Consider the following 285790-nt stretch of genomic DNA (forward strand, 5'->3'; position numbering starts at 1 on the left):
GGTCTCAAAAAATAGAAGAAAAAGAAAAGAACTCAGTGCTGTGACTGGTAAGCACTCAATAAATAATAACTATTTCCAGCTTTAGGGGAAAAAGATCAAGATTTTCCTTTTTTTCCCAGATACCCCTAATTATATCTGGGCTGCCTCTGTTAGGCTCCTGCTGCAAGCAGTTCATACTCTACTCTGTTTCATAGCATGACAGTAGCATTTCATACACTTGAGTAATGCCTGGGCATATTTTAAAGGAAAAAAAAAAAGGCATTTAAGGGTTGATTTAAATTACGTGTTGCCCAAACGTACATAAGCATAAAATTATACCTAAACTCCTATGCAACTATAAAACCAAATTGGGCCAGGCGCGGTAGCTCACGCCTATAATCCTAACACTTTGGGAGGCCGAGGTGGGTGGATCACCTGAGGTCGGGAGTTTCAGACCAGCCTGAACCCCGTCTCTACTAAAAATACAAAAATTAGATGGGCGTGGTGGTGGGTGCCTGTAATCCCAGCTACTCAGGAGGCGAGGCAGGAGAATCACTTGAACCCGGGAGGCGGAGGTTGTGGTGAGCCGAGATCACGCCACTGCACTCCAGCCTGGGCGACAAGAGCAAAACTGTCTCAAAAAAAACCCCAAAAAAAACCAAACTGAAATAAAAAAACAAAACAAAAACCTGTGCATAACAAGCACAAATCAGAACAACAGCATTCATATGAGACATGGCGTTTGCTTTAACAGTGACCACAAGGAGATGGTGCTCTGACCTCCCTGGTGCCCCAAACTTTTCTTGTTTGTACGGAGCTCCATGATGTCATTTGGTGTTCACAGGCATCATGTATGAGTCACTTAGGATTAAGTCCACCCATGTTCCTTTCTCCTGAGCTCGAGATAATTACAATGGCACCACTTTGTGCCAATAGGACAGTGAATTGAAACAGACTTGGGCCTGAAAATCTCACACTGTACTGTTTATGGGCCATGTGATCATAGGTCAGCCAGCATATGCAAATACTAACTTTTTAAGGCTATCATTGAAATGAATACACAAAAATCACAAAATTTAAAAATTACCTTGGCCAACTCTTAGACCTACAGGGATCTACAGGCCTTGGTTTAGGAACATGGTTGTGATCATTAGGCCTGTGAGCTTTGCCATCAATCTGGGTTCAAATCCAGCGCTATCGTGTGGACTCTGTGTGATCTTGGAGGGATTCACTTATTCAGTCATTCAACAAACATGTAGTGGGCACCTACTATGTTCCAGGTACTTTTCTAGGAAGTGGGAATATAACTGTATACAAGACAGACAAGGTCACTGCCCTCACAGAGGTTGCATTCTAAAATCTACTGAGATAAATCATTTAAACTCCTCCCCAAGCCTAAGCTTCTGTAGCTATAAAATGGGGATAATTGGACCTTACTGGAGGACTGCTGGAAAAACAGATGGAATGAGGCATGTTTAGAAGGTGTGCTGGATTTTCCTGTTTATCCTTCTGGTTCTATTCTCCATCCCTCAGTTGCAGGGAGGGAACCACTTCAGCTGTTGCTCGCTCAGGCTTCCTCCTCATCTCTCACTGGTTCACCTTAACCCTGCCCACATCTTTGCAAATGGCCCCATGAATCCATCTCCAGTCACTCCATTTGAGCATGCCATCAATTTCCTGCTGGGACTCTACTTCTGAGTCACACATAAAGCACGAATTTTATTTCACAAGCTTCAATGTGCAAGAAGGGTCATGCCATCTGTTTTTGTTGATTAAATTTACCTCCAATTTCCCACTCCATCAGGTTGGTGGGAATACTAAGCCCATTCTCTTGTCTAGGGTATTCCTAGAATAGGGAATGGTACTCTTTTACCTCCAGTAACTCACTGCTGCTGCCCATTTCCTCATGGTCCAAGCCCATATGCAGGTCAAGCTGCACACCACACAACAGCATCTCCTCTACAGGGACACCGTTCACAGCAGAGAACTAGACTGGGGTTGATGGGAGGATACAGGTGGGCATGGAGGTCCCAGGCCTCTCATCCCATGTCCTAGAGCAGCTAGGTACACACAGCTGTGCATACACTCAGTAAAGTATATGGGCACATACACTTGCAGGATACAGAACAATGCCCTGCCCTACCTCGCTTTAGGGGTCATGTCCTTTTTCCCCATTCACAGCTTTGGGAGACCTCATTCCCATGTGTCCCTCCCTCTAAACCTGAAAGGGCCTCTTCACCTACCAATATCACATGTCCAGGTATACACTTTGCATGTGAATAGGCGAGCATCTCAGCTCGAAGGCGCATGCGATCAGGGCCGCTGCCCTGCAAAGGTTCTGGAGAGACTCTCCCCCCTCCCCCCGCCACGAGCTGTTCCAATTGTATGGTAATTATATTAGTTTCCTTGGGCTGCTGCAACAAAGCACCACAGACTGGGTGGCTTAAACAACAGAAATTTATTTTCTCGCAGTTCTGGAGTTCGGAAGGCCAAGATCAAGGCACTAACAGAGTTGCTTTCCTCTGGGGCCTCTCCCCTGGGCTTGCAGATGGCAGCCTCTTTGCTACCTCTTCACAAGGTCATTCCTCCATGCATGCGTGTCCCTGATGTCTCCCTGTGAACCCAAATTTCCTCCTCTTACGAGCACACCAGTGAGACTGGATTAGGGCCCATACTAACGGCCTTATTTTAACCTTTTTTTTTTTTTTGAGATGGAGTCTTGCTCTGTCACCTAGGCTGGAGTGCAGTGGCATGATCTGGGCTCACTGCAACCTCTGCCCCCTGGGGTCAAGTGATTCTCTTACCTCAGCCTCTCAAGTAGCTGGGATTACAGGCATGAGCCACTATACCTGGCGCATTTTTAGGATTTTTAGTAGAGATGGGGTTTCGCCATGTTGCCCAACCTGTTCTCGAACTCCTGGCCTCAAGGGATCCGCCTGTCTCGGCCTCCAAAGTGCTGGGATTACAGGCATGAGCCACCATGCCTGATCTTATTTTAATTTAATTACCTCCTCAAAGGCCCTATCTCCAAACACAGTCACAGTCTAAGGTACTGGGGGCTAGGGTGTCAACATATGAATTTTGGGAAAATGTGATTCAGCCCATATCAGGAATAAATAAAAACCTAACAATAAATTATTTAAATAAGGAAGAGGGTATCTTTTTCTAATTAGCACAAAGGCACCATATGGGCTAATGGTGGCCCAGCTGGTGGCCCCTTAAAGCTCAGCAACTCCAGGGCTTCTGTGTCATGCTCAGGACAAATAATCCTCTACACGGGCTGGAAATTCAGGGCCTGAGTCCAGACTCCCCGGGGGCAGCAACAAACATTCCCTTCTGGGAATCTCGCTGGGAGCCCACCTGCAAAGGAGCGGGGCAGATATTCTCTCCACTACCAAAATGACGTTCTGACCCTTGCCCCCTTTTAAGCCAGGAGAATTTGCCCCATTCTCCCTCTCTCCTGCTTTCCCCCATCCCCGCCATGAGACTCAGCACAATCCATGAGTTTAGTTTTCTTACAAAAGACAAGGCAGACAAGTTGTTTTCAGTTGACTTTGGCTTTTGGCTCTGCAATACCCACCTCTCCTTACACAGGGACTGATGGCCTCAGACGTCTTGGATTTTGAGGCTGGGAGAGGAAAAAGGCAATGAGAAAATTAGCTTCTCGGTGGTTCAATCCTGCCAGACACAGAAAGGCTTTAGCACAGTGCCAGGCAGCGGGAGAGCTCAATAACATGGCCCATGACAATTAACATAGTTATTACTCTTGTTGTAACTACATAGGAAGGAGCGCTCAGAGTCTACCGTCTGAGGAAAAGGCACCGAGAAGCTGGTGTGTCCAATAGCCCTGTCCAACAGAACTTCCTAATGGGAAGGGGAAGTTCTCTATCTGCACTCTCCCACAAGGTAGCCGTTAGACACATGCAGCTATTGAGCACTTGAAATGTGGCTAATGCAATCAAGGAACTAAATGTTAAATTTTATTTGATTTTAGTTCATTTAAACTTAGGCCAGGCGTGGTGACTCACACCTGTAATTCCAGCAGTTTGGGAGGCAGCAGCAGGAAGATTGCTTGTGGCCAGGAGTTCGAGACCAGTCTGGGCAACAAAACAAGACCTCATCTCTACAGAGTTTTTTCTTAAATTAGCCCGGCATGGGGGCACATGACTGTGGTCCCAGCTGCTCAGGAGACTGAGACAGGAGGATCACTGGAGTCCAGGATTTTGAGGTTGCAGTGAACTATGACCACACCATTGCACTTCAGCCTGGGGGACAGAGTGAGATTCTGTCTCCTAAAAAAAAAAAAAAAAAAAAAAAAGAAGTTTAAGCACAGCTATTGACATGATTATTGGGCAGCACAGAGTTATAAGATTTTTGTAGCAGCTGACAATAGGGAATAAGTGAACATTCTAACTCCAAATAATACAACAATTACCACCTCATTTCCTAGCCATGCCCTGGGCCCAGATTTGCTCCTCTATCCATGACAAAGACCAAGGCTGCCCCCTTACAATTTCTATAAGCAAACCAAAGCCAACAACGTTTGGAAATCTTGTGTGAATTTTTGGAACTTTTTCCAACAACTTTTGGAAATCTTGTGTGAATTTTTCCAAGTCAAAACCTTGATATCCCCATTCATTCTGGACGAGAGAAACATCACAGAGTAACGCCACCCTCTTGTGACTTTAGTTCGCAGCACTCCCTTTACCAAGTTGTATGTGCCATCTATATCAAAGTGGAATTAAAATCAACATTGTTTTTCTGCGTTGGTGCAGACTTTCATACCACCATCCCCCGAAACCCTCCCGGCGGCAGCGAGGCTCCACTCAACCTGGCCTGGGAACTGCAGGTTCCACGCCCCTATTCAAGCTGCTGAGCTCTGTGAAAGTCCTTTGAGCACAATTAGGATTTTTTTACTAGATGCCTTAATGGTGTGCCCACAGGAAATGTGTACCTTGGCCCAGCCACCTTCTCACTGCAACTGGATTTGGCATTGCAGCCCCTGGAAAATGGGCATCTCTCATCTTTACAGTCGGCATGAATTGCCCCGTTCTGTGCAGGAGTGGGGCTTGCCTGCCTGCAGACATAACACGTGGGCTGCTTTTCCCATGTCGAACTTTCCCTAGGGGCTGGAAGCGGGCCGAGAATCCCTCCTCGGGCCGCTGTAATTTTTCCTCTCTTCATTCTCTGCCCTTTCCAAATTATATCATTTCCTTGGAGCCACGTGTTTTTAACATCTCTCATTCACACACCTTCACAGATACTCCCCAGTAACATGTGTCTGTGGATTTTAAAGGCACGCTTGGTGAGCGTGTGAGGTTTGATGAAATCTGCTGGTCTCTCCCTGTTTGAAGTCCTTCTCTGAGTCCCCATCACTTATGAGATACAGCACAAGCTCGTCATCATAATTAACGAGGCCCATTATGATCTAGGTCCCGCCTACATTGTCAGTCTCACCCTCCTCCCTTGTAACATTTGCTGCAGCAACACCGAGTGGCCAGTGGCCCCTCAAACCATGCTGTTTCACTCCTCCATGTATCTGCCTGTGCTGTTCCCCCCTGCTCAAGATGCCCTTCTCTCTCCATCCACCAGAAAACTGTCCCTCCCCTAACACCCAGGCCAGCAGGCACCTGCTCCCGGTAGCTTTCTCCTCTTCCCCGTCCCCTGTGCTGCTTCAGTGCCCTCCCTCTTACAGATATCTGTGTTTCACTTGTCTCCCTGTATTGCATTTTGCCTCCTTGCCTGTCTTTCTCTATTAGTGCACTGTGAGATGGTTGAGGGCTAGGGCTGTGTGTTTTCATCTGAACTGCCAGAACCAATCACAGTGCCGAGCTCATAACCACCAATCAAAGCCCATGGTTGAATTGAAACGCGTAGAAAGAGCATCTGATGTGGGGCCGGGCATTTCCCACACTACACATTCTCTTCTCAAGAAAGTTTTGTCAAACTGACCTGAATCTTTCTGGTTTTGGATGTAATTATGATTGGTGCATTTAAAGAAAAAGATGTAAGGCCGAGCGCCATTGCTTATGTCTGTAATACCAGCACTTTGGGAGGCCAAGGCAGGAGGATGACTTGAGGCCCTGTCTCTATAAAAAATAAAAGAAATTAGTTGGGTGTGGTGAGGGTGCCTATAGTCCCAGCTACTCAAGAGGGTGAAGTGGGAGGATCGCTTGAGCCCAGGGTTCAAGGCTACAGTGAGCAGTGTTCATGACACAGCATTCCAGGCTGGGTGACAGAGTGACACCCTGTCTGAAAGTAAAGAGAGTGAGAGAAAGGTGTAGATTACCTAAGAAATACCGTATGCCAAAGCTCAACAAATGAAATGCAGCAAGGAGGTAGCAAGGGAGGAAGGGAGGAAAGGAAGAAAAGGAAATAGACATGGAAACATTTATTCAGGGCCTGTCCTGTGGGCTCCAACTCCAAAAGACAACCTGAATCTGCCCTCGTCTCTCCCCTCAGTTCCACCCAGCCTGGACTAGTCTCTCCCATCTCTCACCTGGACCTGCAGCAGCCTCCTCTCACTTTCCACCCACCTTCTCATGGAATGAATGTTTGTGTCCCCCTGAAATTCCTGTGTTGAAGCCCTAACCCCTAATCTGATGGCATCAGGAGGGGCCTTTGGGAGGCAAGTAGGCTTAGATGAGGTCATGAATTGGTGTCCTTACAAGAAGAAAGAGAGAGGCCGGCCACGGTGGCTCACACCTGTAATCCCAGCACTTTGGGAGGCCGAGGCGGGTGGATCACTTGAGGTCAGGAGTTTGAGACCAGCCTGGCTAATATAGTGAAAGAAACCCCATCTCTACTAAAAATCCAAATTAACCAGGCACGGTGGCGGGCACCTGTAGTCCCAGCTACTCGGGAGGCTGAGGCAGGAGAATCGCTTGAACCTGGGAGGCGGAGGTTGCAGTGAGCCAAGATTGTGCCACTGCACTCTGCCTGGGTGACAAGATCAAAACTCTGTCTTAAAAGAAAAAAAAGAGGAAGAAGAAAGAGACCAGAGCTCCCCCTCCGTGTGTTTGTACAAGGAGGTTCTTTTGAGCCCACAGCACGATGACACTTGACTGCAGGCCAGGAAGAAAACCCTCACCAAGAACTGAATCTGCCAGCGCTCTGGTCCTGGACTCTCCAGGCTCCAGAACTGTGAGAAATAAATGTCTGTGGTTTAAGCCCCCCCAGTGGATGGTATTTTGTGATCCCCACCAGGGTTGACTGAGACATACTCCCTTACACTTTACTCTCCACTCAGCAGCCAGAGTCAGCTTTTACAAATGCAAGTGAGACCAAGCCGTTCTGCCTTAACTTCCCTGTTGATTTCCCTTGAATACAACCCACCCTCCTTTCTTCAGCCTACAAAGACCTTCCATGATCTGGCCATCAATCTCATTTCGAGAATTCTGTCTTCGTCCCTGTCTCTCTTGCTCAAATTCCACTCACATACACCTTCTTTCAGTCCTTTACAAGCTAAGACCTTGTGCACCATTGTCCAAATGACATTCCTGCAGCCCTTTGGATAACTGGCCCTTAAAAGACACCTCCTCATTGAGGCCTTCCTTGACTGTTGTATCTAAAGTCACTCCACAGCCACTTCCCGTCATGCCACTAGTTTTATTTTCTCCATAGCACTTTTCAGGACCCAATACACCTTCTTATCTATTTACTCATTCATTCTCCGTCTCCCTCAACTAGGTTCCTTGAGAACAGGAACCTCACCTGTGTCGTTCACTACTCTATTCCCAGCACCTACAACAGAGCCCGGCTCAGGTAGTGTTTAGAAATGGGTGGTTCTTCAGTGACTAGACGTGCCTGGCACTGGCTAGACATGTTCACAGGCAGTATTTTCATACCATCATGTCCAGAAAGGTTTCCTGCAAAAATCAGTAGAGAACTGTCAATGATTTCCAGGGTTTTGACATCCCTGGGGTGAATTCATTCATAATTAGTTTCTTTGAAGTAGAAGTGAATCAGTGTGTGACTTCATACCCAAGTCCACATCAAAGTGTTTATGGATGAATGCAAGGGCAGTGGAATTAATGCAACCTTAAAATGGGAGGTGTAGGAAGCTGCTATGTGAAGGGACATGGTGGGTGGCGACAGGCTCCTGTCGAGGTCTGCACTCCAGCACTTGCCAGTCAATTGTGTTAAGGTTTAGCCACCTTAAAACCAGGGTCAGGCCTATCTGCCCACCCACTTTAAAGCCTGAAATGACGAATGAAATTTCTGAAACCCTGAGCTTCTCAGAAGCAAAGTTTAGCATGAAGGTTAGGGTGTGCTTTTAGGAGAGCATTGTCAGAGGAAATCTGAAATTTTCTTTGGCTTTGAAAAGAGCACTGGGCTTGGAATCGGAGACCTAGGTTTCAGCCCAGATTCTAGTGCTCAGGCACTATGTGACTTTGGGCAGGTCCTTAACCTCACCTGATCTCTTTTCTCCTCTGTAAAAAGTAATGCTTCCTCTTTCCCCTCAGGAGGTTGTCCTAAAAGTCAGAATTAGAATGGCCCTCTGCAGGAAAGTGTAGAACTATAAGGCACCGTATATTGTAGTTGGTTACTGTAATTATTATCAAGATCTGCTCCTTGGGCATGGTGGCTCATGCCTATAATCCCAGCACTTTGGGAGGCTGAGGCAGGCAGATCACCTGAGGTTAGGAGTTCAAGACCAGCCTGGCTAACACGGTGAAACCCTGTCTCTACTAAAAATACAAAAATTAGCCGGCCGTGGTGGCGGGCACCTGTAATCCCAGCTACTTGGGAGGCTGAGGCAGGAGAATCGCTTGAACCCAGGAGGCAGAGGTTGCAGTGGGCCGAGATCATGCCATTGCACTCCAGCCTGGGCGACAGAGCAAGACCCTATCTCAAAAAAAAAAAAAAAAAAAAACAGATCTCCTGAAATCAAAACAGAAATTATTAATTATTAAAAATGGTTAATCCAAACCCCTTTGTGTGATGTGACGTGTGTGTGTGTGTGTGTGTGTGTGTGTGTGTGTGTATTACTCGTATTATAAGGCTCCTGCTTTGGGTTGCTGCCCATTTACTTGAGGTAAGAATACCCATACAATGTGAAAAGCTAACAACAGAATGAAGGGCCAAGAGTCTTTTGAACAAAATGCTGTAGGAGGGGATGGTGGCCTGACGTATTGCAATAGTCTCCTAACCAGCTTTCCTCCCTCTCTGGGCTCTCTCTTTCCCAAGCCACCCCATGGGAAGACCATGGCACCAGAGACCATGCCTCCCACAAAAGGTAGTGTAGCTAAGTGGTTAAAGAGGCAGACTTTGGAGCCAGATGCTTGGGTACAAGACCCAACTGTGCTGCCCAACTAGACAGTCATTCCAGCTCTCTGTAAAATTAGGAAAGTGCCAGTTCCTTCCCCTGAGGGTTGCATGGAGGATTAAAGGAATTAGTCTGTATTAACTATATTTTATATATATAGCGTATATATTTTATACATACTTATATATTTTATGTATACACACAAGTTATATCTTATACCTAGCTAATGAAGCTAAATATAAAAGTATGCTTAGCACCCTGTCTGGCCCTTTATAAACATTGGCTATCATCATTAAGTTGCTCTCTTGGTCCTATGACTGGTCTACGCAACATTTTTTCATGGAGTGTCATTTCCTACCAAAGTAGGAAAAGCCCTAGCAAGTTGTCAAGCTCTCCCTGACTCCATTTTAGCAGCTCTGTCTGTTCCTCCCCTTCACTGCAGGCAAACAGAATGATCTGCTTTTCTTGACGCTTTTTTTTTTTTTGCCTTCAAGGTTCGACTCTGCATCCCAAGGTTGGAAGTATCTTTTCTTTTCTCTGAACCCACACAGGGCTTTGTTGCTGTGTACAACACTTCTCATTCTAGTTTTTGAGGTGGCTTTATCCTCCCCCGATAGACTGGAAGCTCTTGGATGGCAAAGACTAATTTATTTGTCTTGCATACTTTTTGCAAACAGGCCTTTTGCCCATAATAGGTATTTAGTGAAGGTTTGTGGAATGCATGGTATGGTCAGAAATGGCATCACAAAAGTGAGAGTTGAACTGTGCCTTGAAGGAAGAACAGGCTTTAAAAAATCATTATTACTGGCTGGCACGGCAGCTCACACCTGTAATCCCAGCACTTGGGGAGGCCAAGGCAGGTGGATCACCTGAGGTCAGGAATTCGAGACCAGCCTGATCAACATGAAGAAACCCAGTCTCTATTAAAAATACAAAATTAGCTGGGTGTGGTGGTGCATGCCTGTAATCCCGGCTACTCAGGAGGCTGAGGCAGGAGAATCGCTTGAACCCAGGAAGCGGAGATTGCGGTGAGCTGAGATCGTGCCACTGCACTCCAGCCTGGGCAACAAGAGCAAAACTCCATCTCAAAAAAAAAACAAAAAAACAAAAAATCATTGTTATTTAGATTGTAGTGCAGTGACTAAGAGCATGCAGCATGTAGCTAAACTAACTGGGTTCAAATCCCGAGTCTGACATTTCATAGCTCTGTGACTTGGGACAAATTACTTAACCTCTCTGTCCTTCCATTTACTCATCCATTAAATAGGGATGATAAAAAAGAAAAAACAAAAACAATAAACAAAAAAACCCTTTCTTCCTGGTGTTACATTGTGAAGATTGTCACATGAACTTAGTGGCATCCTTGGCACTTTGTAAGTGCTCAATGAACAATAGTCATTACGACTATTATCACACAGATAATGAATGCTTCTTATAAGAAGTCCAGCAAGACACTAAAAAGTGGAAGAGTACCCCGGCAATCTTACCCCCATAGACAGAGCCACTACTATGGGCTTAGTGAATATCCTTCCAGAGGTTTTATGAATATAAAATATATTTAGTAACATAAACAGAGTCACACCACATATACCATTCAATTATGAAAGCCACTGAGGATGCAGGCTGATAGAACCGTTGCCCTCTCCGACTGCATTGGCCATTAAATGCTTCAGCCTGCAAGTGACACACTTCATTGGCTTTCACAACTCATTGGCCAGAACTAGCCACTTAGCCCCAACCAACCCCCCAAGGTGGGCGAGAGGTGTAACCCTGTCGTGTGCCAAAAGGAGGGGCACATCTAAAATCTAAAATCTAAATCTAAACCTAAAATCATCTAAAATATGTTGAGAGAACCCCACAACAACTAAGAGAGAGAAGGGTCAAATGATGTTGTTGTAGCCAGTGTCGCTTCAAAACATTGGGCTAAAGGCAGGGTTTGAAATATGATTGGAAACACCCTGGTTCAATGGGTGAGGGTGTTTTGATAAGGGTTACGGGTCGGGTAGAATGTGGTGGAATAGTGTGAAAAAGCTTTCAAAAACAGTGAAAACCTGTCCAAGAACATCTTCACAGAAGCTTTACTCTCCTTCTACTTCTTCTCAATTTTCTTTTCCCTGGGTCCTTAGACCTTTGGGACTCATGTAAAGTGCATTCAGGCTCTAACAGATTCCCTATTCAAGAGGTTTCCCAGGGCAGAATACAATAACAATGGTGACCATAATAATAATGATGGTAAACTCTCTAGCGGTGCCTTCTATGTGACAGTATTTTCCATATATGAACTCACCTATCCTCACACCAACCCTATAAGGCATTTTCACTATTTTCTTTTCTTTTCTTTTTTTTTTCTTTTTGAGACAGAGTTTCACTCTTGTTGCCCAGGCTGGAGCGCAATGGAGAGAGCTCGGCTCACAGCAACCTCCACCTCCCAGGTTCAAGTGATTCTCCTGTCTCAGCCTCCTGAGTAGCTGGGATTACAGGCATGCACCACCATGCCCAGCTAATTTTGTATTTTTAGTAGAGACGGGGTTTCTCCGTGTTGGTCAGGCTGGTCTCGAATTTCCGACCTCAGGTGATCTGCCTGCCTCGGCCTTCCAAAGTGCTGGGATTACAAGCGTGAGCCACCATGCCAGGCCGGCATTTTCACTATTTTCATTTGACAAATGAAGACATTAAGGACAAAAAGGTTAAATTACTTGCTCCGAGTTCACTTGGGATTAGAAGACGGGCATTCAGATTCCAAAGATGGATATAATTGCTAGGGCAATTGGTGGAAGACATGTTCCAGGACCTTCTCCTCCCCTCAACCTTAAACCCCTAGCTACCATAATTTACCACAAAAGCCTCTCTATTTTAATAAAAATTTTCCAGCCCTATCATATGCCCCATTAATTTTAGCCAGTATTCAATGCAGAGAAATAGCACTGCAATGAAAGCTCAGGGGCCCAGCTGTTCCTTTAATAGACTTGACCTGAAAACCTTACATAAAAATCAGTCCTGCTGTCACCTGGTTGAGGCCCTGTTTTGTTTCTGCTAACTAGTCTAATTTCATTGTCATTCATAATCTCTTGATCTTTGTGTCTTTCCTTTTTTTCAACTCTAAATACTTTTATAACTTCATCATGAAAAATCTCCTTTCATGGTGCGTTTCTTCCCCCTATGTAGTGATAACCTTTGAAACAACACTGACAACATTCCTAGACCTTCGAATATAGTTAATACTCACTTCAGGCTGAGAGGAAGTTCTTATCAAATTAGAGTCTGTGATGATGATCGTTTCTGCAGTTTTATAATAGCCTTCCTTGGAGGCCTATTGGACACTGTGTAACGTTAATTAGGCCTCTGTGAAGCAGAGAAGGGCACGGGGCAAATGCAAGGGTGGAAATTAACACTGTGCCAAGTACATGATATAAGCCAAAAGTGATACTTCCTCTTCATGTTTTCCATTTTCATCTTCCCAGTGTTGACATGCCCAGAGGATGTTAGCATTGGTAACTGATCTGGTTTCCTTGCCCTCTTTCTTCTCTGGTTTAAAGTCTTAGCTATGGCCACTTGCCCTCCAGACCCATTCCTGTGGTCCTCTGGGTCTTACCTCTAGGCTGCAGAAGAAGTTATTTCCTCCCCCACCACCCTTCCTCTAGTGAAGAGAAGGGTGAGTTTGTCCCCAGGATGGTCTAACTATACCAGTCATGGGAGGAAAACGAGTAAGGAAGGGATTCCATGTTGACGAGAAGGGATCCCAGCCAGTCACTGGCCCAACCTGGTCCCATTAATGTAATACCTTGACTCATCCCAGGCAAAACCCTCCTCCATCTGGTACTTATGGTGTGACCCTGAGGATGCCACATTACCTGTGACTCACTTCATGTTAGGCAAAATGAGGAAGGGTGTGGTTTGAGGGTTTCATAGAGATTAGGAACCTCCAGGTATGTGACTGTTGTGCCCTTGATAAGTAGGGTGACTGAGACATTGAGACTGACACCCTAGTAAAGAAGGGGAGATAAAGGCTGCTACATGCCTGGCCTGGGAGCTGGGGAGGGCATGGTTTATGATGAGTGATGTGGAAACCTGGAAAACCAAGCAAGTACCCAAGATCAGGGTCAAGGTCAAGGTTAGGTCAAAGACTAGAAATGTAACACAGAGTAGAATCACCAAATAGACCACCAGACTTGCTCTGTGGGACATAGTTCAAAGTTTTTTTAACATGAAGAGCAATGTAGCACTCTTTAGAAGACCAGAGGATCATAGAATAAGGAGTTTGGTGTGGGAGCAGGACTTAACCACTGTTATTCTTTGAGGAAAATCTTGAACTGGTTCCATTTGCCTTCAATTGTAGACTCAGAAACTTTTCCTTCTACGGCACTACCTTGCCACATATGCAAGGGCCCCATCCTCCTTCTTGGGGACTTACAAGCACCATGAGATATTGCATATTAGGTTGCCGCATGGAATCAATCCTCTCAACTGAAACATAGCCGGGTTTGGAGGCAAAGACAGTTGCTATTCCTGCTAAATGGTCCGTGAGAAAAATGCCAACAGCCATCCTGGGCGGTCCTCACTGGATCCCAAAGGACAAGACAACCAGTGCGGCCCCAATGCGTGGGTGGTGCACAGGCTCATGTGAGTGGATATTGGGTTGTCCATGGATGCTGGGTCTGCCTCATGCCCCTGGAGTTTCTTCAGATCTGACCCTCTCGCCCCCGTCCCCATCAGTTCCCCTCCCCACTGGATATCTACAGTCCTTGAAGCTCAGGTGGTAGAGCTAGTAAGGAATTTGGTTCTCACTCACAATACTTCTGCCCAGTGTTTAATCCTTTCTGAGTCTTTTCCATTTCCCTAATGAACTAAGCTTTTGAAACTCAAAAGTCAGGAAGTCTTTTCCCGGTTCTGTTTTTCATTGTAACATCCTTTCTCTGAGGCAGTCGGTGCAGAAGAGCCCAACTGCTTCAAAGGGCATAGGGACCTGGGCAAGCACCAGGGAGAGAAAGGAAACATTGGGGTTGAAGGAAAGCATTGGTTCATACAATACAAGGATGTTAAAATATTTTTCTCCACAGGTCTCATTTCAGAGAGGCTGATTTTAAGTTGGTTGTCTCACTTGCATGGAAACACCCTTTCTATCTATGTGGCTTTTGGCCCATCTACTGACTTCTGTATTTAGAACATCAGTTGGGTACCCAAGGATGAGCATGAGTGGGGCAGAGGCGGGTGGCTCCCATCAAATACTGCCCAGGGGGTCAAGAAGTAGGGAGGTCTGGGAGCACAGATACCTCGTGGGTCCTCTAGAACCCACAGGGAGGAAGGAGTCTGGAACATTTCGCCCTGCCTGCAAATATCCTCACACAGCAGAAGAGCCACAGGCAGCCACCATGGTTGCAGTGGGTGTGAGGAGCTGGAGTTCCTAAACAAGACGGGGCAGAAGCATGATCTTTGACCTTAACTGGGACCCTAGATTGAGGATAATGTGACCTGGGAAAACCAGGACCCTGCTAGGGTGGAATCAAAATGCTGTTTCTGCTTCTTGTGCTCTTGAGGGTAGTTGGAAATGGATTGTTTCAGGGCTCCTTCTAGTAACTGCCCGGTTTCTGAGTCTAAGATCCAAGATGAAGTGTTGACATTGAGTAGGAAGGTCCTCCTGTTTATGGAATACTGTGGTTTATATAATTCCTATGTTTAAGCTTTTCCTCTAGGTAGTAAAATGATTGATCCCCTCAAAATAGAATCATCTGGGGTTGTTTTTAGATGAAATAAAGCATCTAGATGGACTGTGATTTTGGTTCAAGTTGGCTGAATTGGCTGAACTGGGTTAAGTGGAAAATACTAGGTCAACCACAAACACACTATGAGTCTTGAGAAATGGACTCAGCTTCTGTCTGGATCCTGTATTACCCTGCCTGAAACATATGCTCTAAGGCAGCTGTGAAAGGGAACAGTTTCAATTTATGTGAGACCGTGTGCAAAGGATTTCAGTTCTCTGAGTGTCCACGCCGTCGATGGTACATGCAAACTACACACACTACACACAAACACACACCACATTCACACAAACTTGTTGGAGTCAGTCAAGCCTCACAGTCCCAAAAGGCACTTCACAAAAGGGTGAATGAGAACAAAAAGCAAATCTGAGATTCTGTGGGGCAATTGACACCAATCCCCCATCCCAAAGATCCCCATTTAAATGTGATTAATTTGCAATTCTGAAAGATGTCATTTATGTCAATCCAGGAATGCATTCGTTTTGGGGTGAGCGGAAATGTCCCCAACTTCTGGTGGTAGCGGATACATCTGAAAAATGGAATCGAATCAATTTTGCTCCCTAGAGGGACAGGTGGAGGACTCCCATTTCCTGCCAATTCAGTTGGAAACAATGAGGAGAGAGGAAAAAAATGGAGCCCTCCCTTCTCTTTCTGGCCTTAGACATGAACTCCTGATAAGATCCTGGAAAACAGGCAGCGTTTTTAACAGCCGGTTGCCCTCTTCAGCTGAGAAAACAGCACAAGCCAAAACTAGGAACCGGGGCCACCTCTATTGTGAATGTGGCCAGGCTGACTTATTGTCGCCAAACAGCAAATCGTGAAATGACTGAGATAAGGAATATAATCACATTTTCACATGAACCTTACATTCTTACCTCTTCTATAGGAAAGGATATCCCCGCAGGAAGGAGGAAGGTGGGGCCTGCCCATGTTCTGCAGCAGGGCTGGGACGGCATTGTCCAGGCTTTTGTAGGGACACAGGAAGAGGGAACGGAAGTTTCTACAGGAAAACGGAGAAAAGTTCAAACATAAACAGTATCCAAAAAAATTTACCAACAGCAAACTAGATTTCCTCTTTGGGCCTCCCATGCTTCCATGCACCCCTGGACTGGCAGGTTTTAATCTTGGATTCTGTTCACCTTGGTAACCTCCAGCGCGTGTGATTATGCTGTTTCCCTACTTATTAAGTTAAAAGGATGTGTTTTCTATGGCAATGGAGACAAAAACAACCTCTTTCCAGAGACTGTATCCTGGCCTGGCCGGAGACTGTTCTGTCTTTTCCATTTGTCATTTCTGGGGAGGGCATGCGCTTCCCTGAAGTTCCGTGTGGTACAGGGCGGCTCCCTTTCAGGAGGGTTTGAACAAAAGCTGAAAGTGGCTAAATCATTGCTTCCCACAGGGCAGGGATTTGGTTTGGCTCCGTAGTTTCAGCCAGAGTTGAGCTTTGAGAAACTCACCCATAAAGGACATGAGAATTGTATCCTCACTCCGCCCCCAAGTCACTAGTGGGGGCTGGAGTTGTCCCTTTCCACCCCCCTTGCCGTCTGTCCTCCCATCCACCAGGGCTCAGAAGAAGCTGCCACAGGAATCTCTGCTGCCCACCCTGAGGCTGCACAGCTCTGGTTTTAGGGTTATGAAAACCATGGCTCTGACAGGGAGAATTCCATCACTAAATCTGAAAGACGAGGGCCTAGATGAAACCAGTGAGCAGCTTTGGGGACTCTCCCCACCCTATGCCTCTGCCTTGTGTTCTAAACCAAGTGGTTCCTTTCTGCCTCTGGTTACACAGATGGGTGACCAAAAAAAAAAAAAATTATAGAAAAATGTTATCAGATTCCCTGGTTTCAGGGAGAGGGGCTTGAGGGAAAAGGCCTTCTCAAGGGCAAACTCTGAAATGTAAGAAGTTTCTCTCCACTCTTCTTCCTGACTGAAAGGCCTCACGTTCTGGCTGGGTATCACAGAAGCCGCTTCCACACTTGCTCTAACGGGGACTGCCAGGCACTTAAAGGAGCATTCGTTACCCCTCAAATGGGGCCAATCACACATTTCAGGAGCAAACAGTTACAGTTAATAGACAGATTTCCTAGACACTTGCCGTTATGGGAAATTAAAGCATCCCCAACCCCCTCAAAATAGCTCTTAAGTCTAAGGATCTTCCCCAGCCCATCAGAGGAGGGAGTTCTGAGTGGACTGCACTGGCTTTTTAGGGGATATCTTTTTCTGAATTGCTTTTTCCGGAACGAATGACTTCCATTATGTTCAGCCAGGGATCTATTTTTCACTTAAGTATGTAAAGCAAAATATGACTTTTTTCTCTGAATGTGTTACAACAGAAAGATTTTCTGACAGCTGCCAGGCAGGTGATTAAAGCGTGTTATATAAAAGCCCAGGTACAAGTAAGAGGGCAACCTTGAGTTCTCAAACCAGTGTAAAATGCTATTTAAGATGGATTCAGAGTGCTGGGCTGTGTGTAAGGAATGCCTGCATTTTCAGAAAACAAGAGATGAAGACTCATTCAGGCAATACACACGTATTGAACAGCTGTCGCCTCCAGCCTTACATTCATTCATTCATGTATTCATTCATTTATAGAAGGTGCCAGGCACTGGGTTACGTTTGAAGGACAATCAGGTGTGATTTTCAACACATGTAACAGGAAGGCTTTGGCCCTAACCCATCAGTTTTGTTTTTCAGAGTTTCAGGAGGACTTTGGAGATGTTGCTGGGCCTGTGCTGGAGGCCCTGCGCTCCTGTGTCAGGTGTTAACCCTTGAGTCACTTGGTGCATTTTGATATTTTAGTAACCACTACGGCTTGCCAACCGGCTCAATCCTGAAACAGTGATATACAAGTCCCTGATCTCTGGGAGTCTGCTACATTCCCGGGAAAATAAGCCTGAGTCTGAAGCTGACCTGAGCCCAAAGTCCTGCATGGGCTTCAGGAGGTTCTCAACTCCCATGAAAGGGAGGCAGCAAGGGTCCTTCTAATCCAAGGTTGAGTATCAGATGGAGCTTGAGTAAGCCAGGGAGTCCTGTTAAGGATGATGAACCGGGAGAGGGACTCCCCTGGCTCTCCAAGCTCTGTTTCTCACAGGACCCAGTAGGACCATGGCCTCCACCTGTGGAATCAGGCCTGCCACACTCCGAGACCAGCAGGCCTCTGAGCAGGGGTCTCCAAAACAGTCCAGACGACGACTCAGTTCCAAGCTTCCACCTTGATGGAGGGCTTCTCACCTGTTGCTTTTCTTACAGCCAACTCTCTTCACTCATTTAGGTTACCTGCCTGGCCCCTATGGACACGTGATTCCTCAGCTACCCTCTTCCTAAAGACAGGTTTCATTTAGAGTCAAAGTTAGAAGCATATTAACCTAGGCCTGAGCCCATCTTGACTTATTTTACCCTTAATGAGGGTGAACAGCTATCATTATTGCTCTGGTAAAACATATACAGGAAGTCTAGAAGTATGCAAGGGGCTCACTTCTCTTGTGAATTGTCAGCAAGTATCAGGTTAAAGGAGAACGGTGAGAAGAGAAAGTGATAATGGGCAAATTCAAAGTAACTGTTGGAGAAAGCTTGCAATAATTGGGAAGAAAATCCTGGATTCCAACAACCCCAAATCATGTAACACCTACAATTTCTACATGAGTACAAAACAATCAAGTTAGTAGATTATTCGATGAAATTCACTACAATTACAAATAGTTTCCTGTAAAAGTCCAATATTGTATAAAATATTACTATAAAGCAACATTATTGTCTTTAAAACTCGTTTACTGGAAACTTTGCTTTCAGATGCCGGCCATCACCATCTAACTGGTCCCCTTGGAAGACCTGCTCCTTTTCCCAAGACACCCCTACAAAAAACATTTTAGAATTCCTTGTCCCAAATCCTTGTGTGGGCTAATCCTCAAAGCCAATTTATGAGTCACTTAGAAAAAGACTCTTATATCGTTTTATATTCATATATTTTGTTTGTTTGTTTGTTTCTTGAGATGGAGTCTCGTTCTGTTGCCCAGGCTGGAAGGCAATGATACCATCTCAGCTCACTGCAACCTACACTTCCCCGGTTCAAGTGATTCTGTTGCCTCAGCCTCCCTAGTAGCTGGGATTATAGGCACGAGTCACCATACCTGGTTGATTTTTGTATTTTAGTAGAGATGGGGTTTCCCCATGTTGACCAGTCTGGTCTTGAACTCCTGATCTCAGGTGATCTGCCCATCTTGGCCTCTCAAGTGTTGGGAGTACAGGCATGGGCCACAATGCCCAGCCACATATCTTATTTTTGATCTAAAATAGTAACATCTACTTTTTCCACCATTGTCCAGATATTATTTCTGTTCCAAAATAAAGTCTATCAAATAATGAACATTTATTCATACTGAAAATGAAATAGGCTGGGTGCAGTGGATTACACCTGTGATCCTAGCACTTTTAGAGAACTGCTTGAGGCCAGGAGTTTGAGACCAGCCTGGGCAACAAAGAGAGACCCTGTTTCTACAAAAAGTAAAATAATTAGCCTGCTGTGGCGGCATGTGCCTGCAGCCCCAGATACTCAGGATTACCTGGGTTGGTCACAAAGTATATGGTGCTGAGCAAAAGAGATGTACAGCTATACCTTATGCAAAGAATCAGACAAATTACTTCACGGGAAGTTATTTTTTAAAACATTAAGCAAAGATGGTTTTTGTTTCCTGACAACCACGTAGCCCCTGCCTACTAGATGGATCGATACAGAGTGGGTGGATGCCAAGCAGAAGAAAGAGGTCATTGTTCAGCTTTGAGGGTCACACTCAATTTTTAAATCCATAAGACAGGCTGCTCACACCTGCAGTAATCCCAGAGTTTTGGGAGGCCAAAGCAGGAGGATAGCTTGAGGCCAGGGGTTCGAAACCAACCTGGCAGCAAAGCGAGACCCCTATCTCTATAATTGATACGTCCATGAGACAATAAGCTTAAAAGGCAGTTTGGTGGGGGAGTAGATGAAGAAAAAGTGGTGAGTGGTAGGGAGGGCAGTGATTTGCCTTTACCTGCAAGAGGCAAACCTACCGCATAGCTTCACACTGCCTACACTAGAGTGTGAGTCAACAGAGTCATTCCCACCGTGCCACAGAGTCATTCCCACCAGCCAGGAAGGGAAGAAGAAAAGGGAGGAGGACGGAGCGGGAGTGAGAAGAGCATCTTTGCTTTCAGGCCCCTTCGCCGTGAGCAAACATCAGAGCACGGATGTTGAACGACCCAGGTGGTGGAGAGGAAGTTGGCTCAGAGAAGGCAAAGCTTTGCTTCCTGCTTGGAACTCAGAGGAAATTGTCTAGCATGGCATCCATGAACTGTGAGGGCAGCCACAGCAGAGGCGAAATGGTGGTGGTGGGTGTGTTTTCAGGGAAAGGGGCCTGTGATTGCTCCGTGTTTCCTCTTGACTTGAGTGTGGCCTGTAGGGGACATCGACATTCCCCAAGACATACTCCCAAGACAGCTGAGAATGCAGGCTTGTGAGCTGGCGGGCAGGGGATGACGCCACTGCAAGCTCAGACGTGGCCAAGGGCTGGAGGATGGAGCTGGCCCCCCACAGCCCAGGTGTAGGTGCAGTGGTGGCCCCCGTGAGTGGGTCTTAGCCCATGGTAGCCCCCCTGGGCCCTGCCCAACACCCTGAGGGCCTCTAACCTATGCCTCCCTGCAGCCGGACCCTGTATTGAGGAGGACGGGCAGGGAAAGCATGCTTTAGAGAAAAGGAAGCAATCCTGATAGGAAGTTTCAACTTTGAATTAACTGATTATTTGGGGGAAACAGATTGTTTTAGGCCGGAAGAGGCTGTTACCTTTCACTGGTAAGTGTAAGTTTCTTTTCCCCTCCATTATCAGCAGGAGTGGGAGCAGATGAGACCAGTTATAAAAATAAAAAATGTAAATGACCTTTTTAAAACAAAAAAACCTGAGCCGTAGTATATATATGTCCACACCCTGCTGGTAAGTATGTGATTATAATTAACCATGAGTCCTGTGAAGAGAAAGTCCCTAGTGCTTTGAATGCATTTAATCAGCGCACATAACATAGACTGGCAGGCGGCCCTTGGGGACAGCCACGAGAAGGAAGTGATATTAGAGAGGAGACTGGCTGGAGGGTTAGATAGGCAGGGCAGAACATGACAAGGGCCGTAGGAGGAAGGAGGCTGTTCCAGGGGGGTGAAGAGAGAAGGTTTGCTGAGCTGGAGGGGCAGGAAGGACCTGCAAGGTGTTGCAGGAGACGAGGGGCCAATGCCAAGTGCCCTTTTAGCTCTTCTTAAGCTTCTAGTTCACTCAACTCAGTTAAATTGATTTAAAATGCTCCTTCATTTTCCAGGAGAAAACAACAACAATTACAACAAACAGTGTGCTTTAGCATTCAGAGACCCTCTGAGAATAAGTAAAGAGAGAGGCAACAAGCCTCAAGCCAGGGAGTGGGCCCTGCAGCTCAGGCAGCTGCTGAGAGCTTAGACGGTTGCCGCAGCTGCCCACACCTGCCACATTATACAGCCCTCTTGGCTTTCAGGCAATCCCATGCCCTGCCAATCTCTCCAACCCTCTGGAGGGCTGGCTTAGAAACAGGGCTGTCCCAGTCCGGGCATGGGGGCTCATGCCTGCAATCCTAGCACTTTGGGAGGCCAAGACAGGCGGATCACTTGAGGTCAGGAGTTTGAGACCAGCCTGGCCAACATAGTGAAACCCCGTCTCTACTAAAAATACAAAAATTAGCTGGGCATGGTGGCGGGCACTTGTAATCCCAGCTACTTGGGAGGCTGAGGCAGGAGAATCACTTGAACCCGGAAGGCAGAGGTTGCAGTGAGCCGAGATCACACCACTGTGCTCCAGCCTGGGCAACAGAGCGAGACCTTGTCGAAAGAAAGAAAGAAAGAAAGAAAGAAAGAAAGAAAGAAAGAAAAGAAAGAAAGAAAGAAAGAGAGAAAGAGAGAAAGAGAGAAAGAGAGAAAGAGAGAAAGAGAGAAAGAGAGAAAAGAGAGAAAGAGGAAGAGAGAGAGAGAGAGAGAGAGAGAGAGGAAGGAAGGAAGGAAGGAAGGAAGGAAGGAAAAGAAAGAGGGAGGGAGGGAGGGAAGGAAGGAAGGAAGGAAGGAAGGAAGGAAGGAAGAAAAGAAAGAAAGAAAGAAAGAAAGAAAGAAAGAGAAAGAAAGAAAGAAAGAAAGAAAGAAAGAAAGAGGGAGGGAGGGAGGGAGGGAAGGAAGGAAGGAAGGAAGGAAGGAAGGAAGGAAGGAAGGAAGGAAGAAAGAAAAGAGGAAGGAAGGAAAGGAAGGAAGGAAGGAAGGAAGGAAGGAAGGGAAGGAAGGAAGGAAGAAAGAAAGAAAGAAAAGAGGGCTATCCCTCCCGTGGGGCTGAACCAGAACACAAGAGACCACGGAGACAGAGACAAAAGGACTGAGAGGACCGAGGGCTCCTGGCCAAACCTGGTGTTCCTCTCGGCATCTGGATTTCTTACGGGCACCAGGGATGCAGGGCATCACTGGGAATTTTCCTGGCCAGACTGATGGGTCGGAATGGCAGCAAGAGCAGACAGAATCCAGCCTCATGTGGACACAGACCAGCCAACCTGCTCTAAGCCACTGGTACACTTGCCAAGGCTACTACAACACACCTTCTAACTGGTCTTTCTGCTCCCACTCTGTCCACTCTACATTCTTTTTAAAGAGCTATTTTTACAGAATAAATCAGATCACGTCTCTCCTCTGCACAAAACCCTTTAATGGCTCCCCATTTTGCTTTTAATAAAACTGAAAGTCCTTACATGCCTCCAAGTCCCCACGATTGGTTCTGCTTACCTCCTCCGTGTCTGTTCGTCCTACTTGCTCGTTCCATGCAATGCAGATGATGCTCCTTTGGTGTCTCCGATGCGCCTGTTTTTTTTCCTGAAATCTCTTCTGGACCTTCTAGAACCCAGTTCCTTTTTTTTTTTTTTTTTTTTTTTTTTGAGATAGGGTCTCACTCACTCTGTCACCCAGACTGGAGTGTGGTAGTACAATCACAGCTCATTGCAGCCTCAACCTCCTGGGCTCAAGCGATCCTACCACGTCGGCCTTTCAGAGTGCTAGGATTATAGGCATGAGCCACCACACCTGGCCTAGAGCCAGTTTCCTTCTGCCACTCAAGTCTCAGTCCAAACTCCTTCAGGGAGGCTGACCCTGAACAATGTTAGCTAAAGTGGCACCTTCCCATTCTCATTCTGTCTTACCATCCTGTTGATGCCTTTCATAGCTTGTATCAATCTAGTATTTTCTTGCTTATTTATTTGCTTGTTTATTGTCCATGTCCAAATTACTAGAATTTGAATTCCTTGAGGGCAGAGACTTTGCCTTAAACAATTCCTGGTGCAAAGGAGGAATTCAATTAGTACTTGTTAGATAAGTACATGAACAAATGAATGAATGACCTCTTACCAAGGAGAAGCCAAGGTACTGGGGAGGGTTGGTGGATAAAGACAAATAAAATGTGGGGGCAGAGGTGGAGAGTCGGGTTGCCCATAAAATTTGCCCAGAATCTCATGACCGAGACAAGAGAAGTTGACTAACCCTAATAGAAACTCTAAAAGAAGTGTTATAGTCAGAACAAAATGTGCTACTTTTGACTGGGGAGTTGAAAATAGTTCCTAGATCCAAATTTAGTTCAACAATGCAATAAACAGTAAACTTGGGCATTTATTGTTGTGCAAAACATGGAGCATTTCGAGATGAACAAGATTTGATCCCTGCCCTAAGGGAGCACACAGTCTCAGGGAGCACATGAGAAGCCAGTTACAGAAAAAGCTAATTCGTCTTTAAAGTGATTAAGTATGGAAGTAGCCAGGGGGAAATACACAGAGGGGCTCAGAGGAGGAAGGGATGGGCTCCACCTGAAGAGGGTGGGCAGACTTCAAAAGGTAAACAGGATTTTAGCAGGCTGAAAGGGCTAGGGTAAATGATGGCAGAACTAAAAATACCAGCAAGGAGGTTTGAATGGCCAAGGTGTGGTTCTGCATAGGTTGATGACAGTATCCTATAGGGAACTGGAAATGTGGACTAGGGAACAAGTTTGGGAATCCTCAGCAGGTGTTGAAGCCGTGGAGCTTGGGAGAGCTCCCAGGAAAACCATATTAAACCAGAAGGAAAGAAGACAAGATTCAAAGCATGAGTTGAGCCAAGCATTCCTGAAGCAGGAGAACTGGCTGAGATCACCAAGAGGTGGACAGGAAAGAAGACAGAGCTATGAGGACAAGCCCTTAGTGAATGCCAGGATTTAAAGGGCACATGGAGGAAAAGGAATCAGCAAAGGAGTGGTCAGAGAAATAGGAACTAGAATTTGGAGAGTTTCGACTCCCAGAGTCCAAGAGATGCCTTCTCTGAGGGCTTCTCCACCTCTCTATTCATAACCCCCATCCTATTGGCTGCCATTTATTCAATGTCCAGCCCACTAGGCAAGAAATAAGGTCCACAAGCATAAGAACTGTTTCTGACTTGTTTATTGCTGTATCTCCTATACCTAAACCAGGTCTTATCACTTAGTAGAATGGACATAGAACTAAGGCAGCTGTGGCCAGCCTTGGAAATAGGACTTTGGTACTCTGTTCCTAAATCTATATGAGCCAGCTAGTCTAAAGAATGGCTCTGACAAGTGGAGTGGCTCAAAAAACTGGCTCTTTCACTAGGTTTGGCACTCTTTATACTCAACCTACTGCCAAGACCTTGATACTCAGATACTCATGCAGTCCTCTCATTCTTCTTCTTTTCTCCTTCTCCTTCTCCTTCTCCTTCTCCTTCTCCTTCTCCTTCTCCTTCTCCTTCTCCTTCTCCTTCTCCTTCTTCTTCTTCTTCTTCTTCTTCTTCTTCTTCTTCTTCTTCTCCTCCTCCTCCTCCTCCTCCTCCTCCCCCCCTCCTCCTCCTCCCCCCCCTCCTCCTCCTCTCCTTCTCCTTCTCCTTCTCCTTCTTCTTCTTCTTCTTCTTCTCCTCCCATCCCTGCATGTTTGCTCCCTTTGCTACGTAGTTTTGCTTTTTCTCTTACTAAGAAGTAGAATCTATTTCCTCTCTCCTTGAATCTGGGCTAGCTCTGTAACTTGCTTTAACTGACAGACTGTAATAGAAGTAACATTATGTTTGAGCATTAAGAGATCTTGCAGCTTCCACTGTCATTCCTGGAATGATGCTATACTCATGTGAACAAGCCTAAACTAGCTTCCTTGAGGATGAAAGATAATGTGGAAAGAGAGGCTCAACCAACAGCCAGCACCAACCACCAAACATATGAGTGAGGCCATCTTAGACCATCTAACCCCAACTGAGTCACCAGATGACCATAGTCACATGTGTGATTCCTATAAGACCAGCAGAAGAACCGCTTAGCTGAGCTCAACCAAATTACAGACCCATAGAGTTGTGAGCAAATAATATGGTTTCTGCTTTAATCCATTAAGTGGTGGTTTGTTACATAGGATTGGGTAACTGATACAGCCCCTTTTATATCTGGCACTCTAGAAACTGATTTTATCACTCTTAAGATATCAGGCTATATGATCTTTTATTTGGATATTAGGGTTTGCTGCAAAGAACTGGAACAAAGGTTAAGTGACTTTCATTTCCTCCCCTCCTACCTCCAGTTTTGACTTTGAAGGCCTTCTCCTTGCAGTGCTGTTATGTGTGAACTTACTAGAGCTAGAGCTCTGCTGCCTTCCCACCCTGTCAGGACTTGGCTTGGAGTACACTGAGAAAACAAGAAGTGGCTTGCGTGACTCAATGGTCCTTCCTGCTGAGTCATTGAGTTTTCAGTTTCCACTCTGCTGGTTCCAGGGGACATTCATTTGTTCATTTAGTCAATACCTCTGAGCAACTGCTGTGAGCATGAAGAAGGGTGTGGTGAGGGGAAGGTCTGGCTTGGAGCAAATGGGTGTCAAGGATCTGAGTAGTTTTGCTCAGAGAGGGGCAAACCCACTGCTCCCTTCTAAACTTTCCTGTGGCATCTCACACGCACACTTCTGGGCTTCCTCAGAGATGGCTCATTCTTAAGGCACAGAATTTCAGAGATGAGGGAACTTTTAAGGTCAAGTTAGTCCAATCTTTTCTTAAAAAAATATGTATGAAAAAAACTAAGTTCTGAGAAGTTAAAGAACAGAGGTAGCTTGTGGTAAAATTAGGCCCAGAATTCAGACCTATTAGCTCCAAATCTGGAGCTCTTTCTCTTTTCTTTTTTTTTTTTAGATGGAGTGTCGCACTGCACACCCAGACTGGAGTGCAGTGGCACGATCTCAGCTCACTGCAACCTCCGCCTCCTGGGTTCAAGTGATTCCACTGCCTCAGCCTCCCAAGTAGCTGGGACTACAGGCACATGCCACCATTCCCAGCTAATTTTTGCATTTTTAGTAGAGACAGGGTCTTACCATGTTGACCAGGCTGGTCTCGCACTTCTGGCCTCAGGTGATCCACTCACCTCAGCCTACCATAGTGTTGGAATTACAGGTGTGAGCCACTGCACCTGGCCTGGAGTTCTTTATATTGCATTAAAAGACTCCATTAGGCTAGTCATAGGGCTTCCACCTGTTATCCCAGCACTTTGGGAGTCTGAGGCAGGAGGATCGCTGGAGTCCAAGAGTTTGAGACCAACCTGGGGAACATCGTAAAACCTCCTCTCTATAAAAAAATTTAAAAATTAGCCAGAAATGGTGGCACACACCTATAGTCCCAGCTGCCTGGGAGGCTGAGGTGGGAGGCTCACTTGAGCCTGGGAGGTCAAGGCTGCAGTGAGCTATGTTTGTGCCATTGCACTCCAGCCTGGGCAACAGAGTGAGACCCTGTCTCAAAAGAAAAAAAAGACTCCCTCCAGGGCCCACACCCTCCTTCCTCCTACTAGTCCTTCCCAGCTTTGTATTTCAGGCATGCAACTAAGTTTCCTCGTCTGGTTCAAGGTACAGATATAACCTGAGAAATCTTTCCTTAGATATATTCCAACCACTAAATGATAGTAGTAATAACAATGATATACATTCAGAAAATATTGGATGGGTGCGATGGCTCATGTCTGTAATCCTAGCACTTTGGGAAGCTGAGGCAGGTGGATCACCTGAGGTCAAGAGTTCGAGACCAGCCTGGCCAACATGGTGAAACCCCATCTCTACTAAAAATATGAAAAGTTAGTGGGGCATGGTGGCGGGCACCTGTAATCCCAGCTACTTGGAAGGCTGAGGCAGGAGAATGGCGTGAACCCAGGAGGCGGAGGTTGCAGTGAGCTGAGATCGTGCCATTGCATTCCAGCCTAGGCGACAGAGCAAGACTCCATCTCAAAAAAAAAGAAAAAAGAAAAAAAGAAAAAAAGAAAAAAAAGAAAGAAGAAAAGAAAAAAAAAAGAAAGGAAGAGTTCAAAGGCCCTGGACAAGGACAAACTTACCTTCGACAGGGGAGGCATATGCCCTCCCTGCTATGTATTTGAATGGGTGCATGGAGGGTTCTAAGTGATACGACAGCTTTACATTCTTGAAAAGATCAATCAGCTGCTTGGATAGAAAACGGATGTTGAGGGTTGAGAGTGAACTTGAGAAGATGGTTTATTGAATACCAATTACATGTGGGGTATTTTGTATGATTCAGCTCTACTCCTCTCAACACTCCAAAGTGGATCTTTTAGGCCCATTGTTTTATGGACAAGGAAGTGGAAACTAGAAGGGATCAAGGAACTCACCCAAGACCAGTCAAGTTTGAACCTAAGACCATCTGACCCTTCCCCATGTAGCTCACAGCCTCCCTAAGACGATCGTCCCACCCCTGTGCTAATATGTTTTCTGTTTATCATCTTTTTTTTTTTAGATGGAATCTCACTCTATCACCCAGGCTGGAGTGCAGTGGAACTATCTCGAGTCACTACAATCTCTGCCTCCCAGGTTCGAGCAATTCTCCTGCCTCAGCCTCCCAAGTAGCTGGGATTACAAGCATGTGCCATCACACCTGACTAATTTTTGTACTTTTAGTAGAGGCAGGGTTTTACCATGTTGACCAGGCTGGCCTTGAACTCCTGGCCTCAAGTAATCCACATGCCTCGGCCTTCCAAAGTGCTGGCATTACAGGTGTAATCCACCGCGCCCAGCCTATCATCATATTTTGAATCATGACATTTTACATCTGAAAGATATAGATTGGAAGTTTCTTGAAGGCAAGATTCATGTCTACTAATCTTGCCTGTGACACAGTCCCTTACACACAGTAGGTGCTAGGACAATATGTGATGAATGCATGAATGAATAAGTGAATGGGTTTCAGTCATGAGAGATTTTCTGAACCACCCTTCACCTCGGGCCTACTATTTTCAAGACAGTAGGTATAGTGTTTTTCCCAAAATCACACGGCAGGGTTTGAATAAGAGCCTAGGATGGTGAATCTGTGCTTCTCTTCGCCATACCCCTCTGCTCCAAATTGTATGTTTAGGGCAGATTTCTTGTTTCCATGTTAATTTGGTAAGCTCAAGGTCAGGCATGGTGTCTATTTTGTACCATGTCATGTTGGTTGTATGTGGAGCTTACAGGGAGGTTCACCCTGGGGCTTGGAAGTAAGTTTTCTCTCTGAAAATGAAATTAAACAAATTGAGTCTGTATGTGATGGGACTGTGTTTTAGATGCCTTTTAGGTCTTCTGGAACAGCTACTTGACTGGTGTTTAATGTCTGAAGAAAGAACATTTGGATAGAACAGGCATGGTCAGGAAAGAAGCACAAAGAGAAAGGCCATCTTTGGCTTAATTGTTCAGCAGAATGAAGAATGGGGGATGGGAGCTTTCTGCTTTTCAGAGAGAACCCTCTCTGATGGGGCAGGATCAGTTGGTTCATTAAGCCTCATCACATTCTGAAAGAAACAGCCCTTAAGATGTTCATCTCAAGGTGCTTTCACTGTTGAACATTGTATTAGTCCATTTTCACGCTGCTGATAAAGACATACCTGAGACTGGGTAATTGATAAAGAAAAAGAGGTTTAATGGATTCACAGTTCCACATGGCTGGGGAGGCCTCAGAATCATGGCAGAAGGCAAAAGGCACATCTTACATGGCAGCAGGCAAGAGAGAATGAGAGCCAAGAGAAAGGGGTTTCCCCTTATCAGACCAGCAGATCTCTTGAGACTTATACTCTACCACACAAACGGTATGGGGGAAATCACTTCCATGATTCAATTATCTACCACCTGGTTCCTCCCACAACATGTGGAAATTATGACAGCTACAATTCAAGATGAGATGTGGGTGGAGACACAGACAAACCACGTCAATCGTGAAGGAACAAACTCTCCAATGTTAAGTTGGGTTCCTGGTTACCTTGGAGGGTCCTCTGAACAGGGCAGGAGCTGCAGGCATTTCAGTCACTTTGAGAAAGAAATGTTCTCCTTTCACTCCAAAGTGAATTCACTTGCAGATGTTCTAAAAAAACTGTGTCACCGGCGGGGCACAGTGGCTCACATCTGTAATCCCAGCACTTTGGGAGGCTGAGGCTGGTGGATCACGAGGTCAGGAGATTAAGACCATCCTGGCTAACATGGTGAAACCCCGTCTCTACTGAAAATACAAAAATTAGCTGGGTGTGGTGAAGTGTGCCTGTAATCCCAGCTATTCGGGAGACTGAGTCAGGAGAATCGCTTGAACCAGTGAGTTGGAGGTTGCAGTGAGCCGAGATTGAGCCACTGTGCTCCAGCCTGGTGACAGAGCAAGACTCTATTTCAAAAAATAAAAAAGAAAGAAAGAAAGAAAACTCTGTCACCAAGAATCTGGTCTTCCTTAGGTGGGCCCTCTCAAAGTTGAGAAAGGCTCAGGTCTCTGTCATGTTTGGTGTATATCAAAAATTGAACAAGTGCTAAAATATGGTTTTAAAATTTGCAATGTATTTTCAGTGTTTATCTTGAACTAACGGATGCATTTAACATACAAAATGTAATGTTATATTACTGTGCTAGTGACCTATGAAAACATTAGTGAATTTCAAGCAGTGTGATTGGAGGATGGGATATAAGTTTAAAGATGTCTGATGAAAGCCTTCTATTAATACTGTCTTGTTTAAATTTATTTATTTTATTATTTTTTTGTGGTGTGATCACAGTTCACTACAGCCTTCACATTCCAAGCCGAAGCAATCCTCCCAGATACTCCTTCAGGCTCCCGAGTAGCTGGGACTATAGGCACGCACCACCATGCCTGGCTAGTTTTTTGGTTTTTGTAGAGACAAGTCTTGGTACGTTGCCCAGGCTGGTCCTGATCTAGGCTTAAGCAAACCTCAGCATTCCAAAATGCTGGCATTACAGGCATGAACCACCAAACCTAGCTTGCCATCTACTTTCAATCTTGCCAGGCAATCTCTGTAACTACATGAACAAGACCATTTGGAGATGACTTTAGAGATAAATAAGAGGCCTCGTGTGGTGAGGCTCAAGGCCAAGTGGCCATGCTTAGAGGTACCGGTCCATTCAACTTTCTGAACCAGTAAGCTAGGGCTCAGATTGTCACCAAGGGGATGCTACTCATGGGTCATCAGCCAAATCAGGCTTCCCCGGGTGACACCCTGACCTTGTTGCATGACCCCTTCGAAAGATCACACCCTCTTGAATCTTGTTAATTAAAAAGAAAAAACAAAAAGATCACACCCCACCGTTATGCGTAGCAGCCAGCTATGGACACAGGGAGTGCTGCTCAAGGAACTTATTGCCTGAGTGGCTGATAAATCAAGACAGTGATAAATAAAGTATCTTTTGAACATTCTTAGCTGTCTTTTAAAAGATAGCTAGGTGACAGAAGTGAGAACTTTCCTGCTGAGATGGTAGATGATGTGAAAGTGTCGGGCATATTAGGAAGGACATTTAATCACACACAAGACAGTTACCTCCGCTTCCTTTTCTCCCATTCAGCTTCAGCTGGCTTCTGGGATCCCCCGTCTTCCCAGGACTTCTCCCACCACCACTCCTCAATTTCCAGCTTGTCAAACTGTGGCTCTTAAACCGTTTGTGGGTCACGAAATCAAATTGTGTTGCAACCAACATTTTCTAAACAAATGAAATAGAATAGAAAGTACTCAAATAGTAAATGTTTTCTTTTTTAAAAAAAAGTTTTAAAACTTTGTTTTGTTTTGTTTTGTTTTTTTTTGAGATGGAGTCTCACTCTGTCACCCAAGTTGGAGTGCAGTGGTGTGAACTTGGCTCACTGCAACTATGGTTCAAGTGATTCTTGTGCCTCAACCTCCAGAGTAGCTGGGATTACAGGTGTGCGCCAGCATGCCCACCTAATTTTCGTAATTTTTGTAGAGATGGGGGTTTCACCATGTTGGCCAGGCTGATCTCGAACTCTTGACCTTAAGTGATCCACCCATCTTGGTTTCCCAAAGTGCTGGGATTACAAGCGTCAGCTACTGCACCCGGCCTTGTTTTCTTAATATTAGTTTTTGTTTGTTTGTTTGTTTTAACTAATAGAACACACAGTAAATGTTTAAAAAAAAAAAAAGGTAAATGGCTGATTGCAGTGGCTTAGTGCACCTGCAATTGCAGCACTCTGGGAGGCCAAGGTGCAAGGATTGCCTGAGCCCAGGAGTTCACTGCCAGCCTGGGCAACATAGTGAGACCTCATCTCTATTAAAAAAAAAAAAAAATTAGCTGGGCCTGATGGCACATGCCTGTAGTCCCAGCTACAGGCTGGGGAGGCTGAAGCAGGAGCATTGCTTGAGCCTAGGAGTTCGAGGCTGCAGTGAGCCAAGATCAAGCCACTACACTCACTCTGCACCGTGACAGAGTGAGACCCTGTTTCCAAACACACACACACACACACACACACACAAAAGTAAAAAAAAAAATCTATTAATTTGTGAAACTTGTTCCATTTCATATACGTGTGCATTGGGTTTAGATGTAAACTTCATTTCCTACTGTGAGTTGCAGATAACCTTTTCAATTCACTGCTCTAGGTGGCTGATTAAAATGCCCCAGCCTTCTGCAAAGCCATTTCTGTAACCATGTGCTTCCTAAGCAGAACTGCTATGAATAACTGATAGGAGGTGACTACTATCCAGACGTGAAGCCAGCTGGACTTCCTGGGTGGAGTGCGGACTTGGAGAACTTTTCTGTCTTACAAGAGGATTGTAAAATGCACTAATCAGTGCTCTGTAAAAATGCACCAATCAGCACTCTGTAGCTAGCAAGATGACTGTAAAATGCACCAATCAGTGCTCTGTAAAATGCACCAACCAGCACTCTGTAAAACACACCAATCAGCAGGATCTTAAAAGTAGCCAGTGGCAGGGAGGATTGATAGGACAAAAATAGAACATGGGAGGGGACAAATAAGGGAATAAAAGCTGGCCACCTCAGCCAGCAGCAGCAACATGCTGGGGCCCCCTTCTACACTGTGGAAGCTTTGTTCTTTCACTCTTTATAATAAATCTTGCTGCTGCTCACTCTTGGGGTCCATGCCACCTTTAATAGCTGTAACACTCACCGCGAAGGTCTGCAGCTTCATTCTTGAAGTCAGTGAGACCACGAACCCACCGGCAGGAACCAACTCTGGACACACTATCATCTGAATGTTTGTGTTCCCCAAAAATTCATATGTTGAAATCCTAACCCCCAAGGTGATGGTATTGGGAGAGAGGCTTTCGGGGGTGATTAGGTTATGAGGATAAAGCCCCCATGAATGGGATTAGTGCCTTAGGAAAGGGGCCTAGACCCCTCACTCCTTCTGCCATGTGAGGACACAGCAGGAAGGTGCCATCTATGAACCAGAAATTGGGCCCCGACCAGACACCGAGTCTGTCAGCACCTTGATCTTGGACTTCCTAGACTCCAGAACCATGAGAAACAAATGTCTGGTGTTGAATTAAGCCACCCAGTTTATGGCATTTTGTGACAGCAGCCCCAACAGACTAAGACAGCGACCTAAAGCAGAGAACCACCCAGGACCTTCCCAGCATGTCAGAGTCTTAGACACTCTCTAGTCCAAGCCCTCAGCACACAGTTTTATAGGCAAAGAGGCTGAATCTCAGGCAATTCAAGTTCATAGTAGAACCAGGAGTCTGATCCAGTTTCCCTGACCCTGCTTTCTGAGTTCTTCTCTTTATTTTCTTGTGGTCCTCTATTGTCATACAGCAAAGAAGAGCGGAAAGGATTTGGATTTAGATCAGAAAACCTGGATTTTGGTTCCAACTCCATCACTTGTTAAACGTGTGATCTTGAGCCCATAAATCTCTTAACATCTCTGCTCCTCACTTGTATCAAACGTAAAACGGGATTAATAATATCAGGAATCAATGGGCTTAATCTATTTAATGGCACTTTTTACACTGTGTGGCATTACATGTATTTTCTAATAATTATTATTTTTTCTCCTTAAGTATCCATGGCATTTATTCAAGAAATGTGTATATTGCTGTGGAGAGAAAAGGGTATGAGTGGAATATTACCAAGTTTCACGCTTCTAAGAGTACCCAGTGTCATGATGCTTCCAGGGAGAGGATGTTTCTCTTCCTTTCACCCCAGTATCTGCTTCTAACCTCAGTACTCTCATAGTGGCCTACAGAAGTCACTCAATTTAAAGCAAATACAATAGCATGACAGCCTTTACCTCCAAACTACCATGGATGGCTCCCAAAAATAGCCTGCAGAACAGCGTTTCTCTTCTTTCCCATCTTGGGTTACCTTGGTAGCTAAATTGGCCTGTGGGTACACATGAGGCCCTAAGACCACAGATGCTCCAGTTAGAACATTGTTCAGTCTCTCCCTGCTCATATGGGAATTCAATACCCACTCCTTACCCTCGACACTCTTCTCTAGTTGTTTCTCAGAGTGCCAAGGGTGGGGTCTCACACGACCTGACTGGGGGTTTAGGAGCCCAATAAATGGCTTCCTTCTTCCCTGTCCAATTTCAGAACCAACTGAGAGATAGACCCAGGAGCCAGACTGATGGAGATCAAAATGATAGTCTTATGAGACAAAAGCTAAATTGGAGGATACCCTTCCAACTGCAGGCACAATGGGTTCGTTTGTCATTTTGTCCCCAAGACTGAGTTTGCCTACCTGGGCTAAGCCAAAAAACTGCAGGCATCCCCCTAGCACGGAGAACTAAGACCATGTGTTCCTGAGATGAGCTGGCTCCGAAAGAGGAGAGAGGAGGAAGCTGAGCCAAGCATGTCAGTTTCTTCTCCTAAACTTGCCAGTTAGAGAACGACCCTCTCCTGTTCCTACTAGAAATGCCCCCAGACAGAGACAGGAGGGAATAAGGGGTACCTTTCCAGAACATGTCTGTTCATGTTCTGTGCTTTCTGGCTTCCCCATTCGGGGGCCCCGTCATGCCTGCGGGGACCATCAGTTCCATGCCAATGTGAAGAAAATGCCCTCTTCACCTCTGTGCTGGTCCCCAAAAGGAAGACATGCCTGTGTTCAGAACTTCCTGAAGTTTCACAGGAAACAGCTTCTTTTTCTTGATTTTTTACCACAACTCCCCTTTGGCTCCAGCCTCCCCAGACAAAGCCTATCAACCCAAGCAAATAGATTCTTGAGGAGAAGGAATTTTACGCATGTGCCCCGGAGCTTCTACTTGCTCTGAGGACCCTACTCCACAATCGTCCTTGCGCTTGATGTCATGGTTCCAGTCTTCCCTTTGCTGCTCTCAAATTATTTTCAGGGATTTAAAAAAAATGTGATCATGAATCTCCAATGACTTAGCTTTTTCCACCCTTAAGGAGTTGGTCTTAAAAGGCCCGACCACCTCTTCCCCATCTTTGCCATCAATGCACAGCGTGACATCCTGCCCTTCACAGTATTTCCTGAGCTTCCCGTAACTGTCTGATGCTGCCCGATTAAAAAAAAAAAAAGACTGCAGTTTCCTACAAAGCCTTGTCCAACACCATCTAGGATCAAAACAGCAAAAGATAAAATACTCGATTTTCTTGATCTACACATTTAAAATCCAAAATAGTTCTTTGCACAGGAACTCTGGGCATCACTGAAAGGGAAAGGGTCAAAGACCATTTGTATGTTTCTGGGCATATCAGATTTATAGCATGTAGGAAGATGATTTTGACCGGCAGCTGGTCAGTACCCATTCTCATTTGTGTGCATCTCGAAAACGATGGCAATGTCTCACCGTTTTAGGAGTTTAGGACACTTTACCACTACGTATTTACCCTCCCTTCCTTTCTAAAGGTATGATGTGGATTCAGGGTGGGTGTGAGGGTACAGGGTGTTAATGAATTTCAGTCATGTTTTAAATTTAAAAATATGAAGCTTGGAATCAGTTTTAATTCCCCCCAAATGTCATTAATTCTTCTTCTTCTCAATGATTGTTCACATATCTCAATTAGTACAGTATAACATCATTTACAAAACTGTATTTTACATCATTTCTTCTATTATGGACTGATTGATTCAACAAAAATTTTTAGCACTTTCTTGGCAGGTGTTAGGGATGTAGAGACAGGAATGCATAGTGAAGCGAGTCATAGAAATAAGTCTAAGCTGTAAAGTTCAAACATGGTTCTGTGGGGGTGTAGGAGAAATGTGCCATGCATTTCATCTGGTGAATCTTGGAAGACTTCTTAGAGGAGGTGAGGTTTAAGCCATGTCTAAAGAGTGAGTAAGACATTTACAAGGGTTTCATGGAGAGAGAGGGTGTCTAGATGGAAATATGGAGACATAGAGTTTCCTGGGCTCAACCTCAGACTCCAGGGGGTCAGGTCCTGGAGCACATGGTTCTGATGTGTAACCAGGGTTGGGAACTAGCAGACAAAGGCTCAAGTCTGTTCAGAGACCAGATTGCAGAGAAAATCTTGAAATGCCATCTCAGTGTCTGGGACAGTGAGTGCCAGCTATTCTTCACCTCTTCGGAAGACCAAATAAGGGGAGTTAAATGAAGCATGAGCATTTGGTTTTCTTTGAAGCTGAAGTTCCTGGACGTGAAGTGCATTAAAGACACGTAATATTTTTACGTGATGTGGCAAGCAAGGGCCTTGCCTGAAATAAGAAAGAAAATGCAGTTAAAAATCCAAACCAAAAACAGCACAGAATCTCTTTTGCCTATGCCAGCAGTTGACAAACTTTTTCTATAAAGAGCCAGAAAGTAAATATCTTCAGCTTTATGGGCCATATGGTCTCTGTCACAACTATTCCAGCATGCTGTTACAGTGCAAAAACAGTGTTAGACAATATGTAAATAAATGAATGTGGCTGTGTTCCAATAAAACTTTACTTAGGGACACTAAATTTGGATTTCACATAATTTTCACATGTTACAAAATATTATCCTTCTTTTGGCTTGTTTTCAAATATTTAAAAATGTAGATTCTTATTACTCACAATGGCCAAGAGGTAGAAGCAACCCAAATGTCCAAAACAAATGAATGGATAAATAAAATGTGGTATGCACAAACAATGGGATAGTATCTAGTTCTAAAAAGGAAGGAAGGCCAGGTGCAGTGGCTCATGCCTGTAATCCCAGCACTTAGGGAGGATGAGACAGGAGGATTGCTTGTGTCTAGGAGTTCAAGATGAGCCTGGGCAACATAGCAAGATGCCATCTCTACAAAAAATAAAAAATTAGCCAGGTGTGTTGGTGGGTACCTGTAGTCCCATTTACTTGGGAGGTGGAGGAGGAACAATCACTTGAGCCTGGGAGGTCGAGGCTGCAGTGAGCTGTGATCGTGCCACTGCAGGACTGCCTCGGTGACAAAGCAAGACCCTGTCTCAATAATAATAATAAAATAAAAAGAAAGGAAATCCTGTCACATGATCAATATGGATGATCATGAGGACATTATGCTAAGTAAAATAAGCCAGTCACAAAAAGACAAATATTGTACAATTCCATTTATACAAAGTATCTCGTCAAATTCACAGAAACAAAAAGTAGAACCATGGTTGACAAGAGCTGGGGAAGGGAAAGACGGGGGCACGTGTTTAATGGGGATAGAGTGTCAGTTTCATAAGATGAAAAAATTCTGGAGGTGAGCTTCACAACCATGTGGATCTACTTAACACTACAGAACTAACTATACATTTAAATATAGGATGGTAAATTTGACTTTTTTAACCACAATTAAAAATAAAAAAGAAAAGGCAAATACTTCTTCACTCAAAAGTCATACAGAAACAGGCAGTGGGTTCTGTGGACTGCAGTTTGCCAACTTCTGCCCCATGAGTGGCCTGAGGGCAAGAAAGATGGTCCAAGCCAATATTTCTCAAATGTCCCCCTGAAATACCTCTAACAACACAAAAGGGAGTCCGCAGACTCCTACAGAGGGCTGCCTATAAGTCTATACAACAATTTTAAATATGCTTTTAAATGAACATTTAAGAATCTTAGTCCATAACACATGTTGTTTTAATGTAAAATTGGCATTCACTGTAAACATCAGTAAAAACTGACACTTGTTCCAGCCCAGAGAGGGTGAGTGACTTAGTCAAGGCCCCAGAGCTAGAACAAGTCAGGTACGGGACTGGATCCCCAAATTCCTGATTCCAGATACACATTCCACCAGACTGGTCTGTCTTACCATCAGGCTTTGGCTGTTCTTTCCCAGCCCTACCTCCTAGCCCCCCAATATTGAAGCAGTCTTCAAAGGTAGTGATGGCAAACCCTTTTGAGCTTCTATCAGAAATTCATCAATTCATAAGCTTCAAACATTATTTATTCAGCTTGGTTTACTGTAAATTTTAGTTTGGTTTATTGTAAAACTAATTTTCTTCTCCTGCTCTGTTGTCTCATCCATCTGTAATTTTTTTCTTTCCTTTTGATAGCATCCCATTCTGTTATACATTGTAGGATGTTAAAGTGTAGAAGTGAGAGTGTGCCAGACCCAAGCAGAGGTTTTAAGAAACATCACGTTTCCACTTACCCCTACTTGAGCTTCAACTCTCCTTGAGAACCACGTCCCAAGTGGTGTCTGTTCCTTTAGCCTGGTCCCAGAAGTGAGAAGCCAACATGCATTCAGCCTGCAGATTGGAGCCAAGCCCAGCCAACCTAGACTCATTTGTTGCCGTAAGCTACTAAGTTTTGGAGTTGTTTGTTATGTGGTATTATCCCAGCAGAAGCTGACTAATACACCCCTTCTTTTGGAACCAGGCTTTGATTTTTTTTTTTTTTTTTTTTTTTGAGACTTAGCCCTCTTCCATTCTTCATACATAGGGTTGAGTTGAGCTGCTTCTCCGTGACCCTGCCCGTGTACCTTCCAGAGTATCACACTATCTCTCATTCCTCAAACACACAAATTTTGGATATCATCTCTGGTGGAATCTCAGCTGTTCTTTCTAAAACTGAGAGTCTCACTTGTTTCTTGGCCAGCCAAAATATATGACCCTGGGCTCTGTCACTTGCTATAAAGGGCTCCTAAAGAACTCCTACTTGAAATCTATTCAGTCCTAACTCCTGAATGTTTTAAAACAAAAGCATAGAAAGGGGAGTGTGGATCATGCAATAGCAGATACCACATCTTTTGGCTGCTTTTCTTTTTTTTTTTTTTTTGAGACAGGGTCTTAAGGTCTGTTGCCCAGGCTGGAATGCAGTGGTATGACCACGGCTCACTGCAGCCTAGACCTCCTGAGCTCTGGTGATCCTCCCACCTCAGCTTCCTGAGTAGCTGGGGTAGTTGGGGCCACAGACATGCACCGCCATGCCTGGCTGATTTTTGTGTTTTTTTGTAGAGAGTTGGAGTTTCGCCATGTTGCCCAGGCTGGTTTCGAACTCCTGGGTTCAAGTAATTCGCCTGCCGTGGTCTCCCAAAATGCTGGGATTATAGGAATGAGCCACCTCCCCTGGCCTTGGCTGCTTTTTGATTGTGGGAAGGAAAGCAAGGTAAACAAATAGCAGTTTTCTCTTAGAATGCAAAGAACGGAAGCTGCCGACACCTGAAAATAAAAGCTATGCCCTGTGCTTTGAGGAAGACCAGAGTCAGCTCTGAATCACCCATGCATGTGAAGAGCTGAGAGTAGTCGTGTGGACAATTCAAAATACTGGAGAAACTTACCAGGATTTCATATGGGCTGAGAAACCCTAAAGCTGCCCAAAAGTGTGTCAGAAGTGTTTTAGATGAGGTATTTCTACAAAACAATAAAACTGGTTGACAAAAACATGCTCTCTTACATGTTAGGATTCTACAAAGATTTGTTGTGCAAAAATAAAAGCATAAAAATCACTGAATTAAAATACACTTAAGTTTGGCTTTGAATATACTTTTTTAAAAAAACAGACTTCATATACTTCATATGTGCATGTGTGTGTATTTTTTATTTTTTTAAGAAACAGGGTTGATTGGGCGCAGTGGCTCACACCTGTAATCCCAGCACTTTGGGAGGCCGAGGTGGGCAGATCACGAAGTCAGGAGTTTGAGACCAGCCTGACCAACATGGTGAAACCCCGTCTCTACTAAAAATACAAAAATTAGCCAGACATGGCACGCATCTGTGATCCCAGCTACTCAGGAGGCTGAGGCAGGAGAATCGCTTGAACCCAGGAGGCAGAGGTTTCGGTGAGCAGAGATCACACCATTGCGCTCCAGCCTGGGCGACAGAGTAAGACTCTGTCTCAAAAAAAAAAAAAAGAGAGAGAAAGAAACAGGGTCTCACTCTGTTGCCCAGGCTGGAGTGTGAACTCTTGTGCTCAAGCGATCCTCCTGCCTCGGCCTCCTGAGTAGCTGGTATTAGAGGTGAGAGTAATATCACCACACCTGTCCCCTAGACTATTTTTCACTATTTTTTTAAGTGATTTTATTTTTTTATTTTTTTGAGACACAATTTCACTCTGTTACCCAGGCTGGAGTACAGTGGCTTGATCTTGGCTCACTGCAAACTCCACCTCCTGGGTTCAAGCAATTCTTGTGCCTCAGCCTCCTGAGTAGCTGGGATTACAGGCGCACACCACCACACCCAACTAATTTTTATATTATTAGTAGAGATGGGTTTTCACCATGTTGACCAGGCTGGTCTTGAACCCCTGACCTCAGGTGACCCACCCATCTCAGCCTCCCAAAGCGCTGGGATTACAGACATGAGCCACCATGCCCGGCCCTAAAGTGATTTTAGACTGACAACAAAACTGAGTAGGAGGTACAGCAGTTTCCCATATACCTCCTGCCCTGACACATGCACAACTTCCCCAATCATCAACATCCCCCACCAGAGTGGTACCTTTGTTGTAATTGAATCTACATTGACACATCATTATCACCCAAGGTCCATGGTTTACATTAGAGTTCATTCTTGGTGTTGTACATTCTGTGGGTTTTAACAAATGTGTCCAACATTATAGTATCATACCGAGTAGTAGTTTCCTTGCCCTCTGTGCTCCTCCTGTTCAACCCTCCTCCCTGCTAACCCCTGACAACCACTGATCTTTTTTACTATCTCCATAGTTTTGCCTTTTACAAAACGTCATATAGTTTGGAATCATATAGAACATAGCCTTTTCAGACCAGTTTCTTTCAGGCGTATACTTCCTAAAGCAAAGCAACATGAGTTCTTAACTGTGTGGATTTTTTTTTTCCCCTGAGGATAATAAGTTTACATTCTCTCAGTCCAACAGCTGGATCATATAGGGACACTGTAGGTGTTCTGCTGAGTGACAGAAGACGACGACTGGGGATTAAAAGGATAATACCCAAAGTGGAAAATTAGCTGTGGGAAATCAGGCATTGATAAGCAGCCGTCTTTTCCATATCTTCTCCTTCTGCCCCACTCTCCTACCATGCCCCCACCCTACACCCCACAGGTTTCCCACTCCTTCTCAGAGGTCTGGAGGGCATTCTCCCATCCTTCCAGTGGACTACCCACATGAGCCCTAAAGCAAATGCCCGAAGGAAATTCCTATCACCTGTGTGTTCAGATAGGCACTTGGAGCTGGGATGTGAAACTAATCAGTAAAACACACCCCGTGCCGTGCCCTTTAGAAGCTCACAGTTGATCGCAATGAGAAATTTGTAAACAAATAATCTTTTCAGGAGAGATTGCAAAAATAGAAACAAATGTGGTGGAGGAACTCTTAGAATGTAGGCCTTTTGAAAGGACTCACGCTCGGCCCCCAGAGAATCTGACTTAACTGGCCTGGGTTGATTATATCGCTGGAGAGTGTCAAAACACTCCCCAGGTGATTCTGACATTAGCCGGGGCTGGGAGCCACCCCAGACCTACTGAATCTGGGACTCCAGGAGAGGCCCAGCCACCAGTGGTTTAACAAGCCCCTCGGGTCAAGTTTAAAAACCAGGGGTCTGGGCTGCTAAGTGGCGGCATGGGAATGTAAGGTTCTGGAGCCTGAGTAGTGAGGTTGGGGCGCAGGCCTGGGAAGGGAGGGGCTCTTCAACAGGCATCCTCCCCACCTTGTGGAGGCAATGGGTGGGCTCTTCCATCAGCCTGGCCTGAGCCCTCAGAGGTGGGACCTCCTTGAGGGATGTGGAGGTGTGGAGACCAGTCCTGAGACCACACAGCCTCCCTTCAAGCCTCAGTCTCTGGCCCTGCGGGCACTGGTTATTTCCATGGCTTCCAGTGTTGTGGTTCCTTATCCTTTCCCCACAGGCCCCCTCACCCCCGCTCCCCCCCTCCACACTGAGGGCTGGCTTTTTTTTGTTTTTGAGACCGAGTTTCGCTCTTGTTACCCATGCTGGAGTGCAATGGGGCGATCTCGGCCCACTGCAACCTCTGCCTCCTAGGTTCAAGCGATTCTCTCACCCAGCCTCCCGAGTGGTATTATAGGGACCCACCACCACAGCAGGCTGATTTTTTTTTTTTTGGTATTTTTAGTAGAGACAGGGTTTCACCATGTTGGCCAGGTTGGTCTTGAACTCCTGACCTCAGGTGATCCACCCGCCTCGGTCTCCCAAAGTGCTGGGATTACAGGCTGGAGCTAGCACGAGGCTGCCTTTTAAAACATTGAAAATCCAGACAGGAACGGTGTCCATCTCCAACCCCAGACGGAAACTGTGCCCTCACCCACAGGAAAAGCAGTCCTTTGCCTAGTGCAACCAAACCCTGAACCCCACTCCCCTCTGCCCCCCAAATCTTCCATCCCGGCGGATGGGAAACAGCGAGTCCAGCCACCTCCCCACCTCGGGACGCCCCTCCCGGGCCAACTGCGCAGGGCACGACCCCGCCGTGGTGCCCCGCGCGCTCGACCCCCCGGGGGAGAGGTGAGGAGGGATCCCCGGCATCGGGAGAAGCTCGGCGGCTTCTGCGGGTTGCGGGCGGACCCCCCTCCCCGTGGGGAGGGGCTGCGGCCGCGCTGAGTCGCCGCGGGTCGGAGGCTCCTCCCCGGGGTGGCCGCGCAGGAAGCGGGGCGGGTGGGGGCGGTGCGGGGCGCGCGCGGGGCCGGGGCAGCGGGGGAGGCGCGGGCCTGGGCGGCCAGCCCCGGCGCACAGCCGCGGCCGGGGCGCGCGGCGCGGGGCGGAAAAGCCTGTTTACACAGACTGCACACCGCCTGTGGAATAATGCAGTAAAGGAAGTGAGCCGGCTCGGCCTGACTGCTCCAACTTCCTGCTCTCACACACACCAGAGGGGAAAAAAAAAAAGAGGAGCGAGAGAAAGAAAAAAAGGGGGAAAAATCAGGATCTCATTACAAGAGCCACAGACCGTCTGCAGACGCCTGTCAGCATGGAAAGTCGGGGGCTTTCGCCCGGGTCCTCCTAGAAATTCCCCCCGAAGAAGACTCCCCTACATCTGGGTAGGTAGCAGGGCTTCTTCTGCCTGTTGCTCGGACACTTACAAAGTTTCTTTGGTGGAGTTTTCTTTTTTTCTTTCTTTTTTTGGGCGCGATGGGGGTGGGGCGGGGGCCGCCGCGGAGTGGGCTGCCGGCCGGGGTGGGGGTGGGGGTGCGTCCGCACCGGAGGGCCAGCCGCGGGGAGGGGGCGCCGGGGATGCTCCTGCGCCCGCGTCTCTGCCACCGCTGTCGCCCGAGCTCGCGCCGGGCCCGGGGCTGCGGGGACCCTGCGCCCGCGGCTCACCTCCCTGGGGCTGCGCTGCGAGCCCAGAGGAAGGGGCGCCGGGCGTGCAATCCTGAGAGCTTGCCCAGGGCCCCGCTGCAGGCAGTGCGGGGAGCTGGGGAAGGCGAGACTTCGGGTCCCTGGCGAGAACCGTGGCCGGAGCAGGCAGAGTGCCTGGAGGCTGGACCACCGCTGACCTTCCAGCTGGGACCTCAGTCAGGTTACCCTCGAGTGGGCAAAGGGCACCGGTGCTCGGATCCAGGGAGGAAGACAGGGATGGTGAGGGCGGTGGAGGGCATGAGTCGCGAAGTTGTGGGGCGGGGGGCTGCGTCCACTCTCGCTTGGCAGGTGACCCCCGCCCAGGTCACCGCCCCAGGCGCACGCCCAGTCGGACATTTAAAAGCCGGCGTCTTTACTGGGCACGGTTTTGGAGAAGGACCGGGCAAGAAATGATCTTGGGGCTCCTTCCACGCTCCATCCCTCTTTACCTTCGAACTCATGTTGGCCTGTGACGCTACTGTAACTTTTGGGGAGGAGGGATTAAGATTTTGGAGTAGTTAAAACGCAAAAATAAAAGGTCTCGGTTTTGTTATCTTTTCTGAACCGAATCATCCTAGGGACAAGCTGCAGTTAAGCGGCGGGTGGAGGTGGAAGCAAGAAATGTTATTTCAGAAACTGCAAAAGGGGCTTTTTAGAAAGAAAAAAAAAAACGAGTGTCGGGAGAGTTTCTGGCTTGTCTGGAAACGGCAAGACTAATTGCCATGCGCTTCCGCTTTGAAACTGGCAGCAGACAGCATCTTGAAAATGACTCACTAGAGGAGCTCACAAAGAAACTGTGGTTTGCTCCTTCTCAGGTTTATGTATTTGTGCCTTTTACAGTTTCCTTTGTAGTGTTCGAGGGGTCCCCCGCCCCTTCCCCGCCAGCCCCCTCCCACCCTCCCTCCTTTCAAAGCCCCTGGCCGGTCTTTAACTCCCCCTACCCCAGTCCTCCAGCCTGGGGGTGGCGGGGAAGGGGGAGGCTGACTTGTTTTTGGAGTTGGCTGGGGAGAGGGTTAAAGGGATTCTGCTGCTGCAGGGGGAAAAAGTTCCTTGAATTTTCCACTGGCTGCTGCAGGAAGAGAGAGCCCCCTTAGTCATTGCTAAGTAATGTCTGCACACACACCAACTAATCTCATTAGGAGTTTCCGCTGCTCGGCACAGGAGGGGTTTTGTGCAGCCACTGTCAGCCTGGAAGCCCGGCGCTGGGGAAGGAGACAAGTTACGGCTTTATTTACTTAGGGGTGCAGCAGCCCAACGAGCCTTTTCAGGACATGTCTTGAAAACTTTGAAGTCACTTTGGCCATTTTGGGTTTCAGATTTGCAGGTTTTTCTTTCCCGCGTGTGTCTGTGTGTTGAGGGGTAGGGGGAGAGAAGCAGCTCAACACACACCCATATTCTCCATCTGTGCTGTCTTTGGGGGTGGGAGGGGGTGGGGCATATTCCAGGCATCTATTCATGAGATGAAATCCATTTGTGAGCCTTACAAAATACTGTCTGATCTCTTTTTCTTTCTCTCTCGCCATGGCACCCATTTATTTGGAAAAGGTCAGTTAGGAGTTTCAGTTTATGAGGATGATAAAATTACAAATTGTGTTAGGAGGGCACATGGGTCAGGCAGTTAAGGAGACTGTCCATAAGTGTTCTTAGAGTTTCCAGTAATGATCCTGCCTACAAACCCCTCTGAGTTTGAAAAATGATGGTCTTTCTATACCAAATATAGCAAAGGCCTTCTGCTCTCTTAAAAAAAAAAAAAAAAAAGTTTCTTAAAAAATGTAAATGTTGCCTAGAAATGTGTGGAGTTACTAAAAAGGGTCAAAAGGAACCTGATTGGAACGATGGGGCCCCTTTATTGACAAAGACGTGTTGCTTTTAAGGTGTTGGCAGTTATTTTACGGTGGCAAAGTGTGTCCTAAAAACAGCCCAAACAGCCCAAACAGCCCGACTGGGGTATGAGTCAGTGGACATGAGTACAGGATGTCCCTAATGCTATGCCTGTCACAGAGTAGGTGCTCAATAAATTGTAGCATTGAAAGCTGTGAGTAGGCTAACACAACTTATAATAGATAAGAAAAAAGACTTAAAAGATCTCATATATTTTGCGTGAGAGTTCCTTAAGAATGGAGGTTGTAAACTCTCCGGAGTACATTTCCTTTAAATAAAAAAGGAAGTATTTAGAATTCCTCCTTGTAAGTAATTATTTGGGACACATAGGTTCATTTATGTCAGTGGTTCTCAAGAGTAATTTTACCTCCCGGGAGATGTTTGGCAATGTCTGGAGACGTTTTTGGTTGTTATAACTAAGGAGGTGCACTGGCTTCTAGAGGGTAGAGGCCAGAGATGCTGCTAACCAGTCAACAGTGCACGAGAAAGAATTTTTTGGCCCAACATTTCTATAGTGGATTGAGAAAAATCTTATTTAATGATGATGAAGATGATGAAAGCTCTTTGACATGCTTTCAGTCAACAAATAGGACATTTAAAAGTCATCAGCTGTACTTTTGGGGCCGCAGACATAACATAGCATTCACAAATTTTCTCTTTCTCTTTTTGGTCAGTAACATGCAATAATAGAGTGACATACGGATGGTGACATTGTGATGGTGTACCCTTTATGTCCTGAATTAGGCCGTCTCTGAAACTCCGCAAGTACAGCATCTTCATGTACTTGGTACCAATGCTGTTGAGACCAGAATGGCAGTAGTCCAGATAGGGGAGAGCAGTGATTTGTCAGCTCCGTTTGAGTTTTGAAGTTACCTAAACATTTATTAAAGACCTCCTCTTTTTCTTGTATAAAACATTAAATAAGTCAAAAGTGCTAATATACAGTACATGTAACTCTGAGGTCATATATTAAAATTTGTAATAACTTTTTGGAGCTTCAATCTTTTCCTGAAATTGGTCTTAAAGGACTTCCAGGCAGTGTATGTAAATTACAATATTCCCTTCTTAGCTGTCAGATACTGGATTTTGTGTGTTCTGTGGTACCCAATTATATTCATATATCTGATTCAGAAGACCAATATGGTGCTGTGAAATGTTGCAAAACATGACCTGATGACAACCCAAAACATTTCATAGAAAACTATCCAAGAATGTGACTTCCTGGAGTAGAGTCTTTTTTCACTGAGGGTGAGTTGCTGCTTACTAATTGTTAGTTTTGTTCCCTTCCAGTCCTAAGGAATGACTCAGTCATCTCCATGTTTCCCAGACCTGGACTTCTCATGAAACTTTTATTTTTTTAGTTGTTTATATTGCCAGGGCTGACCTTGCCCTCTTGGGCTCAAGTGATCCTCCCACCTCAGCCTCCGCAGTAGCTGGGATTACAGGTGTGAACCACTGTACCAGCTGTCTCATTAAAGTTTCAAAGAAATGGGCTGGCTGTCTATTCTGGCTTTGTTCTGGCTGTAGAGCCCAGACGACTGTCTTCTGACCCTTTCCTAAGGTTCTGTACATAAATATACAGATGAGAGGGGAAGGGGACTCCATTTTTGTCAGATTTTCTTGTATGTTTCAGGTGAAAGTTTTTTATGTCTTAGTTATCTTTAATTTCTCTTTGCTTGTATAAATCGACTTTTAACACACTTTGAGACCATGCTAGCAAAATAGTATCTTCTAAAGGTTGGTTGTTTTTTTTTCTTGTTGTAAAAAATATTAATGTGAATTGCCTTACAAAGATACAGAAAACTGCAATGAAAAAAATAGACATCTCCCATAATTCCACTGTTTACATTTTGGTGTGTAATTGTCCAGTTTTTAAAAAATGCATGTGTGTCTATGTATATCCACACATGCACATACCATTTTTAAGTGAAAGCACACTGTACTTACTGTTTTATAACTTTTTTCACTTAACTATCACTTAACACATTTTAATAATTAGTACTGAGACTGAAATTATCACATAGAACTTCTATTTATTAATCTAATAAATGTGTTGGCTCAACCATGGATTGACATAATTTCTTCATGGATTCGTTCAGTGTTTTTTTGTCCTCTGTGGTTCAAGTAATGTTCTAAGAATGCTGCCCTCTTGAAAGACTGAGTTCCTATGTGCTGTGAAATTCTGGATTTTGATGAGTTTCTCTGTGATTTAAGGATGAGTCATGATTTGCAGTAGAATATCAAGATGTAGTAACAGGAAGTACAGGGCACTACACATCAAAATAGAATGTTAAATGATGAAAGAAGAGAAATCAGGTTAAACTGAAAATATACTTTGAAATTATCCAACTACGAAGGGAGAGGAAGGTGTCATTTGTACGCTTTAGTGACTCCTATTACTGTTTCATTTTCTACCAGTGGAGTGTCCAAACTTTGAAGTTGGTGTTTTAAATTGATTTTTAGCTCAAGATTACTGCTGTTCATAGCCACTTTGAATTAGGTCATTCAGCCTTTGGATTGAAACATGGCAGTGAGACCATGAAAACTCTAGTTTTGCCACTTATAGAGCAGCCCCAGTAAATAAAATTAGCTCTGTGTGTGTGTGTGTGTGTGTGTGTGTGCGCGCGCGTGCGCGTGCGCGTGTGTGTGTGTAACCTTCTGTGAAATTCTAAATGTCTTCAAAAATGGTAGATCACTCAGTCTTTTAAATAACTATTGTATGCAGAAATTCAACTCCCCATGGTTCCTGCCTGAAACCAAAATAAAAATGGCCTTTCATCCCTTACTGGAGATTTACATACATGTCAGCATTTTTAAAATAAACTTTGAACTAGTCATTTCAATAAATTGTGATTTGGTTTGAATTCCCACTAGGAATAAAGTCATTGACTGCTTTATTGCTATGTATTAATTTACATTTCCTGGAAAGTAATTACTACATTTTTCTAGGAATTATATAAGAGTACTTGATAACATGGCTGAGAAATTTACTTGTATATTTTTGAAGAAATTTAGATGATGTTATGTTACTGTATTCTAATTTGAATTAGACTGAAATGAATTTACTTGCACACTCTAAAACAAGGATCTAAAGCACATAGTATGCTTAAAGTTTCTATAACTAAGAACAATTTCTGAATATCCATGTGTAAAGTTTCTATGACTAAGAACAATTTCTGAATATCCATGTGTAATGTGGGAGTGATGGGATAGGTATAAAACACTTATCTGGATACCTTCTCTTTTTATTTTACTTTTTTAAATTGATATATAATAAATGTACATATTTATGGGGTACATAGTGATTTTTTATATATGTATAATGTATAGTAATTAGATCAAGGTAATTAGATCCATCATCTCAAATGTTTATGACTTATTTGTGTTGGGAACATTCATTATCTTCCTTGTAGCTAATTGGAACTGTATAGTATTACAGTCATCCTGCAGTGCTATAGAACATGAGGACTTACTCCTCCTGTCGGAGACCTTCTCTTAAGACTGGTGAAGCTAGGGCTCCTGTACTCCAAGCAATAGAATAAAGAAAACGAGGCTCTTGGTATCTTCCCCTCTCTTTTTTCTTTAAGTTACAGTATGATTTACATATATCAAAATGCACAGATCTTAATGGCTATTGTATACATACATGTAACCCTGCCCAAAGAGACAATATTTCCATATACCCAAGTGTTTTTTGGCTTATGTATTTAGAGACAGAGCCTGGTTCTGTCACGCAGGCTGGAGTGCAGTGGCACTGTCATAGCTCAGTGCAGCCTCAAACTCCTGGGCTCAGGTGATCCTCCTGCCCCAGTCTCCCAAGCAGATAGGACTGCAGTTGTGCACCACCACACCTGGCTAATTTTTTTTTTTTTTTTTGAGACAGTGTCTGGCTCTGTTGCCCAGGCTGGAGTGCAGTGGTGCGAGCTGGGCTCACTGCAAACTCCACCTCCTGGGTTTAAGCAGTTCTCATGCCTCAGCTTCCTGAGTAGCTGGTATTACAGTCACGTGCCACCATGCCTGGCTAATTTTTGTGTTTTTAGTAGAGATGGGGTTTTGCCATGTTGGCCAGGTTGGTCCCAAACTCCTGGCCTCAAGTGATCTGCCTGCCTCAGCCTCCAAAGGGCTGGGATTATAGGAGTGAGCCTGGCCTCTGGCTAATTTTTTTATTTTTTGTGGAAATGGGGTCTCATTATCCCTGGCTATTTGCAAAATTCCATTATGGCAATTTCATGATTCTACCATATAGATTCTTAAACTTCAGAATACCTTGATAAAATATTGTGGTATTTTATTTAACCTGCTTGGTTAAAAATAAATCAGAATGTATAGATTTCCTCATCATACAGTAAAAGGAAAAAGAAAAATCTTTTCTGTATTATCTAATATCCGCAAAATATTTAACCAAAAGTAATATGTGTTACCTTAAGACTAATTGGGATGAGAAGATATTAGTTAATCTTCCCAGACCCCAGTTTCTTTAGACTGATGGTAAAGTGGTTGAAGCAGAGGCTGGGTGCAGTGGCTCACATGTGTCATCTCAGCATTTTGGGAGGCTGAAGCAGGCAGATCACCTGAGCCCAGGAGTTTGAGACCAGCCTGGGCAACATAATGAGACCCCGTATCTGCCAAAAATTAGCTGGATGTGGTGGCGCGTGCCAGTAGTCCCAGCTACCCGGGAGGTCAGGGCTGCAGTGAACCGTGATTGTGGCACTACACTCCAGCCTGGGTAACAGAGTAAAACCCTGTTTTTTTTGTTTTTTGTTTTTTGTTAAAAAAAAAAAAAAAAAAAGAGGGATTGAAGTGAAGAAGCTGAGATAAATCCCTTTCAAGTCAGAAACCCTATTCGTGTATTACTATATTTAGAGGAAAGAACTTGAGTTCTTCTAAGAGTTGTAAAAGTGTGATATGAATTTTTGCTGTCATCTCCAAATACCTAACTTACAGTCATATGCAGAAATTTAAACAGCTATTTTGTGGTGGAAAAAGGGGCTCCCCATAAGTTTCCCCTTGAATTCCATTTTCGCCCCTTATTGAATAAGGAACACTCCAGTGGAAGGCCAATGTTAGCCGCCATGTTTCCTTTCCTCCTAGTCTTTTGAGGTTTGTGACAGGCAGCACTGATTTCTAATGACCCACAGCCACCTCATTCTTGGGGACATCACTGACTGTCTGAGTTGGCTGCTTTGTAGCACCAGATAAGAGTTTGGTCACCTGGTTAAATTCCTCCTCCTTCCTTCTGATAGTCTGAAAGTGCTGTCCGCACCCACTGCTGTATCTTGAGGGTTCTCACATTCCCTTGCACCCCTTCTGATCCCTTCTCTCCCTAGGAGCTAGAACAATCCTTTCAAAACACAGATCTGACCAGGTCACTCTTCTACTGAAAAATCTTCTAGTGGCATCAGCTTAGGATAAAGACCAAAACCCCTAACTCAAGCTGCAAGATGTGATTTGGGCCAGTCAAACTGGCTTTACCTCAGTTCCTCAAATGCTTAGGGTGCCCTCTGTCCTCTGTCCACTGGGTCTTTGTCAATGCTGACAGAGAATTTTCCCCTGACCCCTCAATTTTTCAGACTCCACACCTAACCAATTTGTAGATGTCCTTTAGTTCACACTCAGCTCCACCATCTTTTCCTGGGGAAGCCTTTCCTGCCACCTAGAGTAGATCTCCCTTAGTCATCTGCTCCTGGCCTTCAGAGCCCTTACCACAAGCTTTTTTTTTCTTTTTTTTTTTTTTGAGAGATGGAGTCTTGGTCTGTCACCCAGGCTGGAGTGCAGTGGCACCAGCTTGGCTCACTGCAACCTCCGCCATGTGGGTTCAAGAGAATCTCCTGCCTCAGCCTCCCAAGTAGCTGGAATTACAGGCTTGTGCCACCACACCTGGCTAATTTTTGTGTTTTTATTAGAGACAGGGTTTCGCCATGTTGGCCAGGCTGGTCTCAAACTTCTGGCCTCAAGTGATCCGCCTGCCTTGGCCTCCCAAAGTGCTGGGATTACAAGTGTGAGCCGCTATGCCTGGCCGCCACAGGCTTTATTTACAGGTTTCTTCATTACCCAAATTCTCTCTCTCCAAATTCTTGTCACTCAAACACAGGAACATGAGATGGAGTCTCGCTCTGTCACCCAGGCTGGAGTGCGGTGGCATGATCCCGGCTCACCACAACCTCTGCCTCTTGGGGTCAAGCGATTCTTCTGCCTCAGCCTCCCAAGTAGCTGGGACTACAGGCACACGCTACCACGCCTGGCTAATTTTGGTATTTTTAGTAGAGATGGGGGTTCACCATACTGGCCAGGCTGGTCTCGAACTCCTGACCTTGTGATCCACCCACCTTGGCCTCCCAAAGTGCTGGGATTATAGGCATGAGCCACTGTGCCTGGCCAGGAACTAGACAATTTTAGAGACATCTTTCTGAAGATAGGGCTGGTGCCCCTCATTGTTCATTAATGCTATTTTCTCCGTAACCCAGAAACCAAATAGATGTGATAGCATGGCATCCCTCATGATCTGAAGTTACTGTCCGAAACTTTGGCCCCGTTTGGTTTGGATATTGGGGGATGCCTGCGCATGTCTGTGTCATGTGCTGCATGTCTGCGGTGCCATCAGTCTGTGAGCTCCCTCTGGGCCTGCTTCAGTTTTTCTCATCCTTTGTATTATCTCAGCACTTTGTACAATACCTGGCACTCAATGAATTAAAAATAATCTGAAGCAGGGGTGTGTGTGTTGCAGGGAGCTTGTCAGTATAGCCCTACCTTGTTTTGCCCTTGGACTTGATAAAGCCCTTTGTTGCTATGCATATATCCATCTCTTTCCTAGACAATGAGTTACTTGGATTAATAACAGGCAGATCTCTTGGTTATACCATAAAGACAGGCTGGGCGCGGTGGCTCACATCTATAATCCCAGCACTTTGGGAGGCTGAGGCGGGCAGGTTAGAAGTTCGATACCATCCTGGCCAACATGGTGAAAACCCATCTCTACTAAAAATACAAAAACTAGCTGAGGGTTGTGGTGCACGCCTGTACTCCTAGCTACTTGGGAGGCTGAGGCAGGAGAATCGCTTGAACCTGGGAGGTGAAGCTTGCAGTGAGCCGAGATTGTGCCGTTACACTCCAGCCTGGGCAACAGAGTGAGATTATGTCTCCAAAAGAAAACTCATAAAGACAGCCAAAAAACTCCTCTATGCCACTTCCCATACTTTTTGTTTAGACTTGCAAGAAAAGTAGATGTATAGAAATGAGGTTAATTCGTTAGTATCCTGGAGGACAAGGTTTGGCCCTATTGTTGATATCAATACTGAGAGTGGTCGGTTAACAGTAATTTATGGGAGAGGATATATGGAAAGACTGTCAGTGTAAAGTTTTTTTAATATAGAATTAATCGTTGTAGAGCAACCATCATTAGTCCTTTATTAAAGACTTCACTTGATCAAGTTTTCGTAGTTCCCTTGGATAACCAGTTTTTAATCCTGTAAGATCCACAGTTAAAGGTCCTTCTTTACTTACAGTAAAACCTGTGTGTGTAGCTTCCATCTGTACCTTTTTGAAATTAATGATGTTTCTGATTGAGTTTGGAAATAAAGAAAGATTCTGCTTATCTGCTTATGAAGACTTGAATGACTAAATACCTAAACTGTTTTTGGTGGAAGAGGACTAGGTCTCCTAATACATTTCAGCTGGGTTTTGCCAAGGAGCAATTTGTTGATAGTCAAACCTTGATTAAGCAGAATGTATGATTAAGGAGATTTTTCTCCTTGCACTTAATTGTCAGAATAGAGAAATTACATCAACAACAACAATAGCAGCAGCAACATCAAAATAAGCCCGAAATTTATTCTGGGGTAACTGCAGGAATCAACAGTAGGAGTTCGCCTCTGCGTGCACCTGTAGGTTGTTGTCATCCTCAGAGTTAATGATCCTGAGGCCCAGGAAGATCATACTATTCTATTACGCAAGAAAAGGAGGTGTAAATGTTAGAATGATTCCCTAACACTAAAAGTGAAGAATATTTCTCTGGTTAATGCTCACTGAACTGGAAACGTCACTTCCCCTCTTCGTCCCCTTACTGGAGTTTGGAAGGCTGGCCTTTAGAGGCTCAGATGCATATCCTTGTTGGAGTTGATTCACAGATGAAAGGCCTACACCCTGGAAGGTGAGGAGTATGTACACACCTTTATAGATGTAGGCTGCAAGAGGGAGGTCTGCTTCTGAGAGAATGGGACGATAGGTGACTTCAGTTGGTGCTGCTCCTCTTTGCAGAGTCACTTCCCATGTAGGATGGAAGCCCTGGTTCTGTGCAGAGGGTAGGAGCATAAGTGAATGTTTACTAACCGTCTCCACCCTTGAAGAATCATTGTTTCCCAATGAGAGGTCAGGAGAGAACCTGGATTTATTACAGAATTTGCAGGAAAGCAGAAAGCATAGATTCCTGATCATCTCAGCACATCCCATTATGAACATACAGAGAAGGGACCAAACCATTTAGTATTATCTTTAGGACTGTGTGTGAGGTGCAGTACCTCAGTTTCCTTGTATGATCTTGAAACCCTCTGGCAATTAGAATTCATGAGCATTGGGAGGGTATTTATTTCTGCTAACATTTATGTATGTTTTTTTCAAGCCCCAGCTACTGATCATTTAGACCAGAGGGCATTGGATGGTTTCTTTTCTTTTTTTCTTTTAGAGACAGCATCTTGCTCTGTCACCCAGGTCAGAGTGCAGTGGTGCAATCATAGCCCACGGCAGCCTCCAACTCCTGGGCTCAAGTGATCTTCCCACCTCAGCCTCCCCTGTGTAATCCACTGGGATTACAGGCTTGAGCCACTACACCCAGCCCTTCTTTTCTTTTTTGAAAAAGCAGTTTAGCACAAGTGTCTTGAAATGCTCCAAGTGACGCCCGAGTGAGGGTTAGAACTGATTAAACTCTGGGCAGAGAGATGTTGTCGTATCTTTGCTGGCTGCATAGCCCAGTGTAAAATGCCCATAGATGGACTGACTTCATCTTAGATAGTTGAGGCAAAAACAGAAGAGCCCGTCAGCCACTCGGCGTTTCTGCCCTCACTTAATTCACCCCTTTAGTTGCTGTACCGTTAATTCTCAATGCTGCATTGATGACAAATGAAGTCATCTGAAGAGTGTTAAAGTCTTATTAAAGTATATTACTTTAATGACAAAGCTATATGCTGTTTGAAGACATCTTGAATCAGATGACTCAAGTGTACTGTGAATTCTCAAAGGATTGGGGCTCACAGCTCTCAGATAAGCTCGTTGTCCTGCTTTGATTTCAATCAGAGCTGAACCACAAGAGCAGCATCTTCCTTCAGCCTCTGCCACATCCTTTGTGTGTTTTTTTTAAACCTAAATATTAAAGCCCAGTAGTTTGTCTTTCAGAAAGGAGAAACTTTAAGACCTTGATGTAGAAAATCAGACATGCACCAAATGATTCAAGTGTTTTACCTAATGAAAGGGCAATTTATTTTCTTTCTTGCTTTCTTTCTTTTCTTTCCTTTCTTTTCTTTCTTTCTTTCTCTCTTTTTTTGAGATGGAGTCTCACTCCGTTGCCCAGGCTGGAGTGCAGTGGCGTGATCTCAGCTCACCACAACCTCTGCCTCCCAGGTTAAAGCGATTCTCCTGCCTAAGCTTCCCGAGCAGCTGGGACTATAGGTGTGCGCCACCATGCCAGGCTAACTTTTGTATTTTTAGTAGAGACAGGGTTTCACCATGTTGGCCAGGCTGGTCTCGAACTCCTCACCTCGTGATCTGCCAACCTTGGCCTCCCAAAGTACAGGGATGACAGACGTGAGCCACGATTTTCTTTCACAAGGGAAAAAAAGATCTTCTAAAGCAGGATCTGACTGTGATTTTGTACAGTTAATATATTCACGCTGAAGAGTTACTGGAAGAGCAGATAGAGTAATAAGTTGTATATGACATTTCAAAAAGGGACTGCCCAAGCCAGTGGATGGTAGATGCCCGCGTGGGAATTAAGGGCAGCGAGGATGCTTTGGGGTACAGATTGATGTTTGATGCTAATGCCCACTAATAGCCAGTCTCTTCCATCAGATGCTTTTGGTGGTCCTTGCCTAACACCATTCCCTGGACATAAATGAATGAACGGTTGGTCTGCCCCTCGGTGACAGTTTTAATGTTATTTTCCTCATTTATTCAGTGCATCTTGACGGTTAATTTAAAAATCTGTTTTAAATGTGAGGCATTATGAGAAGACTATTAAGTTTTGAAATCAGTCACTGTCTTATTTTTGCAAGTTTTGGAAATAACAGTACCCACCAGGAACACCAAGCTGTTTTAAAGTGTGTTCCACTTACAGTTGTTTGTCTACAAGTCGGGCTTGGTTTAAACAGACAGTGAATGAGAGGTGAGAGCGCTGTGCCTGCACTTTTACCTTAACACCACTGTATTTTTACTTCCTGTTAAAAATAATTTTATTAGAGGTCCTATATACTTAGAATCCCTCTGCATTTGGCACCATAACCATCATACGCAGCTTGACTTGATGTCCGTTGTACAAAAATGTGAGCAAGACATATGCATATGGGGACGGTAAAGCTATTAAAGGGCTAGTGACTACCTTCGTGACTTCAGACGCAGCTGAAATCCCCCACACATGTCCACCACATGAGCAGGTGATGATATTTTGAAGACTGCAGAGTCACTGTTTTTTATAGTTCTCTTCCAAGCGAATGTATTACCATACCAGATTTATGTATAAATGTTTATGCCTGGAATTTGCATTTCCTAAACCATGAAAGGGTTTTGTTGAGAAGAGCACGAAGGAAAAACAGTGAAACTAACCGGTTCCTTGCTTCAGGAACCACCTCTGTAAGGTAGCTCTTTGTGCTTCTCAAAAACCTCTAAAGATGTTGATGGTGATCCCTCAGTCATAAATACCAGCAACTCATAACCATTTTGCAAGAATACTATATAGAGTAGGACCCAAAGACTGGGTCATGTCAGTATTAGCCAACTAAACCTTGACATGTTTTGGCAAATGTTAAACTTCAGAAAAAGAAAGAAAAGATGTATATACTACAATGAACCCTTTGCATAATAAATTATCAGCAATTCAAATGTTACGCTGTAAAGTGTTAACACTGATCATATACTCTAAACAGTGTCTAGCTCAGCCAACTGTTATCCTTTGCCATATCTATGTACCATTTAAAAGAGGGATTAAAGATGGTTTCAGTGGATTTACTCTAGAAAGGGAGAAAGGTTAACTTTTTCAGGTAGGCTGATGTTAAAGGGCAGTTTTTTTTGTTTTTGTTTTTTTTTTTTGAGACAGAGTCTCGCTTTGTTGCCAGGTTGGAGTGCAGTGGCGTGATCTTGGCTCACTGTAACCTCCACCTCCCAGCTTCAAGCGATTCTCCTGCCTCAGCCTCCTAGTAGTTGGGATTATAGGCGCCGGCCACCACTCCCGCCTAAGTTTTGTATTTTCAATAGAGACGGGGTTTCGCCATGTTGAGCAGGCTGGTCTCGAACTCCTGACCTCAGGTGATCCACCCACCTCGGCCTCCCAAATTGCTGGGATTACAGGCGTGAGCCACCGCGCCCAGCCAGAGGGCAATTTTTTTTAGTGACTTAACCATCCAGAAATGATTGAGTTTACTTTTTCATTTTAAGTTCTGTAGAGAAGACAAGAAAGTTCCCAGTTTTCCCGAGAAGAGCGTGCAGTGGCGTCTCTGCTCCAGGCCACTGCCAGGGCTTTCTGTGAAGGGGCTGGAAGGGAGAGGGGCAAGGGTTCTTGTTGCTTCATCCAGTTCCCAAGAAAATTATAGCCTGATGGGTCATGCATTGTGAGAAGCAGGCACTGGTGAAGAGAGACGAGTTTTGATGGAGGCAGTAAATTAACTGCAACCAGATTTAAATGACCTCCGAGGAGGCTATGAGATGCATTGTGGCCTTGGTAGGTCAGGGGAGCCGAAGTCATGCTCACACCGGAGGAAGTTTTGCAGGGACTGGAGAAAGGAGCTGCAAGGGGAGGAGGAGGCTCTGCAACTCTCTCCAGGACAGAACCAGGGAGGTAAAATGGCTGTGCTGATGTTGGAGGTGGCTCGGGCCAGGTGCAGCTGGGCCAGGGGAAGGGGAAGGTGCACAGATGGTTGGGCACCTCTCTGCCAGGAAACACTCATTGCTGCATCAGGACTGGGGTGCCCAGCACAGCTGTGCAGACTTCCCGGTTCCCAGGATCCCTTGGGGATCCTTCTGAGAGGAAGGGGTGATGTCACAGCCCACACCTGACCCCACGTGGGACCCCTTCCTCCCCAGGGGTGCACCATCCTTCCTGACCCTGCCGTGGCGCGGTGTGTGTGCACACGTGCAAAACACAGGACAGATGTGATGTTAAAGGCCGTTTGTAAGCACAACAGATTGCAGGTTGCTATCGATGCAAAAAGAGTGGTGTCCAGAGTTTGAGTGAGGAGCTAACACATGAGATTTTCTTTTATTAAACATATTTTATCTTGCCTTTTTTTTTTTTCTTGTAATGTTTCCACTGGGTGGTGCTGCAGGAATTCCTACCTTTTGCCTTGGATCTACCCTTCCCAGAAAGACGCCTCTAAAGCATAATAGGAGGAAGTCCTGATTTAGAAAGATTTTACAGTTTCAACACAATAGAAGAGTTTGGAGGATGCTCTGGCAGGAAATGTTTCAGTTTCTGGATGTGGAAAAACCGCCATCATTTTGTATCCATGCAAAAATGTTCTCATTGCACTGGGTAAATAATTTCGACTTTCATCAGCTGCTTCTTTAGCACAGAAAAGCTTTCAAGTTTATCAGAAAGATTAGGGTTTCATTCTAGTGGAAGTGGTCTGTAAGATTTCCTCTATTTTGATTTTTGTAAAACCCTCTTTAAGTAAATAAACATCATCTTACATTGACAACCATAGATTTAAGAAAATACTTCTGTCAAAGCTGTCTTTAAAGCTGAATACATTGTTCCACTCTTATTTTAAAGATCATTTATGCAATGTATTGATCAAAAGGATTATGTATTTTTACTTTCAAATACTTTTAAGAAGTCTTTTAGTTTGATAGCAGATAAAGGAGAGATGAGACTGACTTTGCCTCTTCTACAGAGAAGGTTGAAATACAGAAGTTAACATCCTTGCTGTAGCTCACACGACTCTTTTCTCCTTTTTTTTTTTTCCTACCTTTGACCAAGGCACAGAATATCGCACAACTTTTTAAGGTCTTGGCTGCAATGAGAATTTGTATATTTTGACCTCCAGCTTTTTTCTCTTGTGTGCAGGATTGAATCGTATTGATATTCATAGTACAGAAATTTGCATAAAAGATTTTCCATTCAAGCAAAGGCCTCTGAAACATAAGAATCAAAAGTAGTATGGGGGTCGGGGGGCCAGATGCTCACTGGGGATTAGGGAGCTCATTAATTTAAAGCTCGAACTGAAAGATCGCAAAATCTTAGTATCACTGACGGCGGAACAGCCTGTTTTTTTCGGGACATGTGGTGGTCCTCCATGAAATCCTGAACACTGCTTTCTTAGACGCTGAAACAGGGCTTCCCTAGAGGTGTTTCTTTTTAAAGGAACGTTTTGGAGGCCCTCCTGGGTGCTAGGGACCTTGCCAGATACTGTCATGCATGGGTCCCTGGGATTCCAGCCTATCCCTATTCACACTTGAAGTGCTTCTCGTGATTCGTTTCGTGATGTGAGGTGCATGCGTGTTTGGGGCCCCTCTCGGGTCAGGCTGGCTCACTTCTGTTTCTTCTGACTTTCATCCTGTTCCATCGCCCTGCACACACACACAGTGAGTGGGAGGTCCAGGAGGCACCCACTTCCAGAACACAGAGCTTCTCAACGTCCCGCTTGTATCAAGAGCCACCCTTGCTTAATATTTAGTGTTGGGTGAACCTGGAACCTATTTAAACCATGATACAGATCTTTGAAAGGAGGGCAGTGGTTCACAAAATGGTGGATGGGGCGCATTCAAAGATTCTTTCTTGAAACAGAACCCGACTGGAGCAGCTGGAGACGCAGATGAGGCAACACCAGCAATGAACAAGGAAATGTCCTGATTTGATTCCTGGTGGGAATGTATTTCCCACAAATTACAATGAGACGTTTCCCTTAGCAGCAGTGAAGTGTGCATATGAGAAATGAAGCCTCTACTGGGGGCATATGTGTGTTGATTAAGAACCTGGACTTTGGAACCAGATGCCCCTGGATATGAGGCTCTGTTGGCCCATTTTACCTGTGTGGCCATGAGCGTCTTATTTTAGCTTTCGAAGTCATAGTTCCTCGTGGGCATAGCCAACTGAGAGTATTAAATTTAGACAGCATGTATGAAGCCCTCAGCACAATGCCTGGTACATAGTAAGTGTGGTCATCAGATTTAATTGCACTAAAAAGAAAAGCTCTTATTTAATGAAGTAATGGATTTCTTTAGCTGTGAGCGCTGTTCTTGAGAATTCCATGGGATCTCAGTATTACTGGTGGTGGAGGATATATTAATAGCTAATGTTTTCTTAGAACACTGTTCTTAATTTGAAATTTATAAGTTAGTTTTATAAATCCTGGTGAAATTATGTATATTTTGTATAAATATATCTTTTTCCTAGAGAATTTTAGAGTCTCAAAAATGTCCATGGACCAAATATGTGAAGAGGAAACTGCCCTGGGGATGTGATTGTGTGTGTGTGTGTGTATGTGAGATCAGTTTTATGTATGTGAATATATTTTAGGTTGAATATATGAGATTGCTGGTATTTGACTAGTTTTGATCTACAAAAACAATAATTTCTTATAGTTCAACTTAGTAGTTGTGATATTATGAAACAACTTGAAATATATCACGATGTGATATTTATAATGAAACATGATTGTAGCTTATTTTTGTATGTTATTTATCAAAACCCAGCAAGTTAAAATTCATCAGGCAGCCTTGGACCACTTGTAATCATATTTACCTAAAATAACTTGTGCTTTTCCATTGACCTTAATCACAGGAATTACAGAATAAAAACGTTTGCTGTGTCCAGTATTATGAAATAATCTTTAATTTTCATTGTGGATTTATTAATAGCTTTATTACATCTAATGAATCACTTCTTTGATCCAAATGACTACTATTTAGGAGAATCTGCTTAGCATTTTTTCCCTGTTGAATTCACAGGGTTAATTACTTTGGGGAGGAACAAAAATTCTGAGTTTTCTTGGGTGATAAGAACCTCAGTGTTGTTTCAGAAGGCAGAGTTGGGCTGCAGTGCTGAAGGTTAAAACAGAGCTAAAACACAAGACAAAATGAAACCAGAGCTGCTGTGACAAAGTGGGACAGATGTAGGAGGCCAGGTTTCCTGTGGCCCATTTTCCAGTTTCCTGCCTGCAACCTGCAGAAGAGGAAGCTGAATGTTACCAAGTATGAGAACTGTGGGACGTGCTTCAAGCCAGAATTAAGAGAATGCAAACAACACAGGCAACAAAAACAATTGCAAAGAAAGTGAATGTTCAGGTTTTAGTCCAGAAATGTCTGGGAAGGAACAGCCCATCTGTTTAAAGAAAAAGCATCGTCAGCAGAGCCTATCCTTTCATGTGAGACTCTAAGGGGGCCTAGGGACTATCACAGGTTGTAGGAACCTCTGGTTTTTATAGCCCCACTCATCTTTCAAGACATGGTCTGCTGTTTTAATACAGTGGGTTACCTGAAAAGATTTTCCCCGCAGTTCCCAGGACTTCTAAATCTGTTTCCTGGGGATGTTGATATAGGGGGAGGTGGATGTGGTTAACCAAGCAGCTCTCATGGACGACAGCCTCGATTTGGGAAGGCCGGGTGACCAGTTGGCTGCTTTGATCTAGGAGGCTTATATTCCTTTAACCACCCAATAAAATTTTTGTCTGATGTTTTCAAAGAAGAGATTAAATGAAGACGTGTGTGTGTTGAAGACTACACAGTGCACACTCTGTGTTGCTACCTGGTGAGCCACGCTGCGGGATGCAGGACTCAAGACAGTGAAGACGACACTGGAGAAGGGAGGGAGTTCATCTTTCTCCCGGGGGTCAGGGAGGGGGAAGCAAAATACAATTATTTTGTCTAGGCACGTTAGCTCATTTTGGAAGAGTCTGTGAAGTCAGATCTTACAATACCCATCTTAGAGAAATTGAGATCCAAAGAAATTGTGATTCATTACACACCTTTTTTTATTGAGTACCTATTGTTTGTCAGGGGCTGTGTTGGAAGTGCTGGGTAATGCAAGTGAAATTATGGCTAAAAATAAATAGCTGTTTATGTGTTGTGGAAGGCTTCATATAAGGCATATATGAAGGGGGCATAGAAACCTTGTTGAAGGTTTAAAACATATGTATGCCTTTGGCGTGGTGCCATGCTTTTTCCACATACCATCTCATTTAAATGGCCTTGCTGCTTTGTGGTACAGAGAAATAGGGTGTGCTTCTGGGACAACCAGTTATTTCTTTACCCTGAAGATTGACCACCTCTTCTTGTCTAAGCCCAGAAAGAACAAACTCTGTACCAGGCATCTTAAAAAGTTTTGGAATGTTAAGTTAGGGATCAAGAGGTACTCACAGGAGGCAGCCTCAGATGGAAATAGGCCCTTTTCTGTCTTCGTGTGGGCCCACTCTGAGAATGTAGGATAACGTGGGGCTGGATTGTATGGTGGTGGGGTGGGGTGCGGTGAATTATGTGGGAGGAAGTAGAATGGTTGTAAGACATTTTCTCAGCCGGAGTTAACGAAGCCATCATTTACTTTTCCAAAGAAAACTCACCCATATAAAAGTCACTGACAAATCCATTGAGTTACTTCTAATTTAGCCAGAGACGGCATAGTTTCAGAAGGAAAGAGGGGTAATTTACACACAGTAAATTGCGTATGTTGTTATTTCAGTGGTTGTCAGTGATTTCGTCTGAAAAATCTCTCTCTCTCTCTCTCTTTTTTTTTTTTTTCTTTCAGAAAGGTTCCCGCTGTGTTGCCCAGGCTGGAGTGCAGTGATGCGATCACGGCCCACTGTAGCCTCAAATTCCTGGGCCTCAGTGATCCTCCTGCCTCAGCTCCCCAAGTAGCTGGGACTACAGGTGTGTGCCACCACATCCAGCTAATTTTTGTATTTTTTGTAGGGATAGGGTCTCACTATGTTGCCCAGGCTGGTCTTGAACTCCTAGGCACAAACTGTCCTCCCTCCTCGGTCTCCCAAAGTGCTGGGATTACGGGCATGTAATCCATTCATTAAAAACCCAGTGATCCTTGCATTGTGCTAGATATAACATGTACAGGCATGTAATCCCAGCAGTCTTTCTCTTTCCCAAGATGGAAAGAGAATGTTTAAAAAACATTGCAGACTGGGCCGGGCGCGGTGGCTTACGCTTGTAATCCCGGCACTTTGGGAGGCCGAGGTGGACGGATCACCTGAGGTCAGGAGTTTGAGACCACCCAGGCCAACATGGTGAAACCCTGTCTCTACTGAAAATACCAAAATGGGCTGGATGCAGTGGCGCGCTCCTGTAACCCCAGCTACTCAGGAGGCTGAGGCACGAGAATCACTTGAACCTGGGAGGCGGAGCTTGCAGTGAGCTGAGATCACACCACTGTGCTCCAGCCTGGGCGACAGAGCAAGACTCCGTCTCAAAAAAAAAAAAAAAAAAAAACCGAAAAAACAACAAAAACCATTGCAGACTGTAAAGGGTAAATAAATAGGTGAGCAATACCTACTTTTGTTTACCCTTTTTAAAATGGACAATTTGTAGATATTCCTAGAAGGCAAATACTTTTTAATAAATGAAAAGCTTGGGAGACATGAAGTTGGCCTCATCCCTTTTTTATACACAATGATAATGATTAAAATAATTTAAATGTCCTTTGAAAATAAAATTTAATAGTCTTCCAACTCACAGAAATAATAAAAAAGACTTCAGAACTTGTGTAAGTTGGTTTTTTCCCCCAAATATTATCCTTATTAATACCTACACTACTCTGTGCTGAGTTATTGCAGATCCCCAATAATATAAAATGTTGTCTTCCAGTTCTTTGACTGAAGTACAGGGTTCATTTTCTATAATGAAATGGCTTCTACCCTTTGTCTTAGACAATGATAACATCATGACACGGAAACGCATAGCAGATACTGGCAGACAGTTGAACCCACCAGAATTTTCCAGAAGTGTTCAAATCCATCTTCATTTCTCTGACCATGCAAAGCTTAACAAACGAAAAAAGACATGTGTACCTCATGAGCACCTACTTTGTTTATTCCTTACCCAGAAGTTTTTCTCCTTTTCTTGGGCTCTTATTGCCTTTTTTTTTTTTTTTTTTTTTTAATTGCCTTGTTTCTTTAGTTCCCACCACATAGAAACTTAAGAAAATCAAAGTTAATTCTGCCCCCTCAACTCTCACCTCAGTAAAAATGAAACAAGGAACATGCAAAGGGAAGTGTTAGGTTGCCATCAGTAGAAAGAAGAACAAATAAGTGGGCATTTCGACTTCTAAGAATGGAGGCAAAAACCTCATACTTTGCATGAGTCTGTGCGGCTCCTACTCACATTAAGACGTCTGGCGCCACCTTGTGGCCGACAGGAAGGAGATCAGCCTCCAAGAACAGGCCAGTAGCTTTGGGGGACAGAGGCAGGAGGAGCTGGGACACCTGAAGCTGGGATCGTGTCATGTGACCTGACAGCTCTCACGTAGGCGGAGGCGGGCACGGCGTAATGAGAATGATCACTGTTTCTGTCAATAGCGTCTTTCTCTTTGAGGCTCCGTCGGATTAAAGAATGAATCAAAGTTTAAAAAAAAATTGGAAAGACTAAAGAGGGACATAAAACCTTTTTTTTTTTTTTTTTTTTAAAAGAGAGAAGGTCTTGCTCTGTCACCCAGGCTGAAGTGCAGTGGCGCAATCACAGCTCGCTGCAGCCTCTACTTCCCAGGCTTAGGCAATCCTCTCACCTCAGCCTCTTGAGTAGCTGGGTGGACAGGCGCCCACCACCACACAGCTAATTTTTGTATTTTTTGTAGAGATGGGGTCTCACTCTTGCTCAGGCTGGTCTCGAATTCCTGGGCTCAAGCAATCCACCCACCTCGGCCTCTCAAAGTGCAGGGATTACAGGTGTGAGCTACCACGCGTGGCCCCCAAACTATTTTCATAACTGCATTCTTTAAGTGCAAAAAGCTGAAAACAGAATAAAGGCAGAAAATAATCACTCAGAGTCTGCAAAAATGTCCCTCCCCTCTGTGCCAGAGGTCAAGCGCTTTACTAGGCCCTCCACCCTCCCTACTTTGTGTCTTTTGCCCTGACTGGCCCGTGAATGTCCTCCTGTGGGCCCTATCTCAGCGGCCATGAGCAGTGTCATCATCATCCCTTGGCTTGTCATTTAGAACATTTCTCTTTTTTCCCTCTTTGACCCAACAACTCTCCGTTCCCGCTCCACAGAAGCCACATAGATGGGAGCAGAGGGTCCCCCAGGGAAGGTGAGAGCCCCAAGGACCCTCTTTCCTGAGGTCACTCAGCCTGGAGGCCTCAGGGTCAGCATTTAAACCAGTGTTTCTTAAGCTGGAGTCAGAGAATCTGTACTCCGGGATCTGAGTTTTCTGCAAGCATTTAGATTTTTTGTGCTTTCACATTTGATGATAGACTACAAAACAGAAGCATACTCCAGGTCACCTTATAAACCACAGTCGCCATGTGGCTGAAGAGTCTCCCTGGATTTCAGTGCCTGTGTGGGGCTCATTGCCTCATGGACGAAGAGCCCAGGTGGATGCAGTATCTACATAATGCCTTCCAGCCCGGTGAAGGCCACGTGACTCCACTGCCAGCTCTGTGAGGAGGAGTCCCTGTAGCCTAACAGGTAATCGTAGTTAACATTTAAATAGCACTCACTCTGCTCCAGGTGTAGTTTAAGTGCATTATTAGTAACTTCTGTAACTCTTACAACAACCCTGTAAGGGAGATACTTTGATCGTATCAGTCCCGTTTTACCTATGAGGATACTGAGGCACAGAAAGGTTAAGTAACTTCCCCAAAGTCCCACAGCCAGACAGGACGAGTCTTTGCAGTTGAACCCAGAAAGTTGGATACCGGAATCTGAGCTTACCTTCCAAATAGATGAAAGTGCTTCACTGGCACTTGCTTTGAGTTATAGAAAATAGATATGCAGCTGGATGCGATGGCTCATGCCTGTAATCCCAGCACTTTGAGAGGCTGAGATAGGAGGGTTGCATCAGGCCAGGAATTGGAGACTCCTGAGCAGCATAGTGAGACCATTTCCACAAAAAAGTTAAAAATTAGCAGGGCGTGGTGGTGCATACCTGTAGCCCAAGCTACTTGGGTGGTAGAGATGGGAGGATTGTTTGACCCCAGGAGGCTGAGGCTGCAGTGAGCCAAGATCGTGCCACTGCACTCCACCCTGGGTAACAGAGTGAGACCTAGTCGAAAAGAAAAGAATTATGCTTCAGTGAAAAACTGCATTCTTGACTCTAGAGAAGACTCCCTCCAGATGTGATTCTGATTTCTTGGAAGCTATTTTACAACGTTGCTGACTATAGGTAATTGATTGTGAAATAATTCTCCTCTATAGACAGCCGAATTCTATCTTACAGAGTGCCATTGACTCCCACCCCTAGTTTTGTCTCCATTTACACATTTATTTCAATATTCTTCTTCTATAAATGCCTCTAATATTCAGATGCTTTTTTGAACTCATTTTAACGTCTGCCTGGTTCCCTACTGAATTATGAGTGAAACAAAATCTTGAATGTGTTCATTTTGATATCTGTATGAGAGCCATGATTTTACCCTCTTGAAAATTATTTTTTAACAAAGGAATTTCTCAGCTGGGCACGGTGACTCACGCCTGTAATCCCAGCACTTTGGGAGGCTGAGGAGGGTGGATCACCTGAGGTCAGGAGATTGAGACTATCCTGGCCAAGATGGTGAAACTCCATCTCCACTAAAAATACAAAAAAAATTAGCTGGGTGTGGTGGTGCGCACCTGTAGTCCCAGCTACCTGGAAGGCTTAGGCAGGAGAATCGCTTGAACCCAGGAGGCAGAGGTTGCAGTGAGCCGAGATCGTGCTTCTGCACTCCAGCCTGGGCGACAAAGCGAGACTCCCTCTCAAAAAAAAAAAAAATTTGTCAACACTGAGAGCATATCACTTTTCTTCCTGCCTCCTGCTCCTTTAAAGGAGGTATGCATATGATTCACATTTGACAAGCTGCTCTAAATCATCTAATTTCACTCTACCGTGGCAGATCACAGCTCTACATTACAAAGGGAAAGGATTTGGGGCAAGTAACAGGTGGTTTTGCCCTGTGGAGTAGGAGGGGGTGGGCCTCAGCCACCTGTGACCATGGTCCTGGTCAGTGCTGGTGGAAATGGTGAGAGGCCAGCCAGAGGCAGGAAGCCCTGCAGGCTGCAAGGTTGAGGTGAGGTCAGAGGAAACCAGAAAGTATCAGATGTGAAGGAGGCACCTCTTCCTGTAAGAGCAATGATGCCTTTAAAAGCAGACTGGTGGGCCTCCGTATGAAAGCACAGAGTTCAATTCTGCAAAAAGAATGGCATTAAAATACCTGATAAAATTTTGTACATTCAAAATAAGGTCTGATAAGGACGGGAATAATAGACACTGGGGACTGCAGAAGTGGGGAGAGAGGGAGGGAGTGAGGGCTGCAAGATTACCTGTTGGGTGCAGTGTTGGCTGTTTGGGTGGCAGGTATGCTAGAAACCCAGTCCCCGCCATTATGCAATATGCCCATGGAACAAACATGCACATGTACCCACTGAATCTTAAAAAAGTGGGGGTCCAGGCAGGGGAAAGATAAGCATTTTCTTTTTTTCCTTTCTTCTTCTTTTTTTTTTTTTTTTTTCTTGAGACAGAGTCTTGCTCTCTCGCCCAGGCTGGAGTACAGTGGCGTGATCTCGGCTCACTGCAAGCTCCACCTCCCGGGTTCACGCCATTCACTTGCCTCAACCTCCCTGGTAGCTGGGACTACAGGCGCCTGCCACTACGCCCCACTAATTTTTTGTATTTTTAGTAGAGATGGGGTTTCACCGTGTTAGCCAGGATGGTCTCGATCTCCTGACCTCGTGATCTGCCCACCTCGGCCTCCCAAAGTGCTGGGATTACAGGCATGAGCCACTGCGCCTGGCCGAGATAAGCATTTTCTCATCAGATAAAAGGAATTAAAAAAAAAAAGATTTCTAGCATTTCTTTTATGTGTTCTACATATTTGAAGCTCAGAGGGGTGGGAAATCAGCTAAGTAAAGGTAGGCGGATGAAACATTTTAACTTAGAGCAGGCCTTCATGTGCGTAATAATCTATCAAACGTAAATCTCGAGTGCAACCACTTTCTTCAACTGTTGATTTAATAAAAGCCACAGAGTGCTGTCTGAATTCCTCGCATTCCTTAAAGTGGCATCCAGATAAATAGGCTTTATTGTACCTGCCTGTTAAGACCTTGGACTTCATTAAGGATTCTAGGTATCGAGGAATTAATTTAGGAAAACAAATCGTTTAAATTTCTTTTCTGGTGAGAGAGATACTCATAGATGAGTTCGTGAAAATCTGTAGCGTTTTTGGAAGGGCATACCTCCTAGCACAATGGTAGAAAGTTTGTGTTTTCCAGCACCCCAGCTGGCAAAATTTCCAGCTGGCAGAGGCGCAGTGGAACGTACAGTGCGATTGTATGTGAAAATAGTTGTGTAAATTATGAAACTTGATCTCATAGTTCAACTACGTCAAGTGGAACGAAAACAATACGGAGAGCATTGTGACAGCTGGTGGCCCACTGCCCACCTGTCCCCCTACCCAAACCTCTGCCACATACAGCCACCCGTTTTCATCGTGCAGATGGCTCTGGCCAGAGAGGATGGTGGGTTCCAGAGCTGCCTGGGACCTCCACGATACCCCAGAGTGACTTCTGGTGTGAGGTAGACAGGAGTGACTGATCTTTGTAGATGCAGTGATAAGCTCACAGGAAAGTAGTTTTTCAACTCAGCTCTGAGTAATGTCTGGCTGGGATTTCCACCGGGAAGGCTACGTGACTGCCCAGTCATCGAAACTGGTGGATCCACCAGGGTCAAGGAGTGGCTCAAGAGCGCGCAAGAAGAGGAGAACGAGGCTCTCAGCACGGGGTGAGGCTGGGCATGCCTCAGATGGGAGAGGCTGGAGCCCTTAGTCACCTCCACCGGAGTGGTGGTGTGCATAGCAATCCCTCTGAGTGATGCTCTGATGATCCCCTGTGCCTGCAGCTGCCACCCAAGCTCTGCAACTTGGTTGAACCGTGGGGGCATTTCTGTGATTCCTAGCGAACAGCTCCTTGCCTTCTCTAGGCGAGTTCCTTTATTCCAGAAATCTGGGAGGCCCTGAAGCAGTAGGTCCCCACCCCTACCACTGCTCCTCTGCCTGTTCCCTTTCTACTCTTCTCTCCTTTTTCTTTCTTTCTCTCCTTCTACCTTTGCCTGAGGCTATGGCCATAGCACCCATGGCTGCCACTTAGCCCGTGTGTGGCCTCTGAGTAAAGAGGTGATCAGCCAATCCCTCCACACCTAGTAACATACTTTTTCATGGTTTTTTTTTTTTTTTTTTTTTTTTTTTTTTTCAGGCGGAGTTTTTCCCTCTTGTTGCCCAGGCTGGAGTACAGTGGCGCGATCTTGGCTCACTGCAACCTCCACCTCCTGGGTTCAAGCTATTCTGCCCCAGCCTCCCAAGTAGCTGGGATTACAGGTGCAGGCCACCACGCCTGGCTGATTTTTTGTATTTTTAGTAGAGATGGGATTTCATCATGTTGGCCAGGCTGGTCTTGAACTCCTGACCTCAGGTAATCCACCTGCTTCAGCCTCCCAAAGTGCTGGAATTTCAGGCGTGAGCCACCGCAGCTGGCCTTTCTCATGATTTTGAACATAAGCTCTAGAGCGTAAAGACAACGGCACCCCAGCAAAGGGAGAATTTTTTTTTTAAGCCAAGACATCATGTATTGTAATAGTCAACTTTTGCCACAGTGGTGCTGCGTCACAGGTTGCCGCAGGATCACTGGCTTACGGCGGCATTGATTTTTCTCACAGGTCAGTGTCACTGATGCTGCTTCAGACGCTGGGCGGGTGGGGCTTGGCTTCGGACTTTGGGTTGAGTTCAGGTCACCTCCGTGTGTCTCGTTCTAGGGCAGCAGCTTCCTAGCAGCACAGGAGGAAAAGTGCCAACTTACGATGCCTCCCAAGACCCCAGCTCGGCATTGGGATGCTGTCACTTCCCCGCATCCGTCTCCTGGCCAAACACAATCACATGGCAAAGCCCCAGTGTCAGCACTCCTCCCACAGCCACTCCAGTGCAGGGCTACACAGTCACCTAAGGAGAGGGGAGTTGAGAACATTTAATAAGTCCTGCCATGTGGGTTCTCATAAGTCATGCCCAGAACGTGGTCTCTGACACACGGGGTTGGATTGCAATGCAAAGTGATTCTGTGATGCACAGGAAGCTCCGAGGAGGCCAGGCAGGTGGAAACGCCAAGTGTAAAATACATGGATAGACGTTTCTGCTGCCCTCCTGTCCCATTCGGTCAGTTAAAAGTGGAGGGTGGCGGTGGCTGACCACTTTCCCACCTGGCATGCGAGCAGAGGCCCAACAGCCCCTTCCCTGCAGACCTCCAAACCCACCGGCAGCCTTCTGCCCTTAGGAGCAGATTCATCTGAGCGGGCACTTAAAGTTTCAAAGACACGTTAAAGCTGACTGTCTGACGTGTTTGGCCAAGAAAATCTCAAGAATTTGTGACAACTGTTAGCCGTTCTTAGTGCCAGTGAAGAGAAGAAAGTTGTGGCTCATATCCAAGTCATCAGAAGGGTGGTTCACAGGAGGAGTTGAGCTGGTCAGCTGCCATGCGTCCCAGCAAAACCGGGGCCTGCACGACTTGGGAGATGCAAAGGTGGTTTTGACCCAGCCATGAAATGATAGTGACTGTCTTACAGACCATTGTGGTTAATACTGATTTCTGTGAAGAATATCCCCTTTAAAGAGCCCTAAATAAAATGCCCTGTGGGTAATTGGACAGCGCTCCTAGTCTACTTTCCTTTAATTGACAGGAGTTGTGGGGTTGACGATATTAGTACAAATAACCCTCCCCAAGGCAATTATTCTGGCTTCCAGGTCTCCCAGAGCTGACCCCCGGATTGCTGTCACTCCGGGTTCTCTCCCCCACCCCCCGCTCACCAGGACTTCAGTGTCTCCCTCCCATCTAAGGGGATGATCCCCAGCTCTCTGTGCCACTCACAACAGTTGATCTGTGGGAAAGCTTTTGAGGCCAGTCTAGCCACCTTTTTAAAAATGCAATGAGCATTGAAAACAAATGGATTATTATTATTATTATTACTACTACTTAGAATCAATACCTATTGTCATGGAAGTCCTCAAATGCCTGAAATTGAGAAACTGCCCAGGAGTGGGGAAAAATTTCCTTGAGAAGGCCCTATTTGAGCTGGGCCACAATGGATGAGAAAGAGTTCAACAGGCTCCAAAGCTAGGGAACAGCACTTGAGCCAGAAGGAATAGCATTTAAAAAGTTCACACGAGAGTCGAAGGAAAAGGATAACATTGTATGGGTTTTTGTCTCTTCATGGGACAAATTGCTCTTCCCATCTGTGCACCTGTGATGGTGGCTTTGACCTGCAGCATGATGAGTGCCGGGAAAGGGAAGGTCTCTGCAATTGGCAGTGATTGTTCAGTTTCACAAGCATCCATGGTCTGGGCAGCTTTGAGCATTGTGTGGGTTATCAGAGTGCTGGCAATACAAAGTAATCCAGCAAAGTCCCTTCCTCGTGAACCTCATCACATAGGAAAGGCAGTTACACTTAGACGTATACCACAACCACAGGAGAGATATTCCAGGCACCTGTATAAAGTGCACTTAGCATGGGGTCCAGCATTTTAGTTAGAGACCGACTATATTAGTTCTTTCTCACATTGCTGTAGAGAAATACCCAAGACTGTATAATTTATAAAGAAAAGCGGTTTAATTGGCTCACAGTTCTGCAGGCTGTACAGGAAGCATGATACTGGCATCTGCTGGGTTTCTGGGGAGGCCTCAGGAAACCTGCAATCATGGGAGAAGGCAAAGGGGGAGCGGGCATGTCACATGGCCGGAGCAAGAGCAAGAGAGCGAGGGCTGAGGTGCCACACACTGTTAAATGACCAGATCTCGTGAGAACTCAGTTACTAACTCAAGTATGGTACCAAGGGAGATGGTGCTAAACCATTCATGAGGAATCCGCCCTTAGGATCCAGTCACTTCCCACCAGGCCCCACCTCCAACGTTGGGGATTACAATTCAACATGAGATTTGGGTGGGGACACCCATCCAAACTATATCACAGACCCACAAAGAAATCGATAGGATGGGCGGGAATAGACACTTGTGTTAAGTGGGGAACGGTTTGGATGGGGACCCGTTCTGCAAGTGGTCATGTCATTAATCATTGTTCCACGTTATTCCCCATGCATTGCTGTCGCTCGCGGGGACATATGTGGTGAATAGAGGAGGACCACAGGGCCTCCCCGTATTTCTGAATTGTGGCTGCTTACAGAAATGCAGCCAGGAAGCTCCCGGTTCAGAGTGGCCCATTGAGATGGAAGTGAAAGCTTACTTTTTTTTAGGTTCACCGGGGGAAGGAGGGGACAGCTGCGTTGCCCATTCTGAAGCCCCCGCTGTCCCCGCCAAGTTTGGGCGGCATCGTGACCGCCAGCTCTGACCGGCCTCCTCTCCCCGCAGGTATGGAGAGTGCAATCACGCTGTGGCAGTTCCTGTTGCAGCTGCTGCTGGATCAGAAACATGAGCATTTGATCTGCTGGACCTCGAACGATGGTGAATTCAAGCTCCTCAAAGCAGAAGAAGTGGCCAAGCTGTGGGGACTCCGAAAAAACAAAACAAATATGAACTATGATAAGCTGAGCAGAGCCCTGCGATACTATTATGACAAGGTAAACCCTTGACCTTGCATGAGGCCGTCTTGGGGAGGGTGGAATCCCCTCTGCGTAGTTCCCTGATGAAAGAAGATAATAGCGTGCTATGAATCAAATTAGAAAATAAAACAGGGGCAGTGTATGCCTTCTTTTTGGAGAAAAACTGGGCGGTAGGGATTATCCCCACCCTCTGGAAGCCCTTTGGATGTTACTGAGGGTCACATTTTGTTTCTTCTGCATTTTCGTCTGAGTTTGCTGAAGAACTTTGCTAACAATAGAAATGAGATGCAGGCAGGCTCCGGGGCTTTCCTCATGTTGAATTGGTCGAATGACAGAATGCATGTTAAAATCCAGAAAGTCTGTTTATCCTGTCTGCTTTGTGGTTCCATTAAAGGGACCTTTCCTGGGAGGTGGTAGCTTTGGCAGATTAGTTTTTAACAGTTCAGTGCCTCAGTATCCTCATTTATAAAACAGGAATCAGCATAGGAATAATCATAGGAATAGGAATCCTGGCTCAGGATTGTTGTGATGGCCAGCCGAGCCATGACATGTTAAGTACTTAGAACACTGCTTGGTACCTGGTGCTTGCAGCTTCATGGGAAACTTCCCTAGTTGGAAGAAAAACATGTTCATTTTTAAGTCATAGAGATGAGGCAGAGTGCTTTGTTAAGTGATAGTATAAGTATAGCGTGGTTGCCTAAACCAGGACAGCTGGGGTGAGTTTTAATGCATTTCTGGAAAAACAGTTTTAATGTGCTTGCTAGTGCAAAATTATTGCTGTGTAGGAGAACCATTTCTGGCCTGTAATTGTTGGCCATTTCAGTTTGAATCTGTTGTTGCTGCATATTTAGTCTCTAAGACATAAAAGAGCTAGAGCCATGATAATGGTAAGCTTTTGTTCTGGTTTTATTGTTCATATTAAAAGGTGAATTAAAAACTGATTTAAATGTTAGTTCCTGATCTATATTTAGGGCCTGCTGTCTGCCAACCTCTTTGGAATTTAAGACATAAGGATTATACATTTCAGGAAGTAGAGACATCATTAATTATAAAGTGTTCCTTTTATATGATCGTAATTGCACGTGATTATGTCATTGAAATGCTAAAGGTGCTCTCCTTTAATGTAGCAATTAATTAATCCTGACTTACTGCAGAGTCCTACTAAAATATAAAAGCACTTCTTGCAAATTGCACTGTCTGAAAGCCTCGCAGACGGCTTACTGTTTTGTGTGTTTCCCCAGGTTCTAAGTTCTGCAGTGGGAGCTGGGGCTGCTGAAGGAAAACACTCCCATTGCCTGCTGGCAGAGTGCCTAAAAGCTGGGCTTTGAGACTCAAAAAGCATTTTCGTTGTTTTCAATCACGGTATCAAAAAAAGAAGTCCTCCCTCTGTGTCTGGGACTGGACTCATCTCTTCCCTGGCCTGGGCCTAGGGGCTTAAGGGTTGTGTCTCTTTAGCATGAAGGGATGTCCTGGGCTGGAAATGACTGCTCACAAAATTAGCAAAGCCATTCCTGTTTGGACTACATCTGATCTCCCTTGGGCAGATTTTTAAATCTCCAGAGAGAGCAGTTTCATAGCCTTCAGTCAAGTATGTTCTGGCACTTTCTGTTAGACGTCTAAGGTGCTGTGCTGAGCACTTCTTCCCCTTGTCTCCTTTAAACTTTACAACAGCCCCATAGACAGGTGCTGCCGTCATCATCCTCCTTACACACATGAGAACACAGAGGCTTAGACAAGCAACCTGCCCATGTGCACACAGCCAGTGAGTGGCAGAGCCCGGATTTGAACCCCACTGGTCCGCCCAGGTTCCCAGCCAGAAGGCACACACACACCCTGCCTTCTGGGCCATTCATTTCCTTTCCGTTTGAATGTCTTGAGTTCCGGGTAGGCAGGCAGGCTGTCCAAAGGGTATTACAACCTAAGAAGTTTTGTTTATTACCAAGAGCCTCAGGCGGGGCATGGTGCCTCACACCTAATCCCAGCACTTTGGGAGGCTGAGGCAGGAGGATCTCTTCCAGGAGTCTGAGACCAGCCTGGGCAACATGGCGAGACCCTGTCGCCACAAAGAATTAAAAATTAGCCAAGTGTGGAAGTGCATGCCTGTAGTCTCAGCTATTGGGAGGCTGAGGTGGGAGGATCATTTGAGCCTGGGATTTTGAGGCTGCAGTGAGCAAGATTGCACCACTGCACTCCAGCTTGGGCAACAGAGGGAGATCCTGTTTCTTAGGGAAAAAAAAAAAAAGGAAAGAAACAATTTCAGTATTGAAAAATCCCAGCAAACGATGTGCATCAGGTAGAGTCCAAGGTCAGGAGTCCAGGTGGCTGGTGTGGCCTGCCTGCCTGCACTGCCCCTTTCTCTCTTGCCCGACAGAGCATGGGGACTGGCCACATGACCTTTGAGCAGCCCCAAGCATCGAGCTGGAGCTGGCAGTAAGGGCAGGAGCAGCCTCCTATCCTGTTGGGTCGTGTAGTCTTTGGCCACCAGAAGAAATTGCTCCATGTCTTTCCTTCTACAGATATACCTGTCCACATGCAGACACACACGAGTATACACATACACACCTGTCCACATGCACACACACACGAGTATACACATACACACCTGTCCACATGCACACACACATGCCCACATGCACACATGCCCACATGCACACATGTCCACATGCACACACCCATGCCCACATGCACACATGCCCACATGCACACACACATGCCCACATGCACACCCACGCCCACATGCACACCCACGCCCACATGCACACCCACGTCCACATGCACACACATGTCCACATGCACACACATGTCCACATGTACACACCCATGCCCACATGCACACACATGTCCACATGCAAACACACGTACACATGCGCACACCCATGCCCATGTACAAACACCCATGCCCACATGCACACACGCCCACATGCACACACACACTGTCCACATGCACACACACACTGTCCACATGCACATACCCATGCCCACATGCACACAGAAGTCCACATGCAAACACACATGTCCACATGTGCATACCCATGCCCACATGCAAACACCCATGCCCACATGCACACATGTCCACATGCACACAGATGTCCACACACAGATGTCCGCATGCACCCACAGATGTCCACAGGTACACACCTATGCCCACATGCATGCACACGTGCCCACATGCATACACCCATGCCCACATGCAGTGTCCACATGCACATACCCATGCCCACATGCACATACCCATGCCCACATGCACACATGTCCGCATGCACATATCCACATGCACACACATGTCCGCATGCACACATGTGCACATGTACACACATGCCTACATGCGCAGATGTCCACATGCCCACATGCACACCCACATGTCCACATGCGCACACCCATGCCCACACGTGCACACCCATGCCCACATGCACAGACCCACACACACATGCCCACGTGCACAGATGTTCACATGCACACACATGTCCGCATGTACACACCCATGCCCACATGCACACACATGTCCACATGCACACACCCATGTCTACATGCACACACCCATGTCTACATGCACACACATCCACATGCACATACAGATGTCCACATGTACACACCCATGCCCATATGCACACACATGTACACATATACACACCCATGCCCATACATGCACACACACATGTCCACATGTCCACACAGATGTACACATATGCACACATATGCCCACACAGATATCCACATGCACACACAGACACACGTGCATGTGCACATGCCCCCAAGCACACGCCCACTTGCACACACACGTCCACATGCACACATGGCTATTGCCATATGCACACACACACATGCACATGCACATATACGTGCACATGCACACATGTACATGTGCACACATGGCTGTTTGATTCTTCCTTATAAAATGCTCTCAAGTGGTGAGATGGAAAATTAGACTCTTAATACATTTTATAAAGAAAAGAGGGAGAGGAAGGAAGATGAAGAAAGAGATGGGTGAGGGAAATGGAGGGGAGAGGAAAAAAGAGGGGATGGAGAAAGGGAAGAAGAGGAAGCATGTCAAAAAAAGGTGAAGAAAATTACACTCTATTTGTCATTTTCTGACGACCGCTTTCTTCCTTCCGTTTTGCCAGTGTCACTCTGTGATGATAGGTGTAAGTTGACTGTGTGTGTTGCCAGCGTGTGACCAGTTTTTGACTCACAGAAATGGCAGTCTTAAGTGACTTGGCCTCTCGCTTGAGAGAAAGATTGAAGCAGAGTCTTTGTGGATGCGAAGCCACCTGGGCCACTGCCGTGTGTGCCACGCTGAACTTGGAGCTGCCCTGAACCGCGTGTGTTTCTCAGCGCCACGTACAGCTCAGCCTCACCGTTTGCCTTTTAGTGTTCTCTTCCTTCTCGGCGTCCTCCTCTTCCTCACTAACATTTATCTAGAGCCTTTCAGTGCAGACATCAGGTGGCCGCTGTACTCAGCAGCTGTGTCCTTTTTCCCGTCATCTCTCCTGTCCATTGCTAGCTGTCATTTCTTCCCTCTTGGCTGCAACTGCACATCCCTCGGTTTGTCCTAATAGGGAGTTTTTCCTGCTTGAGTAGACAAGCATGAGAATATCATTATTTTTATGTTATATGTTATATTTTTAGCAGAGAAAAAAGTGGAAAATGTGTGCAAACTTGCAGGCCCTGGAGGAGGGTCGTCCCTGTGCCCACGCGGTCAGGAAGGCCCCAGAGGAGGGTCGTCCTTGTGCCCATGCATTCAGGTTGGGGCTGAGGCACTTGAATCACTGCTGCTCCTAAGCGTGTTCTCTTCCTCCCCTCTCAGACTATAATAGTGAGGTGGTTACAGCCTGAGCTCCAGCCTAGATCGTCTGGGTTTGAATCCAGCTCCATGACTGTGGCCCTGTTGCCTAATCTCTCTGAGTCTCAGCTTCCTTTTCTGTAAAGTGGGTATAATAGTAGCGTCTACACCATGGGGCTGTGATGGGATTCACTGTGTTCACACATGTGCAGGGCTGAGAACAGGACCCCAAACAGGGTAGGCACAGTGAAGCATGAGTCAGAATAATACAGATGATAGTTTCTCTATCACTAATTTGAAAATTTCAGACAGTGCATGGAAGAAAATTAGAACTGGGGAGGATCACTTGAGCTCAGGAGTTCAAGTCCAGCCTGGGCAACACAACAAGACCCCTGTCTCTTTTTTAAAAATTTAGCACAATTTATTAAAGAAAGAAGAAGAGGCCGAGCATGGTGGCTCAAGCCTGTAATCCCAGCACTTTGGGAGGCCAAGGTGGGTGGATCATGAGGTCAAGAGATCGAGACCAGCCTGGCCAACATGGTGAAACCCCATCTCTACTAAAAATACAAAAATTAGCTGGGTGTGGTGGTGGGTGCCTGTGGTCCCAGTTACTCCAGAGGCTGAGGCAGGAGAATCGCTTGAACCCAGGAGGCGGAGGTTGCAGTGAGCCGAGATCACGCCACTGAACTCCAGCCTGGAGACAGAGCGAGACTCTGTGTCAAAAAAAAAGAAGATCAAAACCTTTGTTGCTACGTTGCTGCTCAGGTACATGGAGATAGGGAAACGCCGGATCTGATTATAATGGCCCTTTTCACTTAGGGCCTGTCAGGAGCACTTTGTCGTGCTTTTTAATGACTGAAGACAGACGACAGCAGTTTCTTTCCTCAGTTGCGTATTTTAATATATTTAATCTTTTATGAAAATTCGACTGCGAAGATGCTTTCTTATTTAAATAACTCTCCCTCACAGCTCTGAGTCAAAGCTCTGGCACTGCTCTGAGTACCTACAGTTGGAGCCAGTCTCTACCTTCTGGGCTCTCTTAGTGACTGGTGGGGGCTTGGTATCCAGAGCCCTCGAGGTTATGGTCCAGCGGTCCCTCAGCCTCAGAGTCTCAGTTCACCCATTGGAAAGTGGTGATGGGAACAACACCTTTCCTCGTCGGACTGGGTGAAGATGAAAAGAGATGATAAGATGATGTGGACAAGGTGCTTAGCACAGTATCAGGCACCCACTCAGTGTCGGCTCATCATTCCAGTGATGCGTATTTATAAAACTGACTGTATTATGTCCTAGCTGTCTGTATACAGCTGCTGTCATCGTAGCCTTCTGGCTGCACCACTTTTGTCGCCCTGGTACCTCAGACAGGGTCTGGCACGTATTAGTTGCTTAGTAAATGGTAGACGAGTGAGCAAATGGATAAAACACTGATATGTCCACTACTCAAATGCACACCATTTATGTCATGAAAGTTGATATTAATGAGTGATTAAAAAAAAAAAAAGCAGTCACTGCTTTTTGTTTATTGTCTTGTAGTTTCCTAGGACTGCCAGAACAGATGACCACAAACTGTAGGTGGCCTAAAACAATAGAAATGTGTTGTCTCGCAGTTCTGGAGGCCAGATGTCCAGAGCAGGGTGTCAGCAGAGCTGTGCTCCCCTGACTCGGGTGGACTCCTCCCTGGCCTCTCCCCAGCCCCGGGCTTGCCAGCAGTCCCTGGCATGCTTTGGCTTGCAGCTGCCTCACTAGGATTGCTTCCTCCATCATCGCATGACGTTCTCCCCATTCTGTGTGTCCAGAGTATCTTTTTTTTTTTTTTCTTTTGAGACAGAGTCTCGCTGTGTCACCCAGGCTGGAGTGCAATGGCATGGTCTCGGCTCACTGCAACCTCTGCCTCCTGGGTTCAAGGGATTCTCCTGCCTCAGCCTCCCGAGTAGCTGGGACTGCAGGCTTGTGCCACCACACCTGGCTAATTTTTGTATTTTTAGTAGAAATGGGGTTTCAGTATGTTGGCCAGGCTGGTTTTGAACTCCTGACCTTGTGATCTGCCCGCCTCAACCTCCCAAAGTGCTGCCATTACAGGCATTAGCCACAGTGCCTGCCTGATTTTCCTCTTATGAGGATACCGGTCATTGGATTAGGGCCCATCTTAATGCAGTATGACCTCATCTTAACTCGGTTACGTCTGCAAAAACCCTTTCTAAATAAGGTTCTAGTCATTGGTACTGGGGATGAGGATGTCAGCATAGTTCCGGGACGGACAAAATTCACCCTGTGCCACCTCCATATACAGTCATGTACCACATAATGTCTGGTCCACAATGGACCACATATATAACAGTGGTCCTATAAGGCTATAATTCCATATTTTTACTGTACCTTTTCTACGTGTAGATATGTTGAGGTACATACATACTTACTATTGTATTGCAGTTGCCTACATACAGTATTCAGTACAGTAATGTGCTGTACAGGTTTGTAGCCTAAGAGCATATAGCATAGCCTTGGTGTGTGATAGGCCAGACCCTCCAGGTTTGTATCTAGGCACTGTAGCTCATTCCTGTAATTACAGCGCTTTGGGAGGCCAAGGCATGCAGATCACCTGAGGTCAGGAGTTCGAGACTAGTCTGGTGAAACCCCGTCTCTACTGAAAATACAAAAACTAGCTGGGAATGGTGGGGTGCGCCTGTAATCCCAGCTACTCGGGAGACTGAGGCAGGATACTCGCACAGCCGTGATACTGGCACAGCCATGAAATTGCCCAGCGACGCATTTCTCCGAACGTAGCCTCATTGTTAAGCGATGCATGACTGTATTTCAGACACTGCTGGGCTTTTTGTTTAGATTCTCAAAATTACACTTAAAAAGAGAGTGTTGGTTTCTCTCTATAAGTGATGGTTCGATTCAGCAAATCCTAAAAGGAAACTGCTCCCCATGACAGGCACAGCACCTAGATTCTGCAGCAGGTGTAACACTAGACTCTGTGACAGGTGTGACACTAGAATCAAAGACACGTCGCTGAGCCAAGTCCCCGGGGTGGAGACAGGTCCACCCAAGACGAGTCCTGCCTTGGAGGGATTCAGAGTTGCTGGGAATTGAGCAGCTCCTTGGCCTAGAAGTGCACATGATTTTAATAGATAACTTAACTGGGAAGAGAAGGCGACCCGGGGGGCGCCAATCCCGGATGGGCAGTGCTGGGATTGGAGGCTCTGATCTTGGTGCTCAGAGGCTCCTTCCTGCATCTGCGGTTCTGTGGCGTGCATGTGGCACAGGTGCGGGGAAGTCTGGAGGGCCAGGGTTCCGCAGCCGAGCTCTGCCAGGGAACTGCTTCTCCCGGGTAAGCTTTTGAAGAGGCTGTGGGGCAAACCAAATTAGAATTCCAAGAAAGGAGTGATGCCCCTTCCAGGGAGCAGCGTGTTTTGCAACCCGGACGTGGATGAAAGGCCCCTGTTTTCATTTGAGAAGCACACAGGTCATGGGAGGCGCCTGTGGCTGAGCCTGTGAGGGGCAGAAACCAGAGCCCGTAGAGGCCTAAACAGGGCATTTAGTTGAGGCCTGGGCATTTTACACGTCCCCTCTGCCAAACAGCTTTTTCCCTTGGTCTCGCTTTAAGCCCTGGGAGTTGGAGTTGGGTGTGTTACTGTGGTTCTGATGGTTTGAATTTTTTGATAAGCTTTTTTTTTTTTTTTCCTTAGGTTTACCTGATGTAACAGTAAAGATCTTTTGCAGATATTTTATTTATTAACAAGCTAACAACTCTTGCACTCCTTAACATCAGACAGATGGACCCTTCTTCTTAGAGTAGAGAAGAGCGGGGGCCGATGCCCAGAGCATTTCTGTCACTGGCCCTGACAACTGCCAGGCACCTTATGGGCCAAGCCTGAGGGGCAGGAGTTCCTGCTGGGATTCACAGCATTAACCACTTCTGAATAAGGCTTTGCTTTTTTTTTTTTTTTCTTTGGAGACACAGTTTCACTCCTGTTGCCCAGACTGGAGTACAGTGGCGCGATTTCAGCTCACTGCAACCCCTGCCTCCCAGGTTCAAGTGATTCTCTTGCCTCAGTCTCCCGAGTAGCTGGGATTACAGGCGCACCCCATCATTCCCAGCTAGTTTTTGTATTTTTAATAGAGACGGGTTTTCACCAGACTAGTCTCGAACTCCTGACCTCAGGTGATCTGCCTGCCTTGGCCTCCCAAAGCGCTGTGATTATAGGCATGAGCTACAGTGCCTAGCCTAGGGTTTTAAATTATACATCCACCTCCAGCTGACACGGCCTCTTCTTTCACCTCCGCCTTTTCCTCAGCCATCCAGCCATCCCTTTGAAAATACCTCCCTCCTCCTGAGGGGCTCAGCAGCTGGTCGGGGAGACAGACATGAAACCAGTTTTAGTAGAGAACCCCGTGTAAAGTGCTGGCATAACCAATGCTGGGGCCTTCCAGGAGAGCAGGGAGGGAAGTAGGGGCAGAGGGAAGGCCTCTGGAGGTCAAGACACTTGATCTAGATCTTAAGGACTGAGAATGAGTTTACCTGGCTGAAAAAAGTTAGCAAGGGATAAACCAACAAGGGAACAGTGTGAGCAGAGGCAGGGACGTATGGATGAGTTTGACCTTTCAAGCACAGCGTATCTTGGGAGTGAGGGCAAGATGTGGTTGGAAAAGTGAGTGGGGAATGGAGTGTGGAGTATAGCATGCTAAAGAGTTGGAACTCTGTGGTGAGAGCCAATAAAGAGTTAAAAGCTGGCCGGACGCGGTGGCTCATGCCTGTAATCCCAGCACTTTGGGAGGCTGAGGCGGGTGGATCATGAGGTCGGAGATCGAGACCATTCTGGCCAACATGGTGAAAACCCCGTCTCTACTAAAAATACAAAAATTAGCTGGGTGTGGTGGTGGGCGCCTATAATCCCAGCTACTCAGGAGGCTGAGGCAGGAGAATCGCTTGAACCTGGGAGCGGAGGTTGCAGTGAGCCGAGATCGCACCACCGCTCTCCAGCCTGGACGACAGAGCGAGACTCCATCTCAAAAAAATAAAAATAAAAATACATTAAAAAAAGAGTTAAAAACAAGAGATGGGGGAGGGGGTGGGAAATGCTCATGCCTGTAATCCCAGTACTTTGGAAGGCTAAGATGAGAAGATCGCTTCAGCCCAGGAATTTTGAGACCAGCCTGAGCAATATAGTGAGGCCTTGTTTCTACAAAATAAAATAAAAAACAAAAACCGAATAACAATAATAGATGAGCAAAAATGACAAAAAATTAGCTGGGCATGGTGGTGCACACCTGTAGTCCTACTCCCTGGAGAGGCTGAGGCAGGAGAATCACTTGAGCCCAGGAAGTAGAGGCTGCAGTGAGCTCTTATTGTACCACTGCACTCTAGCCTCATCAACAGAGTGAAAGAGCAAAATTCTGTCTCTTAAAAAAAGCAAGAGAGTGCTATGATCAGATTTCCATTTTAGAAATAAAAATCTGTGTCTCCTCTTACTGTTCTTGGCATGGATTTTACACCCGACCATACAACCTTGATCTTTCTGGCCAGGTACCATTTCTCTCTGCTGGCTGAGTTGGCCCTATCACACCTTCAGCATGAAGATGGAGAGGGAAAAAGGATGGACTCTGGCATTCCCATAAGGTGGGCAACTGTCTTCTGCTCACGAGAAGCTGAAGGCATGGGCTCTCTCTGTTGTTGCAGAGGGAGAGCTGGAAGCTTTCACAGCCCCTCATCCTCTCCCGTCCAGCAGACCTTTTGTCCTTACTGGCGGTGAACATTCAACCCTGGGGGAGGCTGAAAGCTCTGCTGGCTCCCTTCTCATCAAGAAATGAAAATGGTGATAGGATGAAAAATCCTCCCGTCTCCACAGCAACCTCTTGGCTTAGCCTCACGATGTACTGAACAATCTTTACTTAATTGGAAGGGGTTTCGGGGAGAACAGTCAAGACAAAGTCATTGGCAACCTATTCCTGGAATTAGAACGCATCACCTTCTTAGCTTAATTGGATAATTCATTTTAAATTGGGTGTGCAATCACGACAAGAAAATGTTAGTATTAATAATACATATCTGAGCTCAGCTGCCTCTGCCAAGAATCCTGGCCCTGGTGGAATTCTTTAATTCCCCAAAACAAATTTTGCAAAGATAAAATGATGTTGTCAAAGTGGAGAAAGAACAAACATCCAGCAGGCATTCATATCCCAGAACTTTCTAGAACACCTTTGTTGGTTGTGGAATGTTAGGGAAGACCTGGACTCGCTTTGGGGTGTTTTATGGATCGAGGGGCCCTCTGTGCCTGGCCCTGGGTGTGAGTGTTGAGGGCCTGGTGTGTTTTGTTGAGTGTCTTTCTTTCCTACCATAGCAGCTACTCAGATGGTTGGAAGCATAACAGATGGCAGCGGGGCTATTGCCTGGGGGCCCAGGGGATGACCAGGGCCTCTCTCGTGAGCTTGGGTCCTGGAAGCTGCTTAGAGACCTGTGGAGTGGCTGAACTGCCTCACAGAGGTCTTCCAGTCTGGTCACATTGCCTCGGGAGATGGCAGCTGGTATCAGGAGGCCAGGCTGCTGGGAACGGGGGGCTGCCTGTTGACTGAAGGTGCTGCCTGTCTTGCACGTGCTTCCAGGCCAACTTCCCTGTGGCACTCAGTGTTCCCCCAAAATAGGGCAGTTGCTAAGAAACAGGGATGAGCCAGAGGCCCGGGAGCGCCGACAACACTGTGTTGATGAGGATGCTTCTGCGCCAGGCGCTCGGCTGCCAAAGCTCCCGCGGCCTTGCCAGATCCACTTACGTCAGGCTGTTGCCCAAGCCCACACCGAGTCTGCCTTTGCCAGCATGAGCGTTCCTGCTTCTGGGATTTTAGCTGCAGGAAAATTTAGTGGTTGTGTAGACAAACTCACAAAAACTCCAACATTCACAGCATAGCACCCACCACCCGCCGTCCACCCACGCCTCAGCTGCTCCTCTGCACGGCCTCTTCCCCACCCCTGCGTGTGCTCCTCCATGGCTCCTCTCAGTTCCCACCCCTAATTTATAACATAAAAAAGGGATGCTTACGTGTGTGGAGCATTTGGTTTTAAGCCAGGCACTGTGCTAGATATTTTTACATGTATTAGCGTATTTTCCAATTCGTGATGCGCTGGTGCTGGTGGTCAATATTGAGCCCATTTTAGAGGTGGGGATGCTGAGTCTCTAAGAGGTGTAAGTCACGGACTCAAGATGCAGCAGCAGGGCAGTGGCAGAGCTTTCACACTAAGAGTGTTGACCCCCAAGACCCATGCCTGGGTTTCCGAAGCTGGAGGGTGACACAGCTGCAGAGCCTTGGGCCCAGACGTGAGTCCTGTGTGCCCGGTACTGCTGATGATTACCCCAAGGGCTGCCAGAGACAGGCCCCTGGTATTTTTAATTGAAATGACAGTGGAAAAACTGCTGGCAAGATATCTGAGTCAGCTGAAAATGTGAGTTCGAGTGGCCCCAGAACACCCCACGCTTCCAGAAGACGCTTCCTACGGAAAGTACTGGAGCGTGGTGCTCCTCTGTGTGTGCGCCTCCCAGCTGCCGTTGGCCTCCAGGAAGGATTCCAAGCTCCCTTCACCATCCCGCCCCATCCCAGCTGCCTTCCCTGCACCCCCACAGCTGCCCCCAACCCCAACATCTTCTTAGGTCCCCTCCTTCCCCTTGCCCTTCCTGCCTGGCTCACTCCTGGCCACCCTTCAGACTCCTCTCTGTGCCTCCTCCAGCTGGTGCCTCACATGATGATGGCCGTGTCTGTTCCACAGCCCCTGCCAGAGGGACCTGGTTTCTCCTGCTGTCATTGCATCTCCCTTACGGGGCCGCATGCTGCGTTTTCTTACCATTTCCTGCATCCTGCAGTGCCGAGGGCATGGCATCGCCAATCAAGTGTAGTAGGAGTGAGTAAGAAACAAGCATTCTTCTCCGTGGCACAGAAGGGAGTCTGTCACCTTGGAAAGTCACCCAAGAGAGGATCCAAGAAAGCATCTTGCCCTACCTACCCCTCCTTTAGCAAGTGAGGACCCTCGAGGGGAGGGGAGTTTCCAAGTCAGTGGGTGACAAAGCCAGGATGAGAAGACACTCCCAGACCACCTGTGGCTCATGACACACACTGCCCCGCCATGCCATCTGCCAGCGCTGGAGGTGGCCACTCAACACAGGAAAGTCAAGGTCAGTGTTAGCAGCTCCCTGACCCAGCTGGGGAAAGGGAAAGACTTGCATTGGGGAGCAGTTTTATTTATTTTTATTTATTTATTATTATTATTTTTAGATGGAGTCTCGCTCTGTCACCCAGGCTGGAGTGCAGTGGTGAGATCTTGGTTCACTGCAATCTCCACCTCCTGGGTTCAAGTGATTCTCCCGCCTCAGCCTCCTGAGTAGCTGAGACTATAGGTGCGTCACCATGCCCAGCTAATGTTTGTATTTTTAGTAGAGGCGGGGTTTCACCATGTTCTCCAGGCTCAAACTCCTGACCTCAGTTGATCCACCTGCCTTGGCCTCCCAAAGTGCTGGGATTACAGGCATGAGCCACCACCCGGCCTGAGCAGTTTTATGTTCTATGTTATTAACACTTCAAAGACCTTCAAATAAAAGTACCCTTGAGTGTTTAAGGAGAGCCAGGAGGGAGACAGGACTCCAGTTCCAGCCAGCAGCAGCACCCAGCCAAGAAGGCAGGGAGAAAAATGCTGTGAACGTCCAGTCGAAGGCTCCCGAGCTGGGGTGTCCTGCTAGGCCGGCAAGCCAACATTTCTCACTAGCACCCTCAGGCTGCCACGGGTACTCAGGCAGCAGGGATGAGGAGCGTCTCCACTTTAGGCTGGCAGAATTTGGTGAGATAGTTCACGCTGCAGGTTATCAGTGCCAGAAGGCAAAGACACCTCAACCCAAACCACAAGAAAACCTCCCTGGGAGCTGGCAGAGTCGGCCTGTTCAGAGACAGAGTTCCAGCCTTTGTTGGCAGCACGTCATTCTTGGAAGTTTGGAATGGGTGTGAGTGGGTGTGTACGTGTGTGTGTGCACATGCTCCAAAGTTCAGCTTTGCACAAGGGACAGCCCAGGCTCCACCTAACCTGGTGCCTGTACCATCACAGCGGGAAGCGCCGCTTGTACCCCAGGGGTGGGCGGCCCCAGCATGTGCCTCCCCTGCCTCGCTGAACAGAGACGATTTTAAGAAAGGGGTGGGGTGTATTAGTTTCCCAGGGCTGCCGTAACAAATGACCCCAAACTTGGTGGCTCAAAACAATAGAAATGTATTTTCTTTTTTTTTTTTTTTTTTTTTTTTTTGAGGCGGAGTGTAGCTCTGTCGCCCAGGCTGGAGTGCAGTGGCCGGATCTCAGCTCACTGCAAGCTCCGCCTCCCGGGTTCACGCCATTCTCCGGCCTCAGCCTCCCGAGTAGCTGGGACTACAGGCGCCCGCCACCTCGCCCGGCTGGTTTTTTTTTTTGTATTTTTTTAGTAGAGACGGGGTTTCACCGTGTGAACCAGGATGGTCTCGATCTCCTGACCTCGTGATCCGCCCGTCTCGGCCTCCCAAAGTGCTGGGATTACAGGCTTGAGCCTCCGCGCCCGGCCTAGAAATGTATTTTCTGAAGGTTTTGGAAGCCAGAAGTGTGAAATCCAGGTGTCTGCAGGGCCCCGCTCCCTCTGGGGAAGAATCCCCGCTTCCTCTTCCGGCTTCTCGTGGGCTCCCGCCACCCTCGTTGTTCCTTGGCTTGGAGTTGCCTCACTCTAGTCTCTGCCCTCGCGTCCCATGGCCTTCTTCCCTGTGTGTGTCTTTCTGTGTCTTCATGAGGACACAAGCCATTGACTTCAGTGCCTACTCTATCCAGGATGATTTCATGTCGACATTTTTAACCAATTGTATCTGTAAGGATCCTGTTTCCAAACAAGATCACATTCTAAGGTCCTGGGTGGACACGAATGTGGCAGGGCCATTAAACTCACTGCAGCGGTGAGTGGTGTGGTGAAGAGTGCCCTAGTGAGAAGCAGCTCAGGTAGATGGATCAGAGGAGCCCTTTCTTAAGATAGTCTTTAATAGCTGGGTGTGGCGGCTCACGCTTGTCATCCCTGTACTTTGGGAGGCTGAGTTGACAGGATCACTTAAACCCGTGAGTTCAAGATCATAAGATGCTCTTTGGTAGGGGTGGCGGTGAGGTGAGCCCGCCTCTCAGACATTTGTAGCAGAGTCTCTTGTGGTCAGCTGACTGCTCACTGTCCCCTCTGTCAGAGGCAGAGACAGAGCAGAGGCAGGGGATGTCACACCCCATCCAGGCCACTGTGGGGCACTTCAAGGACAGAAGCCAGCTTCCTTCCTTCTCCTTCCTCAGAGCCTGGCACAGGGCCACCCATCGGAGAGTACGTATTCAGTGTTCATTGAAAGCCGGGTGTGCTGGCTTGAACCTATAGTCCCAGCTACTTGGGAGGCTGAGGCTGGAGGACTGCTGGAGCCCAGGAGCTCCCAGCTGCAGTGTGTAGCCGTCGTGCCTTTGAATAGCCACTGCACTCCAGCCTGGGCAGTGCCAGCAAGACCCCATCTCTCAAAAACAAAAACAATGTTTGCTGAAAGAATGTCTGCTTGTCGGAGAGATACAGTGACTACTTGTTCTAACTTTGGAGAAAGGACACTTCGGGTTTCATTTCAGGAAAGAGTGAGTCAGACTGTGGTCTGGATGGGAACCCAAAAACAGGAGTTGAAGAAAATGTGTTGGCCAGGAAGCTGCGGCCTGGAGACACTCCTCTGCTACTTGTGGGTGGTGTCAACTCAGCTGGGAGCCTCGGGTCTCAGTCTCTGAAGTGGTTATCAAAGCGTTGTGAGGCTAGTATGAGATTGTGTGTGAGCCTTCTGTAAACTGTAAAGTGAGGTGCCCACCCAAGCAATTTTCTGGAAGGCAGAATAAAATGAAAAGTGTGATATAATGAGCAGTGTGCACAATTAGATTATTGCACGCTAAGCAAGATTCACTGGGTGAGGGGTCATGTTTTAAGGATTTATATGAGTGAGGCACTGACTACATTGAGTCTTTAGAAAAAATTTGCCTATGGGGTGATTCCCATTTTAGGGGTGAGCAAACTGAGCCCTGTGTAGATGTTCAGTAACTTTCCCAAGGTCATAGTAAGCAGAGAGGCTGGAATTCAACCCCAGAGCTGTTCACCCCAGCATTGGTTCCATGTAACATCTGACGTGGTAAGGCTCCTGGACTGTGCCCTTGTGTGAGCTACTGCTGGGCACAGGCCTGGGGACAGCCGGGGGAGCTTGGCAGTGGGTGCCATCACCGGGCTGTATATGGTGGACGTGAGTTTCCTGTTGTTTTCCTGTCACCCTCATCCCTTGGATGGCATGCCACTTGGAGGTTGGCTGCTCATGTCCAGTTTGCTGCACTGGGACTGCCGGGGCCCTCGTGCCTCATGTTGGGGTGGCCCTTCAAAGCAGGCACCTTCTCTACCCTGTGGATTGGCAGAGGCAGTTCTATTTCTAGGTAATGAACAGACCTTACGGAAGATCGGTCTCTTCCGCCCGAAGAGCTAGAAATAACTGTTCTTAAGCAAGGCCCATGCTTTCTCAGCACAGAGCTGGTTTGCCCAGGCACTCTGCACTTAACCCCACTATTACTCTGGAATGCAGAGACCCCTAGGCCCTGATGGATTTACTTTAGCAGCAGCCTCTGCTTCCAAATGCAGCTGCTTTCTGGAAGAGGGTGTGGTGGTGGAACAGAAGTGGCTTAGGTCTTGGCACTAGATACAATTGGGTTCAAACTTAGGCTCCACCAGTTACAAGCTGTGTGACCTTGGGCTAGTCAGCTTTTTAGTTCCTATTTCTTTCTCTTAAAAAGTCTTAATTTAACAAGTAATACATATCGAGTATACATTTTTTAATGTGAAAATACACATAAGCAAAAAGAAACATGAAAAATCACTGTGAAATTTTAGTATACATCTTTCAAGATTAATTTTTCTACCTCCTTTTATTTACACATATACGCATATATACAGTAGAAAACATAAATATATGTGCAATAGAAAATTATTAAAATAATGGAATTATTCATACTTTTTTTTTTTTTAACCTAATGTATATTTAAAGGTATGGGGAAGTGTTAGCAATGTCGTGTCCCTGAAATAGCTACCTGGTGTTCCATTGTATGGCTCTTCCAATATTTAACCTACCCCCAGGTGGTGGACAGTTGGATCTAACCTCGCTGTCCAGGGGGACCTTGGCTTCACCATCTCTGCAATGGGGTAACAGGGCCCATCCTGCAAGGCAGCTGTGTGTGCTCAGCATGCGGCTGGCCCTCATAAGTGCTGGCTTCTTTCCTTGTCCTTTGTCTGCTCTGGTTCCTTTCACGTAGGGTATCTACCACAATAAGATGCGTGTGCCCCAAATAAATGCATTGTCTCGTGTGTCTGCTCAGCACCTGAACTGGTTCCTTCCTCGGGTCTTGCTGACAGGTGCTCAGGGCCAGCAGCTTCCCGTTGGCCTCTCCCAGGAACCCTGAGCAGAGGCTTGAGCCCAAGCAGACGCTGCAAGGCTGCACTTCTCCCTCCTAGTCTGGGCAGCATGATTTCTGCTCTGAAAAGCCGTGGGGAGCAATTGAGATGAGCTGGGTGCCTGGTTAGTGTCTGCACCACCTTTCAGGGCCTGACGTGTGGCGTCTTGCCTATAGGCTGCGGCCCGCATCTAAGCAGAGCACTTGGATCCAGCAGTTATACACATCTGTGGCTCCCAGCGTCCCCCTCCTATAACCTCCCCCAACCCCCAAATTAATTGGATTGTGTAAGGTTTTCGTCACAGTGGATGTCAAGTGCTGGCTGTGCTAGGCACAATATAATATAAGCCTTGTATCTATTTCTTGTCTGAACCCAACTAAATAAAAACATCATGTTTCCCTGCTCAGTTGAGATATGTAAACCAGATGTAATTCTGCCTGCTGTGCGACTGATCAAGTTACCCAGAACTTTGGACAAAGCTAGCAGAATATGCACAGCCTTCTATGAGGGTTAATTTTATCTATTGAATTGTCATTAGGGCTGACACAGGGTGATATTTATGTTTTGTTCTGTTTTTGCTTAAATGGAAGTATAAAAATGCGAATGCTGATAGCTAGTATGTTATAGGGCTTCTCATGCATGGATGCATCGGCCGTTCTGATAGAAGCTGTATGTGGATGGCTCATTCAGTCCCATGAGGCAGATGGATCAGTCCCCATTTTGTAGATGAGAACTGAGTCATTGAACTCAGGCAGTAACTCTGGAGCCCCTCCTTTTAATCCCTGCAGCAGCCCTTGTGATAGGGTCAAGTGGGTGTTTACTGGAAATGTCCCCTGCTCTGTCCCCCTTACCCAGTGCAGGGGTTAAGAAAGGCCTGTTTGTTAGGAAAAGTCTTCAGCACAAGCAATCCTGCTGGCTTAGTGAGCTGCTGATGGTTCTCAGTTTTGAGAGCGAGGTAGGAGAGTTGCAGAATCAGAGGGCAGGAGCCCTGTGTTTCCAGGGTGCCCTGGAGTGGCAGAGGATCCAGGGGCCAGACCACAACAATGAGGAACTCGCCACAGGCCTGGCTCCTGGCGGGGAGGAAAATGGAAGATCAGATAACAAGACTAAGCACGTGAACTCCAGATGCATAACCTTAGATCAAAATTGGGGTGCCAGACCAGAGTGGGTGGACAGACACATGCAGCAAATATTTGCCACGTAAATGGATGGGTGAAATTATGGCTCATTAAGTTCTCATGGGAGGTGTGAGGTTGTATGTGGCGTGTGGAGTCTGCATGTGACTTCTAGTATATGCCTGGGAGTGTTCGGTTTAAGAATGCCAGCAAAGAAGCACGGGCAGGTATATGTAAGGGATACACCCACAGGGAGCTTTAACCAGCCTGGGAATTAGCTGTGGAAAATTGTGTCTTTCATGCCTGCGGCTTTATGCCTGGGTCAGTTCTCCTTATAGTTGGTAGTTCATTCAGCAAACATTTAGTTAACTTATTTAAACATAATCCTAATCACATCGTCATTAAGAAGGTAAATCTAATCCCATATGCATCTTTTCATTACCTAGCACTGCATATGCTTTTTTTAAATTACAAAACTTATCGAAATATTTCTCATCTATCTACTATTTGGGATTATTTACACAGACTCCTTCCTATTCAAAGGGCAGAGTGGAGTGTGTGTGTGTGTGTGTGTGTGTGTGTGTGTGTGTGTACATATTTAAACACACTGTGGACAGCCATACCTGTTCTTATAGGTATGCCTGTAACCTGTCAGGGTAACAGCACTGAAATGGAAATGGAAATATGACCTGCTCTCTTGGCATTTTCTATGCAGTTAAAGTGACATAATTGAGGTATCTTGTCACGGGCCCCTCTCATGGGATGCCTTGGTCCGCAGAGGTGGCTGGTAAGTTGAAAAGGGTTCTTTTGCCCAGGTCTGCCCAGAATCCTGTCCCAAATGGATGACTTGCCCTTTCGGCTACTGCATTCTCAATATGGCAACTTGGACGGGGTGACAGTGGGATTAATTTTGGTGTCCAGTCCTCCTCTTTTGCCTGGAACTGCCACTGGGGCCTGTTTTAACGGGATGTTGCTTTTTCCTCTCACTAAAATTGGTCCCATCCTTGCTGCCCGTAACCTCACATGGAATGCCTGCTGGGCGAAGAGGCAGCCCTTTTGCAAATACATATTTAAAGGGAAAGTACAAAGAGGCTGGTCCCACCCGTGTAAGAGGGAAGCAGATGTGTGTAACACTCTATAACCACCCCGGAGACGCACTCAGCTCCACCCGACACAGACCAGCATCACTCAGGTTACCAGGCAACTGTGAGCAACAAATACTTGTGAGTCTGGGATTGAAGGGGGTGTAAACCAGACTTTTTCTAAATATCCTCATCACTTACCATAATAAGAGCCCTTCCCCAAGTGTGCTTGTGTCCCAGGCTGCCTAAATTGGCCTGAATCTTGTGTCACCCTTCATAGTAGCCAAGAGCTCAGGAGTCAGATTGCCTGGGTGCCATCTGTTCACTCCAGGTACAAGCTTCCAACAGTGTATAATTTGTAATTCCCAAGCCTCAGCTTGCTCATCTCCAAAATGGGGATAATAATCATTGCGGTCTCTGAGAGGATTGAGTGAGTTGATGGTTGTCAGGGTCTTAGACGATAGCCTGACAAATAATACGTGCTCAGCAGATACTAGCTTGTATTATTCCTGACACTGAGTCTTCTCAGCAAACTGTCTTGGAAGGAAGCTTCCCTCGGGAAGCCACAGAGAGCTCTTCAAACATACATGGCGCTGCTCCTGGGGGCAGCCCTGGAAGATAAGGAAGAAGGGGCTGTCAGTGCAGCTGCAGGGACACAAGTCCTCTGAGGCCAGGTTCTTTCTAATCCTCCAGTTGCGGGCACCGCTGTAGGGGGCTTTCCTTACCAGCTCACCTCGTCTAGCAGATGTCCGTGGTGCTGAGTCACTGGGCTGCACTGCTCTGACCCACTTACTGTACCCGACCCTGCCCTCTTCCCTCCCAGTTCCACTCTCAGCCTTCAACCTGGTAGGTTTCCAGGTAGCCAGATCGAATCTGTCTTTCCCATTGGTCTCTAGAGAAGCATGACCTGCCTCGGTTCTTTCCAATGGCTGTCACTTCCTCCTTTTGGCCAGCTAGTCAATTGTCTCCATCCCCATCACTGCTTAACCTTCCCCAGAAAACTCGTGGTGTCCTCTCTGCTTCCCCCGCAGAGGCAGCAGCTACGGAAGGGCCCGTCCCAGCATCTCCCTTTTTATATTTCCGGTAGGGGTTAGCATATTATGACAGTCACTTCTAGCTATAGAAAGTTCCCACTGCCTTCCACTTAAACATGTAAAATACTTAAGATTCTATATGTTCTTTTCTTTAACAACCAGCTATAATTCACATACCACACAGTTCACCCATTTACCGTGTATAGTTCAGTGGCTCTGAGTAGAGACTTCTGCGCCCATCACCATGACCCACTGAGAACATTTCCATGACCTCCTTCCTTCCATCCCTCTCAGCCCTAGGTAACCATACTCTACTTTCTGTTTTCTTTTGTATAGATTTCATGATTCTGGACATTTCATATAAATAGAATCATATATGACCTTTATCATGTAATATCTGGCTGCTTTCACTTTGCAGTGCATCATAGAATACAGTATTCTATTTTATGGCTCATGCCTGTAATCCCAGCACTTTAGGAGGCTCAGGCAGGCAGATCACCTGAGGTCAGGAGTTCAAGACCAGCCTGGCCAACATGGTGAAACCCCGTCTCTACAAAAATACAAAAATTAGGCAGGGTGCGGTGGCTCACGCCCGTAATCCCAGCACTTTGGGAGGCCGAGGCAGGCAGATCATGAGGTCAGGAGATCGAGACCATCCTGATTAACACAGTGAAACCCATCTTTACTAAAAATACAAAAAAAAAAAAAAAAAAAAAAAAAGCCAGGCATGGTGGCAGACACCTGTAGTCCCAGGAGGTGTACTCGGGAGGCTGAGGCAGGAGAATGGCGTGAATCAGGGAGGCAGAGCTTGCAGTGAACTGAGATCGCGCCACTGCACTCCAGCCTGAGCGACAGAGCGAGACTCCATCTCAAAAAAAAAAAAGAGCTGGGCGTGATGGTGGGTGCCTGTAATCCCAGCTACTCGGGAGGCTGGGGTAGAAGAATCGCTTGAACCCAGGAAGCAGAGGTTGTAGTGAGCTGAGGTCGCACCACTGCATTCCAACCTGGGCGACAGAGCAAGACTTTGTCTCAAGAAGAAGGAAGAAAAAATTATGTGATTCTGTTTAATGAAATTGAGGCCCATTATGTTATGTTTGTTCCTTACTATTCTATAGTCTAGTATTCATTATTCCTCAGATAATGAATTCTAGGCCTTGGAGCAGAGCTTCATTCTTCAGTACAGTTCGATAATATTCCATTGTAAGGACACCCCACATTTCATTTATCCTTTTACTGGTTGGTCAACAGGAGGGTCGTTGTTCATGTTCTTTTTAACACAGCAAGGCCGTATGATCTGTCTGAGGTTGCCTTTCCGTTCCCAACCATTTTTTGAGCAAATGTCAAAAATTTTGACATTTTTTTTGTCATTTTTATTACAGCCCTGGTTATTTCTTGAGGTGCTCATGAATGTAATCCCAACTTAGACGTGATGTTCCAAACCTACAAGAAAGTTAGAAGTGTTTTTTTTTTTTTTGGAAAAAAAGAATTAGTTTTTAAGACTTGTTAGAATAACTGATTCAGATCATTTTTCTTCTGTGTTTTTATTTTGGCTCTAAATAAAATGTTTATAGAAGTTTGTCTCTTCTTTTGTGTAATTATTTAGGCTCTAAAAACTTCACTCAGTTTAGATGAGTGTTCAAACTCGCTGAGGGAAAAAAATGAAAGTTTTTTCCCCAGAGAGGAAAATATGATGAGCTAAAACTAAAAATACCTTACAATTTTAGCAAAGGAAGCATTAACACACCAGAGGTCAGCACACTTTCTTTTCAATGGGAACTGACCCTGGGTCAGGTGGGCCCAATGACACCCTTATTTAATTTATTTCCTGCTGGGAGCTGATTTTCCCAGGCACGTTCTGAACCAGGGCACTTGGCAGAGACGCTGCTAACAAAGCCCAGGTGGAAAACATCTGAGTTCCCCAAATTTCTCTGAAGGTTTTTAAGGGCTGTTCAGCTTCAAGGAGCAGTGAGTGTGAGGTCGCTGGCGTCAATGGGACTCTGTGGGTTAAGTTGCAGGTGGGAGCTCCAGGATGCAGCCAGGGTGGCCGCGGCCACTGGAACTGTTGTTTGGCTTTGACTCTGAGGTGCCCACGGCATCGGCCTGCATGCCGGTGCTCAGTGAGGTCTCTCCACGACTCTGTGCATGGGATCTCCTGTGCTGAATGGGGGCCTTAAATGTGCCCTTTGCTTCCATCATTTAAGGGGGAAAAAGGCAAATCAGAATGTCATGATGTAAAGGATGGCAGGCAAACACGTGTATTTAGAACCACACTATGATTTCAAAAGGGACATCAACATTCATTGAATTTCATGTCTATTGGGGATTGATTCTCTCCCCCTAAATTTGTGTGGGAATGTGAAAAAGCGTAGGCTTTAGAATCTCTCGATCTTGGTGGTTCTTGGGCAAATGACTCCCCATCTGTGGGATCTTGTTTATTTCAGAAGGATGACTCCCTCCACCTCCATCAGGGCTAATGTGGGGATCTAATGAGGTGGCTTACATACAACCCCTGGTACAGAAGACAGGCACTCAATCAGAGCTGCTTCTAAAGCTCTTCTCCTCGAAATGATCTTTCCTTACTCATACCCAGGTTTTAGGTGGAAGAGTTTCTAAGGAAACAGAGTCCTTTTCCCATAGGATGGTGCTGGGTTTTTGTGCTTGAGAGAGACTGTCTTTGTCTCTCTCAGCTCCTCAGACCCCAAGATTCACCCATAGGGCAAGGCACACAGCAAGCATTTGGTAGTTAAATATAGAACCCAGTGGGTTTGGCAGGGAATTAAGGTATCCATTTAATAAACCTCAAGAACAGCACAGCCTTTAATATAAAGTCCCTTCTCCCAAAGGGCTGCAAAAACTTTTGCAATGATTATTGCTTTTCATTTATATCCTAATGTTTGAGGACTGGAACCATAAACTGAAGAGCCAGAAGTAGACGCTAGCAACTAAAAATATTGTCTATGAATGTCACAGATATCCAAAGTAGACAATTCGTTTTTCCTCTAGTGGCAGGCTTTGTTTCTTTTTTTTTGAGATGGAGTTTCGCTCTTGTTGCCCAAGTTGGAGTACAATGGCACAATCTCGGCTCACTGCAACCTCCGCCTCCCATGTTCAAGTGATTCTCCTGCCTCAGCCTTCCCAAGTAGCTGGGATTACAGGCGTGCGTCACCACGCCTGGCTAATTTTTGTATTTTTAGTAGAGACAGTATTTCTCCATGTTGGTCAGGCTGGTCTCGAACTCCCAACCTCAGGTGATCCACCCGCCTTGGCCTCCCAAAGTGCTGGGATTTCAGGCATGAGCCACCACACCCGGCCTCCTCCAGTAGCTTTCTTGGCGAAAAAATAAAAAGGAAAAAAATGGGCAAGTGAGTTAAGAAAACCTTGTAGTGTTTGATAATGATAACTTGCATTTTGTAATGCTTTCCAGCTTACAGAATGCTTTCTCATTATTATTTCATTGAATTCTTCTGACTCCCAGAGGTAGGTAAGACAATACTGTGTTATGGTTAAGGACATGCTGCCTCTACCACTTCACTTCCTACCAGGTGGCCATGTGAGTTACGGAAGCACTCTAAGCTTATTTTCCTAATTTTTAAAATAGGAATCACAGCACCTTCCTTTTAGGATTGCTGTTCAGATTGTATGAGATAAGGTATGCAAAATCCCATCCACATAATAAGGGCTTCATAAATGGCAACTGTTACTATGTTATTACATAGAATGATCCTCACTTGGCCAAGGTTGGGGGATTGCTTGAGTCCAGGAGTTTGAGACCAGCCTGAGCAACAAAGTGAGATGCTGTCTCTACAAAAAATAAAAATATAAAAATTAGCGGGGCATAGTGGCATGCACCTGTAGTCTCAGCCACTCAGGAGGTGGAGGCGGGAGGATCGCTTGAGTCTAGGAGGTCGAGGCTGCAGTGAGCCATGTTCGCGCCACTGTACTCCAGCCTGGGCGACAGAGTGAGACTCTGTCTAAGAAATAATAATTATCATCATCATCATCATCTTCCTTACTTTACAGACAAAGAAACTCAAAGGGGCACTTAATTTGCCAAAGATCACAACCCTAGTAATGGCAGAACTGGAATGCACCTCTAATTCTCCTACTTCCAACTTTATTCCTCCTTCCACTTCTCCTTAGCCAAGAATGTGAATCAGGAACATTTTGGTGCTTCTGCCAGCAACATTTACCATTATCGTGAGCTCTTACATGGTTTCTTGAGTGCGCTCAGATTTTCAGTGTCTACTTTTGTATTTGCAGAACATCATCAAGAAGGTGATTGGGCAGAAGTTTGTGTACAAGTTTGTCTCTTTCCCGGAGATCCTGAAGATGGATGCCCACGCGGTGGAGATCAGCCGGGAGAGCCTTCTGCTGCAGGCCAGCGACTGCAAGGCGTCTCCCGAGGGCCGCGAGTCCCACAAACACGGCCTGGCCGCCCTCAAAAGCACGAGCCGCAACGAATACATCCACTCAGGCCTGTACTCGTCCTTCACCATTAATTCCCTGCAGAACCCACCAGACGCCTTCAAGGCCATCAAGACGGAGAAGCTGGAGGAGCCGCCCGAAGACAGCCCCCCTGTGGAAGAAGTCAGGACTGTGATCAGGTTTGTGACCAATAAAACCGACAAACACGTCACCAGGCCGGTGGTGTCCCTGCCTTCCACGTCAGAGGCTGCAGCGGCGTCCGCCTTCCTGGCCTCATCCGTCTCGGCCAAGATCTCCTCTTTAATGTTGCCAAACGCTGCCAGTATTTCATCTGCCTCACCCTTCTCATCTCGGTCCCCGTCCCTGTCCCCCAACTCACCCCTCCCTTCTGAACACAGAAGCCTCTTCCTGGAGGCCGCCTGCCATGACTCCGATTCCCTGGAGCCCTTGAACCTGTCATCGGGCTCCAAGACCAAGTCTCCATCTCTTCCCCCAAAGGCCAAAAAACCCAAAGGCTTGGAAATCTCAGCGCCCCCGCTGGTTCTCTCCGGCACCGACATTGGCTCCATCGCCCTCAACAGCCCAGCCCTCCCCTCGGGATCCCTCACCCCAGCCTTCTTCACCGCACAGGTAAGAGTCATTCCTGTCATCCCGGCCACAACCAGCCTCAGTGGCTTAGCAAAAAAGGAAGAGCAGCTAAAGAGACTTCCTTCTGTCCCTCAAAACGTAATCCTATGACTTGTACCAAGGTCACTGTGTAAATATGAAGGGAACCTGCTTTTCCATCCTCAGACCCAGGGATGCACACAAGACAGCATTTGGTTTGTCGACTCTAGTGGGATGCTTGATTGGTTTCTTGCTTTTAGGGGCCTAAAGTGACCATAGGTGGAACACGCACACTGGCCGACAAAGCAGATCTCACCAGCGATTTCCTAGGGAAAGTTGAGCGGGGCAGTTTACGTTTCAGGAGGAGCTTGGGCTTTATGAAATTTTTATGGCAGAATCTTCTCTGGGGGCATTTAATAAGGAGCCACTTGTGTTCTGTTAACAAGAAAATAGATGTCAACTGATACCGCCATCGCATCTGTCCGTGTGGAGCTGTGGTCATAGCATAGGTAATAAGAAACAAAGGGGCTGCACCAAACAGCTGCTTCGCTGAAAGCAGCACTACTCTGAGAAAGCCCCGGGCCACAGCACTGGGGAGAGGAAAGCAAGCTTGCAGAGCCAAAAAAGCCTTCATTGTTATTAGTCCCAAGGAGAAAGCCCCCTTTTCCTTTAAATCAAATATTCAGATGCTCTTTCTTGGCCAGCTGACAATTGCACAATTGCAGTGCAAAGGCATAGTGAGTGCTGGGAAACCATATTTCTCCTTCCCCTTGAAAATTGGATGCAGTTTTAGTGGCAGAGGTTAAAAGAGTATTTGTTTTAGGCTCACAGACCTGGATTCAGTTCCTGGCTACCCTGCTTCCTAGGAGTGGGACTGTGGGCGGTTGCTCTCTGGGCCAGGTTCCACATGTGGAAAATGGGATCGTGGCCAGGCTTTGTGAGATGGTGACACCCGGTAGCATTGTTAACTGCGGAGCTGCACCCGTCCCCTGCCTCTGTCATCTCATTGTAGTTGTCCCTGTTGTCATCAGCAGCAGCCACGGCAGCATATGACAGGCTCCCGTGTGCCAGGCACTGATCCAGACACTTTACATGCATTACCTTGTTTTTCATAGCAGCCCTGTCATGTGGATACAGGTTGAGCATCCTGTTTCCAAAATGCTTGTGACCAGAAGTGTTTCAGAGTTCAGATCTTTTCGGATTTGGAATATTTGCATGATACTTGCCAGTTGAGTATCCCACATCTGAAAATCTGAAATCCAAAATGCTGCAATGAGCATTTCCTTGGAGTGTCATGTCAGGACTCAGAAAGTTTCAGATTCTGGAGGATTTGGGATCTGGGGATTTTTGGATTTGGGATGCTCAACCTGTGCTATTATTAGCATCCTATTTCCCAGCTGAGATAAACAAGGCACAGAGGTAAACTAGTTCGTCCAGGGTCGCACAGTTCATAGGTGGTAGAGGTGGCTTTGGATCCACTGTCTGCCTCCAGAATCCATGCTCTCAAATGAAATGCATTCCCGCTGCGAGAAGGCAGTGATACGGCCATCCCTGGAGCACCTGAAAGCAGCTCTGGGCCACTTTCCTCTCCATGCTTTCGCTGGACTGCATTCTGCCCAGGGATTTCATGACAGCTCAAGCTGTGAGCTGGTGGTGACACGCGCCACCGCAGAGGGGAGGGCCAGGGGATCAGGAAATAGGTCAGAGTGAGCACGCGTGCTCTTAAATCAGGCATCTTCCAATTAAGCAAGGCTGTCGAGTGACGAAGGGCTGCTGAGCAAATGGCTCAGAAACAGCAGCTCTTGACGTAGCTCAGGGGAGTAACTTGAGAGGCAGGGCCAGGGGTCGACCATCTGAGCATCTCCTCCCCTGGCCTCCTTTGTTTACAACTGTCAGGGTGAGAAGGGTCTGAAGGCAGGCCAGGGCCAGCTCTGATTTAGGTGTCTGTGTTCCCTGGGAGCCTGGATCACCTTCTCAGAACAGAGTGAGGCAGATGCCAGCACTGTCTCAGAGGAAGTCAGCTCAGCCAGCCCTGTGGATAATGTGGGTGGAGGGATGGCTCCCGTTGGTGGGGCTGAGGGTGTGAGAGAAGAATCAAGGGTGGATGCCCAATGAATGGATGCAAAGGGCACGGCCAGGAGCCAGAAGCCACCAGCGTGGCCTGAAACCAGGTGGGAAGGCATAGGAAAGCCAGGATCTTTACCAGAGGACCTGTGCCTGAGGCAGTGAGGGTGCCTGGTCCTCAGCCAAGCTGTGAGGGTGGGGCCCTGATGGTTTAGTGCTAGGAAGCCCAGAAATAATCCTAAGGGGAGGGAGGCAAGGGACAGGGTCTGGACCCAGGGCAGGAGAGTAGAAGTAAAGGGACCTGGCTCAGAGAGGACCTTCAGGTCAAAGGAGTGGGAGGGGCACCAGGCAGTCCTCTAAACTGCGCGGAACTAAGGGGGTCACCAGCTACACTGGGAGATGGCAGAGCCTCGGGACTCAGACCCCACCTTGAGCCTCCCTCAGGTCCCAGAGTGTGGGCTCTGGTCCTGGCATGGCCATGGGTAGCCAACAGGGAGGGAGAGAAGGAGCAATGAGGGAGACACCAGAGGGGCCTGGGTGGGAGTCAGGGGTGTGGTACTTACTCAGAGCTGAGTTCTTGCAGCGGGTTTCACCCAGGTGGTCTCCCTGAGATCAGATAGGATGTCTTGAAGCTGGGGGTGGTTTAGGTTTAGGGTATGTGTCAGTATCAGATTTGGATTCTCAGATTCCTTCTCCTGGGAGCTGCTTCGGGGGGTGCTCCAGAAAGTCACCCACCAGCAACAGCCCAATAGCTCACCTTCCAAGTGATAGCCAGAAATAGCATGGCTCTCAGCAGCCAGGCATTCTGCAGAATTCCTTTCGGCCTCGGGACTGAAGAACAACTGTGGGGTTCAGGGTGTTCCACAGGCAGTGGCAAGGCGTCAGTGGTTTTCCTCCTACCTGAGCACTCTGTCCCAGAAACTCTCCTTTTCTCTCTGTGTGTGTTGGGGGTGTGCTGTGTGCACATAAACATTTGGTAATCTGTGGGCTGTATGTACGCTTTGCTGAGCGGTGGGCTTTGGAAGAGATGAAAGCTGTGTGTGCTGTAATAACTCGATACCCCGAAAGTACAATTCCCAAGGTTGGTTATTTCCAGCCAGAAACATGGCGGGAAGAAGGGGAGAAGTAAGGGAGCCTTGGCGTGGCCTGTGTCACGTGGTTACCATTCCCTCGGGGACCTTACTACACCTCATACAGGCATACCTCATTTTACTGTACTTTGCTTTATTGCGTTTCACAGATAATTGGTGGTTTTTACAAATCGAAGGTTTGTGGCAACCCGGCCATTATCAGTGCCAGGCTATTCTTCCAACAGCGCATGCTCACTCCATGTTTCAATGTCACATTTTGGTAATTCTCACAACATTTCCAACTTTTTCCTTACTATTATGTCTGTTCTAGTGCTCTGAGATCAGTGAGCTATGATACTACTCTTGTAATTGTTTTGGGGCACCATGAACCACACCCGGATAAGATGGCAAACTTGATGAGTGTTGTGCGTGTCCCAACTGCTCTCCTGTGTCTCCCTCTCCTTGGGTCTCCCTATTCCTTGAAACACAACAATTTTGAAATTAGGCCAATTGATAACCCTATAGTGGCCTATAAAGTATTTAAGAGAAAGCAAGAGCTGCTCATCTCTCATTTTAAATCCAGAACTAGAATGATGATGGCGAAGGCATGTCCAAAAACTGAGACAGGCCGAAAGCTAGGGCTCTTATGCCAGTTAAATATGTAAATGTAAAGGAAGAGTTCTTGAAGGAAACAAAATTGCTACGTCAGTGAAAACATGAATGATAAGAAAGTGGAACATCCTGATTGTTGATATGGAGAAAATATTAGTGGTCTGGATAGAAGATCAAACCAGCCACAACATTCCTTTCAGGCTAACCCAGAGCAAGGCCCTAACTCTCTTCAATTCTTTGAATGCTGAGAGAGGCGAGGGAGCTGCAGAAGAAAAGTGTGAAGCTAGCAGAGGTTGGTTCATGAGGTTTAAGGAAACAAGTCATCTCCATAACATAAAAGTACAAGGTGAAGCAGCGAGTGCTGATGGAGAAGCTGCAGTAAACTATCCAGAGGATCTAGCTACACTCATTGATGAAGGTGGCTACATCAAACAGCTTCACTGTAGGTGAAACGGCCTTCTATTGGAAGAAGATGCCATCTAAGACTTTCATAGCTGGAGAAGTCCATGCCTGGCTTCAGAGCTTCAAAGGACAGGCTGAGTCTTGTTAGTACAGCTTGTGACTTTAAGTTGAAGCCAGTGCTACTAAATACACTCTGCCTGTGCTCTATAAATGGAACAGCAAAGCCTGGACGACAGCACATCGTTTATACAGTTTATGGAATAGTTTAAACCCATCGTTGACACCTACTACTCAGAAAAAAGATTCCTTTCAAAATATTACTGCTCATTAACAATGCATCTGGTCACCCAAGAGCTCTCATGGAGATACACAAGAAGATTAATGTTTTTCATGCCTGCAAATACAACATCCGTTCTACAACCCAGGAGTCAAGGAGTAATTTTGACTTTCAAGTCTTATTACTTAATAAATACATTTCATAAAGCTACAGCTGCCATAGATGGTGATTCCTCTGATGGATCTGGGCAAAATCAATTGAAAACCTTCTGGAAGGGAGTCACCACCCTAGATGCTATTAAGAATACTCAGGATTCATGGGAGGAGGTCAAAATATCAAAATTAACAGGAGTTTGGAAGAAATTGATTCCAGCCCTCATGGATCACTTTGAAGGGTTCAAGACTTCAGTGCAAGAGGGAACTGCAGATGTGGTAGAAATAGCAAGAGAACTAGCATTAGAAGTAGAGCCTGGAGATGTGACCAAATTGCTGCAATCTGTTGATCAAACTTGATTGGGTGAGGAGTTGCTTCTTACAGGTGAGCAGATAAAGTGGTTTCTTGAGCTAGAATCTACTCCTGGTGAAGATGCTGTGAATATTGTTGAAATGACAACAAAGGACTGAGAATATTACATCACTTTACATTACATAACGTTACTTAGTTGATAAAGCAGCAGCAGGGTTTGAGAGGATTGACTCCAGTTTTGAAAGAAGTTCTACTCTGGGTAAAATGCTATCAAACAGCATCACATGCCATAGAGAAATCTTTCATGAAAGGAAGAATCAATTGGGCCGGGTGCACTGGCTCATGCCTGTAATCCTAGCACTTTGGGAGGCTGAGGCGAGTGGATCACCTGAGTTCAGGAGTTCGAGACCAGCCTGGCCAATGTGGCAAAACCCCATCTCTAGTAAAAGTGCAAAAATTAGCCGGATGTGGTGGCGGATGCCTGTAATCCCAGCTATTTGGGAGCCTGAGGAGGCAGGAGAATCACTTGAACCCAGGAGGCGGAGGTTGCGGTGAGCCGAGATCATACCACTATACTCCAGCCTGGGCAACAAGAGCGAAACTTTCATCTCACAAAAAAAATGAGTCAATCAATGTGGCAAACTTCATTATTGTCTTATTTTAAGAAACTGCCACAGCCACCCCAGTCTTCATGACTCTGCCTCCTAATGTCCCTGGTGCTGGCCTGCTTCCTCCCCTGCCCCTTTCTATAGCTACCCTAGGCCCCCATGGGAGTCTCCATTTTGTCCGCTTTTCCATAAGATCAGTGGGATTAACTCCCCTTTTAAAGACCTTAAAACCATGTTTTCACTCGCATTCAGACAATTTTAGGGGTTTCCAGAGATTCAGTCACCTTTTATTTGAGAACTTTTTTTTAACCTCAAGGTGGCATTGTCATGGATTCTGTTGGCATCTGTGGGAGCTTAGGATTACAGATATTTATGGGCACAAGCTGCTAAATAGACATCTTGTTTCTCTGTCCTTTACTTTCTTAAAGCCCGAGTGACTTACCGGTATCTCAGATCACCACATCAACTGATCAGCAAATACTTGTGCATCTTCTTTAATCAGTCCAGTAACAAATGTTTATCGTGTATTCATTCATTTGGGAGATAATCATTGAAAACTAAGCATTCGCTTAGGTACCTGGAGATACAGAGGTTAGCAGGATAGACACCGTTCCTGTTCTCATGAGTTTACAGGTTGCTGTCCAGCATATGGGGCAATATATAGCATAGGGTTATAATTTAGGGTGGTGTGAAATTATGGAGGACTGGCCAAGGAATTTCGACTTGTTTGGATTGGAAACTAACTGCTAGAGGCTAGGTGCAGTGGCTCACAGCTGTAATCCCAATACTTTGGGAGGCCAAGGTGGGTGGATAGCTTGAGGTCAGGAGTTTAAGACCAGCCTGGCCAACATGGCAAAACTCCGTTATTAAAAATAAGAAAATTAGCTGGGTATAGTGATGCACGCCTGTAATCTCAGCTACTCAGGAGGTTGAGGCAGGAGAATCGCTTGAATCTGGGAGGCAGAGGTTACAGTGAGCCAAGATTGTGCCACTGCACCCCAACCTGGGCGACAGAGTGAGATTCTGTCTCAAAAATAAATAAAATACGTAAATAACCAGCTGCTAGAGGTATAAGTGAAAAAAAAAATCTCATTAGAATCAACAAATAATTACTGAGCAATAACAGAGCCTAGAAAGGAACCAAAACTACAGTTGCTTGTTTTTATGACCTTAGGACCTAGCCATGACAACAAGGCATACACATGCACACACACACAATAGCCCTTGGCAAGAGTCAAACGTGCAGCGCAGAGAAGCGCCTTGGGAGCTGAGGGGCAAGATCGTTTAGTTCAGTTCAACACACATGAACTGAGTACCCATCATTTGTAAGCTGCTGTGTTGGGAGCTGGGGCTACAAACATGGATAAAATAGTCTCTGATAGTTAGGAGCTCATAACTTACCTTAAGTCACTTCATCTAGTATCTCAGATGCTATACAAAAGGAATACCATGTTGCAAAAGGACTCCTGAGGAGGAAGGTATTAACTTTGCCTGAGATGGAGGAAGAATGTCCAGAGGGCTTCCTGGAGGGGATGAGACCACTGGTTCAGGGTGTTGAAGGATCAGCCTGTGGCAGGATACTTTTTCTGGTAGACAGGGAGAGGAAGGCATTGTCGGCAGAGGAACAGCTTGAGGCAAGGCATAGATACGTGAAATAGCTTTGTGATTAGGGGAGGTATAACAGTAGGAAGCATTGAAGGGGTATGAGTGACAGTCTGAATTGTTTTAGGAATCACCCTGTTGGCGAGATTGGGAAGGGGGAAGGCTGGATCCAAGTAGGATGCTATTGTAATATTCCAGGCAAAAGACCATGAGTATTTAAGGCTGTATGGTGGGAGGGGTCGCCGTCAATAGGACTTGGTGACTGACTGGGTGGGAGGAGCGGGGAGAGCCAGAATTGAGTGTGAGGAACATGGGAGGAAGAATAAGCTCCCTGGGAAAAGGCTAAACGTCCAGTTGGGGCCATGTTGAGTTTGAGGACCCTACAGGACATGCGGGTGGGAAATGTCCAGCTGCATATGGAGAGGGAGAGTGTTTTGGAGCTGGAGAGGAGGTTAGGGAGTCATCGACATGCAAGGGGTGGTGAAACCATGGGAATGGATGAGGTCACTTGTAGAGAGGGCTTGTAGCCCAGGGAACTATGGGCTGGGCTGGGTGGTCAGGGAAGGTCCGAGGGAGCATTGAAGGACTGGTGGGTTGGAATGCCTGGTCCTCCATGCATATGAGGAAAGCTCAGTACACATCAAACCAAGTAAGAGGGTTCGGGGAGGGAAGCGTCGATGAAATGAGTCAAACTCTGTAAAATATTTGAAGAGGTTTATTCTGAGCCAAGTATGAGTGACCACGGCCCGTGACACAGCCCTCAGGAGGTCCTGAGAATATGGGCTCCAGGTGGTCGGGGTACAGCTTGGTTTTGTATATTTTAGGGAGGCATGAGACGTCATAAAATTGCCAGGCAGTTTCAAGGTATGGCAAGGAAATGTATTTTGGGGTTAAATATTTTTTTCTTGTCTCATAATATTATGCCAGAGTCAGATTGAAAAGTAAGTCACCATATATAGGGTCAAATGAAAATTTACTGTTTGTAGGGCATGACTCCCTACACCCCTGCGTAGGAATTTGGGCAAGATAAAAAATCAGAGCTTAGTCCTCAGAAGTTAGCAAGTGTATGAAAGCAGGTAATGGGGAACCTTCTATTGTGGCTAAGGAGGACATCACATCCTTTCTGAAACTGACTGAATGTTGAGTGAACTCATGTTTGGGGGTGGTTGATTTGGTGATGGGGTACAGAATAGATAGGGAGACCAGAGGTGGGAGGACTGGCCTGGGTGGCTGTTGTGGAATGCCATCTGTAAGGTGATAGGGGCTTGGATGCAGCAGGAATGGAAATGAGGGATAAACAGGAGACCCAGTTGTGAGACGCCTCCAGAAGCTATGTCCGGAGCTTGCAGTTATTGAAAGGCATTTTGCATGGTGGGAACTGGGATGCGGGTGGTAGATGGGGCTCTGCGTGCAGGGATTATGTCTTGTTTGATCCTCATCTGTGGCACCTGGAACACAGTTTGCACTCTCGGTCAGTATTTGTTGAGGCAGCGTATACATGGTGGTCCTGTTGACAGAAGGGGAAGAGTCTTAAGAAACACTGATGTGGGAAGGTGCTGAGCTTCATGAAGTTTGAGTATGGTGGTGCACCCGAGTGGAGATGCCCAACAAGCGATAAGCCAGGGGGGACCCAGCTAGAGCTGCGGATGGCTCCAGTTCATCAGTATTTAGGAGCTGAGTAGTACAGGAGGAATAAAGATGAGCAGATATCCAAAAGGCTACGGAAAGAGGTATAAGAAAAATGTGCCCATCACCGTAATATGAGGCAGAACATGTTAAATGTTAAGAAAAAAATGGTCACAAAGTGTTACAAAGATTCAGAAATAAGAAATCCCATGTGGTTGAGGGGAGATCAGGAAAGTGTCCTTTGAGGAGGTGGCAGTTTGATGGGCAGAGGAAGGCAAGAGGAGGAGGTAGAGGGCCAGGGCAGGGGTGCGCACGTGGGCATGCCTGGATGCCAGCTCACCCTGGCGAGCTCAGATGTGCAGCCTTTTTAGGAGACGTTATGAAGTGGAAGTGGAAGTGGAAGCTGAACTGAGTGGGGAAAATGAAAAGGGGGATCTTGGGATGAGGGTCTTACTCTCTTTCCCGGATGCCATGGGATTAGGAGCTCCTTATCTGCCATGCTCGTTAAAACGAGACTGTCTTTGGGGAAGGAAAGAAGACAGCGCTTTTTGCTGTGGCTTCCTTAGCCCTTGGCCCTCAGGCTCAGCCCATTCTGCCTGACTCCTGGAGTGTGTGGAGAGAGGCTGTGAAGTCTCACACTGTCCTGGAGATAACCCAGGGCACGCGTTGTAGGAACTTTCCTTAACAAAGAAACCACATGGTTCTTTAAGGTCACAGGATTTTCAGGGAGAACTTCAGGGATAGAAGGAAGAGGAGGGAATGAAGTCATTTTACAGTGTTTATTTGCATATATTATAGAAGACATTTTAGACATATTACAGATGAGAAACAGAAGGCTACTGTAGTCTGAGTACATCATGTATTCCTTAGAAACAAATGTGCAGACATCTCAAATCCAGACATGGGTATACATTTTAGACTAGAGAAATAGAAATTCTAGACCTTGTACATTGCTCAGAGGATTAAAAAGGATAGGTATATGATGGCCATGGAGGAGAGGATAGCTGTGTTTTGTGGTTTAGAAGATTGTCTCTTTAGAGCTTTGAGAGCCTTCATTGATGGATAAACTAGGAGGCCTTGAACACACTGGTTACTACATGTTAATGTGACATACTGTGGTTGGAACCTTGCTCCAGAGTAACATGCAGATATTAGTTTTCAGAATACCTGAGCTTGTGGCCTTGAGCCTAACACAACTGAGAGTAGCCTCCAAGTCCAGGCTGACTCAGTTCAGTTTTTCTGTTTCAGAGGATTAAGTCCTTCTCTGTATACAGTTGAGAATTTCTCCCTCACATAGATGAAAGACATTTAGTAAGTATGTCATGTATGCTTTCAGTTAATTACCAATCCATTTATTCGTTCAAAAACATGTATGAAGTACCTAGTGTACCTAGCCAGCTAACCGCCTCTGGCCCTGGTTGAGCATTTCTGTATACCAGGCACGTATCTTACAAGAGCTTGCAGTAGATCAGCTTATTTAATCTTCCCAACAACCCTGTAACATGGGCATTTTCATTCTCCCCATTTTACAGATGAGGAAACTGAGACAGAGAGAGGTTAGGTGGCTTGCCTGAGGTTACCTGGTTGGGAAGTAGTGATTCTGAGATTGGAACCCTGGCAGAGCCCAGGCTGAGCCGTTAAGTTTTAACTGTTAGGCCAGATGGCCTGGCATGCTTGTGAAATTGCCTTGGACCAGAACAAATGGGAAGCTTATGCAAAACATGTATTTATTCTAGTAACCTCATAGGTCATTGAGTATGTAGGAAATGCCATGGAACCAACGACTCAAATAATTTGGTGTAAATGTGTTTACATTTCAGCAGCTTCACAGTTTGAGGAACTTTGGATGTTTGTCTCCATTCTGCTGAACAGAGCAGACCTTTCAATTTAGGTTTAAGCCAAATGCTGTTGGTAATTAATGACGCCATGGAGGCCAATTCTAGGAAAAAATAACACTTTAGCATCCAGCATGGTGCAATCTGAAAGGCTGGCGCCTTTGCTGTGGTTCTTCTGACACAAAGCACCTTATTGACATCACAAAACCACTGAGGGACTCCTTCTAGTCTCCAAAGGTACAAAACCACCCTGGGCCGCGGAGTTCGTCTCCACTGAGAATAAAAGCCATGCAGACTTAGCAGCTGGGCGGGTGTTTCTTCTGCCCTCCAGCTGGCTTGCAGGCGAGGACTCCTGCTGCATGTGTGCAAGCAAATGCAGTCCTTGGAACTCTCCTGGGAAACCCAGGGTTTTGGCTTTACACCCAATCTGACAAGAAAGGGCCCTCCCTGCCCCCACCCAAACCATTGCCAGGGCAATGAATTCTCATCGACCCCACATCCAGATGGAATCTGGAAAACCCGGCTCAGAGCTTCTAAAGAGGCTACTACAGGGTATTTTAACAGCAAATCCCAAATCCTTAACAGCTGTTGATATGGAGACCATTTAAAATGTGTGTTTGTAACCCAAGTAATAGATGTCCACTGTAGAAAAATAGGAAAATATAGATAAGAAGAACTAAAGCCCCTTTATTGGGTCCCATTTTGTTTGTATACGAATTCTTGTTTAATCTGGGAAGGGGAACAAGTTGAACAAACCATTTGGGTGAAAGTTGATACAAACTTGATTTTTCCACCAGAATGTTTAGGGAAGGTAACGTGTCAATACCTTTTTCCTTTATGAAAGTGTTAATAAAATTAGCATTGAAGAAAATTAGCCAGCTGGCCTGGTGGTTTATGCTTGTAATCCCAGCACTTTTGGAGGCCAAGGTGGGTGGATTATTTGGAGTTCGAGACCAGCCTGGCCAACATAATGAAACCTCTTCTCTACTAAAAATACAAAAATTAGTCGGTGTGGTGGTGGATGCCTGTCATCCCAGCTGCTCGGGAGGCTGAGGCAGGAGAGTTGCTCAAACCCAGGAAGTGGAGGTTATAGTGAACCAAGATCGCGCCATTGCACTCCAGCCTGGGCAACAGAGCGAGACTGTCTCAAAAAGAAAAGAAAATTAAAATTAAACTGTTCACAGCCCCACAGAAATAACGTTGCCAGTTTTCCTGAGATGGTAAGGTCATTTCCTGGTCCATGCCTAGCCTACCTAACCTCTCTCTGCTGCTCTGTTGGTCACGGCCTGAGTCAGGTGAACCTATATGAAGAAGTCTGTTTGCTTTATTTCCCAGACACCAAATGGATTGCTTCTGACTCCGAGTCCGCTGCTCTCCAGCATACATTTCTGGAGCAGCCTTAGTCCAGTTGCTCCACTGAGTCCTGCCAGGCTGCAAGGGCCAAGCACGCTGTTCCAGGTGAGCGTTTGGAAATGAACTTTTAAACATTACACTTCTGAGGGATGGTTTTTCCTCTAAATCCTGCAGAGGTAACGGTGAGTTTTGCCCAGTGTTGGGTTAAAATGTTAAATGTCCAAAGGGGGTTCATGTTAATGGTGTTGCACGCCCTTCAGAGGCAGACACTTTCATTGAGGCAGAAATGGCATACTCATGTCAGACACCCATACGTGGAACAATTAAGTTCTTGAAGTGTTTTGCATATTTTCATTTGTTTATGAAAACAGGAAATTTATTAAGGAAAAGGCAAAACTTTAAAAATCATTCTTTAGGCCAGCGTGATGGCTCACACCTGTAATCCCAGCACTTTCGGAGGCTGAGGGTGGGAGGATTGTTTGAGACCAGCCTGGGCAACACAGTGAGACCCCATCTCTATTTAAAATAAAATGAAAATAAAAATTATTTATAAAAGTCCACACAAGATTTTAAAATATTTATCCTCCTAGTTAATGTAGCAGCTCATTTGACATAAAGTGAAAATAAAAATAGTGAACAATTTCCCCATCCTGGGATAGAAAAATTGCTTGCATCATTTTATGAATCATCATTAAGTTCCTTGTTCTGTAATGAAAAAGGAGAATCCAGGGCATTTGGTTAAAAAATAATGAAGACTTAGCTGCTTTATCTTACAGAACTCTCCATGCTAGGCAGCATCTTCATTATTCATTCACACACTAGAATCTTGCAGGACCGTCACTTGCTATCATGGAGAAGTCAGTATTTCCTCCTTGAGACCCACAGATCATTACTCACTGACTAAGGTGTTACTGTTTGAATATGTTGAGTATAGGTGGAAAGGATCCTAGGGACAGGATTGAAGAAAAGGTGGACCCAGTGCAAACTCCCTCTTTCCCTAATTCTAGCTTTTTTCATCATCCTTGTCTGTCTCCTGTGCCCCAGTGTGGCTTACCCTGAGTTAGTTGCAGCTCTTTGGGTACCACTGCATCTAGCACGTGGCACTTTGTATTATGATTGCCTGTTGATCTGGCAATCTTTCCCACTGAACTATGGGCCCTCGAGACCAGAATGGAATCCTGTTCACTGTGGTGTCCCCAGCATCTGGCACATGGCTTGGTGTACAAGTGAGGCTCAGTAATTACTGACTGTCTAAATGAATTCACAAAGAGAAGTCTGAGAAAGGTAAGTGCAAGTCTCCACGATCATCTGAGCTGGTCATTTTGCTTGTCAAGGTTAATGTTTGCTGAGTACCTCCTCTGTGCCAGGAGCTGTACATGCTGGGATTTAGGGTCTCTTTATAAGGGTGGAGCTAAAGAGGTTTTGATTGCCATCTTGCTTCTTTGGTTTCCTAGTGGGGTTGGGGTAGGGTGTCATGAAGTGACCATATGCTTGGAGTAATTGGGTTTCTGTCTCTTTCCCAGCCCTTATTCCCGTCACAAGAAACTGAGCTATATTCATGTTGATTTTTAGCAGTTTCAGCTCGGGTAGGAAAAGAGAAACTAGAAATAGTAAGCAAAAAGCAATGAGCAAATGTTGTATTAGGAAAGTTTAAAATCAGGAATACTAATTTTTTGGTGGGGAGATAAAAACATCTCATTTCCTGAAAGTCTTAAGATTAGAGCAGCAGAATTCTAAAATTAATAGAATAAAAAGAAATTGTTTGGTTACAGTAAACTCCATGGCAGTAGGGATTGTTATACTGTAATCCTAGAATCTAACACAGAGCTTCTGTAGAGTTCAGTAGGTATTTGTGAATAATAAGTGGCCTCTCATTTCTCTCCTTATAGTGAATTCTGCCACCTGATTGGTGCAGGCCTTGGCAACCCCCTAGGAAAGCAATGGAGCACTATTGGCTGGGGTTTCTTTGGGATCCCTTGTCTTAGATATCTTTTCCAGCCCAACACTCCCAACAGTAAATGATGGTTCATCTCTACAGTGATTCGACACGTTATCAGAATCTCTGGGAGTTGGGATACGTGCACATCCTCGTTTCTTCAGTCCTCAGTAACTACTGTAGATAAATGGTTCTCAAAGTTAGCACTCATTCTCCTAGAGGGTGAGTTAAAATAAAGATTGCAGGGCCCCACTCGCAGAGTTTCTGATTCAGTAGGTCTGGGATAGGGCCTGATAAAAACTTTTTTTTGAGACAGAGTCTCACTCTGTTGCCCAGGCTGGAGTGCAGTGGTGTGATCTCTGCTCACTGCAATTTCCACCTCCTGGGTTCAAGTGATTCTCCTGCTTCAGCATCCCAAGAAGCTAGGACTACAGGCATGCACCACCACACCCCGTTAAGTTTTGTATTTTTGGTAGAGATGGGGTTTTGCCATGTTGGCCAGGCTGGTCCCAAACTCCTGACCTCAAGTTGATCCGCCTGCCTTGGTCTCCCAAATTGCTGGGATTACAGGCGTAAGCCACCGTGCCTGGCCCAAAATTTTTTTCATGTTCCTAGTGATACTATGCAGTCCAGGAACCAATTTGAGAAGCACTGCAGACTAGAGGTTCCTAGTTTATATTTAGAATTCTGCATCAGAAATTACTGCATTTAAAGGCTACCTGCTTAGAGTTTTAATTTCAACAGGTCCACCGACCTGTTCTCTTTTCTGAAGCCATTCAGAATACAACCCTAAAAAAAAAAAGAAAGGCTGGTATTCCGGATGGCTGACAGGTTGTATGACCTTGGGCTTTCTGTTTGTGGCTGGATCCATGAGACTAAGGAGAAACAAATTTTTGCCTTTTAAAATATAACTCTTCCTGTGAAAAGAACAATTGAGTGTGGCAAAAGTAGAAAATAGCAATTTCGAGAATGGTAAACAACAAAATTTGGTAGAGGAATAATACTTTCTGATTTTTAAAACTAGACAATATAGTTGATACATATTCAGAATTCAGATTACTATCAGCGGTGTCTTATTTTTTTAAGAACCTTTTTTTTTTTTTTAAAGTTTAGAGACGAGGTCTCAATATGTTGTCCAGGCTGGTCTTGAACTCCTGGGTTCAACTCCACTTCAGCCTCTGGAGTAGCTGGGACTATAGGCGTACCACCACGCTGGCCAACATCCCTTTTAAACTGATGAAAATAATTTTATTTCAAAATAACAACAAACCTCTTTCATGTATGCTATACATGTAATGAGGGAAGACAAAAAATACACTTGGCTTATACATTTTAAGTGATGCTGGCCAGTTTCCTATTATCATGATTGGAAAGGTTGATCAGAATCCTCAGGGTAATAGTTGAAGAGCTGAAGCATTTTTGTACAGAAGGGCCCCTAATATGATTACTATAGCAGGTTACAGCAGATACTAAAGAATTCCAAGGAAGGAGAGAGAAGCCGCCTTTCTGGAAGAGGTATGCTTTGTAATGAGAAATGTTTAGGTAAGGAGAGAGGCACCAAAGACATTGTGCTAAATGTAAACAAAGAACTTTGATTTGTAAAGTGAACTCGGTTTTTCTTGGACAGTTTAGTATTTTCTTCTTGTCTAAGGATGTCTGTTCCATGACTTTTGAAATAGATTTTGTTCCAATGTGGAATATGCCTAGTAGGAATAGGTATGTCTTGAAACAAGGTAGAGCTAATTAAGTTTTCAATTAAGAATGTGTGCTGTAATTTTTAGTTCAACAAATCTAACCCAGCAAATATTTGCAATGCTCTGTGACAAGGACTGTAGGGACATAGAATATGTGAATAATGGATGAGTAAACAAAGTGCTGCAGAAAGTAAGGGGCAGACACGCTCTTTCCAGCTGGAGACTGGACAGGTTCCAAGCAAGCAGTGGCGCCTGAGCTGGGAGGAAGGGACAGGATTTCGATCGAGTACATTTAGATGAATAGAGCCGAATGACTGGGACATGAAAGTCTGTTTAGGAAGGGACCAGGTGAGAGGAGGTAAGGTTGGAAACACAGCTGTGGGCCTTGATTATAGGCTTAGGAGTTTCTCCCTTTATCTGTTAAATGTTTAGGCTTTTTAAGCTGGAGGTAGGAGGATGAGATCTCTGTTTTAGAGAACAATCACTGATATTAGTGTGGAGGAAGAACTGAAGAGAAAGTGGAAGGAACAGTAAGATAAGAGGAAATTATTATTTTTATTTTTTGAGACGAGCTCGCTGTGTTGCCCAAGGTGGAATGCAGTGGCACAATCTCGGCCTACTGCAACCTCTGCCTCCTGGGCTCAAGCAATCCTCTTACCTCAGCCTCTCAAGTAGCTGGGACTACAGGCATATACCACCAAGCCAGGCTAATTTTTAAAATTTTTTTGTAGAAACGAGGTCTCGCTATATTGCTCAGGCTAGTTTTGAACTCCGGAGCTCAAGCAATCCTCCTGCCGTAGCTTCCCGAAGGGCTAGGATTACAGGTGTGAACGACCATACCTGGCCAGAGGAAATGATACTACAAATATTGAAGGGAGAATCACTCTTTGAGATTAGAACATTGGACACAGGATATAATTAGAAGATATTTTAGAGGTGAGCTTAAGAGAGGCAGACTTTGAGATGGGTCTGAGTAGTAAGTAGGTAGTGAAAATTAAGAAGAGGCAAAGATTACTAAGTGATTAACATACTGGAAATGCTATTAAATAACAATAGTTAAGGCCGGGCATGGTGGTTCATGCCTGTAATCCCAGCACTTTGGGAGGGTGACATGGGTGGATCACTTGAGCCCAAGAGTGCAAGATCATCAGGGGCAGCACAGCAAGACCCTGTCTCTACAAAAAAAAAATACAAAACTTGGGACATGTGTACTGGCATGTGTGCCTGTGGTCCCAGCCACTAGGGAGGCTGAGGTGGCAGCACTGTTTGAGCCCTGGAGATTGAGACTGCAGTGAGCCATGAGCACGCCACTGCACTCAAACCAGGGCGACAGTGAGCCTGTCTGGAAAAAATAACAATAGTTAACATTTGTTGATGATCGATGACTTATTGTGTGCAAGACATTGTTCTTAGCACTTCTGGGGGCTTCTCATTTAATACTGCCAGTAATTCTGTTTAAAAGATAAGAAACTAAGGCACAGGGATATTGGCTAGTTTATTCAAGATAACACACCAGTAAGTGGTGGAGTCCTGACTCTTTAAGTTTGTGGTCCCAGCCACCATTCTCACTGACTTGAAGTGAGCAATGGAAGAAAGCAGGTTTTGTGGGAATGAGGCATTGGCTGGAGATGTCTAAAATGGAAATTGTTGTCAAGTCCAAGCATGGTACTGGAGAAAAGGTGGCTGGGGACAAAAGTTTGGGAAATGTTGCAGTTTAAAACAGGGGAGTGTCATAGGAGAAGAGCCTAATAAAGATGACTAAAAAATATGTCAGAAAAGCCAGGCTAATCAAGAGAAACTATGTCCATTAAGTATACAAAAATAATAAGGGCAGAAATCAGCAATTTAGTTTGCAAAACAGATGAACAATACCAAAACTGATTCTCTTGAAAACACCAATAAGGTAGACCAAAGAGAGAGAAGATGCAAATAAATGAAAAGAATGAAACTGCAGGCCAGGCACACTGGCTCACATCTGCAATCCTAGCACTTTGGGAGGCCAAGGCAGGCCAGTTGCTTGAGCTCAGGAGTTCGAGACCAGCTTGGGCAACACGGTGAAACCTCATCTTTACCAAAAATACAAAAATAGCTGGGCATGGTGGCATCCACCTATAGTCCCAGCTACTTGGGAGGCTAAAGTGGGAGGATGGCTGGGAGGTGGAGGTTGCAGTGAGCCAGTATTGTGTTACTATGCTCCAGCCTGGGCGACAGAGCCAGACCCTATTTCTAAATAAAGTAAAATAAATAAAAGCATGAAAATTTAAAATCTGCTCATCTTCCATTGTTCACTCTAACTCAGTAGAGTGGTTAGTAGCACAGACCTTTTTAAACAGGAGTATAAACTGTATGTGCATAGATTTGATAATACAGTTGAAGTGGATAAAATTCTAGAAAAAATTAAAATTCCAAAGTTCCAGAAAAGACAAACCTTGAATATGCCAATAACCATTAAAGAAATTAGAACAGTAATTAAAGATACCCCCTAACTCCTACCAAAATAAAAAGTTATGCAATGTTAGTACTGAAAGATTTGTTTAAAACTTGACTGTGTTGCTTATTAGCTGTGTAACCTTTAGCCAACAGAACTTATTTGAAATCTGTTTTCTCATCTGTAAAATGGGGACAACAAAACTTATGTTACAGCTCCTAGATATCAAATGAAATGACAAGCCCTGACACAAGTTACTGACATAGTTTGAAAACTGCAAAAACATATTTACTTAAATGTAAGTATTTGTTGTACTTCTAACATGTGCCAGGCTCCGTAATTTGATATTTGGCACTGAAGTTTAATATTTAACTTACCTGGACTAAATAGGAAATAAGCTAGAAAAGACAGCCCAGGAGATCTTTTTTGACACATCCTAAACAATGAAAATCTAGTTGCAAGTAGTATTTGTTTCAGACCTGAAACTCATTATCAGAGCATATACTATCATCCTACTATTTATCATCTTAGTTAACAATACAGAAATTTTACTCTTTGTCACTTATGAGTGATCTAAGTGTGATATTTTAATTAGAAAGAATACCTTCTTAGCTCCAAAATAATCTATTCAAAATCCTTTAAGATTAAATACATTTCTTACTTTAGAAGAATAAATGCTGCAAGAATCATCTTTGTAGTACCCTGAAAAACTGATGGCAAATTTCAAAATATAGTATTAGAAATTACTGAGTCACATATAAAGAGTCTATGGTTTTCAAAACATTGTTTTCATATTTAATATTAAACATTCTTTTAATATTTGTAGCATTATCAGCATCCTGAGTAGCGTAGAACTTTTAAAAAATAGATGCTTTAGCAACATATAAATTATATATTTTTTCCTAGTAGCCTGTGCATACAGAATAATTAGGGACATTTTGTGGGCCTTATCCTTTGTTTGCTCTATGTAATCTTGATCTCATTGTCATCTTCCAATTATTCTGTAAAAAACACTGGCAACTAATCTCTATCACAGGGGTGATGAGAAGTGGACTGCTATGGACTGTATGGGAATGTAAAGAACCTAAGTTTTTTGCAATGGATTTGCAGTAATTATTGTAAAAATCTTTTGTCCCCTACAGTTCCCCACACTGCTTAATGGCCACATGCCAGTGCCAATCCCCAGTCTGGACAGAGCTGCTTCTCCAGTACTGCTTTCTTCGAACTCTCAGAAATCCTGATGACGCCTGGTGACAATTAAGGACTCATTAACTGATGAAACAAATTTGTCCCCATGGGCTAGTTTACCTGTGTCATGAGAAGGACATTGTGAAACTCTGTTAATTTGGTTTGCACTTTTCATAACATGGATAGTCTAGATTTATGTTAGCATTTTAAAAACTGTTTTTGATATATTCAAGTATATATGAAAATCTTTTGCATTAAGTGAATTTTAATGTTTTTGTTTTTATATCCTTTTAGCTCTTAAGTGTTGAACACTGTTGACAGTGAAGAACTTTTCTTAATGGTTTTCAGTATAACTAATAAGGATGTGAAGCTTTTTTTCTCTTTAGTTCTGCGTATGCTAAACTGTGTGCTTATATAGACTATAACCAGCTGTGCCTTCCTTTGCATTTAATGTAAATGATTTATATATTTTTTAGTATTAAGAGGAAATGTTTGAAAGATGAAAATTAGTATCAAACAGCTCTCTAGTAGAATTTCATTATTTTTCACCAGTGGGCAATATGAAAGCATATTCATATCACATTTTCTTTTTTACTTTCAATTGTATTAAGAATTGCCTTAGAACCTCTTTTGAACTGAAATTCAGTAAATGTCCAAGTAATGTTTTTATAATAAACTAAGCCATATTTAGACAATAAACATTGATAAAAGAAAATGTTCTAAAGTGCATTTTCAAAAGAATGAACTTTGAAAGGCTAGCCTCCTTAGCTGTTTACAGTATCTTTTAGATGCCTCCCAGACAAAAATCTGAGATGGAAAAGCTACATCAAGTTCATGCTATTCCAGGCCCGAGAATATCTCTTAGGTTAGCATATTCTTATTTCAAAAAATTAGCCCTAGTTTTCTCAGTTTTCCATAGAGAATCCTGACCATCTGATATATTTACTGTGTCAGTATAAATTGGGATTCCCCTGGAACTATAACATTTAAAAATCGAATGCTTTGGAAGCAGCTCACAGACTGGTGATGAACCCACACAACAAAGAAACAATTTTTAACACTAGGTATCTTCATCAGTATAGGTAGGTATTCACAATTTTTGATGGCCTGTAATACAAATAGAGAACTGGAGGTACTAAAGGCCTTGCTTGTGGAAATTGAGAGGATACACTGCTTTATATATTACTAAAGTTATGGGGAGAATGAAGGAAATCTGACAGATGAAAAATTCTACAGGAACCTCATCATCGTGGAACTGAACTGATAACAACTTGGAACACTCCAGTAAATTCTTTTGTGTAATGTAATTTGGAGTAGTGATAATACAGACCTATTTTCTGTTCCATCAGAAAATCAGCAGGCACCAGTCCAAAGGTACCACACCTGTACATGAAGGAAAGTTCTAATACCAAGAAAACTGAAAAGCGCCAAGCTTTAAATTCAAGATTAATTATAATCCTTAACTGTAAGTGATAAAAACTAACTTGAAATGTGACTAAATGATCCAAACTGGGCATTAAGTCGCAGGATTGTGAGAAAGGATTAAAAAACGAGGTTTGAGAAAACACATTTCTTGAATTTTCAGGAAAAAACCAGAATATTGCTTTGATACTTAGAAATTCTGAGGTTTCTCAATTGGAATTGAGCATCTCTGTATGTGGGGATGTGGGCCCTTATCAAAGGATGAAAATCCAAACACTCTATTATGCCTCCTTGACTGTAATGACACTGGTTCCAAAATCCACCAATAGACACTACTGTCCCCCCGCCCGCACCCCATAGGCTAATAATAATTCTGTACCACAATAAAAGGAACTGGTCCAGGGAACTGATATTTACTGAGAAGGAGCCTTTGAGAATGCTTCCCACCACCTGTTTCCAGCTCAAGACAGGTGCACAGAAGAAGCTGGGAGTTGCCTAAGGCTGCACAGCTCGCTGAAGGTAGAACAATGATTGGTGCTCAGTCCAATTCTGTTTCCCCCATACCTAGCTGTAAGTAATCACTGGTTCAAAACTATGTTATTAGTAAAACAAAACATAAAGACAGAGCATTTAAAATTGTGTTGTCAGGTAAGAGAACACATCCAAAATGCATGATTCTTATAGACAAACTAAAGGAAGTTAATATGCAAAAATCTCAAAATACTATTTTTAGTATACTTGTTTATGTAAATGCTGATTGGAAATATTTAAATGACTATAGATCTGATTCTTTTCCTTCGGAAATTGGGATTAATGTATGCTCTAGATCCATTTATTACAAATGCAAAAATACCACAGTTTTTTGATGGATGAAAATACTCCTGTAACACAGAGAACTGGAGGAACTGAAGAATAACTCATATAGCTCTGCCTCATTCTGTATGTGTGTGTGTTTTAGCAGAAGTATTTTACTCAGAAAATAGGTTTCAAAGAACATTAATGACTTTCTTTTCCTTTTTATGTCTGCTTAATCAGTGTTAAACTGCTATGGGAAAAGTTTTATAGAACTGTATAACCTGAATGTTGGTCTCTTTGTACACATCTTTTCTATGACTGCAGATCTTCATTCACTTTCATATATGTATCATTTTTACTGTCATATTATTTTTGTTCAATAAAAACTTTGTGATAAAAGGTGTTTAGAGGTAACTGGATTGGCTTACTTCTATTTGCTTGGGGTGACCCAAACCACTTTTCCATATGGATACAAGTTGGAAAATGAGTCTTGTCACCTACCCTTGAAGACAGCACGTCAAAAAAAAAAAAAAAAAAAAAAAGTGCTTTAAATACACATATTTAAAGAAATAAATGTAATTATTGAAAAGCAGACCCCTGATTTAAATAAGTTCTATCAACTGCTCTGTATTGAGGAGGAGGAAGTGAGAAGGTAGGGAAAAATCAAATCTACCATTTATTCTTTTAGCCTTTTGTTGATTCAGGGGAATGTGAACTGCTAGGCTTGGTGATAAAGGTTATTATTTCTCTTGGTCTCAAATGCAGGCTGACCTGGCTCTGGTTTTCATGGATGCTCCAAAGCAGTCTCCACTCTGGGTTTGATATAGGGAGACTGGTATGAGGGGAGGGGAGGGGATGCAGGGAGAATCACCGGATTAATGCAGTCCCTGAACAACACGCTCATTATCACTAGTATGCCAAAAGGCTACAGATAACTCATAGCTGCATATGGTATAAAAGGTGGTGGTAGGAAATCATTTGCTTACTGAAGAAACATTTAAAAATCAACTATGATGTTCCAGGTGCCATTTTAGAAATGGGGGATGACAACCTGATCCCTGTTCTCAAAAAGGTAATAGATTTGCTTGGTTCTGTTTATACATAAGAATTCAACCGGCTGGGCGCAGTGGCTCACACCTGTAATCCCAGCACTTTGGGAGGCCAAGGCGAGTGGATCACCTGAGGTCAGGAGTTCAAGACCAGCCTGGCCAACATGGTGAAACCCCATCTCTACTAAAAATGCAAAAATTAGTTGGCGTGGTGGCAGTCTCCTGTAATCCCAGCTACTCGAGAGGCTGATGCAGGATAATCGCTTGAATCTGGGAGGCGGAGGTTGCAGTGAGCCGAGATTGCGCCACTGCACTCCAGCCTGGGTGACAAGAGTGACACTACATCTCTTAAAAAAAAAAAAAAAAAAAAAAAAAGAATTCAACCAAATCAGTTTTGTAAAATGCCCTTTTATGCTTAAATACCCACAGGGATCTGCCCCGCCACTTCATGTTACCTGGGATTATATGACCCTTCCTAAAGAACTGGCACTGAAGAATACACTATGTTTAGTTACCCTCTCTCAGGTGAGTCAGGTCTCTAAAACGTTTTTATTTCATTGCTGGATGGCATAATTTCAGTTAACGATAGCAACCATTTGTAAGGTTGCTGTCATGCCAGGCACTGTTCTAAGCAGGTTACGCATATTCATTCAGTTTTCCTAATAAACCTATGAGGGAAGTACTATTATATACCATTTTACAGATCAGGAAATTGAAGCCTAGAGTGATTAAGGAACTGGCTCAAGGTCACAGAATTGGCCACATTTCAAACTGAACATTTTCACTGAGAGGCCATCACACATGATCTATAGGACTTCCAACGAATGTAAATTAGCAATTTACATCTTCACATAGAACAGTACCTGGTGCATATAAACCTTTCAGACATGTTTGCTATATCAGTTTCCTGAGAGTTGAGCAAGCAGATTTTCTGTCATCGAGAAGCTGGCCCTACCTAGATTTCTCTAGTATTGACTTTATTCCTAGACCCACTCCCCAGTGGTGCCTGTGTACCTACGTGTGTGTGTGTGTGTGTGTGTGTGTGTGTGTGTGTGTGTGTGTGTGTGTAGAACAGCTTGATTATAGGTCAGTAAAGACTCGCATGTTTTAGCTAGCTAGGTGGAAAGTTTCTGTCAACAATTTTTGACAGCTACATTCGTCTTTGGTTGACTCAGAGAGGAGACAAATCCAAGTTAATATTACGTAACTGACAAAATATTTTTTAGAATTACTCAGAATTTTATCATGCATGTGTGCCTTAACTCGATCAACAAATACTACTGTTCCCCTAAAATGTATCAGGTACTGGGATAAAGAAGTGAGCAAAACACAATCCTTTCCTTCATGGAGCTTGTGGATTAGTGAGAGGAAATGACGTGTGATTAAGTGTTGTTGCAGAGTGAAGTATAAGGATGCCATTGGGAAGGCAGGCAGTTAGGCAGCAGAGCACATAACCCAGTCTGTGGTAGGGTAGGTGGGGCAGAGAAAGCTTTCTGGAAGAAAAAATTACATTGAGAATGAGTAAGAGTAACTAAAAGAGGCATAGATGAACAAGCAGAGGAAAGAGGATGTTTCACAATGAGGTGAGGTGTGAGGGACTCAAAAGAGAAGTATGGCTGGATTTACCCTCACAGAGGAAAAAAGCCTATAGTTCATGATATGAGATAGTAATGTAGATACCAATAGAGTTGAAACTGAAAAGGGAGGAGGAAGGAAGGAGGAAGGCTTCTAGATCCCTGAGGAGTAATGACACAGTCATTAACTACGATTCTGTGGAAGAGCAAGATGGCAGGATGGGGCCCTCAAAAAAAAAATTTTCAGTGTTTCTGGAATAATAGTGCATGATCATCATCCAGAGATGAGCTACACAGCCTGTAACAGCACCACGTCACCCATTGATCACTTGACAACCTCAGCTGCATACATGTATGAGGAAGAAAATAACAAGATAAAGATGATCCTTAAGACTATTTTGACCGCTAGAATGTGGAACTATTGTCAATATAGCTGGAGAAACAGCTGGAGAGTGGCACTGTTTCGACCAGCACTGTTCTAGGAAAGACTCGAAATTCGAGTCCCAAGGGAGTCTTGCTAAGTCCCAAATCTGTATCCACTAAAATTCCATACCCTAATCAGAGCCCAGTGGACCCATCCTTTTGTAAACATACAAGACTGTTGGCAGATGCTAAGTTTCCCTTACCCTCTGAAAGGTGCTGCATATCATCCAGAGGGTCACCAGCTAAATCTTCATGGTCATCTTTATGGTCCAGCCCAGGTATCTCTGCATCACTACTGCGGCAGGGTTAAGGTGGAAGAGAGCAGCAAGAGCAGCCATCAGGATTCCTATTCCAGCCTCAGTAATTCTCTCCCTGTCCCCCTCTCACAGATGCACACCTGCATACCTAGCTCCCATACCCACTCTACTCAACAGAGGTTTAGTTTACAGTCTTTGAAATGGTAATCTTTCAAAAATGGGTTTTCAAATTAGTGGAATTCTCTCACTTCTCTTAGGGGAACCCCACCAATGAAAAATCCTCCCCATCATCACAGATTGAAATTGTATATTCTATTCTAATCAAAGTAGCTTCATAATCAGTGGCTTGGTCACCTTCTTTCTGTTTCAATCTAACAGAAAATTGGTGACTTCAGTGGTTTTCTGGGTCAGTGATGGAAACTCACTGTAATAACTTCAGTTGGGAATGGTGACAGCTCAGGGAAACTCCTGCCTATCTAAGCTCAGACTCTGAATTTAAGATCAGAAAATAGTTTCAGGCCAGGCGTAGGGCCTCCATCTGTAATCCTAGCACTTTGGGAGGCCGAGGCAGGTGGACCACCTGAGGTCAGGAGTTCAAGACCAGCCTGGCCAACATAGTGAAACCCCATCTCTACTAAAAATACAAAAATCAGCTAGGTATGGTGGCATGTACCTATAACCCCAGCTATTCAGGAAGCTGAGGCAGAAGAATTGCTTGAACCTGGGAGGCGGAGGTTGCAATGAGCCGAGACTGTACCACTGTACTACAGCCTGGGTGACAGAGTACAACTTCATCTCAAACAAAAACAAAAACAAAAAAAACACTAAATAGTTTCAGATTTGCACTGAACAAGAGGGAGAAATGTTGTACCTTTCTCTTGGGTCTAAAGTAATGCATTAAAAACTTTGGAAATTTCAAGTTTGGAGCACAGAAAAGTATGCAAATTCTTCAGCAGCATTGCTTGAGGGCTTGTGTTAACACTTAAAATTCTGATATGGATGAACTTGTCAATCAAAAAGAATCAATGTAAGAATCTACATTAGAGTATTTTAAAAATAAAATCACTGACATAAATAATAAACTCGGGATTACATTTGGGGATAAATATTTTTAAATGATATGAATTGAAAATAACTAAAAATATATAGGCAAAGAAAGAAGAAAATAAAAATGGTACATTACCAAAAAAAAAAAAAAAAACACTAAATACAAGGCAGTATGGAGGAACTGAAGAACAAAAAACACATAAGACATACAGAAAACAGCTATATGGCAGAAGTCCTTCCTTATTGTAATTATTTTAAATGTAAATGTTGTAAAGTCTCCAATTAATGGGCAGAGATGGGCAGGATGGATTTAAAAAATGGTTTGTCAATATGCTATCTGTAAGAGACTCACTTTAAAAACACAGACACTGTATTTTTACTTTGAAGAGGCTGAAAATGAAAGAATGGAAAAAATATTCCATACAAACAGTAACCAAAAGTGATATGGGGCGGCCCTATTTTTGTCAGATAAAATAGACTAAATTATCAAAAAAAAGTTACAGGAGACAAAGGACATTATATATTGCTAAAAGGTTCAATCCATCAAGAAGATAGGTAACAATTATAAACACATATGCACCCAGTAACAGGGCCCCCAGATATATGAAGCATGCACTCACAGAACTGAAAGGAGAAATATGACAATCCTGCAATAACAGTTGGACATGTCAATATTCCCACTTCAATAATGTACAAAAGAGATCAGTAAAGAAAGAGAGGAACCGAACACTATAAACCAATTAGACCCAATAGACACACACCAAACACTCTACCCAACAACATTTTCCGTAGAATGAGACATACTTTCTCAAATATACATGAAGCATTCTCCAGAACAGACCATATGTTAGGCCACAAAACAAGTCTTAAGAAATTTTTAAAAACTGACATCATACATACTATCTTCTCTAACCATAATGGAATGAAATCAGAGATCAATAACAGAAATAAAAAGGGTAAGAGACTACTATGAAAAAGTTTATGCCAGCAAACTGGATATAACAGATTAAATGGACAAATTCCTAGAAACACACAAACTACCAAAACTGACAAGAAATAAAAAATCTGAATAAAATTATACATAACAAGGAGACTGTATCATTAATCAAAACCTCTGAAAAAAGAAAAGCCAGGACCAGGTCACCTCCCTGCTGAATTCTACCAAACATTTAAGGAAGAATTAACACCAATCTTCAAACTATTCCAAAAAACTAAAGAGGAGAGAACACTTCCTAACTCTTTCTATTAAGCCAGCATTACCTTGATACCAAATCCAGACAAAAACACTATAAGAAAAGAATAACTACAGGCCAAATACCTTATGAATACAGGCAAAAATACTCAAAAAATATTAGCAAACTCAATTCAGCAGCGTATTAGAATTACATACCATAATCAAGTGGGATTTATCCAAGGAATGCAAGAGTGGTTTAACATATGAAAATCAAGGTAATATACATCAATAGAACATAGAAAACAAATCATCTTAATTGATGGAGAAAGAGCATTTGAAGAAAACCCAATATTTTCAAGATAAAAACACTCAATCAACTAGGAATAGAAAGGAACTTCCTTAACATGTTAAAGACCATACATAGAAAGACACAGTTAATAGCATACTCAGTGGTGACAGATTGAAAGCTTTGCCCGTAAGATCAAAACAAGACAAGGACATACTCCTTCATCACTTCAACATAGTACTGGAAGTCCTAGACAGAGTGATTAGGCAAGAGAAAGAAATAAACAGCATCCAAATTATAAAGGAGGAAGTAAAACTATCATTCCTTGCAGGTAACAAGATCTTATGTGTAGAAAACCTTAAAGACTCCACAGAAAGCCTGTTAACGCTAATAATCAAATTTAGCAAAGCTGCATACAAAAGCAACACACTAAAATTACTTGTATTTCTATACACTAGCAATGAAAAATATCCAAAAAGAAATTAAGAAAACAACTCCATCTACAATAACATCAATAAGATAAGAAGATTATGAATAAATTTAAGGCAAAAGACTTGTATACTGAAAACTACAAAATGTTGCTGAAATTAAAGATGACCTAACTAAATGGAAAGACATCTTGTGTTCATAGATTGGAAGATTTAATATTATTACAATTATAATACTACCCAAAGTGATCTATAGATTCTAATTTAATGCAATCCCTATCATAATCCCAATGGTGTTTTGTTGTTGTTGCAGAAATAGAAAATTCCATCTTAAAATTCATATGGAATTTCAATAGCTACAACAATCTTGAAAAAGCGAACAAAGTTGGAAGACTCACATTTTCTGATTTAAAACATTCTAAAGACAGTAATCAAAATGTTGTGCTACAAACCCTTATGGACAGACATATAGACGAATGGAACAGAACTGACAGCCCAGAAACAAACCTCACATCTACGGTCAACTGATTTCTGAGAAGGGCACCAAGACCATTCAATGGGGAAAGGACAGTCTTTTCAACAAATGGTGCTGGAAAAAAAAAATCGAAATTCACATGCAAAAGAATAAAGTCGGACCCTTACTTATATATCACATATAAAAATTTAAATGGATCAAGGCTCTAAATCTGACAGCTAAAAATATAAACTCTTAAAGGAAATTATAAGAGCAAAGACTTACGACCTCTGAAACATGACAATACTTTCTTAAATATGACACAAAAAGCACAGGCAACAAAAAAAGAGATAAAATGGACGTCATTAAATTAAAAACTTTTGGCCGGGCATGGTGGCTCACACCTGTAATCCCAGAACTTTGGGAGGCTCAAGTGGGCAAATCACAAGGTCAGGAGTTCGAAACCAGCCTGGCCAACGTGGTGAAATCCCGTCTCTACTAAAAATGCAAAAATTAGCCAGGCATGGAGCACATGCCTATAATCCCAGCTACTTGGGAGGCTGAGACAGGAGAATCGCTTGAACCCAGGAGGCAGAGGTTGCAGTGAGCCGAGACTGCACCACTGCACTCCAGCGTGGGCAACAGAGCAAGGCTCCGTCTCAATAAATAAATAAATAAATAAAAATAAAATAGAAAATAACTTCTGTGCAATGAAAGGACACCAAAGAAAGTGAAAGAGAACCCAAAGAACAGGAGAAAATAACTACAAATAAAATACCTCATAAAGATGTAATAGCCAAAACACATAAAGAACTCTTGAACAACTCAGTGACAAAAAGACAAGCAACCCTATTTTTAAAATGGACAAAGTACTTGAATAAACCTTTGGATAAAGGTTTATCCAAACCAAATAAACAAATGGCCAAAAAAGTATGAAAAGATGTTCCACATCACTAATCATTAGGTAAATGCAAATAAAAACTACAATGAAATACCACTTCAACATATTAGAATGAATGTAATAAAAAAAGAAGGAAAAAAGAATTGGCAAGGATGAGGAGAAACTGGAACCCTCATGTATTACTACTGCAAATATCACACAGTACAGCCACTGTGGAAAACATTTTGGCAGTTCCTCAGTCAAACACAGAATTATCATATGACCCAGCAATTCCACTCCTAGGTGTATATAATCCCCAAATAACTAAAAATAAGGACTCAAACAGATGCTTATACCCCAATGTTCACACAGCATTATTCACAAAAGCCAAAAGATGGGATATCCTAGTGTCCATCAACAGATAAATTGATAAACAAAATATGTATAATAATGGAATATTTTTCAGTCATAAGAAATGAAGTTCTGATATATGCTAAACATGGATGAACTGTGAACATTATGCTGAATGAAATAAGCCAGACACAAAAGGACAAATATGGTATGACTCCACTTATTTGAAATACCTAGAATGGGCAAATTCAGAGAGACAGAAAGTAGATTAGCAGTTACCAGGGGCTGGGGCAGGGTAAAATGGTTCACAGTTTCTGTTTGGAGTGATGAAAAATTTAAGAAGTAGATAGTGGTAACTGTTATACAACTTTCTGGCTATAATTATGCTGCTGAACTGTACACATACAAATAATTACAATGCCAAATTTTATGATATATATATATATAATATATATATAAACACAATTTTTAAAAGATAAAAACAACCCACATAAATAGTCCCAAGTCCAAAAGATAGATTATTATATGTTAATAGCCTTTCAAATGAAAGTTGATAAAGCCTTAGACAGAATGCAGCCACTGTATACACCTAAAGTGACACATCCAATGTGTGTTCACAGTACCAATTGGAAAGAAAACATAAAAGGCATATCTTCTCTTACCTTTAAGAACCTTATCACTTTAAGAGGAATCATAGGTATTCAAAGTTCCCAGTTTCGGAGTTTCAATTCCCTTCACTGCAACGTTTTCAGGATCTGAATGGTGCTCGAGTATCAAAAATAAAACAAAAAAACAAACACTTGTTTGCTTGCTAAATTCCTTAATAAAATGAAGAAATACCCCTAGGAATTCCTAGGAAGAAACATTTTATGCAACAAATGGAAATATATTTTCACCTTTTATACGCAAGAATTAAGCCTATGAAAAACTATATGTCAAATTTGCAACAAATCAAATATACATTCTATGAAATGACAAATTTGAAACTTTATAATTGAGAGTGCTATTAAAAAAAAAAAAAACCCAGTAGAAATTACTAAGCAAATGATTGGCACAAACAGAAAGCAATAACACCTCTAGCACAGTGAGACTTCACTATCTTAAGAATGACCCATAAAAGGAAAGGACCCCACTTGGCACAGCCTTCGTCCCCAAGAAAGAACTGCGACTCAATAAAACCACATTCTAACAACATGGAGATTTTGTTATTATAAATTTCAAAACAAAATGAAGGAATTTCCACATATTTATAACCTTCAAAGTACAATATTAATACATGTCTGTCAGTTAGAAAGAACAGCAGTTTGTTAGGCTACAAGGTTTAACATAAAACCAATTTACAAATGTGAAAAGCAGTAGTGGTCCAATATTCACCATTACACATGAATCTGTTTCTTCCAGAAAATTTTTTTTTAAAAATTAAAATTTCAGTATCATGAAATATTAAAATAACACCCCAAACATGCCACAATCACTATTCACAAATAAAGTTAAAATGAAATATACAAAAATCCACTTAATACTGTTAAATAACAACAATAAACTACAAGATTTCCTGAACAGAAATGGTAGGACCCCTGAATGTTTTACAGTGAATTTCAGGAAAAGAAATTAAGTTATGACTATTTTCATGATATATAAGGCAAAAATTTACACGACCATTTCAAAATATACCAATTAAGATTTATAGTAAGATGCACTAAACAAATAGTCCTTAAAAGTGAACACAAATGCTTAAAATACTGTTACCAACGCCAAAGTGTGTTTATGATGTTCAAAGAGATGCATAATTAAAACTAATATTTAGTATGTCTGGTAAACAGATAATACCGACAATAATTTCAAGCAATCCTGTAAGTTCTCATTTCTCTTGTTTGTAATTTATCATGGCTCATTTCAAAGACATATTACAGCTTTCAGCTGATTCCAAGTGAATGTTACTGAAACACATAGCCCCCAAATGAAAGAGACTGTTCCCCAATGAAGTATCATCCTTTCTAATAAAATAAATGTATTTAAAACAAACAAAGCAAGACTTCATGTTTGAATGGACTTCTACAGTTAAGTTTTAACTAAATTTAAAACACAATGTAAAATAGGTAAGCATATTAGTATACGAATATCCAGTAATATGCAGTAGACGTTTCTAATGTGAGGAACAGGTAAAAAATAAATAATTTTGGAGCTTTAATTTGTTGGTGTCTAATGTGAGATCCTCAAAGTGTCAGAGATTCACTTGCTTGAATCAACTTCTGCATCACATGCTTATCTAAACATAATGTGCTTGTCAATCTCTTAGCTACTCTATTTGCCAATGTTCATTAAGAAATTATATAGTATAAAATTAAAGTGTTCAAGATGGCTCACTTATTTTACTATTAAGCAAAGCTAAATTTACATTCCAGGAAACACTGCAGTTTAATTTTAAAAACAAACAAAAAATGCAGCAGTAAAACAATTCGTGAGGAGAAACAGATGCATTCACATATAATAAAGCCACTGCAACTTCTTCAGGCATTCAATTGTTGTGTTAAATAAACAGACAGTAGTTATTTAGCAGCAATGATTCCGCAATAAATAATGCACTGTGTTTCTCAGTCCTGCACAAAAATTGCAGCTACAGTTACATCAATAGCTGTAACCTACTGGCTCTAATGGCAGAGAAGACCTTAAAACCGACTGTACAAAAAATTGTCACACTGTGACAACAAATATAAAAACAATCTGTAGGTCTGAAATAAAAAGACTCCACTGTGAAGAGGACAGTGTAGACAAACGGAGATTCCAAGTCCACCAAAAGAAATAATTGCCTTCAGATCTGAGTCCTTGATTGGTAAGAAAGGCTGGGGGCTGGGCTTGAAACCATGTTATCAGACTTAAAAGAGCATGCTCTGTCTTCTGTTCTTCCCATGTCCTAAAATATAAAGTCATTTTATGAGGCAGTTCAAGGTTCAGTTTTATCCCACACACAGTTATTTGGTGACTAGGAAGCTAATGTTCCCACCAGCAAAAGCTAATATTCCATGGTAAGAGTGATCAGCACTGTCTTAAATGACCCTTCGGTTGATGGGGTCAGTCTACAGCTTCTATGCTTCGAAGTGATGAACCTGATGACTAGGGAAGCACAAGATGTGTCTTCTGCCTCAGGTACCAGGGATGGCGTGTGCAGTGATCAAGCCAGGTCACTTGTAAAAGGTCTTTGTGCCATCTGCAGCTTTCAGGATCCCTGACTTGACTGAGTCAGATTTTTCTCTGAAGATTTACTGAGCTGCCCACATCATACAGAAAAGTGAGTACGTGCAATGCTAAACATAAACAGTTGTGGAATGCACTGTACATTGGTTTTTACATCAATAATTTTACTGATCAATTTATAAACCAAAAGCTTGATTCCACGCAAAAATTCATGATCGACACGTGAAATGGTTTATGACAAACACACCTGTCTCTGGATAAGAAGAATTTCGAAAACCCGGGTCCTTTTGCAACTGAATCTCTTTCAAACTGAATATTGATACACCTAAAATGCATAGACAAAAATTATTAGGTGAAGGTCTAACATTAAAACAAACACAACCAAACTATCAACAAACGTTTATAAAGCATATACTGATTCAATATGAAACCATTTTACAAGGTGACAGCCCTGCTGAAATTTTTCCTTTTTGTCCCAATGTGCTGAGGAGAAAACTAAATGAATGAAGTAATCCACCTTTAGAACCTTTCTTCTCCCAACTCTGTGTTAGAGCATGCTGTGAGCAGTGTTTCTCTGAGGAGAATATACACTGTCTGTTCCAGGACTTTCTTGGGTTGGGAGACCCAGTCAAAATATATTATTATACTAGGTGTTAATTCTCTCTGTCCTTTCTCTCTGTCTCCTTACAATGACATGAAGGTATCAGGCCCTCAAGCTATCTTTGGAATTTTAGTGAAAAACAAGGAAAAGGTTTGTACAACCATAATTGCCTACCTCAAAGTGAAACTTGGTATTAATAATGAAATACAAGTATCTTTTTCTTTTTGAGACGGAGTCTCACTCTGTCGCCTAGGCTAGAGTGCAGTGGCATGATCTCGGCTCACTGCAACCTCCGCCTCCCAGGTTCAAGCAGTTCTCTTGCCTCAGTCTCCTGAGTAGCTGGGATTACAGGCACGTGCCACCATGCCCAGCTAATTTTTGTATTTTTAGTAGAGACAGGGTTTCACCATGTTGGTCAGCCTGCTCTCGAACTCCTGACCTCATGATCTGCCCGCCTCGGCCTCCCAAAGTGCTGGGATTACACGGATGAGCCACTGCGCCCGGTGAAATACAAATATCTTTAAAAGAACACTTGTAATTTATCTCTTTCATTTCCAATCTCTGTCAAAGAGGTATTCTTTCATTTAAATACATCCAGTAAAGTTGAAGTGAAAAGTATTAAGGATTTTTTATTTCAGTTAGCTTTGTCACTGACTGCTACACAAGCTTTGATGAATCAATATTGTCTAGTAAATGAGAATGGGAAATGAACGAAAGCTTTTGGCAGCTTAGTTCTGAAACATTCTTCCAATTCTCCACTCACCTTACTCTATTTTAAAGTAAAATAGTGCAGTAATCTAAAAATAGAATGTTACGAGTAAAATCAATGTTACTTAGGCACAGGAAATCTGCTATTTCAGTGACTCTGACAATACGCTCACCGCCGTCATGCAGATAGTAAAATCAGTGTGACCACAATAAAGGAAAATAATTTTTGTATCTCAAGAAAAACTGTATTTTCACAAGAAAACAATTAACGTTTCGGTTATGCTTCATTAGTTTTTGTTTGAAATTCACTTTTAACAACTCTAAATTGAAGCTAGATTGGGCCTAAGGACAATGCCTGTCATCAGATGACATGTTCCAACTAAAGTCCAATAAGATTAATGATCTTTGCCTAAGTACTTTTGGTTTCCTACACTGGTTTCCTGACAATGTGCTCAATGTTACAAGAAATAACTAAATCATAGGGAATTAAGACACATACCTCCCTTCAAGAAATTCTAATCTAACTACAGAAAAGACTAAAATCTTAGGCTTAAAAATCAATAGCCATCTCCCCAATCACCCCAGTCCCTAACCCTGGACAAATAAAAATAAAGTGGGGAAAACACTTTAGGATTTCTCTTACTTTCTGGTAAAGCATGTATTCTTGGTCCCAGACTTCGAAAGTACACATGTTTCATGGCTTCTTCTGCTGAAACCCTTTTCTTAGATTCATACTGTGAAAAAGCAAAGAACTGCTTCATTAGCTTTTTCTCTAATTACTATAAAAAGTAGGAGATGGGCAAATTAGCATTTAGAGCTATTTTTAAAAATTTTGATTATTTAATATGATGATTATTTTTCAATCAACAATTTGGAATACTCCAGTTATACTCTAATTTGAGTCATCGCTGAGATTGCATAATATCATCTCAGTTCCACATTTCTAACATAAGGCTGGATCTTAAATAAGAATTTACATTCCTTGTACTTTCTGAAGCAAAGAAAAATAAAAATATTTGACCTGTGTAGTTACTTCTCTTCATGAATACCAAAGGACTGGTGGACACATACCTAGTATTTTTATGGCATCCATTCTTAATTACCTATCCAATACTCATTTCCCTTTGTTCTTTGATGATACAACCTAGGTTTCTTCAAGGTGTCCATCAGCTCTGACAGATGAATCATGAATCATAACTCTTCTAAATTTAGGCTAATTATGACAATCCTGCTCCCCAATTCCCAGTCTTTCCTACAATTAATGTTCTGGCCAATGAGACTTGGAAGGAAACCTTGTAGGGGTTTCTGTAAAGCTTTTGCTTCCAAGTTCCAAGAGGACTAATGTGGCTGGTAATAAAGGGACTTATCGTCCCCTCTTATTCCTGCTTTGGAGGGAAATATGAATGGTATTTGGAGGCAGAGCATCCTACAAAGGCTATAGGTATAAGGAAAAGAGAACATAAGAGAGCATCAATTGCAGGGAATGTGGCCTTGACACGGCTGATCAATGCCAATAACCAACTACCTCAGACTGTTGTAAGTGACAAGAGACCCAGGCACATTAGGAGAAACCATATTATTTTTATTTTTTACTTAAACATGTGCCTTAAGCATAGATAATTTTATTTGTCATTAACAATACTGAGGAAGTACTACTGATCCCATTCCACAGATGAAGAAGCTGAGGCTTAACTACCTATTTAACAATTACTGTAAGATCTGACTTACCTGAAGAAATTTTGTTATCAACTCAATTCCTTCAGAGTCTAACCTAGAAACAACAAAGAACAAGTAAAAATTTATTCTCTCTTAGCTGATAAAACTTTTCAGATAAAACTATTTTCTAAGTGTTTTAATCTGCTAAATTTAAATGCCCTAAAATAGTCACTCTTGTTGCCTTCAACTAGGCTCAAATCTGTTTTAGTCTTAAAAGACTGGCCTTGCTATTTGTTTAAGGATATGTCATAAATAACTTGGCTTCAATTTGAATTTTCAATATCCAAGAACAAATTAAAGAATTTTAAAAATCACCATGCTGTCTCAAAACAATGTAACTTATAGTATTAAGAAAGCTTAAATATTGTATCACTTTTCACAGTCTTTCACTAAAGGCAAGTATATAAGAGCATCATTTTCCTATTACATAGGTGAAAACACAGAGACAAGTGACCTTAAAATGTATCACTGTTGTTCAAGACAAACACAGAAATGAGCTATTCAGGAACAAATTTTTAGAGTTGTCTGCTTAGCATGAGGTACTAGAAGGTATTGAGTTCAATTTAAATATGCTACAATAACTTCATAAACCTTCATCAGTAAGGGATATAAAACTAATGACATAATAAAGATGAAATTAGTATAACTAGGGGTAGTAGGGTTAAAGGATTATCTTTTTTTTTTTTTGAGATGGAGTTTTGCTCTTGTTGCCTAGGCTAGAATGCAAAGGTAGAATCTTGGCTCACTGCAACCTCTGCTTCTTGGGTTCAAGCGATTCTCCTGCCTCAGCCTCCCGAGTAGCTGGGATTACAGGCATGCACCACCACACCGGGCTAATTTTTTGTATTTTTAGTAGAGACAGGGTTCCTCCATGTTGGTCAGGCTGGTCTCAAACTCCCAACCTCAGGTGATCAGCCTGCCTCGGCCCCCCTCAAAGTGCTGGGATTACAGGTGTGAGCCACTGAGCCCGGCCTGGGATTATCTTGATCAGAAATAACAGCTTCTATCTTACACTGCCTTTCACTGGTAAAAGTACAATAATGAGTAAAGAAACATTTTCTTCCAAGTGCTCTCAAGTGGGTCCTGTGGATGCTGCAGTCCAGACATTCTATGTAGTTTGCCATTCTAGCACATATCCAGAGTTCCCTGGGCACAGACAAACCAGGTACTACAGTCATGGAGACTCTGCTTCAAAGAAAGGCTTCAACCTTCTATATGGAACATTACCAAAAGCAAGCAATAATTAAAGGACAAAAATAGAATTTATGCTACTTGGGAGAGACATGCAAAAAAAAAGCCCAGCACATATTCTTCTTCTTCCTAAGAAAATCCAGTTAGAATGGTATTAGTTGCTATAGTAACAATAAGAGTACCAACTCACATAAATACTTTAAAAATATTTTTGGTGTCATAACCATTTTGCTCTTCCTTCCCTAGCTTGAAAATAAAAGGAAGCAAAACAAGTATGTTATGTTGTGAGCAATGTGAATGGCTTTGGGTTAAAACAAATGATGTCCTTATTTGGTATCTTGGTGACTTTCAAATTTTGGGGGGGTTGGGAGGCTGGGGAGATGGAAAATGCAGTCAAAGGGGTTATTCTATGTTATCTCCTAAAAATGTAATACATTCTACAAGTAAAAATGTTCTGACTCAAATTTTATTGGGAGCCTTGGATTGATCTTGGGGTAGGTCTAAGAAGAAACTTAAATGAATGGCTGACATTTAGATGTTACATTTTGCTAAGGAATGGGACAGAGTTTATATTCTTCAAATATGAATTACATCATTAACACTCATCAAAATACTGAGAGGTTACCTTGTGTTATAGAGTCAAGATTTCACTTACATAACCTTTCTTAGGTTTTTGTTAAGTAAATACAGAATAATTCTGTAGAAAGCAAAACAGGAATTTCATTATAATCTTTGTGGTACAGAATAAGGCATTAATCAATATCTTCTTTCTGGGAAAAGGAACTATCTACATAAACTCTAGAATTCTAATACATATACAGTTCCAAATTGAATAAGATCCTAAAATATGTAAGGATTATGTGTATTATGTATTTTTTCCTGAATCCTTACTGTGGCTAACTCTTCAAAAGACTGAAAAGAATCATGTGAGTTTCCCCTTTCACATAAGAAAAAAAAAATACCTGGGTGCATGGTTAATTAGAGGCTGTGGTTTATATTTTGGAAAGCTGTAGTTCTTGAACTCCTCATTTGAAGAAATACCTGGCCAAGTTTCCTGAGATGGAGTTCCTGAATTTTAAAAAAAAATTAAATATATTTATAAATATATATAAAATTTATATATAAAAACTATGCACATATATAACAAAGTGTCTTAGAGAACAATTTACATTTATCAGATGACTTAACTACTTCAGCTGCAATTCATATAATAGAAATAAATGTACACGGACTTTTTGTTTGGACTTCGCAATGATACTGTAAAACAGATGCCTGGCCCTTTTTCTATTCAGTTGATACCACCAAAGTTAGCAATATTCCTTAATAATATGCCGATATCCAATTTTCCATACTAATTATATTCTGTTTTTCCATTGAATCTTTATTGCAAAGATAAAACTTAGCAGATGAAGTTACCTAGAAGGATCTATCTTCATAGCGTTCATTCTAATTCTTCTAAGTAACAGCTATTTATGTTAGTCTCAGTATCAAATTTTAAAATATGGGTTTTAGAGATACAGTCTTATCAAGCTAGTCAATTGTGGGTGCAAAATCACTGGGAAAAGATTTCTTCTGTTACCTAGCAGTCGGAAAATTAAGTGTAGTTCATCTTCCACAGTTGATCCTGGAAATAAAGGTCTTCCAGAAGCCATTTCAAAGAAAATGCAACCAACACCCCTTTAAAATAGATCATGAAAATAATTTAGCAATTCATTTACATATTATGAAGCACAAGAATCTTTTCCTTAAGATTGCCTCTCTGCAGAATTCTGCACTAGCCTGTTGGAAAACCTCCTGAAGAGATATTTTAGATCTAACTAATTTGTTCACGTTTACCCGATTTGTCTCAATTTCTATATTGCTATATCTATTTTTCCCATTTAAAATGTCCAACTCTCCTTTGCATAATCCTTGAAGAATAACACTAACAACAACAGTGACTGAAGATTTACTATGTGTTAGAAATGTTTTTTAAGTGCATCAGTTATCTCACTGAATCCCTGTATTAGCAATAGTGTAGACCATGGATTGAACAACAAAGACAGGCGGGCGGAAAAACAACTGAAGAGAAATATATTATGGTAACCTAGGAGATGACAGTGACCTCAGCTAGGCAGGAGAAATGGAGAGAAACAAATGATTCAAGACATTTTGATGTAGGAAGCAGAGGTAGAACATGTTGGTACAAGGTGGTGTGTGTAAGAGAAGGAAAAGAAATGGATGGTGGTTCAGAGAATAGAATGGTGGTTCCTAGAATAGTCATCTAGGAACTGTATGTACATATATAAAGACATAATCCTTCCATTAAAGGGCTTGTAATCTAGCAGCTATATATAAAAGTTAATTTTACATATTGTTATATAGAAAGTAAAATGATATAGTTGCTATGGAAAATAATATGATGGTTCCTCAAAAAATTAAAAACAGAATTACTATATGATCCAGCAATTCTACTTCTAGATATATATCTAAAAGAACGGAAATCCGGCCAATACAGGAGGATTGCTTGAGCCCAGGAGTCTAAGACCAGCCTGGACAACATGGTGAGACAACGTCTCTTAAAAAGAAAAAGAGAGAGAGAGAGAGAGAGAGAGAATTGAAAGCAAGGTCTTGAAAAGGTATTTGTATACCCACGTACACAACAGCATTATTTACAATAGTCAAAAGGTGGAAGCAACCCAAATGTCCATCAATGGATAAATGGGTAACAGAATGTGGAATATGTATTTAATGGAGTATTTTTAGCCTTAAAAAGGAAGGAAATTCTAGCATACGGTACCATGTGAATGAACCTTAAAGACATTATGCCAGATGAAATAAGCCAGTCACAAAAGGACACATACTGCATGATTCTACTCATAAGTGGTACTCAGAACAGTCAAATTCATGGAGACAGAAAGTATGATAGAACAGTGGTTACCAGAAACCAGAGGTGGGGGAGGAGGATAGGAAGAAATTGTTAAATGGGTACAGAGTTTTGGTTTTGCAAGATGGAAGGATTCTGGAGGTAGAGAAATAGTGGTGATAGTTGCACAACAATATAAATGTACTTAATGTCTCAACTATACACTTAAATTGGTTAAAATGATAAATTTTATAACTATTTTACCACAATATTAAAAATTAATTTTAAAAAGTTATATGAGACATTTTATATAATTGTTCAAGATAGCAACAGAAATAAGTATATGACTTATTACCACATGAAGAAAAGAAAATAAATGCAACCACAGTTCAGAGGAAGGACCTGCCACCAGAGGCTAGAGTATATTCCGAAAAGGATTTATGAAAAGCTGTGTTCTGAACGTTACTAGGAATGAGCCCAAGTTAGGGCACCAGAGTGGGCATTCCAGATGGGTGGACTGGTATGAACACCAAGAGCAAAGGTAGGAAAGTCCACGTTATTCCTGAGATGTAGTGAGTATGCCATGTTGCTAAAAGGGAACATTTCTGTTGAGAAATAGTCTGAAATAAGTTGGAAAAGGTAGTTTAGAGACATCTTATGGAAATCCTTAAGTATCAGATTGAGGAATTAATTGTACCTATTCTATAGGTAATGAAGGAGGTGGCAATAATGGTGTTTGAGTAGAAGAGTGTCAGGATCGAAGTGGTGTGTGAAAAAGATAACTACAATATTTTAATTTTTACCTTTAGTTCAAGTTAAAGCAGAAAGATTTTGAATATTAAATGATGATAAAATGATAATTTTGTTTTAAATTACTATGTATCAGATACTCTTGAGTGTCTCATAAAGCACTCCTCTGAGTGTTCATTTAATCTTAACATCACCTACAACACTTCAAAGTAGTTGTTACTATTCCCATTTCCTTAAATGAGGAAACTGAGGCAAAGGCCAGTAATTTGAATAAAGTTATTACATAGTTCTTTTTTTTTTTTTTTTTTTAGATGGAGTCTCGCTCTGTTGCCCAGGCTGGAGTGCAGTGGCCGGATCTCAGCTCACTGCAAGCTCCGCCTCCCGGGTTCACGCCATTCTCCTGCCTCAGCCTCCCGAGTAGCTGGGACTACAGGCGCCCGCCACCTCGCCCAGCTAGTTTTTTGTATTTTTTAGTAGAGACGGGGTTTCACCGTGTTAGCCAGGATGGTCTCGATCTCCTGACCTCGCGATCCGCCCGTCTCGGCCTCCCAAAGTGCTGGGATTACAGGCTTGAGCCACCGCGCCCGGCCAGTTATTACATAGTTCTAAATGGCAGAATTGGTATTTAAACCTAGGTAATCTAATTCCCATGCCAGAACTCTTTAATCACTGTTTATATTATGGCTCTTTAAAATCATACCTCCTTAAAAGTCAAATACTTATCAATACACCCTGCATTAACAGTTACATTCTTTCAAAATTATAAATGTCAGTGACATCTGTATATATTTACCACATGTCAATCTGTGTTGAGTACTCCGAGGAACCAAGAAGCACATCAGGTGGCCGGTACCATAGTGTGACAACTTCATTTGAGTAGGTCTTTGTGGGAACTGACTTGGCTCGGGCTAGTCCTTCATAGGGAAAATAAAACAAAGGGTTAAAGCAAAAGCTATAATGGATCTCTCAGACCCTATTCTCACCATGACTCCATTCAAAGGGATGCCTGAGATGGTTAATTCGTAGCTTCTTGAGGCTTAACACAATTAGCTTTATGAATTTGTTGAGTGCAAGTGGCCCTGAGTCAGCAAATCCTTATGTAGTTGAACTAAACAAGAATTCCACAACCAGAGACTATGCTTGCTTTTATATTTGAATACACCTGGTGAAGTGTTCTGGGTGAATCTAAACTTAAGATGCTTTCCTTCTGTCCATGAATCATGATGCCAAAATTATTTCTCAACTGCAATTAAATTAATCAAAAATAGGCCAATGACACTGAGACACACAATTTTACTTCTAACAGCTATGAGCTTTTGTCACCTTTTAACCTGATTCCAACTTTCATTTGCTATACCATTTTTTATCAAAAACTGTGAGGTTACTGATCCATAATCTCACTGAGATTTACTGACAATTTCTTTGCAGAACTCGACTTAGAGACAATTTCCTCGGAATAAAATTACAATGCTGTTCTGTACTCCCTTTTTAGGTTTTAAGTTACATGGATGATTTTGGAGTAAGAGAGACTTCATTGTCCTTGGATATTATTAATTGCTGTTTAAGTCAGGGGTGTCCAATATTTTAGCTTCCCTGGGCTACAATGGAAGAGGAACTGTCTTAAGCCACACATAAAATACACTAACAACAGCTGTGACCTTAAAAAAAAAAAAAAAAAATTCGTAAAAAAATCTCATGTTTTAAGAAAGTTTACGAATTTGTGTTGGGCTGCATTCAAAGCCATCCTGGGCCACATGCAGCCTATGGGCTATGGGTCAGACAAGCCTGCTGTAAGTGATATAAAACATTTGCCATTCCTTTGCTAATTTAATATGGAATCCATTGATAATCCAGAAATAAAGGCTAGAGTTTACAACTTTATCTCGAGTTACTAGTGTGAGAGAGTTGTTACTATCTCTAAGCCTCTAAATTACGATCTGAAGAAGCAACTTTGAAAAATACTGGAAAATTATTAATTTATTTGGCCAAAACAAGGAAGAATTTTTTAGTCTGAGATTGCTGTTATATATAACTTTGTATATCTGATTAAAATATTAAAGAAAAATGTCACAAAAGAATAACTCAATATTTTATTTTACTGAATAAGGTCACATAAACAATGTCAGAAATTTAATGAGGCAGGACTCATATACTATTTTAGTTCAGTATAATGGGGAAAGGGTATAACTGGAACAATGTTGACATTATTTCATTTAATTACAAGTTTTACTCTAGCATCTCAACTTGGTGAAGTAAGTCCGACCGATAAATTATTTTCATACTGATTTTGGTAATTAATTAACAAGATGGAGGTAGGTTTCTGATCTCTCTTCTTGATATTAAAAGTGGGTTATAGGAAGGCAAAGGACAGGGTTGCTAATGTGCTTATCCCGCAACATACCATATCAAGGCAAATTACCAGTTATAGTTTCCTCTGTATCCTACTCTCCCACTCCTGAGAGGATTCTGAACTACAGTGTTTGTCTACATGGGCTTCTAGTTCACAATTAGAATTTCAATATTGGTTGGAATGAAATGAAACAATCTCTCCTAAACCAAAATAATTAAATGTGATATGGTATTATTATATAAGCCATTTTCTATCATTAGTGAAAATATCTGTATCACTAGTTCCAAGACTTCTGATTTTCACTGATCATGGGAAAAGGGTAGAATTTTCAGAGGGACAGAGAACACCTTATAGGATAAATACTCAAAGTTACGTGACCCTCCTTTACATGAAGTCATATTTACTATGCAACCAAAAAAAGGAAGAAATAGAGACAGAGTTGAATATACTAACTAATGGAATAATCAGAATTTCTTGTTGCCCTGTAGGTAAAATTTGCCTAGCTTGCTTTGTAGAGGTTAGAAGCAAAATTTAAAGCACTCAAGAGTATTCCCTGAAAAAAGTAGTTTTTTTCTTCTTCTTCTTCTTTGAGACACGGTCTTGCTCTATCACCCAGGCTAGAATGAAGTGGCTTGATCATGACTCACTGAAGCCTCAACCTCCCAGGCACAACTGATCCTACCATCTCAGCCTCCCGAGTGGCTGCGACTAGAGGTGCACACAACCACACCTGGCTAATTTTTAAATTTTTTGTAGAGGCAGGTATTTGCTATATTGCCCAGACTGGTCTTGAACTCCTGAGCTCAAGCAATCTGCCTGCTGGGCCTTCCAAAGTGCTGGGATTATGGGTGTCAGCAACCGGACCCAGCCAAAGGTAGATTTTTTTTATAGTCCTTGACATTCCTTTTGCATTTTTTTTTTTTTTTTTTTTTTGAGATGAGTCTCGCTCTGTCATGCAGTGGCATGATCTTGGTTCACTGCAACCTCTGCCTCCCAGGTTCAAGCAATTCTCCTGCCTCAGCCTCCCAAAGAGCTGGGATTACAGGTGCCCACCACAATGCCCAGCTAATTTTTCTATTTTGAGTAGAGACAGCATTTTACCATGTTGGTCAGGCTGGTATTGAACTCCTGACCTCATGTGATCCACCTGCCTTGGCCTCGCGAAAGTATTTCTCTTCACTGACATTCATTTTGGGATTGGGACTAAAGAGCATTAAATGCAGAGTAGCTAAGACAGAAGGAAAAAGACAGGGTGAAAAGGAAATGGTGGCTGAGGGAAGGAGAAAGAAAAAAGAGAGAGTAACAATTATTATAAGGGAAATAACAACATAAACTATGCCCAAGAAGAGACTTTATAATCTATGAAAGCATATGTAAATAGCTTATAATTGTTATTCAAACACAGGTGACCACATATTTCCTTTTTAAAGAAGGAAATGCAAAAAGCAATTTACCCTTCAAATGGCAAAGTATTAAATGAGAAAAAGTATAGGCATTTCCAGAACAAATTCACCATTTAATAACAGTGAAGAGTAATACTTGAAACACTTGTATTTATCAAATTTAATGAAATACTCCAAACATAAAACTAGCATAATCAAAGCCAGGTGTGATGGCTCACAGCTGTAATCCCAGCATTTTGGGAGGCCAAGGCAGGCAGATTGCTTGAGGCCAGGAGTTTGAGACCAGCCTGAACAACACGGTGAAACCCCATCTCTACTAAAAATACAAAATTTAGCTGGGTGTGGTGGCACCCCTGTAATCCCAGCTATTTGGGGACTGAGGCACCAGAATCGCTTGAACCCAGAAGGCGGAGGTTGTAGTGAGCTGAGATTGCACCACTACACTCCAGCCAGGGTGACAGAGCAAGACCCTGTCTTAAAACAAACAAACAAACAAAAAACTACCATAATCATTTATGAAAAAGAACTATAAATTCTAGTTATGGAAAACTGCATGGGTTTTTAAAAAGTAAGTTCTCTAAGAGTATTCAAACTCTCAGAATGTGGAATACAAAAAATTCAAAGCTACTCTACAGAGTTCCTTCGATACGAAAAAGTTTACTTTCTAGAAGCAAAAAGAGCATTTAATTTTACTTTCAATTCCCTTAAAACCAGGTTAGCTAAAAAGATATAGATAAATAGCTGCAATTAAATTATTGAGTATATAATACAGAGTAATGGTGGCAGGTATATTAAGGGAACTCCTTTCAGTAGTTGCTTCTAAACTCATTGCTCTCAAGACCCATTTTCTATTCTTGAAAATTATCAAAGACCTAAAGAGCTTTTATTTTTGTGGATATATTTACTGATATTTGCCACATTAGAAATTAAAACAGCAAATTTTAAAATATTTTCTCTTTAAAAACACCACCCATTATATATAGCATGAATGACATTTTTATGGAAAACTTTTTTTATATAAAAACAAAACTTAGAAGAATGGCCTTCTTGTAAATCTCTTTGAAATCTTGTTTTTGGTGTAGAGATGGGGTCTTGCTATGTTGCCCAAGCTGGGTCTTAAACTCCTGGCTTCAAGTGATCCTCCCACCTCAGCCTCTTAAGTGCTGGGATTATACCCCTAAGCCACTATGTCTGGCCTAAAGTTGATTTTAATAGAAGACAACTGGATTCCACATTTGTTTTTGCATTCGATGTGTTGTGATATGTTACTTTGATACATATCACAACATGTATCACAACAGATGAAATATACGTATCACAACATACATACATATAGGAAGGAAATCAGATCTCACACAGATATGAGGCTGGAAAGAGGAGGGGCATTTTAATAGCCTTTTCTGATAAACATGAATAGTCTTCTTTGACATTACATCAGAACTACAAAGTAAGTGGTCTTTAAAAGCTTTGTGGTAACAGAAATTTTAACGATGAACCTCTCATACTTTTGTTGCACTAAAATTCATTGATCTATCTTGTACTTTAAATGGGTCTTTTATCCATGCATGATTCTGTAATGTCATGCATTGGATGTAATGTCATCCATTTGGAAAACACTGGTTCCCTGAGTTATACATTCCAAATGTTTATACACTTTTTCAACATATCGAAAAATCGTGTTAACATCAACATCGATCTCATCAGAAAAGTCTCTGAGTACTAAAAAGCCATCAAATTCAAAGCAGATCCCAATTTCCAAACTCTAATTTTTGCTTGAAAACTTGTTTATTGGCAAGAAATATTGTCAGTTCTTGTCCTTGAAATGATAGGCTTCCTTCATTCATTTTCAGGAAAATGTCTGCCAAATACCTAAGTCTGAATAACCATAGTTTGTCTGTCAGTCATTAAGTAAAAATGGTGTCCCTTCAAATAACGGGGCTAGTTCAATTTGCACTCAAATAATCACGAGTACTCTTCCTTAAGAGGCAACCACATTATTTCTGTGTGCAGCAAATGTGTTTTATGTACATTTCCCATTTTATCACATAAAATATTAAAAAGAAATGTAGTCAAGGATGGAAATTAAATACAATTAATAAATTTTATTGCTTCATCATGTACCTTTTTAAGTGTAACTGACAGTTTTCCCTTTACGTAAATGTAGTGGTAAAGAATACAATGATGGCCTGGGCCCGGTGGCTCACGCCTGTAATCCCAGCACTTTGGGAGGCCGAGGTGGGTGGACCACCTGAGGTCAGGAGTTCGAGACCAGCCTGACCAACATGGTGGTCACACTAAATATACAAAATTAGCAAGGCATGGTGGCGCATGCCTGTAATCCCAGCTACCTGGGAGGCTGAGGCAGGAGAGTCACTTGAACCCAGGAGGCAGAGGTTGCAGTGAGCCAAGATCACACCATTGTACTCCAGCCTGGGCTTCAAGAGCAAAACTCCATCTCTCAAAAGAAAAAAAACAAAAACAAAAAAAAACAATGATTTATTTTGGTGCCACTACTTTGATATATAGTTTTATGCATTATTACTTTGGGATCATCATTGCAAGTATTAACACAGTGAAAAAGGCAAATAACAGATGGTACAATTTTGGTAATATATTTACATTTAGAGGCCTCCTACAAGGGTCTCAGGAGCCCTAGGGATCTATGTCCACACCTGAGAACAGCCAGTGCCTTTTACAATTTGCTGCTAATAACCAACATAAATCACCCACCAAAGTTGTGTCAAATATCTTATTCTGTGGGCTACCAAGACAATTTCCAAACCCACATAAAAGCAATGGCATATTATGACAGTGGTTGATCTTTTACATTTAAGAACCTGGAAGTACTAATAGATATCTCATACATTCCATACCAAAATCTGCTAGCTTTAATTCTCCTTTTTCATTAATGAGGAGGTTCTGTGGTTTCAAGTCTCGATGCAATACCTTTCTTCTATGGCAATATGCCAAACCACGTAGAATTTGGTACAGAAACAGCTATAGAAACAAATAAATAAAAATTAGTCTTACAGATGAGACATGCTTTAGTATAAGCATAAATGATAGTAAGCAGAAAAGCAACTGGCCTAGAACATTGTAACAGGAAAAAGAAAGTAATTGCATCCATAAGTACAATGTCTATTTCCTTTTATAGTGGCTTTCTGAATTTAATAGTTTATTATTCTATTTGAAGCACCCACTTATTTTAGTCTAACAGTATCTATGGAAATATTTTTTAAAATGAAACTTCCTCCTAGCAGTAACAGTTGATTTACTGTGGAAAATGACTTAAAAAACATATCCTCATAAACTTACAGGCCTACTAAGGTTTACACAGTTTAATTATAAAATTCTGGCAAAACAACCAACCAACCCCCCTCCCACTCAACGCTCCTTAAAAAAACAAAAAGAAAAACTCTGATCTGGGGCAGTGTCTTTAAAATAAGGCACTGGAGTTGGTGATTTTATGAAAAGTCTGAGGTATCAAAGATAATGCTGCTGCACAGCTCTGGCAAATTACTTACTATAAAAATAACCTAAACCAGCTTCTATCACCCACCTCTTGGGTACTTTACTTTCAGCACGTCCTACTCAGCCTTCAAAATCTACTGTGATTCACAAAGGGGCATTAGCCCTATAGTGTTCTGAACGACTCTGAAAAAAGCAATTCCTATAAGGCTAATGGTAGGGTTTTACTTGTAGATTTTGGTAGAAAGAGGGTTCTGGAACACATAAGACCTTTGATTCTCTGGGGTTAACAAAAAGAACCTCAAGTACAGAGGATTCAAGAGTTTCCCCTCAGTTCATTTGTAGGTGAAAAATAGAGCATCAGAACACTGAGGCAGCCTAGGCAGCAGGTCAATGGTACGCCTGAATGAATTCTCTGTGCCAGAGTCTCTGCAGTCTACATAATTATGTTTTTAAAACTCTAAAATTACTATAAATGAATTCCTGTTACACTTTGTATTTTGAAAGTATAAAGGCCATTTAAACAAATAAATAATAAATGCTTTCCAACTTAAGCTAATCATGTAAACCTGGCATTAAAGAAATAAACGTCTCAACATTTGTGAAATTATCATCATGAAGGACCTTGTTTTATTTTCAAATTATTGCTAATAAAAAGCAGGAGTAACAAAATTAAAACCAAAAAAAGATACAAAATGACAGTTATAACACTTTGCAAACAAAAAATGTAAAATATGGTGAAAACAACCCTGACAGAATATATATGGAAGTACATTTAAAGCCCTTTTAAAAAATCCTTAGCAATGTGTTATCCATATGTTCTGAGCTGTCTTTTAGTAACAGAAACTGGCTCTCTTTTATAACCACCAAACTTAATATTTTTTTAAATGTAAGTTTAAAATTACTACCTACAGAATTAGAAATGTCTGAAGTGCACAGCTGTGACAGCCTATTTTCAGAATAGGTTCTTACATATTGTTGACTAAGTTTGGATAAATAAATCTTTGCTAAATTTGGATACACCACTCAGGTCAAAGAAACCTACTATAAGAATACAAACTACGCCTGATGCTGTTACTCAGTTGATAACTTTTGGGTGTCATCTGGCACTGATTTTATGGAAAACTTTTTTAGCATTAAATTTTTAAATATGTTATAGTAAGAAAACATACCAATTATCTTACTCTGCTTCCTAACAGTACAGATTGGTATTTCCAGCATAGGGTCCACAAAACCTGCATGTTCTGGCCTTATTCATTAGTCCTGAAAAGTTGTTGTTTTATAATTAAATACCATTTATTTGGGGAGTTCACTATTTAAAGGAGGCCTTTCACAGAATGTACCCATCATTTGTATTTATTTTGAACTTTTTTTTAAAGCAGAATATACCTGTACATATATTCTATATTAGGACAATCAGTTATAATGTGAAATGTCAAAAGAATAAAGTGGTTCTACAAAAAGGTCTGATCCTAAGAAAGCTATAGTATAGTCAACAGAAGTTCTGGGTAAATATTGCATGTTCAGAGGACAATAACCTATAAAGGCCAAACAGAAAACCCTGAAAAAGAGTTATGAGGCTGGTACATTTCATTATATAATGGTTCACCTATGCTTTAAACAAAATTTTAAAATTACATACGAAAACATACCTTTACGTTGTGCATACTCATGATGTTTCCACAGTCATCCATGTACTGTTTCAGGTCTTTATCCTGGAAAAACACAGTACTCTGCTATGTGATACACAGTTTTCAGAATGTTGTGACTGGTTCACTTAACAGTGTTTTTCAAAATATGTCGTTTTTCAAGACAAGATATTGGATGCACCATACACATAATTTAATTTAATTAAAAACTGATAACTAAACAATAAAGTTCCTTGGGCTGTTAAAAAGTCCAATTTATCTAAGCACAGTTGCAGTTTAAAGAAAAATAAAAAACAAACTAAAAAGTCCAGTTTACGTTTTTCTAAAGCAAAGTTAAATACTGAATTTTTATGAGATGCTTACCAGATACTCAAACACCAAAGTCAAAGATTTATCTGTGTGAACAATGTCATGTAAGGTTACTATATTTGCATGTTTTAAATCCTTTAATAGTGAAACTGCAAAACAGAAAAAGAAAGACAATTGTTTAGTCTGTGGTAGTCTTTATAAAAACCTGAAGTAAGTTGAACATATGAACTGATTAAAAGATTCTCTTAAGTTCAGGTCTTGGGCGGTGGCTCACACCTATAATCCCAGCACTTTTGAGAGGCTGAGGCAGGCGGATCACTTGAGCCCAGGAGTTCAAGACCAGCCTGGAAAACAGTGCTATTTAAAAAAAAAAAAAAAAAAAGATTCTCTTAAGTTTAAAACAATAATTTACCAAGGGGATTGGTTGCAAAAATTTTCATGGAAATCAGTTTTTTCTTTTCTTTTATACTACCAGGTTTGATGTTATAATACTTAAAATTGTTCCCAATATTATAATATTCTCCGTATCACCTTCTGTATTTTTCTTAAATGTTAACTTTTGAAACTTCTGGGATTAATTTAGATATAAAGTACACAGAACCATTTTTCCCCTCCACATTACTAATCGGTTGCCTCAAGCCATTTTCTGAATAATATTTTCTTTATAAAATGGTACTATGATATAAACATGTTTACATACTGTTTTTTAATTTATTTAGTTTATCTGGCTAATTTATAGTTACCATGTTCCCCATGTACCAATGTATAACATTTCCCTATGACACATAGTTGTCTATGATAGTGATTTTTAATGAATTCAGATTTCATTATAAGTTATACACTAATATAATTCCTTTCTTGTGAATATCTGCTTTAGAAATTAGCTTTTTAAAGGTTTAATTATATCTTCCAGTCATTTATTACTTGTATATCTGAGCTCTTTTTACTTATAAAAAATAAACTCTTATTCCACCACTCTGATTTTAAAATGTTCTGTATAATTATTATACCTTCTCTTATAGCTGTGCAGGGTGCACCTTCTTCATGTTCCAATCGGATCTCTTTTAATGCCACCAAATTCTCTGTCAATTTACTTCTTCCTTTATACACTGTTGCATATGTACCCTATAAAATATATTTTTAAAGGACACATCAAAAGTATCATAAGAGTCTATTTAATACCATCTTATAATAAAGAGCTCTACCTGAATTTCTAATTTCTAAGCATTGTTAAATTCCATCTTGCAAAGAAAAACACACAATGATCAGCCTTGGCTTTTCTTACAGCAAACAGGACTTTCAGTTCATATGCACAGCTTCCATACTTCTGTAAACACTACAGAGTGCCTCAAGAGTATAAAAACATAGACAGAATATTTACTTTTTGTACTTTATTTCAGATTAACAATTAGATCAACAGCTTTAAAATCAAAGGTGCTTTACCTGCAATGGTATATGGAGACTGATGGACACTAATTGAACATATTAATTGAAAAATGAAAACATAATATACATATTGTTAAATCACAATTTTTTTTTTTTTTTTGAGATGGAGTTTCATTCTTTTGCCCAGGCTACAGTGCAAGTGGCACGATCTCAGCTTGCTGCAACCTCCACCTTCTGGTTTCAAGCGATTCTCCTGATTCAGCCTCCCGAGTAGCTGGGATTACAGGCGCCCGCCACCACACCTGGCTAATTTTTGTATTTTTAGTACAGACGGGCTTTCACAACGTTGGCTAGGCTGGTCTCAAACTCCTGACCTCATGATCCACCCGTCTTGGCCTCCCAAAATGCTGGGATTACAGGCATGAGCCACCACGCCCGGCAATCATAAAAATTCTACCCATGTTTCTAGACTTTTCAGAATCTTCATACATTAACTCTCCTTTAAAAAACAAGGATCTCTTCTATCATTGCCAGGACAGCCCTCAAGCTCCTTTAAGGCTTCCCTATTATTTTCTTTGCCCTTTCTTACTATAGGAGGTAGGCCATGTCTAAATCAGTAGTTCCAGTAGCAAGTCCAAGAAAACCAAGATCTTAAGAATTTTCTTAACCTTCAAAAAATGTGTTTTTATCTTTATTCTGATTTTTCACAGGTCTGAACTCATGCAATTTCCCATAATGGCACAGACAGTAGACTGCCAGTGGACTAAGTGACAAATGCCTACTTTGTTATCAAGAAAACATAATACTTCTGCTGCAATAAAAATTTCAAAGCTATAAAAAAATCCATTTCCTCTCAAACTGATGGGATAATTTCAAGAACTGAAGACTCTAACTCCTAGAAACTCTGTTACCTTTCCAGAACAAGTATATAATCTTGTAGACATCAGTATTTATATTTTTTCCAGGTTAACAAAAACTGTGGAGTAACAGAGAATGAAGAATAAGAAGAAAATGTGTCTTACATTTTTGAAATAAACATTTACTTACCTCTCCAAGCTTTTCCAATTTGATATAGGTTTCCATTTTTCCAAAGCCGATTTCTGACTGAAAAGTAAACAATGATAAATTTTGTATTTATTCTTTTTTTTTTTTTTTTTGAGATAGCGTCGTCTCACTCTGTCGCCCAGGCTGGAGTGCGGTGGCACAATCTTGGCTCATTGCAACCTCCACCTCCTGGGTTTGAGTGATTCTCCTGCCTCAGCCTCCGGAGCAGCTGGGATTACAGACGTGCACCACCTCGCCTAGCTAATTTTTGTATTTTTAGCAGAGACAGGGTTTCAACACGTTGGCCAGGCTGTTCTTGAACTCCTGACCTCAAGTGATCTGCCTGCCTTGGCCTCCCAAAGTGCTGGGATTACAGGCGTGAGCCACCGCGCCTGGACTAGTATTTATTCTTAAAGTTTCAATTCATCTCTTCCTCAACTTTTGAAACTTTTCCACTCTAAAGAGTGACTAAGAATAGAAAAATCTGATTATAATCAAATGGTTGAATATCTATCAAGTTTTAAAATAAACCCAATGTTGGAATATTCAAAGGTTCAAAAATATCAAAGTTCACAATCAAAATTGTCAACCCAACCTTTATATACGTAGTTAACACTCTGTCATGAAAAATATTTTGTTTTATTCTAAGATACCACAAGCATTTTAAAATACTAAAGAATCTTATCGGCCGGGCGCGGTGGCTCACGCCTGTAATCCCAGCACTTTGGGAGGCCGAGGCGGGCGGATCACAAGGTCAGGAGATCGAGACCATCCTGGCTAACACGGTGAAACCCCGTCTCTACTAAAAATAGAAAAAATTAGCCGGGCGCAGTGGCGGGCGCCTGTAGTCCCAGCTACTTGGGAGGCTGAGGCAGGAGAATGGCGTGAACCCGGGAGGCGGAGCTTGCAGTGAGCCGAGATTGCGCCACTGCACTCCAGCCTGGGCGACAGAGCGAGACTCCGTCTCAAAAAAAAAAAAAAAAAAAAAAAAAAAAAGAATCTTATCAAGGATAACTACTTGGGATTTTCTTTTTAACAAAATTGCAAAATAAATATTTTACCTGTATATTTTCCCTCACCAATCTTAATTCCCAAGGAAGCCGTGCAAACAACAAAATACTATTTGTTTCAGGCTTTTCAATCAAAATATAATGAAAAAGACAACTGAAAATCATGCTCTACTACGGATCAGGACATGGCAAACATAGAAGCAGCAACGTAAGTCTAATTTTGGCTACACCCTCTTGCCAAAAACAAAAACAAAAACAACAACAACCCACAACAAGAGAAAATGCTTTAAAAGTGAGTTCTCAAAAACCTTGAGCTTGCCTGCCTATTGTGTATGGAGATGATAAATAGGGCAGATGAAATATACCTAAATATGTAATATAGACCCAATATTTAAAATGAAAAAGAAAAAACTGTAACAACATTTAGGAAAAAAAATTTTTGATAGATTGAAAACTAGGGACTGAGAGAGCACAAATATTTAAAAAAGTAAAACAGAATAAGAAAATAAAGTAGCAGAGGCCCCTCAAGAGAACTGTTTTTATCTTTTTGTTACAATGGTATATATCATATTAAAAGCCATGTGGAAAATTACACATCCAATAGTACTTAACTCAATTTTAGTAAACAAATTAAAACTTCGGTCACAGGTATTACTGAATAAACGAAAAATTATTTTTGTACTCTTTATGACATTTTCCTATATATGACATTTTTCATAAAACATTAAATTAAAAATGAAGTTTTACAACCATCATACACTATTCATCCATGTACTGTACATGACTCAGTATTAAGTCCTTTGCTTTCTGGTATCAATAACTATGCAAAATAAAGAAGTAAAACTACAATAGATAACATTTTAAAAATACAAGTGAAGTTTTTAAAATCAGTATGAAAAACATGGCAAATAGCCCACTATCTGGTACATGACAGTCTGACTCTGAATAATATTTTAATTCACATATGTTTTATATAGCCTATTTATATATGATCTTAAACACTTCACTTCATAAAAAAGGCTAATTGCCAAGATCACAGAAACTAATAAAGTATCTTTATTCTGATACTTATCTCTGGAATTTATAAATTCATGAATATGGAACTATTGCATTTTTGCCATGAATTTTAGGTTTTGTGTCATATTTTACGGGGGGAAAAGACACTATATTGAGAATAAATGCAAACTAGTATGAACAAAAGAATGAATATTCCTGAAAAAAATATTTAAAATGTCATTACAACAATGAGAAGCACACAGGAAATAAGACTGTAAGCTAGGCATTTTTTCTTCTCAGGAGTAGAGAAATTTTCTTATTAATCCTTTTATCTGGAATGAATGAACACTACTATGTTCTTAAAACATCAAACACACTAGGGTCCAATGGTTACTATGACAAAATGTCGAGGTTTGCTTTAAAGACTATGTAAATGGACTACAAATTAGACTGTAAAGACAAAAATGTATGAGGTTAGGTTTAAATTTGAATAATCAGTCTAGAAAATAAACAACACTACTGAATTCCACCCATGCAGGCAGGCAGGCAGGCAGGCAGAGAATTCAGACAAAGGCACAATTACACTAGTGAATTGTCTGTCAGATCCTAATTCAAAAAGTAAAAGCGTAGCCCCCATTTTAGAAATCTCCAACTTACGATTTAATGATTACATCAAAATAGTACTTAATCTTTAAATAAAATTTTTAGAAAATTTTGCTTGCATTTTTATTTGCTGAACACGACAAGATTAACAATAGATATAATGACTAGCTTGTTGACGTGCTCTCCTACAGAAATTATTCAGAGGACAGAGGACAAAGCTCATTTATTCAACATTTACCCAGCACAATGTTAGGTGCTAGAGAAGACAGATATGATTCCCACTTTCATGAGTTCACAATCTAGACTGAGTTCTATCCTAGATTATTTTAGAATATTTTTAAAGTTTCATAGAAAAAGAAATAATAGCTAAAGAAATAGCACAATAAACTTTATAATGTATATGTTGTTGTTTCAGTCTCTGTAGAAACTCAAAAATTGCCAGTGCCAACTATATTGCAAGTTGTCATGGCGGGGTATTTGGGAAAGATTTTCAATTAGCAATAACTGCGCCTTGGATAAACCTCGGGTATGATACTACCACTGCTCAAAGTTTATATTTTCATGTAATATAAAAGCCCCCTTAATGCTGCTTTCCAGACAAATAAAGAGAATTTTTTCTGATATTTCACTGTTCCAAGAAAATACTTCACTTTTTGGCAGCCCCAAGCAAATTCCTATTTAGATGACTCTTAGAGCATAAGCATATGAAAATTCTAAATATATATATATAAATTAAATTATAATTTATAATAGTATTCCTAGAATTCAGTGTAACTTGTAAGCAATACCAAGCCTTACGGAAAATTTTTTGTTTACTTTGGATCTAGCAACGTAATTACTCTATCACATGCTGGAGATGCTGTTCTAACTGAGCACCGAAACAAATGAAGTATAGGAGGTCCCCCTTATCCACAGGGGATACTTCTAAGACCACCAGTGGATGCCTGAAACAGCAGATAGCACTGAAACCTGTATGTACTAGGTTTTTCCCTATACATATCAATATACTCCTAAGATAAAGTTTAATTTATAAATTTTGCAGAGTAAGAGATCAATAAAATAAATAACTATAATAATACACTGTAATAAAAGTTATGTGAATGCTGTCTCTATCTCTCACTCTCAAAGTAATCTTATTGCATTGTATTCACCTATCTTCAGACTGTGCTTGACCTCAGGTAACTGAAATTGGGGAAAATGAAACCAGAGATAAAGGGGGACGCTTCTCTATGTACAGAGGACCTATAGATGACATTTTAAGAGTGAGTATGTATTGGATTAAGAAAATGTGGCACATATACACCATGGAATACTATGCAGCCATAAAAAAGGATGAGTTTGTGTCCTTTGTAGGGACATGGATGCAGCTGGAAACCATCATTCTTAGCAAACTATCACAAGAACAGAAAACCAAACACCGCATGTTCTCACTCATAGGTGGGAACTGAACAATGAGATCACTTGGACTCGGGAAGGGGAACATCACACACCGGGGCCTATCATGGGGAGGGGGGAGGGGGGAGGGATTGCATTGGGAGTTATACCTGATGTAAATGACGAGTTGATGGGTGCAGCACACCAACATGGCACAAGTATACATATGTAGCAAACCTGCACGTTGTGCACATGTACCCTACAACTTGAAGTTTAATAATAATAAATAAATTTAAAAAAAAAAATATATATATATATATATAAGAAACGGGGCCGGGCACAGTGGCTCATGCCTGTAATCCCAGCACTTGGGGAGGCTGAGGCGGGTGGATCACGAGGTCAGGAGATCAAGACCATCCTGGTCAACATGGTGAAACCCTGTCTCTACTAAAAATACAAAAATTAGCTGGGTGTAGTGGTGCACGCCTGTAATCTCAGCTACTCGGGAGGCTGAGGCAGGAGAATCGCTTGAACCTGGGAGGCGGAGATTGTGGTGAGCCAAGATCGTGCCACTGCACTCCAGCCTCGCGATAGAGCAAGACTCCGTCTCAACAACAAAAAAAGGAACAGCAGGGGAAGAGGGAGGCTTTTTCAAACATTCATTTCCCTCCCTGTGGGAATTACCCAGTTACTGTTAATGACAGAAAAGTGTTTTATCCCTTAGACTTGGTGGGCAGGGGGAGAGATTGAGAATCTCTATTCTACTGAGTCAATTTGTCTTACAAAAATTGCTATTATCATCACCACAATACCACCTTAATCCTGTGTACCTGTATGTAATACGTTAAAGGTAAATTCTGTGGGACTTTGAACCTCACTTCCACATTCCATCTTATCTTTCTAATTGCTGAGAAATGTAAGGACTTGACTATATTTTCTCACCTGCTCTGAGAAATAAGAAAGGTCTATATGGTCTACATTGGTAAAACCAGGAATGAAGAATCCAAACATTCATTGTTTAGGAAGGAATATGCTCTCAAAATGTAGAAACCTATGATTTTAATACAATAAGACAAATTTTTATATATGGATGACCTTCATTCTAATTGAAGCTGCACTCAGTCTCACAAAACTTCCACTGGGTATATACCATTATCGTAAGGGCAATGAAGCGCTGATGAATCCTGACTATCTACATATAGGCTTTCCCACTATGCTAATATTTAACTAAATATGCTGAGAATATTTTATTTCTTATCAATCATAAAGTACTTCTAAACAGCACTTCACCAATCCAATAGCCAATACTTTTAACATGACATATGATCACTAAATGTAATGTGGTATCCTGGACGGGGGTACTGGAACAGAAAAAGAACGCTGACAAAAAATTAGTAAAATCTGAATAAACTATGGAGTTTTGTTACTAGTAATGTACCAATGTTGGTTCCTTAGTTGTGACAAATGTATTAAAGTAATATAAAATGTTAGTAATATGGTAACTGGATATGTGATATATAAGAACTACATAATTTTTGAAATTTTTTCTGTAAATATAAAACTAAAATTGTAAGTTTATGTAAATAAAAAGTCAATGGAAAGGATTAAGATAAGAAATGGGAGACTGAACACACATGAGTTTATAGGGATAACAGTCTTAAGCATCCTGAAAAGATGGGATAGTAAGGGGGACAACTTCTCAAAATTAAAAACAAAGAACAGAATGAGTATATGTATAGATAGATTTGCAAGTTTATTATACATTAAAGGAGAGAGTTTCCAGTTAATGGCCCCCTTTTATTTTTGAGACAGGGTCTCTCGCTCTGTTGCCAAGGCTGGAGTGCAGTGGTGCAATCATGGCTCACCGCAACCTCATCCTCTTGGGCTCAAGTGATCCTCTCACCTCCCACCTACCAAGTAGCTGGGACTACAAAGGTGTGCCACTACGTCTGGCTAGCTTTGTTAATTTTTTGTAAAGATGGAGGTCTCACTATGTTGTCCAGGCTGGTCTTGGACTCCTGGGCTCAAGCAAACCTCCTGCCTCAGTCTCTCAAAGTGGTGGGATTACAGGCATGAGCCACAGCATCTGGCCCTCTCTCTTTTTTGATGTAGGAAGAGAGATCATCTGCTTACAGTAAGAAAAGGAAGAGTTAATCAGAGAAAGACAGTGGAGTAGCCAGGCAACACTGGGGATCTATGCAAGGCTGATGACCATAAATTTATATTAGACCCAATGAGCACCACTGTATAACTTCTCCAGGAAAAATGAATTGTTTCTTAATTCCTACTCAAGCAAAGGTTTTATGTTATTTTCACTACTCATTATATATTGCCATTAGAAAATATGAAAACAGGCCAGGAGAGGTGGCTTACACCTGTAATGATTTGGGAGGCCAAAGCAAGAGGACTGCTTGAGGCCAGGAGTTCAAGACCAGCCTGGGCAATATAGTGTGACCCTGTCTCTACAAATAATTTGTAAAAAAAAAAAAAAAAGTGCCGGGCGCGGTGGCTCAAGCCTGTAATCCCAGCACTTAGGGAGGCCGAGACGGGCGGATCACGAGGTCAGGAGATCGAGACCATCCTGGCTAACACGGTGAAACCCCGTCTCTACTAAAAATACAAAAAACTAGCCGGGCGAGGTGGTGGGCGCCTGTAGTCCCAGCTACTCGGGAGGCTGAGGCAGGAGAATGGCGTGAACCCGGGAGGCGGAGCTTGCAGTGAGCTGAGATCCAGCCACTGCACTCCAGCCCGGGCTACAGAGCAAGACTCCGTCTCAAAAAAAAAAAAAAAAAAAAAGAGACCACCACACTGAAAGTTTAAAACTTCTGGAAGACAAGGCTAAATTTTATATTTTACCTTAAAAAACATTTTATTTTTTAGATTAAGGGTATATTATCCATGGAAAAAATGAACTCTAGTACACGTGAATAATATTTTTCATTTCCTGCCTCCTTTCCATTCATCCCTAATCTTTACCCATCTCTTTTACACATAAACCTAGGGTCCAGACTTCTATGCTGAAAAACCGATCTCTTTGAAAAAACTTTTACTTTTTAGGTATATAAAGAATATATTATACATAGATACACAAATTCTAATACATGTGAAAGAATGAATTTCTTTTTCCCACTCCTTTTCCATCCATCCCTAACTTTCACTTGCCCTCCTTCACTGCCTATGTTCAAATATAAACCTAGGATAGAGATTTTCATTTTGAAGAATAATTTTTAATGTATTTCCAAAAAGTATCCTTTAATAAGGTAGATGAATAATGAAATGGATGTATCAGTAAAATCCAAAACATAGCTGGCATGATTTATCTGAAATCTGCAAGCCCAGGCCAGGTGCAGGGGCTCACGCCTGTAATCCCAGCACTTTGGGAGGCTGAGGCAGGCAGATCACCTGAATTGGGGAGTTCAAGACTAGGCTGACCAACATGGAGAAACCTTGTCTCTACTAAAAATATAAAACTAGCCAGGCATGGTGGCGCATGCGTGTAATCCCAGCTACTCAGGGGGCTGACGCAGGAGAATCGCTTGAACCCAGGAGGCGAAGGTTGTGGTGACCCGAGATCATGCTATGGCACTCCAGCATGGGCAACAAGAGTGAAACTCCATCTCAACAAAAAAAGGGGGGAGGTAGGTAGGAACACTTAACCATAAATAAAAACTCTAATCACTTAGCATTCATTAGAGGGCACTGTTTTCCTTAATTTCATGTAGACTGTAAAAGATGCTCTTAAATGATAGCTTAAAAAAATTACATGGTGATTAAATCAATTTTTACTCCCCATTGGAACAAATACAACCTCAAAATTTATCCTAAGTACCAATCTTTGATAAAAATTGATAGCCAAAGAAAACTTTGACCTGACAATCAAATGGCAAAATCATCCCAATAAAAATGTCTTGGCCAAGCACAGTGGCTCACGCCTGTAATCCCAACACTGTGGGAGACTGAGGCAGGTGGATCACTTGAGGTCAGCAGTTCGAGACCAGCTTGGCCAACACGGCAAAACCCCGTCTCTACTAAAAATACAAAAATTAACCAGGCATGGTGGCATATGCCTATATCAGCTACTCAAGAGACTGAGGCATGAAAATCACTTAACCAGAGGCAGAGGTTGCAGTGAGCCGAGATCACATCATTGTACTCCTGCCTGGGTGACAAAGTGACACTCTGTCTCTCTCTCTCTCTCACACACACACACCCCCCAAAAAAATGTCTTAAGTAGTGATGCTGAATTATGATATACCAAAATCAAGTCTGTGTTATACTTTTTACCATATTTATATATTGGTGAATGTCAAATAACAACGTGCTCATGGTATATACAGCATAAAGTGATTTTATTTTTTTAGAGTATGTTAACCAAAATATTTTTTAGAATATCTAACTGGAATATCTAACCTGACCCACTTGGGCCAGGTGCTGTGGGGTGGCTCACACCGATAATCCTAGCACTTTGGGAAACCAATGCAGAAGGACTGCTTGAGGCCAGGCATTGGAAACCAGCATGGGCAACACAGTGAGACGCCATCTCTACGAAAAAAAAAGTTTTTTAATTAGCTGGGTGTGGTGATGTACACCTGCAGTCCTAGCTACTCAGGAGCCTGACGTGAGAATTGCTTGGGCCCAGGAGTTCAAGATTACAGTGAGCTATGATCGTGCTACCTCATTCCAGCCTAGGTGACAGAGTTGGACCTTGTCTCCAAAGAAAATAATTCCATTACATAATAATATATAAAGGCTGGATGTAGTGGCTCACGCCTGTAATCCCAGCACTTTGGGAGGCCGAGGCAGGTGGATCACTCGAGGTCAGGTGTTCAAGACCAGCCTGGCCAACATGGTGAAATCACATCTCTACTAAAAATACAAAAATTAGTGGGGCATGGCGGTGCATACCCATAATCCCAGTTACCTGGGAGACTAAGGCTGGAGACTCGCTTGAACCTGGGGAGGCGGAGATTGCAGTGAGCCAAAATTGCACCATTGCACTCCAGCTTGGTGACAGAGCAGGACTCCGTCTCCAAAAAAAAAAAAAAAAAAAATTAATAATAATAATAATAACAACAACAATGTAAAAAAGGAGATACACCAACTGCTAGCAATCCAAGAGTCATCATCAATTTCTCTTCCTTCAGGTGCAAAGTCCAACTGGATATTAGGTGGTATTTTATCCCTTCCTGGTCCCTAGGATTTATATTCTACTTTCTATTTCCATCTGATTGCCACATCACCCTTAATTTTGAATAAATTCCTAATTCTCCTTGCCTCTAGTCTTTCTCTCTAATTCATTGTTTGTACTTTTCTTAAAGCTAATGCTATGAAACAAAAATGTGATCATGTCAGCCTCTGTTGAAATAAATACCTTTGATGTCTTCTCATTACATAGGAAGAAGTCCAGACTTGTTGGCCTGAATCTAAGGCTTCATTCTGGATCTGTCCTGTCCGTTCAAGCTATAGCTTTTATATTATTCCATATTACCCTTCATATCAGTTCTAATTTCCCAAACATGACATACACACCCAAACCTCTAGGTTTTAGTTTTAGTACACAAATTTTCCTCTGCTTAGAACACCCTTCATTCATAGACCATTTTTAACTGACAAATTTCTGCCCATCCTTCTAGGACCAGCACAACTGCTATCTCTGTAAGTTTGTAATTTACCAAGGCATTTTACTTCCTGCCTCTTTTGTTGTCCCAAAGCACTTTATATGTATCTCTACTATAGGACTATCATCATCCAAAAGAGATTCTCACATAAACAACCACCTGAATTTATGTTAAAGTGATACTGCAATAAGAAAAGTTATCTGGCCGGGCGCGGTGGCTCAAGCCTGTAATCCCAGCACTTTGGGAGGCCGAGACGGGTGGATCACAAGGTCAGGAGATCGAGACCATCCTGGCTAACCCGGTGAAACCCCGTCTCTACTAAAAAATACAAAAAACTAGCCGGGCGCGGTGGCAAGCGCCTGTAGTCCCAGCTACTCGGGAGGCTGAGGCAGGAGAATGGCGTGAACCCAGGAGGCGGAGCTTGCAGTGAGCTGAGATCCGGCCACTGCACTCCAGTCTGGGCGACAGAGCGAGACTCTGCCTCAAAAAAAAGAAAAAAAAAAAAAAAAAAAAAAAAAAAGAAAAGTTATCCTTTGAATAAATGGTGCTGGGTTAATTACTAAATATTAGGAAAATATATTTGTAAGACATGTAATGACAAAGGTCCTTTATACAAAATATACTGAAAAATTCGTATAAACCAATAAGAAAAGACAGAAAATCCAATAGGAAAGAGAAGAAAAACAGACTTGGGTAGTTAATTCACAAAGAGAGTATCTAAATATAAACATGTAAGAAACATATGATGAATAATAAACACATAGAAAGGTGTTCAACTTAGTCATCAGACAAATGCAAAACAAAACCAAGAGACCACTATCAACTCACTAGAAAAGTTAAAATAATAATTTTTAAAAGACATTATCAAAAGTTGGCAAGGAGAACAACCAGAACTATTATATGCTAGTGATGGAAGTATAAGTTGGTACAACCACTCTGGAAAGATGTTGACAGTATCTAGGGAAGCACAACGTACGCATACAACATAATGCAACAACTCCACTCCTAGGTAAGCACTCAACAGAAATGCTTACATATGTTAACCAAAAAACATGCACAGCAATGGTGATAGAAGCATTATTTGGTAATAGCCAAAAACTGAAAACAACCAGAATGCCCATCGACAAGAGAATGGATAAAGCACAGTACACTCATAAATGGAATATTATGCAACAATGAAAACGAACTATCTATAATTACACGCAAAAATAGGGCTGAAACTCGCAAACATAACACTGAACAAAAGAAGCCAACCACAAAAATAATACATATGTATAACTTACATACATACTGGGATACATATTGTGCAATATATACATAAACTTTATATAAGTATATAATTCTATATATTTATATAAAATATATTTTAATATAATTACATATTCATAATTACACAAAGCTCAGAAGTTTTAATAAGGATAATCAGAAAGATAATATTACACATCTAAAAAATAAATAAGAATATATGTGAATGGGATTTAAAAAGATCCACATATCAAAACATACTATAAAAACAGTATGATCAGAACAGTGTCACACATATGGGTAAAACTAATCTTTAGCATCAGAAGGCAGAGAGTATGGCTACAGTTGAGGAAGTGAGGAATACTAAGTAAAGAGAAAGGGAGTAGCACGGGGTTTCTGAGATTTCTGAAATTTTCTTTTACTGATCCAGGTACTAGTTACACAGGTATGTTAACATTTCAAAAGCTGGTTGAGTTGTACAATTATGGTTTGTGTACTTCTCTGTATATCTAGTATATATTAATATGTATGTTTATTTAGCACATATCTAGCATATCTATATATCTAGTATGTATTTATATATCTAGCACGTATTAATATTTACCAAAAATAAAATATAATATACCTTAAATCCTATTCCAATATGCATTCTATTGAATGCATCTTAAGGGTTCCAATAAACCTTTAAGAATGGGAAATAATAAAATCGAGAAGGCAATATAATAAAATTTAGCTATTCCAAGGTCAAATATAAAAGTTAATTCAAAATGTTTACACCCAGAAGAATCAAACAAGCAGATCTGATTGATGGTGGAGGTACAGGAGACCAAAAACTTACTAAGGAAGCTCTACGAGACCTTCGACTCATTGGTTGGTCAAATGGTGGACTGTTAATCTGCAACTTTTCAAGATACCCATCAGGTATTCTGATGTCTGCAGGCAGTGATAACCGCTTATTTAAATCCTTAAAAAAAAAAAAAAAAAGTAATCAAAAATAGAAAAGGCAAGGGCATTTGGCTTTTGTATTCATAGGCTCTAATATATTATTTCTTAGCGATAAGTAACTGTAAAGTTTTATTGCAGTTGCAAAGTTACCTACATGGATTATATGTGACACACTCACGGCAAAAACATTTACTGTAAGCAAACATATACAGCGAAGTGTTACAGAAATGAAATTTTGCAACCCCAGTAATTTTTAAGTCCTTTCACTGGTAAATTAAACTTGAAATTTACTTTAAAATTATTATAGTAAGAATAGGCAAAGACTACCACAAACTCTGTGATCAGTTTAAATAACTAACCAAGTACATAAGATCCTGTATGCAACATGGGGAAAGAGAATTATATTTATTACTGCCATGTTAATGGCATTTCTACTTTATTTAATTATACAATGTGAGCTGGGAGAAACTTCAAAAGAATCTTGCCTATATCATCACATCAAGAAATTTAAGCCCTATAAAAAGAAATTCCTCCTATTCATAATAGCAGCCAAATCATGAAACAGAATGGAGAGGTATAGGAACTGCATAAATATTTACTGAGAAATATAAGACTTAAGTATAAAAACATACAATGCCACCAAATGGTAAGAATAAGTAATGAAAAGATACTGGTCCTCCCTATATTAATCTTGTAAGTTATATAACCACTAAGAAAACACAATAAGTTTATTCTTAGAACAAAATAAAATGCCTAAAATGTATCAATAATAGAATAAACAGAAAAAAATCCAAAAACCTTCTATAATAAGAAAGAGTATATGCGTATATGGGGCAGAGATACAAAAATAAGTCTTTCCAGATATTAAAATATGCTATAGATCAAGTGCAGTGACTCAAGCCTGTAATCCTAGCACTTTGGGAAGCCAACATAGTGAAACCCAGTCTCTAAAAAAAATACAAAAAAATTAGCCAGGCGTGGTGGTATGTGCCTGTAGTCCCAGCTCCTTGGGGGGCTGAGGCAGGAGGATCACTTGAGGCCAGGAGGTTGAGGCTGTGGTAACCTGAGATCCCACCACTGTACTCCAGTCTGGGTGACAGAATGAGGCCCTGTCTCATGAAACAGAAAAAAATACATACTATAAAAAGTATATAATCTAAAGCATGCCTCCTTAGTGGTGGGGAAACAAATTACAGCTCAATGAAGAATAAGAAACTCCAGATACAGACCCTAATACTAAATAAAACGGATGATTTTAAAAATCATCTATAAGGTGAAGAAAAATAAGAAACATTTTCATTAGTACTCTGTCACATAAATATATCATTGATTTCAACAATTGAAAATGTTAATTTATCATTTAGAAAACTGGTAAGTTTTCCTTAACTGATCAAGATGCAATCCTTTTATAATGAAAATATAACCAACCAATAGGACAGATACCCTAATCATCATTTCAACAGCATCAAAAAAGCAACAATACTTTTATTTCAAAACATGTTCAATTTTTTTTTGCAGAAACCTATTTTAGTTTACAGTATGTACTGAAATAACAGTCACGATCAACTTATGTCCTCAAGGTTATACCACAACGCTTACAAAGCAAAGAAAATGAATTCTTCATCCTTTTACATGGAGAAAAATAAATGTGCTTCAGAGATTAGTAGGTATAGTGAACCACAAAGGAAAGGACACCCACTTTTATAATATAATGCAAGAAGAAAAGCTGTGTATTTTATTTATACCTCTTAAAATCTTAAATAGAGAAAATAAAATGCTAACTACCCAAATGAATCTCAAAAATATAATTAAAATAATATTTTCTAAAAAGAAGACATTGCTAATATATCAACCTATATTTCTAGAATTTTTGAAAATTCACTTCTCCTTAATGGAGAAACTAAAATAACGTTTCACCAAAAATTAAAATAAATGTTTCACAGAATGTGAGCAACTATAATACTGCATATCTATGTTGGGATAAAAATGTAAAGAGTGGAAATATTCGCAGACTGCAATTTATGAATGCAAAGAAGTAACTTTCTTACAAGTGTCACGTGTCTTCATGAAAATTTTTAAATGGGCATTTACTCCACTCGATATGTATGTATCGTATACATATCGAGTGGAGTAAATATATGTAAAATATACCAACACACATATTCACAGGTACATTTGTATTTTTTAAATGATTACCTCCATTGAGATCCGTCTATGTATACGATTTCTGAGACAAACACCTGTAGGTGACTGGACTTCATCAGATGATGTCCCAGAAGCTTGGTCACTCTCACCATCTGATCCCATTTTCAGATTTTCATGAACAATATCTATATTAAAAAATGAAACATTAAAAGAGATACACTATATTCTAATATATAATTTATTATCACTATGGGTAAAATATGGAAGGCCAACAAGTAAAAATCATAGCATAAAAGTCATTTACATTCTGGGTGCCACAGGTATGCAGTTAGTAGATGAAAATATGACTCAAATGTCTTAAAATAGTAGTATGAAATTTTTTTACACTTTCAAATTATGAAAAAAATTAACATTCAAGTTATTATCAAGGGTTGAGTAATATAATATTACTATAATAAAATATATTATATTGAGTATATAATATAAACTGCAAATAATATCTCTGAGAATGAGCCAGTGCTCTCATTTTCTAGATCTGGGAACTGAGACTTGAAAGGTTAAATGACTTTCAAAAGGTCACAAGGCTTGGACGCAGAGCTAGAATAGATGCCTGGTCATTTGCCTCTTATTTAGTATTCTTTCCATTAAATAATGTGTCACTGGGTCTATGGTCAAATGGAGCTAATTCTTTCAATGTTCTTTAAAACACCTCTTAAAAGCTGCTAATGCAGTTTCTCCTCCCTGCACCCTCAGTGTTAAAAATAAAACAAAAAATTATTTGCTGAATATCTACTTTGGACGAGAACTATAAAAACAAGTTTATGATCTTCAAATACTCAAAAATCTGTTCAGAGCAAAAACATATTACAATAAAGGTGGGTTATGGTATGTTTAATAGAGATAAAAGTTAAATGGAAGTAGGGCGAGGAAGATAAATTCCATTTGAAAATATTAAAAACAAACTTATATACTGTTTTCTTTTTTTTTTTTTTGAGACAAGGTCTTTTCTCTTGGCCAAATCGGAGTGCAGTGGCACAATCATGGCTCACTGCAGCCTCTACTTCCCAGGCTCAAGCAATCCTCCTGCTTCAGCCTCCCAAGTAGATAGGAGTACAGGCACCCACCACATCTGGTGTTTCGTTTTTTTATTATTTTTTAATTTTTATTTTATTTTTATTTTTTATTTTTGTAGAGACAAGGTTTTGCCGTGATGTTCAGGCTCATCTTGAACTTGTAGCAATTTATGCCTAGTGTTCCATTATTGGAACGCTAAGCAGGTGGGAGTTACTTATATCCTACTGCTCAAGGTCATCACCAAGGTCTGATTGCAAAAATTCAAAAAACTGCAACTTCAGGAATTCACCCACCTTGGCCTCCCAAAGTGATGGGATTACAGACATAAGCCACCACACCCAGCCAAGTTACATACTTATATACCTGCATTTGTCAGTCATTCTCTAATAACATAGCAAGAAGAGTATACCAGAAACAAATGCTAGATCTCTAGAACTCCTCTCCTGCCACTGTTACTTTCTATACACGTATTCATTTTCCAAAAAGAACTATGTTGTTTCACGCTGCATTGCTTTAACACATGCTTTTTCTCATTTTTAAAAGATGCCTTTTCCTATTTTATCAACCTTGTGAGATCAGGCTTAGTCTTCAAAACTATGCTCATGTGTCATCACTCAGTGAAGTCTTTTCTAATCTCAGACACAGTTGACTACTGTGCCCCCACCCACTGCACTGAAGAACACTTTTTTGTGCATATGATTTTATAAGATCCTTGGGGATGGGATTTAGCTTGCTCACTTTTCTATTTCCAGAACTTAACCAACCGTCTGGCACTTAGAAGGTGCTTAACAAGTATTCAAGGGAACTGCATATTAACTAACAATCAAGGAATGGCCTAGATAACTAGATCTCTTTTTCAAATGAAGTTATATGAAATATCAATGTGTGAGACAATTGAAAATAGTATTTTATAAGTATGTTAACTTTTTAAAATATTTACATATAAAATTATGAGAACTGCTTAGATTAAGGAGAAATATGAACTCAAGGGTCTCATATCAACTCTATCTTAGAACTCACTTTATGTCTGTATTTTTGTCTTGGTTAACTCAATATTGAGAAAACAATTAATATTCATAAGCAGTTGCAAATGATAATGGATTTTTAATAGCTCAATATGTAATCTAAGAATACACTTCAGTCACTTATGTTGAGATTTCTGGAGAAATTTTATAGTGATACGTGAACAAAAAATTAATTTGGCAGCAAAAGTAATGTATTGGTGATTCATTCCTAACCTCTTAAAATTTGGTATATAACACATCTGAGGTCACATAATCTTTTCTGTCACACTTTCAAAATGTTAAAAATAATTTAATGATGCCTTCCATTTCTAGCGAGATACGAAAATCTTCCTTTCCTCAAGAAAATGTTGACTAAAATATAATACTTTAAAACGTAGAGCTGAATGTGCAAGAATGTATCAATAATACCTAGGAAGCAAAAACAAAGAGAGGACTGAAAACCCAAAGCTGTTATGCATAAATTGACTCTTATCACTGTCTTGGGAGAGGCTGCTGATCTTGATGAGAGGGTCCCTGGGTTTACCTTCCACATTGGGATAAACAATGAAGCCCTGGGTTTCTGAGTTACAAGTGAGACCTTCCCACAGAAAGGCTCCACTCCCAGAGTGCTACACCTTTGAGACTTAAAGAGTACACTTAAAAAAAAAATCTGTCCTGTTGCACAAGGAACTGGATGACAAAGAAAGCTTACTAATCTCAGACTGTGAATAAATACTTGAGTACCCTCTGACCCAAACAAGAAATTACTCATGTCATTAACAAACAAGCATAGTTCTGACATGATTACCAGTTGGTATTTTCATTTCCATCAAGACAAATGTGAAACAATGAAGGCTTGTCAGAACTTTACTCATCTGTCGGGGGGAGAGGGATATCTTTGCTGATAAGGTAATGTAACAGCTGCATATACAATATACTTTTCTCCTTCAGCACAATACCCTTTAAATTTAATCTGCATTACTAACATTTTCAATACACTGTCTTAATTCTAGAACAAAGGTCTAGAACAAGTGTGGCTTCTTTTTATATGGCCCATGAGCTAAAAATGTTTTTTGTATTTTTAAAGTATTATTAAACAGAGAAGAACATGCAATGGAGACTATATGTCCATAAAACCTAAAACATTTAATACTAACTGTCCCCTTAGAAAAAGGGTTTGCAAACCCCTGGTCTAGATAAACAAGAAAACAATAAGCCAAGGCCTGATCTATAGTGTTTTCTGACTTCTCTCTCCATGGACAACTTCAGGCTACCAACATGACAACACTGACCATATGGTTGGGAAGAAATGTGCAGTAGCACACCATTATATAGTGTTTTTGACTACAGAGCTAGAACAGAAAAAATAATCCCAGTGGCATAGATAATAGTTAGAAGTGGTAAAAAAAATTTGGAAGCAATGACTTTTGAGTATTCATTACCTTTGTTTTTAATTTAGTTTACTTATTTGTAAACTTACATAATTTAAAAGTTAATAGCTATGTTTAACAACCAGTTTGCAAAGTTCCTGAAAATTTAACAATCATCTCTCATGAACTAGTGTGAGCCAACTCCAGCACACCATTCTGTAAAGATACACCTACAGAGATAAAGGCAATATGCATTTCTCATAGAAAAAAACCTCACTGTAGATAAGCTCATACTCCCAAAATTAAAGAAACACATTTGGAAATAATATACTATCCGAAGAGTAAGCACATAAAATGAGCAGTAGAATAAAACCCCTAGGAACTTCAGTAAATATAATTATCTAAGAAGACTATAAAATAGTTAAAGTGATTTTTAAAATCAAAACATAATAGGACAGGTGTGGTGGCTCATGCCTGTAATCCCAGCACTCTGGGAGGCCAAGGCAAGTGGATCACTTGAGTCCAGGAGTTCAAGACCAGCCTCGGCAACATAGTGAGACCCTGTCTCTTTAAAAAAAAAAAAAAATTAGCCAGGCATAGTGGCATGCACAGGTAGTTCCAGCTACTCAGGAGGCTGAGGTGGGAGGATCATTTCAGCCTGGGAGGTCAGGGCTGCAGTGAGCCTCAATGGCTCCACTGCATTTCCCTCCAGCCTGGGTGACAGAGTGAGACGCTGTCTCAAAAAAAAAAATAAAAACAAAAACATAAAGACATCATCAAAAAAGGCCAGAGGAATAAACAAATATAAACAGAAACTTGCAAATTTTTTTTCTTGGATATTTAAAGACGTAATGATAGAAGAAGAAACAATTTGGCTGATAACCATACATACTAATCATTGCACTAGGCTTTATATGGTGATGATCTGAAAAGTTACTGAGGCATGACCCTAAAATAAACACCATCCCAAATTGCCATTCATCTTGATATACTGCATCCATTTATTATGGGTTTCATTTCCCTCCTGATGGACAGGTTTTTCAAATATTACTTCTCTGTACTGTCAGCACTACTACCTCTCTAGAACTTTCCATCTTTCTGCTATTCCTCTTGATCTCAACTTGATTTTTATCTGGCAGAAGAAACCAGATAATAAAAGTCACTGACTTTTATACAACTAAAACGTAACAATTTACGTGATGTATAATCAGAAAGGTAAACACAATAGACAAGTAATCAAATTACCTAATCTGCTTCCATTTCTGGGCATTGCCATGAAGGAACCAAGGCTCCCTCCAATAACACTGTGTGGTCTCCGCAATGGGGGCTTCTTGAAAGATCCTGTGTACTGGTGGAGGAAGGAATGCATGCTGTGAGACGTTGGAGGCCTGCCATTCTTCACAATAGGCTCTGTGGTTCGTAGTATTCAAAAATCATTCCATCATCAGCCCAAGATCCAGGATCACATGAGAAGGATTGAGAAAGCAAAACAGAAAGCAAATCAAAAAGTAACAGAGATTATTACATTTAGCCTAACTGCTTTGCTTACCTATACACAGTACTAAAATTAAAAGTTTCTCTGAAAAAAAATACTTAAGAAAATACTTGAATATTTTAAGTTGGTCTAATAACCATCCATTTCTTATATAATCAAAAGTGGCTAAGAACCTACTAACAAAACTACTAATATACTCAACCAAATTTGCATCCATTTGTTTATTTTAGTGTATCTCAAGAATGTTTCCATACCACTCCTCCATTTACTGACTACTTGTGTGCCTTATTTTAAGCATGCTTGGCTGTGCACGTGGCTCACAACTGTAATCCTAGCACTTTGGGAAGCCAAGGCAGGCAGATCACCTGAGGTCAGGAGTTTGAGACCAGTCTGACCACTATGGTGAAACTCCATCTCTACTAAAAACAGAAAAATTAGCTGGGCGCGATGCCATGCGCCTGTAGTCCCAGCTACTCAAGAGGCTGAGACAGGAGAATTGCTTGAACCGGGGTGGCAGAGGCTGCAGTGAGCCGAGATTGTGCCACTGCACTCCAGCCTAAGCAACAGAGCAAGACTCCGTCTCAAACAGAAAAAAAAGAAATTAAGCATGCTTTAGAATATAAAAGAATGGTCCCGGCCTAAAGGAATTTACATCCCTGTTTGCTGGACATTCAAAATTGTATGTCAATTAGTGAATAAAACAGAATACCTAAATACATATCAATACAGAGGCTCCAAGTTTATTCCCCCCAATTTGGGATTAATATAAAGAATTTTTAAACAATCACAGACCCATAACCAAGCAGAAACATTTAAAAAATATAATACTTAAAAGCTATTTGATTATGCATGGGGGAGAAACTGTTTTGTAATGTTTACTTACTGGAAATCTCATGACTCCTTTCCACCTCCAAAGAAGAGCTCTGATACAGGTTGAAGATACGTCTTGTGATACACAATTAATCTTCTATATTAGAATTCTGTTTTTACTGATAGCAGCCAAGGAGTTTTAAAAAGAACTGGGCTGCTCTGAATACATTCTTTTTAAAATGAAGCCAACTATTCTTCTGTAGCTAACAATCAGGCATAAGGATACCTCCTCGTCAGGGGATTCCTCTGCCTGTAAAGGTTTCTCAACCAAGGACAGGCTGACAGAAGGAGCTGGCTACAAGCCTTAAAGTGAAAGGTTTTTCTCACAAGAAAATGCTAGGATCCAAAGAACAGGACCAGGGTATGGGCTCCAGAAAAATGGGCCAAGAAGGCCATGTGGCCTGAGCCTCTACTAGTACTGGTTGCCCGCAAGTGTACAGGAAGGATGGGGCATGAGGGCCCAAAGGCTCACTCAAGGTCCAAGCTATCTAATCTGGGTCAAAGACCAGATTGGAGGTAGGGGCAAATGCCTACCTAGTAATACAGAACACGTGTCTAAAGTTTCCTGTGATCTGTACATTCCTTGGAAGTACCTGATAAAGAATTTGGGGGTCTTAAGTCTAGCAAAATAATCAATGATTTAATAATGAATAAGGAGGGGCTATCTGATATAAATGCACAAACAAATTACAAACAATGTGAGATAATACAAGCTACAGCATACAATAAGATTGTTCTCAGCCAAGCACGATGGCATGCACCTGTAGTCCCAGCTACTCAGGAGGATAGAGTGGGAGGATCTCTTGTGCCCAGGAGTTTGAGGCTGCAGTGAGCTAAGATAATGCTACTGCATTCCAGCCTGGGTGGCAGAGTAAGACCCTGTCTCAAGAAAGAGGAAAGAAAGATGAAGATTTTTTTCTCTTTCTAGGTCATTTCACGTGTGAAATATCACAATATTAAAATATTAAATACAAATTATGCAAATACTTTGCCTACAGACAACACTTCAGTTGCTCTGTAAAGCTGTCCTGGAGAATATAGCTTGATTGTTCTGGAGAATATAGGGAAAAAATGGGGATCATAAGGACATACTATTTGATAAACACTACTCTAGGCACTGGGCATCAACTGGTGAATGAAACAAAGTATTATTCTCAGAGTGCATAAAACCTAACAGGGAAAAAACACACACACAAAGTCAGGTAATGACAGGCAATATGCAAAAGACTAAAATAGAGGGATGTGGAAATGAGTAGCTAGTTATTTTACACTGTATACTGGGGAAAGTTCTCTCTGCTGAGATAATTTTAACAGAAATCTAAATGCAAGGAAGAGCCAGTCAGGGAAGATGGGTAAGTTGTGGATAACAGAATATTCCAGATAGAGAAAAAAGCTACTGCAAAAGCCGACATATGGCAGGGTTTGACTTGTTAGAATAGTGGTCCTCAAACTTTAACATGCTTCAGAATCATCTTTGAGGATCTGTAAAACATGATTGCTGGGTCTCACCCACAGACTTCCTGGTTCAGTAGGTCTGGCGTGGAATCTAAAAATATGTGTTTCTAACAAATTCCCAGGCCCTGCTGACATTGCTGGTCCAGAGATCACACTTTGAGAACCACTGTGTTAGAGGACTAGAAAGAAGGCAAGTATAGCTAGAGTACCTAACCATGCAGGGAACAATGGTACTAGGTGAGACCAGAGAGGTAAGGAGGGAACAAGTCATTCAACATTTTATACTTCACCATAAAAGTTTGAATTTTATTCTCAGATTGGAAGCAGTTATGGTAGCTTTGAAGCAGGGGAGTGATATGATCTGATTCATGTTTCAAAAATATCACTGAAAGGTTAGAGATAGTAGGAGGTAAGGGGGTAGGGGTGACTACAAAAGGGTAACACGAGAGATCTCTTGTCATGATGAAATAGTTATCTTGACTGCAGTGGTTATACGAATCAACACAGGTGAGGACATGACACAGAACTATATTTAGACTTTATTCCAGTATCTATTTCCTGGGTTCTGTAGTTACACAAGATGGAACCACAATGGTGAGGGGGACTGGGAGAACGGTACAAGTATGGGTCCTTTGTATATTATCTTCGTAACTTCCTTTGAATTTGTAATTATTGAAAATAATTTTTTAAGATACCACCTTGTTGCTGTTTGAAAAACAGGCAATAGGGAATCAAGAGCAAAAGGAGGAGATTACTATAGTACCCTAAGTAACAAATGTTGGTGGCTTAGACTAGGATAGCTGTACTGAAGACGGAGGGAAGCAGACAGATTTAGGACATATTACAAAGGCAGAAGCAACAGGCCAGCAGACACGATTGCTAAATTAGTTTCACACACACTCCTACCACCCAGCTTTTAGTCAGCATTTATAGTAAAAACATCTATTCAAAGATTTTTTCTTTCTTTTTTTCCAGGCAGGGTCTTGCTCTGTTGCACAGGCTGGTGTGCGGTGGTGCAGTCACAGCTCACTGCAGCCTCAACCACCTGGGCTCATGTGATCCTCCCACTTCATCCTCCCCACCATAGCTGGGACTACAGGCACACACCATCACACCTGGCTAATCTGTGTCTTTTTGGTAGAGATGGGGTTTTGCTATGTTGCCCAGCTAGTCTCAAACTCCTGGGCTCAAGTGATCCTCCTAACCTCAATCTCCCAAAGCACTGGGATTACAAGGAGCCACCATGCCTAGCCCCAAAATATTTTAAAATCTTTGCCAGATCAACTGTTAAAAATATATGAAACATGATTTATTAATGGACTATAATTGGAATTGCGCATCAGTCACATCGATCAGGGGTCCCCAACTCCTGGGTCACAGACCAGTACTGGTCCATGGCCTGTTACGAACCTGGCCAAGAGGTGAGCAGTGGGCGAGTGAGCAAAGCTTCATCTGTATTTACAGCCATTCCCCATCACTCACATTACTGCTTGAGCTCCACCTCCTGTCAGATCAGTGGCAGCATTGATTCTCACAGGAGTACTAACCCTGTTGTGAACTGTGCATGCGAGGGATCTAGGTTTTGTGCTCCTTATGAGAATCTAATGCCTGATGATCTGTCACTGTCTCCCACCACCCTCAGATGGGACCATCTAGTTGTAGGAAGACAAGGGCAGGGCTCTCACTGATTCTACATTATAGTGAGTTATGTAATTATTTCATTATATATTACAATGTAATAATAACAGAAATAAAGGGCACAATAAATATAATATGCTTGAATCATCCTGAAACCATCCCCCCAACCTCAGTCTGTGGAAAAACTGTCTTCCACAAAACTGGTCCCTGATGCCAAAAAGGTTGGGGACCTCTGATACAGATGACTATCATAATCATGAGTTTGTAAAAGTTATTTATGTGGTAAAAAATTGGAAGCCACAATGGTGGGGGTTGGGGGCAGGGAGGAGACAACAGGAAGGTAAAAGAGAGAAAAGAATCAGGGACAACACCTAGATTTTTAGTTTTAGTAACTGGTTAAGTGAGGAAAGTTTGAGGAGAGGCAGATTTTGGAGAAAAGAAATCAAGAATTCTGATTTGGTCATATGAAGTCTAAGATTCCCATTACACATCTATGTGGAGAAGACAAGAAGGCATTTAAATATGAATCTAGAGATCCAGATGAAGAGCCTAACTGGAGATTCAGACTTAGGAGTAGTCAACATATACATGGCAGCAGAAATTATAGGATTGGATGAGGTCACCCAAGGAGAGGGTATAGACAGAGAAGAGACTGTAGCTCATGAGAGAGCCACAATAAAACAGAATAAACTATTCTAACACTTCCAGATCTTGAAAGTAATTAACTGGCCAATTCAATGATAACACTAAGGGAAATAAGTCAGACACAAAAGGACAAATATTATATGGTTCCATTTATATGAAGTACCTAGAATAGGCAAATTCATAGACAGAAAGTAGAATGGTGGTTACCAGGGTCTGGGGAGAGGAGGGAACGTGGAAGTATTGTTTAATGGGTACAGAGTTTCAGTTTCGGATGATGAAAAGTTATAGACATGGGTAGCAGTGATGGTTACACATGTAAATAGACAAGTATTTAATGCTGCTGAATTGTATACTTCAAAATGTTAAACTTTGTGTTATATATATTTTACCATAACTTTTAAAAAGTAATGGAAATCTACATGAAACATTGCAGATATTTTATATTCTATAATTAGTTCCAAGTAAGGATTTCCAATGATTTTTACCACCACAACATGGCAAACATTATGATTCCACTAAGAAGTGTTATTTGGCATCTTATTTATCTGGATCTTTTCATTACGTGAACTATGATCAGGAACATGCAATTTCACAGCCCAACTCATAGCCTAAGCCATTCCCTCCTCCCAATTCTACTCTTTTAAACATTACTACTAGCCTGATCCCATTCTAGATCCTACATATATCCAATGGAGTTTATGCCTTCAGCTTCAACCTTTCCTGGAACTTGTGCTATGTGTAGGAGGTAGTCCTCCTTAAACTCCCTATGTTATCCACTGTTGTAAAAAACAGTTACTGTTATAATGTAACCACAAACTGTCACAGTTATCATGTAAGAGATCAGCAAGATAAAGAGACCGAGGTAAAAGACAGAGGCTCACAATATCCATAAAACTGGGATTTGTTGACTCCAAACATGACAAATTGCTCCACTGTACAAATGGGGCTGTTAAGAATGAGAATTTGGAATCTCAGGAGAACCAGGCCATTTTAATCTTTGCCTTTTGGTGTTACTTCTAATCCTAAATAATCATGATAAGTGACATTGTTAGGTTTATCTGACTACACTTCTTGAGAACATGTACATTAGATGAAGAATTTCAGTTGGTCAGGAAGTCTCAAGTAGTATATGTACAACATAACTTTACCTTTCTACAACTGTGATTTATTCTCTTCCTCACATTTAAATTGTCACCTATTCTCCTCATCAGATTCAATAATTTCAATATATCTTCCCAATATAAGAAAAAATAAGTTCAAGGCTATGTAAACACAAGATTCTGAAATATAACTTTCTGTGGTAAGTCTTAAAATAGAATTAAGACTTATCAAACATGTGTTCTGCTGTAGTGACAGCAAAAAAAAAAAAAAAAAGACATCAAATAAATTGAGCATCTATGAGGGAAAGCTGTAGCTCAGATGAACTGAATTTTTAATTGAGATAAAATTCTTGTAACATTAACCATTTTAAAGTATACAATTCAGTGGCATTTCATATACTTAGAATGTGGTACAACCATAACCTCTGTTTTCCGAAACATTTTCATATCACCAGAGGAGATTCCATACACATTAACCAGTCACTCCTCAGTCTTTTCTCCCTATCAGCCTCTGGGAACCACTAATCTGCTTTTTGACTCTATGGATTTACCTATTCTGGATACTTCATATAAATGGAATCATAAGAGTATTTTGGGCCTGGCTCCTTTCAGTTTTCAAAGTTCATCTATGCTATCGCATATAGCGCTTCATTTATGTATTGAATAATATTCCATTCTACGTCAGACCACATTCTGTTTATCCATTCATCTGCTGATGGGCATCTGGGTTGTTTCCACGTTAGCTGTTGTGAATAGTGCTGCTACAAATGTAAATATTTGTGTACAAGACTTTGATTACCTGTTTCAATTATTTGGGGTATATTCCTAGGAACAGAATTATTGGGTCATATAGTAAGTCTACGTTTAGCTTTTTGAAGAACTGAGGTAAATTAATTTTTGACAGGTTTTTTTTGTTTTGTTTTGTTTTTGAGATGGAGTCTAGCTCTGTTACCCAGGCTGGAATGCAGGGGCGCCATCTCGGCTCACTGCAACCTCCGCCTCCTGGGTTCAAGCAATTCTCCTGCCTCCTGAGCAGCTGGGGGACTACAGGCATGCGCCACCACATTCAGCTAATTTTTGTATTTTTAGTAGAGACAGGTTTCACCATGTTGGCCAGGCTGGTCTAGAACTCCTTGCCTCCAGTGATCTGCCCACTTCGGCCTCCCCAAAGTGCTGGGATTACAGGCATAAGCCACCATGCTTGGCCTTGACAGGTTTTTAAAAACTGAACATTCAACACTTCTCAGTTAGTAAAAAGAAACCTGATAGGCTCAAAATTCTTTTTCTTCCAGGCACTACAGAATAAATTTTGTACATTTCAGTTTGTAAATTTTTGTGCAAAAATTTTATTCATATTTAGGGAAAGGTGTAATGGTAAGGCCAGTATCCTTAGATCAACCAAATTTGCAAACTTTCAACTTTTTTTTTTAACATACTGAATACAAATTCAGGATTCTTCATTCCTAGGTTCAACCAACCTGTCAATGTGCAAACATACTAGTTTCTATAAACAGACAAAATAATGTGAATTATATTATAGATTTATAACTGAGTTAAAACCTTCATAGTATGACTCAGTTATCAAAATGAGAGAGATAATATCTCACATTCTGTTTGGACAGAGGTAGAACATGCATGAGTGAGATTATGGGTATAAGTATAACCAAATGCATCATACACATAATTTTCCCAAGATGTTTATAGTATTACCCCCCAATTAATGTGTTCTGGATCTAGAGTATGCATGAAAGTCATGTGCCTAGATATGCAAGAGTAATAGGACTGTGATTAGGCCTGTGACTAATCAAGAGACAAGTGATCAAAAATTGGTCCAAAAGCAGTTTAGGGAAATTATAAACTACTGTTATGTGCCATGTGATGTTTCAGTCAATGATAGACATCATATACAACAGTGGTCTCATAATATTATAATGGACCTGAAAAACTCCTATAGCCTAGTGATGCCAGTGATGCTGTACCCGCTGTAACATAGCACAATGCATTTCCTTTTCTATGTTTAGATATACTTAGATACACAAACACTTACCATTGTGTTACAACTATCTACAGTATTCAGTACCATAATATGCTGTACAGGTTTGTAGCCTATTATTTAACAGGTTGTACCATGTAGCCTAGGTGTGCAGTAAGCTATACTACCTAGTTTTGTTAAGTGTACTCTGATGTTTGCACAATGACGAAATGGCCTAATAACACATCTCTCGGAATTCATCCCCGTTGTTAAGCAATGTATGACTGTATATTCCTCCTACTCCTTCAGCTAGCATTATGCTACTATTTGGCATTAAACAAAGCTCACTTTTGCTTCATAAACTGCTTATATTGTATGTGAGAAGATCAATTAAAAAGTATATACTTGACATTCATTATGCTATATTCTCTGAATTCTGGCATGGACTGCATCTGTGTATGTGACCTAACAGCTTTTATACTCTAAAATATGTTCCACAAGAAAAGAATGTGTTGGAGTCAGCTATTAGGCACTGACAGGTGACCAAAAAGGTGTAGAATCTCTGTGAAAGCTGTTGGTGAAATCCATGTGCTATTACAGAGAGAAAACAAGCAATAGTAGATTATGGTAGCTGATGCTACCAGCAATCTTTGTAACCCAAGAGGAATCAATGTCTCTTACGACACACTCAAGTATTACTTCAAGTAAGTCAGGTCAAGAAGAAGCTCAACAGATAACCTATTTGCCCTTCTTTACTACCTATTAAAAGTTACTACCGTAATAAAAGAAGTTTTAATAAACACATACAAATTGAAAAAACAAATATTTTTAATCTTTCACCATTTGTTAAAAACAAAGCATGTTTTAAGATAGTTAATACCAAAATATTCCAGAAAATATGCAATTGGTCTAAAATATTAGCTAAAACATACATTCATTTTCTTTGACTCATACCTTCTCTTTAGGAAAAGAGATTTGTCTTGTAGTCAAATACTAAAAATATGTCACAGAAACCATCCACTATGATACATACTGTGCTTATTTTATTCCTGATCATTGGCAAACACATTGGCAAGACCCTTCTATCATAAAAGTAAGCACACTGGGCTTCCCACCAAAAATTCAATGAGGGGGTCTAAAAGAGAATTAAGGATTTTGCTCTGGGTATCTAGAGGAGGTCCTCTGGCAAGAGGAACAACAGTAAAATCATAAAGTAATCTTTGAGATTTGACCCAAATGTAATTTGGATTTAAAATAATATCCAAATTATTATATTAAATTTCCTCTCCTCCCTACCATGACAAAAACAAAACGACGCCAGGCGCGGTGGCTCACACCTGTAATCCCAGCACTTTGGGAGGCCGAGGCAGGCAGATCACTTGAGGTCAGGAGTTCAAGACTAGCCTGGTCAACATGGTGAAACTCCATCCCTACTAAAAATACAAAAAACTTAGCTGGGCATGGTGGCCCATGCCTGTAATCCCAACTACTCAGGAGGCTGAGGCAGGAGAATCACTTGGAACCCAGGAGGCAGAGGTTGCAGTGAGCTGACATTGTGCCACTGCACTCCAGCCTGGGCGACAGAGCGAGACTGTCTCAAAAAAAAAAAAAAGGTAGATGTTATCAAGGAAAACCTTAACAAGTGAATGAAAGGCTCCTTGCAGAACAGTAGCAATGCTGTAGACTTTGAAGTGAAGAAATCTGGGTTCTAAAGTACTGGTTCTGGAGCTGGGTAACCTTGAGCAAATAACGACCCTTCTGAGGAAAGGAAATAAGAAAACTGAAGCCTGGGTAGGATAAATGGCTTACCCAGAGTCATCAACTAGGAAATGTTTAAGTGTATTAGTGTATCCAAAATCCAAACCCATGATTTTAAAAGTCCAGAGCCCACTCCACTATACCTTTTCGTCTGTCAAAACGTAAATATTTGCATTCTAGTGGAAGGGGTAAGCGTATTCATGCTTTCTAACCACTGCCACAAATCTCTAACGGGAGAATTTCAGGCACAGGTAAGGAAGATTTGCCAGATACTCTGCATATCATGACACACTGAAAGCCAGTCATGTAAGTTCCTTCCTCGTTATTATTATGACATCCCTAGGGCTATTTCAGATTTGAGTATGTAGCCTTCCTCTAGAAATTTCAACAGGATTTTGTATTTAATACATTTAACAAGCTCTTATTTTAACATCTGGATACTACTACTTTATGTTGTAAAAAGCACTGTCAAATGCATGAAACATTATGAAACTATGATGAAGCCACAAACAGAAATTTCACACACTTCCTATGCACTTTTAAGCTGTATTAACTGTGGTTATAATAACGAAAATATTACTAGTTATTTAACAATCAAGATAATATTACAAAATGCACCCTTATTTAAGAACTAGTGAAAAATGGAAGGATATGTGGAATAGAACAATTCATCAGGGTTTGGGACCAGGTATCGTAATGTTGGAGTGAGAAGGAAATATTTCAGTTAGTAAGCAAACAAAAGTTGTACAGTCTTCAATTTCCTAAGAAACCATGGAATGAGACAGAAATAAACAAAAGGAAGCTATTATGAACTTATCTAAAACGTATACTTACATTCTATTCATAAAGTAAAAGGAAGAAGCATCTCCCCCTATGCCAAATATTTACCATTATCCTTGCTGCTGTTTTCTTCAATAGTCATTTGTTCAGCCAATTCAGATAATGATTCATCAATAGTCTGGCTTCCTCGAAGAGTGAGGGATAGTCTTCTCTTAAATTTTTTCATCCTATCAATTGAATGTGGCTTGAAAAATCCTGAAAGAAAAGAATAAACACAAAACTAAAGCTATATATTTTACCACTAAAGAAAAATACCACCTGGGTTTACTGGAAATTTAAAAAATAGGAATATAATGAGGAATTCTCACTTCTGCCAAATATCACCAAATCCAACCCCTTTTTAAAAAAGATCCACCTACTCTGAATAATGCTGTATTTATTTGGCATCATCAGAAGAGCAGGAATTCTATAAACTAAAGAGTGGGACTTTAAGCATCACAAATAAGTTTAGAAGGATTGGAAATTTTCTTAAAATGTGTATTTTAAAAGCCATTTTAGTAAAATGTCAACATTATTTTGATGCTTAGGTTCCATCACATAAATATCAATCATCATATTGGAACCAGCCAGTGGTATCTTCAGATGTAACTGGGGGGAGAGTAAGGTAATGGAGGAAGACAAAGAACAATGTTTGACAATTAAACAGCTCCAACAAGAAATTTTCCTTTTTACGCTCTTACACAGCCAGTACATTAGAGTTTGGTTTTGTTTTTCCTTGTTAGGCTTTCAAGTGTCTCTTTCATCCTAAGAGAACCAAGCTTTAGAAGGAAGAAACGAAAGCCAAATTAGCTGGTACTGAATGCCCGACACACAGTAGATACTTTCCTATCTCTAATTAAGTCTTCCTCATTCTGAAAAGCTAAGTACACTATCCCATTTTCATACATGAGGAAACATGCTCAAAGAAGTTCCTTGACTCATGTCAAACAAATAAATGACAGAACTAAGATTTAAAACCAGAATTACCACTTACTTTTTCCTCCACACTTTAACATCTTTGAAATCAGAATGTATCTCACAATTAATATGGTATCAAAATGTAACCGGCAGTATTTTTTCTTACGGGTACATAAATTAATGGTATAATTCACAGTAGAGTCTTGGATATGATGAAACAAGGTACTCATGCCAAACCCAAATTCTTGACCCACAATTTCCTTTCTAACTTGGTATTTCTGTGATGAGCTGGCTTACCAGATTGCCATGCACGCTATAACCATTATCCCAATCAACCAAGAATAAGGGCCACATAACACCTCTATGTTAAAGTACTGGAGATTTACCATCCAGCTCCGGATATCTATTTTATATCTGTACATGTTTTGCTTATTTTTTCAGTATAAGAGTTTATTCTAAGTAACTGAGTTTACTGAACAGGTAATCTATGCATATTAGTTATAGAATAATTTTTGTTTGCTCAAAAGCTGGGGGGAGGTATCACAAACTTATAAGTAATAATTTTATATTTTACCACTTTCATATTATATACTTATATTTTAAAATAGAAACCAGCTGGGCATAGTGGCTCATGCTTGTAACGCTGGCATTTTGGGAGGCCAAGGCAGGAGGATCTCTTGGGGTCAGGAGGTTAAGACCAGCCTGGGAAACAGTGAGAACTTGTCTTTACTGAAAAAAAAACAAAAAAAATTAGCCAGGCATGGTGGCATCTGCCTATATGCTCAGCTACTCAGGAGACTGGGGTGGGAGGATCACTTTGAGCCCAGGAATTTGAGGCTGCAGTGAGCTACGAATGTGCTACTGCACACCAGCTTGAGTGATAGAATGAGATGCTGTCTCTTAAATAATGTTAATAAATTTTTTAAATCCACTATAAAAATACCAAAAAATACTAAACACATATTAAAATAGCAAGAGTTGCAACTGCACTTCAATAAGGACTCTTTTCACCTATATGCTCTAAAATACGAGACATACTTTGGTGAGATACACTTTGGTGAAATATTGAAAAGTTCCTATTCCTTAGCTCAGTTTAAAGTCAAGTTTATGCTCCTAAATGTTTTCTATTAATGTATCCTCCAGTTCACAAATCCTATTTTCATCTGTGTCTAATCTACAGTTAAACCCATCTGTTGTGCTCCAAGTTTTAGTTACTGTATTTTTCAGCTCTAGAATTTCCATTTGATTCTTTTCTACAGATGCTAGTTCTCTAGTGAAATTCTCCACCTTGGCATCTATTTTCATGAACCAAATACAGTATTTTACAGTCCCTGTTTTTAACTCCAAAGTCTGCACAATCTGTGGATCGGTTTCTCTTGTCAATTTTCTTCTCTTGATCTTCCTGTATGCTTAGTAATTTTTTATTGTATGTAAGACATTGAGTTATCACACACAAATGTGTATAGAAAAACTGTAGAGCCTCCAGATTGATATCACCTTCCTCCAGAGAGGATTTAATTTTTATTTTTTTAACAGTCTCTGTAGGAGCAGACTGACACAATCCAATTGAGACTGAGCTGACTTGAGACTGGGTTTCAGACACTATAAAGATTGGTAGGCCTCTGATTTGTCCTCACTCTATGGTGTGGCTCTTCAACAGATTCTAACTGTAAACCTAGGGCCAGAACAACAACAACAAACTACTGAAAGCTCCATTCAACTTCTTAGTCGTTTTTTGCTCATTTCTTACGCCTTGCTCAGCTTTTATCTTCTTACTCCCAACAGTTTAAGAGTTGGAAAATGGATCAAGAGGAAAACCAGCACAGAGTGTGTCTGCCTCACTTCTCTTCTGAATCTTGACTCTTCAAGTGTTGATTCACGGAGAACCTTTACAATGCCTTCAAAATGATTTTTTCCCCCAGCATTTCTAGTTTTCAGCAGTTTTAGTCTGTTACAAGTTACTCCATCATAGGCAGAAATGGAGGTTTTGATGTGGATTAGATAATACATGCACTTTCCAAGCAAGGTGAATTTAAAGGAGAAAGTAAACCATGAAGTTGATTCCAATTAAGAAATCTGTTAATTGTATGGTTATTCTAAATGCTATTCTTTACTTCTGATAGTCAACCTTTATAGCTCTACCTTGAGTCAGTAACTCAGGCCATTTGTTTAAACATATTAGATATTTAAGTTGTACTGAGCTGTTGCCACTCTCATCTACCCTTTGTTTCTGTAAGACTTTACACTAGCGACATCTTCCTTTGCTGGGCTCCCAAATCACCCTGTGCAGTAAAGAAGTAACTAGGGAGGCTTGGGGTACTCTAACTGCACATTCTGAAAAAAGCACTAGTCTGTGAGAGGCTCCTGGGAGATAACCTCCGAGCCCTTGGAATATCCTGCCTGGTAAGAGTGTCTCTGTATAAAAGAGACCTTGGATCACATCAGATAATCTATATAAACAATATGAATTATGTTTAATGCTTGTTTTGTATGCCTGGGGCTTTTGCACATACTGTATCAGTCTGATTTCTCAGGTGAGGAAGGACCTGCAGGAGAGGCTGGAGATTGAGTAACTAAAGTCAGTCATATGAGCACTCTATGCCTAACAGATCCACAGTAATTTTCTTGCACAAGACTCAGGTGAGCTTCTCTGGTTAAAGCTCTTTGCATGTTGTCATAGCCCATGCAACTCCAGTGGAAGAAGACAAATGAAAGCTCACATCTGGATCCTCTTGGACTTCAAGCTATATACCTTTTCTTTTTGTGGATTTTTATCGGTATCTTTTAGCCATAACAAATCATAACCATGAGTTTAACAGCTTCTCATAACCATGAGTTTAACAGCTTTTCTATGAGTCCTTCGAACAAATCAAGCATGATGGGTTGGTCTTGGGGATTCCCAACGCACACTCCAAGAAATCTACATGCCCCAACAACAAGTCCTAAGAGATGGTAGCTCATAACTACCAACATTTCCGACTCCAGCTTTCTCAAACACAGGCATCTAGTCACTAATGCGTATCCAACTATACAGACATCACCACTTCAGAATCTTGCCACACCACTTTTGAATGATCATTTTGCTGACCACCAGACCTGCCTATTGTTCTGGATGACAAATAAGGACCAAATAATAAAATATTACAGAAATGTAACTACAGAATTAATTCATATAACATAGTAATATTCTGTAACATAGATCAACTATAAATGGATTCAGCATCTATTACAGCACAGAACTGAGCTGTCCAAAACTGTAGCCAACAGCAGGCTAATAAGCACTTATTATGTATGTAGACACACTTGAAAGTATGTAGTCCAAACTGAGTTGTGCTCCAACTGCAAAATACACAGTGGACTTTGGTTGCCAGGGGCTGGGGGAAGGACAGGAACGGAAAGTTATGCTTTCATGGGTACAGTTTACATCTTGCAAGATGAAATGAATTCTGGAGATGGAAAATGGTGAAAGATGCAGAAAAATATGAAATAAATACTGCTGAACTGCACTTCAAAATGGTAAAAATAGTAAATTTTGTTACGTGTATTTTACAACTTTTTTAAAAATTAAAAAAAAAACCTTAGTGGCTTCAGACAATAACACTTCTTATCCCTCACCAAAAAAAGGTTAATAACTATTACATTAATAACATGTTGAGGGCCAAGTGCAATGGCTCATGCCTGCAATCTCAGCACTTTGAGAGGCCGAGGTGAGCGGATGACTTGAGGCCAGGAGTTCAAGATCAGCCTGGTCAACATGGTAAAACTCCATCTCTACTAAAAATACAAAAATTAGCCAGGCATGGTGGTGCGCGCCTGTAATCCTAGCTACTTGGGCTGAGGCATGAGAATCACTTGATCCCAGGGGGCAGAGGTTGCAGTGAGCTAGGATCGTGTCACTGCACTCCAGCCTGGGTGACAGAGTGACTCTGTCTCAATAAATAAATAAATAAAATAATGTTGAAAAATATTTTAGATGTTTGGTTAAGTAAAAAATATCACCAAAATTAACTGCCTTTTAAAAAGTTTTCAAAAAATATGCCTACAAAAATCTTAAAAATTACATATGGGGTGCCCATTACATTTCTACTGGACAATGCTGATATGGAGCATCAAGTAGATCTTCATGGTTTTAAGAGAGTCCAAAAGAAAAAAATAGAATCACATAAACCTTAATCTTTTCTTCATATAGTGCACTTGAACAATATATCAGAGGACATTCTATGTGCTTCTAACTCAGAATAATATGCACGGCACTTATTTCATCACCAAAGAGTGAAGAAAATCCTTGTCTATAAAACAATTTTAACTATGCTTATTTTATATTCTGTCAGGAATAAGAAAGTTATTTCTAATTCCTAAAAGCAAGAGAAAAATACTTATAAAGCTAAACCTTACTACAAAATTTTCAAATAAAATCCTATCTTCAAATTGTTCCTATTTTTAATCTGTGGTATAATTGTAAAGCTTTAATTAAGTTACAGTGATTTGTAAACACAGATAATAAAGAATTTCATTACCACAGCCTAGATCATTATTACAGAAAAAATATTCCCAGATGAAATAGGTTCCTTGACATTTCTAATCATCTTTAAGTAGAACTGTGCATATCAACATTTTTCGTTAGCTGAGAACAAAAGCACATATGCTAAGCTAAAAACACCTTTTGTGATGTAAAAACTACTACTTACATTAAAAACTACTACTTACTACTACTTACATTGGCTTTAAGGTTAATTTTTAATATTTACTGTAATAGGGCAGTGCTAAATTACTGATTATCTAAAATTTGAACACTCAAGAGTTTGGTTAAAATATTTTATCAGTTTAATAAAAATGTTTGAGATTATTAAGATCTTTACATTATCATTTCTTTTTTAACTTTTAGGTTCAGGAGTACACGAACATGTTTGTTATATAGGTAAACTGCATATATGGGGTTCTGTGGTGTGCAGATTATTTTGTCACCAAAGTAATAAGTATAACACCCAAGAGGCAGTTTTTTTATCCTCTCCCTCCTCCAATCTTCACCCTCAAGTAGGCCCCGTGTCTGTTGATCCCCTCTATGTGTTCTCATTGCTTAGCTCCCACTTATGAGTGAGAACATGTGGCATTTGGTTTTCTGTTTCTACATTAGTTTGCTTAGAATAAACGGATGAATCTGGAGGCCATTATCCTACACTACCGTTTCTATGAATATTAAGACAGATTAAACAATGTGACTTAATGGTAAACGACTAAATGTTCACATTTCAGTGTGAATGTCATTCTTCAGAGGGCCCTTTTCTGACTCTATTCCTTTATCCTTAGTTTTTACTCATAGCACTTACCATATATATATACACACACACATACACACACACATATTGCACATGTATACACACACATGTCTCATATATGTACATGTGTATACTGCAAAACTAATGTTTTTCTAGATGCCAAAAACACTGTTAGCTTTCTGTAATACTTAGATCAAATTTAAAATGGTAGAAGGGCAGTAAAGGGTAACAGAATGACAGCATATAACTCTCTATTTAAAGACAGTTGAAAATGTTCAAAAATCAGTTCTCAACAATAAGCACATAAAAGGAACTTGCAAATATAATGTATTATCTTACTTCACCTTGGGCTAAACTTGTTCTTGGATTATCTGCTATACAATTAAGGAAAGTTTTTATGTTTCTTTTATCCCGAAAAGGTAAGTATTCTATTTACTTAAAGAATACAGATAATGTAGAATGCCAACTGATGGGCCTTGGGAATAGAAAAATATGCATACCATACACTGTTTTTAAAGACGATAACAGCTATAAATACCCCCAAACTAGACGTTTCGGTATGAGTCTTTACTTGTAAAAATGGTGTTACAGTGTGGTTTTCTCAGCATTTGCAGTAAGAAACTCTTTGGATACAATTTCACCTTATATTCAAGCTACTCTAATATAAAAGGATGTAGTAGAGTGGCAATCCACTGTTTATGTTTTTGAAATATTCTTAAAACAGTTTTTTGCTAATAATTGCAAAATATTAAAGGAAATGCTAAATGTTATTTTTAAATGACTTTTCTTTAGGTAAATAAGCAAAGTTTACACGTAGATCAAGTATTGTGAAGAATAAAATCTAGGATTTATATGGGAAACTAAGGTTTTTCCACTTAATGTTGCTTTTGTCAGTCTTTCTGAAATATCAAACAGAGATAAAGACAGATTTATTTCTTCATAACATTTTCAGCAACTATGACTATAAATAAAAACTACTGTATAAAAAGTGAACTCATTAGGCGGCATGTAAGCAAATACTCTGTTATTTTCCCCACAATAATTAAGTCATGACAAATACCGAACACACTCCAGGACATGTAAGCTGATCATACAGAATGAGGAATAACCAATGTTTAAAACTTAAACTTTTTTCACTAGAGACAATGTTGTTATTTGCATAAAACACAAAGTAAAATACAAAAATTAGCCAGGCATGGGGGTGTGCACCTGTAATCCCAGCTACTTAGGAAGCCAAGGCAGAAGAATAGCTTGAACCTGGGAGGTGGAGGTTGCAATGAGCTAAGATCATGCCACAGTACTCCAGCCCAGGTGACAGAGCGAGACGCCATCTCAGAAAAAAAAGAAAAGAAAAGAAAAAAACCCATGAAGTGAATGCACAAAATACTGACAGAACACTGAATTAAAATTGCAATCATACTATAGGTTTTTTAAACAAACACTTAAAAATTTTAATCCTTGGCCAGGTGTGGTGGCTCTCACCTGTAATCCCAGCACTTTGGGAGGCAAAGGCAGGCAGATAATCAGAGGTCGGGAGTTCAAGATCAGCCTGACCAACACAGAGAAACCCCATCTCTACTAAAAATACAAAATCAGCTGGGTGTGGTGGCACATGCCTGTAATCCCAGCTACTTGGGAGGCTATGGCAGGAGAATCACTTGAACCCGGAGGCAGAAGTTGCAGTGAGACACGATCATGCCATTGCACTCCAGCCTGGGCCAACAAGAGAGAAACTCTGTCTAAAAAAAAAATTAATCCTTGATGTGTTCAAATCTGAGGCTGATTCTTTTCTTTTGATAGTATGAATAGCAAAACACACAAACTAGAAAAAAAGAAATGTACCAAATATCTTCCTCCATTCATAAACATCATGAGAAAGACAATATTAGTTTATTGTGACACTTGAGGTGTAAAATGTCAGAGAAAAGAATGCCCTAGAGCTTGGTCCTTGTACCAAAAACAACCAGTAAACTGGAAAAACAACAAGAATCAACTATCTTCCAAGTATGGAACCTAATTAGACACTTAAAACAACCAGGAAAGTGCTTCATGCAGACACTACTGATCCTGATAGGAGACCCACATGGGCAAACCAGTAGCTACCATTCCCCATTTCTCAGCTTTGCCACGACAGTAGGGAATAGCAGCCCCCATCTCTGGAGCGACTTATTAGTGCCACAGCAGGCAGTGGTAGAAGTTTGTCCTCCAAAAATTCAGATTTGAATATTTGGTCAGTTTGGTGGATCACTGAGAGACAGGCACAGAGGCAGATGTTTGCCTTTATTTAGGCCCTCTGGGGCTACCGGGCAGGGGAGGCGCATCTGCATCTACTCTAAGATCTAACAAGACAGCACCTTCTTTAAACCACATATTGTTATATCATTGCCAGGTCACTGACTTACTACAGAGATAATGGAATAGAAACTTCAGCGACTACACACACAAGAAAAACAGTTTGCAAAAATGGTTTTGGAAAGTCACAAAGGGATGACAATAGCCTTCAACTAGCCAAGAAAGGCAAAAGGCCTGATGAGTGGGAGAATCTGATAACCACAGTTATCACATTGTAGTACAGTAGCCAGGTCTCAACAAATAACCACAGAGCACACAAACAGGAAACATGGCCCATTAAGAATAAAAGCATTTGACAGAAACCTGAAGCAGCACAGAATTTGGAATTGCTAGTCAAAAATGTTAAATCAACTGTCCTAAATATGCTCAAAGAGCTGAAAGAAATCAGAACAATGTATGAGCAAAACAAGAATATCAACAAAGAGACTGAAGTTATAAAATGGAACCAAACAAAAATTCCAAAGCTAAAAATTACAATAACTATAATTTAAAAATTCACTAGAGCGGTTCAACAGATTTGAGCAGGCAGAAAAAATGATTAGCAAATCTGAAGACTAGGCAATTAAAATTAACCAGTCTTAAGGATACAAAGAAAAAAGCATGAAGAAAAATGAATAGAGCTTGATGAACCTATGGGACAGGGACACTATCAAGTGTACCCACATACACAGCACAGGAGCCCCTAAATATAAAAGAAAGGGGGAAATATTTGAAGAAATAATGGTGAAAAGCTTCTCAAACCTGATGAAAGACATGAATATATACATCCAAAAATTTCAGTGAAATCCAAGAAAAAATTCAAAGGAGATACAAAATTGAGACACATTATATCCAAAGTGTAGGAACCCAAAGACAAATAAAGAATCTTGAAAGCAGCAAGAAAAAGCAACTAGACATACACATGGGCTGCTCAGTAAGATTGACAGCTGATGTGTCATCAGAAACTGTGATGACCAGGCCCCAGTAGGAATGGAACATTTTAAATCTAGAGAGGAAAAAAAGTCAACCAAGAATTTTATATTCAGCAAAAACTATCCTTCAAGAATGAAGGAGAAATTTCCAGATAAACAAAAGCCAAAGAAGTTTGTCACCAGTAGACCTACTCTACAAGACAGATAAAGGGAAACCCTCAGGATGTAATGAAAGGACATAAGAAGACATAACACTGGTAAAGGTAATTACACAGGTAATTATAAAAGAGAGTATTCATGCACTTTTGGTTTTTAACTCTTCTTTCTGCTTTTCTTGTTTCTCTAGTTATTTTATTATTGTTTTTTAAGTTCTGGGGTACATGTGCAAGATGAGCAGGCTTGTTACATAGGTAAACACGTGCCATGGCGGTTTGCTGCACTAACAACCCATCACCTAGGTATTAAGGCCAACATGCATTAGCTCTTTTACCTAATGTTCTCCCTACCCCCACCCTCCTCCGACAGGCCCCAGTAAGTGTTGTTCCCCTCCCTGTGTCTAAATGTTCTCACTGTTCAGCTCCCACTTATAAGTCAGAACATGAGTTGTTTGGTTTTCTGTTCCTGTGTTAGTTTGCTGAGCAAAATGGTTTCCAGCTTTATCCATGTCCCTGCAAAGGACATGATCTCGCTCCTTTTCATGGCTGAATAGTATTCATGGTGTACATGCGCCACATTTTCTTTATCCAGTCTATCAATGATGGGCATCTGGGTTGATTCCAAGTCTCTGCTATTGTGAACAGTGCTGCAATGAACATACACATGCATGTATCTTTATAACAGAATGATTTATACTCCTTTGCGTATATATCCAGTAATGGGACTGCTGGTCAAATGGTATTTCTGGTTCTAAAACTTTGAGGAATTGCCACACTGTCTTCCACAATGGTTGAACTAATTTACATTCCCACCAACAGTGTAAAAGCGTCCCTATTTCTCCGCAACCTTGCCAGTTATCTGTTGTTTCTTGACTTTTTGGTAATTGCCATTCTGACTGGTGTGAGATGTTATCTCATTGTGACTTTGATTTGCATTTCTCTTAAAAGGCAAAAAAAAAAAATTATAAATCTGCTGATGGGCACAAAAAATATAAAAAGGTAATCTGTGACAATAACAATATAAAGGGGAAGAGATAGAGATATACAGGAGCAGACGTTATACACTACTAAGTTGGTATTATTTAAATGAGGTTACTATCATTTTAAGTTGTTAACTATAATCCCCAAGGTAACCACTAAAAAACTAACTACAACATATTACAGAAAAGGAAAAAAACAAAGGAATTGGAATGGTACACTATTTTAAAAATTAGCTAAGTGCAATAAATAGGCAAAAAAAAAAAAAAAAAAAAAAAAAAAAAATTGAGGAGTTAGAAACAAGACATACAGAAAACAATAGCTAACTAGAAAAATGAGTTCTTCCTTATCAGTATTTTAAATGTAAATAGATTAAACTCTTCAATTAAAAGGCAGAGACTGTTAGACTGGAATTTTTAAAACTCAATCCACATAAATGCTGTCTAAAAGAGACTGGGTGCAGTGGGGTCATACCTACACTCCCAGCACTTTGGGAAGTGGGTGGATCGTGTGAGGTCAGGAGTTCAAGATCAGCCTGGCCAACATGGTGAAATCCCATCTCTACCAAAAACACAAAAAATGGCCTGGTGCAGTGGCTCACGCCGGTAATCCCAGCACTTTGGAAGGTGGAGGTGGGCACATCACAAGGTCAGGAGATCAAGACCAGCCTGGCCAACACGGTGAAACCCCATCTCTACTAAAAATACAAAAATTAGGTGGGCATGGTGGCACACGCCTATAGTCCCAGCTACTCGGGAGGCCAAGGCAGGAGAATCGCTTGAACCTGGGAAGTGGAGGTTGTAGTAAGCTGAGATCACGCCACCGCACTCTAACCTGGGTGACAGAGTGAGACTCTATCACCAAAAAAAAAAAAAAAAAAAAAAATTAGCCAGGCGGAGTGGCCGGGAGGCTAAGGCAAGAGAATTGCTTGAATCCAGGAAGCAGAGTTTGCAGTGAGCCAAGATTGCACCACTGCACTCCAGTCTGGGCAACAAGAGCGAAACTCTGTTTAAAAAAAAAAAAGCCGGGCGTGGTGGCTCACGCCTGTAATCCTAGCACTTTTGGAGGACAACACAGGTGGATCATGAAGTCAAGAGAGCGAGATCATCCTTGCCAACATGGTGAAACCTCATCTCCACTAAAAATACAAAAATTAGCTGGGCATGGTGGCAGGCGCCTGTAGTCTCAGCTACTCAGGAGGCTGAGGCAGAAGAATCACTTGAACCCGAGAGGCTGAGGTTGCAGTGAGCCGAGATCACACCACTGCACTCCAGCCTGGGTGACAGAGCACGACTCCGTCTCAAAAAAAGAAAAAAAAATCAAAATAAATTTTTAGCTAGACTAACAAAAAGAGATTAGACTCAAATGACTAAAATCAGAAAGTGGAAACATTACTACCAAATATACACAAATAAAACGGATTATAAAAGGATGGTATGAACAATTATATGCCAACAAATTGGATAGCTTAATGAAACAGACAAACTCTTACAAACACACAAACCAGCAAAACTGACTTAACAAGAAATAGACGACCAAAATATACCAAAGAAGTGAGGTGACAATCAGTATAAAACACTTCCAATGAAAAAAAAGCCCAGGACCACCAGATGACTTTACTGGTAAAGTCCACCAAACATTTAAAGATGAATTAACAAATCCTTCTCAACCTATTCCTGAACAACTGAAGAGGGGATAACACTTCTTGACTTCTATAAGGCCAACACTACCCTGACACCAAAGCCAAACAAAGACATCATAAGAAAAGAAAATTAAATAACTCAGTATCCTTTATAAATATAGATGCAAAAATCCTTAAGAAAATACTAACAAATTGAATTTGGCAGTATATTAAAAAGATTATACCAAGTGAATATATAACGAACTAGGATTTGTCTCAAGAATGCAAGGGTGGTTCAACATAAGAAAATCAATTAACGTAGCCAGGCGCGGTGGCTCACGCACGTAATCCCTGAACTTTGGGAGGGTAAGGCGGGTAGATCACCTGAGGTCAGGAGTTGGAGACCAGCCTGGGCAACATGGTGAAACCCCATCTCTACTAAAAAGACAAAATTAGCCGGTCATGGTGGTGCATGCCTGTAATCCCAGCTACTCAGGAGGTTGATGCTGGAGAATCGCTTAAACCCTGGAGGCGCAGGTTGCAATGAGCCGAGATTGGGCCACTGCACTTCAGCGTGGGCAACAAGAGCAAAACTGTCTCAAAAAAAAAAAAAAAAAGAAAATCAACTAATGTAATACATCACACATTAGCAAAATGGAGCTAAACCACATGAACTCAACTGATTTAGCCAAAAAAAAAAAAAAAAAAAAAAAAAAAAAAGGATTTTACAAAATTGAACACCCTTTAATAATAAAATCACTCAATAAACTAGGAACAGAAAGGAATTTCCTCAACATGAAAAAGCCGTATATAAAAACCCACAGTTAATATCCTATTCAATGGTGACAGACTGAAAGCTTTTCTCTTAAGATAAAAAACAAGACAAAGATGCCTACTTGCACCACTTCTGTTCAACATAGTACTGGAAGTTCTAGTCAGAACAATTACGCAAGAAAAAGAAATATAAGGCAGCCAAATAGGAAAGGAAAAAGTAAAACTATCGCTATTTAGAGATGACATGATCTCATATGAAGAAAACCCTAAAGAATCCAAAAATAAAGCCCTGTTAGAGCTAATAAACTAATTTCCTTAAGATATAGAAAGAAAACTGCCATGATGAAATCGGTTGTATTTCTATAGGTTAGCAATGAACTACATGAAAGGGAAATTTTACCAATACTTTGGGAGGCTGAGGCAGGCAGATCACGAGGTCAGTAGATCAAGACCATCCTGGTTAACATGGTGAAACCCCGTCTCTACTAAAAATACAAAAAATTAGCCGGGCGTGTGGTGGGCGCCTGTAGTCCCAGCTACTCGGGAGGCTGAGACAGGAGCATGGCGTGAATCTAGGAGGCAGAACTTGCAGTGACCCGAGTTTGGGCCACTGCACTTCAGCCTGGGTGACCGAGTGAGACTCTATCTTAAAAAAAAAAAAAAAAAAAAAAAAAAAAGGGAAATTTTAAAAAGAATTCATTTAGAATAGCATCAAAAACAGTAAAACACTTAGGAATAAACTTAACCAATGCAGTGACAGACTTATATGCTGAAAATTATAAAATATTATTGAACAAAATTAAAGAAACCTAAATAAATGAAAGTATATCCCATACTCATGGATTGGAAGATTTAATATTAGTAAGATGTCAACAGTATCCAAACAATCTATAGATTTAATGCAATCTCTATCAAAATTCCAATGGTGCTCTTTTGCGGAAAAAGAACATAGTCTAAAATTTGTTTCAGTTTACAGTGAGCTATGATTATGCCACTGCACTCCAGCCTGGGTGATAGTGGGATCCTGTCTCAAATTAAAAAAAAAAAAAAAGGGAAGAAGATGATATCCAAAATTTATATGGAATTCCAAGGAACTTTGAATAGTTTTGAACTATAAGAACAAAGGTGGAGGTCTCATCTGTCTTCATTTCAAGACTTAATAAAAAGATAAAAAGCTACAATAATCAAAACATTATGGTATTGGCATAAGAATAGATATACAGACCAAGAGAATAGAACTGAGAGCCCAAACACAGACTCTAACACCTGATTTTTGACAAAGATGCCAGGACCAAATAGGGAAGGGGCAGTTTATTCAGCAAATTGTGCTGGGAAAACTGGATGTTTTCATGTAAAAGAGTGAAAGTGGACCATTACCTTACACCATGTACAAGAGTTAACTCAAAATGGATCAAAGGCCTAAATATAAGAGTTAAAACTATAAAACCCTTAGAAGAAATAATCCTGATGTTGGATTTCACAATGATTTCTTAAATATGACACCAAAGGCACAGGCAACAACAAAAAAAGACCCCCCAAAAAATTGGACTTTAAATTTAAAGTGATAGTAAAGAGAGTGAAACAACCCACACAATGGGATAAAATACTTGCAAATCATGTATCTGATAAGAGTTTAATATCCAGAAAGAACTGCTACAACTCAACAAAAAACAAACACCCAATTTAAAAATGGGTAAAGGCTTTGAATGTACATTGCACCAAAGATATACCAATGGCCTATAAGTACAAAAAAAGATGCTCAACAGTATTACTCACTGGAGAAATGCAAACCAAAACCACTATGAGATACCACCTCATACCCACTAGGATGACTATTATCAAACAGAAAGCAGTGTCAGTGAGGATGTGGACAAACCGGAACACTGATGCAACTGTAAAATGGTGTAGCCATTGTGAAAAACTGGAAGTTCCTCAAAAAACTAAACACAGAATAATCATATGATCCAGTAATTCTACTCCTAGGGATATACAAAAAAAAAAAAAAAAGAAAAAAGAAAAGAAAAGAAAAAGAAAAACTGAAAACAGGGACTCAAATAGATACTTGTATACCAATGTTAATGGAAGCATTATTCACAACAGCCAAAAGGTGAAAACAACCGGCCAATCAACAGATAAACAAAATGTGGCATATATATACAATGTCATAAAAAGAAATGAAGTTCTGACATATGCTACAACATAGATGAGCCTTGAGAACATTATGCTAAGGGAACTGAGTCAGACACAAAATGACAAATATTGTATAATTCTACTTATATGAAAAAGCTCTAGAAATAGTTGTGATGGTTACACAAAATTTTGATTTTAATTGTCATTGAACTTTATGCTTAAAAATAACTAAAATGGTAAATTTTGTTAGGTATATTTTACCACAATAAAAAAATTTTAACTATTGTGTTAGCAGGCATTTATATCAGTTTTCCACCAAGCCTAAATATGGCCAATATTTCATTTGAGTGGAGCTTTACTGAAAGAATTGGCTAAATAATTTCAATATGACCTATACCAATTATGCTGAACACAACAGAGTACACCAGGATTAGTGCTTCATGGTTATGATGTAGACGCTCACACAAGACTGTTGTTGCTCCCAGCTTAACAATAAGAACGAGCCAGACAAATTATAAAATCATAGTTTTTTAAATTCAGAAAGCTGAGGATGCAAAAAAAATAAATCAACTAAATTCTAGAGGAACAAGCCCTTTCTGGAAAAAGAAAACAGGGCTGGGATCATGGTGAAAGGAGAAGTGAACCTGCAACAGCAGGGGGAAACTAGCCAACTTTTAACAGACTTTTCAAGGGGAACATGGGGGCTAGCAAGATAGGTTAAAATCTCAGACGCCTCGTTCACAAAGCAAATCTGCACTTTCCTAACAGGATCTCTCCCAAGTATTGAAGCTGAATAAAGGAAGGTGAGGCGATGGGACCATCAAATGCTGGGGACAAGGCCGGAGAGCTGAGAGAAACCCCTGTTCAAGTGGCACAGGGCCTTCACTAAGTGCAAGGTCATGCCTGCCAAAGGAAGGTGGCAGGGTATTAGTTCAGCACTCTCTCCAGAGGTGAGTACTGAAGCCAGAAGTGGGGCTAGAGAGAAGAAAAAAAAAAAAAAAAAAAAAGTCCCAGCTGCTCAAAATGCCAACAGCTGGGCTGTGAAAGAGGGATCTCCCACAGTACAACAAACTGGGCTATAAAGGCTGGGGTGGGCTATAAAGGATGGCGAGATTTCCTGAATCAAACAGGTGCTCAGATCCCAAACTCTAATAAAGGGAGTGTCCTCATTCTGCCTTCACAACATGTGATACCAGTGGTAAAACTGCAACAAGGTCCCATCCCAAACTGAACCGGCTCAGCCCCTAACACTAGTGACCTGACAGAATACTTCAGTCTGTACTGTCCTTTTTCACAATGTCTGACAGCAAATAAAAAATTAGAGACCAAGAAACAGAAAAATGTGACCCAATCAAGAGCAAAAATGTAATATGAAGCTTTTCAGGGATAACATTTCAAATTACAGCTCTTCTGCTACTCAAATAGATGATAATTTTTTAAAGTATCAGAGTTTATGAAATAGTTTAATTGGATCAGACACAGGTTTTTGGGAATGAATACTGTTTGTTTTCCCATATAAAGGTATTAAAAGTGGTGTACAGAATTCATACATCATAGAAACCACCTGTCCCACTACTATCAATAGTTTGGTCAAATCTGGAAAGCTAAATCTAATAAAGTAGAAAAACTATAAAATTTTGCAGAGACTTTTAATATACTAATAAGTACTACTGACGCTCCAAATGTATTTGGCCACGTATTATCAATGACACTTTTAACACTTTACAAAACCTAATGTTCCAAAAAACATACATAAATACATTCACATGAATTCCATGAGGCCACACATGCTGTTTCATAGGCTGTTTTCCCATCAAGTATTACATTTCAGCTACTTCCCCTCAACTATTTCATGGAGATCCATTTATGTAAATAAATGTAGCTATGCATCATCTTTCTAAATGGATGTTTACTACTCCATTGTATGGCTATACTATGTAGCAGAAATGTCTTATTCCAGTTTCATCACACAGATATTAAGACAGACATGGTGAGATTTAATAAAATTAATAAATTTTACTCCTTTATCAAGAACATTCTTAAGTGAAACTGTTTCTGTTTTTTTCCCTGTATGTGTGAAGTAAAGAATGCCACTGCCATGATTTTGAAATAAGGAACCAGAAGAAGTTTTACACACATTGCATATGTACCACCAGGGCAAATGTCAAGAGTTTAAAAGGCAGGGGGGCCAATATTTTAGTATTATGAAAATTAAGTTTTGACCTTGTGGGCTTTCTGAAAGTGTCTCAGGATCACAAATCACACTGTGAGATTTGCTGGGTTAGTTTCCCAAGCTGAATTTCAGTTAACCTGTCTTAGTAAACTGAACATTAATAATTCAATAAGAAAGGTAATGGCTAGTAATAACAGTAACCATAATCAAAATTACTAATGGCTAAGCACAGGAAGATAAGTTTGGGGGAAAAAAGTAAATTAAGGATCGAATCTATTGGAACAAATTTAATCTAGAACTCAGAAAAAAAGTCAATGTTTAAAGTGTGAGTCTGAGAGTTGCACTTATATAAAACCAACTGAAGCCAGGAAGGGTATGTGTAACAAGAGGGAAGGTCAGAAACTTGAGGAATGCTTACAGTTAACAAGTAGACGAGTAAGAAGAGTAATCAATGCTGTTCCAAACAGAATGGACAGAGACACCAATTCTGACAACTGAAGAAACATTAGAGACAACCTGGGCCAAACAATTTATTTTATGATTAAAGAAACAGAGCCTGAAGAGGCTCAAAACAGTGAAGTGATCTGGCCAAGCCTCTGAGAGAGTCAGATCTTAAAATTTCACCTTTGGGATCCCAACTTAACTTTCTTTCCACAGTAGCACATTTCCAGAGTTAGGAAGCAACTCTTTTACCTGCTAACTACTGAAGAATTAAAATCTAGCATGAGAGACAGATTTCAAGAAGAAAATAGCACATGTATCTCTACTCCTTCAAACTCTGCTCCCCTTGCAGTCTTCACTATGGCAGTAAATGGATGGTAACTATAGTCTAACATTTGCTCTTTCCTTTTCTCACATTCCACAATCAATGTATCACCAAAGCCTTCAAAATGTATCCAGAGTCTGACCACGTGAACTGCTAAAATCCTGATCTAAGCCCAGTCTCATCATCTCTTAGATTAGAATTTAACATTTAGAGCATCCCACTGGGCATGGTGGCTCACATCTGTAAACCCAGTGACTCAAGAGGCTGAGGTGGGAGAACTGTTTGAGGCCAAGAGTTCCAAGACCAGCCTGCGCAAGATAGTGAGACCCCTTCTCTTAAAAAAAAAAAAATTAAAAATTAGCCAGGCAGGGTGGCACATGTCTGAAGTTCCAGCTACTCAGGAGGCTGAGACAGAAGGATTACTTGAGCCCAGAAGTTTGAGACTGCAGTGAGCCGTGATCTCGCCACTGCACTCCAGCCTGGTAATAAGAGTGAGACCCCAACTCTTAAGAAAAAAAAATTCAAGCATCCTAACTGCTCCCACCCCAACACCTCTGCTCTCCCTGCCCCACTGCCCATAGTGTATTTCTATATAGCAGCCAGAGAAAACATATTAAATTACAAATAACATAATCACTCTTCTTCAAAACCCTACAATGACTGGCACTTACTCAACAGTTAAACCCAAAGTTCTTAAATGGCTTATGAGGTCCTCTTAAGCCTCATAAGTGGCCTGTCTGCCAATCTCCTTTTTAACCTCATTTTCTGCCATTCCACTCCTACCCACTCCACTATAGCAGCGCAGTCTCTGCTGTTTCTTTTTTTGCACTTGCCCTTCCTCTGCTTGGAATGCATTTTCTCCAAAATGTTAATGGCTCATTTCCTTATTTCCTTTTAGGTTCTACTCAAATATCACTTCCCCGGTCACCTTATACAAAACAGTGAGAACTCTACACCCAGCTAACACTGTATTCCCCTTAACTGCTTTAATTTTCTCCACAGTCTTGCTAACATTCTATATTGGTCCTTTTTTTTTTTTTTGGAGACAGAGTCTCACTCTGTTATGCAGTCTGGAGTGCAATGGCTCAATCTCGGCTCACTGCAACCCCTGCCTCCTGGGTTCAAGCAATTCTCCTGCCTCAGGCTCCGGAGTAGCTGGGACTACAGGCACGTGCTACCATGCCTACCTAATTTTTTCTGTATTTTTAGTAGAGATGGGGTTTCACCATGTTGGCCAGGACGGACCCGATCTCTTGACCTTGTGATCTGCCCGCCTCAGCCTCCCAAAGTGCTGGCATTACAGGCGTGAGCCAACATGCCCAGCCTATATTGGTCTGTTGTTGATTCCCTCCACCAGAATGTGGTCTCCTTAAGAACAGGGAATTAATATATTTGGTCATTACTGTATTCTCAGCATTTAGAACAAATCCTGGCACTCAACAAGTACTCATAAATACCTACAACAGAATGAATGAATGATAGCAAATACTAATATAGTATTAGAGAGTAGTCATCTTTTTTGACTTAGGTTCTGGCTCCCTTACTGAAGTCAATCTATTAACTGGCAAAGTTTCTGATCACTGTCTCACAAACTGCTGTGCTTAGATTTTCTCCTATATGTTAAAAAGTATTATTTGTTCATTTCAACAAACATTCACACAGAGGCCCTATCATGTCCCCAGCAATATATGAGGCATTGAGGGCAAAAGGATAAAATATTAACTCTGTTAATATTACTTAGTCTTGGGAGGTGTTATATCATTTTCAGAAAGAAGTTATTCTGCAAATGAGTGAAACTCCAAGATAATAACAATAAATGTTTTCATAATTATTTCAAAGGCCAAAAATTCAAATAACAGCACACATACTCAAAATGAACTTTACATGAAAATTGTTTGAGTCATGTGAAAACATATATAAAATTTATTTATTTTGAGACAGGATCTCACTTTGTCACCCAGGCTGGAGTGCAGTGACGGAATCATGGCTCACTGAAGCGTCCACTGCCCAGGCTCAAGTAATCCTTTTGCCTCAGCCCCCTAGGTTGCTGGGACTTACAGGTATGCACCATCACACCTAGCTAATATTTGTTTTCGTAGAGATGGAGTTTTGAACTCCTGAACTCAGGCAATCCTCCCACCTGGGTCTCCCAAAGTGCTAGGATTACAGGCATGAGTTACTGTGCTAAGCCTTAACATTTAATTGGCTGCCTCTATTAAGCTTGTAGAGATTAAGACATTATAGTTCACGATATTTGAACCCCTACATGAAATGACATCCCTACCCATTACCTCCCGAGTTCAGTAAGAACTTAGACAAAAATAACCAGTAGCTGAGAAGCTTTGAGCAGGTTTATTAAGGTTGTTTCTCAACACCGTCATTTGTATAAATAATCCCTTAGATCCCTCTGACTTTCACAAGATAATATTTTTCAACTGAAACTTATTTTCATTATTTTCTTTAAACATATTTTTGTATACATTGTTGGGCAATAAATTAAAATTCAAAATTTAATTAAAATCTGATTTAAATGTCACTCAGAATGTAAGTATTTCCATCCTGAATGATAAATTGATTTGTAGATGATAAATCCCCACAGAAAGGGCATTTGTTTTAAACAGCTGTTCAGTTTGAGAGAATTCAGAAAGTGATCTATTAATGTCATCTGATGCTTCTGATAATAATGGTTTTACTCAGAACAGAACCAAGAGAGCAATTGTAACCACTTGAGGTAGTGCCTCATTCTGATTTACAAATGGTTATATACAAAAGAGAAAAAAAGCCCATTAAAAGGAAGCTCAGGCCAGGCATTGTGGCTCATGGCTATAATTCCAGCACTTTGGGAGGCTGAGGCAGGAGCATCTCGAGGCCAGGAGTTTGACACCAGCCTAGGCAACACAGTGAGCGCCTCAATTCTACAAAAAAATATTTAAAAAGAGCCAGATGTGGTGTCATGTGCCTATAGTCCTAGCAACTTAGGAAGCTGAGGCAGGAGGATCACATGAGTCTAGGAGTTTAAGGCTGCAGTGAGCTATGACTGCACTCCAACCTGGGAGACAAAGTGACACCCTGACTCAAAAAACAAACAAACAAAAACAGGAGAGACGAGAAGGCAATTATTTTACATCTCAGTTATGTGATGAACACTCCTAGTCGTGAGCTTGCATATAAGTAATGTATTTCTCAAAGTACAACTACAGAAAGGTTATAGTAGGCTACTGATAATTCTGAGATTCAAATGACCCTACCTAGTCATTTGAAAACCAACCTTTTTAAATGACAAAGCAAGCACTGAGAGGTTGCACTGCTGGGTTGTACATGCCCTACCTTCTCTGTGAGAGCAAACCAGCTTATTTTATCTGGTGAAAAGTTAACTAGTAATATTATTAGGCCAGTAAATTCAAATTCTTCCTGAGAAAGGTATCCTGAGATTTTAATCCTGGGTACATAACGAAGAAAAACTGTAACATATTTACCCAAAAATATGAACAGAAATGACCACAACAACATGTCTGTAATAGCATAACACCAGAAACAACTTAAATGTATATTACAGACAGGATAATAGATAAAAAATTATGGTAATTCATAGAATGGAATATTACACAGCAGTGAAAATGAATGAACTACAACCACATGCAATAAGGACGAATATTAGTAATGTGATCTTTAACAAAAAGAAGTCCCAGAAGACTACATTTAGTACTTTTCATTAAAAAACAATGTATTTATTGTTTAGGTAAACTATATATGATACTTTCTAAAAATACAAAGGATTAAAATAAAGTTTATGATGATAGTTACCAGTTAGGGAGAGGCAAGGAGAAGAGCACATAAAAAGTTAAGTTACTGACAATATTTAAGAAGTTGGGTTCACAGATATTATTTTATTGCTGTATAACTATATACACACACAGATATGCAGATTATGCAGGGACCAGTGAGGATCCTGTCATAAGTCCAGAATTACGATTAACAAAATTCTGTGCAAAGTTGTTTAAAAAAAAAAAAAATTCAGGAAAAAATAAAATAAAAACAGAAGCATAATTAAAAAGTAAAAGTAGATTTTCAGAGAGTAAGTGAAATGTATACATATATTTATCTACCTGTTTCTTACTAAGTGTGCAAGGTGAAATATTTTGATAATAAAAAGGATACAGGGGCCAGGCACATGGCTCACATTTGTAATCTCAGTACTTTGGAAGGCCGAGGCAGGCAGATCACCTGAGGTCAGGAGTTCGAGACCAGCATGGCCAACACGGAGAAACCCCATCTCTAGTAAAAATACAAAACAATGTAGCCAGGTGTGGTGGCACACACCTGTAACCCCAGCTACTTGGGAGGCTGAGGCAGGAGAATGGCTTGAGCCTAGGAGGTGGAGGCTGCAGTGAGCTGAGATCAAGCCACTGCACTCCAGCCTGGGTGACAGAGTGAGACTCGATCTCCACACTCCCTGCCCACACCAGCCGCCAAAAAAAAAAAAAAAAAAAAAAAGGATATATGGCTAGAGTCAAAAGAGCGAATTTCTTTTTCCCAGACCTGCCACTAGGTAACTGTATATTCTCAACAGATGACTTTCCAAAACTGACTGGTCAGATGGCTTTTTTTTTTTCTTCCTGAAACAAATGGCCTATATCTGACATCATCAGGTACAAAATTTGATGTCATCGGGTATGAAATTTGTTCTCTTTTGGAAGATGTATCATTCCATTCTTGGTTTCCCTTCGTTTCTTGGCCCACCAACATACCTAACACCTGCTACTATTTGATCCACAAATAAAGCACCTAACTAATCATTCCAGCAGATTCTCTTCATAATTTATACAGATTGTTATAACCACTAAGGACAAACATGAAGATACACACACCATGGGAGAACAACTGTTTTTATCTGAGATGTGTTTATTTGAGAAATATTCCTTTAAAGAAGACATATTAATTGATACCAACTGTAGCGTCAGATTTGACTAGGTTATAATAACCAAGATTTTATTCTCTTTCATGTTATACATCCACTGAGCACTGACTGGAGGCTCTGCTCCAAGTCTTCAAGGATCTAGGCTGAAGGAGCTGCCACTATGACAAGAGGATAAACAGTGGCAAAGTACTACCTATACAAACTCACTCTTAAAGTGTCCATCTATGGGTATTATACGTTACTTTTGCTCAGATTTCATTGGCTAAATCAGGTCACATGGCCATGCCTAATTTCAAGTAGGCAGCAATTCCTATCATATTCCCAAGAAAAAGAATATATCTAAACAATTTTCACAATTTCACAACATTTTGGCATTTGAAGACAAACACTGTATTAATTAGCATACTATGATGTATTACAATTCAAGAGTAAACAAAAATAAACACAATTTCTTAAAAAGATTTATACTATAGAACTCAAACAGCAAAAAAAGTAAAGGTTTAAACCAAATCCCCATCAAAATTCTGAAAGATAGAAAACAAATTATCTACATCCCTTAACAAGTACATAGAAATTTCAAAGACATATTTACTTTTTCCTCTAAAAATCCACATAAAGTAAACTAAGACATTCAAGCTATCCATAGTTAGTTGACAAATCTCCACTATAAAGGAAATAAAGCAGGAATAGACATAGTAATTATAAATTTGTTTAATTATACTTAAGAGAAAGTAACCTACACTAAAAGGTATTAAGACAGAAATGACACGGGGGGGCTATAACATGCACTATGATGGGGGAAGCGGTCTGGAAGGGTATACAGGCCAAGGTGACCTCACTAAATAATGGAGAGGAAAGTATACTGTAATCAAAATATCTAGAAGTCTTAGAAACTCTCAGCATGACTCTGCATCCAGCATACATTTAGGTACTAATGAAGAAATTACATTGAAGGAAACAGGGTTCACCCTACAAGCGCAATGGAGGTGGAAGAGATGATGGGCAGAGGCCTGATCATCTGAAAGGTATCTTGACTGATAGATTTACATTCTTCTCTGGAACAGTTTTACAAGAGCTGGTAAGATATGCTGGTGAGAATGAGGCATATTCAATCTCGGGAACAAATGAACTAGAAAAACCTAATCAAGCCTCAGGTATGTGACTTCTGGAGGGTATCACATAATCTTTGATACCAGGTTAAGATCTGATTTAAACATCTCATTTTCTGAAGAATTTTAGATGCTGAAAATTATCAAAATAAGATCTCTCCCTTCATCAGATAATTTTGTCACAATTCACCTAGTTTATATGAATCTTGTGTTAGGAACTAAGGACAGAGAGACTAAAGACATCAGCACTGGCCTCAAGATGAGAAACACTACAGAAAAGCAGACAACAGCAATGCAGTGTGATAATGACGTATACCCAGGCAGCTCTGGGACCACAGAAGACATCCGACGGGATACCGAGAACAGGGAAAGGCCAGCACATTGTAGAGGCTCAGTAGCTATTAATGTGATCTTCGGGACTTTGGTTGGCAAAGGCCTCGTATTTAGACCAGTGTATTACGCAGGGTTCAGTCAAGAGACAGAAACTACACCTGTAATTTTAACAGATAATTTAATAAAAGTTGCTAACCAGGAAAATTGGAGAACTGAAAAGGCAAAAAGGAAGACAAATATCATAGACATAGTAATGCAAAAAGCAACTACCAGTACCAGAGCTGAGAGGAACAAAGAGAAGTCGTAGGAATTATGAAAACTCAGAGGCTTGAAGAAGAAACCCTATGAAATGGGATCCAGACCTCTGCAAAGAAAATTACACGTCAAGAGCTTGGAGGGGGAACCCTGCAAAGCTGGAACCCAGATTTTTGAGAGGGAGGAAATGGCTAGTTGATGCTGGCATCTATGACGGGATATGATGAAGATGGTTTTATGAGTGTGGAAAAACTGCAAACTGGAACCATTTGCCACTCCTGTTCCTACCAGGGTGAAGCTTTTTTGCTGTGAAGACATGAACAGGAAGAGGAAGTAAACAAAAAGGAGAAAAGTCCCTTGTCCCTCCTCTTTTACTTTCCTATCTCCCATTGGTACCATCTATTGGCAAAATGTAACAGGAAACTAGTTACAAAAGAGAAATATAGTCTGTAGGATCCCGGCTCCAAACTCACAAAGCAGTTTCAATGGGTAAGTTTGAAGCTGAAGGAAAATAGCTTAATACCTCTATGATTTTTTTTCTCCATTTAAAATATTTAAGGTAATATTTTGCAAATATTTACAGTTACAAAATCTAGTTAAACTAGGCTGTTTGAGTTTTCTCATGACTTAAGAGGAAATTAAATAATCAATACCAAAATAAGAGTATCTATTTTAATACACCAAACTTTGAAAAGAATGACCCTCTGTCTTCTATAATAAAGGCAATATACAGATCTTACAAAACAGAATCAAAACCTTAAGAAATGGGAGAAAAAAAAATTTTCCCCACACCCATGCATACCAAGATGGAAAAATGTTTAAGGCCCAAATGTGGCATTTATGTGAAAACCTGAAATTCTCACTTACTCAAAAATCATCAGAAGAGAAGATTAATGTGGATTAGTGAAAGGACTGAATTGCTAAAATTTTAGATGAATGCCATTTCATTACTTTCAAATATAAGTAGGTTTTTTCTTTAGACCAAATCTTCTTCTAGTAATTTACTTTGATATTTTTATTGCCTGAGATGTTCTGAGTCTTTCTGTAATAGTTAACTTTTCATTAATATTTATCTTGAATCAAACATGCCACATTTCACCAAATCTACAGAATACAGCATTACTGAATAAATGAAAGAAAAAATGATGGAAATTAAACTATGACTTCATGTGTCCTTTCATGGACTTTTAAAACTTAGTCAAAGAACTCTCCTATATTAATAACCTAATGCATTGCTAAGGGATATTATCTCAGGATATGTTTTCATTACATTTTGTTGCCAATTGCAATTACATTGATTTGTAAAGTGCATACAAATATTTTGGTTTTTCAAACTTCTGTTTTTTTCTGGTAGCTTTGTTTACCTTATTATTTACTCAACAAACCCCTTTTTCCAGAGACAGCAAAATGGTGGTCCACTTCTGTTAATTTCAAACTAGGGAATTAAGTAATTTCATTTTTTATTATTATTATTATTTTCAGACAGTCTTCCTCTGGAGGCTCCCAGGTTGGAGTGCAATGGCACAGTCTCGGATCACTGCAAACTCCGCCTCCCAGGTTCAAGCGATTCTGCTTCAGCCTCCGGAGTAGCTGGGATTACAGGCACCCGCCACCATACCCAGCTATTTTTTTTTTGTAATTTTATTTTTGTAGAGACAGGGTTTCATCACGTTGGCCAGGCTGGTCTCAAACTCCTGAGCTCAGGTGATCCACCCGCCTCGGCCTCCCAAAGTGCTGGGGATTACAGGCATGAGTCACCCCGCACCCGGCCTCATTTATTATTTACAGGATCAGAGGGATAGGGGAATGGAAGAAAGATGGAGAGAAACTGGTACACAGCTTTTATTAGGGGTGATGAAAATGTTCTAAAATTAGATTACAGTGATGGTTACACAACGATAAATATGTTAAAAATATTAAATTATACACACTAAGGGTGTGAGCTTTGTAGAACATAAATTGTGTCAATAGTTTTTTTTTTTTTGAAATAGAGTTTCACTCTGTTGCCCAGGCTGGAGTGCAATGGCGCAGTCTCAGCTCACTGCAGCCTCCGCCTCCTAGGGTCAAGTGATTCTCCTGCCTCAGCCTTCCAAGTAGCTGGGATTACAGGTGCCCGCCAACACGCCTGGCTAATTTTTGTATTTTTAGTAGAGACGGGGTTTCACCATATTGGCCAGGCTGGTCTCAAACTCCTGACCACAGCCTCATGTGCCTGCCTCAGCCTCCCAAAGTGTTGGGATTACAAGCGTGAGCCACCGCACCTGACCAACAAAGGCTCAATTATTTTATTGTAAACTCTGCCTCCTCAAATCAATAAAACCACTAATTGAACATAAGATATTTACAGCACACTTTGATTTTTTTTTTTTTCTTTTTTGAGACAGAGTCTCACTGTCGCTCAGGCTGGAGTGCAGTGGTCCCATCTCAGCTCACTGCAACCTCTGCCTCCCGGGTTCAAGCAATTCTCCTGCCTCAGCCTCCCGAGTAGCTGGGATTACAGGCACACACCACCATGCCTGGCTAATTTTTCTATTTTCAGTAGAGAGGGGGTTTTACCACATTGGCCAGGCTGGTCTCAAACTCCTGGCCTCAAGTGATATGCCCGCCTCAGCCTCCCAAAAAGCTAGGATTACAGGTATGAGCCACCATGCCCAGCCTCCACTTTGATTTTTATAAAATCTTGGTTTTGAAAAACACTATTGGAGGATTCTCTAAGTTTAGGTGTAAGAAAACTTTGTCTGTAAATGACCCAACAGTAAATATTTTGGGCTTTGTGGGCTATATACAGTCTCTGTTAAATATTTTTAAGCAACCTTCAAAAACGTAAAGCAATTCTTAGCTCTAGGGATGTATCTCTGGCCCTTGGCTCTAATCACATACAATTTTTTTATTTTGGAAAGCAAGCAGTCCAAACATAGCCCACAGTAATGATGATATTAACGAGAGGACACCAAACATAAACATAAACATGATCTTGGAGGAATGTATTTCACCTATCATTCTGCTGGTGGAGTTAGGGGGATAGAGGGTTTGACACTGACTAAAATGATTTCCATACCATAAATCAGATGTTCTAGATATGTCTTCTCAGTATCTAAGGTACAGTGATGAAAGAAAAAAGACCTCACACATTTATCAAGAATTCATGAGCTCTTTCATCTTAAAAAAAAAAAAAAAAAAAAATACTTGAAGGGACAAAGATAATTACAGAAATGATTCATAGATATATACTCTATATCTCTAATCAAAGTTGATATCACCTCCAGTTACAAAAAGAAGAAAACAGGTCATCAATTAGCATTTTAAAAGTAGGACCCCCTGGCCAGGCACGGTGGCTCATGCCAGCACTTTGGGAGGCCGAGGCAGGAGGGTCACCTGAGGTCAGGAGTTCGAGACCAGCCTGACCAACATGGTGAAACCCCGTCTCTACTAAAAGTACAAAAATTAGCTGAGCGTGGTGTTGGGTGCCTGTAATCCCAGCTACTTGGGAGGCTGAGGCAGGAGAATTGCTTCAACCCAGGAGGCGAAGGCTGCAGTGAGCTGAGATGGTGCCACTGCACTCCAGCCTGGGCAACAAAGACTTCCCCTCAAAAAAATAAAAAATAAAAAATTAGAGCCCCCTGTACAGGGCTTCCACAGCACTCTAGTATTTCATGAAGTGCTACTTTTTCAAGAGACTGTGACTGTAAAAAATAAGTATCATTGAGCCAGGCATCGTGGCTCACGCCTGTAATCCCAGCACTTTGGGAGGCTGAGGCAGGCAGATCACGAGGTCAAGAGATGGAGGCCATCCTGGCTAACACGGTGAAACCCTGTCTCTACTAAAAAAATACAAAAAATTAGCAGGGTATGGTGACAGGCGGCTGTAGTCCCAGCTACTCGGAGGCTGAGGCAGGAGAATTGCTTGAACCCGGAAGGTAGAGGTTGCGGTGAGCCAAGATGTGCCACTGCACTCCAGAATGGGCGACAGAACAAGACTCCATCTCAAAACAAACAAACAAATAAATAAATACTGTTTTTTGAACTTTATACATCTCAAAATGCTAGAGGTTTACAGTGCGAGAAGGTAACCAAGTAGTCCCATTAGCAACTTCCTGTCTTTCAGTCCCTTACAGCATGATCCTCCTTAGAATTTCACATAAATCGATCACATAAGGATATGTACTCTTATACATGTAACTTCTTTACTTGGCATAAGAATTCTGAGATTAATCCATGTTGTTCTGTGTATCAGTGGTTTGTTTCTTTTTATTGCTTAAGAGTATTCTACTATATGGATACGACATATTCTCATTTGCTTGTTAATGAACATTGTTTTCAGTTTGTCAATACTGCAATTAAATTTGCTATGAACATTGTTGTATAATCATTTTATGGACAAATGTCTTCCTTTCTGTTGGGTAAATACCTGAGTAAAACTGCTGGGTCACATGGCAGATACATTTTTAACTTTCTAAAGAATTCCTGGTTTTCCAAAACGGCCACACCATTTTGTATTCCCACCAGCAATGCGTTCCAGCGACCCAAATCTTCATAAACACAAGTATTACCTTTTAAATTTTAGCCACTCTGATGAACAGTATATCACTGTAATTCTAATTTGTATATTCCTGGTGACTAATGTCACCAATCATCTTTTCACATACCCATTTCATTGAGGACTCCAATCATACTTATGTTAAATCATTTGGCTGTGTTGTTTGGTTTTTGGCTGCTCTGTTCTTTTCCCATAGTTTTCTCCTCTGTGCTTTAAATATATACTCCTTAACAACAACCACTCTCAGGTGAGTACCATCAAGACGGTACACACTATAGGATATCACTTCCATAGGTTTGTTCTTTACTTGAGTCCCTAAAAACAGAAAATATTTTTCTTTATGTTTCACAAATGAACTTCAACAATTTCCTTGAAAACAAAATTACTGGGCTGGGAATTTGGTCCTACCTTTAGTTTCATCAAGCACCATGGAAAAGCAATAAAGCATATTCAAGGACTCAGGAAATCCTCACAAATATGAGACAGGATCAAGGTATATAAAAAAGGTGCAGAACTGGGCAAAAGCATTACTTGGTTATGAGGAAATTTTCAGACACCAAACTTTTGTCTATTTATATATATCACAAATAGGTTTGCCAATCTATTAACTGCTGAATGTCTATACATTTTATTAATATTTGCTATACATTTATCCATAGAAATTAAAGAGTTTAAAACTGTCCTTAAATATATATCAATGTTAAATAAAAATAAAATTGCTTTTTTCTCAAAGATGAGATATTTGATAATGGTACATTATCTTCCCTATGCCAATCATTAAAATAATTATTCTACAAAGTGGATAATTCATTCATCAATTTACTGTTAAAATAACATGAATAACATCACCTAGCTTTATGGAGTTTACACAGTCTTTACATCCATAATTTTATTTGACTCTTAAAACAATTCTATTAAGTAAAAAAGATAATTTACCATTCCTGTTATATAAAGGAGAAAACAAAAGCTCAAAACTTAAGACTCACCCAAGAATCACTATTTAGTAAACCCTGATAAGACAAAATGCAAATCCTGTGTGTTCCTTCACTAACCTCACACAAATAAGTTGGTTTATGTGTAGATTATGAATGAAACACAAACTGCCTTTCCTTTCAATTTTTGTGAAATTAAGCAATATTTCTGAATAGTCAGAACCCTCTTGATAATCTTTTTCAAAAGAAAACCTATACCTAAAAGCAATTTTAGCAATATCAAATTATATGAAAGTTAACAAATCACACTTACTATGCTACCAAAATATGTTTGACAAATTATTTCCTAATGAGATCAACTTATCTGATTTTTCTCTTATGTATTTTTAAACTAGGTTTATAGAAATTGGGCGTGGTGCCACGCACCCATCATCCCAGCTACTTGGGAGGCTGAGGTGGGAGGACTGTTTGAGCCTAGGAGTTCAAGAACAGCTGGACAACATAGCAAGACTCTGTATCAATTTTTTAAAAAAGTTTTTATTTTTAAAAACTAGGTTTATATAAAGCAGATAATACTTTCAATATTACTTCTACAGGAGACCTGTAAGTATTCCTCCTTCCTCCTTTGGTAGGACTGTGAATATCTCTCCTTTGGCAAAATCAGAAAGACAAATTCCAGACTCAATTCCACAATTAGTAAGGAAAATTTTTCTACTCCTGGTTACATTTCAACACTTCTGAGAAGAGATTTCAGACACGGGGAAGGCCAAAAAGCCTCTAGCAAATACCTTCCATTGCTATCCACCTTTCCTAGACTGACCAGTGTATTTTTAAATGAAATCAAATTATTTAAAATTATTAACCAACTCTTTTTAAGAACAGTACTGGCAAGTGTCAGACATTCCACCAGAGAACTAGGCCACATCCATTTATTGTATGAACACAGATGTTACCCTTCCTACACAGCAGGCCATTTTAGTCATTTCTTTTATAAGCAGTATGACCCAGTCCCTCACATAAGGGAAAGTAAAATATCCATCTGAAAACCTCCCTTAGTTCTAGGTGTAATAAATCACAGCCACTATCATATATCTCATATATTACTATGTCTAGTGTATCGCAGAATCCGGGACAAACAGACATCAAGTAAAAATCATCTCTGAAAAACAAGTGAAATTATAAGTGGCTTAAGCAGCACTGTCCCACATTTAAAAAAAAATCAGTTTGTAGTACCCCATGCTTGTTTAAATTGTTTGACTAAGGCTAACACCCACAGTGTGATCCTTTTTAATAAATCAGTCAGACTTTCAACTAGGGATATAATATACCCATAACTCTGGACAATCAGAGGTAGTAAATATTAATATGTTATCAGTGGTCTTACAAGGATTTAACCAAGATTACAGATAGCTCAATACCATCAATTATCAGGAAGGTACACAAACATATGCAACTTCTGTTAAATATCTGGATCTTTTTCTCTTTTTTCTGAGTAGAAAGATATTGACTAACTATATAAGTCAACGGAATTTTAATAGTTATAAAACACCTACACATATTTTAACCTTATTTCCTTTTCTTTCCTCATTTCATGAATTTCTAATTAAACACCTTTGCTCTTACTTTTTTTGCTGTAACTCAGTATGTCCTCCAAGTCAAGCACAGAGACTTCTAGCAAAGTAGTAGTTCCTTTGTTGTTAAGAAATCTTATAGCTGTGTGTGATGGCTCACATCTGTAATCCCAGGATCATGAGGTGAGGAGTTCAAGACCAGCCTGGCCAATATGGTGAAACCTCGTCTCTACTAAAAATACAAAAAAATTAGCTGGGTGTGGTGGTGTGCGCCTGTAGTCCCAGCTACTCCGGAGGCTGAGGCAAGAGAATCTCTTGAACCTGGGAGGCAGAGGTTGCAGTGAGCCGAGATTGCACCACTGCACTCCAGCCTGGGCGACAGAACGAGACTCCATCTCAAAAAAAAAAAAAAAAACTTATAAAGTAAAATAGTTCTCAAGTCTGTGGTTAATTTCTTCAATTACTATTTAGTGCTCACATTCTGAGCATTAGAACTTGTTACTAACAGGTGAAATAAGAAAATGTGAATTACACTTAATGAACTAGAGCAGATTCAGAACTATCATTTAATATTATTCTCAGTAATGAATGGCAGAAAACAGTACAATTACAACTTAACAGGTGAGAACTACTCAAAATTCTCAGTCCCTCTTATCAATCCAGTAACTTAGTGTTCCATATGTGTAATTACCTATGCTGGCATGTGAGTCACAGCAGAAGCAAAGTTGAAATCTCTAGAAAATAAACTTCAATAATCCTTTATAATGAGCTGGGCACAGTGGCTCGTTCCTATAATCCCAGCACTTTGGGAGGCCAAGGCAGGAGGATCGCTTGAGCCCCGATTTCAAGACCAGCCTGGACAACACAGCAAGTCCTCATCTTTACTTTAAAAAAAAAAAAAAAATCCCTTATAGTGACTGGTAGGGACACTCAGAGAACAACAGGAGGCCTAAATTTACCAAAAGAAAGCATCCATTTAAAAATATATACGTCAAGGAACACTGGTCTGCTATCTAACACAGGTAAGAAATGTCACACTCCAGTATGATATTTTAGGAAAAGGGTGAGTTTACAAACAGTCCAAGTCTATTTCATCTAGGCTGCATCTATATGAATGGCCTAGGAAAAGTTCAATAGGAAAAAAAATGAGCCTGTGGAAGGGAAGGAATTATTTCTCTATTCAACACAGAACCGTAGATTAGGACTACTGTTCCTTTTATTCCGAGGGAAAACTGGAAGATGGTATTCCGAATCTACCTAAGTTATAAAGAAAATCAGGAGATCACAATCTTTAGATGTGGCTGTATCTTCCCATGCATTTTTGTGGCTAGATGTTAGGAAGTGACTGAACTGTTCCCTCTTGTTCCCTCTTTCAAAGGTAGGAAATGAGAAGTTATCCTGAGGTCAGGAGCTTCTAATGTGGCTCTTGATTTAAATTGTGTGAACTTGCTCTACTCCAGAATGAAAGCAATCATGACCAGATCAATGTGCTCTGCAGCTGGCCAGTCAGCTGCTCCAGAGGAGGCAGCCAGCAAAAGAGCTCTGGAGCCCTCTCTGGGCACTGTGCCTCCTAAAATTTGAGCACAGGCCAATCTTGTTGCCACTCATTCTTAAAAGGCATTTTCAGTTCCCTAATAAGTAAAATAAATCTAAGTAGGAAATATCCTCCTTTTAATATTCCAATTGTTGATGTGTTCCACATTTTCGTCTAACATTCACTACAAAATGAAGTACTTTGACACTTCGATATGAAACCATAATACTGGCTCCAGACTCTGCCTTAGAAGCATCAGCTGATTCCTTGGAAGAAGAAATTTAAAAAGAAGCTACTCTAAGATAGACAGAGAGAGGGACAGGCACAATGAATAAGGCTGGAAAGGAGCACAATAGAGTCCCAAACCCTAAGTAACTATAAAGTCTTCTTTAAACAAACAGTTTGAATACAAAATGTCATGATAGTTGCTGGAAGCTACAAGTGGTATTATGAAATTGCTGTCTTATTCAATTTTACTACAAAATCCATGTTAAAGTTTGAAAAAGGGCTTCAGTACCACTACTGACTTTCAAGTTAGAATTCAAAAAAGTAGGTCTGTGATAGGTGTATTCACCAAAAAACAAGAATCTAGTGAATCAAATAACTCAGGACCCGTCCACTAATCAAATTGGTAATTCAAACAATCACAAAAAAAAAGTATATATCTATATACATATCTATATAACTATGTACCTTAAACATGTTAAAACACTCAAATTCACTAATTTTTTGCTGTGAGATGAAGCCCTGTATTCATGAAAGGAGTTCTTTACATAAACCAACACGGTCTCTACCATTTCTGGTTGATTTCTTTAAAAGTAAAGAAAAAACTTGGCCGGGCGCAGTGGCTCAAGTCTGTAATCCCAGCACTCTGGGAGGCCGAGACGGGCAGATCACAAGGTCAGGAGATCGAGACCATCCTGGCTAACACGGTGAACCCCCATCTCTACTAAAAAACATACAAAAAACTAGCCGGGTGAGGTGGCGGGTGCCTGTAGTCCCAGTTACTCGGGAGGCTGAGGCAGGAGAATGGCGTAAACCCGGGAGGCAGAGCTTGCAGTGAGCTGGGATCCGGCCACTGCACTCCAGCCTGGGCGACAGAGCGAGACTCCGTCTTAAAAAAAAGAAAAAAAAAGAAAAAACTTGACAACACTAAGAAAAAGGAAAAAACCAAATTAAGTATTTCTTATAAACGAAAATTGTGCTGAGCAATCTTTCTATCAGCCCATCTAGTTATCCTAATAATGTCATAGATATATCTCATGTATATGTGGTAAGGATTTCTTTTAAAAAATAATAATAATAAGGTTGGCTGGGCACAGTGACTCATGCCTGTAATCCCAGCACTTTGGGAAGCCAAGATGGGCAGATCACTTGAGGTCTGGAGTTTGAGACTAGCCTGGACAACATGGAGAAACCTAGTCTCTACTAAAAATACAAAAATTATCCAGGTATGATGGTGCACGCCTGTAGTCCTAGCTACACTTGGTGGCTGAGGCATAAGAATCACTTGAACCTGGGAGGTGGAGGTTGCAGTGAGCCAAGATGGGGCCACTGGACTCCAGCCTGGGTGAGACTCTGTCTCAAAAATAAAATAAAATAAAAAATAAAATGAAATAAAATATAAAATAAAATAAAATAAAATAGGCCTGGCGCGGTGGCTCACACCTGTAATCCCAGCACTTTGGGAGGCTGAGGTAGGCGAATCACGAGGTCAGGAGTTCAAGACCAGCCTGACCAATATGGTGAAACCCCATCTCTACTAAAAATACAAAAATTCGTGGTGGCGCGGCCCTGTAGTCCCAGCTACTCAGGAAGCTGAGGCATGAGAATCACTTGAACCCAGGAGGGAGACGTTGCAGTGAGCCAAGCTCGCACCACTGCACTCCAGCCTGGGTGACAAAGGATGACTCTGCCTCGAAAATAAAATAAACAGAAAATGACTAGTACATACTGATATCAATGTACAATTTTTCTCTAAGTAAGTTAGATTTAAGTTTAGACACTTCCCCTAACCATCAGTTCCTCTATCAACATAAGGAAAATGCCTATAAATTCAAGGAAAAAAAGTACTTAAAAACCATTAATATGACTCTTAGGTAAAACACATTCTAACTACTAAAAGATTTGATACTGTATTATTTTCTCCTTTTAGTAAAATATGCTTTAATAAGACAAGGAAAAAATACAGTTAACTTTTCACACTATATAATTATCTAGCAATCGTGTTAAAATAAAAGATATAAAAATATTAATAATTTAGATAAATTATATATATAAATTATATATATATGATATTAAAATATAAAATATAAGGTGCTTGAAAATATGTTCTTTTAGGAGTTATAAAAGCCAGCAGTTGGGCTGGGTGCAGTGGCTCATGCCTGTAATCCCAGCACTTTGGGAGGCACAGGCGGGCAGATCATAAGGTCAGCAGATCGAGACCATCCTCTGGCTAACATGGTGAAACCCCGTCTCTACTAAAAATACAAAAACAATTAGCCGGGCATGGTGGCAGGCACCTGTAGTCCCAGCTACTCGGGAGGCTGAGGCAGGAGAATGGCATGAACCTGGGAGGCGGAGGTTACAGTGAGCCAAGATCGTGCCACTATACTCCACCCTGGGCAACAGAGCGAGACTCCGTCTCAAAAAAAGAAAAAAAAAATCAGCAGTTGAGAACACATGAACTAATCCTTCCTTTCCTTACTGTACATCTGTCTAGACAGAACTGGTACTCCCCACACCACACACACAGCCCTCCTATGTATCTTTTATATAACAACTCCTTAATTGTTTCTTTAAGCACAAGACTATGAACACCCTAGGGAAGGATATTTTGCTGTTTTTGTTGTAAAATTCCCATTTATTTGTGAAGGAACTGGCTCTAAGAAGGCCCGAGTGTAAGAGCTGGACAGAAGGACAGAATGGAGGGCATTTTAAAAATAAGTCCCTGCAGAGTAACTTATAAATAAGGAAGACACAAATCTTATCAAGAGTTCAGGATATTCTGCAAATTTAACCAAAATGTACATGAGAAAATTGGAATGTATGTCAGGCAATGTTTTCTTCCAACTCCTACTAACAGCAAGATTTGATTAGCAACTGCATATTGCTTTAATTTTTTATTTGATTCACACCAAAGTCTTATGAATTGGTATTACCCAACCCATTTTACAAAAGAGAAACATTCCAAAATGTGAATACATTTACCTGAAATGACACAGCTAGCAAGCCTTGCCATTTCCAACAAAGCCTACGGCTCCAACTAGTCACAGAAGTTACCTGTGAGTAGATTCCAGAAGTGGAATTTAATGAGTTACTACAGCTTGAGAGAAACAGCCTGTAAGAATATCCAATTCAGAGTAAGACCAAAGGTAGGATAGGCAACCCACTTGATTTTGCTCTAAAGCAGAGATTCTCCAAGTATGTGGGGTCTGGGGAACCTTTATGGGAGCATCCTGAAGTAAAAACTATTTTTGTAAAATATTAAGTTATTTGCCTTTTTACACTTCTCTCACACGAGTGTACAATGGAGTTTTCCAGAGACCACACTGAATATTGTAATAAACTAAAAGGCAAAAGCAGATGTGTGAATCCGGCTGTTTTCTATTCAGCTAGACATTAAAGAGACTTGCAAATATGTAAAACAATGCTATTCTCATATTTTTGAAAATAGTTTTTTTAAGATTTGTTAATTTTAAGATTTGTTAACTTCGTAATATTTGTTATTTTTAAGTAAATTACAATTGTTTGTAACCTAAAATTTCTGTTTTCGTATCCTGTTTCAGTAACGTTTAAGAGTATAAAGAGGTCCTGAGACCAAAAAGGTTGAAAACTCACTACCCTAAAGCTATTCTCAACCAACTCTCAGATCTGAAATCAGGTCTTCTAAATTGATTTACTTACCAGGATCAAGTTGGCTATGTAAATAAAAACTTTCTGGGTTTCATCGTATCATAAACTTCTTAAGGAAAGAAACATTTTTTTTTTAATCTTTATGTCCCTTCTTGCCCCCACTGCATCACTCACATCCCCCGCTTAAAACATTGTTATATCAAGCCAGATTATTTCTCATTATGTACTTCTAAGTTAACATTTATACTTTATCCTCTAATTAGCATAAGAGATTCTACAATACCAGATTATTGCAAAATGAACTGCTGAAAAGATCAGACTTCACATGGTGACATATGATGACCCACTGACATAAAGATATCCTGTGAAGCCCAGCTAATTATTCACCCTTTAACCACCTCCTAACTCCAACAATAAAAAATTAAAACAGCATTTTAAGGGGCCTCAAAATTTTAACAGGAAGAATTAAATATATATTTAAATATTTAAAAGGCCACATTTGACAGCTACTGTTAAGAATGAAATTTCGGCTGGGCACAGTGGCTCAAGCCTGTAATCGCAACACTTTGGGAGGCTGAGGTGGGCGGATCACCTGAGGTTGGGAGTTCAAGGCCAGCCTGACCAACATTATAATCCCAGCTATTCAGGAGGCTGAGGCAGCAGAATCGCTTGAACCCAGGAGGCGGAGATTGTGGTAAGCCGAGATCAGGCCAGGAGGCGGAGATTTTGGTAAGCCGAGATCAGGTCATTGCACTCCAGCCTGGGCAACAAGAGCGAAATTCCGTCTCAATAATAATTAAAAAAATGAAATTTTGTTTCCCTTCAAAAATAACTGAATTATCACATGACATATTTTTCAGTCATGACCAAATCGTATTATGTATCACCTTTTATGTTTTTAAACTGTAAATCTCATAAAATCACCTACTTTCTAAATATTCATGTAGGTTTCATTAAGAATGTTATTAGCATACTTGGCACAAGGTAAATATGATTTGTTTATCGTGTTAAAAAGACGGGGGAGGGAGAAAGAGAGAGAGACACAGAAAGAGAGAGAGAAAGAGAGAGAGAGAGAGAGTGTGTGTGTGTGTGTGTGTGTGTGTGTGTGTGTGTGTGAACAACTTTCTAGTCTTTCTCTCCAAGAGGCATCTGAACTGGACAAATGCTATTTTGTCATTCTGTAATCTATGACAATAATACTTGTAACATTTTTTAAAAACTAACATTATTAAAGCCTTTATAAGACAAATTCCACTAAGTAGTGGCCAACTTTCCTTGGCAACAGTAGAAGACTTGGCAACATATTAAAAATGCCAGCATTCTTCAATCTTCTGGTAAAGGTTTTCTTTGGGGGAAGAAGAGCTGTGAAGGAAAAAAATCTCTCCCTTATATGGCCAGTTAATTTCAAAGATACTGAAAAAAGACCTCAAAATAGAGTCTTCCTAGGGCCGAATCAACTGATCTCAAAACTATAAAACTACCATTATCTTCAGAAAAGCTGTTTTGTGATTTGGTGACGGGTAGGAGGCACTCTAATCCTCCATCACATTACTTGCTAAGTGGAAAATCAGAAATTGCTCACATACCAATCCTAACAGGAAGGCAGCATAACAATGAACCAATTTCCAAGCATACTCTACCATCTTTCTAAGGTAAAGGCCAAGTTGTAGATTTTCACCAAAACAGTAAGAAAAGGTATACCTGAATAACCAACTGAAAAAAACTCCACAGCCACAACTTTTTTTCAGAGGTTTTCATTTTTATTTGTAGAACTATTCTTCTAATTTGACTTATTTAGGAAACCTCAGTATATTATAAATAGAAAAAAATAAAGTATTAACACAAAGTGAAGAAAGAGTAAAACATGCATATACATTACAGATGACAGTCTTTAAACCATGTTGAAAGATTTCCTATGAGGATATAGAAAAACATTTAAAAACAGTAATATTTGAATTAACCAGAATTCTGACAAACAGGATACTGTTTGGGCTATCTGAATTTTCCACTAGGTGAATTAAATGGATTCTAGTTTACCAAAGATTGGCTATGTGAGCCTAGATTATCTCTTTGCTTCATTATTGCTTACTATCTGTTCAGTCTTCTCAAAAGCTTCGAGGTTAACACATCCCTACATTTAATTAACACCTACAGTGAAATGTTAATTATGGTACACACAACTTTGGCACTAGTGATAAAGGGTTTAAATAGCACATAGGAAGTTCTCTTTCTTTAAGAGAAACTGAGAATAAGTTCTAGGGTAAGCCTAATCTAGGTTTAAATCCTGATTCCTTCATTTGAACACTGAAGAGAGTGAGAAGTATGACACTGAGAAAACTGCATTAGTCTCCTCTTCAGAGAAAGTAACTAACAAAGCCAGGTGCGATGGCTCCCAAAGTGCCTGTATTCCTAGCACTTTGGGAGGCCTAGGCAGGCAGATCACCTGAGGCCAGGAGTTGGATACCAGCCTAGCCAACATAGCGAAATCCTGTCTCTACCAAAAATACAAAAAATTAGCCGGGCAAGGTGGCAGGCACCTGTAATTGCAGCTACTAGGGAGGCTGAGGCAGGAGAATCTCTTTGAACCTGGGAGGCGGAGGTTGCAGTGAGCCAAGATTGCACCATTGTACTCCAGTCTAGGTGACAAGAGCAAAATTCCATCTCAAAAAAAAAAAAAAAAAGAGAGAGAGAAAGGAATTAACAATTACCTCAATGGCTGGGCACAGTGACACATGCCTGTAATCCCATCACTTTGGGAGGCCAAGGCGGACAGATCACAAGGTCAGGAGATCAAGACCAGCCTGACCAATATGGTGAAACCCTGTCTCTACCAAAAACACAAAAATTAGCTGGGTGTAGTGGTGCACGCCTGTAGTCCCAGCTACTCAAGAGGCTGGGGCAGGAGAATCGCTTGAACCTGAGAGTCGGAAGTGGCAGTAAGCCAAGATCCCGCCATTGCACTCCAGCCTGGGCGACAGAGCGAGACTCCATCTCAAACAACAAAAAACAACAACAAAAAACAATTACTTCAACAGGATGTGAGATCTAAATCAGAATGCATGTATTGTACCTAGCACACAGTAAGCATTTAACATATACTATTTTTGTCACTGTATGCTCCCAAATTATGAACATCTGATTTATGTACTGTATATAAAATTGCAAGCTATGTATCACTAACCCTTTTTCCCCAATCACAGTCAAAATGAGAAATTAAGTAACTTTTATGATAGGAGTAACATGGCAGCCAAATTGGTAAAATTATTATTTCTAAGAAAATATTATCAAATTCAGATAACTAATCTGCAAACAGATTTTCCCACTAGACAATTCTTACATGAAGAATGCCATGAACTGAATAGCTCTGTGAACAGCCTTTATTTTGCACATGCATAGAAAAACTATTAAGTAAGAATCTCTGGGGCCAACAGCTCATTCTTCACCTAGGTTTACAAGAACTTTGTGTTCTGACCCCACTACTTTTCAGCTCCATCTCCAGAGATACACAGTAAGCGCGCGCTTCATTGCCTCAAAGAAATTATTTGTAGCTTCTATTCCCTTAAGGTGCTTTGCTCAGACCTCTTAACTTTGTACAAGCATATCCCTCTACCAGGAACAATTAACCCCTTCCCCTTCATCCCATTCTCTGGCCTCTTGGCAAATTCTTATACTTCCTTTATAAATTTGGTCAAATGCCCCTTCTTCCTAAGAAGCAACACCGGAGATCTCACGACTTTGTGGAAACCAGGAAAAGGGGGGAACTAATTTACTTCTGAACATAAGTAAAATAAGTTCAGAAGGGCTGAATACCAGTCAAGCAGTAAGCTTTCAAACAAGTGAGGTCATCAGGAGAGCCCATCAGAAATAAATGAAGCAACACAGCGCTACAGCCCCTCCAAAGGCAGAAAGGTACATATACTTGGGTCTACTGTAATGCACAAATATATCCTAGTCCATCCCAATCCTAATCCACCTAAGACTTTCTCCACATCCGCACCAGCTCATCTCAGCACTGCTGAATAGTCAGTCACACAACAGAGCAGTCTGATCAGCGTCCCAAACGGGCCTCAACACTGGCCAATAATCTTACTCTATTTCTCTGTTGTTTGGTCTCCCACTCTTCCCTATGTATACTTCAAACCAGCTCCAATATCCACAATTATATCATGACCCTTTCCCTAACCCATACTGTGTGCCTGTGTGTATACATATATACACAAAAATGAGTTAAACATAGAGCTTTCAGGTAGAAATTTCCTCAACTAACCTACACCAGTTATCTTCACTGCTTCTGCCTATAATTATAGGAGTTTGACCAGTCCTTCATCATCCTAAAAACATTTTCCTTGGCTTCTCTATAACAATATCCTGGTTTTCTTCCAACCTCTCTGGCCACCCCTTTGTAAATTTATTCCACCCTTTTACCCCACCCTCAGCCACATATACACACACCAGTGTGGCCTAAGTCCTGGCACAAGCATTTTTCTTCTATGTTTCCTACTTAGGCAGGCTCATTCTGGGTGGACAACATCTATACGCAGTAACTCCCAAATTTCCATCTCTGATCCTAACCTTTTTTTTTTTTTTTTTTTTTTGAGACACAGTTTTGCTCTTGTTGCCTAGGCTGGAGTGCAATGGCACGATCTCGGCTCACCACAACCTCCGCATCCTGGGTTCAAGTGATTCTCCTGTCTCAGCCTCCTGAGTAGCTGGGATTACAGGCACCCACCACAACGCCTGGCTAATTTTTTGTATTTTTAGTAGAGATGGGGTGTCACCATGTTGGCCTGGCTGGTCTCGAGCTCCTGACCTCAGGTGATCCACCTGCCTTGGCCTCCCAAATTGCTGGTATTACAGTGATCCTCACCTCTTTATGAAGCTGCAGACTCAACTATCCAACTGCCTACTTGGGCATGTCTGACACCGAATTGTTAAAGTCAGGCCTCACTCCTCAGGAGAAAAAATTGAAAGTCAAACTATTAACAAAGAGAATGCACTGTCTTTGCAAACTAGCCTAAGAATCAGACTTTTTATAAATACATGTTCAAGGTTCTTGTGGTTCTAAATGGACACTGAGAACTGAAACTGTCTACACTGAGTTTACAATCTATATTAACTATCACTATACAACTGTCTTCAACAACATGACTTTGCTATTCCAGGAAACTCTTGCTCAGGCAGATAAGAGTTACAAAAAACTTCATTGTTCATTTCAGGAACTTCCCAAAAAACCCACATAAACCAACATCAGACTATTCAATTTTTCAATAAATAGCAGCAAATGATTGTTCACTTTCTAAGACACTGAAAAAGCTTACCTCAAAACTCTTGCCTTGGTATGTCTGTCCAATCTTAAACTATTATATCATGATCCTCACCTAATTCTAATAAAGTTTTGCATTGAAATACTTAAACCAGACTCCAAACCCTCAATAATAAACACCCCAACTTTGATGTTCCTTTCTGGTTTGCCATTCTTATTAACACCCGCATGGCCCCCTACAAATGCTTATAAGCAATATACTCAACAGATAATTTTTGGTGGTATTTTCCGGGAGCCAACATTCCACAGTACTACCAGACAGCTTCCCAAATGTCTATTAAAAGCTCAGTTCAGTGACACTAGTCTCATCACAAGCAATGTGGGGAAAATATTAATACTGTTATAAAAGACTAAGATAAATCATCACTCTTTATTAGGTAGTATCCACTAACACTATTGGCCAGTTTCTTAATGAGTTACAACAGTAAACTGGCCTACTAATTAAACTTCTGAAGATTATAAAATAGAGTTTAGTAATCAGAGGACCATAAAACCAGTAGGAGTTCTAAGGAAGATGAGAAACAGATCACATAGAGGCTTAATAATCTAAAAAGGAATCCTATGAGAAACAGGATAAGGATAAAACCAATTGATACATGAATAATCCACAATACTGATAAATCAGTAGAAAAAGTACTATGAAATATACAATTTAACAGTGAAAAGAAACTCTAAAGGAGTTTCCATTTACTGTAATAATCACTTATCAGTAATCAGAAAGTTAAGACTTCTTACTGAGAGTAAATGCCTAAGTATTCTTTTACTGTAAGTCATTTAAATCACCTATATGGCCACAATCATGCTGATGCAGGTGTAACTAGAAAGCAAGGGGTAAGTATTTAAAATGCCTCAAAGATTGAGAGGAACTGAAGGATCCAAATTTTAAAATCCATATGTGAAAAACACAACCACAAGTATTAGAAGAAAACGTGGATGAACTTCCTTATAACCCTGGAGTGGTGAAGACTTTTTAAAATATATTTCAAAATCCAAAACCATAAAAGAAAAAATTACTTTACCATATAAAAGTCGAAAGTTATGCATGAAAAAACATCATAACCTAAAATATACATATTTTCAACCCACATCACAAATAAAAGGCTAATCTCCCAACAGAAAATTCCTAAAAACAGACCAATGACCTAAGAGAAAAATAAAGGACATCAGAGTTCAAAGAAGGGAAAAAACGTAAAATGCCCCTTGAACAGATGAAAAAATGTCCAATGTCACTGACAAAGAGAAAAATACAATAACCTGAGTTACACCAGTTCTCGTCTATCAAATGCAAAATTCAAAAAGTCTGACAACACATTCAGTTGCTGAGGTTATGGGAAATAGGCCTGTTGCACATTTAGGTGGTAGTATAAAATGGCAGTTTGGCAGTATCTAGCAGAATTATAGAAGCAGTTTTTTTAAAGTCAACTTTTAGTATCATTTTAGATTTACAGAAAAATCGTAAACAGAGTTCCCTTAGACCACACACTCAGTTTCTGCTGGTAAGATCTTACACTACTATGGTACTCACTGGCAAGAAGTCACCTCATGTAGCTCACACTTGAAAAGTGGCAAATTGTATTATACTTCCTTGAGGGCTGTGTATCTAATTCTGCACAGATTTGTCTATTCTTCCCCATTTATTTATTTAGTCAATCATTTATTTCTATCAGCTTGAACTCATGGATATTATTTTATACTGTGGGTTATAATTCAGTATTACTTTTTTGTTGTTCAAATTATTCCAGTATTGGCTACTGGGAACTCTTTCAGTTGGCTGTGTCCCTTTGACATAACTCATTCATTGTTTTTGTTTGAATAGTTCCTTCCCTTTCCAGCATTACAAGATATTCCTGGTTAATCTTACAGTTTTATTGCCTGCCCCAGTCCTAGAATCAGCCATTTTTCCACAGAGGCCTGGTTCCTTTTACTAGAGAATGGTGTTAGAAACCAAGATCTGGGCACCAGGTGTGCTCATTGCTACAGGGAGTATTGTTGCTTCTAGGTTCTCTCAGCTGACAGAGGAAGAAAGTAGGTGACCTAAAGCTCTACAATTGCTTGTTCAAACAGAAAATGTTACATGTATATTGTTATTCATTTGGCACTATAACAGTAAAAAACAGGAAACAACCCAAAGAGCCACAAAGGACTGAGTGACTAAACTATGGTACACCCACATAATAAAATACTATGCAGCTATTAAAAATAAAGATCTTTATTTAGATATGGAAAGACCTCCAGAATAAAATATACATTTGTTTGTAACTACAAAAGGCAAACACTGGAAGGATAAACAGGATACCAAAAAGTATGGGAGGAAAACAAAGTAGCAAGCAAAGGAGGAAATAAGACTTTGTGTACATCTTTCTATATACTTGAGTTTTATCTATCCCCAAAAATAAGTTTAATTTTAAAAAGAACTTAAAATGGTTACAATAGTGGAAGAATCTGAAGGGTTCAAATACTAAGAAAGAAAAAGATATTAATTTCTGAAGCATAAATACATACTATGAGACAAAGTAGCTCGAACCTAGGGACAATTGTGTACCAAAAAAATCTAAGTTTAGTAAAACGAAAGTATCTCAAGTCAAACTCAGTTGAATTTAAAGTGCTGAAATGGAGTACAGCTACTAAAATTAACGTATGACCAGAACCTGTATGTAAGTTTACTGAACTACTGTTAAATGGAAAGTGATTTATGATCACCTACATTAGCAGGGAGATAAAGGCTAAAGAAATGCAAAAATAATTTATAGAAACACAATTAATGTTTATATTCTTGATTATAAGATATGCTGATATTTATAGCTAAATAAAAGCATCTATCATTTCTACATTTTGTAAACCTAATTTTTTTTTTTTTTTTTGAGACAGGGTCTCAAGTCTGTCCCCCAGGCTGGAGTGCAGTGCCACCATAACTCACTGCAACCTCAAATCTCTCGGATTAAGCAATCTTTTCACAGGTTTAGCCTCTTCAGTAACTAGGACTGCAGGCACACATTACTATGCCTGGCTAATTTTTTAAACATTTCTCATAGAGATGGGGATCTCAACTATGTTGCCCAGGCTGGTCTCAAATTCCTGGGCTCAAGCAATCCTTTCACCTTGGCTTCCCAGATTGCAGGAATTATAGCTATCAGTCATCGTGTCCAGCCGTAAATCTACTACTTATATCTCTTATTTCGCCAAACAAAATGGTGAAACCAATTTCTAACATACAGAAACATTTCCTCATCGGAAGATAAAAATCACAGTTTCTAAATTAAACACACATTTCCAAATGCTCCAAGAGACAGTACAACAATTCTCCCTAGGTGCCGTGGCTAACATCTTTAATCCCAGCACTTTGAAAGGCTGAGGCAGGAGGATCGCTTGAGCCAAGGAGTTTGAAACCAGCCTGGGCAACACAGTGAGACCCCATCTCTACAAAAAATTAGCTGTGCATGGTGGCATGCACCTGTTGTCCCAGCTACTACGGAGGCTGAGGAGGGAGGATCACTTAACCCAGGAGGGTTGAGGCTGCAGTGAGCCATGACAGCACTAATAATTCTCATGTCTCTGAGGTAAACCAAAAAATTACCCAAAAAAGGCACAAGTAGCTCTTTTTAGCATTTTTTTTTTTTTTTTTTTTTTTTTTTGAGACGGAGTCTCGCCCTGTCGCCTAGGCTGGAGTGTAGTGGTGCAATCTCAGCTCACTGCAACCGCCGCCTCTCGGGTTCAAACAAGTCTCTGCCTCGGCCTCCCAAGTAGCTGGGATTATAGATGCCCAGGCGCCCACCACCACGTCTGGCTAATTTTTGTATTTTTAGTAGAGACGGGGTTTCACCATCTTGGCCAGGCTGGTCTTGAACTCCTGACCTCGTGATCCACCCGCCTCAGCCTCCTAAAGTGCTGGGATTACAGGCGTGAGCCACTGTGCCTAGCCATTTTTTAGTATTTTCAATACTGGAAAGCAACCCTTTGACAGTGCTTCTGAAGCATCAACATCACAAAAGATTGTCCATTTAACTTGCAAAAGTTCATTTGTAATTGTATGCAACTTTCCCAATGGCTTCGCTGTAGAAAAAAAATGGTATTATGCCTAAAAAGTGTTCAACAGCCTCCTTACTGGAATATCTTCCTCTTTGACCTCATTTCCTGCCACTACCTCTATGAGCAACCTTTATCTCTTTATTTCTATCATATGGAAATACTCATTAGGCTGGTAGAGAACAACATTTTTAAAGAAACACAAATTTTTTTTCATATTCCTTTTTTACATGTTCTTTTACCCTACCTAGGAAGTGGTTCTCTTCTCTCATCTATTTGTAAAGCTAATTACCTTCAGCATCACTTCATCTGAGACATCTACTTAATACCCTCAGCTAAATGTTACTCTCTCCTCTTCATGATAATCCTAAATTCATCTTTAACCATAAGTTCATCTTTGGTAATAACACAAATAAACTAATACACTCTATAAGCCACCTAACCTTTTATCACGATGCTCTCTAAGCCTCCTGAGGACATTCCAAGACAATATACAGTCCTATGGTCTCCTTGGAAATCCATATAGATAACACTTCAGGGACGATACTTTGTTAGTTTTGACTGGATATTAAACTTTTTAAAGAGATGAGTGACAGAACTAGCACTTATAAGTTTTAAGTTTAACCCTGTAAGTTTTGAGTTTATATTGTTTCATCCCATGTACAAAACCATTTTTTCCTACAAAAAAAAAAAGATGCTCTTTACAGGGTACAACTTAGACAACGGATAACAGGAGGTCTATTTCAATTCCTGATGCAACTCTTATAGATAAGCTGACATACCTCCAGTTCAAATTTTATAGCAAGGAGACCAGTTTTGAAAAAACAATAGAGACTTCCAGGGAGCTGAAAGGACCACCTGCAATTTTCCTCCCGTAAACTTTACTACTGCCTGCAGGTCTACATTTTTTTTTGCCTGCCATTTACTAAAGTAGAATCAAATATATATATATAAGAATATCAAAATTATTAGAAGAAAAAAAATAAGTGTTTTGCCATACCAGATATTAAAATATATTACAAAGCATTGATAATTAAAATAAGCTGGAATGAATACAAAAAGAGATGGATCACCAAGTCATCTAGTTTTTAAAAATTTATAATAATTTGATAGAAACCAAATATCAGAAAAAATTTTAAAAAGATGCCAGGATTCAGGGAGCAGTCAAAGTCTCCTCCTTAGCAATTTGTGGGGATAATGGAGGTGGGAGGAGGACCAACATCCCAGAAATCAAAGAAATTCAAATATATTTTTCTAAAACCAATGATCAAAAGTAAACATTTTAGATAATCGTATCACTAAAAACAGATGTGGCACATTACTCGTGGTACTGATACAACAGAGAATATCAGAAAAAGGTCCACAGACTTTGATTTGGGAATTCCACTTCTAGATATCTATCTACCCTAAGGAAATGCAAAATGGTGGGGGTGGGTGGGAAAGGGCTATCACATGTTCAAGTTTGTCACAGCACCAATTTAAAATAGTGAAAACAGAAATACAAAAGATATTCAGCCAACTATCAACACCTCTATGCACGCAAATTAGAAAATCTAGAGGAAAAGGATAAATTCCTGGAAACATACAACCTCCCAAGATTAAACCAGGAAGGAAGTGAAAACCTGAACAGACAAATAACAAGTTCCAAAACTGAATCAGTAATTTAAAAAAAAAAAAATCCTACCAACCAAAAAAAGTCTGGGACCAGATGGATTCACAGCCGAATTCTACCAGACGTACAAAGAAAAATTGGTACCAATCCTACTGAAACTATTCCAAAAAATCAAGGAGGGCTTCCTCCCTAACTCATTCTAGGGAGCCAGCATCAGCCTGATACCAAAGTCTGGCAGAGATACAATGAAAAAAGAAAACGTCAGAACAATATCCCTGATGAACATAGGAACAAAAACCCTCAAAATACTAGCAAATGGAATCCGGCAGCACATCAAAATGTTAATTCACCACAATTAAGTAAGCTTTGTTACTGAGGTGCAAGGTTGCTTCAACATGTGAAAACAATAAATGTGATTCACCACATAAACAGAATTAAAAACAAAAAACATATCATGTTCTCAAGAGACACAGAAAAAGCTTTCGATAGAACCCAGCATCTCTTCGTGAATGGGCAAAAGTTGGAACAATTCCCTTGAGAACTGGAACAAGAAAAAAAGATGCCCACTCTCACCACTCCTATTCAACATAGTACTTGAAAGTCCTAGCCAGAGCAATCAGGCAAGAAAAAAAAAAAAAAAAATCAAAGGCATCTCAACAGAGAAAGAAGAAATCAAACTCTCTCTCTTTGCAGATGCAATTATGTATCTAGAAAACCCTTAAGACTCAGACTCTACCAAAAGGCTCCTAGAACTGTAAATGACTTCAGTAAAGGTTCAGGATACAAAATCAATGAATAAAAATCAGTAGCATTTCTATACAACAACATTCTAGCTGAGAGCCAAATTAAAAACACAATATTATTTACAATAGCCCCCCCAAAAATGAAGTGCCTAGTATTACATCTAATCAAGGAGGTGAAAGATCTCTGAAATAACTACAAAACGCTGCTGAAAGAAATCAGTGATGACACAAACGTAAAAACATTCCATGCTCATTAATTAGAAGAATCAATATCATTAAAATATCCATACTGCCAAAAGCAACATACAGATTCAATGCTATTCCTATCAAACTATCAATGTAATTCTTCACAAAATTAGGGAAAAAAAAAAAGGCCAGGCGTGGTGACTCACACCTATAATCCCAGCACTTTGGGAGGCCGAGGCGGGCAGATCAGGAGGTCAGGAGATCAAGATCATCCTGGCTAACAAGGTGAAACCCCGTCTCTACTAACAATACAAAACAATAGCCAGGCGTGGTGGCGGACCCCTATAGTCCCAGCTACTCGGGAGGCTGAGGCAGGAGAATGGTGTGAACCCAGGAGACGGAGCTTGCAGTGAGCTGAGACTGCGCCACTGTACTCCAGCCTAGGGGACAGACCGAGACTCCGTCTCAAAACAAACAAACAAACAAACAAACAAAAACTCTTCTAAGATTCATACAGAACCAAAGAGTCCAAATAGCCAAAGCAACCCTAAGCAGAAAGAACAAAGCCAGAGGAATCATACTACCCAACTTAAAACCAAACTGTAGGGCTAAAGTAACCAAAACAGCATGGTACTAATACAAAAACAGACACACAGACCAACGAAACAGAATGGAGAATCGAGAAATAAAGTTGCATAACCACAACCATCTGATCTTCAACAAAGTTGCCAAAAATAAACAATGCGAAAAAGGCTCTCCATTCAATAAATGGTGCTGGGATAACTGGATAGGTATACGCAGAAGAATGAAAGTGGGCCCCTACCTTTAGTCATATACAAAAATTAACTCAAGATGAATTAAAGACATTAAACTATAAAATCCTAGAAGAAAACCTAGGAAACACTCTTCCAGACATCAGCATTGGCAAAGAATTTATGGCTAAGTCCCCAAAAACAACTGCAATGAAAACAAAAATTGACAAGTGGGACCTAATGAAACTAAAGAGCTTCTGCATGGCAGAAGAAATTATCAAGAGTATACAGACAGCCTTCAGAATGGGAGAAAAGATTTGCAAATCATGCATCCAACAAAGGACTAACATTCAGAATCCATATGGAACTTAAATCCACAAGAAAAAAAAACAACCCCATTAAGAAGTAGACAAAGGACATGAACAGACACTTCTCAAAGGAAGACATACAAGTAGCCAACAAACACATGAAAAAAATGTTCAGCATTACTAATCATGAGATAAATGCAATGAAAACCACAACAAAATACCATCTCACACCAGTTAGAATGGCTATTATTAAAAAGTCAAAAAATAACAGATACTCGCAAGGCTGCAGAGAAAAGGGAAAGCTTACACACTGTTGGTGGATATAAGTTAAGTTAGCCACTGTGGAAAGCAGCTGGAGATTTCTCAAAGAGCTAAAAACTGAACTACCATTCAATTCAACAACCCCGTTACTGGGTATATACCCAAAAGAAAACAAATAATTTTATCAAAAAGATTCACGTATTCGTAAGTTTATGGCAGCACTATTCACAATAGCAAAGACATGGAATCAACCTAGGTGCCCACCGATGGTGAATTGGATAAAGAAAACATGGTACATATACACCATGGAGTACTATACAGTTACAAAAAAAGAATGAGATCTTGTTCTTTGCAGCAACATGGATGCAGTTGGAGACCATTATTCTCAGTGAATTACTGCAAGAACAGAAAACCCAATACTGCATGTTCTCACTTATATTTGGTAGCTAAACGTTGAGCACACATAGACCTAAGACAGGAACAGCTGAGCATGGTGGCTAATGCCTGTAACGCTAGCGCTTTGGGAGGCTGAGGCAAGAGGACTGCTTGAGCCCAGGAGCTCAAGACCAACCTGGGCAACACAGACCTCGTATCTATAAAAAATCAAACTGTTAGCCAGGTGTGATGGTACGTCCCCGTCATCCCAGCTACGTGGGAGGCTGAGGTGGGAAGATCACTTGAGCCCAGAAGGTCGAAGCCGCAGTGAGCCATGATCATGCCACTGCCTTCCAGCCTGGGTGAGAGCAAGACCCTTTCTCAAGGAATTAAAAAAAAAAAAAAAAAAAAAGGGCAGGCATGGTGGCTCACACCTATAATGCTAGAACTTTGGGAGGCCAAGGCGGGCGGATCATAAGGTCAGGAATTCAAGACCAGCCTGGCCAACATGGCAAAACCCTGTCTCTACTAAAAATACAAAAATTAGCTGGGCGTGGTGGTGGGTGCCTGTAGTCCCAGCTACTCAGGAGGCTGAGGCAGGAGAGCTGCTTGAACCCGGGAGGCGGAGGTTGCAGTGGGCCAAGATAATGACACTGCACTCCAGCCTAGGCGACAGAGTGAGACTCCATCTCAAAGAACAAAAAAAGATGGTAACAACAGACACTGGAGATGACTAGAAGGGGTTGGCAAATGTGGACATGGGCTGAAAAACTACCTATCACATACTATGCTCACTACCAGAGTGACAGGATCATCCATACCCCAAACCTCGGCATCACGCAATATACCCGTGCAACGAACCTGCACTTGTATGCCCTGAATCACAAATAAAAGTTGAAATTATTTTTAAAACAAAATAATGAAAACTGAAAAGTAATAATTATCAAACAATATGAAATGGTTAAGCCTCTTTTGTAAACACTAAAAGTAACAGCCATAATTATTTGGTACCTTAAAAAAAAACATAAAAAGGATCTTAAATAAAAACACAAAACATACTGGAGAAAAGCCAAGATAATATTTGAAGATAATAACCACTGTGCTAGAGAATGTACATTGTACATTTTTTATATGATTATACATTCTTGCATTTTAAAAATAATTTTCTAAAACTAATAACTGAGACCATACAGATAGGAAACAGTATCACCGATAAGAAACAAGAGTCAGACAAAAACATCCACTAAAGGAAAAAACATAAAATAATTGAAACAAAAGACAATTATACATAAAATTAAGAAAACTGCCAACCCCTGGTAAAACTAAAAGGCTCAAAGTAGAACAAAAAAAGGGAGAAAAACCAGATGGAACGATGGGAAGGTTTTTTGGTCTTTGTTTTGTTTTGAGATGGGGTCTCTAACTCTGTCGCCCTGGCTGGGGAGCAGTGGCACAATCACAGCTCACTACAGCCTTTACCTTCCAGAGGAGCAGCCAGGACTACAGTCAAGTGCGACCACACCTGGCCAATTTTTTTAAATACTTTTTAAAGAGATGGCATTTTGCCATGTTGCCCAGGCTAGTCTTAAACTCCTGGGCTCAGCTGATCTGCCCACCTCAGCCTCCCAAAGTGCTGGATTACAGACACGAGCCACCACACCCAGGCAGAAAGTTTTAATCACTTTGCCTCTACTTCAAAAATTTTTCCACACATTTGTTTGTTAAAAACTGACATACCGGCCACGCACAGTGCCACATGCCTGCAATCTCAGCACTTTAGGAGGCCAAGGTGGGAGGATCACTTGAGCCCAGAAGTTTGAGACCAGCCTGCACAGTATAGTGAAACCTCATCTCTATTCTCCACAAAAATCTTTTAAAAATTAGCCAAGCATGGCAGCAGCACCTGTAGTCCCAGCTACTCAGGAGGCTGAAGTGGGAGGATCTCGAGTCCATGAGGCAGAGGCTGCAGTGAGCTGAGATCGTGCCACTGCACTCCAGCCTGGGAGACAGAAAGAGGCCCTGTCTCAAAATGAAAAACAAAACAACAACAAAAAAGCTGACATATTACATGGACATATTGCATAACGGTAAATTTTTTAACAGAAAAAAAAATTTTAAATAAAAACTGACATAAGCGAAGAAAACCTGTACAGAATATCTCAAATCACATATTACCTTGAAACAGTAATCTTAAGAGACTTTATCACCTAGGACCCCCTCTTCCACTGCCATGGCCATGTGCTCTTCCTCTACCTCTGCTTCTGCATTGGCCTCTTTCTGCAACAAACAGCTTCCCTTTTCGTAGGTTTTACCTTAGGTTCAATATCCACAAGTAGTGTATCCAGAGGTAAACTGTCTGGTAGAGTAAAATATTTAATGTTACTTCCTCAAATTCGTGTTTCCAACTATACAGGTTTTCTGTCTTCAGGGTGATTTTCACAGCTTTAAGATGTGTATTCACGGTGACATCCACACCTGTGTTCGACTTTTCAATTAAATGGTTACAGGTTCATGAATCATTTCATCAAAAATCTCATGAGCTTCGTCCTAGCAGCGCCATCATTCTTTGGGTCCAATAGCACACAGAATCCAGCAACCAAGGACCAACCAACCCACTAGAAGTAGGAATCTACTTTAAATTTAATGTATGAGTGATTCCTTCCCTTAACACTGTGCTAAACTCTAGAACAGTGTTTCTAAAACTCCAGGACCCATCAAGAATTGTCTGAAACATTAAAAACCCAAACCCAGAGATTCTCATTCAGAAACAGGGTTTGAGATTACATACACACAAGCGTGCCTTTAGATTTTTTCTTCTCTTAGTCAACAAGAATGATTCTGAAGTTCAGGTTAAAGCCATTACTCTGGAATAACATATAATAGTAAACAATAATACAATACTAAGCATCCAGGCAGATTTTATGACAAAGAATAAAATGCAAAGTCAGTTTCTTCTTTTGATGGGTAAGCTTTATAACCAGTTATTCTATTTTGATTTCAGAAAAATGTCAGGTGGGGCATGGTGGCTCACACCTGTAATCCCAGTGCTTTGGGAGGCTGAGGCTCGAGAATCACTTGTGTAAAGTAGTTCAAGACTAGCATGGGCAACATAGTAAGACCCTATCTCTTAAAAAAAAAAAAAGTAAAAAATTAGCTGGGCATGGTGGTGTGCGCCTGTGGTCCCAGCTGCTCAGGAAGCTGAGGTGGGAGGATTGCTTGAGTCCAGTAGGTTGAGGCTGCAATGAACCCGGACTGCACCGCTGTGCTCCAGCCTGGGCAACAAAGTAAGACCTTTTCTCTAAAAAAAAATAAATAAATAAAAGAGAAAAAGAAAAACAATCAGCCAGGTGTGGTAGCTCATGCCTGTAATCCTAGCAGTTTGGGAGGCCAAGGTGGGAGGATTACTTGAGCTCAGAAGTTGCAGCCTGGGCAACATAGTGACATCTCATCTGTACATAAAAAAACAAGAAAAACTCTAGAGTCACATACAAGAGTCACTAACAAGGAAAGCAAATACTGTCTAGACTATTAAGATGTCAAGTAAATGATAAAGCACAGGCCTAAAGAAGTGAAACACAACAGGGAAAATGGTTCAAAGAAATATATGGTTGGCCCTAAGGAAAGCTTATAGATATGCTTACAAAAGATTATGACCTATTTATTCCTAATAGTCATTAGATTAGAAACAACAATGCACATCTTAGTCTACTGGTATGTCTATATATGACACCTCCACCCCCAAACATACAAGAAGGATGCAACACACACCCATTAATAATGCAAACCCACTGCTACAGTTACGCTCAAATCTGGTGGGAGTAGAGGCATGTAAGAAAATCTGGGAAATATGCAAAGTTCAAAAAGCCAGAGATGATTCTGATTCAACCGTCCTTGTGAATCACTGATTTAGACATTCCTTCAACATGAAGCAATAGATTAAACAATTTTATTACCACTACCAACAGTTCCTATACAGAGTCATAGCAAAAATAATCAATGTTTTACATGCTGTGTTGGGCTGTTCTTACACTGCTATAAAGGAATCCCTGAGACTGGGTAATTTATAAAGAAAAGAGGTTTAATTGCCTCATGGTTCTGCAGGCTGTACAAGCATAATGCCAACATCTGCTTGGCATCTGGGGAGGCCTCGGGAAGCTTTTACTCATGGTGCAAAACCAAGTGGGAGCAGGCATGTCACATGGTGACAGCAGGAACAAGAGCGGGCAGAGAAGAAGCTACAAACTTTAAAACAACCGGATCTCACATGAACTCACTCATCACCAAGAGGATGGTGCTAAGCCATTCATGAGGGATCTGCCCCATGAACCAAACACCTCCCACCACCAGGCCCCACTTTTTTTTTTTTTTTTGGAGACAGAGACTTAAACAACAGAGTCTCACTCTGTTGCCCAGGATGCAATGCAGAGGCACAATCGTGAGTCACTGCAACCTTCACCTCCAAAGTTCAAGTGATCCTCTTGCCTCAGTCTCCCTAGCAGCTGGGACTACAGGTGCATGCCACTACACCCGACTAATTTTTGTATTTTTAGTAGAGACAGGGTTTCACCATGTTGGTCAAGCTGGTCTCGAACTTCTGACCTCAGGTGATCCACCCATCTTGGCCTCCAAAAATGCTGGGATTACCAACATGAGCCACTGAGCCTGCCTAAGTCCCACTTCTAACAATGGGGATTACTTTTCAACATGACATTTGGAGGGGACATCCAAACTATATCACATGCATTATTTCATTTAATTCCCACAACCTTATCAAGTAGGTTCTGTTACTTCCTTGTCTTTAAGAAGAAACTGACCTTCAAGAGCTTTTTTTTTTGTTTTGAGGGTTTTCTTGTTTTGTTTTGTTTTGAGACAGGTTCTTACTCTGTCACCCAGTCTGCAGTGCAGTGGCATGATCGCAGCTCACTGCAACTTCGACCTACCAGACTCAAGACAGCCTTCTGCCTCAGCCTCCTGGGTAGCTGGAACTACAGGCATGTGCCATCATGCTCAACTAATTTTTTTAAATATTGTTGTAGGCATGGGGTCTCCCTATGTTGCCCAGGCTGGCCTCAAACTCCTAGGCTCAAGTGATCCTCCCCAGTCTGCCTCCCTAAATGCTGGGATTACAGGCATGAGCCACCTTGCCCAGCCAGGAGTTAAAGTAATGAGCTTACAGTAATATGGTTATTATCAGTTATTACTGAAGTAGTCTTTATGAAAAGAAAATTGAAAACATATAACCAATTCTAAACTTTATACAATAGAAACCTAAGTTGCACATCTTTTCCAAAAAATTGTACCTGAAATAAATGTTTCAACCATTTTATAGCTTAGAAGAAAAGGGATCAGAGCAAAATGGAAATGTAAATGATATCTAGAGAAGGGAGGGATCAACAAAAAAAAATCCATGCTCACCAACTTATGGGCAAAAATTATTGCAAAACAGAATACCCCATGGTTACCGAAATGAAAAATGTTGGTTAATAAACCACGATCTCAAACGCTTAATATAAAAAGTGTTTTAAGAAGACTATGTAAATTTGAGGAATTTAAAAAGGCACTGACTCCCACAAATTATGAAAATTCATTTGAAATGTCACACTTCAAACAACATGTTACCAAGCCATAATCCCGAACGAACGTTTAAAATAAATCTATTACTTATAACATACCTACTATAGAAGAAGTTTTTTTGTTTTTTTGTTTTGAGATGAAGTCTCACTCTGTCACCAGGATGGAGTGCAGTGGCAAGATCTTGGCTCACTGCAATTTCAGCCTCCCAGGTTCAAGCAATTCTCCTGCCTCAGCCTCCTGAGTAGCTGGGATTACAGGCATGTGCCACCACACTCAGCTAATTTTTGTAGTTTTAGTAGAGATGGGGTTTCGCCATGTTGCCCGGGCTGGTCTTGAACTCCTGACCGCAAGTGATCTGACCACCCTGACCTCCCAAAGTGCTAGGATTACAGGTGTGAGCCACTGCGGCCGGCCCGTTTTTTTCAGTTAAACCAAATTTTACTCTTGCTATGCTGACTAATGTTTTCAGACCTTCAGAAATGAGTATTTTCTTTACATATTAACATTAAAATTTTATATTTCCATTTTGTCTAAAAGACAACAATCTTTGAAGGCCACACCCCTTTTCTCTCCATTTTCACTAACAAGTTAGTACAGTTCACATGCAATTAAAAAGTCTCCATAATGCCAAGTTTCTGTCCCTAGAAGTTGGCCTACAAACTGCTCTAGATTGCTCTCACACAAATACCACCAAACTGTATAGTTCCAATATTCGAAACCTAAAAGCTTTTTTATTATCTACTGTATCAAAATATATTCTTGATTGCTTCTAAGCCTACTCTGACCTTAATTTACCACCTTGGTGTTGTTTCTCCTAATTCCATCACTTTATTCAATTTAACAATATGATAATATGGGAAGAAATACAGAAATGAAAAAAACACGGCCTCTTCTGGGGCACAAAGCCAGCCAAAAGAGGGAGCGACCTGAAAATAATAAATTACAATATAACATATTAAGTACTACAGTATATACAAATACTATATAGCAGAACCACCATAGCTCTGTCAGAATGGAACAAAGATCACATTGGAGGAAGCAATGTTTGGGCTCAAAAATGAGAATTTCTCTACAAGTGTCATAGCATTGTAATATTAACATACCAGTTTCTTCATCTTTGTATCCTAGCACCTACCATAGTGTCTAGTACAGAGTAGGCAGGTACTTCAGACATGGATGGATGAATGGATGGCAGCACGGAAAAAAGGATAAAATGATAAGATACATATATAAACATAAAGAAAGAATATGGTTAGATTAAAATGGGACAAAACTAGAGCCAGTAAATCAGATAAGACATTCCAAAACCCTTACGTAAGACAGTGACACAGGAAAAAATAAATTTAAAAGATATTTAGGAATTAAAATTAACAGGACTTGGTGTGACTAACTGAACACTAAGGGGAAATGAGCATAACAGAAAAGCATAAGAAAGAAGCTGCCAAAGTTTCTGGCTTATGTGACTAGGCTGACAGTGGTACCATTCACTGAGATTGGGAATAGAAGTAGGGAATTCAAGTTCAGTTTAGGTAAGTGAGCACACTAAGGCAATATCGAGTAGGAAGCTAGAATGCAACTTAGAAAAAAAGGTCTAGATTAGAAACAAAGAGTTGGAGATTACTGCATATGGGTGACAAGAACAAAGCCCTAAATATAGATGAGATTGCCAGAAACACATAAAACCTGGAAAGAAGGCTGTGGACAGAACACTCAGACAACCAACATTGCTGTTATTTTATATGTTACAATATCGCCGCATTAAATTATATTGTTACAACACAGATAATGGCTAATACAATATTGAGGACATAACAAATGCTTTAAAAATACTTACCAACTACACACCTGAATTGCAAAATTAAATTAACTCAAATTGAGCCATAAAGGACTACTTCTTAAAACTAATTTAAGGCCGGGCGCAGTGGCTCACACCTTTAATCCCAGCACTTTGGGAAGCCTAGGCAGATGGATCACGAAGTCAGGAGTTCAAGACCAGCCTGGCCAAGACAGTGAAACCCCATCTCTACTAAAAACTACAAAAATTAGCAGGGCATAGTGGCAGACACCTGTAATTCCAGTTACTCGAGAGGCTGAGGCAGGCAGAATCTCTTGAACCCAGGAGGCGGAGGTTGCAGTGAGCCAATATCGCACCACTGTACTCCAGCCTGGGCGACAAGTGAGACTCTGTCTCCAAAAAAAAAAAAAAAAAAAAAACTAATTTAATAGGTCAGACTCAAAGGGCTGAAGTTTGACTAAGGAATCCAATTTTACTTCAGAATCAGTGAAAAACCTGGGCACAGTGGCTCACACTTGTAATTCCAGCACTTTGGGAGGCTAAGGCAGGCAGATTGCTTGAGCCCAAGAGTTCAAGAACAGCTCGGGCAACATGGTAAAACCCCATCTCTACTAAAAATACAAAATTTAGCCAGGACTGGTGGCGCTGAACCTGTAGTCCCAGCTACTCGGGAGGCTGAGGTGGGAGGACCACTGGATCCCCAGAGGTCAAGGCTACAGGAAGCAGTGATCACACCACTGCAATCAACCTGGGTGGCAGAGTGAGACCATGTATCTTAACAAACACAAACACACACATTCTCAATGAAAAGCTTCTTTTTCCACCAGAAATAACATTACAAGTCAATAATATAAAATACTAAAATCTAAAGTTGTTATACTTCAAAAAATATTTATTTTAAATAATACTAAAAAATACATATTAACTAATTTAAAGAAGAGCGAGTCTAAATTTGGAGTGATACGGGCTTCAATACTGTTACTTGATAATTTCTTGCAAGTATAGACTGGGCGCGGTGGTTCACACCTGTAATCCCAGCACTTTGGGAGGCCAAGGCAGGCAGATCATGAGATCAGGAGTTCAAGACCAGCCTGGCCAACATGGTGAAACCACGTCTCTACTAAAAACAAAAATTAGCTGGGCGTGGTGGTACATGCCTATAATCCCAGCCACTCGGGAGGCTGAGGCAGGTGAATAGCTTGAACCCAGGAGGCAGAGGTTGCAGTGAGCCGAGATTGCACCACTACACTCCAGCCTGGGCAATACAGTGAGACTCTGTCTCCAAAAAAAAAAAAAAAAAAATTCTCACTAGTATTAATATCAACTTTTACCAACTCTGTTTACATTATTGAATATTAACACATATTAATAATAAACATTACCCACCAAATATAAGAATAGTAGGATTAAATATGACTTGAGAAGGCCAAAGTTAGTAACGAAACTAGAATACAATGAAAGAGAAATTATCTTTGGGTCCTTTTCCCTTGTTTACAAACATGTACACAAAATTTTGAGTACTCTTGAACATACTTACACTAACAAATGCATAAAAAGAAACAAAATTGTGCTATTAAAAGGTAGACAAGCACAGGCACGGTATCCTACACTTAGAATCCCAGCACCTTGGGAGACTGAGGTGCATGGATCACCTGAGGTCAGGGGTTCGAGACCAGCCTGGTCAACATGGTGAAAACCCATCTCTACTAAAAATACAAAAATTAGCTGGACGTGGTGGCTCACACCACCTGTGGTCCCAGCTACTCCAGAGGCTGAGGCACGAGAATAGCTTGAGATCACGCAACTGCACCTCTGCACTCCAGCCTGGGCCAACTGAGACTACGTCTCGGAGAAAAAAAAAAAAAAGGGTAGACAAAGAATATTTATTTATTTATTATTTTATTTTTATTTATTATTTATTCAAAAAACCTATAATTTTATTTCCCGCCAAGACAGTCTTGCTCTGTCGCCAGGCTGGAGTGCAATGGTGCGATCTTGGCTCACTGCAACCTCCGCCTCCCAGGTTCTAGTGATTCTCCTGCCTCACCCTCCCAAGCAGCTGGGATTACAGGCACGTACCACCACACCCAGCTAATTTCTGTATTCTTAGTAGAGACAGGGTTTCAACATGTTGGCTGGGCTGGTCTGGAACTCCTTACCTTGTGATCCACCCGCCTTGGCCTCTCAAACTGCTGGGATTACAGGCGTGAGCTACCACGTCTGGCCCATATAAATGTTTCAAATCTTTTTAGCGTCTTGATTTTTAATTCATTTTGAGCAGCATGTCCTACCTTACATATTTTATATACTGCAACATTTTAATGTAGTAAAACCAGTTCAAGGTACTTTAAATCTTATTTTGATGAGCTTTTCTAATTTCTCACTCCCTGTTTATAAAGTGCAGACAGTAACACTGACTTTTTAACATCTCATCCTCGTGGAGACAGTGTAGAGTAGTGGTCTGAATGCCTAAACTGGAATGTCAATGTCACCATAGAGGTCGGTCCCTAGAAACAATGACTTATCCTAAGGTCTTTGTTTCTTCGTTTGAAAACAGGCAGAATACCTATATGAAGCACTTATTGTGAGGATTTCACAAAATAATACTTAGCATAGTGCCTAGCAGAGGTAATTAATTAACGTTAATTTCTTTCACAAAGTTTATGTTACGGACTGAAGATCTGTATACCCCCAAAATTCACATGTTGAAGTCCAAACCTCCCAGTGTGATGGCTATTAGAGGTGGGCCTTTGGGAAGTAATTAGGTTTAGATTAGGTCCTAAGAGTAAGACCCTCTCATGATGGGATTTGTGCCCTTTTAAGTAGAAAAGAAAAAGACATCCTCACCTCTCCCTCCCCTCCCTCCTCCTATCTCCCTCCCACTTCACCTGCAGGCAGGGAGGAAAGGTCTTAAGAGTGCCCAGGGAGAAGACAGCTGAGAGGGCAGGTGCTTCCCTGATTTCAGACTTCCAGCCCCAGACGTGTGAGAAAATACGTCTGTGTTTTAAGCCACCTCAATATATAGTATTTTGTTATAGTAGACCGAGTAAACTAAGGCGGTATCAAAAAATATTTGCAAAAAGAGACTCTGGAGAGCAAGATAATTTTCACCTCATCCCAATATGCCACAGATCTGTAAATCTACATCCTCAAACAGTATTCAGTATTGCAGGTTACTGCAGAACATGGTAACATTATTTATTAGATTTACTGGTAGATGTCTATTGATTTTCCATGTTGACCAACAGGGAGAGGAAGACAGGCTAGGAACAATAAACTACACTCAGGTATATTCAATACACTTTTCTGGCCCTTGGCTATTCCTCTTGCCAGGTCAATATTTCACAGATATCAAAAGTAACCACCAACTAACTATACTGGAAGCAAAATAATGACAAAGAATCCACTGATGACAATATAAACTCTTAAAAGCCAGTCTAACTGGTCCTCTCCCCCTCAGTTCAAAGAAATTGCCAACATTGTAGACTGAACGCTAGTGAACTACGCTAGGTTCGCTATTACAGGCAGTTTTTTTCACTTCAAAAATGCTACATAAAGCGCATTTTTAAGTGCCATAAACCTACTGTTTATCTTCTGTATTTAAAATGCAAAATACCATAATCACTTTACGAAATATACTTTAAATGCTGATTTCCTATTTAAAAGTTCAGGCAAAAATTATACATTCAAAATTCAAAAGAACCTAAAACTATTCATCCTTCCCATGTATGAAAACAGACCATTTTTTAAATAGGTAAAATTCCCTAAAGAATATAATTTTTACAACATAGCAATAAAGTAATTATCCATCCTGAAAGTCTAAAACAAAACAAACAAACAAACAATACAAAGAACATCCTGGAAATCTAAATGCCATGTAAAAGAATGCCAGCCCATGACGATAAAATTTTCTAAAGACTAGGAAACATCAATAAAGATTCAAAATGTAATGCCTTATAAATATTCAACATTAGTAGACAATAACAAATAAAATCATAGAGTAAAAATTTTTGTGTTCACAGATAACTGTTATAATATTAAGGGACATCGTCATTTCCACTTTTGAATAGCTACCACAGTTGCCATTACAGCTTCCATTGTTCACAATAAAATAGTTGCATTGTTTTTCAGTGAAAGAAAAGAAGGAAAATATTGCTGAAAATAAAGAGAAAAACAAGCCTTGACAAAGCAAACAAAATGATTTTATACGCCATCTCGTTCCACCATAATTGTAGGACTGAATTAGTATCCAAAAACTAAATATATCAATAAACATATGCATTAAAATCTGTGCTTAGTCAACACAGCTATCCTGTGCTACAGGGCAAAAAAAATTTAAATTTTCTATTTTTTTTTTTTTAATAAAAGCAGTGACTTATTAGAAAGAGACTACTGGTATAGGAAGCTACAATGGGGATCAATTCCTCCAATTTCATGTGTCTTTACTATATATGTATCTCTTTTTGTTTTTTTCATTCTGGTAACCAGAGTACATATGACAGGCTGCATTATTTCAAATACCTAACACTGAAAGTTACTTTCGGGCCTGAATCTAAGGATGAGATGACACATTTTATAGAAGCTTCTTTTAGTACAACAATAGGCAAATTACAGTATTAACAAGACTTTAATTCTACATTTACATTTTTTTCTCATTGTAAATGTAATGTGAAACTTGTAAAATACAGGAAAAAAATGTTTAATCACCAATAAATCTCACCATTCGGAAACCTTGCTACTTTTTGGTAGATTTCCAACCAGTGACACTGAAAGTTCAATTTTCTAATTCGATACTGATAAATATGCAGGAAAAAAAATCAATGTATCCTCAATATTGTCTTTCAATAAATATACATAAAACAACAATTATTAATTATATGACCTGGTAATTTCACAAAAGTCTCTAAAATGTTTTAAGTGGTGGGATGCGGTAGGGAGTCCCATAATTCAGACACTAGTCCTGAAACTGAAATCTCTTCCACAATGTTTGTATGTCAACCCTTCAATGGCAGTGAGCAGCAAGCTATGACTGTTCGTACAGTGATATTAACATTAACGTCCCTACATCAAACAGGCTTTGCTTTTATTTTCTTTCCATGTATACCTCAATAGCGTTTTATTTTCACTGTAAAAATAAATAACCTATATCTGCATAGTAATTTTACATAAGCTTAAATTCAAAGACTCGTTTTTAAGCCAACCAAACTGTTGGTGCTTCTGGCCTATGAGACGGTTTACCAGATAAAGTAACATTCTTTACAGTCCAGCATTCTCTCTCAAAACATAAAAAAGAATTTAAGGAATATCCCTTAAATATAGTCACATTACCTTTTGTTCCAACTCACTGTTTATGGAAGCATGCAGATGTTAAGAGTTGCAAAAACTGAAATGACTTCATTAACAAAGCAACACCCCAACGTTTAACAAATGTCAAATCCTCACACTCAAAAAAAAAAAGAAACAAAATCAATTATATTACCACTAGCAAATGTTTTCCCTTAAAATTTAGTTTAGTCTTATTTCTAGTTTCAAGGGAAGCTTTGTCTACTCAAGGTATCAAAGGTCTTCAAATCCCATTCATTTTCTTCTGCCCAAGAGTTAAGAAAGTCTAAAACAGAGTAAGTCAGATTTGTTACTGGGATCTTCTCACACTTGCCTTTTAAAAGAAATCTTTCAACAAAGACTCAAAAAAGAAACAGCAAAGTTTGGGGAAAGAATTGTCTGTCTTTAGGTCAAGCATTTCCTGATAAGTGACCGAAGGTCTGGCTGCCTGGAACACACTTTGCTGACCCTAGGAATGATCAAGTCTCAAAACAAAACTTGCCTCCTCTTTATGTTGAAAGTGACCTGTTAGGACCTGATACTAATTTGACGAAGAGGTGATAGAACATGACCAACGAGGTGTCTTTGGTGGACATATTCATATAAAGGAGACGAGAGCCACAGATTTCAGCTAAATGCTTTTTGTCACTTTTGCAAAAGAAAAGCTAATTGTTAACGGCCATGTGACATTACAGATCCCAGAAAAGGAAAGGGTGGGAGGAAGAGAGAGGAGTTCAAGGCAGTTCAGGGTCAGAACAAGCTCAGGCATCCTGTCATTAACAAACGTTCCCCAAGTTGAAAGCAAAATACGGCTTACCCAAAAAGGAGTGGGTGAAAAGTAGGGGGAGAATGAGGGGAAAAACCACAGGAGAGTCAATGTGGCAGTGTGGGGGTGATAGGAGGGAGGGAATCTGGAGCTATCCAGCTGAGTTGGGGAGCAAAAGCATCGCGTACAAAAACGCTGAGAAAAGCAACTGCGACGGAGACGACAGCACGAGTCACCCTCCTCCCCCCATTTTTCCCTCCCCATCGTTTTGCTAGGTTTCCCACATTCCCTCTACCTCCGCTCCTGACCAACACTCCGGGGTGTGACCCGCCGGCAGGAGGCTGCCCTGATCTTTGTCTCTGCCCGCTCCCCACGCGCGGGCTCCTCCTCCTCCTCCTCCTTCGCGCTCCCCACCCGCGCATAGCCCCGGCGTCTCCAAGAAGCTGCAGGCGCCGCGACCGCCGCCTCCTCTCCCACCTCCCGCGGACCCGCGCCCCTTCCTTCCCCTCCCGGGCAGCTTCGCCCGCGCCTCCAGCTCCACCCCCGCCAAGGGGGACCTTTGTGTCTCGGGGGACTTTCTGCCTCTTTCCCGTCCTCCGCCTCGCGGGGAGACCGGCCTCCCCCGCAGACCAAAGCTGCAGCGAGCACCGGAGGCGGCGGCGTCTGTATCTGTCGGCGCCTGCCGAAAAGCAGCTCGCAGACACTCACACCCCAACCGAGCCCCGGAAATCCCCGGGCGACCCAGGGTCCTCGCTGGACCCCAAGGATGACAGGCGCACGCTAGCCCCCCGCGCTGCGCCTCCTCGCTCAACTTCCCGGCCGGGCCTGAGCCTCCCGCGCCCCCAGCAGCCCCCGCCCCCGCCTCTGTCCCACGCAGCCTCCCGGCCCCGGGGCCGACCCGACACCAGGGGAAAGCGCGGCGCGGACGCCGGCCGCCAACTCACCAGCAAGAGCGGGGACCGCGGGTCCCGAGGCGAGGCGAGGCGAAGAGAGGCACAGGGGGAAGCGACTCCGCGGACGCCCGCGGAGACCGGATGCAGGTCCGGGTCCCAGCGGCCGGCAGACGTGAGGCGCCTCCGAGCGCAGGCCTCCGCCGCCACAGCCGCCTTCCGGATCTCGCCGCGGGTCCGGAGCCTCGGGAGGGGCCGCGGGTGTCTCACGCGTTGCCAAGTCCCCCGATCAACATGGCTCCCGCGCCGACGAGCCGCGCGGACGGCCCACTAATCCCCTCGGAGCAGCCGGGCGTGAGCGGGGCGGGCGCCGACGGCGGGCTGAGGCGGTCCGGCCGGGCGCTGGCTCCTTCTTCTCCGCGGCTCTGCGGCGGCCCGCGGGGAGCTCAAGAGACTGCAGGCGGCCGCGTTCGCTCCCTGCGTGTGCGTCGCTTTCGCACTCGGCGGCTGCGGATTGACGCCTCCGCCTGTTCCCCGGAGGAGAGCGAGCGCAAGAGAAAAAAGACTTTTATTGAAACGATCCAACCAGCGGCGGCGGAGAAAAGCGACCGGCCGCGGGAGCTTACCCCACCCCCGCCTGAGCGGCTCGCCGGGGACAGCGCGACCCCTGCCGGCGGCTGCGGAGGCGGGGGCGGGGCCGGCGGCCGGGGGAGGGGCCTGCAGGACGGGGCGGGAGTCCCCGGGAAACTCCCGAGTCCTAAATGCGGGCGTAGGGGGAACGGCGGGAGGGGGCCAGGGGACCCCACCGGAATAGTGCCTGTCCGCAGCGACTGGGGGAGAAATTATGTGAAAAACTCAGCCCCTCTAACTTCCCCCCTGCCCCTCGACTTCCCCCTGCCAAACGAAAACTCGTGCTTCTGTTATACAAGTAATTATTGTACAAGGTGTGTCCATGCCACGGTTCTCCACTGGCTTTCTAAAGAGTCCATGTCAAAAGACCCACACTGAAAGATGTTGATGGCTGCAACTTTTCTCCTTTGTTGTATGTGGGTACGTCGGTACTAGTGCCGCAGTCTTTCACACACACCGCATCTATTCATTTAAACTACAGTACAGTGTTTTGTATATATTACCATGTGCCCGGCAATATGCTGAGTCCTGTAAGGACGGAGAGTCTAGCTGGGATGAAAGGTGATTAACAGCTATCATAAAAATCTGAACGTCATGAGCGGAGAAATACAAGGTGCTATGAAAACAGAAAGGACTACTGTTGCACGGGTTAGGTTTTGTTTTCTTGGGGGAGGCGGGCCACGAGAGGTTGGCCCAGTTTCTCCAACTGTTTTGACTTTCTCCTTTCCCAGAGGCTAAAAGCTAGTTCAGGAATGAACAGTAGAGTGGCAGTGAAGACAAACTAAAGTAATACTGACCCACTTCTTTCCACTAATAAGGATAAAAGCATAAAGTAAAAACAAACTTAAACCCCTAGAGGGAGATAATGAGAGGATTGAAAGAAGAGAGTAGGGACCGGATGTAGACAACATAAACAAGAAAAAAAAACCACATAAAAGTCCTGTGAAGTGAGAAATTTTTTTTCCATGTTAACACCCGGAAGTAGAAGCTGCATTGAAGTTTCAAATCACAGTATGTGCTGAGAACTTCGGAGAATTATCTTTTTGTATTTAGGGATGAATCCTTTCCCCCTTAAAAATGTTGTATGCTGACATCTTTCTCTTATTTTGTTGGGCAAAGTTGAATGCATCTACAGTTATACCCAACGATCGTGTCAATCAGGCTTCTCCCAAGCCTCTAAAATTACCAGGACCCGTAAATTAGCAACAATTATGCTCTACACGTATTTAACACTTGTTTACAACCAAGAATGCAAATATACATAACAAGCTTTCCGTTAGAACAAGTGCACTTTGTTTAAAAGCACTGTTAATGAGGCTTTTTAAATTTGTTCAAGTCAAACTTGGAACTTTATAATATAGCAAGACGTAGCATCACTTTCAGAGTTCTTTTTAAGTTAAAGAGAAACACTGATATTTATACAAGGCCTATTTATATGCAAGGATTTTCATATACTTGCCTCATCTAAATTAGTACTTTAGTAAATATCAAAAAATCACCAAAAAAGGGAGTCTATGAAATGGCATTCTGAGTTTCAGCATTAATACTTATACCTTCATATCATTAGATTAGATTTACTTCATGAGAAATAAAAAGATTATTCTGTCTCACCCTCTCCTCTTTCTACATCTTTCATTAGCATAACAAAGAATTCGTAATTGGGAGGCTGAGGTGGGAGGATCCATTAAGCCTGGGAGACGGAGTTTGCGGTGAACTGAGATTGCACCACCGCACGCCAACCTGGAAGACTGAGTGAGACACCGTCCCAAAAAAAGAAAAAAAAGGGAAATTCATAATGAAAACTGAGATGATTATTCGATTGATTGGTTCTTTCTTTCTTTCTTTCTTTCTTTCTTTCTTTCTTTCTTTCTTTCTTTCTTTCTTTCTTTCTTTCTTTCTTTCTTTTTCTTTCTTTCCTTCCCTCCCTCCCTCCCTCCCTCCCTTCCTTCCTTCCTTCCTCCCTCCCTCCCTCCCTCCCTTCTTCCCTCCCTCCCTCCTTCCCTCTTTCTTTCTTTCTTTCGACAGAATTTTGCTCTTGTTGCCCAGGCTGGAGTGCAGTTGCGCGGTCTCGGCTGACTGCAACCTCCGTCTCCCAGGTTCAAGCGATTCTCCTGCCTCAGCCTCCTGAGTAGCTGGGATTACAGGCATCCGCCACCACGACCAGCTAATTTTTTACGTTTTTAGTAGAGACGGGGTTTCACCATGTTGGCCAGGCTGCTCTCAAACCCTGACTTCAGATGATTCACCCTCATCAGCCTCCCAAAATTTTGGAATTACAGGCGTGAGCCACCGCGCCCAGAGGATTTGTTCTTTCAATGGAAAAAAGAAAATTACAGATTGCACAATATTTATTTCATTATTTATTTATTTATTTAAATGAGATGGAGTCTCACTATACCGACAGCCCAGGCTGGTATTAAACTTTTGACATCAAACAATCCTCCAACCTCGACCTCCCAAAGTGCTGAGATTACAGACAGGAGCCACCACCCCTGGCCCATTTATTTATCTATTTTAAAATTTTTATTTATTTATTTATTTTTAGACAGAGTCTTGCTCTGTCACCCAGGCTGGAGTGCAGTGACATAATCTTGGCTCACTGCAATCTCCGTCTCCCAGGTTCAAGCAATTCTCCTGCCTCAGTCTCTGGAATAGCTGAGATTACAGGCGCCTGTCACCACACCCGGCTAATTTTTGTAATTTTAGTAGAGGCGGGGTTTCGAAATGTTGGCCAGGCTGGTCTCGAACTCATAAACTCTAATGATCCAAAGTGCTGGGATTACAGATGTGAGCCACAGCACCCAGCCCCCTGGCCTATTTAATTACTTTTCTAAACTGATTTAAAATTTAGCCAGGCGCGGTAGCTCATGCCTGTAATCCCAGCACTTTGGGAGATTGAGGCAGGCGAATCATTTGAGCTCATGAGTTTGAGACCAGGATGGCCAAAATATCAAAACCCCGTCTCTACTAAAAATACAAAAATTAGCCAGGCGTGGTGGTGGGAGCCTGTAATCCCAGCTACTCAGTAGGCTGAGGCAAGAGAATCACTTGAACCCGGGAGGTGGAGGTTGTAGTGAGCTGAGATCACGCCACTGTACTCCAGCTTGGGTGACAGCAAGACTCCGTCTGGAAAAAAAAAAATTGTATGTAATGTTGTGAGCGTGTTAGTTGTTTTTTCCGTAGGTTATAATATAGGCTTTTTTTTTTTTTTTACCTTGTAAAACATGTTAAATTATAAAATTATTTACATAGACTATTTCCCTAACTGTGATTAATAGATAATACATAGTGCTTAGTGGAGGAAAAAGATTGAGGAAGAATTCCAATATCAAATCCACTTGAGGAATGCCACATACTTTATCTCCCTTTTGGAAGTTCATAATATACATTTACACATTTAAGGCTCTTAGAAGTTCTGAGATTAAAAAATAATTTTCTTTCCAGTGAAACAAGTATATCCCAAAATGTTTTCACCATAGAGTAACTGTATCATGAGACATATATAAAAATATTGAGGGGAGAAAATTTTGAAGGTCATTGAACTTTGGACAAAGAGAGTTAAAGGTAATAAGTCCAGAAAATCTTGGCTGAGATTCACGTTCTGAAAATGACACTGTCTGGGAAACAAAAATGAAACATTCAGGTAAGATACAAACAAGAAACACTTAAACTGGTTTTCAATTGCTCTACATCAGTGGTTCTCAGCAATGTGACCTCGGAATTTCTTAGAAATGCAAATTCTCAGTTCCCACTTCAGACCAACTGAATCAGAAACTCTGGGGTGGGGCCCAGCAAACTGTTTACCAAGATCTACTAAGATTCTGCTGCACAATAAAGTTTGAGAACCACTGCTCTATACAACATCAATACATAGCTTTATTTACAAAACAATTTTCCATATGTCTGAATTTCCGGACTATTTCTAATTATCAATTCATATTTCTTAAAAATTCTCAAAGAAATTAGATAACTGACCAAATAGAAAAAACACGTTTTGTCTGGATTCGTTCCCTATTTTACTAGGCTGAATCATATAGAAAGTCTGTTTGTTTGTTTGTTTGTTTGCAAAGAAGAGTAAAGCAAATTAAGCTAAGGACAGCAATCAACTATTTTCCCCCAAATATCACTTGAGAAAAATAATTTTACTTTTGGCAAAAATGAAGCTGTAGGCAAGAAAAGAGTTTTGTCAAAGGCTTTTTAAAACCTGCTTCAAAAATGAAACATCTAGCCAGGCCTTAACATTTATTTTTAATATTTTGTACCATCCCAACACCTACAAAACAGCTATGTACCATTGCATAATGATACAGTTGTACCCTGTCACTTAAAGCTTAACTGTAGAGATTTTACAGAGCAGATCTATTTGAGATCATTATCAGAATAACTCCATAGATTTACAAGTTACGAATTTGGAGAGGGAAATTTCTTCCCTATTTACATGTAAAATTTCAAATTTGGTGTACCAGATTTAACCCTAGAGGATGAATAACATCTGAGACATTTGGTCTAGTCCAGGGAACATTATAAAAAGCTTTCAGCAGAGTGATGTCATGTGTCCTTACAAGGGAAATGAATCCAGGAACCAAACTCAATCTTGGCAGTTACGGAGGACATAATTTTCAAACATTTTATTTTAAAATGAAATTTTTCTCTAGTTGCTCAGGGAGAGTTAGTTTCCAGGCTTCCAGTAAGACTGCATACACGTCTCTATTATGAGATTAAGATGGGATTAACTAGTTTTTTCTTCTTTTTTAAATGTGATATTAATACCTCTTAACTAGATTGATGTTTTGTCTCTGAGAAAAACCAGATGTGAGTCTTAATCAAATAAAATACATATAAAGTTTATTTGAGCTTTTTGAAAAAAATGAAGCACAACATGAAGCCATCGTTTTTTGTTTTTGTTTTGTTTTGAGATTTTGAGATGGAGTCTTGCTCTGTTAGCCAGGCTGGAGTGCAATGGCACGATCTCAACTCACTGCAACTTCCACCTTCCAGGTTCAAGCAATTCTCCTGCCTCAGCCTTGAGAGAGCTGGGACTACAGGTGCCTGCCACCATGTCTGGCTAATTTTTGTATTTTAGTAGAGACGGTGTTTCACCATGTTGGCCAGGCTGGTCTCGAACTCCTGACCTCTAGTGATCCACCTGCCTCGGCCTCCCAAAGTGCTGGGATTACAGGCGTGATGAAGCCATCTTTAAGCTTTAATAAATGTCTTGCTTTAAAAAAAAAAAAAAGTTGGAAAGTGGGAACTGGGGCAGTATAGGTTTTCCCTTCTTAAGCAGGTTAAGAAGAAGAAGGTGGCAATTGGCCATTTCCCCAGGGGCTTGTGGGAATTATTATCTTTTTTCATCTTTTCATGTTTTTGTTTTTGTTTTTTTGACATGGAGTCTCCCTCTGTCACCCAGGGTGGTGAGCAGTGGCGTGATCTCAGCTCACTGCGAGCTCCGCCGCCTGGGTTCCAGTGATTCTCCTGCATTAGCCTCCCAAGTAGCTGGGATTACAGGCAACTGCCACCATGCACAGCTAATTTTTGGTAGAAGCGGGATTTCACCATGTTGGCCAGGCTGGTCTCAAATTTCTGACCTCAAATGATCCGCTCACCTTGGCCTCCCAAAGTGCTGGGATTATGGGCGTGAGCCCCCTCGCCTGGCCTTTTTTCATCTTTTTGTTTTTTATTTTTTTTTTGAAACAGAGTTTCACTCTTGTTGCCCAGGCTGGAGTGCAGTGGTGTAATCTCAGCTCACCGCAACCTCTGCCTCCCAGGTTTAAGCAGTTCTCCTGCCTCAGCCTCTCAAGTAGCTGGGATTACAGGCATGCATCACCACGCCTGGCTAATTTTGTATTTTTAGTAGAGATGGGGGGGGGGGTTTCTCCATGTTGGTCAGGCTGGTCTCGAACTCCTGACCTCAGGTGGTCCACCTGCCTTGGCCTCCCAAAGTGCTGGGATTACAGGTGTGAGCCACCGTGCCCGGTCCTTTTCATCCTTTTAATGGGAGAAGGAAGGGATGGTTTGTCATCTTTGAAATCTGGCCCAGTGATACGCTTTTAGGTAAGCTGATAGGACTGATTTGTAGTCTTCTAGTATTAGTAGTTCAGAAGTGCAAATTTCAGCAAACTAACTTTGCCTTGCCCAAGCCTACATGACTCCCAGGACCATCCTAGAATTGATATGATCTGTGAAGAAGACTAGAGCAAATATTTGGAATATAGATATTGGAAAAATGGAAAAAATAAAAAAACAAGGAAGAGGGGAAAGAAGACAGAAAAGGTAAGAAGCAGGGAAAAGGGAGAATTAAGTCTTCTACAAGTTTTATTTCAGCAATAAGAAAGCTGCAGGTGTTGTTAGTGTTAAACTTCATATAATAGAAAGAAAGAGTAGAAAAGCATAAATTAAGCAGGTCAGGGTTCTGGCCCTGAAGCAACATTGCATAGTAATAGGGCTTTGCAATCAGTTGGATTGGATGAGAGTCCTAATTTTGTTACCATGAGATTTTGCTAAATTACTTAACTAAGAGTTTCTCCATATGTAAAATTGGGTTAACAGTTTACTTGCCAGGTTGTAAGGATTAAATGAGATAATGAATGTAACGCATTGTATCCCAAGTTTTTCTGTTGCAACATGAATAACAAGTCAAACGATACAGAAAGGGGATTTTGTTGTTGTGTGATTGAAAAGACTAGGGGCCGGGTGTGGTGGCTCACGCCTATAATTCCCAGCACTTTGGATAGCAGAGGTGGGTGGATCACCTGAGGTCAGGGGTTCGAGACCAGCCTGACCAATATGGTGAAATCCCATCTCTACTAAAAGTACAAACATTAGCTGGGTGTGGTGGCATGCGCCAGTAGTCCCAGCTACTTGGGAGGCCAAGACAGGAGAATTGCTTGAACCCAGGAGGTGGAGGTTGCAGTGAGCTGAGATCATGCCACTGTACTACAGCACGGGTGACAGAGCAAGACTATCTCAAGAAAAAAAAAAAAAAGACTAGGGATGGTGCAGACTTCAAGGTCATCTTAGCCAACAGCTGTCCCGATGTCATCAGAACCTGGTTTCTCTCCTTTCAGTTCTGCTTTTGGTGGCCTTGGCTCTCCACCCATTAGGTCAAAAGATGTCTGTAATATTTATAGCTCTAAGCTTCCAGGTTCAAGTCCCACAGGAAAAAGGGAGTACCATCCTTAGTAGCACAAATATTAGCTTTACCTAGCTCAGCTTAAATCACTGACTATCACTGTGGTCAAGGCAGATGAGTGATTGGCTAGGGCCTGGACATATGCTTCACCCCCAAAGACAGGTGGAGTCTGCCTCAGCTGAATCACATGTGCTGAGAGTATGGGAAGAGAGGTCCTCCCAAAACAAAAAACAGGTGCTCTTACCATAAGTAGGGTGGTGGATGCGGGGCACCCACTTAATTAAAATGCAGAAAACCAGGGATGAGTGGGCTTTATCACCAGTCAGATTCAGGAAGATTGTCTCTCATCTGGGCTTCTGTCTATGTGCCAACCTCATTCTTTATAAGTTCACTGACAGCTCTGACATCACACCTAATCCAAGAGGAAGGAGGTCCATTTAGAAAATTCCAAGGAAAGACTCTGATTGGCCTGGGTCATGCTAATCAGAAGGATCCCACCAGACTACATGGAATGGGGAAGACACAGTTGTCCAAACGACTGGTGGGTGCTTCTAGCAGAAGTAACAGGAGTCGGGGGGGTGGGACGCAGGACAGTCAGAAACCACTGGTGTCCACTATACCTGGGTAAATGCCAAGGGCATAATCAGAAACTGAAAATCAGAAAAGGCCGGGCGTAGTGGCTCATGCCTGTAATCCCAGCACTTTTGGAGGCTAAGACGGGCAGATCATTTGAGGTCAGGAGTTTGAAACCAGCCTGGCCAACATGGTGAAACCCTGTCTCTACTAAAAATACAAAAATTAGCCTGGCATGGTGGTGGGTGCCTGTAATCCCAGCTACTTGGGAGGCTGAGGCAGGAGAATTGCTTGAACCCGGGAGGCAGAGATTGCAGTGAGCCAAGATCATACCACTGCACTCTAGCATGGGAGACAAAGGGAGACTCCGTCTCAAAAAATAAATAAATAAATATAAATAAAAAAAAGAAAAAGAAAATCAGAGAAAGTATACATTTTGACAAGTAGAGGAGGGCAAACCAAAAAAAGGGACAAGTGAAGGGATAAACAAATAGATACTATAGGATACTACTCAGCAACAAAAAGGAATGAATTACTGATACATCCAACAACGTGAGTGAATTTCAAAATAATTATGCTGAGTGAAAAAAGTCAGACCAAATAAAGAGCACACACTGTATGGTTACATTGTTATAAAACTATAGAAAATAGAAAATGCAAACTATAGTAACAAAAAGCAGATCAGTGGTTGCCTGGGTGTGGAGGAGGGAAGGATGACCAAGGCGCATGACACTTGTGAGGGATGACAAATGTGTTCTCTTTTTTTAATGATTGCGGTGATGGTTTTATGGGTGTATACTTATCAAATCGGACACTTTAAAGATGTGCAGTTTATTGCATGTTAATCATATGGTTAAAAAAAGAAAGAGAATGGGATCCAAAACACTGTGCTGTTTAATGGCTATCTGAAACTACTGTATTATCTGACCTGTCTGTACAAGCCTGAATTTTTCAAAGCACACTGTTAAAAATGCGGGCTTTCTGTAAGTATATCTAATATAGAAGTCACATCACTTAACCCATAGTTGGTTTCTAGCCTCAGGCTCAAAGAAGAGGTTAATATAAGCTGTAAATATACTTTAAAAATACTTTTTTTTTTCTTTTTTTGAGACGGAGTCTCACTCTGTCACCAGGCTGGAGTACAGTGGCATGATCTTGGCTCACCACAACCCCTGCCTCTCCGATTCAAGTGATCCTCCTGCCTCAGCCTCCCAAGTAGCTGGGATTACAGGCACGTGCCACCACACCCATCTAATTTTTGTATTTTTAGTAGAGATGGGGTTTCACCATGTTGGCCAGGATGGTCTCGATCTCCTGACCTCGTGATCTGCCTGCTCAGCCTCCCAAAGTCTGGAATTACAGGCGTGAGCCACTGTGCGCCCGGCCAAAATATTTTTCTTGACATTTTATCTCTGTAGTGCAAGAGTGTAGCAGTGGGCAACAGTGAGTGAGCCATGCCTGAAACCTACTTAACTCTATATAAAATATTGACCTGGTAAATCCAGGATATCCTGTTAAAGCAGACTATAATATGCAATAAATGTCAGTTCCCTTCTCCTTCTACTTTCTCAATGTGGAAATAATCTGAAAAGTTCAAGATGTTGTTCCATCTCTTGTGTTTATTTAATGTAAATTTTCCTCTTTTTTATATTCCTAGTCTGAACTATAGATCTGTGCAATTATAGGTGCTTTCCCTCTAGGCGGTGAGAAAATTGCCATCGGGTAGAATATCCTATTTCTTTGGGCACCCTGATACTCAAAGTCATTAAATAAATCACAATTAAAATTGTTTTCTAGAGCTCGTAACAATCACTTATCCTTAAATTCTAGTTTGATTGGAAGGCATCAGAAGTGCTGCTACCTTCTGCAAACGCAAAGATGTTTACGAAGACTACTTGTGTTGTTTACAAGATCATTTTCTTATAGTGTTAAGAAAAAACACTTAGTAATGTAATCTGTTTAAAAAGATTTTTGAAGAATCATGGTGTCTAATGAAAAAATAAAAAATAAGATAAAATAAAATAAAAAGTTATTTTACATGTTGGGATCATTCACATCATTTTAAATGAACCCACCGATAAGGCAGTCGGTGCCTCTCTGTGCATCATACTTTATTCCTTTACTACTTTCTATCATCTGCTAGGCATGATGGAATAAAATATTTCAGGCCTTTTTTATTTCACATAAATGTTCTAAAAAATGTTAGCATGATGCAGTAGAATATAGAATTCAAAGTGGGACAGGTGTGGTGGTTCATGCCTGTAATCCCAGCACTTTGGGAGGTCAAGGTGATAGGATCGCTTGAGGCCCAAAGTTCCAGACTATCCTGAGTAACATGGCAAGACCTGGTCTCTAAAAATGAAAAAAAAAAATTAGCCTGATGCAGTGGCTTGAACCCATAGTCCCAGCTACTCAGGACATTGAGGCAGGAGGATCACTTGAGCATAGTTCAAGATTACAGTGAGCTATGATTGTGTCACTGCACTCCAGCCTGGGCAACAGAATGAGATTCTATCTCTTAAAAAAAAAAAAAAGTGAAAGGAACTTGAACCTGGGTTTAGATCTTGGCTCCACCCTTAATTGTAAGACATTGAGAAAGATAGTTAATCTTCCTGAGCTTCAGTTTCTTCATATGTAAAATGTTCATATCTCACAGGGCCTTTTATGAGCATTCAACACAACACCAAATATAAAAGTGCCCACCGATAATTGGCACTTTACAGGCAGTGAATAAACGTTAGTGTTCTTCCTTCCACTCCCGCACACCGTGACTGCAAAAGTCATGGAAAAAAATACTTTGATGAAAATGCATCTAGGATGGCAGAGTTTATAATGCTCAAAAGAAGTCATCTGTCTTCTATGGAGATGCACTACAATATTTAGAAAAAAGTAAAGCAGAAAAATAAACATTTTTTGCTCGAAGATTTGCAGCCCCATTTAGGCCAAAAAAAAAAAAATCAATGTTTATTTCTTAGTGTATTAGTCATCATAAGTATTACCTAACATTTGGAATATGAAGGGTCGGTAGTAGCTACTGTGAAGAAAAATACATGTCGTCTGTGATCTGAAAAGATTCTCCTGTAAGGGGATCAAAGCATATGAACCACAGATTCTTATTTACCTGCTTTCTATACCCCGTATTTACAAGTACAGCTATAAATCTAAATTTATTTTATCAGAGGTACTCAATTTTAGGATTGGAAACTAGAAGTTATCTAACTGTCATATACACTTTTTTTTTTTTCTTTTTTTGAGAGAGTCTTGCTCTGTTGCCAGGCTGGAGTGAGGTAGTGGATCCTGGCTGATCCTGGCTCTCTGCAACCTCCACCTCCTGGGTTCAAGCTATTCTCCTGCCTCAGCCTCACAAGTAGCTGAGACCATAGGCATGCGCCACCAAGCCCAGCGAATTTTTGTATTTTTAGTAGAGACAGGGTTTCACCATGTTGGCGAGGCTGGTCTCGAACTACTGACCTCAAGTGATCCACCCCACCCCCCGCCCTGGCTTGGCCTCCCAAAGTGCTGGGATCACAGGCATGAGCCACCGCACCCAACCTCATATATAATTTTCAACTACCATTTCCTTCAATAATTCCTTCAAACAATTTATATTTCATGTCTAAAATGAACCAGGCACTGTAAAGAATGGAATCATGACACAGGCAATGTCCCAGTCCTCAAAGGGCTTAGTGTTTATCAGGGGTGAAGAAGGCCTGGCTATAACTTAGAAAAAGCTAAGAGCCTAAGATAAAAGTTTGAAAATGCTGCTCAGGATAAGAGGGGGACTTTTAGCTGGGAGAAGTAGTAGGAGTAGGAAATCAAAGCAGGTTACATTGCTTAAGAGACAAGTCAACAGGCACTTACTGGTGCCTAATTAGGAATCTAGCATTGAGTGCTATAGAGAATGCAGCAGTACCTTAAGTGGCAATCCCTGGCCTCAGTGAATGCATAATACGTAGTTTGACCAAATATCTTAGCACTCAGCAGAATTTGCAAGGTAGTCAACCTGTTTCTGTTCGGTTTATAGCCTTTGACATATTTACTTCAAATGTTAATTGTTTATTAACAGTAATTCAGTTTTAGAAGACAATGAATCTATTATATGTCGCTATAAAAGGCAGGTGTCTCTCTTTTTATAAGTGGTTTGATAAAGAGATAATAATAAAAAAAGAAATCAGAATATCTTGAAATAGCCTCTAGTCCTTTGCAAAATTGTACGCGGGGCGTGTCATTCCTTATGATTCTTGGCTGCATGGCAATATTTTGAAAACTGAAATTTTAAATTAGTTATCTGGTTACTGCCTGGGCCCTAGCTTTTTATTTTTGTTTTTGTTTGTTTGGTTTTTTGAGATGGAGTGTTGTCCTTGTTGCCCAGGCTGGAGTGCCATGGTGTGATCTCAGCTCACTGCAACGTCTGCCTCCTGAGTTCAAGCGATTCTCCTGCCTCAGCCTCCCAAGTAGCTGGGATTACAGGCATGCACCACCATGCCTGACTAATTTTGTATTTTTAGTAGAAATGAGGTTTCAACATGTTGGTCAGGCTGGTCTCAAACTATGGACCTCAGGTGATCTACCTGCCTCGGTCTCCCAAAGTGCTGGGATTACAGGCATGAGCCACCACACCCAGCCCCTTGTTTTTAAAGTATTAATAGTTTTGGCTGTAGAGTCACATGAAATTTGGGTCTAGTATTTTTGCATAACAAGATTAAGATTAGTGCTGAACTTTTATTAGAAAGGTAAACACTATATTTCACAATAGAGACACACTGTAAATTCTGAACAACTCTATTTTGAAATAGTCTCCAGAATTAAATTTAATTTTGTTTATACTGTAAACCCACTAAATATGAAGTATTCTATTTCTTTCCCTAGCATTGGTTTTCCAACTTCTCCTATCTAAAACAATCTTGCTAAGTCTGGCATCCAAGGTTTTTTATTTGCTTACCTGAGAAACACTGCCTTTCTTTTTGTATCTGATTCATGCCTTTTGCTATTTTGCAAACTGAATATCTCAGCTTTTTCCTGCAGATCACGTACTTCCGACTCAGAATGAGACAAGTCTCTATGGCTCACACAAGTGACACCAAGCTAGCAAAATACAACAGGCTCAAACTATGCTGGAATTGAGCCTGAGGGGGACTGACCAGTTTTATTCAAAACAGAGAATGAATTGGAATGAGAAGAAGCTTTAAGTAGACTTCGAAAAGATGACTAGAATGGAAGAAAAACTCATTATGTTTTTAAGAACTTTTTACTTTTCTCATATAATATAAAATATTAATTTATCTCTTCTCCTTTTATCTTTTTTTGGTAAACACTTTTAAAATCATACATTAACAACATCATACAAAATTTAGAAATGAAAGAAAATTGCCCGTAACTTTACAACTCCAACACAGTAACTTGCATCATTTTGGAGTATTTCTTTTTAGCCTCTGTTTCATATTCATATATGTTTTAATAGTATACAGGTAGATGTGTATTATGTTCTTCATTTATCATTATCATAAATACTTGTTCCTGTTGCTATAGAGTCGCATGATTATTCTATTTGTTGGCTGCCTAATACTCTGTGGCCTGTGTTTTGTGAACCTTCCCTACCTCCCTGCAAAGTCTTTCCCAAAACGTGCCTAGGAGTCACTGGAGTGAAGGGGTGCCACCCATGGTTGGGGTCCTGCCCAGTCAGCTACCATATAGATCATTTAATTTCCCGTCTCCATTGCTGGATGCCGCAGTGTTTTCATGCAAGTGGAGTCTGCTCCTGCTGCTTTGAGTGAAGAGTTTAGATTTTTTTGTGTTTGCACACACTGGATTTATTTCAGATTACTCCATTTATGTGAATAAACAAACATGAAGAAAGAAAATTTTTTCTAAGTTTTTTTTTTTTTCATATGAAGGATGTCAATTTCTAATGCATTAAGATAAAGTGTTTACCAAAATTGGGGGTGGGGAGGTGTTCATGTGCATTTTTGTGAGAAATCAGATACAGGATGGCTGCCTCTGCCACCATTTCCCTGGATGGGACTTAACTTCCCAGATGGAACTTCATTTTAGTTTATCCTCCCAAACCACCCACCTTGATTTCACCCACTGCTGCTACAAACTAAAGGATTCCCACTGACAGTGGGGAAATTGGACTGGAAACTAACAAAGGCCATTGGGGTTCCCAGCAGTAGGTACCTGTTTTTCCTAGACTACCTTTAAATTATACTCATTCATGGAAAGAAAGGTTTTGTCCACATGCTGGGCTTAATACGACTTTTTAAAAAATATTCACTCCTGGGTTCCAAATCTGACTCTGTCACTTATAACCATGTATTCCTACTTAGCAAGTCACTTAACTTCTTTGATCTCCATTTTCTAATCTGCAGATTGGGATAACACTTTCTACTTTGCAGAGTGGTTGTAAGGAGGCCAGAGACATGCTTATATAGCTCTCAGCATCGCAGCACCATATTGATATTGATAACAAATATTGTTATTTATTGTTCATATACTAACAGCAGACGTAATTCAAATAGCCTACCCCATCTTCAAAATGGCAGACGGGAAGTACTAAGAGTCAAAATCTCAACTCTGTTTTGTTGTTTTGATCAGCAATTGAAAAGAAATTCTTGGCCAGGCACGGTGACTCACGCCTATAATCCCAGCACTTTGGGAGGCTGAGGCAGGCGGATCACCTGAGGTCAGGAGTTCGAAACCAGCCTGGCCACCATGGTGAAACACTATCTCTACTACAACCACAAAAAAAATTAGCTGGACATGGTGGTACATGCCTGTAATCCCAGCTATTTGGGAGGCTAAGGCAGGAAAATCCCTTGAACCCGGGAAGTGGAGGTTGTAGTGAACTGAGATTTCACTATTGCACTCCAGCCTGGGCGACAAGAGCGAGACTCCATCTCAAAAAAAAAAAAAAAAGAAAAAAGAAAAAGAAAAAGAAAGAAAGAAAGAAAAAAAGAGAAATTCTTGAATTAAAAAAAAAAATTCAGGCTATAAAAAGATATTTTATTGAATTAAATATGAAAATGTATTACTTTTTTATATTTGAAAATTAAAAAAGCTTTAAATTAGCTTCCTCTACCTTTTTCTCTTTAGAGGAATGCGTCTATTTCAACATATGGCCCCAAGAACTCACCAAACTCTAGTATAAAGTATTATATGCAGAGTTCAGACAAAGGCAAAGTGACACACCAGGAAAAGCCAGAGTTTGGGTTTTGAGAATAGAGACACACCCAGGTAAAAGGCTGGTGTTGGTTATTTCAGATGCTTAAATCTGCTATTGGATTTGTAACTGGGACATCTGTCATTAAAGAAGAAAAACAAGCAGGAACAAGATGGGGTAGGTGGCAGATGGATTTTCCAAGCAGCTGGCAATTGGCACAGGTTTGGACAGGTAGGAAGTCAAGGTTGAGAAAATCTGATAGTCACACATTTGGAACAAAAGACTTCACTTTCACATAATTTTTTTGTTTGGTTGGTTGTTTTTTTTTGTTTTGGTTTGGTTTGATTTGATTTAGTCTGGTTCCAAATAACTTTCTCATGTCACTACGGGATGCCCCAGTGAGGAAATGTAATGGCTACATGTATGGTAGTACATATAGTATATGTCTCTTATGCCTTAGGCATAAAAGAACTGGATTCAAATTCCAGTCCTAAAACTTACTAGCTATGTCACCTTAGGCAAATGTTTTATGTTCCAGGGGCTCTGCTTATTCACTATAAAATAAAGTCACTATTTATTTATTGAGACAGGGTCTCCGTCTGTCTCCCAGGCTGGAGTGCAATGGCATAATAATAGTTCACTGCAGCCTCTACCTCCCAGGCTCGAGGGATCCTCTTAACTTCTCAGGTAGCTGGTACAACAGCTGCATGCCATCAAGCCCGGCTAATTTTTGTATTTTTTGTAGAGATGGGGTCTCACTGTGTTGCCCAGGCTGGTCTCAAACTCCTAGACTCAAGCAATACTCCAGCCTTGGCATCCCAAAGTGCTACAATTATAGGCGTGAGTCATTGTCCCCGGCCTAAAGTGGATGTTTTAGATGAGCAATCCTTTTTTTTTTTTTTTTCTTTTTTGAGACGGAGTCTCGCTCTGTCGCCCAGACTGGAGTGCAGTGGCGCGGACTCTGCTTACTGCAAGCTCCGCCTCCCGGGTTCACGCCATTCTCCTGCCTCAGCCTCCCGAGTAGCTGGGACTACAGGCGCCCGCCACCTCGCCCGGCTAGTTTTTTTTTTTTTTGTATTTTTTAGTAGAGACGGGGTTTCACCGTGTTAGCCAGGATGGTCTCCATCTCCTGACCTCATGATCCGCCCGTCTCGGCCTCCCAAAGTGCTGGGATTACAGGCTTGAGCCACCGCGCCCGGCCTAGATGAGCAATTCTTAACCCTGTTTATTGGGGGGGAGGGTCATTCACCTCTTTTGACCTGATCAAAGATAAGAATAACTTTCTCACAAAAATACACATAAACATTCCCCCTAATTTTGGCACATAGTTTATCTTATTGTATTAGAAATTGACTTCTTCACACAGAAAAAAAAGTTCTATAAAAGAATTTCTTGTCTCATTCTTGTTTATTCACGTAAATGGAGTAATCTAAAATAAATTCAGTAAGCAAATACAAAAGAAAAAAATTAAAATTCTTCCCCCAAAGCAAATTTCAACGTGAAGGCTGCCATTACTATTTGAGAAGAAATTACATTGTAATTGAGAAGAAATTACAGCATAGTCTTACATGGTAATATGCTGGTCATTTGTGATAAGTCTATCAATTTTGATAGCAACAAATGTAAGAAAGCCCAGATTAACAAAAGTATGTTGTCGCAAATGAATAGGTTTAAGTACAGACGCACTGGATTTCTCTAGGACCTGTCAAAGTAATGTAGTTGCATCAGTTCCTCACATCTACAAAGTTGGTCGTCTTTGCAAAGTCTGCATCATCTATGTTGTATATGTCAGCAAGGAAATGGTTAACATCACCATTCCGATTTTAAGGTCAAACTAGTTTAACCTTTAGAAGTATTCTGCAGTGTTTCCGGAAGTCTGTAGATTTCTACCTTGTGAGAAATCGACATGTTTCATCACTCTTAAACAGTCAGGAGAATATCCTCCGGCGTGGAAAAGTTGTTCATAGTTGTCTGTTCCCAACCTCCTCTCCCACAGTGGCAGCTTAGCCAAAAGGACTTATGGAATTTTTTTTTTTCTGGTCAGTTTCCAAAATGGCAACCTCAGGATCTTATGCTGAACAAAAACCTTGCCTTATTCCTGTATTCTGCTTTTATTTCTTGACAAAAATCTCTGTAATCACCAATGAGTGGAAGCCCAAGATCTGGAGAAATTGATGACTTCTGCAGCTATAGGTAAAACGTCTTTCAGGACTATTGGCAGGGACTTTATAGACTATGCAAGATGATATAGAAAGCTGTGACACATAGTGACGTGTTGAGCTTCTTTCTTCATCAAAGGAGAAAAACCAGATGCATTGCCAAACATTGCATGTGTACTATAGTCTCAAGGTTCTGTTTGCAATTAGAGTTTTTACTTGAAGAAGTAACTCTCTACCATTTCAAGTAATTCAGAACCTTTGCGGTTTCCAAAAGGGAATCACAAAATTTCTTTTTAAAATTTTCAACCCATATGTGACAGATAAGCATTAGAAAATGACTGAACTGAGATATGGCACTTTTTTGCCAACCAGAAATGGGATAATTGCACGTTACTCCATGTTCTAATTCAGAATAATAGATGAAATGTCAGTAAATTCAGAATAGAGTATTTTATTTTGCAAAGGCGCTAATTCCCTGTTATTCCTTTATTCCAAGTCATAATTCGCCTTGATCATTTAAAAAGTATGAGGCTTACATTACATGTGGCTTCCTGTGCCTAGCAATGCAATTAGAAGCCTTGTCAGATGTTTCAGGATGGGAAATGTTAGGGCAAATACAAGCTTTTGGAAAATTCCAGCCTTTTCAGATTGAATCTTCTTCCCAAAACAATAAACAAATAACAATAGCAACAACAAAACCACCACACTGTCTCGTGAATTTTTAGGATAAAGTAACATAAAAGTGTGGGGTTTTTTTGTTTTTGTTTTTTCAGTTTTTCCTCCGCTATCTGCCATGAGCCAGAATCAAGGTGCTCAGTAAGCAATCTGGCTTTCACATTCATTACATTCTAGCAAAGCATATCAAACCAAGGGATACCTAAGCTTAGAAGCACTTTTTGCTCTTTCAATTTTAGCTACATGTGATGTAAGTAGATATCTGTAAACATAGTGCCACATATAATTTTAATTCTTACCAAGAAAGTACTATTGAACTATCATAATATATAGTTATTCTGTATAATAACTGCCCATACCACCCCCCGACTTTTTTTTTTTTGAGTCTCCCTCTGTTGCCCAGGCTGGAGTGAAATGGCGTGATCTCGGCTCACTGCAAACTCCGCCTCTCAAGTTCAAGCGATTCTCCTGCCTCAGTCTCCTAAGTAGCTGAGCATGTCAAACATGCTCTTGGGGCCAGATGAGGAGGCTTACACTTGTAATTCAGAACTTTGGGAGGCCGAGGTGAGAGGATCACTTGAGCTCAGAAATAGAAGGCTGCAGTGAGCTATGATGGAGGCACTGCACTCCAGCCTGGGCAATAGAGCAAGACCCTATCTCAAAACAAAACCAAAACCAAACCCAAACTAAAAACAGGCTCTTGGGGTTTCAGCAGTATGAGACAGTTTTTCTGAAACCTGGTCATACACCTGCCACCACACCTAGCTAATTTTTTTTTTTTTTTTCAGTAGAGATGGGGTTTCACCATGTTGGTCAGGCTGGTCTCAAACTCCTGACCTCAAATATCCCACCCTCCTCGACCTCCTGAAGTGTTGGGATTACAGGTGTGAGTCACCGCACCCAGCCTGTAAATGTATCTTATTAAGTAAATTTGTTACATAAAAATATTTTCTTGGTCGGTCATGGTCCAAATCAGCTGGGCACAGTGGCGCATTCCTGTAGTCCCACCTAGTCGGGAGGCTGAGGTAGGAGAATCGCTTGAACCCAGGAGATGGACGTTGTGGTGAGCCAAGATCGCACCATTGCACTCCAGCCTGGGCAACAAAAGCGAAACTCCATCTCAAAAATAAAAAAGAAAAAGAAATTCTTGATATAAGCAATTTTCAGAGATACAGGTTTGACTGTACTGTGTTGACTCATTCAAGTAAATATTTATTAAACACTTACCATGTGCTATCTGCACTAGAACAGTGAAGAAACATAGAAACATGCTTAAGATATGACGTTAAGATTTCTGTCTGTATCTATATAACATATATGTAACTATGGAAAAAGAATTGCTTGCAACAAAAACTTGGAAGGAAATATAACAAGATGCTCTTTTTTTTTTTTTTTATTGAGATGGGGTTTCTCTCTTATTCCCCAGGCTGGAGTACAGTGGTGCAATCTTGGCTCACTGTAACCTCTGCCTCCTGAGTTCAAGCGGATTCTTCTGCCTCAGCCTCCCAAGTAGCTGGAATTACAGGCGCCCGCTACTACACCTGGCTAATTTTTGTATTTTTCATAGAAACGGGGTTTCACCATGTTAGCCAGGCTGGTCTGGAACTCCTGACCTCAGGTGATCCACCCACCTCAGCCTCCCAAAGTGCTGGAATTACAGGCATGAGCCACTGTGCCTGGCCAGACAAGATGCTTTTAATGGTTGTGTTAGGGTGGCAAAATTAAAAGATATTGCTACTTTTTCTCTAATTTCCAAATTTAACGTAATGCTATTGTATTATTTTTAGAATAAAAATGAATTACATATCAAAATTAAACAGAATATTGGAAAAAATGAAGCAAGCCAACCTCAAAAACATTGTGTGCCACTTAGATATGAGAGCAGATACTATCAGAATACAGTTCTGTTAGCTATAATTAATTGGGCTAGCTGTTTGATATATATTGTCTCATTTAATCTTTGTAACAACCTGTGAGACAGTTACTATTATTGCCTTAATTTTCTAGATGAGAAATTTAAGGCTCAGAAAGGATAAGCAGTTTGCTCAATGTCATGTAACTAGAGGCTGAGCTAAAATTTGAACCTAGGTCTCCTTGACTCCAAACTCTGTTTTTAATTTCTAGACCAATATGAAGGAATCAGAGATGTAGGTGAGCAAATAAGTATAAGCAAAGGAAGCAGGATTCTTAGCTGAAGGGTAAATATGGACTACTGGGGTGGGGTGGGATTAATTTAAAGAGAAATCAATAAAAGTATCTTTGGAGAAAGTACCATGTTTTAAACAAATATAGTTCTCTTTGCTCTAAATCTATGTCCCAGAGTCTTGTGATCTGTGACTTATGCTCCATTGTGGGTGTTTATCACTAATGGAGTCTCAGTTCATAATCCAAGTTCTTAAAACTTTCCAGTATAAACTGATGAATCTTTTTCATGTCAAACAGCCTCTTGGGGACAGGTAAGGAGGCTCACACTTGTAATCTCAGGACTCTGGGAGGCCGAGGTGAGAGGATCACTTGAGCTCAGAAATTTAAGGCTACAGTGAGCTATGATAGAGGCACTGCACTCCAGCCTGGGCAATAGAGCAAGACCCTGTCTGAAAACATAACAAACAAACAAAAAACCCCCCCAAAACCAAAAAACAAGCTCTTGGGGTTTGAGCAGTATGAGATGATTTTTCTGAAACCTAATCATACCACCTCCTTTTCTGGGTTTTTTTTTTCCCCCTTTCATTATTATTATTACTCTATAGAGACAGGGTCTCACTATGTTGCCCAGGCTGGTCTCAAACTCCTGGGCTCAAGTCATCCTCCAGCCTCAGCCTCCCAAAGTGCTGGGATTACAGGCATAAGCCACCATGCCCAGCCCCACCTCCTTTCTCAGTTCCTTGTTTTATTCACCTTGAAATCCTGCCAGCCCAGCACAGTGGATGGCAGTTAGCGGGCAACCAGTAGATGTCAGCTGAATGATGAAAACAACAAATGAGGTTCTGAAAGACTCACCGAGTCTAAACACCCAGCAGACTGTTGAAAGTGGCCTGCAGGAGAATATTTAGACAAAGCCAATCAGCTACTTCCTCTACCCATATCCCATCAGCACCATAGAATTCGACAATGCACAAAACCATCTTGCAATTCCTGCATGGCAAACCTTTGCTTCGACAAACACACACCTGAATTGTGCAGGCCTTTAGTGGTGTTGGTTCATGCACATCTTTAGGAACCCTGTGCCTCTTTTTGGTTTTGCAACCATCTTAGGCCATCATTTTCTTATCTTTAGAAAGCGTATTTTTTCTGTTGCTCTTACCTGCACTAAATTTTGTTCATTTGATTTCCGACAATTTTGATAATATGCTGCGGTCAATGTGTGCTTTTTCTATTAATCCCTTTCAAAATGAAAAAGAGAAGGGTTGAATTTGTCTTGGGAATAAATTCCAGTAATTCCTTTTTCTTTACAAATTGTCTCTATAAAAATGTAAAACCAATCTTGGCTGACAGAGAATGCAGAGTTATTTATGTGTTAAATGATATAAAAATCTCCCGACGAGCTCAACTTGAGTGTCTGAAAGAGCCAGGAACCCATGATCCAATTCCCAATTGGGAGCCAATCTTATATTAAAACATGGCAAGTATTATCTAAGAAATTTCACTGCAGTGCAGTTGGGAACTCTCTCTCTGAAATTTACTGCAGTGTGCTGGGCCACAACTTGAACTTGAAAATTTGAGATATTCTTTATCCAGACTGATATTCTGATGAAAATTTAAAATAAAATTGCTTACATCTTAGATTTAATTGTGTTTTAAAACTGCATTTAAAAATGCTTGGCTGGGCACAGTGGTTCACTCCCGTAATCCCAGCACTTTGGGAGGCTGAGGCCGGCAGATCACTTGAGGTCGAAGACAAGCCTGGCCAACATGGTGAAACTGTTACCAGCAGAGGATGGCCAGGTTCTTGGCATCTTGAACAAAGAATTGGACAAAACACACAAACAAAGCAAGGAAGGAATGAAGGGTTTTATTGAAAATGAAAGTACATTCTGCAGTGTGGGAGCAGGCCTGAGCATAGGGGCTCAGAGGCCCTGTTACAGATTCTTGTGAGTTTAAATACCCTCTACTTGGGGTACGCCCTATGTGAATGAAGAGGATGAAGTAAAGTTACAAAGACAATACTCGGTGTATGCCCTATGGAGAGGACATTTCCTCTCATAGCTGAAGTATGAATCGGCCTTATGTTCCCTGCCTCCAGACCCTATTTTCTTGCCTCTAAACCCTGTGTCTACTAAAAAAAATACAAGAATTAGCTGGGTGTGGTGGCACACACCTATAATTCCAGCTATTTGGGAGGCTGCAGCAGGAGAATCGCTTGAACCCTAGAGACAGAGGTTGCAGTGAGCCAAGACTGCACCGTTTCACTCCAGCCTGGGCGACAGAGCGAGACTCTGTCTCAAAAAAAAATTTGAGCCTGGCAAACTGTTTTATTAGTCATTATAAGAAGAAAAGTCAGGATCCGGGAAAAAGAAAAACACAACCATTATAACCATATGGATAAACATGTGGCTTAAATTGTTCAAATTAAATAGTTCAATTGACTTTGAGTTTCCTAGCACCAGAACAGCAAGGAGAAGCACAATCCATTATACAAATCTTGGGTTCAGAAGGGAGAAAAAGCAATTTTTTTTTTGAGACAGAGTCTCGCTCTGTCGCCCAGGCTGGAGTGCAGTGGTATAATCTTCACTCACTGCAAGCTCCGCCTCCCGGGTTTACGCCATTCTCCTGCCTCAGCCTCCCGTGTAGCTGGGACTACAGGCGCCCGCCACCACGCCCAGCTAATTTTTGTATTTTTAGTAGAGACGGGGTTTCACCGTGTTAGCCAGGATGGTCTCGATCTCCTGACCTCATGATCCGCCCGTCTCGGCCTCCCAAAGTGCTGGGATTACAGGCGTGAGCCACTGCGCCCAGCAGAAATTTTCTTTTAATTAAAAAAAATACATAAAAATACTCTATCATTTATGTCCTACTCATTTACATCAAATAATCAAAGGGTAGTGGACTCTGTAGGTTTCATAATGACTACGAAATATAATGTGTGACTTGAGGCCAGGAGTTCGAGACCAGCCTGGCCAACATGGTGAAACCCCATCTCTACTAAAAATACACACACACAAAATTAGCTGGGCGTGGTGGCATGTGCCTGTGGTCCCAGCTACTTGGGAGACCGAGGCAGGAGAATCACTTGAATCTGGGAGGTGGAGGTTGCAATAAGCCGAGATCACACCACTGCATTCCAGCCTGGGCAACAGAGCAAGACTCAAAACAAACAAAAACACCAAATATAACGTGTGAGATAGGTCATCAACACCTACTGTAATTTGTTTTTAATTCAATTCAAATCATTTTATATAAATATACTTATGTACCGATAAGCATACATACATATATTTCTCCTCCTCTTTCTTGAAATTGTTTTAAGAGATAATACTCCACATGATAAGATATTAAAATACAGCATAGTGGGGAAGCCAGACTGCCTGGGTTCAATCCAGGCTCCAATATTTACTAACTGTTTGGTAAGTACTCTAAGCCTCAGCTTTTTTCATCTATAGAACCCAAGATTGTTGTGAAGATTAGATGAGATAACTCATGTAAATCACTTGGCACAGAGCCTGGCAAACTGTTTTATTAGTCATTATAAGAAGAAAAGTCAGGATCCGGGAAAAAGAAAAACACAACCATTATAATCATATGGATAAACATGTGGCTTAAATTGTTCAAATTAAATAGTTCAATTGACTTTGAGTTTCCTAGCACCAGAACAGCAAGGAGAAGCACAATCCATTATACGAATCTTGGGTTCAGAAGGGAGAAAAAGCAAACCAGTTCAGAAGTGAAATTTTTGCTAGTACTGAATTCTGAAAAGAACTCATATAGGACATAGTGAATAAGGTATTCAACAAGGTTTTCAGTAACATTTTACAGAAAATATTTTAATGAATCTAATATGGCTATGACAGCAACCTTTGGTAAAAACTTAAAGTATACTGTTAAAATGTAGCTCAATAAAATGTTCTATAACTGGCTAAGTAAATATGGTCCCAATTTACAGTATTATAGAATTCAAAAAATAGTTGCTGAACATTTGTTTTGTGCAAAGTACTATCATAGGTGCTATAAGGAAAACATAGGTGAATTAGACTTAATGATTGCCCTCAAGAACTTATGAATTAGTAAGGTATGGAAACAGTGATAAGAAGGTAACAAGGATTATGACCGGGCATGGTGGCTCATGCCTGTAATTCCAGCACTTTAGGAGGCCGAGGTGGGCGGATCATGAGGTAAGGAGTTCAAAACCAGCCTGACCAACATGGTGAAACCCCTGTCTCTACTAAAAATACAAAAATTAGCTGGGCGTGGTGGGGAGCACCTGTAGTCCCAGCTACTCAGGAGGCTGAGGCAGGAGAATCGCTTGAATCCGGGAGGTGGAGTTCACAGTGAGCCGAGATGGTGCCACTGCACTCCAGCCTGGGGAACAGAGTGAGACTCTGTCTCAAAAAAAAAAAAAAAAAAGAAAAAAAAAGAAAAGAAAAGAAAAGAAAATAACAAGGATTATGATCAAGGCAAACGAATATCAACCTCCAAGGAAGATATGAAATACTCTGGAGGTTCCAAGGAATGAAAAGCCCGATTTCTCAAACACATCAAACGCAACCCCACCTCATGGCTTTTGCACATGTTGTTCCCTGTGCTTAGGATGTGCCTCTCTCCATACACGCACATATAACTCCTCCTCTCCCTTTAGCTCTCAGCTTACTTTACTTCCCTGTAGAGGTCTTTCCTGACCATCTGCCACAGCTGACACGCCCCTGTATAGTTCTCTGTCTCAGCACCTTGTTTCTTTCATCGTAGCATTCATTACAATTTACAATTATTTCATTTATTTGTTGATCCACTTGCTTTTTATGTCTCCCCGTGTAAGAGACTCCATGAAGACAGGACACTATGTCTGTCTTGTCTACCATTTTATCCTTGATGCCTGGAACAGTGCCTGACATATAGTAGGCATTCAGTACCTGTTTGTCGGATGAACCAACCAACAAACAAAAGATTACATTTGGTTAGTAGGATCAGGACAGGTTTGATGAGAGGAAGAAATCCTTAGAAACTGGGTAGGTTGTATGTAGAGGTAGGGAGAGGAGAGATGTTCCAAATGGAAGGAAAAGCACACACAAATGTTTGGAGCCCAGGAAATGCAAAGCATTTTCTGAGAGCAACAAACGCTATATATATTTTAACTGAAGATACACACTTTACCCTTCTGCTCCCCTCTTCCATTTTAACATTTTCAAATTTGTGTAATTGGTACATGTCTTATAACCACCATCTGAATGTACTATGGTTGTGTCATTTTTTCTTTGAAATGTTCATTAATTCATGGTGGGCCTTATAATCATCAGTTGCATTTTAGAAATAGGAACATAATTTAGTTTTACTGGAACATAGACTATGTCTATGGGAGCTGATGAAACTAGTACTGAAAAGCTCTGTTGTAAAAGTTATGCTGTAGACATATAACATGGCCAGAGTAGTAAGTTTATACTAAATTTATTTTTATTTATTTATTTTTTTAGATGGAGTTTTGCTCTTGTCACCCAGGCTGGAGTGTAATGGCACGATCTCAGCTCACTGCAACATCTGCCTCCTGGGTTCAAGCAATTCTCTTACCTCAGCCTCCCTAGTAACTGGGATTATAGGGGTCCGCCATCACACCCGGCTAATTATTGTATTTTTAGTAGAGACAGGGTTTGCCATGCTGGCCAGGCTGGTCTTCAACTCCTGACCTTAGGTGATCTGTCTGCCTCAGCCTCCCAAAGTTGTGGGATTACAGGCATGAGCCACCATGCCTGACCAGTTTATACTAAAGTTATCAGCAAGGAAAAGGAGTTCCTACTGAAACTGTAATGCTATATTGTCTCCCAAAAGAGTTGTAAATCTTTCTCTAGAGAGATACATTTTCTTTGCCTTTTGTATTTTTAAATTTAACCTCAGGACAAAAATGTCTGTGTAGACAGTACAGAAGATACATTTTTCCCTACTGGACTATGAGCTGTTTGAGGGCAAGGACTGTATCTCTAGCAGCTATCACAATACCTGGTATGCAGTAGTGGCTTTATTCATGTTTATGGAATGCTAAATTCCTTAAGTAATTACTGAATCAGTGATAAATGCTATTTTAAGATCTTTCTGACTGGGCACGGTGGCTCATGCCTGTAATCCCAGCACTTTGGGAGGCCGAGGAGGGTGGATCACCTGAGGTCAGGAGTTCGAGACCAGCCTGGCCAATATGGTGAAAACTTATCTCTACTAAAAATACAAAAAATGATTAGTTGGGCATGGTGGCGGGTGCCGGTAATCCCAGCTACTCAGGAGGCTAAGACAGGAGAATCTCTTGAACCTGGGAGGCGGAGGTTGCAGTGAGCCGAGATTGTGTCATTGTACTCCAGCCTGGGTGACAGAATAAGACTCCGTCTCAAAAGAAAAAAAAAAAAGATCCTTATGAGAAAAAAATTATTAGGATAAAGGAGATGAAGATAATGGTAAGAATTTTTGAAGCCAAATAGAATTAATCTAGGAAACGGCCTTGGAGGGGGGAAGTATTTAGTGCCTGTTTGGAAGCAACAGAGAGAGGTGGGTTGGCAGAAAGTAGGTATCAGCACCCTACTAGGGAAAACAGGACATTTAAGACCTGCTCAGCTTTATGGAGAAAATAGTGAAATGTGCATAGGAGCCAGAAGTATGCCAGGGAGAATGAAATGCATCAAGTGAAGGCAGCGACAGGAGGAAGAGGTTAGCCGTGGACCACAGACAGCCTAAATCTGTCATGACCTACTTTTACTGAAAGCCAGTTATGAGCCAGAAAATATACATAAATGTTTACATGTGAATATTGATTGAAGTCATCCAGAATGTAGGCAGGATCCTGCTCACAGTTGTCACCGACAATCTCTATGATGCTAAACACAAGGGTTATTTTCAGGCCTCCCTATCCCTGACCTTTCAGCAGCATCTGAATCTGTTGACTTCTCTTTACTTTTTCTAAAAATTGTGGTAAAACTACTTTTAAGAGTACAGTTTAATGACATTAAGTGCCTTCACATTGCTGTGTGATCACCACCATCCATAAAACTCTTTCTTTCTTTCTTTCTCTCTCTCTCTCCCCCTCCTTCCCTCCCTCCCTCCCTCCCTCCCTCCCTCCCTTCCTTCCTTCCTTCCTTTCTTTTTTTTTTTTAGAAAGGGTGTTACTTTGCCCCCCAGGTTGGAATGCAGTGGCATGATTATAATTCACTGCAGCCTTGATCTCCTGGGATCAAGCGATCCTTCTGCTGCAGCCTCCCAAGTAGCTGGGACTACAGGCACATGCCCCCATGCCTGGCCAGTTTTGGGGATTTTTTTATGGGGAGTGCGGGATTTAGTAGAGATGAGGTCTTGCTCTATTGCCCAGGTTGATCTCGAACTCCTGAGCTCAAGCAATCCTTTCACCTTTCCCTCCCAAAGTGCTGGGATTAGGGAACCACAGTGCCTGGCTCACAGAGCTCTTTTCATCGTGCAAGACTGAAACTCTATACCCATTGCACAATAACGCCTGTTTACCACCCTCTCACAGCCTCTGGCAACCACCCTCTGCTTTCTGTCTCCATGAGTTAGACTACTCTAGGTACCTTATTTTTTTATTTTTGAGACGGAGTTTTGCTCTTATTGCCCAGGCTGGAGTACAATGGACCATCTCGGCTCACTGAAACTTCCGCCTCCTGGGTTCAAGCGATTCTCCTGCCTCAGTCTCCCGAGTAACTGGGATTACAGGTGCTCACCACCACGCCAGGCTAATTTTTGTATTTTCAGTAGAGACGGGGTTTCACCATGTTGACCAGGCTGGTCTCGAACTCCTGACCTCAGGTGATGCACCCACCTCAGCCTCCCAAAGTGCTGGGATTACAGGCATGAGACACTGCACCTGGCCTACTCTAGGTACTTTATATAAGTGGAACCATAGAGTATTTGTCACTTTTGTGACTGACTTATTTCACTTAGCATAATTTCTTCAAGCTCGTCTCATGCTGTAGCATGTGTCAGAATGTCCTTCCTTTTTAAGGCTAAATAATATTGTATTGTGACCAGGTGTGGTGGCTTACGCCTGTATCCCCGCACTTTGGGAGGCCGAGGCAGATGAATCACCTGAGGTGAGTAGTTCCAGACCATCCTACTAATATGGCGAAACCCTGTCTCTGCTACAAATACAATAATTAGCGGGGCATGGTGGTGGGGGCCTGTAATCCCAGCTACTCTGGAGGCTGAGGCAGGAGAAATCACTTGAACCCGGGAGGTGGAGGTTGCAGTGAACCGAGATTGCGCCACTGCACTCCAGCCTGGGCGACAAGAGCAAAACTCTGTCTCAAAAACAAAACAAAACAAGAAAAAATAATATTGCATTGTGTATATAGGCAGCATTTTGCTTATGCCTCTTTACTGTTTGAGACCTCTTTTCCCTTGGCTTCCAAAACACCGCATTTTTCTGATTTTCCTCCTACCCTCCTCCTAACATCTATTTTTCTGCTTCCTTTCAGGCTCAGCCCTCACCACTTTAACGTTAGAGTTTCCTAGTTCTTAGTCCCAGCTCCCAGCTATCCTCTTACCCTAGACAATTTCGCTCAAGATCATGGCTTCCCTTCCTGTTTGTTTGCCAGTGTCTCCATGTGTGCAGCTCCAGGGGGTTGGGGGGTGGGGTGTGCAGAGAGCCGTGAGGAAGGAAGGGGACATCTGCCTCCCCAGTCAGCTCAGCCGAGTCAGCGCTGATGAACAAAGGGGCAGCAAATGTCTCAGCCAGATTGCTCTCACATCTGGATCAGGAGCTTGAGTGTGATTTGAAAGGCGTGAGGCCAAAATGATACTGGAGGAAGCTGACTCGTGCTGATTCCACAGAAAAGAATGCAGCAAGAATAAGATCATGGGAGACGACTGTGATGGCAGTACAGCCACAAGATGACTGGTCTCCAGGCTGACTCTGACAATAGGAATGGATGTGAAGGAAAAACATGTTTATAAGAAAAAATGGACATAAATCGGTGGTTGAACATGTGGGAATGAAAGAAGTGATAAACAGTGAAGTTAATGCTTTCTCGAAGGTTTTTGCCTATAAATGCAACATGGAATCTTTTCGACCATGCTTGAGGTCAAAAGGGTTTCTCTTTTGAAAATTAAACAAAAGACCCAGTTAGACCATTAAGATGCTTTCCTATCCATTCCTCCTTTCCCTTTTTTACTTCATTCTGTAGTTCTACAATCTGCAAAATTGACAGAAGGATGGATAAGACAGGCCGATAATTGTGTCCTCAGTTATATATGCTTTCCTCTAATGTTTTTCTTTAATACTGGCATTTTTTGGTTAACAGCCTCACCCTTACTCTGCCTCTCCCACCCTTCAAGGGCTATAACAGCCTTGTAATATCCCTCCATAATTATCATTGACAGGCTTCTTGGCCTTAAAAAACCTGAAACAAGAACATGTGTTTTCCTTTGGACTGAGTTTTGAAAATACAAATGATCCGGCCGGGCATGGTAGCTCACACCTGCAATCCCAACACTTTGGGAGGTCGAGGCGAGAGGATCACTTGAGGTCAGGTGTAGTAGTGTGTGCCTGTGGTCCCAGATACTTGGGAGGCTGAGGAGGGCAAACTGCTTGAGCCTAGGCCTGGTTGACAGAAAGAGACCCTATCTCAAAAAAAAAAAAAAGTGAAATTAAAGAGTAATTTTTAGCCAGCAGCCTTTGCAACCAGTGTTTGACTTTATTCTTTTGTGGGTCTCTTCTCTCTCCTTTCTAGATTAGGAGATCTTGATCAGTGCAGTGGGATGACATTAGGAGAAGGAAAAATGACTTCAGGAGTCATAAGTATGAAAACTGGCTTCAGATTGAGAATAAACCAACTGTTAAAATTGTAAAAGAGCAGAAGTGTTTTGGATAGTCTCGACAAAAATACAAAAATTAGCTGGGCCTGGTGGCACATGCCTGTAATCCCAGCCTGAGGCAGGAGAATCGCTTGAACCCAGGAGGTGGAGGTTGCAGTGAGCCAAGATTGCGCCACTGTACTCCAGCCTGGATGACAGAGCAAGACTCCATCTCAAAAATAAATAAACAAATAAAAAATAAAGGATACTATGCAATGTGATATGTATAATACATAATCTTGTCCTATAAATATAATATAACAAATGTAAAATAACCAATGGTGTGAGGCTGTTTGTTATTCACTTTATTCCTTTTTCTTGTGACACCTTTTCTAGTTTGCCTTGGAGCACCATTGGAGACGATCTGGGTGCCCCAAGAACCAAGATACGTTGTTAGCCAGATAAGAGCTGAACACACAGCCAAAGCCAGACCAATCAGATGCTTGTCTCCAGGAGTTTGAATCTCAAGCAGAGAAGCAAAAAGACTGAAAAAGATTACTTCTTGCTATTTGGATTCCCAAGGCTGCCCTGGTCCTTGTCTTTCCTGAGCCTGGTGGTTGTGCTGGGCTTTCCATTCTGTGAGCTACTAGCACACAGAATGGAAAGCTGCTTTTCTGCTACTTTATCTGGTTTCCTTTACTTCCAATCAGCATTTTTATCTTGAATGCTTACGAGTGCCAGGCACTATTATAAGGTCTTTGTGTGGATGACATCATTTGAGCTTCACACCAATTCTTCAATTATTATTTGACTCATACCTGTAATCTCAGCACTTTCAGAGGCTGAGGCAGCAGGATTGCTTGAGTCCAGGAGTTCAAGACCAGCCTTGTCAACATAGTGAGACCCTGTCTATAAAAAAAATTAAAAATTATTTGACATTTGGCAGATGAAGATGAGCCTCAGAAAAATTAAACGCCTTATCAAAGCTTACACAGCTAGCAAGACGTGGAGTTGATGTTCAGACTTAGGTAGTATGACTCCAGGTCTTTAGCGTCTAATCTCTGGAAAAGAATTCTTTAAGCAAACTCATTAAGTGGGTCTTTTGGTAATGAGGTGGTGGGGAGTGGACCCTGGAGGCTGGATTGGAGAAATGGAAACAAAAGGGAATTGTTCCCCATAGTAAATTCATATAATTTTGGAGTTATTCTCTGATGTTGAGAAAAAATAGGTTTGGAGATCCTGGGACTCAAAGAAGGCTACAGATGTTAGAAGGAGAGGAAGTCCTTGCAATGGTGACAGGTGGGAGTCACCGGAGAGAGAGAAGCCAAAGTGTCCATTAGGATATTTTCTACTGTAAATAACAGAAAACTGAACTCGGAATGGGCATAAATAATACTATATTCAAAAAGTCCAAAGGTGGGAATGTTCAAGATTAAATATGTTGATGGGCCAACAATAAAGATGAGGTTTTTTTCCCCCCAACTTTCCCTTTTTCACTGTATGTTTTGTTTTCTCTGTCCTTAAGGAATGCCCCCTTAGTTATGAGAAGGCTACAGCAGTTCCATGTATCACCTTTGGACAGGACAATTTTAGAGGAAGAGATGCTCTCTCTCTGTTTATCTCTCTTGAAAGGAGGGAACCTTTTTCAGAAGCAGCCTGAAAGATTTCCTTTTACATGTAATTGGCTGGAATGCACCGCATGCCCATACCTAAACCAGTCACTGCCAAACATAACTAATAAGAACATTTGGAATGGAGCTCTCAGCAGCAGATGTGGAAGAGATTGGGATACTGAATAAAATCAGAGTTCAGCAAAGAGATGCTGGGTGCAGTGGCTCATGCTTAATCTCAGCACTTTGGGAGGCTAACGTGGAAGGATTGCTTGAGCCCAGGAGTTCAAGAACAGCCTGGGCAATATAGTGAGATCTAAATAAATAAATAAATAAATAAATAAATAAAACTTAGCTGAGCATGGTGGCAGGCACCTGTAGTCCCAGCTACTTGCAAGGCTGAGGGAAGAGGGTCACTTGATCCCAGAGTTTGAGACTGCAATGAGCTATGATGGCATCACTGCACTCTAGCCTGGGCAATAGAGTGAGACCCTGTCTCACAAAAAAAAAAAAAAAAAAAAAAAAAAAAGAAGGAAAGAGAAATAGAGTGAACATTGAATAGGCAACTAATTTGTTACCTGCAGAGTAAGAGACTTAGCATACAGATGGAGAAGCACGTGGGGTGAGATACAGAGAAGGTGCATGGAACTTCCATACTCTCCGTAAGTGTACCACTGACCAGGACCCTCCACATATTCAGCTATCTGGAAGCTCACTGAACTCTGTCCTTTTGTTTTTGTTTTTTGAGACAGAGTTTCACCCTTGTTGTCCAGGCTGGAGTGCCGTGGTGCAATCTCAACTCACTGCAACTTTGCCAGGGTTCAAGCGATTCTCCTGCCTCAGCCTCCAGAGCAGCTGGGATTACAGGCACCTGCCACCATGCCTGGCTAACTTTTTGTATTTTTAGTGGAGATGCCGTTTCACCACGTTGGCCAGGCTGCTCTCGAACTCCTGACCTCAGGTGATCCATCCACCTTGGCCTACCAGAGTGCTGGGATTACAGGCATGAGCAACCATGTCAGGCCCTCCTTTTGGGTTTTTATGGAACCTTTATGACGTCAACATTCCTTTCCCCAGGGTATGGGCAGGATCCTCTCTGGGAAGAGTCCTAAGACCCACAGTCAGAAAGGTGGGGGTGGGGCAGGAAGAATTAGAGTCCTGCCTTGAGGCAGGGGAGAAGGAGGCAGGAGGTCAGAGGCCTGTCCCTGAGGCCTAACACACCCCTCATTACATCAAAAGATTGTAATGGCCAGGCTCCGAGGCGTGAGGCGTGTGCCTGTAATCCCAGCACTTTGGGAGGCCCAGGACCAGAGTTCACCTGAGGTCAGAGTTTGAGATCCGCCTGGCCAACATGGTGAAACCCTGTCTCTACTAAAAATACAAAATTAGCCAGGTATGGTGGCACATGTCTGTAGTCTCAACTACTTGGGAGGCTGAGGCAGGAGAATCGCTTGAACACAGGAGGCGGAGGTTGTGTGGCAGGCCTGGTCTCACAGATGCAGGCCTCTGTAACAACTGTTTCAGGACTGACTAAGTAGTTACGTTCCATATTAAAAGCTGAAAGAGGCAGTATCCTTATACAAAGGCTGAAATGTAACAAAAGCCCACCAAGAGTTTTGGCTAGCTTTTCTGGGCCTTGAAGCATGACAAAATAATGAAACAATTCTTAACAGAACTCTTTTAGGATTAAACAAGTTTTATTGGGGGTCTGAAGAAACTCCCCAGGCCTCCACAAACAAGTTTATTGGGGTCAAAAGGAACTCCCCAAACCTTTATGATTTAGCAGGATACAAGATAAGGGCAACCGGCTGGGCACAGTGGCTCATGCCTGTAATCCCAACACTTTGGGAGGCCGAGGCGGGCAGATCACGAGGTCAGGAGATCCAGACCATCCTGGCCAACATGGTGAAACCCCGTCTCTACTAAGAACACAAAAATTAGCTGGGCTTGGTGGCACGTGCCTCTAATTCCAGCTACTCGGGAGACTGAGGCAGGAGAATTGCTTGAACCCAGGAGGCGGGGGTTGCAGTGAGCCAAGATTGCGCCACTGCATTCCAGTCTGGGCGACAGAGCAAGACTCCATCTCAGAAAAAAAAAAAAAAAAAATTAGCCGGGCATGGTGGTGCATGCCTGTAATCCCAGCTACTTGGGAGGCTGAGGCAGGAGAATCGCTTGAATCCAGGAGGTGGAGGTTGTAGTGAGCAGAGGTTGCGCCACTGCACTCCAGCCCAGGCAACAAGAGCAAAACTCCGTCTCAAAGAAAGAAGAGAGATAAGGGTCATCACCCCAAAACCTAGACCCATTTAGATTAAGTAAACTTACTGAGGCTCCAGAAGAAGGTCTTCAGGACTCAGACCCTAGTTACGGATTAAAAGAAGTTCATCATTTAAGTCTTCAGATGAATATAGCTTAGAAAGCATATAAGCTCTGGAAAACTTTGTAATTTGAAGTTGGTCTGGCGATAATTTCCAGGCCTTCTCCCTGTAACCAGTTACAGAAATAAAAACTCTCTTCCTCCCCAGTTCATCTGCATCTCATTATTGGGCCATGAAAAATAGCAGCCCGGCCCTCAGTTTAGTCTGGTAACAGTTGTAATGAGCCGAGATCGTGCCACTGCACTTCAGTTTAGGCAACAAGAGCGAAACTCCATCTCAAAAAAAAAAAAAAAAAAAAAAAAAAAGACTATAACAAGGGCTGTGGGAATTCTGAGCCAGGAACCGTGGAATATATATCATAACACCACAGGCCACTCCCTGGTTTTCACCCATGGATCACTTACATCAAACAATATACACAATCATTAATTAGTTATTAACATATTAATATAATTATTATTAGTAATAATGCCTTAATAATTAACACAATGTGTTTCAGTCCATCACACTGTGTATCTCCCAGGATGACGCCACTCAGGTTTTCAGGTTTCATTTAGATCTTGTCAGGTTCCAAAAGTAGGAGTGACCTCCATAGGTACACTGCCTCACCCTTTCAGGCATCTGGGGAATTGAGGTAAGTGGCCGGGCACGGTGGCTCACACCTGTAATCCCAGAACTTTGGGAGGCCTAGAGGGGGGCGAATCACTTGAGGTCAGGAGTTCAAGACCAGCCTGGCCAACATGGTGAAACCCCGTCTCTACTAAAAATAATACATAAATTAGCTGGGCGTGGTGGCAGGTGCCTGTAATCCCAGCTACTTGGGAGGCTGAAGCAGGAGAATTGCTTGAACCCGGGAGGCGAAGGTTGTAGTGAGGTAAGATTGTGCCACTGCACTCCAGGCTAGGCAACAGAGCAAGACTTCATCTAAAAAAAAAAAACAAAAACAAAAACAAAAACAAAAAAAACCCAGGTACTGTGGCTCACGCCTACAATCCTAGCACTTTGGGAGGCCAAGGCTGGTGATCACCTGAGGTCGGGAGTTAGTGACCAGCCTGAGTGAAACCCCATCTCTACTAAAAATACGAAATTAGCTGGGTGTGGTGGCGCATGCCTGTAATCCCAACTACTCGGGAGGCTGAGGCAGGAGAATCACTTAAACCCAGGAGGCAGAGGTTGTGGTGAACCAAGGTTGCGCCATTGCACTCCAGCCTGGGCAACAAGAGTGAGACTCTGTCTCAAAAAAAAATGAGAGGATAGCAAGTGTAGGAGGCAAGATGGTGAAAGAGGATCAATAATTAAGCTGGGAGTAGAGGTTTGGAGTAAGTGTCAGTAAATTCAAGTGTTCCCTTAGGAGAACCAAGCTATGTGCAGTAGCTTCATTTATTTATTTTATTTATTTATTTTTTGAGATGGAGTCTTGCTCTTGTTGCCCGGGCTGGAGTGCAGTGGTGCGATCTGGGCTCACTGCAACCTCCACTTCCCGGACTCAAGTAATTCTCCTGCCTCAGCCTCCTGAGTAGCTGGGATTACAGGCATGTGCCACCACGCCCAGCTAATTTTTATATTTTTAGTAGAGACGGGGTTTCACCATATTGCCCAGGCTGGTCTTGAACTCCTGACCTCAAGTGATTTGCCCCCCTTGGCCTCCAAAAATGTTGGGATTACAGGCATGAGCCACCACGCCCAACTGGCTTTATTTATTTTATTAAACACTAAAGAGAAGGGCGGAGGTCTTGGAAGCATTTCGGTTACACACACACTTAAAAGAAGACTAACAGTGTAACAGCACAAGGCCAAAGATGCATAATGAGTGACGCAGATCATAAGTGCAGTAGAGACTTGAAAGAAAGGGAAACCACAGTGGATTACAGTGGTCAGGAAGAGACTCACGTGACATGTGAGACTTGGACTTTGAAGAATGTTTAAGAATCAGTTAAGGGAAGACAAGAGAGCATTCTTGATAGAGAGATGGATAGAGAGAATGATAAGAGCAAAGTCGTGGAATGAAGAACATGCCAAGAATACAAGGGTGACAATTAGGATTAATTGTCTCCACGTAAAATGATAATGCTATGAACTAGGAAGTTGGTTCTGTTTTAGCAATTTAAAAATCTGGTTGTGAAATTATAAAGGTGGAGCTAGTTACAAATTACTGCTTTAAAAATAATTATAGCCTGGGCATGATGGCTTATTCCTGAAATACCAGCACTTTGGGAAGCTGAAGTGGGAAGATTGCTTGAGGCCAGGAGTTCGAGACCATCCTAGACAACATGGTGAGACCCCGTCTCTACAAAAAATTTAAAAATTGGCCAAGTGTGGTGGTGTGCACCTGTGGTGCTACGTGGGAGGATATCTTGAGCCCAGGAGGGCGAGGCTGCAGTGAGCTGTGTTCATGCCACTGCACTCTAGCCTGGGCAACGGAATAAGATTCTGCTGCTTAAACAAAATTATAACAAATAGAGACTTAAATTCAAAGTAATATAGTTGCTCAAATTTGTTAATTTATTAAAAAGTATAGCACTGGTCATTTTTATAACCATAAATATCATCATAAAGTTACAAGATTATACAAACATGCTAGTCATGACTAGTTGACTAAAATATATAAGGTACAAGGTAAAGGACAAAAAAGAAAATATCAATGTCTATGAATAAAGGGTTATTAAAAATTATTGCAGCCAGGCGTGGTAACTCATGACTGTGATCCCAGCACTTTGGGAGGCCAAGGCAGGCAGATCATGAGGTCAAGAGATCAAGACCATCCTGGCCAGCATGGTGAAACCCCATTTCTACTAAAATTACAAAAATTAGCCGGGCATGGTGGCGGGCACCTGTAGTCCCAGCTAGTTGGGAGGCTGAGGCAGCAGAATTGCTTGAACCAAGGAGACGGAGGTTGCAGTGAGCCGAGATGGCGCCACTGTAGTCCAGCCTGGGCGACAGAAACTCCATCTAAAAAAAAAAAAAAAAAAAAAAAAATTGCATATAAGATGTTCTAAGAACTATGTGAGACAAAAAGTTATGGCATAGAACTGTCCTTAAAGAACTAAAATCTGGAGATGTCTGTGTGTGGCAAGATGGTAGGGCAAAAGGCTAAGGAAGGTAGTTTTTTTTTTTTTTTTTTTCCTTTTTTTGAGATGGAGTCTTGCTCTATCACTTAGGTTGGAGTGCACTGGCTCTATCTCAGCTCGCTGCAACCTGTGCCTCCCGGGTGCAAGCAATTCTCCTGCCTCAGCCTCCCAAGTAGCTAGGATTACAGGTGTGTGCCACCAGGCTCAGCTAATTTTTGTATTTTCAGTAGAGATGGAGTTTCGCTATGTTGCCTAGGCAGACTGTTGGCCTCAAGTGATCAGGCCACCTTGGCCCCCACAAAGTGCTGGGATTACAGGCGTGAGCCACCATGGCTGGCGCCACAGTGACTCTTTAAAATGTCAGTATCATCTGTTTCACACAGCCAGAAGCACATGGAGGAAGGCCTCCAGGAACTCAGCAGACATGCTCCCAGCACGTCCTCAACATTTTCCCAGCCTGTTCCCCATACTGCATTCTGAGATGCTCCTGGTCCTCTTTTCCTACTTACTGTTCTACCTGGCCCTTTGGACTTCACCTTGCCACTACATCCCTGGCTATTGCTTTGGTTTCTACACATATAGGATGTTCTTTCAGCTACAAGAAACAGAAATACCAACAAATAGTGGCCTAAGAGCCTAATAATATTTGTTGTTCACTCAACAAGAGGCCGGTCTCAAGGCTAGTTTGGTAATTCAACAATGTTATCGGGAAGGCAGAGTTCACCATGCCTCCTCAGTAAGTCAGCAATGTCTGTCTTTGTGAAGCTCTTGCCTTGAGATCCCTTCATACAAGGGCATTCAAGCTGGATTGAGGGAAGGGAGGCCAAAGGCTTCCACTTCCCTAGCCAATTTTTTTTTTTTTTAATCATGGAATAAATTTTTTCCACATGCCCTCAATTGACTTCTCCTGACAATGCACTGGTTAAGTCTGGGCCATGTGCCCAGTCTTCTACCAGTACTGGCAAAGTCTCAAGTACACCATGATTGGCTTAGATCAATCATCACTCATCCCATGGGCTGGGAATGTTTTCCTGAACAAAACCGGGGCTCCATTAGCAGGAAAGAAGGGGAATGGCAGTGGAGTAAGCACTCAGAGTATCTGTGATGGACTGTGAGTACAAAACCTTATCCTATCCTGTGTAACCACTTCTCAACTAGCCCTTGGAAACTCCACCTCACTGCATTCAGCCCCTATCTTCCCTACTACTCTATTGGAAAGTTCTTGGTTTGATTTGTCCTGAGTCCTTAAGCAAGTCATAGGTAAGTCTATAAGATGTTGACAGTAGTCCTTAACAAAAGAATTGACCAGACATGGCCCTTGCTTGGATCCACAAGGCAAGGCTGACTGATGCTATGAGATACCAGTGAGGTCTTTTGAACCTCTGTCACTAGTTTTATCTTATATGTACGAATTTGAGCGTTTAGCTCTTGTTTTTAATCCCTAGAGTCTGTCAAGTGTTGGATTTTATGGGGGTGGATAATATAAACATCAAGGATTAAGGGAGAACAGTTTGAGGAGGAGCTGAAAGAAAAATAGAGAATGCCAGTGTCTGCAGATGACAGGGCCTTTGTAAACCTCTCTCATTATCATCTCTTTTCTGTGGTTCATTTCACATTAAAATTTCCATCAGCGTTTTGGCATGGATAAACCTTGGCAATGTCTCCTTGAAAAAATAATTATCATGTATTTTTCTTGTTAAAGCCAAGCAGATTTTTTAAAATGGTTACAGCTCTGGAGTATTCATTAGTAAAATCTACTGGGCTTTTAGATAGTAGGTATCATTAGTGTTCTGTAATGTAGCTAATTTCATTCACTGACCTCTCTTTGCATCTATGCTTTTATAGTTTTTTATTCCAATAGTTCTAATTATCATAAATATAAAAGGGGTACACATGTCCATTTTTCTTTTTTCTCTTTTCTTTATTTTTCTTTTTTTTGAGACAGAGTTTCACTCTTGCTGCCCAGGCTGGAGTGCAATGGCATAATCTCAGTTCACTGCAACCTTTGCCTCTTGGGTTCAAGTGATTGTCCTGCCTCAGCCTCCTGAGTAGCTGGGATTACAGGTGCCTGCCACCACGCCTGGCTAATTTTTTGTATTTTTAGTAGAGACTGGGTTTCACCGTGTTGGCCAAGCTGGTCCTGACTTCAGGTGATGCACCAGCCTCGGCCTCCCAAAGTGCTGGGATTACAGGCATGAGCCACTGTGCCTGGTCTACATGTCCATTTTTTAAGAAGTTTTTGCTTCATTCCACCCCCGATGCTGTGTTGCTCTGTCCTTATAAACATACCCGTTAACCAATATGTCCTAGGATTTATTTATTTATTTATTTAATTTGAGACAGGTCTCGCTCTGTCATCCAGGCTGCAGTACAGTGATACGATCTTGCCTCACTGCAGCCTCATCCTCCTGGGCTCAAGCAATCCTCCCACTTCACCTCTGGCTTAGCTGGGACTACAGGCATGAGTCACCACCGTGCCCAGCTAACTTCTTTTTTTAGTAGAGACAGCTATGTTGTCAGGAGCTGATCTTGAACTCCTAGGGTCAAGCAGTCCTGCCACCTTGGCCTCCCAAAGGGCTGGGATTGCAGATGTGCTACCGCCCCTGGTCCTAAGATTTATTTTTGATTTGAGAGGAACAACAGGGCTCGTGACTAATAGGGGCCAACTCTTTCTGATCCGGTGGGCTTCTTCCTCTATTTTCCCTAAGATAGATTGTTTATACATTATCCTAAGCCATGTTTATGCCAGGGATTTTCATGTATGCCAAATAACATTTATAAGAAAATTTAAGTTCAATTGAGAACCGCAAAGAAAAAGCTTTTAGTTAAAAAGAAAAATCTTTAGTTAAAAGCTGTCTTTTAGTTAAAAGGTGACGTCATCTCTCATTCAGCCCATTTTTCATACCCCTTGCCTGTGTATACACATACATGTGCCCTCCCTGCTCTCTGGCCACCCTGGATTCGTCATCATTCAGAGGAAAAAGATCTCTGACCTCCACGCCTTTGCTTGTTTTATTCCCTTTGCATATGGAGCTGTCTCCACCTCTCTGCCTCGTTATTCCGTCTTATCCTTCAAGGCCCAGTTCAAAAGCCATCTCAGTGTGAGACCTTCCTAGAACTCACTTCCATCCTGCCTCCTAGGGATATTTAAGCCCTTCCTATTCTCTGTATTCCTATAATAGTTTGAAATAGCTTTACTCTAAAGCTTATAATGTCTTAGTCCCTGCCTGCGCCAGCCCTGCCTACTTCTGGCTAGAGTCAACCCTCACCCTGGAGAGTTCTTAGAACAAGTGTACTACCTTCCATCTCCCTGTTAGCCCTGATACTGCTTAGAGCTGCCAACTGCAGTGCTCCTGGCCATCAGATGGAGTATTTGGGTACCAGTATGAGCCCTCATCATCCAAGTATGTCATGCCTCTTTGGGCATTATAATTGGGACAGCTGGGTACTCTTTAACCTGATTTACTCTCTTCTCTCCATTGTCTTTATTGCCAGACTGTGAACTCATTGAGTGTGGGAACGAGACTTTGCCACTTGGAGATGACAGAAATTGCCATATCTCAAGCAGTGATAGTGAGAATTGTGTTAAAATCCTCAGTTTATTTTTCTTTGAGTCATGGTGCATAAGGTTTTAGAAACAGAGGCTCCAATGATTGTTCTCTTGGTGAAGATTTCTTCAAAAAACAAGCAGCTCTCAAAAAAGGAAAAACAAATGGCTTACAAACATCCGAAATTGTATTTAACTTCACTCATAATAAGTACAATTTAAATATATGCTGAGATACCATTTTTTACCAACAAACTAGACAAAAAGCGAAAACTTTGTTAACATGCTGTACTGTTGAAGATATGTAATAATAGATGCTCTTCTGTGAATCTACATGTTCTTTGACCCAACAGTGTCACTTCTAGATTTTTTTTTTTTTTTTTTTTTTTTGAGACAGAGTTTTGCTCTGTCCCCCAGGCTGGAGTACAGCAGCATGATCATAGCTTACTGCAAACTTGACCTCCCAAATTCAAGCAGTGCTCCCATCTCAGCCTCCTGAGTAGCTGAAACCACACGTACACTATTTTTTTGTTTTTTGTTTGTTTGTTTCTCGAGACAGAGTTTCACTCTTGTCACCCAGGCTGGAGTGCCGTGGCATGATCTCAGCTCACTGTCTCCGCCTCCCGGATTCAAGCGATTCTCCTGCCTCAGCCTCCCAAGTAGCTGGGATTACAGGTGCTCACCACCACGCCCAGCTAATTTTTGTATTTTTAGTAGAGACAGGGTTTCACCATGTTGGCCAGGCTTGCCTCAAACTCCTGATCTCAGATGATCCACCCGCCTCGGCCTCCCAAAGTGCTGGGATTATAGGTGTAAGCCACCGCACCCAGCCTTTTATTTTTTTATTTTTACTTTTTGTAGAGACAAGGTTTTGCTGGGTTGTCTGGGCCATTCTCAAACTCCTGGGCTCAAGCAATCCTCCTTCCTCAGCCACCCAAAGTACTGGAATTGCAGGTATGAACCACTGAGGCCAGACTAGAACTGTATCTTATACACATGCAGGCATTATGTGAAAATCAGCTTACATATTATGTTATTCATGTCTGTATTATTTGTAATGGAATCAGAGTAAAACAACCTAAAGTTTTATCAATAATAAAATGAGTAAATAAATTATGGTACATTTGCACATTGGAATATTATGCAGCCAAATATATTGTGAAAGTATTTTATGTATTGATATGAGAATTTCCCAGCTCTATTTTTGGGAGGGGAACAGGAGGCAGGAGTCATAGAGTGTCAGGAGGACTCCGGTGGAAGGGAGGTAATATGGTTTGGTTCTATGTCCCCACCCAAATCTCATCTCAAATTATAATCCTTGCATGTTGAGGGAGGGACCTGGTGGGAGGTGATTGGAACATGGGGATGATTTCCCCCTTGCTGTTTTCATGATGGTGAGTTCTCACAAGATCTGATGGTTTAAAAGTGTGACTTCCTTTGCGCTCTCTCTCTCTCTCCTGCCATCATGTAAGACACCCCTTGTTTCCCCTTCACCTTCCACCATGATTGTAAGTTTCCTGAGGCTTCCCCAGCCATGCAAACCTGTGAGTCAATTAAACCCCTTTTCTTTATAAATTACCAAATTTCAGGTATGTCC

At 41.5% G+C, this 285790-nt stretch overlaps 2 protein-coding genes and 1 non-coding gene across 3 annotated transcripts; 1 reads left to right on the forward strand and 2 right to left on the reverse strand.

Annotated features, from left to right (window-relative positions):
- The first annotated feature begins 42310 nt into the window (after positions 1-42310).
- On the forward strand, positions 42311-119041 carry ELK3 (ETS transcription factor ELK3). Its single transcript, XM_008004312.3, has 5 exons — positions 42311-42646; positions 71553-71761; positions 96491-97285; positions 109158-109280; positions 116376-119041. Exons 2-5 carry the CDS (start codon positions 71555-71557, stop codon positions 116472-116474), a joined length of 1224 nt encoding a protein of 407 aa, XP_008002503.1. The 5' UTR covers positions 42311-42646; positions 71553-71554; the 3' UTR covers positions 116475-119041.
- Positions 119042-127744: 8703 nt separating this feature from the next.
- On the reverse strand, positions 127745-243496 carry CDK17 (cyclin dependent kinase 17). Its single transcript, XM_008004314.3, has 17 exons — positions 243392-243496; positions 178382-178528; positions 167806-167970; positions 163164-163297; positions 160861-160986; positions 149180-149236; positions 147757-147871; positions 146801-146895; positions 146441-146503; positions 144194-144317; positions 138361-138481; positions 135552-135649; positions 134935-135040; positions 132794-132836; positions 131709-131799; positions 130004-130081; positions 127745-129475 (listed from the first exon to the last, which is right to left on the reverse strand). Exons 2-17 carry the CDS (start codon positions 178497-178499, stop codon positions 129438-129440), a joined length of 1572 nt encoding a protein of 523 aa, XP_008002505.1. The 5' UTR covers positions 178500-178528; positions 243392-243496; the 3' UTR covers positions 127745-129437.
- LOC119624131 (U4 spliceosomal RNA) lies at positions 152201-152337 on the reverse strand. Its single transcript, XR_005240197.1, has one exon. It is a non-coding gene; the product is annotated as a U4 spliceosomal RNA (small nuclear RNA).
- Positions 243497-285790: the final 42294 nt, after the last annotated feature.

This window comes from Chlorocebus sabaeus, chromosome 11 (genome assembly GCF_047675955.1).
Source record: "Chlorocebus sabaeus isolate Y175 chromosome 11, mChlSab1.0.hap1, whole genome shotgun sequence".
Classification (NCBI taxonomy): Eukaryota; Metazoa; Chordata; class Mammalia; order Primates; family Cercopithecidae; genus Chlorocebus; species Chlorocebus sabaeus.

What these genes read in the sequence shown, in the direction of transcription:
- ELK3 (XM_008004312.3), top strand. Translation starts at nt 71,555, where the DNA reads ATGGAGAGTGCAATCACGCTGTGGCAGTTCCTGTTGCAGCTGCTGCTG. An exon ending in TGCGATACTATTATGACAAG is followed by an intron (nt 71,762 to 96,490) that starts GTAAACCCTTGA and finishes TTGTATTTGCAG; the next exon opens with AACATCATCAAGAAGGTGAT. An exon ending in CAGCCTTCTTCACCGCACAG is followed by an intron (nt 97,286 to 109,157) that starts GTAAGAGTCATT and finishes TTTATTTCCCAG; the next exon opens with ACACCAAATGGATTGCTTCT.
- CDK17 (XM_008004314.3), bottom strand. Translation starts at nt 178,499, where the DNA reads ATGAAAAAATTTAAGAGAAGACTATCCCTCACTCTTCGAGGAAGCCAG. An exon ending in CTTTGGTGTTTGAGTATCTG is followed by an intron (nt 146,504 to 146,800) that starts GTAAGCATCTCA and finishes GTGTTTTTCCAG; the next exon opens with GATAAAGACCTGAAACAGTA. An exon ending in TCAACACAGATTGACATGTG is followed by an intron (nt 135,650 to 138,360) that starts GTAAATATATAC and finishes TCTATTTTAAAG; the next exon opens with GGGTGTTGGTTGCATTTTCT.